At 37.1% G+C, this 243,793-nt stretch overlaps 1 long non-coding RNA gene across 1 annotated transcript; it reads right to left on the bottom strand.

Moving 5' to 3' along the window:
• Positions 1 to 13,076: 13,076 nt before the first annotated feature.
• Positions 13,077 to 126,775, bottom strand: LOC133051062 (uncharacterized). Its single transcript, XR_009691770.1, has 3 exons — positions 126,704 to 126,775; positions 50,956 to 51,006; positions 13,077 to 14,928 (listed from the first exon to the last, which is right to left on the bottom strand). It is a non-coding gene; the product is annotated as an uncharacterized LOC133051062 (long non-coding RNA).
• Positions 126,776 to 243,793: the final 117,018 nt, after the last annotated feature.

Genomic DNA, 243,793 nt, shown 5'->3' with positions numbered 1-243,793 from the left:
TTACCAAGCCCACTATCACAATTTACATTTTAGGATAACAAGATTAAAATTTAACAATAAAAAGATCCTACCAGACCCAGTCCCTTAATATACATTCTAAGATATCAGGATTAGTCAGAAGATTTTCAGAAAGGAGAAACTGTAATCCAGCAGGATACATTGTTGTTGTATAATCCCTAGTACAGAGTTCAAAATGAGTTGTGTAATTGACTAAGACTAAGGAATGTAGACAAAAAAAAGTTTGTCCTTTCCTCCTCCTTGAGAATTCCAGACCCCTCTCTCCTTGGGGACCCGCAGACTTCTTAACAACTTACCTAGAAATTGACTCTCTCAGCTGCCCATCACCATCTCACAGAGCTTATTCAAACTCATGTCCATTGAGTCGGTGAGGCCATTCAACCAACTCATCCTCTGTCATCTCCTTCTCCTCCTGCCTTCCATCTTTCCCAGCATTAGGGTCTTTTCAGTGAGTCAGTTCTTCACATCAGCTGGCCAAAGTATTGGAGTTTCAGCTTCAACATCAGTCTTTCCAATGAATATTCAGGACTGACTTCCTATAGGACTGACTGGTTGAATCTCCTTGCAGTTCAAGGGACTCTCAAGGGTCTTCTCCTAATACAGTTCAAAAGCATCAATTCTTTGGCACTCAGCTTTTTTTTTTTTTTTTTTATTCCAACTCTCACATCCATATATGACTACTGGAAAAACCAAAGCTTTGACTAGATGGGCCTTTGTTGGCAAAGTAATGTCTCTGCTTTTTAATATGCTGTCTAGGTTGGTCATAGGATTTCTTCCAAGGAGCAAGCGTCTTTTAATTTCATTGCTGCAGTCACCATCTGCAGTGATTTTAGAGCCCCCCAAAATAAAATCTCTCAATGTTTCCATTGTTTCCCCATCTATTTGCCATGAAGTGATGGGACAAGACCCCATGATCTTAATTTTCTGAATGTTGAGTTTTAAGCCAACTTTTTCTCTCTCCTCTTTCACCTTCATCAAGAGGTTCTTTAGTTCTATGAAACAGTGCAGTACTTTCACAGCATCATCTTTAGGATTTGAAGTAGCTTAACTGAAATTCCATCCCTCCACTAGCTTTGTTCTTAGTGATGCTTCCTAAAGCCCACTTGACTTCACATTCCAGGTCATCTGGCTCTGGGTGAGTGATCACACCATTGTGGTCATCTGTGTCATGAAGATCTCTTTTGTATAGTTCATCTGTGTATTCTTGCCACCTCTTCTTAATATCTTCTGCTTTTGTTAGGTTCATGCCATTTCTGTCCTTTGTTGTGTCCATCTTTGCATGAAATTTTCCCTGGGTATTTCTAATTTTCTTGAAGAGATGTCTGTCTTTCCCATTCTATTGTTTTCCTCTAGTTCTTTACACTGATCACTGAGGAAGGCTTTCTTATCTCTCCTTACTATTCTTTGGAACTCTGTGCTCAAATGGGTATCTTCCCTTTTTTCCTTTGCCTTTTGCTTCTCTTCTTTTCTCAGATATTTGTAAGGCCTCCTCAGACAACCATTTTGCCTTTTTGCCTTTCTTTTTCTTAGGGATGGTCTTGATCCCTGCCTCCTGTAAAGTGTCATGAACCTCTGTCCATAGTTCTTCAGGCACTCTGCCTATCAGATCTAATCCCTTGAGTCTATTTTTTACTTCCACTTTATAATTGTAAGGGGTTTGATTTAGGTCATACCTGAATGGTCTGGTGGTTTTCCCTACTTTCTTCAAATTAAGTCTGAATTTGGCAATAAGGAGCTCATGATCTGAGCCACAGTCAGCTCGCTGTCTTGTTTTTGCTGACTCTATAGAGCTTCTATATTTTTGGTTGCAAAGAATATAATCAACTAGATTTCAGTATTGACCATCTGGTGAAGTCCATGTGTAAATTCTTCTCTGGTGTTATTGGAAGAGGGTGTTTGCTATGACCAGTATGTTCTCTTGGCAAAACTCTATTAGCCTTTGCCCTGCTTCATTCCTTACTCCAAGGCCAAATTTGCCTGTGACTCCAGGTATTTTTATACTTCCTACTTTTGCATTCCAGTCCCCTGTAATGAAAAGGACATCTTTTTTGGGTGTTAATTCTTGAAGGTTTTATAGGTCTTCATAGAACTGTTCAACCTTAGCTTCTTCAGCGTTACTGGTTGGGGCGTAGGCTTAGATTACTGTGATGTCAAATGGTTTGCCTTGGAAACGAACAGAGATAATTCTGTCTCTTTTGAGATTGCACCCAAATACTACATTTCAGATCTTTTCAAAATCAACCATCTTTATGCCAGAGTCAGTTCAGTTCAGTCACTCAGTCATGTCTGACTCTTTGCGACCCCATGAACCGCAGCACGCCAGGCTTCCCTGTCCATCGCCAACTCCCAGAGTCCACCCAAACCCATGTCCATCGAGTTGGTGATGCCATCCAGCCATCTCATCCTCTGTCGCCCCCTTCTCCTCCTGCCCTCAATCTTTCCCAGTATCAGGGTCTTTTCAAATGTCAGCTCTTCAAATCAGGTGGCCAAATTATTGGAGTTTCAGCTTCAACATCAGTCCTTCCAATGAACACCCAGGACTGATATCCTTTAGGATGGACTGGTTGGATCTCCTTGGAGTCCAAGAGACTCTCAAGAGTCTTCTCCAACACTACAGTTCAAAAGCGTCAACTCTTCGGCACTCAGCTTTCTTTATACTCCAACTCTCACATCCATACATGACCACTGGAAAAACCATAGCCTTGACTAGACGGACCTTTGTTGGCAAAGTAATGTCTCTGCTTTTTAATATGCTGTCTAGGTTGGTCATAACTTTCCTTCCAAGGAGTAAGCGTCTTTTAATTTCATGGCTGCAATCACCATCTTCAGTGATTTTGGAGCCCCCAAAAATAAAGTCTGACACTTATTCCACTGTTTCTCCATCTATTTGCCATGAAGTGATGGGACTGGATACCATGATCTTAGTTTTCGGAATGTTGAGCTTTAAGCCAACTTTTTCACTCTCTTCTTTCACCTTCATCTAGGGCCTCTTTAGTTCTTCTTCACTTTCTGCCATAAAGGTGGTGTCATCCACATATCTGAGGTTATTGATACTTCTCCCGGCAATCTTGATTCCAGCTTGTGCTTCCTCCAGCCCAGCGTTTCTCATGATGTACTCTCCATATAAGTTAAATAAGCAGGGTGACCATAGACAGTCTTGACGTACTCCTTTTCCTATTTGGAACCAGTCTGTTGTTCCATGTCCAGTAATCATAGTCATTTTGAATACGGGATTTTTGTGGGTTTAGTGTTACAAACTTTACATCTTTTAATAGGACAAAAGAATATTTGTGGCAATTTTAAGACCAGGAATTACTTTAAAACAGCTCAAATCATTGGAGATGTAAGCTCTGATACAGCATTATTAAAACCTGCTTAGAAAAAGAACAAATTCTTAGATGCTTGTATGAAAAATGAAATTGTATTGATCCTACCAATTTTACAATTATAGGAATTACATAAATACTCCAATCAAAGCCAGTTCATCATAATACCAGTTTGTTAAATAAATTGCTTCCTCAAGTGAAAATTAAAAACAAACATCAGGTAAATCTTGCAAAGTCAGCATCATGACTGAATAAACCATTCATGTGCTATCATCCCCTAAAAATAAAAAACAAAACAAAACAAAAAAATTGATCCATGGACAAAAGTGTGTTTGTGGTGCTGTGGTATTCAGCAGCATACACCAAGGGACCCTGGAGGAGTCTGGCCCACCTGTGTATTGGGTATTAGGCATGAAGACTTTGATCCCACCTGTGGAAACTGGCTCCAGCCCCTCTCTACCATGGTCCCGGAGCCCTTGGAAAGCATTATCTTAGACAAACACCCAGGGTTTACAGAGCCTTTTTTAAAGGCTAGGTTTCAAGTTCCAGCACAACACTGAAGCCAAAAAGATTGAGTTTGGACATAATGGAGAGGCTATGAAGAGGAGTTTGACTTTTCCTGCATCATCCTTCCCTCAAAGCTGCACAGCTTAATGCCAAGAGACATATTTCTAGGTGAGCGAGAGGTTGTGAATGAGCCCCTGGCTTCCCCAGCTGTGCAGAGCACTGCCCAAGTGTCTCCTTTCTCTCTGACCCAATCCAGATTACCGAGTCATGAGGTGAATGACTGGATGCAGAAAGAAGCTGGGAGAGTGGAAGGTAGAATCTTGAAGTGCATTAAAAAGACTCAGATCCTACTAACTGTGTGGTGGACACAAGAAGCCAGACCACACATCACTGGGGATCCCCACCGTGGATGCCCCCAGTTGGCCCACAAGCACCCACAGCACTCTGCCTCACTCACACACCCTTCCATAGGCCAAAACCTTGTGTGCATTCTCAGTAGTGATGAGAGCAAGCTTTCACAGATGGTTAGTGAGCATGTGGAGAAAGCCAGCTAGAATTTGCAAGCCACAAAGTTGAGTTTTGCACCCAGGATCAGAAGGCTTCCCTGATTGAATTCCACCATTTAGAGAATACCAAGCCTTCTTAAGCTCTTCAAATAATGTGTAGAGGAAGTGACACCCTCAAACTCATTTGAGGAGGCCAGCATTACCCTGATCCCAAAGCCATTTAAGGACAGTACAAGAATCATAGGCCAATATTTCTGCTGAACACAGGTGTAAAAATTCTCAACAAAATTTTAGAAATCTAAATTCAAGAGCACATTGAAAAGATCATTCACAACCATCAAAGGGAAGTGAATTTATTCCAGGGATGCAAGGATGGTTCAACATACGTAAATCAATAAATGTAATAAGCCATATTTGTAGAATGAAAGATAGAAATCATATGACCTGCATTTCTCTAATAATGAGCAATGTTGAGCATCCTCTTATGTGTTTATTAACCATCTGTATGTCTTCTTTGGAAAAATGTTTGTTTAGGTCTTCTGCTCACTTTTTGATTGGGTTGTTTGTTTTTCTGGTATTGAGTTGCATGAGCTGCTTGAGTATTTTGGAGATTAATCCTTTGTCAGTTGTTTCACTTGCTATTATTTTCTCCCATTTGGAGAGTTTGTCTTTTCACCTTATTTATAGTTTTCTTTGCTGTGCAAAAAACTTAAGTTTAATTAGGCCCCATTTGTTTATTTTTTGCTTTTATTTCCATTACTCTGGGAGGTGGGTTATTTAGGACCTTACTGGGATTTATGTAATAGAGTGTTCTACTTTTGCTTTCCTCTAAGAATTTTATAGTTTCTGGTCTTACATTTAGGTCTTTAATTCATTTTAAATTTATCTTTGCGTATGGTGTTAGGAAGTGTTCTAATTTCATTCTTTTACATGTAGCTGCCCGGTTTTCCCAGCACCACTTATTGAAGAGACTATCTTTTCTGCATTGTATATTCTTTCTTCTTTGTAAAAGATAAGGTGCCCATAGGTGCATTGGTGGGATGCGGTGAGAGGTAAGTGGGAGGGCCTGGGGGAGGGGACATATGTATACCCATGGTTGATTCATGTTGATGTATGGCAGAAACCAAGACAATATTGTAAAGCAATTATCTCTCAATTCAAAATAAATAAATTAAAAACAAGCAAAGACTCATATGATCGTCTCAATAGGTGCTGAAAAAGGCATTTGATGAAATGGAGCAAACTTTCATGATAAAATGTCTCAATAAATTGGGTAAAAAAGAAACATTCTCAACATGATAAAGGTCATAAATGACAAGCCCATACTCAGGGGTGAAAGATTAAAAGTTTTCCCTATCCACACCTAAGTGATCAATTTTGCCATATATAGAAGAAAAATTAAGTCACTTTTATACTTGACTAGACTCATTTTTTTGGTTTTGATAAGGTTACTTGTTTGATTGGCAGGAGCAACTAATAACTGAATAATTTTGGCTAAGTTTAAATGTACATTGTTTTTGGAAAATAATTTTATATGACTTTTTGAAATGACAGTGAAAGAATACAATTTTAGGGCATTTTAGAGACAACTGGATAAATTCTGCATCTTAGCTTTGTATTTTAGTTTTTAGATATTTAATGGAAAAAGTAATTTTATTTTCTATTTTTTCTAAGACTATTAAAAGCTTATAAAACTGTCCTTAAAGTGTGCACTTAGTTATGCAAAAATTAAAAAAAATTATATATTTTTGTAACTAAAGATATTTGACAATCAGTTATTTTTTAATATGATTTATAAAAAAAATAATGATTTGGGCATGTTTTAAAAGCAGAGACTATATACACCAAGTTGTATTTTCATATCGGAGGAATAGTACCAAAGAAAGAAAAATATATCTTTTATTAAAATGCTTTCTTGATGGCCTCAACACATAGAGGTTACATGGAATAAAATCTAAAAAATACTACTTTTGTTATTTGGTGTGAATGGAAAGCAAATTATCAGTTTAACTGTGAAATTTAATAATTTACCAAACTAAGAGAATATGTTTATTTATGAAATTTGGGCAGTTATCTATATCAAAATATAGATAAATAGCTGCTTTATCAGTTGAGGCTTTGCTGTTTTCTATTCTTGTGATTTGATAAACTTTTCCAAATATTTCAAAAGAAATGGAAAATCCTCCAAACAAGACTAAGTTTAATTTTAACAAATATAATATATTTGAATCAAATAGATTTTAGTCTAAGGAAGTTCTCCTCTAAAAATACATATTAGGACCTAAAACTTGAATAATTATGGAATCAATTGAAGAGATTTCAGAATCAATATTTTTTAAAGTTCAAGAAATAAGTTCATGCAGTGACAATACTGAAAATATTAGAAAGTTGGTTAATATACTCTTGAATATTCTGAATTTTTTCAATACCTTGGAAAACATAATTACAGCACTTCAAAGGATTTATGTGTATATACTATGAAGATCACAGGATTCTGTGAACAAACTGTCAACTTTATTTTGTTAAAAAAAGTTCCAGAGTAATTCAGTATTTCCTTAGGCTTAGAGGATAAGGGGAGAGAACAGTCATTCAACCCAAAATAGTTTTCTTTTGCTTTACACAAATTGCTTAGTTTTTTTGTGTTTCATTTACTAGGAGTCTTGTTCCAAAGTTTATAGATTTTTTTGTTGATCATATCACCGTTTGCTTTATAAAAGGGCACATTAGAAAGACTCCAGAGGTAAGTCACAGAAGTGGGTTTTGTTTAGTCATCTAAATTTGAGTTTATACTAAAAATACAAGGAGGAGCAAAGGAGAGCAGAAAACAATTGCACAGCCACTAGTATTGATAAACTTCTTAACAGACTGATCAAGAAATAAAAAGAGAGAGAAAATACAAATTATCTAACAAGAAAGGAAAGAGGGAGTATTATTACTGACCCCACAGACATTGAAAAGGACAATAATACTGTAAACAAGGCATGCAAATCCAACTACTTAAATGAAACACACCAGTTCTATGAAGACATGAGCTAATAGATAATCTGAACAATTCATATGTATGACAAATTGAATTTTTATTTAAAAATTTTGCCCTCAAGAAGCTTTGAAAGTGAAAGTGAAAGTCGTTCAGCCATGTCCTTTGTGACCCCATGGACTATACAGTCCGTGGAATTCTCCAGGTCAGAATACTGGAGCCTTTCCCTTCTCCACGGGATCTTCCCAACTCAGGGATCGAACCCAGGTCTCCCACATTGTAGGCGGATTCTTTACCAGCTGAGCACAAGGGAAGCCCTAAAGCAGAAATTCAAATTAAGTTTTCCAATGTGACTGTCCAAACAAAGTGAAGTTGCTCAGTCATGTAGGACTCTTTGGGATCCCATTGACTGTAGCCTACCAGTCTCCTCCGTCCATGGCATTTTCCAGGCAAGAGTACTGGAGTGCGTTGCCATTACCATCTCCATCTCCAAGGGATTTTCCCGAAGCAGGGATCAAACCCTGGTCTCCTGCATTGCAGGGAGATGCTTTACCCTCTGAGCCACCAGGGATGCCCAAAAAACTTTAGACCTATATAATTTCATGGGCTTATCTAACAAACAGAGAAGAAATGGCAACCCATTCCAGTATTCTTGCCTAGAGAATCCTGCGGACAGAGGAGCCTGGTGGGCTGCTATCTATGGGGTTGCACAGAGTCGGACATGACTGAAGCGACTTAGCAACAGCATCTAACAAAGGTTTAAGGAATCATATGGATTCTACAAAATCCCTTCCAGATAAGAGAGAAAGATGGAATACTTCCCAAATCATTTTTGTTGTTGTTCAGTCCCTAAGTCATGTCTTACTCTTTGTGATTCCGTGGACTACAGCACACTAGGCCTCACCGTCCTTCACTATCTCCCAGAGTTTGCTCAAACTCATGTCCATTGAATTAGTGATGCCATTCAACCAACTCATCCTCTGTCCCCTCTTCTCCTCTTGCCCTCTGTCTTTCTCAGCATCAGGTCTTTTCCAATAAGTTGGCTCTTCGCATCAAATGACCAAAGTATTGGAGTTTCAGCTTCAACATCATGATTCCCAAAGAATATTCAGGGTTAATTTCCTTTAGGATTGACTGGTTTGATCTCCTTGCTGTCCAAGAGACTCTCAAGAATCTTTTCCAGCACCACAGTTCAAAAGCATTAATGCTTAAGTGTTCAGCTTTCTTTATGGACCAACTCTCATATCCATACATGACTACTGGAAAAACCATAGCTTTGACTACACAGACTTTTGTCAGCAAAATGATGTCTCTGCTTTATAATATACTGTCTAGGACAGCAAGGAGACCAAACCAGTCACTCCTAAAGGAAATCAACTCTAAATATTCATTACAACGTCTGACTTTGAAGCTGTAGCTCCAGTGTTTTGGCCAGCTGGAGGAAAGAGCCAACTCATTGGGAAAACGCCCTGTTGCTGGGAAAGACTGAGGGCAGGAGTGACATTAGCAACAGAAGATGAGATGGTTGAATGGCATTACTGATTCAATGAACATGAGTTTGAGCAAAGTCTGGGAGATAGTGAAGGACAGGGAAGCCTGGCATGCTACAGTTCATGGGGTCACAAAGAGTCGGATGTGACTGAGTCACTGAACAAGAACAAAAGCTTTGTCATAGTTTTTCTTCCAAGGAGCAAGTGCCTTTTAATTTAATGGCTGTGAATTTCACCATTCACAGTGATTTTGAAGCCTGAGAAAATAAAATCTGTCACTGTTTCCACTTTTTCTCTATTTTCCATGAAGTGATGGGACTAAGTGCCAGTTAGATTTTTCAGTGTTGAGTTTTAAGCCCACATTTGGGAACCTGCAATACCCTGAAACTCAAATAGGACAAAAGACATCATTGGAAAGAAAACTATAGACAGATGCTTCTGAAAAAGAGTGTTTTCTTCCCCCCAAGATTAGAGTAAAATTTAAGACTAACATACTGTGATTTAAATGTTTATATTTTATCTAAACTTAAATATCTTTATATTTCTGTTTAAACAAAGAACAGCAATTAATAATCTTTTAAACTTTTAAGAGTTGTTCTATCATTTTGTTTATTTTGGCACATGACAATAGAGTTTTCCACTCATAGAAGACTAGACAAGTAAAGTCGGACATTTTACTTATTAAAACTAAGTTTTTACATTGTTATCTAAAACATTAATTTCTGTGTTTTAAAGCTCTGAAAACTTTTAGTTATAGAGTGGAGTGCAAAGTTAAGAAACTCAGATTAGGCTTGTAGATAATGGATAATGAAAGCAATATTAGAATGGAAGAGAATAGAAAATTTTGGTACATGGAGTCCTTGTATGTTTCACTATAGTGTCCACTAATCAGATTGTCCATATTATTTGCTCCAGGTTTCTAAGATAAATGGTTGGGTTAAAAGGAGAGTTAATCAGTACAAATATCTAAGCTTGCCAGTGTCCCAGTCTCTTTATGTTACGATTACCACACCCTTGGGCTTCATCTTTAGTTGGCTTTTGACTTAATCTTTCAAATCTCTTGATATATTTTCCCCATTCTCTGTACCAAATCTCACTACACCCTCTAAACCCAAATATCAGTGAATCATGGATAACTAGAACTTAAAAATATTCAATGGAGAAAGTTATCTATACCATGTATAAACTCTAAAAATCCAAATGTATACATGTGATTACAATTTACTAGAGACATGCATGTGAAGATAGTATAAGGACTGCTTTGGAAGAATTCAAACACGTGCATATTTGAAATAGCAAAACTGTTTACATTCCAGAATCCTTACGATTCTTTTCTTAAAACCCTTTGCATGGTGTTGCAACTGTATTAAGGTTCTCAGGGGAAAACAACTTTGATTTAAAGTTGACATAGATTCTTTCTTCTTGTTTCTAAACCAGACTCTGGATTTATTGCCATAACTCACACACAGGATGACAGCATGATATTTTACTAAGACTCTGAAGGTTTTTGATAGAAATAAAACTTGTTTTACAATATTCAGAAGCAATGCCTAGGAGGTAAATTTTTTCACTATGAAAGTTTTAGCAGAAATCACACATAATCATAATCTTTCCATGTATATTGAAATTTATTCATGGTCTCTACTGTTAGAGACAGACTTCTATGGTGAATAATAATTAATGAATCCAGCCTCTTGAAATTCCTCTGAACAAAGGCCACTGTTCTTTCTTTAGAAAATTAAGGCAGTATTCAAAATTTATCTTTGAGTATAAAATATTTTGGCAAAAGCAAGGTGAAAAGACAGCCCTCAGAATGGGAGAAAATAATAGCAAAGAAAGCAACAGACAAAGGATTAATCTCAAAAATATGCAAGCAACTCCTGCAGCTCAATTCCAGAAAAGTAAATGACCCAATCAAAAAATGGGCCAAAGAACTAAACAGACATTTCTCCAAAGAAGACATACAGATGGCTAACAAACACATGAAAAGATGCTCAACATCACTCATTATTAGAGAAATGCAAATCAAAACCACGACGAGGTACCATTACACGCCAGTCACAATGGCTGCTATCCAAAAGTCTACAAGCAATAAATGCTGGAGAGGGTGTGGAGAAAAGGGAACCCTCTTACACTGTTGGTGGGAATGCAAACTAGTACAGCCACTATGGAGAAGAGTGTGGAGATTCCTTAAAAAACTGGAAATAGAACTGCCATATGACCCAGCAATCCCACTTCTGGGCATACACACCAAGGAAACCAGATCTGAAAGAGACACGTGTACCCCAATGTTCATCGCAGCACTGTTTATAATAGCCAGGACATGGAAGCAACCTAGATGCCCATCAGCAGATGAATGGATAAGGAAGCTGTGGTACATATACACCATGGAATATTACTCAGGCATTAAAATGAATTCATTTGAATCAGTTCTAATGAGATGGATGAAATGGAGCCCATTATACAGAGTGAAGTAAGCCAGAAAGATAAAGACCAATACAGTATACTAATGCATATATATGGAATTTTAAAAGATGGTAACGATAACCCTATATGCAAAACAGAAAAAGAGACACAGATGTACAGAACAGATTTTGGGACTCTGTGGGAGAAGGCGAGGGTGGGGTGTTCTGAGAGAACAGCATTGAAACAAGTTTACTATCAAGGGTGAAACAGACCACCAGCCCAGGCTGGATGCATGAGACAAGTGCTCAGGGCTGGTGCACTGGGAAGACCCAGAGGGATGGGATGGGATGGGGAGGGAGGCGGGAGTGGGGATCAGGATGGGGAACACATGTAAATCCATGGCTGATTCATGTCAATGTATGGCAAAAACACTACAATATTGTAAAGTAATTAGCTTTCAACTAATAAAAATAAATGAAAAATAAAATAAAATATTTTGGCAATAGTATTCTAATTAATTTTCATACTATCATCTACATATTTTATTAACATAAGGTGGGAGGACAGATGTTGGGACTCAACATTTTCTGCCATATGACCCATCAATTTACTTCCTAGCTTCCTAAATATTGTGGATAATTACTTCTTGCTGATATTAGTTTACCCTTATCCTTATCATTATTAGTTAATAACCATTTTAAAATGCATTTATATAATTTTATAATCATGAGAGAGCAGAAATAGTCATTCTTTGAGCTTTTTTCAGTATAAAATGGTTATAAAATTCAATAAACAAATGCACAAATTCTTAAGTAGACAATCAGTCATATGGTCAGTGGTTGTCAAGATATATTTCTAAAAAGTTAATGTAATACACATGATATAAAATTTACTATTTTAACCATCTCAAAATGTACAATTAAGTTGCATTTAGCATTTTACAGTGTGGTCCACCATCATCACCATTTAGTTCCATAGCATTTTCTTTATTCCAAAAGGAAACTCCATACCCATTTAATATTCATCCCCCATTTCCACCCTCCCTAGCTGCTGGCAACCATTATTCTGTTTTCTGACCCTATGTGTTTGCTGTTGGGAGTATTTTATATAAATTAAATTATATACTATATCTCCTTTTGTGTCTGGCTTGTTTCACTGAGCACAATGTTTTCAAGGTTTACTCTGTAGCAAGATCAGCACTCTATTCTTTTCCATGATTGAGTAATGTTCCATTGAATGGAAGTAACACATGTATTTATCTATTCTTCTGTTGAAGAATATTTTGGTTGTTTTGTGTCTGCCTATTGCAAAAAAGAATTGCTACTATGAACATTCATTTTGTTTGAACACTTGTTTTAATTGTTTTGAGTATTTACATAGCACTGGAATTTCTGAGTCCTAGGCTAATTCTACGCTTAACTTATTTAAGAGCCATCAAACCACGTTGTACAATGGCTGCACCATCTTACATTCTGACCAACAATGTATGAGCATTCCAGTTTCTCCTCATTTTTCCATTTTCCATTTCAAAATTCTAGCCATTCTAGTGATAAAATAGCATTGCATTGTGATTTTGATTGAAAAAGTATATTTTTAACGTTATGTTTATGCACTGAGAAAAATTGATACACCTTATCAACTTTGAATTTATTTTACCGTACAGAAATATAGACTAAGTAAATTAGAAATGAGGCTATGGAGGAAATTGTTTGTTCAAATTTTAAAAATATGCCAACTTAAAAAATTGTGGTGAAAAAAAAAAAAAAAAAAAACCACTGGGGGGGGTGGAAATTGTGGTGGTAATTTTAACTAAATTCAATCTGATGCATAAACTATACGTGCATTACTCTCTGGTGAGATTAGCTATTATTGCAATTATATTCTCTCATGCACTGCTAATGAGAAATAAAACTTAAGAGTATAAAAACATGTTAGATAAAATCTGAATTTCCCAACTTTGATATTAAGTACATTTTCTCTTTTTCATGCTGCTAATGAAATAATCAGATGAATTTTTAAAAAGTATATTCCCGTCTTTATCCTTTCTATTTTGGCAGTGAGTTTTCATATTTGCAAAACTTAACACATAGTTTATGCTCTTTGCCTGAGGGGTCTAAAACTTTTTTGCTTCGGTGAAGATACATCTTTTTTATACTCTTTTACATGTCAGAATGAAGTGCTGACACAAATACACTGATTTACAGAATTGAATTAAAATGCGTTAAGCAAATTTGTGCTTCAAATTGAGGTTTTCTTTACATCGAAAAAGTGAAATTAAAAAATGGGTGTGTTTCCCTTTAACTATATAGCTTAAGTGTCCCACTGTGATGCTAGTAGGTCCCAAGAAGCTTATCTCAAAATATCTCTATGGATACACTTAGAGATTCTGTGGGTCTTCATTGTCCATGTATTTACTGTCTTTTAGTAAAAGAAACAATTATTTTAGTAAACAGAACCTGTAAAATGAGCAGCTTGCACTGATGATTTTAACAGCTTCAGAAAGATACCTTATATAGTCCCAGGTCAAGTTTTGCTCTGCCTGACACATGTGCAAACAAGTGTATAATAGGTCAAATAGCCCTAGAGACACTTTTTATTTGACAACACATCTGGAGCCCATAAAGATAATTTTGTATTTATAAACTGCTTGAGAAAAAGATACCATTAAAAGATACTCTGAAACCTAGATATTCAATGTGAAATAGTTATAATCACAGTCCTTTCTAAAGTTTCCCCCCACCCATTTGTACATTTCCACACAAGACGGAAAACCTAAGAGAAATAAATTTCAACTTCAATTTTATAACTGAATACTTTAAAAAAAGAACATGAAAATGGACAAAGGGATGAATAATAGATTCTACAAAAGACAAGCCATTCATAGTAAATAGCAAACAACAAATAAGACTATAAACATAGAAAAGAACAAAAATGTGAGTACATAAACATGATAATATATAGACCCAAATACAGATTGTTTATTATACAATAGATTATATTTTAAATATATATTTTGATACTTATTGTATCTCATGTTCTGGAAAAGTATAGCTGAGGAATTATATGGCCCCTTTTCATCAATCAACTCGTAAATGATTTAGTGACTATTCTTTTTTGCTATCCTTTTCACATAATAGTACATGTACAATCACTTTTGAACTTAAGGATAGCATAAAATCAAAACCTTTTGGGATACAAGGATCTTAAGCAAGATATCTAAAGATTTCACAGTCTGTTAGAGAAAAATATTTATGTTGTGCTGTAGCTCCTCCCTTCAGTGACTCACAGGGTGAAGGATTCTGAGAAACTTTCTCGTTATGTGTGATGTCCTCACTTCCTCTGAGCTCTTCACTTGATGCCTGGGTGATGCATGGTGGTCACTGTGCTTTTGGCCTCTTCCAAGGCACACAGAGTTTGAACTCTTTTTATGATTTCATTATTTCATTAGGTGTCAACTTGAGATATGTGCATATCTAGAGAACAGTAACTAAATGCAGCTGCCTCTTGGGGAATTATGACATATTCTTCTTGTTAGGAGCCAAAGAAAATGGCTGCAAGGTAACTGGGTGGCTTCAGGGGGGACGCCATAACAAGGAGCTGTCCTCCAGCAGAAAGGAGAAAGAAATGTCCATGTTCTTGACAAGCTTCACTCTTCTTTGAGCCAGTTTACCATGTCACAGATGTCCACTTCCAAGAGACTGTGTAAGAATGAAAAATAATGATGAAGAAAACTGAGCCTCTTAAGTAGAATGACTTTACATCTTTCTATATTGTTTATACAGTTTGGTGAAGCTGAAACATGTACTTTCAAGATCAATACAAGCTACAAGGAATCAAAATATTCTGTCACTTTACCTTATCATTCCTGGAACTGAGTCTGTTCTTGTTCTGCTAATGTCTTTGGGAAAAGTAGCATCTTAAATGGATAGATTTTCCAAGCACCAAAACATAGTCTTCTAAGCACAAAGGCTTCTCATTATTTTAAAACATCTAGCTCTTGAAAATCTTTCTAAAAATAACTGTCCCCTGTTTTATAAAATAACAAATATAGAAATATTATTTATGAAAGCTAATTTATAAAATTACTCTTTCTTTTGTTTTATGGTGGTCTGTGTTGTCCTTCTAAGCCTCTTGGTCATCTTCTTCCCCTTTTCTACCCCTTCCCTCTTAACAACCCCTCTCTACCTTTTTTCTGTCTCATTTCCTTCTTCTCTTTTTCTTTTTACTCCTCCTTTTGCTCTTCGTTTCCCCCTTTCTTATTTCCTCTCGTCCCTCCAGCCATGACTTTTCACCCTCCTCCCCTATCCTTCCCTCCCCATCTTCCTTCCCACCGTGGAGTGATTTATTTGCTCTTTCTTTAAGTGTCTTCCCACTGATTATTCCCTGTTGACTTTAGCCTCCTCTTTATCCACCACTCCCTATTCATTCTGCCTCAGGTGAAGGCTTTAACCACTGGTGATGATTCCTCCAAGAATCACCTCAGTTGCTAATCTGGGATCTGGAAGTGGATACAGAGGGCAGAGAGAAGAAGACAACAGTAAGGGTAGTGTGGGGATGTGTGGAGAGTTGGCTCCAGGTAGCTGACTGAAGGCCAAAGACAAAGTGTCTAGTTCTTTCAAGCCCTGGCTTTGCGTTTTTCTTCTAGGAAGCTTGGTCGCAGCCTGGCCCCCATCTGCCATCTAAGCCCCAGTGCCCAGAAGCAGACCTGGCTCTTTGTCAGCCCACAACAAATGGCGGTTGAGTGAATTCTATCCTTTCAGGGAATGGCATCTTATCCCTAAAGAAAATGTCAACCGTGGGATCAGCTTCAGGAGAAGGTTGGTAATAGGTCCAGACTGCAGTCAGAGTTGAGTTAAATAGAGTGTCTCTGTTAGGATAGAGTCAGATGTAAGATATGCTTCAGGATTAACCATTTGCTGGCTCATTCATCCATCAGACATTCACTGACAGCTTCTATGTTCTGTGTCCTCTCTAGATGCTGGCACCTCAAAGATGAGTAAGCTTGCTCCTGTCCTCAAAGAGAGACATGTATTTAACCAAATGTAAAGATGGAAGTAATTATTTCTGCGTGATAGAATGATTTGTTGACTATTGTCATGTTAGAGATATTTCCTCATTTCTGTTATCAAGTTGCAAAACACAGTAGTTCTACCAGGATTTATTTTCTTCTCAAGAAACTGGAGTTTAACAATGCATGACATTTATTCATCATATTTATTCATCATATTTCAATTCTTATTAACTCTCTGTTGAGTAAAAAGAAATGACTTATCTCTGCCCTCATGGAGCTTACAATCTAGTGGGGAGAAACAGAGTAGTGATTTTGCACTTATTCACATATCAGAAACTCTAATATCTCAGTAATTAATATCATAGAAACTGAAGTCAACTTTGCTTCATTAATGAATAGAAGATGCATTTCTATCTGCTGATTGCATTATTTGTAGAAGCACTATGGTAGCTTCTTTAATTTTTTCTTTCTTCCCTCTTTCTCTTCTTTTCTGCCTTCCTTATTTACTTCATTTTTTTTTTTTAGGAATGAAAGATTAAGATTTTTTTTTTTAACCAATATATACAGGAAACTGGTAACTCAGTATCTTCATAATCTTCATACTAATAAAAATGGTTTCTGTTCATCGAGCACAGTTTATTTTAGGAACTGTTTTAGGCACTTTCTTTTCTACCTTTTTAAGTTCTCACAACCCTATGAGGTATCCACTACTATTACTGGTACGATTTCACCGATGAGAAGACAGAGACTGAGAAATATTAAGAAAACTATGCAAGGTCTACCAGCTTGTCAATGACAGAGACATTACTGAGTCCAATGTGCAGTAGATCTTTGCCATGCCAATATGCTGCACTTCGTATATCATTGTGTTAGGGTGGTAGCTCTTATGACTTTCTAAAGCAATTCTTTTTCATTTGTTATATTTTTTAATAGATAACTAATTGCATTTCTACATATTTATCATAATTCATTGGCTCTAAGTCTACACTGATAGCCTTATGCAACTATCATTATATGTGCCAATCAGAAAGAAAAAAAAATAAAAACAAGTAAACAGTGATTCATCATTGATTATAAGTCACATCTAACTATAGAAATGTTAAAACATGAACAGAGTCATATTATAATTCATCAAATATATATGATGTACATAAAAAGGAAGGGAACACAATCAAATTTGGGGGAGGAAGTAGAAGGGTGAAGGCTGATTTAAGTAGGATGACCTGGAATGACTGGAGGTATTTGCAAAAAAGAACAAAAAGTTCTTAGCCCAAATATGTTTGACTAGAGCAGTAAATAAAATCCCAATCACATAATGCAAGTTTTAAGATTATTTACTTTATTCATAACCAGTGGGACATATATTTTTAGTAAATTATACACAGCAAAATGTTGGTTCTCTTATGGGAAGCAGTGAAATTCCTGGATGATGACTTTGAACCTTGAAAACTCGGCTTTAGGCTTTGTTGGCTGGTCTCTTTCAAGCTTACCTGTCCGGTTGGATGCAGCACTTAACTCTTAGAGCAAGATTCTGGGAACAAGGATGTAGCCTTTTTGCCTCAACTGAATGCCTAGTGAGTGGTCATCTGGGCTTTCCCAGTGAAAGCCCCATTGGGCTTTCAGTGTTAAAGAATCTGCCTGCCAATGCAGGAAAGATGCGTTCGATCCTTGGCTGGGGAAGGTCCCCTGAGAAAGGAAATGGCAACCCCCTCCAGTATTCTTTCCTGGAAAATTCCATGGCCAGAGGAGCCTGAAGGGTTACAGTCCATGGGATTGTGAAAGAGTCAGACACAACTTAGCAACTAAAACAATAATGTGTTCATCTAAGTCTCATCATTTTGACCTCACCTAGTTTCCAAAGCCTTTCTTGCTTCATGCAACCTCTGAAATCTGTTAGCTCTCATCCTCCTAGTGGCTGTGAGAACGGTCTCCCGGGGTCTCAGCCTGTGAATCTGCAGCTTGAGAGCTGACCAAGAAGCAGAATAAGTTTTCACACAGGTTTTATGGTTTCTTCCCTGTGGATCCTTCCTCTCCAGTACAACCCTCAAATTCCAGCTGCGTTGAAAACCTCAAGTGATCTTAGTTTATTCCTAGAGAAGATCACTCTCTACCTGTACTTCTTGGACTCCTTTTCTCTGTCTTATGGCTTAGAAAACTACCTAAAGGGATTGATTGCCATCAGGAGTCAAGAATCTCAGGTTCATCATCTCTGTTTTAAAAGTAAAATATATATAAAAAGTTGAGAATAGGAGACAATATATGTGACCATGAACATTTAGATTTTAGGCATGAGGTTTCATTAATCATATGGTTGTTTTGTCATAGTTGAAAAATGTAATCATAGTTGAAAAAGGTCTGGATTTGCCTATTTTGAGCCTGGACCATTTTATCTGTGAAAAACTAAAGTAAAAAATATGGGCATTAAATTTTTTAATCCAAAAATTTCAGAAATGATATAGAATTCAAATGCTTAAACTCATAAACACTTCATCAGTTCTCAGGCTGAGACTACTTTCCCCACTATTTTTTCAAGATGATTGACACAGAACATTTAATATGATTTGATTTCAGTCTGTTTCTTTTTGGCATGCATGTGACTGATAGTCTGCACAAGAGTCTTGGTCGTCTGATATTTACAATGTTTTGGGGGATTTTAAAAAATATTAGAATCATACAGATGTTATATTAATGTACTATTCCATATGGGGAATAACTTAAAAACTAATGTTAACCTAATATACTGGAAGACTTCTGTTACTAGTATTCTAAGTGGAATAGAAATTAAAATGCTAAATGATGTCATACAGTTTATTTTGTTACTATTTATGCAATGTACATAAATAGATAAAACTTACCTTAAGCATTTCAATGCTATTTTAAGCACATAAGTATATGCTGATTTTTACTCTCAAATTTAAAAACTCAAGTTTTTATTTTGCTAAATATAGGTGCTATGAAATTCAGTTCAGTTCAGTTCAGTCCCTCAGTCGTGTCCGACTCTTTGTGACCCCATGAACCGCAGCACACCAGGCCTCCCTGTCCATCACCAACTCCCGGAGTTTACCCAAACCCGTGTCCATTGAGCCGGAGATGCCATCCAATCATCTCATCCTCTGTCGTCCCCTTCTCCTCCTGCCCTCAATCTTTCCCAGCATCGGGGTCTTTTCCAATGAGTCAGCTCTTCACATCAGGTGGCCATAGTATTGGAGTTTCAGCTTCAACATCAGTCCTTCCAATGAACACCTAGGACTGATCTCCTTTAGGATGGACTGGTTGGATCTTCTTGAAGTCCAAGGGACTCTCAAGAGTCTTCTTCAACACCACAGTTCAAAAGCATCAATTCTTCAGTGCTCAGCTTTCTTTATAGTCCAACTCTCACATCCATACATGACCACTAGGAAAACCATAGCCTTGATTAGACAGACCTTCGTTGGCAAAACAATGTCTCTGCTTTTTAATATGCTATCTAGGTTGGTCATAACTTTCATTCCAAGGAGTAAGCATCTTTTGATTTCATGGCTGCAATCATCATCTGCGGTGATTTTGGAACCCAGAAAAATAGTCAGCCACTGTTTCCACTGTTTCCCCATCTACTTGCCATGAAATGATGGGACCGGAGGCCATGATCTTAGTTTTCTGAATGTTGAGCTTTAAGCCAACTTTTTCACTCTCTTCTTTCACTTTCATCAAGAGGCTCTTTAGTTCTTCTTCACTTTTTGCCAGAAGGGTGGTGTCATCTACATGTCTGAGGTTATTGATATTTCTCCCAGCAATCTTAATTCCAGCTTGTGCTTCATCCAGCCCAGCGTTTCTCATGATGTACTCTGCATATAAGTTAAATAAGCAGGGCGACAATATACAGCCTTGACGCATTCCTTTCCCGATTTGGAACCAGTCTGTTGTTCCATGTCCAGTTCTAACTGTTGCTTCCTGACCAGCATACAGGTTTCTCAAGAGGCAGGTCAGGTGGCCTGGTAATCCCATCTCTTTCAAAATTTTCCACAGTTGATTGTGATCCACACAGTCAAAGGCTTTGGCATAGTCAATAAAGCAGAAGTAGATGTTTTTCTGGAACTCTTTTGCTTTTTTGATGATCCAGCCGATGTTGGCAATTTGATCTCTGGTTCCTCTGCATTTTCTTTTTTGGGGGGGCGGGGGGGAGGCAAGAATACTGGAGTGAGTTGCCATTCCCTTCTCCCGACCCAGGGATTGAACCCAGGTCTCCCACATTGTAGGCAGATGCTTACCACCTGAGCCACCAGGGAAGGCTACTCTGCCTTTTCTAAAACCAGCTTGAACATCTGGAAGTTCATGGTTCACATATTGCTGAGGCCTGGCTTGGAGAATTTTGAGCATTACTTTACTAGTGTGTAAGATGAGTGCAATTGTGTCGTACTTTGAGCATTTTTTGGCATTGCCTTTCTTTGGGATTGGAATGACAACTGACCTTTTCCAGTCCTGTAGCCACTGTGAGTTTTCCAAATTTGCTGACATATTGAGTGCAGCACTTTCTCAGCATTAGCTTTTAGGATTTGAAATAGCTCAATTGGAATTCCATAACTTCCACTAGCTTTGTTCATAGTGATGCTTCCTAAGGCCCACTTGACTTCACATTTCAGGATGTCTGGCTCTAGGTGAGTGATCACACCTTCGTGATTATCTGGGTTGTGAAGCTCTTTTTTGTATAGTTCTTCTGTGTATTCTTGCCACCTCTTCTTAATATCTTCTGCTTCTGTTAGGTTCCTACAATTTCTGTCCTTTATTGAGCCCATCTTTGCATGAAATATTCCCTTGGTATCTCTGATTTTCTTGACGAGATCTCTAGTCTTTCCTATTCTATTGTTTTCCTCTATTTCTTTGCATTGATTGCTGAGGAAGGCTTTCTTATCTCTCCTTGCTATTCTTTGGGACTCTGCATTCAAATGGGTATATTTTTCCTTTTCTCCTTTGCTTTTCACTTCTCTTCTTTTCACAGCTATTTGTAAGGCCTCCTTAGACAGCCATTTTGCTTTTTTGCATTTCTTTTTCTTGGGGATGGTCTTTATCCCTGTCTCCTACACAATATCACAAACCTCCATCCATAGTTCATCAGGCACTCTGTCTATCAGATCTAGTAAGCAAGCATTAAATGTACTTAAAAATATTAGTTTCTTAATATTAAATTTAATAATTTTCATGGGAGCAATTTTCATTGCTTTGAGCATACTTTTATGATCATGAACAAGCTGCTTTCTCTTTCTTATTTTCTTCGTTTCAAGAACAACAAGGATTTTAAAGTTTATGAAGTATGAGAAAACCTCAGTTCTTGTTAAAAATGTGTAGAATCTCTGTATAGTGGGAAATGAGAAACAGATCATTTTCAACATATTTTATTCCACACATTTTAATAAGATAGTTATCATTATTGTGTAGCTGACAATGGTGATGACACTTGGTTTGCTCAATTTTGAGTTTAAAAGAGTATACAGGTAAAATGCATTTGGGGCCCTTATTATGCGTACAGCTGTGTTATTGATTTTAAATCACTGAATTTTTAAGTAGGTTTAACTAACCCAGTAGCAAATAGTTATAACGTGCAAAATATTGATGCTAAGATTCAAAACAGAAACTATTACAGCATAGAGAACAGGACTAGATTTCAAAGGACTGGATATCTTCCAAGGCTCTTTTTAAAATGCTCAAGTCCCACTTACCTATGTCTCCCACTTCAAACAGACGCCCCGGGGGAGGGAGGAGGGGAAAGAGGCTCAGTGAATATCACGTGTAGCAACAAACTGCCCTTTTACAAAAGCAAAACTGAAGGAAAGAAAAGGTCAAAACTTTATTCTTCAGTTTGGAAGCAATGAGTAAAAGGGGAGACCAAGGATTTCTATCTCCTGTAAGATCTAAAATGCCATAAACGCTACAACTCACCTTGGTTAGAGCCACGTCAAGTAAATATTTTGAATTTTATGTCATTGTTGATACTGCTGCTGTGGAACGTTAATCTTTACCTATAGACTGGCTCATTCCAACAACCTGTTATTTGAACATAACGAATACTTTTGTGGGTATGTGGCAAGATTCTTGATTCCTGGAGCATCTCAGAACTCAGCCTGGTCCCTATGTATGGAGGGCACTTAGTAAACACTGTTATTCATATTCATTCTGTTTTATATAAGTTTTGCCATCATTTAATATGCATTATCTGTTTAACACAATGACAATCAGTCTATTATGTCAACTTTTTGCTGTCTAGCAAGTTATTCCCAAACATAGCTTAAAAATAACCTTGATTTACCCCAGGATTCTGTAGATCATCAATTTCAGTGGGACAAACCAGCTGTACTAACCTGGGCCAGGCCTGCCTGAGCTTGGCTAAGATTTTCATATCTGTGGAGAGTTCTCAGATTAGCAGGGGATGGCTATGGGCTTTGCAGGTGGCTCAGCAGTAAATAATCCTCCCGCAATGCAGGAGACATGGGTTTGGTCCCTGGATTGGGAAGATCTCCTGAAGAAGGAAATAGCAACCCATTCCATTATCCTTGCCTGGGATAGTCCATGGACGGAGAAGCTTGGTGGGCTGTAGTCCATGGGGTTGCAAAGAGTCAAACACGAGTTAGTGACTGAACAGCACCAACAAAAGGACTGGCTGGTCCTAATTGTTAGACATCACAAATTATACTTGGGAGAGCAATAATCCATGCTTATTTATTGCTACCAACTAAGATATATTTTTAAACTTATAAATCCAATAATTTCCAATTTTTTTTTTACCAATCCTACCTTTTAGTAGCTAGTCAACTGATTTTCAGGTCCTCAGCCCTTTTCGGGAACTTTGGTGATGCCAGCAGATGTTTAAGCTCTGTAATCCTCTGATTCAGGGACTTATATCTATAGCTCACAAGCCAAATCTAATCCACCACCTACTTGTGTAAATAGTTTTACTGGACACAAGCTACAGTGATAGAGTCGGGCAGTTGTGATAGAGAACATATGTTTTACAAATCCTAAATAATTATCTGGATCACAGTCTATTCAATTTCTCTCCTGAATAATGATGAATATTGGCACATATTTTTAAGGCTTTCAATATAATAATATAATATAATTATATTATAATTATATATAAATAATATATATTGTATCATATATATCATATTATATATTATATATAATATATTATAAATATATAAAATATAATATATATTATAAAATTATAATTGTATTATAATTATATAATTGTATAAAATTATTATATATAAATAATATATTGTTTATATATAATAATATAGTATATAATATACATTATTAATATAAATAATATACATAAGTATATAAAATATAATTATAATAATATGATATAATGATATAATATAAATAATAGCAATAATAATATAAATAATTGTTAATTACAGAGCACTTACTTTGTCCTGGATAGTATTTTAAGTTTACTTATTTCAACTAATTTAATCTTCATAAAAATCTTATGATGTACGGTTGTTATTACTACTTTATAAATGAATAAACTGAAACAGAAAAGCTACACATTTTTGATCACTGAATTTAGAATTAATTAAGTTTATGTTCCATCACTTAAAAGACATAATTTGTCTTCTACACTACTATACACTACTATTTCTGTTTCATGTAATGACAGTCACCTTTTTCAACAGTTTTAGCTATACTTTCTTTGAATTCCTAAAATATGCTGTGCTTTTAGCTTCTTTATGATCTTTATATGTGGAATTTGCTCTTTTTTAATGTTCTTTTACTACTATATCTGGATTCTCATTATTTATACCACAGCTCAAATGTCAGTTTCCCAAAGTAGTATTCCTTAACAACCCATCTAAAGAAAAAACCTTCACCCATCTCATTACCTCCCAAATGTCTATTTTCCATCACACTTATCAAAACTTGCAATTTCACATTTATTTGTTTATATACCTGTTTATTATCTATCTTTCTCAATACAATCTCATGAGGGCAAAAATAATTTGTACCTTCTTTGCCATTTCTAACAAAGTACTTGACACATAGTAGGTGTCCAGCAAATGTTCACTGAATAATGAAGCAATAAATTGCAACATGGTATTTCAAAAACTAGAGGTTACCTATAAGTCAAAGTATAGGATTTTTCAACAGTATTTAAACATCTCACATTCACCAAGCACCACCTTAAAGTGATACTTCTAAGTGTGTGTGAGTGTGTGTGTATGTGTGTAGCATATAATATATGCAACATAACATATATATAGTATATATGTGCAACACACATGCATAATATTTCACTGCTTTTTTTTTATTAATTAATTTATTTTAATTGGAGGCAAATTGCAATATTGCAGTGGTTTTTGCCATAAATACTCTTTTCTGAGCATGAATTGCCTCTCTAACCATTAATCATCTATCCACCCAAACTCATCCATTATTCCTTTTACTATTGTAATTGTCAAGCCAATGATTTTCTGATTTAAAATCTAATCACGACAACAAAATTTTAAAAACTAGAGTGTTTTAATAATTTCTTCTTACATTCAAAATCTGGTCCAAAATCTCTAGCATGTCATTCCTGTTGATCCTGACTTCAGGCTCCATCAGACACCAAATTCTTTATGCGCTCTGTTTTAAACTACATTATATTCATAGTACTTCTCAGCGTTGTTCTCATAATTAATTAATATAATTTTATTATTAATGTTAATGCAGTTAGCATATCTTGTCACAAGTGTCTGACGTAAGCAATTTTACTCATATGTGTAATAGCAGAAATTGTTAATTAGTAACATCTACTCTTAAATCTATGTTAAGATGTTATTCATATGTATACAATTAACTTAAAAAGGTACATTTTCCAGACTTCCTTGGTAGTCCAGTGGTTAAGAATCTGGGGGATGCAGGTTTGATCCCTGGTCGAGGAACTAAGATCCCACATACCATGGAGCAACTAAACCTGAGTGACCCAAGACCCAGCAGGGCCAAAGAAATTTTTTTACATTTTCCTTAATATACAGTAACAGTGAAAATTTTTAAATATGATTTATGTATCTTACTGCAGAATATACTTGGAAGATAGTCTTTAGTTAGCTCTGTTTGTTTTAATTTCTAATGTTATAAATTTAAAACATGGATAGCTGTGTTTCCAGGAAAAAAAAAAATCTGCTGTGAGGCATTTCAAGTATTTAGCTTGTTTAGTGTCTCAACACTAGCAATGCCCTTTTTGGAACAAGTGGGTGAAAATCTTGGAGGAGTTTCAACAGGTACCACACCATTTATTCCCATTCTTTTCATGTCATAAGCTCAAGGGATTAACTAGATCATTTGTGACTATTTTTAAACCTGCATATTTATGGTTAATTCTTCACGTGTAAGAATTAAAATCTCAAAGTAAAAGCAAAACTTCATGAGATGGAATCACAATTACAATGTTGATAAAATACATGCAAATACTTTTGGTGATTAAAAAAAAAGTGAGAATCCCCAGGCATACATCTGTCATTAGTCTCTCATAGGACTTGTCCTATTTTAGGCTTTGTTCTACTTACAATATACACAAAAATATGAAAGTGAAGTTGGACCTTCAATATTTCATTTCCTTCCTAATGTCAAGCCCTCCAATATTCCAGGATATTTATTAAAAATGATGAAGAAAGAAATTAGTAACTTATCTTAATGTTTCTAAATAGCTGACTATTAAGTTGTATAGACAATAATATAGATTTATTTTTAAAAATTTTATTTTATTGATATGTACTTGAGTTGCAATGTTAATTTCTGCTGTTCAGTGAAGTGATTTAGTTATACATGGATATATTATATTTCTTGTTCTTTTCAAGTATGGTTTATCACAGGATAGTGAATATATTTCCCTGTGCTATAGAGCAGGACCTTGTTTATCCATTCTCTATATCATTTATCCATTCTCTTATATAAACAGCAATATCTAGATGACTGATTACATTTTCTACTGATCATCAGATGCGATCTGTATGATGAGGATGACATCAGAACTTAAAAAATAAATGAATAAAAAGGAGATAGTTAATCTCATTGCATACATCTTAGGTGCTATGAATATATCAAAAATCACTATTTGACTTAATCTTTTGTAAGAAATCTCATTTTATCTTCAAGAGAAGCAGAAAAAGGTCTATATCAGAACTTCTTTACCTGTGAAGAATATAAACATCTGGCAAGTGAGGGCTTTTGTAATTGTAGCAATAATTATCTTTTTCACAAAAGGGTTTAATAAATGTGGAATGAAAAATAAACAAATTGGTGAGCATACATATTAATGACTAATAAGATTATAAAGGTTGGGGTAAAGAAAAATCAAATTGAAAATTGGACATAACAGTAATCGAGACCAAAACTAAAAGATGAAGTTTATAGTTATATCACAGTGATGTACTAAAAGTTATTTAAAAAATTGCTTTTTAATCTGATAGTTTAATCATGGAATCCAGGCCATTTTCGGCAAAGTTGTGGATGTCTTCCAAAATTTTGTGCTTTGAAATTTCTAATAAGTCACTCTCTGGCAGATATGTTTATACAGTGTCATCTAGTCGTAAGAATCCACCCAGTAATGTCCTGAACATTTATTTAACACCTACGAAGATTAGATGTTAGGTACCAAGAAAGATGAAGAGGGCATTTATCTTAAAGAATTCATCTAGAAGCTCAGACAGACATGTAATTGTAGGTTTTTCTCTCCTGTTTAACTTGGTTGATGCTTTTACATCATTCAAGTTTTCGCAGAGCTCTCACTCTTCAGAAAAGCAGTTTCCTTATGTATGTGTGCTGCTATACCAGTGGCTAAACACAGTAATTAATTAATCTTTTAACTCTTTGAAAACAGCATTTTGTTTTCTTTAGAATAAATATGATAAAATCAGAAAAATGCACTTTTCTCACACAGGGCTTTAGAGTGAATAGGATGTGTATATGTTTATATATACATTCATATAAGGGCTTCCGTGCTGGCTCAGATGCTAATGAATCTGCCTGCAATGCAGGAGACCCAGGGGCAATCCCTGGGTCAGGAAGATCCCCTGGAGAAGGGCATGGCTACCCTCTTCAGTACTCTTGCCCTTCTCCAAGGGATCTTTCCAACACAGGGATTGAATCCACATCTCTTACATCTCCTGCATTGGCATCTGGGTTTTTTACCACTAGTGTCACTATTTTCTTTTGATGTTTTAGAGTTTTTAAACTTTTAACCCTACAAGGATCCAAAATCTTTGATTTTCTGTACCCCTTAAATTTTGCTTGCAATCCAGACAACTTACTTCTGAGTTTGTCTCTGTCTTGTAGAATTTTTTAAAATGCAACCAACCGCTCCACAGCAAGCAACCTACACTAAGTTTCCCAACAGAATAAAGGCATAAACTCAGTCAGTACATTATCTTCATTCAGAATGACAACTGGTGACAGTTTTAAAATGTTTTATCACTGCATACCATCACCATTCTTCTAGAGTAATAGTTTTCTCTCTGCCCACTGGCTGCTTATGAGGCCAGGGACACATATTTGAGGTTTTCTGCTATGGTAACATCCAATTTGTGTATAATTGCAAAGCACAAAGCTTTACCTGCAACTATAAAACTTCAAACTCTCACAAACAGTGGTACAAAAATGCTATTTTCTCACACTCTCTATATACATATCCATTGAGGATTACACCTGGCAAGAATGATGAGAAATCTGTTATTAGGTTCCGGAATATTGTGCCGCGACAAAATGTTTTGTTAAATTGAGTTTTCACAGTAGGACTTAGGCTAAGAAATGGCCTTTATTGCAAGTCTCATAGTAGACGGGGAAAAATAAATTGGACTTAAAAGTTTCCGTTCAGAAATGGTATACATGACTTTTGCAAGTGGTTAATTGGCTAAAGCAAGTTGCTTGGGCGTCCCAGGTGGCCTAGTGGTAAAGAACCCACCTGCCAACCCACCTGCAGGAGACACAAGAGATGCGGGTTCGATCCCTGGATCAGGAAGATCCCCTGGAGAAAATGGCAACCTGCTCCAGTATTCTTGCCTGGAAAATTCCATGGACAGAGGAACCTGGTGTGCCAGCTATAGTCCACGAGGTGGCAAAACAATGGAGTGGTTGAGCACGAATGTGGGTTACTTGCAACTCGTGTGTTTGACAAGGCAGAAATATATACACTGGAAGACAGAGGAGGAAACGTTCGTGACAATAATAAAAATGATCTGCATTTCCTTGAAATTCACCCTTCCCCTCCATTGTCTCTTTTTTTTTTTCCTATGGAATTCTTCCTTGATCTTAAGTCAGTTTGCTGTATGTTCTAGGATACTTCTTTAAATTTATCTTCCACAGGACTAATGTAGTCGTCAACAACGTTTATTCTATTATTTTTCTATTTAGTTTAAATATTGCACTTGCAATTAATTCCAATGAACTTATTTCTGTTCTCTTAATTGCTTCAGTTTATAGGTGTCCAGTCTTGTTTTATTGATGCTGTATTTCCTTGATCCTATTATAGACATAGATTTATATTTAAAATTTCTTTTCTATTTCTTGAAATAACTTTTCAAAAATCAATTTCTTGATCTTATCTTGCTGTGCTGTGCTGTGTCACTCAGTCACGTCCAACTCTTTGCAACCACATGGACTATAGCCCACCGGCTCCTCTGCCCATGGGGATTCTCCAGGCAAGAGTACTGGAGTGGGTTGACATTCCTTCCTTCCTGAAGCTCTTCCCAACCCAGGGATCAAACCCAGGTCTCCCGCATTGAGGCAGATTCTTTACCATCTGAGCCACCAGGGAAGCCCAAGAATACTGGAGTGACTAGCCTATCCCTTCTGCAGGAGATCTTCCCAACCCAAGAATCAAACCAAGATCATCTGCATTGCAGGCCGATTCTTTACCAGTTGAGCTACCAGGGAAGTCCCATATCTTACTTGATCTTATCTTAAATATTAGGTGATATATGGTTATTCACTTATTAATGAAAGCCTATGTTAAGCCTGGTGTGCTGCAGTTCATGGGGTTGCAAAGAGTCAGACATGACTCAGCAGCTCAATAGCAACAACAATGCTGTCAGTACAGGTAGATGAGGTAAGCTTTCTCTGCAGTCTGTCTCTGGGTCTGACCTCTTTCTTGAATTTGAGGGTAACTGAAATCTAACTAAGATCATGGCATCCGGTCCCATCACTTCATGGCAAATAGATGGGGAAACAATGGAAACAATGAGAGATTTTATGTTTGGGGGCTACAAAATCACTGCAGATGGCGACTGCAGCCATGAAATTAAAAGATAATTCCTCCTTGGAAGAAATGCTATGACCAACCTAGATAGCATATTAAAAAGCAGAGACATTACTTTGCCAACAAAGGTCCATCTAGTCAAAGCTATGGTTTTTCCAGTAGTCATGTATGGATGTAAGAGTTGGACTGTAAGGAAAGCTGAGTGCCGAAGAAATGATGCTTTTGAATTGTGGTGTTGGAGAAGACTCTTGAGAGTCCCTTGGACTGCAAGGATATCCAACCAATTCATCCTAAAGGAAATCAGTCTTGAATATTCATTGGAAGAACTGATGTTGATGCTGAAACTCCAATACTTTGGCCACCTGATTCGAAGAACTGACTCTTTGGAAAAGACCCTGATGCTGGGAAAGATTGAGGGCAGGAGGAGAAGGGGATGACCAAGGATGAGATGGTTGGATGGCATCACCAACTTGATGAACAGGAATTTGAGCAAGTTCCAGGAGTTGGTGATGGACAGGGAAGCCTGGCATGCTGCAGTCCATGGGTCTCAAAGAGTTGGACACGACTGAGCAACTGAACTGACTGAAATCTGTGCAAAAGTGTGAGCAGACCAATGGGCAAGACTCACTTTCCGTATAGGAGAAGCTCCTGGGCTGCTCTTTCCAGCCGTTACAACGAGGAAAAGTTGGCTCGGGGAAGAGAACACTTGCATGGTTTTCTTTTTCTTCTTGGCGTCTTCAGATAAGACTTCAAAATTTTGTGGATTTCTCCAATTTTTAATTAGCAAAGCAATAAGAAAACATGAAGCATTAATTGTGGAGTCCTATCCCAAGGTCACAGGTGCAAGGCCTTGCACCAAGGCCACAGAAATGGAGCCGGGAACCAAGGTTACCTCTGGAACTGATTGAGCTCCATTGCAACCATTACCAAAAGCCCCCATGACCTTACCAGCCAGCTTCCTGACCCCAAATTAGGCAAAAATGCCCACCCCAGTAATTCTCACCCAGTAGTGCTCTAACCAATCACCTAATGTCTCTCTTACTGCAGAAATTTTCTTTATCATGAGGCTATAAAAATTGGCTACTAACCCATAAAGGCATTGGCTCTCTCTTGAGCTGACTTGCTATTCAAATAGTGTTCCTTTGATTCTCCCGTTCTGTCAGGAGGTCAGCCTGCTGAGTTAGCAGCACCCTCATTGTCTATGCTCTTTGCTCTTGGTAAACTCACTCCTTTCTGCATTACTCTGTGTCTGGAAATTCTTTTCCAACCCAAGTTCAGACTGCCATGACACTAATGAAGAAAAGAAGTGTTAGACATGAAGGTCTCTGTATTTTACCTTGGAAAACTCAACCCAATAATATTTGGATGAGAATACTAAAACTCCCTGGTTCCTTTACTTATAATGTACAATTAAATGACTAGGCAAAGGCCCTTACTCATTCTCCCAGAACAACATGATAATTTAGGGGGCTAGATGAAAAATCTGAGTCACTCTGTTATTGTTGGGATGGATAATACTACCAGAGTCTGAGCCTGGTAATTTAGATGTATAGTGGTAAATAAATGACTTCTTAACTCTTGTTGACCAAATCTTTTATATATTTATTCTTTTCTCTTTATGTTTGGTATTTAAATGTCAAATTACAGTATTTACAACATTGGGTTTGTGAGTAAACAGTGAAGGGCTGGTTGAAAGGGAAGAAAAGGAAAGTAAGAATGTTGAGGATGCAATTTCTTCCAGCAGCTAGGATAGCAAAAAATGAATGTTTAGACATAAAAATATCTTGATATCTGGCTATGGTCTTGTCTTAGATGGATTACTTCTGCGGCTCTGACTCAGACTCATGTGCTTCTCAAAATCCCTTTTCAAAGGAGATTATTCCATTTTTCTTGTTATGTACCAGATTCTTTTCTTTACCAATGGTCTGTTCCAGCTGTCACTGGCTCCACTCCATTACTGGATTATGTTTCTGTTTCTTCAAATCATTCTACTCTTCTATGATTTTATGACAGTGTTCTGTTTTCTTCAGTGCTGCATACCCATATGCCTGGAACATAGTAAGCTTTTAATTCATTTCACTGAATAAATTAAAAATGCACAAATCAGGCAGCTAGTTGTACACGTGATGATAAGTAGTTCCCTAAATGTGCATTTTCCAGAAGAGCAGAATCATAATTAAAATCATCTCAACATCAGTCACCAAACTCTTTGATGGTGAAGCCATTCTGTCATGCTTATTTAATTACACTGATGCTGGTCATACCGCTCTAGTAATTTGATGCCCAGATTTTGATAGATTCATGTCTTGCTGATGTATTGGGGGTTGGATTTTTATCTTTGTGGATATTTTATATTGAGCTTATTGTATTTTGCCATATATTTGAGGTGTTTGCTTCCATTGTTTATAATTATCACGTGACTACATCTTAATTGGCATTGTAATTTTAAGGTAATTAATATTTACTAAATCAATATTTGAGTTAAAACAACTAAGACACTTACTTTCCCAATTTATTTTTAAATGATTCAAGATTTTCTTGGTTATAAAAAATATAAAATTCTCTTGATTTTTTGATTTATCCAAGGAGGAAAAAGTAAATTAATGCAACCAGATGTTAGATACAGATGTATATTGCTATAGCTAGTAACATGCCACGCTTTTTAGTGAAAATTTCCAAGTATATTTTTTGCCTAAACCCTAAGTCATTGCAATACAAATTGATGACTCTGTTTAAAGAAATGATTATTACTCAATATATAATTAAATCTTTTCTTTATTCACCTTCTTCATCTGTTCATATTCTCAGTGGGTGCATAGACATATTCAGGAACGTATTGATTCATGCTTGTAAGCTTGGATGGGTAGAGTCAGAATAATATAAGATCAGTGGGCATTTAAGAAAGGACAAAACATGCTTGAATTGAATTTTATGAGCTAGGAACACAAAGATGCAGACTCCACAATAGTAAAGATTATTGTCTCTGAAGCCAGAATGCCTGGATTCAAATCCTGGCCCAATTACCTACTTAGTGTGAGACTGGGCAAGTCACTTAACCTCTCCATGTCCAAGTTAACTCATCTGTGAAACAGGGATAATAGTAACATCTAACAGGTAATTGTGAGGATTAAATGAGTTAATATGTGTTGCTCAGAAGAGTGATTAGTACATAGTAAAGAATGCTAAGAATTTTTTTTTATGACTCTACCCGAAGGAATGACTCTACAAATAGAGAAGGTGATAGGTAGGTAGGTAATGTCTCAAAGTTAAACTTAAGAATTATGTATCTTTTTCCATGGCTATTCCAAGAATATATATCGGTTGAACTCTGCTACACGGGTAATTCAAAATTCTTTGAATTTTTAGAGGAAATCACAGATTAAAAAATAATATAAATACGGCAGTCAAAAATTGTTGATTACTAATCTATTTGTCCTTTTCTAATTGAAACACTATTTCTTTCAGTTATCCAACCCTCAGTTAGGTAAATATCCATTATGCTTGAAAGGAAGTTGACCCCATCTTTATGAAGTGGACTTCATTTGTTTTAAAGGTGATTTTATCCTCCATTCTCTCTGCAAGTGTTTAGCAACTAAGGTTTAAGTTAATCATCCCATAGTACTTCCTTTAATTTTCTGCTGCTGCTGCTTAGACTCTTCAGTCATGTCCGATTTTGTGCAATCTTATGGACTGTAGTCGGCCAGGCTCCTCTGTCCATGGGATTCTCTAGGCAAGAGTACTAGAGTGGGTTGCCATGCCCTCCTCCAGGGGATCTTCCTGACCCAGGGATCAAATCCAGGTCTCTTGCATTGCAAGCGGATTCTTTACAGCTGAGCCACTAGAGAAGCGTAGTGTCTGATAAAACACCTAGGAAAGCTAAAATAGGTTTTTTTATGGAATACTTGCCTTATGCTAAAACAGAGTCAAAATAATCCTGAAAAAGATAGATAACCATTGATTAGCTCTAGTAATTTTCTGGTAGAGTCTTTAGGGTTTTCTATGTAGAGGATCATGTCATCTGCAAACAGTGAGAGTTTCACTTCTTCTTTTCCTATCTGGATTCCTTTTACTTCTTTTTCTGCTCTGATTGATGTGGCCAAAACTTCCAAAACTACGTTGAATAGCAGTGGTGAGAGTGGGCACCCTTGTCTTGCTCCTGATTTTAGGGGAAATGCTTTCAATTTTTCACCATTGAGGGTAATGCTTGCTGTGGGTTTGTCATATATAGCTTTTATTATGTTGAGGTATGTTCCTTCTATTCCTGCTTTCTGGAGAGTTTTTATCATAAATGGATGTTGAATTTTGTCAAAGGCTTTTTCTGCATCTATTGAGATAATCATACGATTTTTATCTTTCAATTTGTTAATGTGGTGTATTACATTGATTGATTTGCAGATATCAAAGAATCCTTGCATTCCTGGGATAAAGCCCACTTGGTCATGATGTATGATTTTTTTTTAATATGTTGTTGGATCCTGTTTGCTAGAATTTTGTTAAGGATTTTTCATCTATGTTCATCAGTGATATTGGCCTGTAGTTTTCTTTTTTTTTTTTGTGGCATCTTTGTCTGGTTTTGGAATTAGGGTGATGGTGGCCTCATAGAATGAGTTTGGAAGTTTACCTTCTTCTGCAATTTTCTGGAGTTTGAGTAAGATAGGTGTTAATGGCTAACAAACACATGAAAAGATGCTCAACATCACTCATTATCAGAGAAATGCAAATCAAAACCTCAATGAGGTACCATTACACGCCAGTCAGAATGGCTGCTATCCAAAAGTCTACAAACAATAAATGCTGGAGAGGGTGTGGAGAAAAGGGAACCCTCTTACACTGTTGGTGGGAATGCAAACTAGTACAGCCACTATGGAAAACAGTGTGGAGACTCCTTAAAAAACTGGAAATAGAACTGCCATACGACCCAGCAATCCCACTGCTGAGCATACACACCAAGGAAACCAGATCTGAAAGAGACACGTGCACCCCAATGTTCATCGCAGCACTGTTTATAATAGCCAGGACATGGAAGAAACCTAGATGCCCATCAGCAGATGAATGGGTAAGGAAGCTGTGGTACATATACACCATGGAATATTACTCAGCCATTAAAAAGAATTCATTTGAATCAGTTCTAATGAGATGGATGAAACTGGAGCCCATTATACAGAGTGAAGTAAGCCAGAAAGAAAAACATCAATGCAGTATACTAACGGATATATATGGAATTTAGAAAGATGATAACGATAACCCTATATGCAAGACAGAAAAAGTGATACAGATGTATAGAACAGACTTTTGGACTCTATGGGAGAAGGCGAGGGTGGGATGATATGAGAGAACAGCATCGAAACAGGTATATTATCAAGTGTGAAACAATCACCAGTCCAGGTTGGATGCCTGAGACAAGTGCTCGAGGCTGGTGCACTGGGATGACCCAGAGGGATGGGATGGGGAGGGAGGTTCAGGATGGGGAACACATGTAAACCCATGGCTGATTCATGTCAATGTATGGCAAAAACCACTACAGTATTGTAAAGTAATTACCTCCAACTAATAAAAATAATTCGGGGGCGGGGGGAAGATAGATAACAAGTATTGGCCTGAAAGTGGAGAAAAGATAACACTTGGGCCTTGTTGGTGGTCCTATAAATTGGTGTAGCCATATAAAACCCGTATGGAAGTTTTTGAAAAAAATTAAAATCAAGATTACCATATGATTTGGCAATTCTACTTCTGGGAATATATCCAAAGGAAACAAAAACAGTAACATAAAAAGCTGTACTTCCATGTTCAGAGCAGCATTGTTTATAATAGCTAAGACATGGGAACAACTGAAGTGTCCATCAATAGATGAATGGATAAGAAGTTGGGTATACACACACATATTTGCAGATACAAAACATTTAAAATATACATTATATTCACATATAAATACATGTATAATATATTTTATATATATATATATTATTCAGCCATAAAATAAGGAAATCTTGGCATTTGCAACAACATGAATGGAACTTGAAGGCATTATGCTAAATGAAATAAGTCAGAGAAAGACAAATACTGTATGATCTCATTTATATGTGTAATCTAAAAAAATAAAAACCAAAGCCAAAAAAACCCCTCACTAAACTCATTGAGAAAGAGAGCAGATTTGTGGTGAAAAAAGATATAGAATGGGGGTGGGGAATTAAAAGAAGAGACCAAAAAGTACAAAATTCAGTTGTAAGATAAATAAATGCTAGGTATGTAATAAACAGCATGATGACTATAGTTAACACTGCTGTGTTATATATAAGAAAATTGGTAAGAGAGTAGATCCTAAGAGTTCTCATCACAATTTTTTCCTTTTCTTTTTATCCTATCTGTATGACATGATGGATGTTAAGTAAACCTATTGTGGTGATAGTTTTATGATGTATGTAAGTCAAATAAGTATGTTGCACACCTTAAACTTACACTTGTTTAAGTATGTCAATTATTTCTCAATAAAACTGGAAAAAAAGAACTGATGAAAGAAAGTTTATTATGTTCTTCTATACTTTACTGTGTATAAATATAAAGTGTAGAATGACGACAACCCTCCTGCTACTGTCATGAAGATGAAGGGGACACATGAAGAGGAAAGAGCAGAGAGAATAAAGGACATCAGTCTAGAGCCCTTACAGAATGACAACAAATTATTGACTCAGCTATAGACTTTTCCAGTTATGTGTTGTAAGATAACACTTTCTGACTTCAAATTTGTTTTCTACTTTTGTTTATTGCAACTGACAGTACCCGTGTATATACACATTCATATGTACTCTGTGCATTTATGTTTCAGAAGAAAATCTGTGATAGTTCATTTGATGACAAATGAGAGAAAACCCAAGCAACAATAGGCTTATTATGATATAAAAATTAATCAGATCACATACTTGGAAGTTAAGTGGTGTGGTGTACAGGAGAACTGGCTTAATCAACCATCAATAAGGTGGATGAGAGGGTTCCATGCTTTATACTCACATGTCATGATATCAAGCATAAGAAGAATGCCTTTCTTTCAAATAAAGTGAAACTTTATTTAGGGGCATTCATTGAGCTTTCACCTGTGTTTTATTGATATTATAGTCTCACCTCCTGGATAGTGCTAATTTACTTATTAAACTTCAATCGGTTCTTGACAGGGGAATGGGAGGGCCATGACTAACTTTGACTATAAGCCCAAGTAAAACCCAATTGCATATACTGAGAAAAACACAGTATATACTAAACTACTTTCAATTCAAAAGTTAATAGTGGCTAATATTTAGTGAGTGTATAGTGTATTTCAGACACTACTGTAAGGATTTTGCATTTATGTTGTCATTTAGTCCTCACAGAAAACTGAAATTTAGGTATTATTATGTCTTCTTTTCAAAAAAGAGAAAAATAAGGGACCAGAAGGATGAAATCATTGGACCGGATCACACAGTTTGCAAATGTCATGACATATTCCCATCCACATACAAAGACCATGCTCTTTTTTGCTAGGCAATCTATATTTCTGATACTCATAGCAATGGAGAAGATAAGCTACAGAACATTATGAATGAGAGTTCATTCTTACACCTTGTCATTTACTGTAAATCAGTTTGGTTGAAATCAACAAATGCACAGTACTAGTATGATGTGAACAAGTTCATGGAAGGGAGAGGGTATCTGTGTCATTCGGAGAGTAAAGCTGTCAAGACTTGGCTATTACCTAAGGGGGAAGATATTCACTACAGATGTTACTCTGGAATTCCTCTTTGAAGGAGATATCCCCAGTTTGAGAACTTTGCTTTAATGTTCATGAGGTATTAGGGCTGTGGCTTTTTTTTAAATAAGTAAGAAATAGAATATCAGATATATACACAGTATGGAGAAGTACAGAATAATCACATAATGGCCTTAACAAACAAAATGTCTATGCGGTAGCTTTTGTTTGATTAAAAAAACTCATTAAAATTAAATTAATAGTGCTATTTAATGATGAAAACACATAACATAAGCATTGTGAGAAGAATATAGAATGGTGAAAGATAAAATTATTTCTATGATGACCAAAAATGCAGTCCAGCCATATATAAAACCTTGGGTGAAATCTCACTTTCTCCAAGGGAAATATACAATAAGTATGCTGATGAAACTATGCTCTCTTCTCAGTAAATATTGTGTGTCTGCATGTGTGTGTGTTTATGTGTTTTTTTCACTAAATACAAATTTGTGTGAAACCTCACCTTCTCCAAGAAAAACATACAATAAATATACTGTTGAAGCTACATTCTCTTTTCTGTAGATACCGTATGTCTGCATGAGTGTGTGTGTTTTTGTCTTTTTTTCACTAGGAGAAAGGATGTACCTCTTGATAACACTAAATTGGGCCCTACACATACTTTAGCAACTCATTTCCTATGTTTTTATTTTAAACTACAATTGTTTTAAATCAAGAATGGACTGGTATATATCAGCATACCCAGAATGCAAAATTGGAGCTTCTTCAGTTCTAGGGATATTCATTGGTTTCACACATGGAAACTGAGGCTGTGCAAACTGGGTGAAAAATTTAGTATACAGAGTTAATCGGTTTTTTAATGTAATAATAGAATTTTATATATAATCTCAAAATTGTCACTGATCTTGATAATTATTGAGCCTCCTATCTGAGAAAGGGCTTCCCTGATGGCTCAGTTGGTAAAGAATCTGCCTACACTGCGGGAGACCTGAGTTCGATCCCTGGGTTGGGAAGATCCCCTGGAGAAGGGAAAGGCTCCCCACTCCAGAATTCTGGCCTGGAGAATTCCATGGACTGTGTAGTCCACGGGGTCACAAAGAGTCAGACACACTGAGTGACTTTCAGCTCACTCTCTGAGAAAAGAGGGTTATTCAAGGAGAGTCTCTTTGCTTTGCTTTTCTGTTGGCTGGTCAGTGATATCTGTGGTAACAAAAACAATGCTCCACTAAGATCTCCCTTCAAGATAGAATGTGTTGTGAGGAATAGTTAGTTGTGAGTCTAGTCAAAGCTATGGTTTTTGCAAACTATAGTCAAAGCTATGGTTTATGGTTCTCATCAGGTGGCCAAGGCATTGGAGCTTCAGCTTCAGCATCAGTCCTTCCAGGACTGATTTCCTTTAGAATTGATTGATTCTATCTCCTTGCAGTCCAACCGACTCTCAAAAGTCGTCTCCAAGACCACAGTTCAAAGAGTTAGTTCTTCATTGCTCAGCTTTCTTTATGGTCTAACTCTTATATCCATACATGACTACTGGAAAAACCATAGCTTTGACTAGACAGACCTTTGTTGGCAAAGGAACATCTCTGCTTTTTAATATGCTGTCTAGGTTGCTCATAGCTTTTCTTCCAAGGAGGAAGCATCTTTTAATTTCATGGCTGCGATCACCATCTGCAGTGATTTTGGAACCCAAGAAAATAGTCTTTCACTGTTTCCCCATCTATTTGCCATGAAGTGATGGGACCAGTTGCCATGATCTTCATTTTTTGAATGTTGAGTTTTAAAGCAGTCTTTTCACTCTCTTCTTTCACTTTCATCAAGAGATTCTTTAGGTCCTCTTCACTTTCTGCCATATGTGTGGTGTCATCTGTATATCTGAGGTTATTGATATTTCTCCTGGAAATCTTGATCCCAGCTTGTGCTTCATCCAGCCCAGCATTTCTCATGATGTACTCTGCATATAAGTTAAATATACAGAGTGACAATATACAGCCTTGTGGTACTTCTTTCCTAATTTGGAATCAGTCTGTTGTTTCTTGTCCAGTTTTAATTATTGCTTCTTGACTTGCATACAGCTTTCCTAGGAGACAGGTAATGGGGCCTGGTTTTCCCATGTCTTTAAGAATTCCCACAGTTTGTTGTGATCCACACACTAAAAGACTTTAGTGAAATCAGTGAAGCAGAAATAGCTGTTGTTTTTGTGGGAAAGATGTTTTTCTAAACATAAAGAAAATGCATTACAAAAATATACTGTTACTAAGATATTGGAACTTCTGCACTTCAAAAATATGGTCATGATTTTGAATTGAAGTCGTGAGTACCATGATGACATTTTTTAATGCAGAACCACCATATTCTTTCCAATTGCATTGGAGAAATGGAAGATTAACCCTCAGAAGGACAAAGTGATCTTCCAGAAAAAAATAACAAAATCTACAGAAATTAAGACAAACATTCACAGTTTACACAATCTTACATCTTGCAACAAATACCAGGTATTAAAAGTACTTCATTAGTGATATTAAAAAACAGCCATGGGATTTCTCTGGAAGTCCAGCAGTTAAGACTCTGTGCTCAAAATGCAAGAGGTGAGAGTTTGATCCCTGGTCTGGGAACCAGGATCCCACATGTCCCCACATGCATTGCAATGCAGCCAAAAAAACACAAAAACAATCATAACCTCAAACCACAAACCATGGGCACACTTGCCAAGACTGTAAAGCCTAGACTGAGCTGAGGAACATGTTGAACATTGCTGCCTTTAAACTTCAGCAAAGTACACATTCTCCATAAGTATCACCTTCAAGGAAGGCAAATGTGAGTGTAGTTTGATTAGAGATTAGATCTAGTAAAGTATAGTCTTAGGTTTTAGATAGAATGTCCAGAAAGTAACTCAGTTAAAATAATTTCATAGGGAAACTAACAGAAAAATTAAGATGATAAGCAACTTCTTTTGTTTAGGATTTGGATACGTAGCTCCAGGATATGACAGAGTGTGAAGTGGAGTGAAAGAGGAAGAGCCAGATAATCACACAGATGGTCTGGGCCTGAACAGGAACTGCCATGAGGCCCATGAGTTTCTTAAACAAGACTTGAGGGGGATCGTGACCCTTATGCAAAGAATGTTATCAGATACAAAGAAAATGGAAGGGTGTGTGTTCTAGAAAATAAGTGCTCTCTGCGCTTTATTTCCCATTGCCTCTCTCTACATTGTATTTTCTGGAGACCATTGCTCATTCAAAGATGAATCTTAATGGGAAATAAACGAATACAATTTCTATGCATTAAAACTGCCAATCATGAAAGGAATAGGCACATAATCAAAACATAAACATCATACACCTCAAGAAAAATGATTACATAAAAATATAGGAAGACATTAGAAATTATCCTTCAAAATCTCAAAATAATGAAAGAAAACAGTATCTTTTTTTTTTTAAGTAGTAAAGAAGTGAAAGAAAAGTCTTAAGATAACAGAAGACCATAGATCAGTGCAAACAAAAAGTCTGAGAATAGAGCATGGGGAAGAAGTGGGAGTGAATTAAAATATTTAAGGTACTATTGAAACAAAAAAGATAAAGTAAAATGGTTGAAAAGAATGTCAGAAATATGTGGGTAGCTTTGAGCCAAAACACATAACAAAAGGAAAATGCTTACTAATTAAATAGAACTACAAAACATTAAAAATATAGTAACAAAAGACATCTGGGCCACACACAATTAGTCATTTTGTAGAGAACAGAATACATACAATATAAAAATCTATTCAAATATATAATAGGTGAAAATTTTGAAACAAAGACTGGAATCTGTAGATTTGTGGAGCATGCTATTTACCAGGGAAAACTGATAGAAAATAACAGACACCAGACATGTCTTGAGGTTTTAACATCCTTAATAGATGGTATCCAGACAGAAAGGAGTAGCCTCTTATGCCAGAAGACAGTGTATTCTAGCCAGTAAATGATATCTACAAATCTGAGAGAAATGAAATATAACCCTAGGTTTTTTCTTAGGTAAATCGTCATCATATTAACAGCAGCAGGTAGAAGATCACACTGTCCAAGAATTTTAGCAAATTTAGTGTCAAATAGACAAACAACATTATCCTATGCCAACTAGTTCAGCAAGCACAGTACTTTAGAAACTACCTTGAGGAGGTGGGAAGAGAAATTGTTGGGAGTAATTTTAATCCTTTTAACTATAAAACTGAATTCAGTCTTAGTAACTATTAGTTTAGAAAGAAAGTATTCAATACAAACATAAGCATATTAAGAACATAAATCAAAGGAGTAAGAAAAAGAGACATATAAATGTACATTATATCATCTTTCCTAACAGTAAATAAAAGCTGTACTAATTGAAACAATTTTTTTAAAAGCCAGAAAATGCCAATGATTCCATAAATCTATGAAAGAGTATATGGAGTCTTTGTTTTGCTGTTATTGTATATTATCTATGAATTTCAAAATTTTCAAAATAAGTTGTGACAAAATGTGAAAATCATTTAAATAAAACTCCAATCACTTCAAGTTTTCATTGTATTTCTAAATCTTAACTTTAGAAGAATATTTTAGGAAAAAAATGTTATTTTTGGTAAGGAAGGAATTGCCTGATTCTAAAAGTTTTATGAAAATTTGGAGTTATATGAAATTAAAATTAAATATAATTTTATTAAGACTAAAATACATCTCTAAAATTAAATCTGTATTTCTTTCTCTCTAGAGAGTTATCTGGAATAATGCTGATCAAATATTACAGATGTTTCTAGTAATTAGAATTTGGGTGATCTTTCTTTAAAAAACTACCTCATATTCCTGAAAAGCATGGTTTTTTAAAATTAAATAATATGCAAGTAAAGTTTTATACACACATGTGTACATATTGATAAACTGTCAGAAATACAATAGCAGTGATAGGATGCATATATTAGACTTTGAAAAGCATTTTTTATGATTTGGAAAGTACTTTTATTAAGTTTGTTACATGTTCAACTACTATAGGATATACCTTCTTTTCAACCAACAAAAACAAAAAAAGAATTAAAATTAAAAATGTCAAGATTTAATGTAACAGCAAAAATTTAGGAAAAATTATCACAAACATGACAGGAAATGGGTTTCCTTAGCATTTAAAATTTCATCATATTATAAGTCCTTCCCGCTGCAACTAGAGAGTAGCCCCTGCTTGTCGCAACTAGAGAAAAGCCCATGCGACAATGAATACCCAGCATAACCAGAAATAAATAAAGATTATTATTATTATTTTTTAAGCATTCAAAATGTAATTATGTTTATTTTTTTTAATTTAGATTTATTTATTTATTTATTTTTATTAGTTGGAGGCTAATTACTTCAAAACATTTCAGTGGGTTAAGATTATTTTTAAGAAATTTTTTAAGTAATCCAAATCAAAGGTGCTGTGTCATTATTTTTAGATTCAATTTCTTTAAGTACTATAGAGCTTATAAAATGTTTAACAATTATTTTCTTTTTCACTTTTTCTAACTTTTTATTCATGTCTTATATTCTTTTCCAGCTTCTCTTAATGCAGAGCATGGGCTCTCGGCCACGCAGGCTTCAGTAGTCGTGGTCTGGGGGATCCGGAGTTGTGGCTCCTAGGCTCAAGAGCGCAGGCTCAATAGTGGTGCACAAGCTTCATGGCTGTGTGCCATGAGGGCTCCTCCCTGATCAGGGATCAAACCCCTCTTTCCTGCATTGACAGGCCAATTCTCCACCACTGAGCCACCAGGGAAGACCCTATTTGGGCTATTTGTAAAGTGAGAATTAGCAAGTTTTAAGCGTAAGATTAGAAAGACAATCTTCATTACCTTCCCACTAGTCTTAACATTGGAACAGTGTTAAGGAAAAATTTTTTTCCAGCACAGTAGATTCTTTCAAAAAAATATTCTTTATTACAGTGGGTTTCAAAAATATGACTTCTAGGAACTTATCCTAAGGAAAAAAACAAAACAACAAAAAACAAACTGACAGACATTGACACCGTTGGAGGCATTGTATGAAATGATGGGAAAGAGACCGACTCTCGAGAAAAGCTGCCTGAGTTCACATCTTACGACTGCCTCTTCCTAGCTGTGTGAACTTCACTGTGCCTCAGTTGCTCATCTGTCAGATAAGGATAAGTATAGCCACAGGGTTGTTACGAAGGTTAAATGAGCCCAAGTGGAAATGTGGTAAGAAGATCTAGTGCTAGCAGTTATTATATGAAAATATCCCATATTCATATTTTTAACAGTGAAAATTATAACAAGCTTAATGTTTAAAAATACTGGAATGATTAAATACATCATAGTCCACATACATTGGTGATGGACAGGGAGGCCTGGCGTGCTGCAGTCCATGGGGTTGCAAAGAGTCGGACACGACTGAGTGACTTAACTGCTACTACAGCTACTACCACATATAGCATTCTGAAACGACTGTAAGGGCTTCATTAATAGAAAATATTAAGAAAATTTTAAAGATATAAACATTCAAATCTTTTATTAATTCTAGAATAAACAGGAGTTACATATGAGAGACATGATCGTAGTATACAACATGTCTAAGTATAATGTAGATAATCTAAGTATAATGTAATCTAATGTAGATACTAGATATTGAACTAATCAAAAGCGCAAATTAACTAAGGCATACACTGGACATATTGTGGGCTTGGTTCCAGACCACCACAATAAAACAAATATCGCTATAAAGCAAGTCACACTAATTTTTCTGGTTTCCAAGTGCATAAGCTATACTTAGAGTATTCTGTAGCCTAACTGTGCACTAGTATTGTCTAAAACAAATGCACATACCTTAGTTGAAAATGCTTTATTGCTGAAAAATGCTAACCATCATGTGAACCTTTAGCAAGTTTGTGCTGGTGGAGGGTCTTGCCTTGTGATGACTACTGACTAACCAGGATGGAGGTTGCTGAAGGTTGGGCTAGCTTTATCAACTTCTTAAAATAAGGCAACAATGAAATTTGCCACATTGATTGACTCTCCATTTCATGAATGATTTTTCAACATAATGCAATGATTTTGACAACACTGATCCACAGAACTTCTTTCAAAATTGGAGTAAGTCCTCTCAAAATTGGCCACTTCTTTATCAACAAAGTTTATGTAATATTCTAAATCCTTTATCATCTTCTCAACAACCTTCACGGCATCTTCATCAGGTGTAGATTCTATCTCAAGAAGCTACTTTCTTTATGCATCCCTAAGAAGCAACTCTCCCATTTCTTCACATTTTCAGATTGCAGCAATTCAATCTCATCTTTAAGCTCTGCTTAGAATTTTGCTTCTGCTGCTGTTTTCACCATGCCTGTGGTTACTTCATCCACCAAGGTCTTGAACTTTTCAAAGTCATCCATGAGGGTTGGAATCAACATCTTCCAAACTTCTACTAAAGCTGACATTTGGATCTCTTCATTAATGTTCTTCATGGAGTCTAAAATGGTGATCCTCTAAAGAAGGTTTTCAATTTACTTTGCCCAGATTCATTGGAGAAATCACTAACAACCATAATGGTAACCTTACAAAATTTCAAGAATTAGATTTGAAACTCAAAATCACTTATAATCCATGGGCTGCAGAGTGGATGTTGTGTTAGCTAGCATGAAAACAATATTAATATCATTATATATCTCCATCAGACCTCTTGGGTGACTAGCTGCATTGTCAGTGAGCAGTAATATTTTGAAAGGAGTCTTTCAAAACTGCAGACATGGTGAAAAAGCAGCAGAAGCATAACTATAATTGGAGCCTGAAAATGAGATTGAATTGCTTCAGTCTTACAATAACAAACAAAAAATCCCTCAGTCGTGTCTGACACTTTGTAACCCCATGGACTACACAGTCCGTGGGATTCTCCAGGCCAGAATACTGGAGTGGGTAGCCTTTCCCTTCTGCAGGGTATCTTCCCAACCCAGGGATCAAACTCAGATCTCCCACATTGCAGGCAGATTTTTTACAAGCTAAGCCACAAGGGAAGCCCAATTCCACAAGGGACTCTTACATAAATGTTAAAAAATGAAGAGTTGCTTCTTGTGGATAAGTAAAGTAGTTTCTTGAGATAGAATCTTCACCTGATAAGAATGCCGTGAAGACTGTTGAATCTTTCAAAATAAGAAAAAAATCTTTTCTGAATGGTCTCAACTTGAAATATTCAATGAACCATGTTGCCAATAGATGTGCTGTCATCCAGCCCTTATGTTTCATTTATAGAGAAGGCAGAATAGGTTTAGCATAAATCTTAACGGTCCTAAGAGTTTCAAATTAGTAAATAAGCATTGGCTTCAACTTCAAATCCCCCACTGCATTAGACCCTAACAAGAGAGTCAACCTGTCCTTTCAAGCTTTTTTGTTTTTAAATTAATTTCTTTTTTAATTGTAGGATAATTGCTTTACAGAATTTTGTTGTTTTCTGTCAACCCTCACCATGAATTAGCCATAGGTATACATATATCCCCTCTCTTTCGAACCTCCAAGCTTTGAAGCCAGGCATTAACTTCACCTCTCTTGCTGTGAAAATCTTAGATATTATTTTCCCCAATATAAGCTGGTTTCATCTACACTGAAAAGTTGTGTAGTGGAGCCACCTTCGTTAATTATCTTAGCTAGATCTTATGGATAACTTTCTGCAGCTTCAGCAACAGCATTTGCTGCTTTACTTTGTACTTTTATGGTATGAAGTTGGCTTCTTTCCTTAAACCTCATGAACAAACTTCTGTTATCTTCAAACATTTCTTCTGCAGCTTCCTCATTTCTCTCAGCCTTCAAAAAATTGAAGAAAGTCAAGCTCTTGTTCTGGATTAGGCTTTGGCTTAAGGGAATATTGTGGCTGGTTTGATCTATCTAGATCACTCAAACTTTCTCCTTATCAACCATAAGGGTGTTTCACTTTCTTATCACTTTGGTTCACTGGAGTGGCACTTTCCATTTTTTTCAAGAACTATTCCTTTGCATTCACAACTTGGCTAACTGTTTGCTTCAAGAAGACTAGGTTTCTGCCCATCTCAGCTTTGGACATGACTTCTTCACCAAGCTTCATCATTTATAGCTTTTGATTTAAATTTGAAAGACATGTCACTTTTCCTTTCATTTGAACACGTAGAAGCCACTATAGGGTTATTAACTGGCCTAATTTCAATATTGTTGTGTCTCGGGGAATAAGGAAGCTCAAGGAGGGAAAGAAATGAGGGAAAGGCCAATAGGTAGAGCAGTCAGGACACATACAACATTTATGGATTAAGCTTTCCATTTTATATGGATGTGGTTCATCGCGTCCCAAGACAGTCAACAATAACATCAAAGACTTCCTGGTCACAGATCAACACAACAAATATAATAATAATGGAAACATGTGAAATAATGCTAGAATTACCAAAATGTGACACAGCAAATGCTGTTGGAAAAACTGAGCTGATAGACTTTCTTGACCCAAGGTTGCTACAGAATTTCAATTTGTAAAAATAAGCAGTATCTTCAAAGTGCAGTGAAATCAGGTGAGCTTATATGTTGGAAAGAAGGATACTTAGATAAAATGTAATGAAGTGGGAGAAACTAAATCTACATATTCCACAGTGGTAAGCTTATAATGGGAAATCAAAAAGTAAAAAAGTAAGCTTGCTATTCACAGAATATAAAATGTATTCATCAGTATACAATAAGACTAATGCAGCATTAATAAGGCTCTTATTTACCACTCTCATGCCAGGACACCCAGTCCTAAGTACTTTTCTGAATTTATTTCTGCAAAAGAGGAACAAAGGTCAATTATCTAGACACTTCTGAATAGCTCAGGCTAACAGACCCTCAGATCAATAATGGGTCATATTTTATGGGCCCTAAAACAGAAATGAGCAGAGTATGCTTAAAAAACAGAAAGAAGGCTCATGTGGTTTGTGCACTATGAAATAAATTTTATAATACAAAGTTCAGAGGCTATTCGGGTGTGTGATGAGAATAAAACTTTCAAAAGATAGCTGAACGCTACTTTATGACATCTGTTATGTGAGTGAAAAATCAGTATGTATATTTCAGATTATCATTGCTGCTGCTGCTGCTAAGTCGCTTCAGTCTGTCTGACTCTGTGCGACCCCATAGACGCAGCCCACCAGGCTCCCCCGTACCTGGGATCCTCCAGGCAAGAACACTGGAGTGGGTTGCCATTTCCTTCTCCAGTGCATGAAAGTGAAAAGTGAAAGTGAAGTCTCTCAGTCATGTCCGACTTGCAGCAACCCCATGGACTGCAGCCTACCAGGCTCCTCTGTCCATGGGATTTTCCAGGCAAGAGTACTGGAGTGGGGTGCCATAGCCTTCTTCATCAGATTATTATTAGGTACAGACAAATTAAGCCTAACGAATACAGGAATTATGGATTGAAACTGTAGGGAGAACCATATATATATATATACATTTTTTTTTTCAGTATTCCTAAACTAAGCCAAAATATAGAAATTTATGCTCCTTCAGAAGTAGTGGCAAGAAAGAATCTTCCTATCCTTCCATGTCACTCTCGCATACCTACATTGATTGCTGAATCTGCAAGTGGGATTGTGGCATGCGGAGCTCCAACTTCTTTCTACCTCTGTGCTCCATGAAATAAGTGAACCTAGGTTACAGGTCATGCTAGACTGGGGGTCTTCCTGACTTGCTCCTGGTTCTTAGAGTCTCATTTAGTCTAGAGAAAACCTTCATGCCTCATGTAGCTGCCTAAGAAGTTACAACAAAAGATGTAGAATAACCCAGCTGACACCTACATAATATAAACTGCTGGATTAAGAATCTCTATTTAAAAAAAAAAAAAAAAAAAAACTCTATAGCAAAAATCCAAAACAGAACAGCGTAAAACAGAAACATTCAAAAGGTCTTCTTGGTATAGTTTTTGCCATGTATGCTTACTTCATAATCAAAGGGTTAATTTGAATTTCCAAAGAAAACAAAATTTTCTAAACCACTAAATTTTATTATGTACCTATGAAACAACTTGCATGACAAGAACTTCCTATAAATTTTGTACTATATAGCCCAGAGAGAGTATTCAATTTAACTCATTTTTTGTTTGATTGTTTTCTTGTATCGTCCTCAGCCATTCGTTGAAGTCTTATATACCGTCACAATTTGGTTACCGTAACCATGGAAATACATTGTAGGATGCACTGGGCCCACACATAGAGAGAAGCATGTGTACTGTAAGCAGCAGAAATCCTAGGAATCCTGACCTTGGGCCTGCAGGTCCCAGGTGACCTAAGGGCAAAGCTTGTTAAAGGCCAAGATGCTAACTGTAAAGTTAGCGGCATTGAAGATGGATTTGTCTTGTAAGGAAGAATTCCAGGAATTAGTAGGAAATGGGATTCTGTTAAGAGTCAGATATTCTAAAAATGTTTTTTCCATAATGCCTGAACATTACATAATATTGTGAAATCTGAGCTCTGCAAAATGTGACTAGAACAAAAGTTATATTAATTAGTTTGTATTCATGATATTTCTTACTCAAAGAGAATATTGCTGTTACCAGATTAATATTTCTCTTTTTTTCTCTCCCTGAAATTAAAAAGATTCTAGCTTATTAAAGATTGACTAAGTTGACTTTCATAATAAAAGATAGAGAAAAGGAAGTGGAGGAAAAGGAAAAAAAATATTTGTTGGGGATGGAGGAAGAGTGATGACTATACATGACAAATAGGAAGGGGGTTGAAAGGGGAATGTTATAAATATTGATGAGAATTATACACTTTGATTCTCTTCAGAATCCTCTGAAAAATATAAGCCAATGGTTTTCAACTGTCTTGCAAATAGTTACTGAACTGTATCTGCTTGACTTCTAAATGATTTAGACACACCTACCAATCTAAGTAACATTGCATCTGTAAATCAGTAGATAAATTTATTTATACCTATGAGTAGATAGCTAATCCTATTTCACTTTAGCAAAATAGTCATAAGCATTGCTGTAATATATACAGGATGAAAACTGAGAAACAGCTGAAAATGTGTTTTTCCTCAGCAATGACTTTTCTAACAACATTATTTCCACCAATCTCAAGCTGATTATTTAATTTGTCCAATACTTAGCCATGCATCTCTACAAATTTTTCTTATTTAAGAAATCTTGGAACAGTATGTTGTATTTTTATGTTTTACGTTCTCTTGATACTGAAACTGGATTTGCCTTTCAGGAATCATCTGACAACTTTGGACTATAGTAATTCTAAGCCATCTTATGCATTCTATAAACTGATAAACTACTAAAGAAAATTCTCATTTACAAAATTTTGAAGCCAGCTGTTTTCCATTTTCATGTTTCATGTACAAACTTGCTTACAAGTCACCAAAATAGAATTATGTGACTCATAAGGAAATACTTTCTCATATTCTGAAGACTGTTAGAAAATAATCATTGACCATGGCCAACTTATTTTCTTGGAGAAGGAAGACAAATTCATAAAGCAATATAGCTCATGTGGACTTTTGGTGGAGCACACTTTTCTAGAAACAAGACTTTAAAACATATATTACTCTAATACCACCTCAGAGCTAAGTTCTTTTCTGCAATCTGGGTTAATTCTCTGCTTATCTCTTGCTGCATCATTTGCACAATCATTTAGCTTCCTATTTAGCTTGACTGCTTAAGTGTGAATACAGTTACTATTTCTGTACTTTCAAGAAAGACCTTACCATTTAGTTGCAAGTTTAACTGACAGCCTCCGGCTCTTAGTGCCTGAAGGATGGGTCTCACTTTCAAGCCAAGGTCAGGTACTCCCATAGTAGCTCCCTGCCAATGACAGGCAGAATGAGGACAGCAGAGCCTGGCGATTTCTGCAGTGAGAGACTTATCAATGTGCCATCTGTGCTCCTGAGTTATCCTTTGGGTTGACTAAGACTGTCATAAATGCGTTATAATCTGGGTCTCTCTCTGCCCAGCCCTGCTTCCTACGATCCTGGGGGTTATCTCTCACTAAATCTCTTACACTACTAACTTCATTTCAGCATCTGACCAGAGATTATGAAAGACTCCACACATCCAACGTCAAAAATACATGTCTGAACCTTGTTTGTACAGTTGATGATGTGAAAGGAAAGAACTCTGGACTCACGGCCAGAGGTTATGGGTTTAATTCTTGTTGTCTACATTTTCTAACTTTCTGCCTGGTGAAATCATTTAACCTGTCTAGTAGTTAGTGTCTTCATCAGTAAAATAAGTAAATATCTCCTTGTCCAGATGATAGTTTGAGGCTAAAATGAAAGCATGTATGGTGATGGGATTTTGAGAAATGCTCTAATACTTGTGTTTATTCCCTGGTGGCTCAGATGGTGAAGAATCTGCCTGCAATGCAGGAGACCTGGGTTTGATCTCTGGGTTGGGAAGATCCTTTGGAGAAGGGAATAGCAACCTATTCTTGCCTGGAAAAATCCCATGGGCAGAGAAGCCTGGTGGGCTACAGTCCGTGGAACTGCAAAGAACTGGACATGACTGAGTGACTAACACTGGTAGTGTTGAGTGAAGCAAATGATCATCAACCTGTAACTTGTTTTCAGATCTCACTTTCATCCCATCCTGTCAGTATTTTTGTCCTTAAGGTACTAGAGAAATGGATCAGTTCATACCTCGACACTCGTCCTCCTTTAGAAAATATTTCTCCAGTCTTTTAAGGCATAGTGGATATATTTCCTGATCATCATTTGTGCAAAAATGTCCAAGCAGAGTGACAAAGTGCTGAGAAATCAAACATGAATAACATAGGATTTCTGCACTTACCTTTCTCCAAGTCTAGTGAGGAAATATGCAATGTCAACAGTCACAGACAAACTATAAGAAAGAGAGTAGGTACATAAGTTACCATGATAGCACAAGGAAGTATGCTTAGTCACTCAGTCATGTGTCTGACTCTGTGACCCCATGGACAGTAGCCCACCAGGCTCTTCTATCCATAGGGATTCTCCAGATAAGAATACTGGAGTGGGTTGCATGACCTTCTCCAGGGGATCTTCCCAACCTGGGGATCAAACCCAGGTCTCCCGCGTTGCAGGCGGATTCTTCACCATCTGAGCCACCAGGGAAGCCTGAGGGAAGCACAAGGAAGGACTGATAATCTTCCAGGGGTCAGGGTGATTATATTAAGGAGGTGATATTTACTCTTAATGTGAATTCATCACCCCAACAAAAGCAAACTGTGGAAAAAGGAGGTAGGTGAACTGGCATTTACAAAGGGGTGGAGTTACAATAGAGCAAGATTCTTTCAAGTAATTTAATTTCTTATATATATGATGTTGGTATATATGGTGTTTGTGTAGGACAGAAAGCCATGAGTATAGGGGAGAGATGGAAGTATAACAAAGCAATAAGGTGATCAGATCATGGGGCCTCTTATACAATACACTAAACTTTGAATTTGATGGAATGGAATTTTTAAGAGATAAGATTAGCTCTTTTACACTGAAGGAATTTTACTCTGACAGTGGCATAGAGATGGGATATATGTGGGGGATAAAGAGGTCAAAATATAATTATGAAATCATGATAGTGGTGACAATTCTACCCACCCTCCCTAAAAAAAGACAAATGTGAAGTGACATCAGTGACGTGTATTGGTCACTAATTGGATGTAGTAGAGGGAGTGATATAGGGCTAAAGAGGACAATTTCTGATTTCTAGGCTTAGATTAGATTGTGACAATGAAGAAGAGGGGAGATAGTTTTTATTTATGTTTTTATTTTTAAAAGGAGTATGGATTAGAGTTCAGTTCAGGATGCAATAAATCTGAATTGTCCTCAAGATATCCTGAGATGTGCATGTGTAGTGAGATTTATTTCTATTATTCTGGAGCTTTTCTGGGCTTCAGCCTAGGTTGGAGTCTTCAAGAGACTTGGGAATCAACAATATGGAAATACTGATTAAAATCATAGGAGTCTATCAATTTGTCTAGAGGCAAAGGACAGTGATAAAAAAGTGAATTCTCATGTCATCATAAAAAAAAAAGTTTAAAAAAGAAGAAATCTATTTGTAACACAAATTGAAAAATGGTTCACTTTTTTTTTCCACAACAAAACTGATTGAGTATATTTCTGCCTATTTGCCCAATGAAAACATTCAATTATATGAGTTGAAGAAAAGTCTTTATATAATAATACATTTCCTTAAATTCACTATTTTGAGTGAGTTCAAAATATATTTCTTGAACTACCATGAATTTTGACATAAAAATAAGTTTAAGTAATTCTATTTCCCCCGTTTAACGTTTCAAGGTAAACTTCAGAGATGACAGCCTGAACTACAGCTTAGGGATAACTCCTGGCTGCTGGCAACTGTGGCTCTTAATCTTCAGGTTTGGAACCTCGGTTTCTCCAGCTTTGTCCCTAAGGTTCGCTCCTGGGAGCCAATCAGGAACCCAAGGGAAGCAGAATTGCCTGTGTCACCAGCCCCAGCAAACAGATGGCCCCCCTTGCTCTTAGTTTTCAAATGAAAAAGAAAACAGGAAATGCAATATTCTTCTCTTTACAGAGCAAGCTTCTAACTGGAATAAAGTAAATTCTCTTGGAAATAAAACAATTAAGGCACAGCTATCTGTACCTATAAAACTTTCTTTGGGTCTTACAAGTTATTTGGCATCATATTAGATGAGCACATGGTACTTTAACTGCCTTTATTTTAAGCTTTGCTATGGCAAAATCAGACACTTACTTGTACTATGTCTTAACTGATTGAGAAGATCACAAACACATTTTCCTACCTTTCAGTAGCGAGCATTTATCATTAGCATGGATTTAAAGTCATAGTTTAGACTGATGCAAAGTGAAGGTTTTATTACAAAAATGTCTTTCAATATATGCCAGATGTCTATTTATTTCCATTTAACTAATAGAAAGATGCCCTGGGTTTCTCTGAACACAAGCTATCTATTTACTAGGTGCTTATAAAACACAAAACTATGCATTTTATCTCTTGTTTCTGATAGATTTCCATCATTATTTTCAAATATACTTATTATATTGCTTAATTTCTTTGTGCTTAACTTATAGGCAAGGCTAGAACCTATGTTCTGGGAAGCTTACAAGTTCTTCTACTACAGTCTTGAAGTCTTATACTGCCATGAATAGATTAGGTGGACATAAGATAAAATCATTCTGTATAGATACAGGGAAATGTAATTTGTATTTAATTATTCCTTTCTTTGACTTCTCAAGAACACCAAATGATGAGCAGATCTAAAGATCTATAAAGACAGTGATATTTAAAAAAGTATTCCATTAGTGTTGGCTATGTAACATTTCTGCAAATGTTTCCATGTGTTTTGCAAATGCTTTTTAATAAACATTCTGGAATATTTTGAAGACAAAATAAAGATGCTTTTGGGAGTGAGAGGGATGCTTTGGACATCATATTCCAAATTTTTATCTTCTCTTCAACTATGACCTACATCATTTATGGATAGTACTATAAAGAAGAAAAAAAAAGCTATGAGATCGTCAAAGTCTGCCTTTATGTAGGAGACCTCACCACACAGTGAACAAATAAACAGGTATATATACCAGGTATGGGCTTCCCAGGTGGCACAGCCCTATAGAGACTGCCCGTCAAGGCAGGAGATGCAGGTTCCATCCCTGGGTCGGGAAGATCCCCTGGAGAAGGAAATGTCAACCCACTCCAGTATTCTTGCCTGGAAAATCCCATGGATAGAGGAGCCTGGTGGGCTAAAGTTCATGGGGTTGCAAAGAGTCAGACATGAGCACATAGCACATAAACCAGGTAGCTTATTTTCACTATTTTTTTCCTGGTTTCAACTTACTCAAAATACACATCACCATAAAAAAGTAAAATTAATTATTTAAAAAGTTTGAGTGATTTATTTCTCAGTATGATTCTGTGATGTATGACTCATGAGAAAAGAACTTATTGCATAAAAATATTCAGGGGGTAGACATAATTGTGGGGGTTTTGTTTAAGTATCAAGTTAGTTGCAAAACTCCTTATAATCTAAAGCTGGATATTTAAAGAAAGCTCATCAAATACAAATAAAATATTATTTAAGGAGACTCTGTGGCAAAGGGCCTATAATTATACATTTTTAAGAGAACTTCAGCACATTTTATAGACTGTTAATCTTGATAAGATAGATTTTAAACTATAAAAGTCAAATCATGGCTGGCTATCAGAAAATGAGTTAAAATATAAATAAATGAAAAAATAAAGCAAAGTCAGTAAGGTATTTAAATGGTCACTTCCTACTTTTAAGTTTTTGAGCAGTTTAGGTAAACACGACTCTTTTACTCTATCTCATTCTCCGCAAAATAATTGATATCACTAAGTACTGAGAAGAACTAAAACATCAAAAGTCAGTGGGAGATCATATATTTCTGTGCTGGAAGAAATAGAGTCAACTAAAATGATGGCCAGACTGTATGGAATCAATTATACCTGGCAATAAAACTAAAGGGATAGCATTTCTTTTGTGCAATATTTTCCACATTGGTTCCAGCAATTTATGCATCATTAGTAACATCTGTGACAGAAAAAAAATCAGTTAAGCTAAAGCCAGTTAAAAATGAAGAACAAATCAGTTAAAGCAAGGAAGAAGGGGCCGAGAGACAGAGAGACAGAGACAGAGAGGAAAAGCTTTGGCTCATCTGGTTTTCTTTCTTCATCCCCAGTTTGCCCTAAGTTATTTCCAGGAGCATGAGTTCATAAAGGAAGTTGGGGAAGGCTGGCTATATGAAATGTGTCTACCATATATACACACTGGAATTTTCTAAATACAATCATGTTTTCACTCCCTTTAGCAAAGTGGGGAGGGTGGCAATTCTTTGGATTATCTGCTTGTTTAGGGCTAAACAAACACAGCCACTTTACTCCTTACTCCTGTTTGCTGTTTTGTATAAGAGCTACTCCTGCTGACGAACTACATGTTGATCAGCAGATGTAAATTACATGTTACAGCAACATTTCCATCTAGATCGCATGTTCAATGTTCATCTTACTTATATAGGTAAATAGTTTTTCATGGGAAGTAAATGTAATGACTAGTCCTTCAAGTAAACTTTTTTCCCCCGCTTTGGAGTCAAGTTCAATCCTAGTTTGTCACCCACACACTGGGCCTGGGTTTTCAGATAGCTGTTTTGTGGGCAAAATTTCAGTGGGAGTCCCACCTGACTGACAAGAGTATTGTGGCCCAAGCTAAATGCCTGAATGTTATCTTTAAAGCCATCATTTCAACTGAAACCTTTCACAGTACCAGCACTAATGCTTCAAGGAAGCATATCTCTCTCTAAGGATTTCACCGAAAGAAGAACACAAAGCATGTTCAATGACACTTATTTGTCACAATTTCAGTTCCTACTATGTAGGTTCCTACTATGCTAGGTACAGTGTTTAACACAGAGGCTAATGAAATAAAGCACAGACTTTTAATAAAGAACCCAAAATACAAAATAAATTTCAAACTGAAGCCAAAAAAGAAACACATGAGGTTGTGCTGGTCTCCATGTTTAGCAGCTGGTATGCAATCAGGTAAAAACCTGTTGCTAAAATTAATATCTTAATTTTGAGAAGAACTGGTCTCTGTTCTGGAATATTTCAAGCAGTTTGGAGTAAGCTAATGTAATTTATTTAAGGCTAGATTGAGTGTAGTGGTCAAAATCATTTCAAACGTTAACTTGGGATAAACCCACTATTTATGGATTTTACATCCTATGCCTTGGCTGTTTCCTGGCAATGGGAACCAGGAAGACTCTTCTCATTTGATGAGTTAATAATATGGAGCAGTGTCTACAGCAATCAGATTGAAATGACCAATTAGGGCTAGCACTTGCACTAGTCCCTTGGTATTATTAGAAGATACTCTTCTATCTTTTCACTGGAAATACGGTAATATTCACAAGACACGTAGACACCGACATGGCATTGCCTCGGTGACTTCTCGTCTCTGTGGCACTCTCATTGTATGTGCAGGTTATCTCCCAGACAGGTTGGACAGAAGTTGAGTAAAACTTTTAACTGTTGGAAGATGTAAATTTATATTATTTAATAAAGTTTGTCACGTTGTCTCTAATTTAGAATGATAGTTGCAGACTGGTATAAGGCTGGGAAAGAAAAAAGCAGTCATTTAAGAATTCTATTTTGCAGGGTTATTTTTTTAACTGCCTTGTAGAACCTTCTTGAATGATTTGATAAAAGCTGAAAAGCTAATGGATATATTAAATTTCTTAAATGTCATGATATGAATGTTAAGACAAGATGCAAGTAATAAGTTTAGAGGAAATATTATCTCGAAACTATCAGGACTGCTATGGCTGAACTTGAATAATCTGGAGCAAAACATATAGGAACAAGCCAAGAATATTAAAATTTAAGAGATTATTAACACTGGGCTAGTTGAAAGGTATCTTGAGGCTTTCCACTTACAGGAACAATCTCACCTCCCACTATATAAACAATATTTTTCTCTGATCCGCATTCTTCAGTTAAGTGCATTCCTCTGGCATTTTTAACTATGCAAGCATGATAACCTACTGGATAGAATGAAAACCACAGAAAAATGTAACTGGCCTAACTAAAAACCTTTGAAATTCATTCTCATTTTCTACTACATAGCCCTAAAATATTGATAGTTTTTTTTTTCTTCTATTAAAATTAAGCCAAAAAAAAAAAAAATTAAGCCATAGTTTTCACATTTCCCTACTTCAGACAGGCTTCAGATCCACTTTCAAAAAATGGAAAGGAAATTCTAGGTTCTCCAAGTCTAATATCTGAAGTGAGTAACATAATAACATAATAAATCTTATCTAAGATTTTATTTTCATTAGAATTGTCTCTTTTTTAATGTCTATATATTTGTCTGTTTTAAACACAAGTTTCCCTCAGTTTTATCCAAACAGTGATGCTTTGAAATATACATTCTGAATGTATATTTATTTTTTTTAATGTGCACTGTGATTTTAGAGTAAAAATTTCCAAGGCTTACTATATTTAAAACCTGAATGTAACTTTAAAAATTTTATTGTAGTATGTAGCTGTTATTCTGAGTTTCTTAATGAAAAGAACAACAAACTCTTATGAATGCTAACACCAGATTTTGGAATACTGGAAACCACAGATCACTTGCATAACTCACATAGAGGACAGACTTTCTGTTTCTTTATTCTAGAAAATAAAGGCTTTCTTTAGGCACAGGTATGATGGGAATTTTGCTCTAGGTTCCCCAAATGAATGTGCCCAGGTGACAGATCAGCAGAAGGAAAACACTTTAGTTAAGTAGTTGATGTGCATATGCTTGGTTAGGTGCCGCTCTTCGCGACCCCGTGGACTGTGGCCCCCCAGTCGCCTCTGTCCCTGGGAGTCTCCAGGCAAGAGTACTGTAGCGGCTTGTCATTTCCTTCTCCATGGAATTTTTCCCTCCTGGGGTTCAAACCTCAGTCTCCTGCATCTTCTGAATTGGCAGGCGAATTCTTTACTTCTGAGCCAGCTGGGACGCCCATATACTTGATACTGAGTGATAAACATTCCGGGCATCCCACATATACGAAGTCCCTGGCCATATCTAGTGACTGCACTGGTACCGACATGGCTTGGTCAAGCTAACTCACTCAATTTCTCACTGTGAGCTTAGGCACAGTTTGGTCTCCTCCTTTTTATTCTTCCCACCACTATTCACTAAACCGATAGCCTGTGTACTATGTGAATTACTGGAAATGTAAAAATGAAAAAGCATGTGTTTGCCATTAGCTCACCTGCAGGAGAGTATAGTTTGTAAACAAACAAGTAGAGTCCACATGGGAAGCTCGAATTCCACCCACAGCTACTCGGAGGCTGGACCCAACACATTGTCGTGTATTAACTCACTATCATCACCACCACTCTTGCAGTTTGGAAATACTTCAGCGTGTAATGCATTTTCTTTTTCTCTGTCTGGAACCACTTCTTTAAACTCTGAGACTTTTGTTTTATTTTCTAGGCTTGTTATCTCTCTACTTTTATCTACTTACCCAACTTCTTTTCCCCTTCTTTACGGTATCAGGCAATTTGGTTGGTACTGGCTCTCGACTTGCATACCTCAGTCAACAAAATTAAAAACTAGCCTGGCTGCTTTCTTCATTGAGAAACATCTCTTCAGCTTAAGAGCATTTCAGGCCATAACTCCAGCAACTTAGAAGTAAGCGCTCTCTCTTTCAGGAACAGGGGTTGAACTCTTTCTTTGTAAGAAAATGACATCTTCATGCTGGTAACACAAAACAGCGTAATGCTTGCCTTTATTGAAGTTTGTGTAAAATCAAATAGAAATAACACTTTCCATGGGGTTGCAAAGAGTTGGGACACGACTGAGCATGCACTCACACACACACAATGCTTAGTCATTCCTAAAGCAACCAAGAAAGACTGCACAGAGAAGGTAGCAGCTGAATTGAGGTTTAAATGATGAGCAATGGTTCCCTGAGCGGAAAGGCAGTGGGAATAGGCTCCAGACAGAGAGATCGATTCTTGCACTTCCTTTCTTCTCACAGATGCCAGAGAACTCTCTAGAGCCCTGCCCGGGCCCTTTGTTCCTTCCTTGGTGCCTCTTTTCACCACTATACTGTCTGGTTTCTCCTCTCAACCCTTAGCTAGGGGAATGTGTTATTTCCTACCAAAGAGGCAACTTGTAGGTTTTTTTTCTCCCGCATTCAAAATGAAAAACAAGGAACAAAACTCAACATTTCTTTGACTTATCAAAGTGTTATGGTGTCTGTGGCGGGGCTGGGTGCACATATATCCTGGGAGGAGCACAAGACAATAGTACAAATTGGAAAAACAGAGGAATATAAGGGGGCCTGGGACATTCTGAAGGATCAGGGAGAAACAAATGCTTAGAGGACTTTGGAGTTAAATGAAATAGTACTTGTCTTTCCCATGTGTCGGTGACTCATGAATAGAAAAGATTTCAACTACGTTGCGGGGAAAGTTGCCAAAAACCTGAGTAACAACCAAAAAAAAAATTAACAATTATAGTAAATCAATCTTTATGTAAGATACATTAATTTTTAATTTTTTCCTAGTTACTATGATGGGTATAATGCACACACAAATCAATAAATGTCATAGTAATATTTTTATAATTACTTTTAAATTTCAGAAGTAAGTTTCTAAATTTCTCATCAATACCTTTACTAATACCACTGAACATCAAATTAATGAATATATGGGTGTGTGTTCTCATCTTAATTTTACTCTCCAATATTTGAAAATCTGGACTTCTAGAAAGGAAACACCGGAGAAAATTGTTTTATTTCACCAAGCAGTTACTAAACAATCTCGTTAAACCGTAAGTTCTTCTAGGAATTTGCAAAATAGGTATTGATTTGAAAAAATTTAAGGAACATAATTGTAAAAAGAAAGAAAAAGAGAGAAACAGAAAGAAAGAGGAAGCAAGACAGAAAGGAAACACAATTTTGCAGGCAATATTTAAGTATCAGTCTTATATAATGTGCATAAAATGTCGACTCAATGAAATTTTTTTAACCCACCAGTTGGAATTAGTTTTTTTCTTCTTCCTTGCCTCTGCTGAACTTTATTTCTTATAATGTTTACCACTTCTGTCCTAATATCTTTGTTGTTTGTTATATACAAGTCTGCTTCACCAGCCAGATTTTTGAGGGCTAGGCTACACCATATTCATTTTTTTCTTTCTTATAATTCACAGCAAAGGTATGAAACATACTAAAGGTACAGCTAATAATTATTTACATGAACATGGGAGTAATCAAGATACATGTTAGAATTTAGATATAGAAATTGAAGGAGACAAGATAGGAAGAAAAGAATATGTTATAACTGAGGCTGTTTTAACAGTTATTGCAAGAATGTTTCAAACTAGATCTTTATTCTTTGGAGTTGATTTCTAAGCCAACAAATATTACATATATATGTATATGTGTATATGTATATGTATATATATGTATATATATATATATATATATATATATATCTCAAATGTTTCTATTTTGGTTTAGTAAGAAGAAAATCCCAGGGATAAATAACCATCAAAATCCCATATTATCTAGAATAACATTTTTAATGTCATCTAAATGGGGCAAGGAAATGTATTTTTGAATAAATAATTCAGTCCAGAGTTGTGAGTAAATAATTTTAGCAATAATTGAGTAAAAAAAATACAATCTATTGTGTGTGTACAATAATACCAGGTGCAAATAATGGCAAGTAAATTCAAGATCTAGACTCTCAAATCAAGCTATTTACATTTTAGGAAATTAACATATTTTTTCACTCAAATTTCCTTACTAAAAATCTGTCTAATTTCTGCTCCTTCTAACATTATGAGACAGAAGTCTTGTTCCGACACTCACATTGAGCTGATATTATATCTTTATGTAAAATTCTGTGAATATGATAAGTTAAAAATTATTTCTAACCATTTTAATGTACATTTTTCTAATTATTTCAGTTATTTTAGTTCAGTCACTCAGTCATGTCCAACTCTTTGCAACCCCATGGACTGCAGCTCACCAGGCCTCCCTGTCCATCACCAACTCACAGAGTTTACTCAAACTCATGTCCATTGAGTCCGTGATGCCATTCAACCATCTCATCCTCTGTTGTTCCCTTCTCTCCCCACCATCAATCTTTCCCAGCATCAGGGTCTTTTCCAATGAGTCAGTTCTTTGCATCAGGTGGCCAAACTATTGGAGTTTCATCTTCAGCATCAGTCCTTCCAGTGAATGTTCAGGACTGATTTCTTTTAGTATGAACTGGTTGGATCTCCTTGCAGCCCAAGGGACTCTCAAGAGTCTTCTCCAGCACCACATTTCAAAACCATCAATTCCTTAGTTCTCAGCTTTCTTTATAGTCCAACTCTCACATCCATACTTGACTACTGGATAAAGCATAGCTTTGACTAGACGATCTTTGTTGGCAATGTCTCTGCTTTTTAATGTGCTGTCTAGGTCGGTCATAGCTTTTCTTCCAAGGAGCAAGCATCTTTGAATTTCATGGTTGCAGTTACCATTGGCGGTGATTTGGAGCCCAAAAAATAAAGTCAGCTGTGGTTTCCATGGTTTCCCCATCTATTTGCCATGAAGTGATGGGACCAGATGCCATGATCTTAGTTTTCTGAATGTTGAGTTTCAAGCCAACTTTTCACTCTGCTCTTTCACTTTCATCAAGAGGTTCTTTAGTTCTTCTTCATTTTCTGCCGTAAGAGTGGTGTCATCTGCATATCTGAGATTGTTGATATTTCTCCTGGCAATCTTTTTTTTTCTCATTTATTTGTATTAGTTGGAGGCTAATTACTTTACAATATTGTAGTGGGTTTTGTCATACATTGACATGAATCAGCCATGGAGTTACATGTATTCCCCATCCCGATCCCCCCTCCCACCTCCCTCTCCACCCGATTCCTCTGGGCCTTCCCATTGCACCAGATGGTAATGATAATCTCCTGGCAATCTTGATTCCAGCTTGTGCTTCATCCAGCCCAGCGTTTCTCATGATGTACTCTGCATATAAGTTAAATAAGCAGGGTGACAATATACAGCCTTGATGTACTCCTTTCCCAATTTGGAACCTGTCTGTTGTTCCATGTCCAGTTCTAACTGTTGCTTCCTGACCTGCATATAGGTTTCTCAAGAGGCAGGTCAGGTGGTCTGGTATTCCCATCTCTTTCAGAATTTTCCACAGTTTATTGTGATCAACACAGTCAAAGGCTTTGGATAGTCAATAAAGCAGAAATAGATGTTTTTCTGGAACTCTCTTGCTGTTTTGATGATCCAGCAGATGTTGGCAATTTGATCTCTGGTTCCTCTGCCTTTTCTAAATCCAACTTGAACATCTGGAAATTCATGCTTCACGTACTGCTGAAGCCTGACTTGGAGAATTTTGAGCAGTACTTTACAAGTGTGTGAGATGAGTACAATTGTGTGGTAGTTTGAGCATTCTTTGGCATTGCCTTTCTTTGGGATTGGAATGAAAACATCCTTTCCAGTGCTGTGGCCACTGCTGAGTTTTCCAGATTCGCTGGCATATTGAGTGCAGCACTTTCCCAGCAGCATCTTTTAGTATTTGAATTAACTCAACTGGAATTCCATCACCTCTGCTAGCTTTGTTCATAGTGGTGCTTCCTAAGGCCCACTTTGCATTCCAGGATGTCTGGCTCTAAGTGAGTGATCATACCATCGTGATTATCTTGGTTGTGAAGATAATTTTTGTGTAGTTCTGTGTATTCTTGCCACCTCTTCTTAATATCTTCTGCTTCTGTTTTATTTATTAGTGGGGTTTAAATTTTAAAAAATGATTATTGCCATTACTATTTCTTCTCTTGTGACTTATTGGTTCATATTTTGGTTTCTTTCCATAAATTTTTCCTTAAAACAAGAATTTTTGATATTTTAAAATATATTTTAATTTTATTATAAACATGCAAATATTTACCCAGTTTTGTCACTTAGCTTTTAATTCATTTATATATTGTTGTATAGATATTTTTATTGTAACACAGGCTAACATATCTGCTTTGTTTCTTAGAGTTTATGCTTTGGATGTTATTTAATATAATCCGTAATTACATATTTCAAAATTATGATTATATCCCTCAGTTCTGCAGTCAATATTATATAGGTTTTTAAATAATTGCTTATGTCTTTAACTGAAATTCATTTTTATTTTGTGAATATTTTAAGGTAGAAATTTAACACTACATTTTTCTCTAGTTCAAAGTCAGCAAAATAACACAACTTAATTTCTTCTCCATATACTTCTTAAAAAAAGAAAAAAAAGAACAGTTATGGAGGACATATAGAATGGACCTATCTGAAAATGATTATGGACAAAGGGAAGAAACATAGATTCTTTGGTGGGTAAGAGTACAGGCGGGTAGAAGGAGATTAGGTCTGTTTCCTAAATTAGCTGGGACACCATAGTCTCATGCTATTTAATGAATACCTAGAAGCAAATCGATCCTTTCTTCTTGTTAAGGGAAATGGGTGCCTGTGACAACGGACTGTCCTGAAGTTGCAGCAAGAGGACAAACTTGAGTGTTCTGAATCTGTGCACAGCGGTGGTGGGCATTGCTGGTGGCAAGGAACAGGAAACAGGCCTCCTCTCCTGGGCTTCGTGGGGGACAGTGGTGTTTGCAGGCTACATGTAAGCCTCAAGCAGTTTAGTAGTGACCAAGCTGTTTCCTTACATGAATCAGAAGGAACAGACCTAGTTGAGCATATTAGATAAATTCATTCCATAAAACTTTCCAATATGTATTCAGCTAAGATCTCTGAGAGGAATGAGAATAGATTGAGGTCAAAGAATAAGTAAATAAGGTGTATTCCATAAATGAAGTTTTATCAATGGAAACATTGCTTGCATTCCCAATAACATTTGGAGTATCTTCTTAAGAGAATAAATTGTTTGTGTATCAAAATAGACCTTTTTCTACCAAATTGCAGACAACAAAAGATTTCTGATTCACTTGTGTAACTTGATTTTTAAGGAATTGCTAAAATTTAGTGTCATACCTTAATTTTTAGTATTAATATTGTGTGTTAAAAATTACCAAGGAAATTTAAACTTTATTTACTGCATGATAAAAACTATAGTTTAATATATTAATAAATTTTATTTTATAGAATTATAGACTCAAAGAGATCTTTTCTTACTGATATGTTATCTCATGGCCCTTAGTCTTAGCATCTGAGTTGACTCAAATTTGAAATCTCAAGTCTAAATTAATATGTTTTGTATTATTGTTTTATATTTTGTATTATTGTTAATATTGTTTTGTATTAGGTAGTCTTGAATCATCAAGTTGTCTTCATGCCAAGTAGCAATAGTTTTAGCTATAAAGGCAACACCATGAGTGACTGTTAACTTTATACCTTTGTTAATGTAAATATTGCTATATACTGAGAGTGAAAGATGAAATTGTGGCAGAACCTCATAAAAGAGCAACTTCTAGTGTGGCTGGATGTCTGCAAATATTGAGTGGGAAAGAAGAAGATTTTAAGTGCATCACCACCAATGTTCTTGATATACAAATTAACAAATTGAGTTAATTTGTTAATAAAGTGAGTTGCCTATAAAACACAGTTAATTTATCCAGAGCTGAGGTCAGTCCCCAGATCCCTGAATTCTAATACTCCAGGATTTTTTCCTGATATCTACTATCTGTTTAAATATAATATGCTCCAATTTTTTAATTTAGATACTGTTTTATTGATACTTTTTATTGTAGACAACATTTGATAGTTTAGGGTAAAGAATGAGTTCTAGAGATGGATGGTATAGAGCAAATCCTAACTATTGTTTCCTAGTATGACTTGGCATGACACTTGACAAATTTCTCGACCATTGTCAAAAATGGAATTATTATTTATTTACCATGAAATCCATTGTAGGACTCCAATGAAGTAATCTGTTTTAAGAATGGATATTAGTATGGATAAATATGTTGATCACTGATTTATTTCATCAGTCTCAAACTTTGTTAGTCAATATGACTGTTCTTTAGAACTTGTTTTGATTGTATTCAGTTTATCCCTTATAATATTCCCTGATAAATAATCTGACTCATTCTGGAAATCAACATATACATCAACTCAGATAAATGTTTTATCATGAATCCACAGGAAGTGTCCATTTTCCTTTGAAAATTACAATTTATATAGCATTATTTTACACGTTAGGTAGAAACATATTGAACGCACTTTTAGTCATTCATTGACTATTTACAAACTTCCTTTTCGGTAAAAGAGGCTATCACTTGCACATATTTAGACCTGAAATAAAATCATGGGCTGTATATGCATCAAACCCAGATTCTGAAGCATGGTATACATGTAGAATAAAGTGTCTATTTTTGGAATTTTTGATGTAGCATATATGTGATCTCATAGCTTAATTTTGTTAATTTTTCTAGACTTGTTTCTGAATAGTGTGATTTTCTTATAAATAAAACTACTTTGTCAACAGTGGGAACATCTAAATATATTGCTGAAATTTATAATCTATATATGGTTCAAAACATATTTGTCTCTTTAAAAAAATTGTCCTTGCCAGGTACTGCAGAGATAAAAGATGTTGGAGATTAAAGAATGGGAAAATGATTTTTCAAAATGCTTACAGATATCATAACTTATATATATTGTACAGTGATTAATGCTGAACTTATCTATCTAGGATGTTAAAAAAGACAGTATAGGGAAAGAGTTATTCTAAACTAGTAATGTGGATGGTTTTGATTCTATGTTTCTAAATTAATAAAGTTGACTTACCTGCAAATTCTTAGTTTTCTGCACACGAAACTCAAGATTTAAAGTTAGGGTAGAGAGGAGACGTGGTTAACAGCCTGGGTTCTACCATCAGACATATCTTCTACGTGTGCTTAGCTGCTCAATTGTATCCAACTCTTTGTGATACTACGCACTGTGGTCCACCAGGCTCCTCTGTCCACGGGATTCCCCAGGCAAGAATACTGAAGTGGGTTGCCATTTCCTCCTCCAGGAGATTTTCCTGACCCAGCAATTGAACCCACATCTCCTGTGGCTCCTGCATTGGCAGGCAGATTCTTTACCATTGAACCACCTGGGAAGCCCACAGCGACTCCTTATTCACTATTTATTTGATTAAACTGGGCAAATTACTTAACTTCTTTAATATTCAGTGTTCACATAATGAAAGTACAGATTGGATTTCTATCTGGATCAAATTAGAAGTGATAAGGCATGCAAAAGTCTTAGCATGGTGTCTGACACATAGTAATCACTCATTAAAAATCAATTATAATTTTATGAACATGAAATGTTGACACAGTGTCAATCATCAATGAAAGATATAATGTTTATTTTTGGATCTTAATTTTTGTTCTTGCGCATACTTCTCAAATCTCTAGAAAATAAGACTAGACAGTCTATAAAAACCTTTAAGTAGCTTCACACAACATAATGCATTCTTGACATACACTGCATTTTCATGACTGACATAAATTCATGGAGATCATCATAAGCAGCTGGATAGCACACGATAAAAAAATAGTGACCCTTTGAACTTACATTCTTAATATTCCTAGTTACAAATATTCTTTTGTTTCTAAGAATATAGTCAATGCAGTTACTGTTTTTTTAATGTCATTGTTAATTTTATAAAATATTTTCCAAATTCTCTTACAGTAAACCATAAAAGGAGCTCTGTCTATTTGTGTAAGCTTGAAGTCAAATAGGGCTTCTTGCCAGTGACACAAATAGAATGCTGTTATGTTCAACAACATGCAGTCCATTATTCAAGGAAGAACATAAATGGATTAGAAATTCTACTGGATGAAAATGTTAAAATATCATCATCCTCCCTAATAATGACAGTTCAAAACATGATTTTGAAACATGCAAAATTTAAGCTTGACAATGTTAAACTTGCTTAAGAATTAACTAAATAACGTACCATCTGAAGCAAGTAATTTTCTCACTTTCCAAATTATTTCTTCTATGGCTTCAACAGAGCAATATAAAACCAATGCCACAGAAGAATAACAACTCTAATAATTATTTTTAAGTTTATTTTTTCCCTGTTAATTTTATATGAGTTGAATTAAGACTGAAAATTCATTTTTACTCTTGTTCTTTGCAATATATGAGGACTTATGGAAACTTCTACATTATGACAAAATATTTTTCTTCTTAGCCAACAGTGCCGTCTTAGATTCAGAAACAATGGACTTTCAGGACTGAAGTAGGTGAAGTGCATTGGGACAAGGAAAGTGATGAAAAGAAGGCATGAATTAAACAAAAAAAATATATATTTTTAAATTTAATTTAAATATTTATCACATTCCTGAATTTTATTTTTATTACATTTCAAAGAAATGCTTATTTGTATAGGATATTCAATTTTTTTTGTATCTCATTTCTTTTAAAGAGTTTTGTGAATATATCTGAAAGACCTAGACATCGGGAATGGACATGGTTTCTGAAGTTTAAAGTAAAATTCAGCTATGAAAAATATTAATTCTACGCTTTATTGAGATAATAATGCTTATTCTACATTGTATCAAAGAAAATTGGATGATACATTTAGTCAAATTTTCTGCAAGGAATTTTTTTAAATTTTAAATTGAAAATATAATGCAGCCCCTCAAAAATACATACTTTTTAGGTTTATTAGGAAATGTTGTTGATATAATGGTAGATTTATTTAACAGTATAAAAATATCAATATAAAATTATGCCTAGAAAAGAGAAGCCTAAAGTAAGGATCAGATTCTTAACATTAAAAAGCTAGCAAAAAATGGAAAATTAAATTTAAAGTAAGTATAAAGAAAGAAATGATCAATAGAAATATGTTAAACAATAAGGAAAACAATAAAACTAAAAGGCAAAGTGTTTAGAATTTTGACAAAATTGATAATTCCCCACCTAAAATGACCAAGGGGAAAAAAAGAAGAAATGAAACATTCAATGTAAAAAATGAAAGAATTATTAAGTTGGTGAAAACACAATTGTGGTTTTGGACCCTGAATTTTAAATTACTTTAGCTAGGCTCAAACGCATCTTCATTAATCAAAATAGGAACTATTACAATCAACATATTTTTGCCAATAAGAAAAAAGTTTGTTTTTTCCTGTAGCATAAAACCCCATGCTCTGGGATTCAATAAACTCTTGGAAAGCATTTTCTGCCTCCTGCTAGTTGTAGAAGTGTTTTATCTCACAAAAGTTGTCTTGAAAAAAACGAAAAAAAAGTTACCTGAAAAAAGAGGCTTGAAGAAGTGGTAGTCACTTGGCAAGAGGTCCAGTGAATATGGAAGATGAAGCAAAACTCCGTAACCCAATTCATTAAACTTTTGAAGCCTTGCAAGAAATGTTAAAAGTACTTTAGAGGGAAAGAAAATAATTTAGGTCAGAAATTTGAATTTATATAAAATAAGGAAGACCCTCAAAAGTAAAGGTAAAATTGAACTTTTCTTATTTTTAATTAACCTAAAATGTAACAGTTCAATGGAAAAGGAAATGGCAACCTACTCCAGTGTTCTCGCCTGGAAAATCCCATGGACAGAGAAGCCGGACAGGCTACATACAGTCCATGGGGTTGCAGAGTCAGACCTGACTGAGCAAATAACAATAATAGTTCAAAATAATGATACCAGCGATGTATTTGATTATGACTGTGTATATATGTTTATATGTGTGTGTGTGTGCTAAGCTGCTTCAATCATATCCAACTCTTTGTGACTTTTGTGGATTGTAGCCTGCCTGTGGTGCCCCTCTGACCATGGGATTCTCCAGGCAAGAGTGGGAACCATGCCCTCTTCCAGGAGCTCTCCATCCAGAGATTGAGCCCCCATCTCTTACATCTGCTGCATTGGCAGGTGGGTTCTTTAACACCAGCACTACCTGGGAAGCTCCTATATATATATATATATATGTAAGCCCCATATATATATATGTATATGCATATATATGTATATACATATATATATGCTTATATATAAGGTAAATGAATTACAGTAATGACACAATTGACAGGAGAGAAGAATTAGGAATGTTTTGCTAGTATACATTGCACACACTACCTGTGAAGTGGTTATACATCACAGTTAATCCTTGAACAAAATAGGAGTTAGGGGAGCCAACCCCCATGCAGTCAAAAATCTGCATATAGCCTTACAGTTGACTCTCTGTGTCTATGGTTCCACATCTGAGAAATCAACCAGCTACAGATTATGCAGTACCATAGTAAACATGTTAAATGTGGACCTGTGTAGTTAAAACTTGTGTTGTTCAAAGGTATTTGTAAGTGAACTTGGATTAGCGGTAAGTGAATATTGCAATCTGTATGGCAATCACTAAAGAAATAAAAAAAAGAAGTATAACTGATATTCCAAGAAAGCAGAAAAATGGAATAATATAAAATGTTCCTTTTGGAATTCCCTGGTGGTCCAGTGATTAGGTCTTGGTACATTCACTGCCAGGGCCTGAGTTCAATCCCTGGTTAGGGAACTACAATCCTGCAAGCTGTGCATCACAGCCAAAAAATTAAAAAGTTTCAATTAAAACTCACAGAAAGGCAGAAAGAGTGGAAGACAAATATAGGAACAAAGAACAAGGGCAACAAATAGAAAATAGTAATATATATGGTAGCTATTACTCCAACTTTTCAAATAATCACTTTAAATGTCGGTTGTCTAAATGCCCTAATTGTAAGACAGAATATCAAAGACACAAGCAGATTAAAAGTAAATAGATGAAGAAAAAGTGTACCATGCTAACACTAATCAAAAGAAAGCGGAAGTAGCTCTATTTCAGACACAGCAGTCTTCGAAGCAGGGAAAGTTATCATGAATAAAGGTGGGCATTACATAATGATAAAGGGATCAATTCTCTAAGAAAACATAACAATCATTAACATAGACATGCCTAACAACAGAGCATGTCTCAAACTGTGAGATTAAAAACTGGTAGAATTGCAAAGAGAATTAAACAGATCTAGTAACAATTTTGGAGATTTTAAAACTCCTCTCTCAGAAATGGATAGCACAAAGAAACCAGTAAGGAGATAGTTAAACTCATCCACACCATCAGCCAACTGGATGTCATTAACATCTTTCATTATTTCATTCAACAACACTAGAATGCACTATCTTCTCAAGCTTATGTGGAACAGTCTCCAAGAGAGGCTGCATTCTTGGCCATAAAATACATTTAACAAATTTAAAGTAATCGAATAGAAATCATATGTGTTTAGCCTCAGACCACAATGGAATTAAACTAGAAATCAATAACAGAAAGATAACTGGAAAAACTTATAGCTAACTGAATACTCATTGTCTTATTAATATACACTTTCCACACAGGACAAAAGTGTATTCATTCACATCTCTTCCATTCAAATAATATTTTTTTCATAATCTGTTTCTGACCTGCATCATGTGGAAACAATACTTGGGAAAGGGCTGAGGGTTTCAGGAGAAAGATGTGAAAAGGCTAAGTGGACAATCTCCAAGAAATACTTCCCAAATTTAATTATAGCAATCATGTCTATCTGTTGTATATATTGGAATACTTTGTAAGAAATGTTTTTAAAAGAAAAATTTTAACTTTAAAAATATTGGAACTTTACTGGAATAAATAATCTCTTAAATAGCTCAAATTATGTGATTTGAGTTAAAGATAACAATCACTAAGTAGTTAGACAAATAACTTTTAAAAAGAAACATTTCTTGCAAAACTCTTATATGCTAATTTATATCTTACATTATCTAAAATATTTGGTTTGTACCTCTGTAATAATAAGTAAACCTCTCATTTCAAAATAGCCATTTCAGTAATATTCCTGATTTTGGGATGCATCTTGCCTACAACAAGTTGGGTAACTACTGATATATTTGTCTTTATTTGTACAATGTAAACTTGAAATGAATAAAATATATATTTGTCTGTCATCTCAACTATGTTATTACTTTGATGGCACTCCATGGAATGAAATTTGCTGTCAATTTGAGCAGCAAATTTGTAATTTAAATGCCTTCAAATGTTGTAACAGTGAGGAAAAGAATTACTGTATGCAAAATCAGTTTATCACTATAAGAAGGCAATTAAAATACTGCAGAATTTCTAGTAATAATTTACAGGTTTTCTTAGTTAGGTAAATTTATAATGGATAGTTCAACCATTCTAAAGACAAGAAAAGATCAAGTCTCTATATGCCAAAAGCTGGATTTCCCTAAGGTCTTGGATGGTAAAGAATCTGCCTGCATTATGGGACACCTGGGTTCGATCCCTGGTTCAGGAAGATTGCCTGAGGAAGGGAATGGCAACCCGCTCCAGTATTCTTGCCTGGAGAATTCCATGGAGAAAAGAGCCTGGCAGGTTACAGTCCATGGATTTGCAAAGACTGGGAAATGACTGAGCGACCAACACGCACGTCAAAAGTTACTAACTGACTTTTAAGAGAAGCCATTACTCTGCCAGAAATATGGAATTTATTTAGAGGGAAAAATAAAGTTAGTTTAAAAGAATATGAAATTCTAATAAAACATCGTTGTTCTTCAATATAACTCAAAATTACAAATTCAACTAAAATATTTAAAAAACCCTCAAAAACAGGAACAGAAATACAAAGCATGTCCATATTATTCAAAAGTAATTCAGAAAGTGGTTTAGCTTGTGAATATGAAGAAGACTCAGATACAGACTTTTACTGGAATCTGCAAAAGAGAGTGATACATAACTGTGACAGCCATACTTTAATTGCTCAATTCTGAGGCTATGACTGTGGCTTCCATGAAAAAGCTCCACTTTCTAGGGGCCACTGTCAACCAGTGATTGAGTGAGGCAGAGACTCGAAGCCAGAATTGTTCCTGAGAATTCTGTCCTCATCCTACAAGCCATTTCAATTTGAAGAGCCCTTATTGCTTTTGATTTATCAGAACTGCACTTCAGCTTCCTCCCAAATTTTGCTTCCTTGCTTTTCTCCTCCACCAAACTTGGACCTGCTCCATGGTCTGAAAAATCTCTCATCTTCTTCTGGCCCTCAACACATTTTCCCTCACTAATTTTTTCCTGATGAATCTCTTATAAGGTTCATCTCAACACAGGATCTCCTCAGAGAATCTGAACTAACACAGTAATTTAAAATTCAGTTGGCAAATGTTTCCTATTGTTTCTAAGGTAATAAAAAAGAGAAGTGAATTAGCATTTATTTCCAGAAAAAAAAATCTATTACTGTATTTATCATGTGTCTTATAATTTATAGCTTCTTAGAATTGAGAAATTACATTAAAGGGAGTCACAGTTTTCAACAAATGTCACCCCATCTTTTGACATTTTTGTGAAGCTATCACAAACCCTCTCACCCATTCTGTGTGAAGTAGAGTGTTCTGCCCGAGATTTCTGCAAATTCCCTTGGGCTTATACATGCGTGGTCATTGCTAGTTCTCAATTACTGCTTCCTTTGTATTCTTGATTTCATTCTATCTCCTCTTGCATAGTATAATTTTCTCTTTTCTTCTTCCCAAGTGAAATATAGAACTCAGCTACTTTTCTGTGACTTTTATTTTAAAAAAAAGCACAGATAAGGCATTTGTATATGCATAATCAAATTTACAGAGATTTTGGAAATCGGGGAAAGAGTATTAAAAAGTATAGCGCCTACTTGACTATTTAGATCCCAGGTGGCACGTTGGTAAAGAATCTGCCTGCCCATGCAGGAGGCGCAGGCTTGAACCCTAGGTCAGGAAGATCCCCTAGAGTAGGAAATGGCAACTCCCTCCAGTATTCTAGCCTGAAGAATTCCATGGACAGAGAGACCTGCGGAGCCATGATCCATGGGGCTGCAAAGAGTCAGACACAACTGAACAACTGAGCACACACACAGAATATTAGATATGTCTATTTTTAAAAGTCTTCTGATCAACCTGATACCAGAAATTTTTCACTAGTCTTCTTTCTCTTCACATTCCAACCTTCTGCTATAATACCCACATCTCTCTGTCTCTGCATCTCTTTCTCTGTCTTTCCCTTCTTCCTCTTCTCTACTTCTCTCTTCCCCTCAAATTTATATCTACTTCTTAAGGAGAAGACTTTTGCCACTTCTTTATTGACTTTGCTAATTCATGCTTTCAGGCTCCCCCGATGCCCCTTCTGGATTAGTCAGCAATTTATACAAAAATACTATGTAATAGCATCAAAATCTTGTTCAATTACAACACAGTACATTTTTCTCTTTTGTAAGTCTCATTTGGTTACAGTTTAGTTGATCCAGGCTAAGCTTACCTCAGTTTAGCTGTACCACAGATTGGTATCATTTCTTATCATTGTGGGAATAACAGCTGCCAAGGGTGGGTTTTTTCCTTTGTGGACTGTGGAAACTTAGAAGGCCAAGGTGAATAATGCATTCATAAAGTCTTGCCTTTTGTCACATTTGCTAATATTTCATTTGGCCAAAGCAATATATTAGGCCAAGCCAAGCCAAAACCAATAAAGATAAATATTCTCTACCTACTCTAATGGGAGGTACTGCAGTCACATGGACCAGTGTGCTTACATATAATTTCTTAACAGAAGAGTGATGAATAGAGAAAAATAATCCAATCTATCATAATACCCAACTCCCCAAAAGTATTTTCCTAAGTAAGATTGTTACTTAAGAGCAACTTTCTTATGTCAATTATTAAAATAATAATTTCAGCACTTTTTAACATAAGGTGTTCAAATAATTTGAAGTTCAAATAAAAGGTCTGGTTCTGACCTGTGGGATCTGGGGATCTGTGAGGAAGTAGTGACAGAGAACAAGTGAATAAAAGCCCCCCTATTAAGTATTAGGATATAAGTCAACATTCCAAAATATGTAAAGGAAAGTAATGCTATAATGGTTTAAACAAAAATCAATACTTTTTAAGTTCACTCCAAATAAAGTAATAAAACAATATGAAACTGATTTTATAAGAAATATGATTCTTTAAAAGATGACTAAAAGCCACATTAAAAATTACAAAATCATGTAGAATTGACATAGGAAGCAATTGGCGACCTGAAGGTGAAATATAGAATCACTGAAAGTAACAACAATACTAACAGGTAAGTTCAGAGATAAGACTAAGGAAATCTCCCAGGATGCAGTGTAAGAGATAAAGACATGAAATATACGACACTGATGCTGGTAAAGCTTGAGGACAGGAGGAAAGGGGGCAACAGAGGACGAGATGGTTAGATGACATCATCAACTCAATGGACATGAGTTTGAGCAAACTCTGGGACATAGTGAAAGACAGGGAAACCTGGTATGCTGCAGTCCATGGGGTTGCAAAGAATTGGAAACAGCTGAGTGACTGACCAACAACAATGGAAGAAATGGAGGGTAAGTTTATATGTGTCAACATGGGTTTAAAGACGTTCCAGAAAAAAATTGCAGAGGAAAAGGCAGAAAATAAATTTTTGAAAAGAAAATGGATGAGGGCAAAATATTTTTATAGAATTGAAGACATGTAACCTCAGACTGAAAGTATAAAGCAAAATATAAATAATAAAGAAATACTATCTGCTAAAAGCTTTGTAAACAAAACATCAGGGGAAATGAGAGAGGAAAGACAGGTCAACAACAAAAATCATATCAGCTAAAGAACCATTAACCTGGAATCTAACATTCAATTAACCTGCCATCCAGAAAATGTATGTCAAATAAAGACAGTTTCAGATATCCAAAGATGAAGAGAGCTTTATGACCCACAGCCCACATTACAAGAACTATTTTAGAAATATGCTGGGTAACAGCAAACAACTTCACATCACTTAACAATTTGCAAGTGACCAAGAATTTATAATTTTATTCAAATTCTCAATAAACAATAAAATTGAAGTGGCAGGAATCCGAGGTAACATGCTCAAATTCATCCCCATAGTACCAACACCCTTAACACAGGGTTTGTGAATTCAGTTCTTATGCTATCTCTAACATACTGGGAAAAAAAAATTACCTGTCACAGATTTGACCATCCAGGTAAAAGGACTGATCCTGGAATTGTAACTGGTTGGTAAGAGCATATTCTGAAAATTTAAGTTACTATGCATCATCTACTGTCAGAGAGAAATCAGCTAACATTTTCCTGACCTGTTTGTCTAGAAAACTCTAGAAAAACTTCTCATTTGATGAGGATTGTTTTCTGAGGACTTGACATGTCTGTGTGTGTGAGCGTGTGTCTGTGTGTAATGATTATGGTATTCACTTATCATTTGTCTTGTCTGCTTCCTTGGGTTCATTATTAACTGGACAACACCAATGATCACTGGAGAGTCTCTTGTTTGCCCTCCTGGTGCAGTAGAGTCATCATTCAGCTCACATCTTATTCTTGGTTACTGATAAAGAAGAGTTTACATTTCAGTTACAACAAACATAGAAACCAGAGAAATTCCTTCTTGGAATTGTAATACTGTAGATTTCTAAGTCTTTTAAGAAGATGAAATGGAGATTAATTCCCCTAGTTCTGCAAAAATTCATGAAACATTTCTCCCCTAGAGAGGAATTTCTTTCTGGACAACAGGAAACTCATATAATTGACCATATGTTTTAAAATAATCAATTACTCAGACCTCATGCTATGAATAGGGAATGTGGTTAGTTGATACCAGTCATTGTTATTATAAAATATGAATCTATTCCCTCAAATCACAAAAGAATTAATCACTGATTGTTTTAAGGTGTGGTATGAACTCATCAGTGAACATTTTTTACTTTGATTATGCCTCTGAGAGAAGTGTACTAAAAATCTGAACTGTTTGCAGAGCTGGTGCATGTTACTCAGAGTACACGTAGTATCTGAGAATTGTATCATTAGAAAAGGAAAATGATTTCCAGTGCCCTCATCAAAATGCAGCTGTGTGCTAAAACATACCTGCTAGATTTTAATAGGACTGGTATTTACAAAGCTATCTGTGGTTGTGTGCTCACGTCTATAAAGATTATAAAATTTATTGAAGTTGGTTAAGTTAACAAACTGCAAAATGAGAGATTCAATTGCTTCAATGTTGACATATTTCAGAGGTGATTTCCAATAAATGAAATATGTTATTTCTAAATGTCAATACATATTTGAGAAGCAGAATGAATATAATTGGAATTCTCCTACTGCAAACTATTATGGACTCTACAGGTCAAAACTATGGAAGCAGGTATATTTAGAGCCAGAGGACAAATACCAATAGAATCCAAGAGAGAGTGTGGGAAGTTAAGCCTGAGAAGTCTCTTTAAATTCTAGCATGAAGTAAGGAATCAGATAGCCAGGGAGATACTGGCAAAGTAAAGAATATTGAAATTGGCTCAGGATAATATTGGATGAAACAGTCTTGACCCTGGCAGAGCTTTTATGTGTTCTTTATAGCGTGACTCATGGGAAGGCTTAGAGATGAAATAAAACAATAAAAATCATAGTTAACACTTAACGGTCTTTACTGTGTACTGGGAGCGTATTTCCTTTAGTTCTCCACCAGATGATTAGGAGGTTAGTTTTAAACCCTTTTATACACTTGCCCTCTTTGCTTCACCATACATGAGTCTGAGTCTAGTATAATTTCTCATTGTACATCCATTCTCTTTTATTACTATGAAGATTGACTTTTCTTTTAATTAATGTTAGTATGGTATACTCTCCTCTGTCTACTTACTTTTAGTCTATATGCATATTTATATTTAAGGTGGGTCTCTTTTAAACAACATAGAGATGGGTCTTGTTTTTTCATGCATTTTGACAACCTCTTTTACATGGTACACTTAGACCATTGACATTCACAGAGATCATTTTGTTATAGCTGGAGCATTGTCTACTCTATTAATTACTATTTTCTATTTGTTGCCCTTGTTCTTTGTCCCTATTTTTGTCTTCCACTCTTGTTCTGCCTTTCTGTGGTTTTAATTACATTTTTCTCCTTTCTTGGCATATTCATTATACTTCCTTTTAAAAATTTTTTAGTAGTTGCCATACAGTTTGCAATATATTTATAGCTAATCCAAGTCCACTTTCAAATAACATGACACAACTTCATGGGTAATGTGAGTATGTTGTAATAATAAAAGAATTCTAATTCCTCCCTTTTATCAGTTGAGTCATTGTATATCATTTTACTTATATATAAACATGTACGTACACATAATAAATACATTGTTGGAATTATTGTCTTGAACAAACTTTTACCTGTTAGATGAATTAAGAATAAGAAATATATATATACATATTTATTTTCCCTTCACTTATTCCTTCCTTGATACCCTTACTTTCTATAGATATGTTTCTGACCTTTATTATTGACCTTTATTATTTCCCCCCTCTCTCTCAAGCACTCTTAAATTTTTGTGCAAGACATGTCTACTGGAAACAAATTCAGTCTTTGTCTAAGAAATTATTTCTCTTTCACTTTTGAAGGATAATTTTGTACTGTACAGAATTCTAGGTTGGTGATGAGGTCTTTTTTTCTCTAAACTTTAATTATTACACATCATTCTCTTCTTGCTTAGATATAATACAAGAGAAGTTGGATATAATTCTTCTTTTTTGTTCCTCTATAGATGAGTTGATTTTTTTCCTCAAGCTTCTTTTGATATTTTTTATTTATCTTTTCTTTTCAATAGTTTGAAAATAATATGTCTAGTTATAGCTTTTTTGGTATTTTTCCACTTGATATTCTCTAAACTTTCTAGATCTATGGTTTGGTGTCTGAACTTAATTGGGGGAAATTCTAGATCATCATTGTTTCAAATGTTTTTTTCTCTCATTTTCTCTCTTTCTTATTCTGGTTTTCCCATTATACATACATTACACTATGTCACACCATTGTCCCACAGTCCTTGGATATTGTTTTTGTTGTTTGTTTTCAGTCATTTTTTTCTCTTTGCTTTGTGGTGTGCAAGAATTTTATTGATATATCTTGTGGCTCATAGATGCTTTCCAGTCTGCTATTAAATCCATCAAAGGCACTTTTCATTTGTGTTCAAGTCTTTTGTATCTCTTGGATTTCTTTTGGTTCTTTCTTAAGATTCCCATCTCTCTGCTTACATCACCCATCTATTCCTGTCTGTGGTCTACTTAATCCTCTAGAACCCTTAATGTATTAAATTTGTTTTAAATTCCTGATCTGATAATCCCAATGTCATTGCCAAGTCTCAACATGATGCTTGCACTGTATCTTCAATGCTTGCCTTTTGGCATGCTATGTAATTTTTTCATAATAGCTGGACCTAATGTACTAGGTAAATGGAATGGCTGTAAACAGGAATTAGCACATGTAGTGGTGGTGAGCTGTAGGGAAGGGGGAAGTTCCAGAGTCCTGTAATTGGGTCTCAGTCTTTTAATAAGCCTATATCTTTTGCTTTTCTTTAGATGAGACAGAATGTCAAAAGTGTGCTAGAGTTGCATATTTCTCTTCCTCCAGGTCAATTAGGCTTTGACAATAGCCCAGCAGGTTAGGCTCTGGGTAACTCATTTCCCTTGATGGGAGGCCTTCTTAAAAAGATGGTGTATTTCAAAACTGTTCTTTTACCTCTCCCTTTGCCAGAAGTACAAAGAAATTTTTCTCATATTTACTGTGGGAAATTGGTTGAGCTCCTGGGGAAAAATCTCACAATGTTACAGGGGCTTCCTATGACTGCATCCTCTCAAGTTTTTAACTCTCAGAATTATCCATACTGAGCCTCCAGCTATTCATTATTATAGCTCAGATTTTTCTACCCCAGCACGTGGTTTCTGAATGTGGGCCTTTGCTCTGGAAAGCCATGACAGTGATTTGCCCTGTGTCCTCTGCTCTCTCAAGGATTCAATAAACATTGGCGATATTTCAGTCTATTCAGCTTTCTACTTGTTAGGAAGGACTGGAGACTTTCAAGCTGCTTACATGTTGAAACAGAAACTCTCAAGATAAACTTACAGTTTATGGTTTGCTATCTTGCTGTCTATCTCTACAGCGTAAAATAGCATTTTTCTTTATTCTTTCAAACAACACTCTTCTCTAAACAAAATTCAAATACATAAAACTTTACTGATTTTTTGTTAGTTTTAAATTTGGGGACATGATATCCTTTTTTATATTTATCTTTAAATGATAAAGTTTAATGATATCATTAAAAGTTTCAGGAATTTTATTGTAAATAACATGCTCTTTATATATATGATTTCTTTCTTCTGTTATTAGTCTTGAATATGCACCATGTGCCTGCTGAGTTTAGTATTAGTAGATCTAACAATTTAACATTTTTGCTACTTCCTAACTTATAGCATTTAAGCCCACATTTCTCAGAACAATGCACATCACTCATTCATGATCTGTCTCTGCAATTCATTTCCTTCTAGCTCTTGCTTTGCATTCTATATTTTAGCTAAATAACTACATAATAAAAATTAGCCACTTCATAATATTATGTCTTTATTCATACTGTCGTCCTACTTTCTTCATTTTTAGTAACGACTTTTTTTTTTTACTCTCAGAAGTTGTACTGATGTCTCTCTTTTATGAGCAGGGCTTCCCCAGTAGCTTGGTTGGTAAAGAAACTGCCTGCAGTGCAGGCGACCCTGGTTTGATTCCTGGGTTGGGAAGATCCCCTGGAGAATGGGTAGGCTACCCACTCTAGTATACTTGGGCTTCCCTGGTGGCTCAGTCAGTAAAGAATCTGCCTGCAATGCAGGAGATCTGGGTTTGATCCCTGGGTTGGGAATATCCCCTGGAGGAGGGCATGGCAACCCACTCCAGTATTCTTGCCTGGAGAAACCCTATGGACAGAGGAGCCTGGAGAGCCACAGTCCATGCGATTGCAAAGAGTTGGACACAACTGAGCAACTTTCACTTTTCACTTTTTTTTAACTCTCAGAAGTTGTATTCATTTCTCTTTTATGAGCAACCTAATGAAAGCATTTGCATGTACACACATAACACTCAGACAATATTTTAGCTAAATTATCAGTGTTTGAGCCAATATTCTCCCTAGTCATTCTAACTCTTTGAAGTGAGACACAAGCTCTCTTGCAATCCTCTGTTTCCAGTCTTATTCAACGTCCAGAACCCTCTGCACATGGACCTAAATTAGAGCTCACATTCCTTGTTTCTCTTTTACATCACACTGTCTCATGACATAATACAATAAACAATATGTATTGATGGAATACAGTTTTTAGTTCGGAATATTCTAATCTGTGTCAATTATGTGGTTTTTCACTCACAAGCGTCCAAAATCTTAATTCAAACTTTTTTAAACCATCATCTAAGCTTAAAATTTTAGAAGTGGGAGGGCTTCAGGAATTATATAATAAGAGTTCTAACTCCATTTCCCAGTGACTCTTTCATCTCTCTCTTCCTGGGTCACCTTTGATGATAAGATATTTCCTGTAATGGTGGCAAAATATATACCAAATGCTGGTTTCACCCATATTCACTACCCAAAAAAAAGAGACAGAAAACATGTCTCCTGTTCCCCAGGGAAGGGTGGCTTTATGTCAGTAAGACACACAGCAAAAGTTAGTGGCACTACATGATTAAATTCAGGAATCATTATTCCAGCACTAAACTATGACCATCTGTAGAAAATCATAGTATTTTTGTCTCTTTATAACTAAAGTAAAAATTAGATTTTGTTTTGCATTGTGCTATTCCTAGAATCCCTCATGTGTCAGAAAAAAAATCTAAACTTTACTGTTAAAGCATTTTTATATAAGTTTTTACTTTTATGCCTGGAATGTTCTAGAAATATTAGAAATTTCTTACTCAAGTAAATCTTGGGTGGGGGTTTCCCCTCAAACTTTCCAAGATAAAACAGACCAATAGACAAAACAACAAACAAACAAGCAAGCCTACTACTATACTCTTGGTATATAAAATATTAAAATTATAAATTAAAATATTTTTGAAATATATAAAAGCATACTATATATTCCAGTGAAATAGGTGTTACTTCAGTTACAATTCTTCTCAATATAAATATGATTAAAAATGATGGATAAAATTTCCAGTTGATGTAACATTTGATGAAATAGACTAAGTGAAATCTTAACAATAAGAATAAATATGGAACAAAAAGCTAATATAAATATGATTCAGAAAAAGTAATGATTTTATTGGAATCTGTGCTCAACAAAGTTTGTGCACATCAAAGAAAAATTTAATTTTTACATATGCCTCCTTTTTTAAAAAACATATTTTAGAACATATGTTATAACCACCCTATCTTCATGTTGAGTGTGTACTATAAATAAAATATTAAATCTTTTGGAGGTAAAATAATTCAATCTTTAGGCCAAAGAGAGAATAGATTTCTTCCAAACATTATAAGGAGGAATCATTTTTTCAGTATTCTAACACATAAAGCTATACACTGTTCATTGCTGTATTCATAACTTCTATAACTTATGAAATGTATGTGACTTCTTCTTACTCTTCCCAGAGTCCACATGCCTTCCCTGTGAAACCTGTTTACCCTTTATAACTTTTTCACTCTGCAATACTGTCTTTGTAAAATATTTCAGGGTGTTTGTACCAACTATTCCTTTGGTATTCATTGTACTCTCCTCTTCTCTCATTAGAAAGAATTCTCTTGTAAGAATCAGTCCAAATGTAACCCCCAATGAGAAAAATCTCTAAAACTCATTTAATAGTTAAAATTTCCTCTATAGTATCATGTAACTAAAGGTGTGTGTATGCCCAGCAACTTAATAGGACATGAACAATAGAAAACCTTTAATCAGTAATTACTAAACTGGTAAATTTAATAACTTTGTGAATTTACAAAGCAAGTTATATGGGAAAAATTAAGTGATATATTTTAATACCGTGTAGTTTTTGTTATGTTAAAAAATTCTTGGACTTCTCTGGTGGTCCAGTGGTTAAGATTTTGTGCTTCCAATTCAGGGGGCATGGATTTGATCTCTGGTTGGGGAAGTTCTGCATGCCAGATAGTGTAGCCAAAATAAAATTCTCTATGAAGATGATAACAGTTAATATGATGTTTATGGTTAGAAAGGAAATATTCATTGTTTACTGTTCTATTATGAAATACTCTCTTTCATCATAAGTTTCTACTCTTCTAAAAGCTTAATATTGATTTTTAAAAATCCCCTGATCTTGGACCCTGGTAAAAAGTGAAAGACATGTAAAATTAAAATATCTCTTATGAATAAAAATTTGTGACAGATTCTACAAATTGCCTATCTAGTCCATTTTCACAAATTTTGTTTGATGTGGAAAAGTGTCCAGTTAAATATATCAAATTATCTGTCCTCTCCTATGGCTGAGGATGGCTGTATTTCTGGCCCCAGAAGCAAAAGAATGGAGGACTTTGGGATAAGTTGCTTTCCTGCTATAGGTGCTATACTTTTTCTTGCTTCTTCTGCCTATTGGAACATGGATGAGTTAGAGCTGAAGGAGTTGCCTTGAGGTCCTAATGATCAAAGTTGCATTAAGGGATGGATGGTCAGAAGAGTCTGATGACAACCTTGAGTAGCTAAACCAGCCCTGACATACCCAATATCAAATTCCTTTTTTCTTTTTTCTTTTTGAAATCTAACAAACAATTTGTTCAGATATAATTTACATACCATATAATCCACCTATATAATGTGGACAATGCAATGGTTTTTAATATAGTAACAGGCATGTGTAATCATTACCATGATTATCTGCCAATTTTAGAATATTTTCATGACGTCAGAAGAAATCCTGTATCTTTAGCAATTACTCCCCATAACCCCTATCCCTAGGCACCCACTATTTTGTTGTTTAGTCACTAAGTCGTGCTTGATTATTTGCATCCACATGGATAGCAGCATGTCAGTCTTCCCTGCTGTTCACTATCTCCCAGAGTTTGCTCATACTCATGTCCATTGAGTCAGTGATACTATCTAAATATTTCAACCTCTGCTGCCCCCTTCTCTTGCCCTCAGTCTTTCCCAGCATAAGGGTTTTTTCCATTCAGTCAGCTCTTTGCATCAGGTGGTTGAAGTATTGGAGCTTCAGCTTCAGCATTAGTCCTTCCAATGAATATTCAGGGTTGATTTCCTTTATGATTGACTGATTTGATCTCCTTGCAGTCCAAAGGGCTCTCAAGAGTCTTATCCACAACACAATTTGAAAGCATCAGTTCTTTAGCACTCAACCTTCTATATGGTCCAACTCTCACATCCATACATGACTACTGGAAAAACCATAGCTTTAACTGTCCAGACCTTTGTCAACAAAATTATGTCTCTGTTTTTTAATATGCTGTCCAGGTTTGTCATAACTTTTCTTCCAAAGAGCAAGTATCTTTTAATTTCATGTCTGCAGTCACCATTTGCAGTGATTTTGGAGCCCAAGAAAATAAAATCTCCCACTGCTTCCACTTTTTCCCATTCTATTTGTCATGAGGTGGTGGGACCAGATACCAGGCTCTTAGTGTTTTGAATGTTGAGTTTTAAGCCAGCTTTTTCACTCTCCTCTTTCATCTTCATCAAGAGACTCTTCAGTTCCCCTTTACTTTCTGCCATTAGTCTGCATATCTGAGGTTGTTCATATTTCTCCCAGCAACCTTGATTCTAGCCTGTGATTCATCCAGCCTGGCATTTCACATGATTTACTCTGTGTATAAGTTAAATAAACTGGGTGACAATATACAGCCCTGTCTTACTCCTTAGGCGATTTTGAACTAGTCCCTTGTTCCATGTCCAGTTTTAACTGTTGCTTCTTGACCCGCGTACAGGTTTCTCAGGAGACAGATAAAATGATCTGGTGTTCCCATCTTTAAGAATTTTCCACAGTTTGTTGTGATCCACACAGACAAAGGTTTTAGCATCGTCAATAAAGCAGAAATAGATGTTTTTCTGGAATTCCCTTACCTTTTCTATGATCCAAGAAAATGTTGACAATTTGATCTCTGACTTTTCTGACTTTTCTAAATCCACCTTGTACATCTGGAAGTTCTTGGTTCATGTACTCCTAGCTTAGAGGATTTAGACCATAACCTTACCAGAATGTGAAATGACCACAACTGCACAGTAGTTTGAACATTCTTTGGCATTGCCTTTCTTTGGGATTGGAATGAAAACTGACTTTTTCCAGTCCTGTGACCACTGCTGAGTTTTTCAAATTTTCTGCTGACATACTGTGTGTGTGTGTGTGTGTGTGTGTGTGTGTGTGTGTGTTAGTCGCTAAGTCGTGTCTGACTCTTTGCGACCCCATGGACTGTAGCCCGTCAGGCTCCTCTGTCCATGGGATTCTCCAGGCAAGAATACTGGAGAGGGTTGCCATGCCCTTCTCCCAATGAGTTCAGCACTTTAACAACATCATCTTTTAGGATTTTAAATAGTTCAGTGGGAATTCCATCACCTCCACTAACTTTGTTTGTAGTAATGCTTCTGAAGCGTGACTTGACTTTCCACTCCAGGATGTCTGGCTCTAGGTGAGTTATCCAGGTAATCTAGGTGGTTATCCAGGCAATTAAGATCTTTTTTGCATCATTCTGTGTATTCTTGTTATCTCTTCTTAATCCTTTCTGCCTCTGTTGTATCTTTACCATTTCTGTCCTTTATTGTGCCCATCCGTGCATGAAATATTCCTTGATATCTCCAACTTTCTTGAAGAGATCTCTAGTCTTTCCCATTCTACTGTTTTCCTCTACTTCTTTGCATTATTCATTTAAGAAGGCTTTCATATCTCTTCTTGCTCTTCTCTGGAACTCTATGTTTAATTGGATATATCTTTCTCTTTCTCCCTTGCTTTTCACTTCTCTTCTTTCCTCAGCTTTTTTAAAGGCTTCCTCAGGCAATCATTTTCCTTCTTGCATTTCTTTTTCCTTGGGATGATTTTGGTCACTGCCTCTTGTACAATGTTATGAACCTCTATCCATAGCTCTTCAGGCACTATGTCTACCAGATCTAATTCCTTGAATCTATTCAGCACCACCATAATGATAGAGATTTGATTTAGGTCATACCTGAATGGCCTAGTATTTTTCCCTACTTTCTTCAATTCAAGCCTGAGCTTTGCAATAAAGAGCTGATCATCTAGAGCCACAGTCAAGCCCCAGATTTTGTTTGTGCTCACCATATTGAGCTTCTCCATCTTCGATCGCAAAGAATATAATAAATCTGATTTCAGTATTGACCATTTGGTGATGTCCACATGTAAAACTGTCTCTTGTGTTTTTGGAAAGGGGTGTTTGTTATGACCAGTGCATTCTCTTGGCAAAACTCTGTTGACCTTTGCTCTGTTTCATTTTGTACTTCAGGCCAAACTTGCCTGTTATTTCAGGTATGCTTGACTTCCTACTTTTGCGTTCCAATCCCCTATGATGAAAAGGACATCTGTTTTTGATGTTAGTTCTAGAAGGTCTCTGTAGGTCTTCATAGACCCATAGAATCAACTTCAGCTTCTTCAGCATCAGTGGTTGAGGCATAGACTTAGATTACTGTGATGTTGTATGGCTTGTCTTGGAAATGAACCAAGATCATTCTGTCATTTTGAGATGGCATCCAAGTACTCATTTTGGACTTTTTTGTTGACTGTGAGGGCTACTCCATTTCTTTCAAGTTATTCTTGCCCAGAAGTAATGGATTTAATGGTCGTCTGAACTAAAGTCACCCATCCACATCCATTTTAGTTCATTGATTCCTAGGACGTCGATGTTCATTCTTGCCATCTCCTGCTTGGCTATGTCCAATTTACCTTGATTCATGGAGCTAATATTCCAAGTTCCTATACAATATTGTTCTTTACAGCAGTGGTCTTTACTTTCACCACCAGACATATCCACAACTGAGCATCATTTCCAGTTTTGCCCAGCTGCTTCATTCTGAAAAGTTGTTGCTGAGCCACAAAAGATGCCGGGATTCTTGGCCTTCAAAGGAGAAGAATTCAATCCGGGGCCAGTGATGAGGCTTGATCACTGAGAGCTTTTGTGTAAAAAAAGTTTTATTAAAGTATAAAAGAGATAGAAAAAGCTTCTGACATAGACATCAGAAGGGGGCAGAAAGAGTGCCCCCCCACCCCCACCCCGCTAGTCTTTAGCCAGATGTTATATAACTACTAGCAGTCTGCTAATTAGAGAAAGGGAATGTCTCAAAATTCAGAGAATGGTACTAGGCCCCTCACCCACAACATGCATTTTGAGATAATATTGGCACAAGGTGAGTTGCCCCAGGCCATAAAATGATTGACATGCATCTTGAATAAAGGCAGGTTTCCAAGCAAATACAGTCTTAGTAACATAACTTAAGAGAACGTTTGCATGAGTAAAACATACTGGTTTATCAAATCAGTTCTGAGTCTTAGGCAAACCAACTTGAAGACAGAGTCTAGGGTAAATACATAGTTCATTAACATAGCTTAAGAAAAACGCATTGGTTAGCTCAAGGTTTGAGAAAAGTTAAGTTCAGGTGGAACCAAGTGTTGTCATGGCAACTCAGAATATTAAAAGAAACCTTTGTTTAAATTTGTATAGAGAAGGGCGAAAAAAATCTTAACACTTGTAGCTTGTTTCCTCCTGCCACTTAAGAGAGAGATAAAAAAATATCTGACACTTGTAGACTACTTCCTCTGTTTGGAGACCCCTGGCCTTCCTGCCTGTTACCCTTTCAGTTCTTTCTGGAGCCAGCCCTCTGCTCTTCCCCTGTAGCATATTGGACACCTGACCTGAAGGGCCCATCTTCAAGTGTCATATCTTTTTGCTTTTTCATACTGTTCATAGGGTTCTTTCTCAAGGCAAGAATGCTGGAGTGTTTTGCATTCTTTCTTCCAGTGGACCGCATTTTGTCAGAACGCTTCACTATGACCTGTCCATCTTTGGCGGCCATGCAAGGCATGGCTCATAGCTTCACTGAATTACACAAGCTCTTTCATTACAAGACTGTGATCCATAAGATTTTCCTATTAATGGATTTTCACATGAATGAAATTATATGGTATGTAGTTTTTTGTGGCTTTCTTCTTTCATGTAGCATCATGTATCATGATTGATCTATGTGTCAGTATGTACTTTCTTATGGTGAAATAATATTTATTGATATACTATGCTTTATCTTTCCACTTTCAGATAATGAGCATTTCCATTGTTTCTACCTTCTGGCTAGTATGAATAATGCTTCTAAAGCATTGGTGTACAAGTTATTTAATGTGTGTGAATATATGTCTTCATCTTTCTTGGGTATATACCTAGGAGTGGAATTGCTGAATCATATGGAAATTCTATGCTTAAATATTAAGAAATTCCCAGATTATCTGCTGGAATAAGCCAAACTGTTAGGGGAAGCACACTGATCAAAACCGCCCACCCTGGCCAGGCACCATAATAGCCATTTGCATGAGTTGTCTTACGACAGGAGGTCCTGGTAAGGAACACAGAACTAATAAGCCTCCACCAACCAGAAGAGTTCTGGAAAGATCAAAAGGAGACACCATATGTCTGACCACCTCCCAGAATCCTTCTCGCTGGCATCCATCTTGGCTGAACAAGGCATGCACTACCAGAAAGGACTCTGAGTCTGAATGATTGGCTAAAGACAATCCAGAAACTAATCCATCACCATGACTTTGAGCCAGAGCCACGTGGCAGAGCTGTTCTCCTGGGTTCCCTTACTCTACTGTCTCTACCCAGGGGCCCTTTCCCAATAAAATCTTGCTTTGTCAGCACATGTGTTTCCTCAGAATCCTCGGACAATTCATTTCTGAGTGTTAGACAAGAGCCCAGTTTCAGGCCCTGGCAGGTGTCCCCCTTCCTGCAACAAAACTCCCAAGAGGTAAGTTTCATAAATTTACAACATTTTGAGATAATGACTTACTCTATATTCCTTTCAATTTTTGTTTAGGAAATTTTATCAAATTTTTGCTCACTCTAACATATGTAAAATGATGTTACAGATTTGCAATATTAATCTACATGAATGAGATAAGTAAGTCAAATCATGTTACTTTGCTATACCATATGAAAAAAGGGATCCATTGTATAACTTAAATATTTGGAAAGAGAAAAGTCAGATGCTGTGATTTACAACTCTAAAAGATTTAATCCTTAGTTTTCTTAAAGAACAAACTTTTCTGCATGGATATATATTCATTAGAAACTTGGTTACTAAAAACTTTTTTTTCAGAAATGTTAATTAAATAAGAAAAAATACATACACTTTCATTTACATCTTTTGGCTGCTAAAAACACTGAAAAGGGGGTGAGAAGTAAGGAAATAAAAGCACAGTGTTCTGTAAGTAATCCTTGTTCAGTTGAGTCACATTTGGCTTAGATCCACTGGAGGGACTGTTTTAGAAATGTACTATATGTTGAAATTTTATGGCTAGTCTTTAAGGTATGGAATATGTTCCATATTATTTATTATCATAGTGTACCGAACTAATGAATTAAAAGCAGTTTACCAAACTAATGAATTAAAAGTAGTTAATGTTGGAACTAGGAAAAAAAGTCTTAGCCAAGTTGAAAGAAGTAGGGAACAGGGAGGAACAGAGATATCTATCATGTGTTTCTGTCACTTTTTGTGTGGGATACATGGCAGGATGGCTATAGGTCATAATTTATAAGAGATGCTAAAGTAGAAAATACTTAATCTTTATAAAATTTTACATTTAAAGGAAATCATATTTCACCGGTTATAATATGTTAATAATGTAAATATATTTTCTAACACTTTTATAGAGAGAAATATTTTTAAAGTTATTAATTCTTGAATGAAAGAAATTTTTACAAGATAAATATAAACTCCATCTATGACCAGGAGTCTGTTATGGGGCACTCTACCTTCAATCACAGCCCAGACTGAGATACATTAATGTAACTAGCCTCAGGACCTCCTGGTTCTGCTGCTTCCCTGTGGGCCAGTGGATAATGCCTTTCACTGCTGGGTAAATATATTTCTCATTTATTTTTGTTTATTGTAAATAAGAACTTTCCCTAAATGTGAAAAAAACAGATATTTCATTTATAGCAATAAATATTCACATGTGAGAGATAATGGTGAACTTTTTTTCTAGTTCAAAAAAATTGAATAAAATTTTAAAAAAATATATGAGATAAAATGTTTTTGAGATACACACACACACACACACACACACACACACACACAATCTATGTATTTACTTATTTTTGGTTGTGCTGGGTCGTCATTACTGCCACCCTTTTCTCTAGATGCAGCAAGCAGGGGTTACTCTCCAGTCAAGGTGCATAGGCTCTGATCGTGATGGCTTCTCTTGTTTTGGAGCACGGGCTCTCGGGCACTTGGGGCTTAGTAGTCGTGGTTTCCATGCTCTAGAGCGCAGGCTCAGTAGTTGTGGTGTCAGGGCTTAGTTGTTCTGTGGCATGTGGGGTCTTCTTGGACCAGGGATTGAACCCGTATCTCCTGCATTGGCAGGTGGATTCTTTACCACTGGGCCACCAGAGACACCTGAGATAATGATCACTTGACCAGGCAGATACTAAGCCAGAAATACTTGTGAGCTTATATATTTTTTCTAACTTATTATATCCAAATGACACCAACTGATTTTATTTCTTAATTGCATTTTGAGTATACCACCCAAACTAAGATACTCATCTCATATCTATGTTACTAAGATCCTTTTTGTTTTAATTTTATGTATAATATACATTTGATGAGGAAGAGAGATTAGTCTCCTCTATAAACATATGATTATATATTTGGTACAGGATACATGTAGTTTTAAATTTCATTTTGCAAATATATTATGGAATGAATGTGCCCTATTAGCAGATATTCGATATACTTCCACATATTTTGGTTATTATAAACAAACATATTTCAATGAACATGCACAGTCTTACACTTTTAGATGCTTGAAGAGGAAAATAAATTGATGAAAGTGATTTATATATTTTATTCTTTGATTAATATTGACAAAATTATCTTCAAAGATGTTATATCAATTTGTTCTCCTACCAGTAATGTATGAGGTTGCCTGTTTCCTTTCCTCATTGTTAACAGAAGTTGTAACATTTTTTAAAATTCTTACCAGTGTGAATGAAAAAAATTTACAACTTTAGCTTAATTTTCCATTTCATTTATTACAAGTGAGGTTATATGTCTTTTCACAAGTTTAAGACTGATTTATTTTTCCTTTTATATATACTTTCCATGTCACTTTACCCATTTTCAACCAGGCTTTGAGCTGTTAGGATCTTGCTTTTAGAAGATTTTATATATGAATAAAATTGACTTTTTGGTCATACATGCATATTTGACTTTTTGACTTTGTTTTTGGTGTTTTTCCCCAATCATTTTATAATTTTTTATAAAGTCACATTTATAGTTTTTGATCTCTTAGGATTCTATCACTCTCTTTATGTTTGTGTCTGTCTGCACCCAACACCGTAGGTAGCCAAAGATGATACTATATAAATATTTGTTGGAAAAAGTTGCTGAATTACAGTGTAAAGTTATGTTTTTAAACACAAAATTCAATCTATTTCTTTTTTAGTTTCTATTATATTCTAAAGTTTTTAATGAAAAAAACCATTTCTTCAAAGTTTTATTCCCCATTTTCCTACTACAGATTAAACCAAAATTAGAATGAAATCATGAAGCAATTTGTACAAACTAATCTTTTTAAATGCTGAAAATTAAATTTTACTTTTAATAATAATATTGTTTATACTTTGTAAAGACAAATTATTTGAATTATTTAAGTCTCAGGAGAAAAATGGTTGAAATTGCTTTAGTCTCTGACTAAAGAACTATTATAACTTATAATTTACTATGATAATTCATGAATTAAAATTATCCTATTAAATTCATTGAATTAAAGCTGTTTTGTTGTTAAATAATTATATCAAGTCATTAACATGTATTGAACACACTATTTAATATTATTTTCTTAAAGAATTTAAGATTTTGAAAAGGCATTTATGGGTTACATCAAAATAAAAATAAATTTTGATGCTAAAAAGAATCAATGATCTTGCCATCCATATATTGATTTAATGATACCAATAATGGATCCTTAGTATGAAATAGGTTCAATTATTTGCTCAATAATCTAGTATTTTCTGCTTCATTAATTCCTCTCCTTTTTTGTTTAGCAATTTCAAAGAACTCAAGATGAAGAAAACTAACATTGACTAAGTATTTTAAAAAATTTTAAAACTTAAAATGCATAAATTATTCTTAATAAATTGTCAATGTACCTTGTACTATATTTAATCCTAGAAGTCATATTTTCAGAATCAGTTGAGAAAGGCTTTAGTTTTAGTCTTAGGATACAGAAAACTTGAAAGAGCACTGCTCCCCATCCTTAAAAATGATAAGTTGGATAATTTGTTGTTCAGTTGCTAAGTTGTGTCTGACTCTTTGCAACCCCATGGATTGCAGCATGCCAGTATTCCCTGTCCTCCACTATCTCCTGGAGTTTGCTCAAATTTATCCCCATTGAGTCAGTGATGCTATCTAACCTTTTCATCGTCTGCCACGCTCTTCTCCTTTTGCCTTCAATCTTTCCAAGCATCAGGGTCTTTTCCAATGATCTAGCTCTTCACATCAGGTGGCCAAAGTATTGGAGCTTCAGCTTCATCATTTGTCCTACCAGTGAATATTCAGAGTTGGTTTCTATTAGGATTGACTGATTTGATCTCCTTGCTGTCTAAAAGACCCTCAAGAGTCTTCTCCAGCACCACAGCTTGAAAGCTTCAGCACTCAGCCTTCTGTATGGTCCAACTCTTACATCCATACATGACTACTAGAAAAATCATAGCTTTGACTATATGGACCTTTGTCAATAAAGTGATGTCTCTGCTCTTTAATATGCTGTGTAGGTTTGTCATAGCTTTTCCTCTAAGGAAAAAGCATCTTTTAATTTCATGGCTGCAGTCACCATCTGCAGTTTTGGGGGAGCCCAAGAAAGTAAAATTTGTCACTGTTTGCACTTTTTACCCATCTATTTGCCATGAAGTGATGGAACGAGATGCTGTGATCTTAGTTTTCTGAATTTGAGTTTTCAGCCAGCTTTATCATTCTCCTCTTCCACCCTCATCAAGAAGCTCTTACGTCCCTCTTCACCTTCTGTCGTTAGAGTGGTGCTGTGCTGTGCCTAGTCACTCAGTCCTGTCTGACTCTTTGCCACCCAGTGGACTTTAACCCGCCAGGCTCCTCTGTCCATGGGGTTTCTCCAGGCAAGAATACTGGAGTGGGTTGCCATGGCTTCCTCCAGGGGATCTTCCCGACTCAGGGATCAAACCCAGGTCTCCCACATTGCCGGCTGATTCTTCACTGGTGGAGCCACTAGAGAAGCTCAAGAATACTGGGGTGGGTAGCTTATCTGTTCTCCAGGGGGTCTTCCTGATCCAGGAATCGAACTGGGGTCTCCTGCATTGCAGGTGGATTCTTTACCAGCTGAGCTACTGGGGGAGCTCTAGAGTGTATCATCTGCATATCTAAGGTTGTTGATATTTCTCCTGGAAATCTTAATTCCCTCTTGTGATTCAACCATCCTTATATTTCGCATGATGTACTCTGCATATAAGTTAAATAAGCAAGGTGACAATATACAGCCTTGATGTACTCCCTTCCCAATTTTAAACCAGTCTGTTGTTCTTTATCTCACTTTAACTGCTTGAACCCAGTAAATTGCTGAGGCCACAGGCAGTCAAATAGTCCAAAGTCTAAGAGAATACAGGTCCCTCCAAACAGAGACAAGATAAGACCCCTGGCTCATCTGTAGAAAGCAAGCAAGGAAGTAAGATGGGGTGCCAAAAATGTTAGTCACTCATTCAATTCTGAATCTTTGCAACTTGATGGACTGTAGCTTGCCCAGCTCTGGTGTTCACGGGATTCTCCAGGCAAGAATACTGGAGTTTATTGCCATTCCCTTCTCCAGGGGATCCTGGGTTGGAAAACCAAGGGATTGAACGCATGCCTTCTGCATTGTAGGTGGATCCTTTACTGTCTGAGCCACTAGGAAAGCCAAAGGGTTGCGAAAATTATAAGAAAATTCAGCTAAGAGTTTTGACAGATTTATATTGAGTGTTGGCTACTATGAGACTATAGAATGCTTCAAGCTAAGTAGAAAACTCCTTCAAGAAATAAGAAGGTTGTACTTAACCTCAGGTTTTATCCACTGCCATTTCTAGGTGCTCCTGAGAAAGATGTGGGTAAGGTGGGGGAGATCAGAAATTGTCTTCTGCTTGGTGAGGAAAAGCAGCATCCACTGTGGCAAAGAATGAAACCTTAGTTGGATTATTATTTCTATCTCTGCTATTGAACACATGCCTTGTACCGTGTTAATTTTCAACATTCAGCTTTGGTATCAACCCACTACAGAATATCTACATTTCAAGGTGAAAACTTCTGTGCAGTACTCTCCTTAGAATTCTACTAATAAAAAGCTAGAGGAAAGAATGTTAAAAGCAATAAATCTATGTCAGCAAAATGTTCATGGAATTTAGCAAAAAATATAATTTTTTCTCTTTTAGGTTTACTCCACCACTGCATCATTTAGAAGTCAGTGTGTAGTTCTCACATCCAAGGTTATTGTAACCCACAAAAAAAAAAAAAAAAAAAAAGGAACATTCTAAGTGATGAAAATTTCTAATTTGTCAAACATTTAGTTGTTTTCTTTCTTAGGCAAGTTGTTCTGGCAAGTGTATCTATGTGACGCAGTATTTATATATTCTTCTGGACCATTGTGGAAAAGAAGTTTTCAACTAGAAAACAAAATATAAATTATGTCATAAGATATTATACTTTGCAAAAACATGGGACTTTCAAACATAGTCTATCAAAGTGATCATATGAGATTTCTCAAAAAAAAAACACAGTATCTGTAAAGCAGTGGGAAAAATTGCTATTGCTATCAGCCTTGTAAAAACAAGGATATGATAAAAAGTGCTGGTCTGCAAAGAAAATGCTTCAGGCTTCTTACGGAAAACAATTCCAATTTAAGCCAGAATTTGCAGAAATGATTGTCTGGTCTCACAACTCTACCAAGTATAGCTTTTACATTTCTGGGGGGTTGATTTTTGCATAGTTGAAATTAGTTAGTTGGTTAAATATTATGTGCTATTAAAATTCCCTTGTAAGAAAACAAGCTTTCTACAGTGACTTTCTTCATGATAATTGGCAAGTAAACTACAATGAAAGCATGGGAATTTTGTGAAATGTCTTCATTCCACCAAGATTAATGTTGTGTGTATCATGTAACTTACTGAGTCTGAAATTTCCAGATGCCACTTAAATTTTTAGGTGTCGCATCAAATTATGAAACTTCAGGGACACAAGTTTTCTTAATGAAATATGGAAGGATTTGCTATTTTAGAAGGATTTGTTTTGGCAGTCCTTTAAGCAATCAGACTCAACATCATCTCCTGCACACACTTTAATGTATTGTTTAATAGGCCTGAGATCACCAGGAGATGAATACAGAGCAATTTGGGAAATTAAAAAATAAATGAACGTATGTTCTTTTACACAATAAGGGAAAATAATCAGTACTTAAGCACTCTCACTAGGATGAGAACCTTTTTATTTTATCAAAATTAGAGGCAACAGATGCATTGGGAAGAAATTGACAGAAAAGAAAACAACAAATATAAAATCCAGTAGAAAAAAAAAATTAGCTAACTATACATTTCATCTCTGTTTACTACAGAAGTAAAACCTAATTTTAAAGAAATGGAAAAATATAGTGAATGCCAAGAGGATTTTTCCATGCATTATAGCTCTTTGGCATAGACTCTCTATATATTTATCCAGATGTTACGGGTGGAAATTATGGGGCTTAATTGTAATTGGAAGTGCATTTGAAGTACAGAATAGTAATAAAATGAAAATAGATAGCTAAATTTGAAAAAAAAATAATCTATTTTGTTCTTAAAAGAATTTAGGATTACATTGTGTTATCAATGTGTTATAAAAGGCATTGGAGCGAGATAAAGACACAAACACAACATTGCTTTTCTTCTAAAGTTCACACAAAATAAAATTATGCTACAGGGAAATTTCCTAAATACACGTTTGATGAAAAGCATTCAATGATCTCTAAAAGATACATTTTAATAATACATATTTTTAAAATTATCTTCTGACTGGGCTCTGGTGAAGATTTCTTCTATGTGTGAGGCTAGACCCCAGTGGGTAAGAGCATGTGCTCTGGATCACTCAGACCAAGGTTAGAACCCAGTTCCATCCTGTGTGAACTGTGTGACCTTGGACAAGTGACAAGCCTTTCAGATCTCAATTTTCTCATCTGCAAAGGATAACAGCACCCACCTCAAAGAATTCCTGTGAGGCTTAAAGTTTATTAATGCAAATGACTGTAATTATTACCAAGAAATTCTGTAGAGTTTAGACAGTTTAGCATGATTATATCGACCATTTATGAAGCCAAGTGGTTACCAGCATAATTACACTATTCTTGTCTGGTGAATGATATTATATCTGATGGTACCTGAGGCTTCCACTGACATGGCTGAGAGACCTATTGTCACACTGGAGCTGCTCCAAGCAACTCAATTTCTAGAGGGTGAAAGATTATATTCCCTCATTCTTCTTGACTTTCTAAATCTCTTACTTTCATTAGCTTCCTTAGTCTTCAGGAGTGCAGGGATTATGTGTGCATGCATACTAAGTTGCTTTAGTCGTGTCCGACTCTTTCCAGTCCTGTGGACTGTAGCTCACCAGTCTCCCCTGTCCATGAGATTCTCTAGGTAAGACTACCTGAGTGGATTGCCTTGCCCACCTCCAAGGGATCTTCTCCATCCAGAGCTTGAGCCTGTGTCTCTTACATCTCCTGAATTGGCAGGTGGTTTCTATACCACTAACGCCACCTGGGAAGCCCGGTAGTGAGTATGGGAAGAAGCTAATGAAGAGATGAAAAGGTTGAGAAACTAGGGGTTGGGTTCTTGTGAATTCTTGAAGATCATATTATGAAATTCTAATTTTATTCAAAATGTAATGATAAAGAGGAGAGTGAAAAAGTTGGTTTTATGCTCAACATTCAGAAAACAAAGATCATGGCATCCGGTCCCATCACTTCATGGCTAATAGATGGAGAAACAGTGGAAACAGTGGCAGACTTTATTTTTTTGGCCTCCAAAATCACTGTAGATGGTGATTGCAGTCATGAAAATTTAAAAAAAAAGCACTTACTCCTTGGAAGAAAAGTTGTGTCCAACCTAGACAGCATATTAAAAAGCAGAGACATTATTTTGCCACAAAGGTCCATCTAGTCAAGGCTATGGTTTTTCCAGTGGTCATGTATCGATGTGAGAGTTGGACTGTGAAGAAAGCTGAGTGCCGAAGAATTGATGCTTTTGAACTGTGGTGTTGGAGAAGACTCTTGAGAGTCCCTTGGACTGTAAGGAGATCCAACCAGTCCATCCTAAAGGAGATCAATCCTGGGTGTTCACTGGAAGGACTGACGCTGAAGATGAAACTCCAATACTTTGGCCACCTGATGTGAAGAACTGACTCATTGGAAAAGACCCTGATGCTGGGAAAGATTGAAGTCAGGAGGAGAAGGGGATGACAGAGGATGAGATGGTTGGACGGCATCACTGATTCAATGGACATGAGTTTGAGTAAACTCCGGGAGTTGGTGATGGACAGGAAGGCCTGGTGTGCTGCGATTCATGGGGTCACAAAGAGTTGGACACAACTGAGCTGAACTGAATGATAAGTATATGAAAAGATCACGTTGGTTGCTGAAAGGACAGGAGGAAACAGAACTCACACGTATTTAACACAAATAGTGCAATGTTAATTGTGCCTATTTGGGTGACAGATTAAAAGAAAATGGGGAATTTTGATCCTTCCTCAAATCTCATAGGAATTAAATAAAAAATAAATATTTTAGAAAGAAACAAAGTAGACATTGCCTAATATACTTTTTAAGATTTAAATTTTAGTCAGAACCTACCTTTGAGTAGTGATTCAATCGAATGAGTTAATAAAAATTTAAATTTACTCAAATGACTTCTGAGTAATTCATACTTTAGAACCTACATTTTATTTCTGTTACTTATTTTTTTTTTTCCTTGCTCTATTCAGTGGTATGGGGGTGAAAGGTCATTTAAATTATACTAGGATCACAGTAATCCTTGATATTGTCAACTACAAATTGGAACTTGCCAGGAGCCTTGCCAGTCACTGAACAACAACAACAAGGGCATTTGCCATGGGCCTCTGTGGAGGTTGAACCCTGTGCTGCCGCAGTTGCTGACCTTCAACCCCCTGAGGGGAGTTCAGGGTGGAGAATGAGGCACTCTGCTCCAGGCAACTAGTGGAACAGGTCTTTAGATAGTTGAATATTTTCAGGAACTGATTTCATGATCCTAACCTTTGCATCTCTTTCTATCTAGAAAGTTACTAAAACCCTTCAGGATGACATCAGCTCCTTGTGACTAGCAGAAAATCTTTTGTAAAGTAAGTGCTTGATTGCACTTAACTTCCCCTTCACCAAAATCTTATATATTGACCTTCCCCCACTTCTTCTTTGGAGCAATACCTTAGAGCTGTCTGAGGTGTTGTCTCCTGGGCTGCAGTCCTCATCTTGGCCCAGATCAAACATAACTCACAACTCTCATGTTATGCATCTTTCTAGTCAACAATATTCATTTAACAATCATATCACAGTTCTCATGGAAAAATCATGTCACCATTTCGATCTCTGTAGGAGATCAAATAATTTATCTGAAGCAAAATTCATGGTCTCATGCTCAGCATTAATTTAGCACATTATAAAAGTTTGCATTGATTAACAGCTGAGTTCCAGAACTTTACTATGTCAACTACAAATTGGCACTTGCCAAAGAGCATTGCCAACAACTGAACAGCAAGGGCATTTGCCACCTGCTTCTGTGGATATTATGGGCTTCCCTGGTGGCTCAGAGGGTAAAACATCTGCCTGTGATGCGGGAGACCCAGGTTTGATCCCTGGGTCAGAAAGATCCCCTGGAGAAGGAAATGGCAACCCACTCCAGTATTCTTGCCTGGAGAATCCCATGGACAGTGGAGCCTGGTGGGCTACAGTCCACAGGGTCACAAAGAGTCAGTCAGACACAACTGAGCGGCTACACTTATACTTTCTGTGGATATTGAGCCCTGTGTTGCAGTAGCTGTTGACTTTCAATACCCCCTGAGGGAATTCAGGGTGGAGTGAGGCGCTATGTGCTCCAGGGAATCCGATGGGACAGGTCTTTAGATAGTTGGATGCTTTCAGGAACAGACTTTATTATCTCAATCCTTGTATCTCCTCATATCTAGAAAATCACTAAATCCCTTCATGATGGCATCAGCTCCTCCTGACTAGCAGAAAACCTTTTGTAAAATGAGGGTTTAATGGTATTGAACTCCACCTTCAGTAGTCTCTCAGAGCTATCTGAGATGCTGCCTCCTGGACTACAGTCCTCATCTCGCCCCAAATAAAACCTAACTATCACATTGTGCATCTTTTTAGTCGACAATATTCTTTTAACAATGACATCATTCTGAAAGCTGTAGTTCTCCATAGGAGATCAAATAATTTATTTAAAGCAAAACTCATGGCCTCATGCCCACCATTAACTTATCCAAGCACATTATAAAAGTTTGCATTGATTAACAGTTGAGTTCCAGGACTTGACTAGAATTCCTAGAAATCAAGAACTGGAGGGGACTTTAGAGATAACTTATTCCTTTTTTCACCAAAGAAGCAGAAACTCAGAAAGGAAAAGTGACTCCCAGTTAAAATACAAAGAAACATATTGAAAATCAAGTGACTTTGTTTCCAGGCCCAGTTTTGTCATCTAATTTTAAAGAATGATTATTAGCTGAAAAAATAAAAGAATTAGTAATAAGAATAATGAGAAGAAAAATAAGAGCTTATTCCTTTAAATTTATCATAAAATAAATGAAGCTCATGGAACATAAGTCTAACTTTTGTTGAAAGGAATTTCAATGGCATGTTTAGCATTTCCAAATAACCTTATCTTCTAGTTCTTATGCATATGCCCAGTGGGTCCATCATGGATTTATTTATTTTACATAATATGATTCCCTAGTTTAATGAAGAAGAAAGTCTCTGGTGTCCAAGGAAGCAATTCCTTAGTGTTCAGCAACAATGAATTAATTAAATAGGACCAAAGCTCCCAATTCTACCCAATGCAAAATACAGAAAAAAAAAAAAAAGGCTCTCTTTGGCTGCTAATGTCTTATAATGACAGTAATTTAGGGACTAGCACAGGCAAAAATGTGTGAGGAAGCAACGAGAGAGAGAAAAATGCGGAATATAAGAGAAAAGAGCAGTGTTACCATACAGAAGCGATCATTACTTAGTCCATGCCCCATGATATACACAACTGAATCTCTAGCTATGTGTACCCAGCACAATGAAGTGATTTAAGGAAATAATGACACATAGTATTTATTCAGAGAATAGTTCCACTGGGAAAGGTTTAAATTTTTTTTTTTTAAAAAAAAAGGAAGAACTAAAGCTTTACAGAATAACACCTTGTCTAGCATTATTTATTGTTCAGGATTGCTGTATAGTTGAACTTTTAAGTTTCTCTGTCAGTGACATAATGTGGATTGTTGCATTTATCATCATTATATTTCTATTCATTTATGGAATTTTTGGTTTCTAAGAATTATTTTTTTTAAGGGATTATTTCTTTACAGATGTATTATTTAAATTCTTTGGAAAGTAGTATAACAGCACGTACTTTGTAAACCTGTATTAATTACTTGTAGATGTTATCTCCAATGAGTCAACAAAATGAAATTACATTTACTCCTGCCTTTTTATGCATGTGGGCTCAGTTGCAGCTGACTCTTTGTGGCCCCATGGACTGTAGCCTGCCCGGCTCCTCTATCCATGAGATTATCCAGGCAAGGATTTTGGAATGGGTTGCCATTTCTTCCTCCAGAGTATCTGACTCTTTGAAGCCCCATGGACTCTAGTCTGCCAGGCTCCTTTGTCCATGGAATTTTCCAGGCAAGGATACTGGAGTGGGTCGCCATTTCTTTCTCCAGGGGATCTTCCTAATCCAGGAATTGAAAGCTTGTCTCCTGCATCTCCTGCATTAGCAGGTGGATTCTTTACCGCTGAGCCACCTGGGAAGCTCCCTACCTACTTATACTAAACCCTGAATTCATTCATTTACATTCTAATTAAATTAAATATTGAATTAAAAAAATGAAAATTATAAAAATATGCCATTAAATATAAAGCACATTGTTAACATCTATTGAACTGTTAAAAATGACTAGATCTATGTCATTATTGTAACATTATATGTGAAAATACTTCTAAACATTATGCAGTGAGATTTACTGGCAGACTCCCCAACTCAATATATTTGTATTAAAAAGAGATTTTATGATTTTCAAGATTATACAGTGACTCAAGATTATGAAGTGACCTTCATCTTTTAGACACTTCAACTCTTCCTGTAAATTTCTGAAAAATTAATTGCTCTAAAGCATTTATTTCATGTACCACTCACCTGTTAAGAAACTCAAATGACTTTCCTATGGAATAAAGTACACATTTTTCATCCTAGCCTTTAAAGTTTCCCACGATCTGGCTGCAGTCTAGCTTCAACACTGGCTGTGTTCCAGCCAAACTGAACCATGAAATATTCTATAAACCACTCATGACCCATGAATATTTGATCCCATTCTTGCCATCTGGAAGGCCTCTCCTTCCATATGTATTTTTGTGTGCTGAAATAGTCAGCCTCAGGAATGAGCTAATTACCTTCCTTACCAAGATCCTGCATTCATGTCACAGATGTTGCTTTTATCAATCTATCATAGTTCTGTGAATATGTTTTATGTCTACATCTATTTTCTAAATGCCTATTTACCGACAGTTACTTTTGTTTTCTTTGCAACCCACACTCTGTTCAGCACTGCACCTTATCACAGCAGACTCATTAAATATTCAACTAAAATCATTGAACTAAAATGTGAATGCACCTTAGTTTCTCTTTCATGTTTTCCAAGGTGCCATGCTCAGAACTGAGTACTAAATGTTCTAAAGTTGACATGGTTTGTATTCTTATGTTATTAAACCAAAATTAAAATTGTTCCATTTTGCATTCATTCTCATTATGTTCTATGGAACTGTCAAATGCTAAAATCTGATCTCACTTAGAAGAAATAGATAATCCCTATATTTGGTGGTCCTGGAAAGGATAAAAACAAAACAAAAGCAAACCACACTACTATATCACTAGGAGTATGGAAATCTGATTTTTGGAGTGCCAACTTACCATGAACCAAATCACTGGGAGAATTTTTACCAAAAGGCAAATTTTCTCATTCAGTGGTTATACTCATTGCCTAAAACAGAGATTCTTAAACTTCTGGCATTTGCTTTTATTTCATGATATCCATCTTCCTAAATGAGCTGCTTTTTGAATACTACTGATTTCTGAAGAAATAATTAAAATGAATTAAGATCTACTTTGTTTTGAAATGCATTTAGGGAATGGTGAAGTTTGAGATTTCTACAACACTCTTGGACATAACTTTGAGCATCCTGTTATTGCACAAGAAGATTAAGAAACTCTGTCCTGTATCATCTGATGTCGTCAGTTTCCCAATAGACGCACATATTGCCCATTTTACAAACATCTGTCCAGAATGAAATATGCAATCAGATATAATAACATTTTCAGCATTTTTGAGTCAGGATTTAATGATATGATGAAAGGTGATGTCTGAAAAACTTTTGTTTGATTTGCATAATCCATTAAGTCTCCATACATGACATTTCTACATTTCCTACTAGCTGCTAAAACATTTGACATTTCTTACTTGCTAAGTCTAATTCAGGCAATGACTTTTCCATCCCTTGACAATTGTTTCTATCTAAATATCATTTTATTAGAACCAGAATTTATCCTGCATGATGTAGTGAACATTTGCCTAATGTAAAACATTTGTTGTCCATATTTTGACAACATTTGCATAATGAACACTATGAATATTTGCATAATGCTAAACATTTGTTGTCCATGTTTTTTGTTCACACCCTTCACATTCTTTTAGCCCTCTTCCCTCTTACTCATCAGTTGGCCTAGCTGAAAAGATTTAGTTCTTTTCATCTGCTTAAGTAAATCAATACCATATTTTTAACAGAACATTTCTATTCTTCATGTATTCTTTGTATTCTCATCAACTTTTAGAAGACTTTCTGATACAAATGTACCCAGAAAAATATTTAATGTATTTTCAAAAGAGAAATAAAGGAACAAGAATAATCTCTAAATCAGTAAGTCAAGGGCAAAAATGGCTTCTAGCAAGCATTCCATTATTAAATCACATGGTTAAGATCAACTTGTTCTCTACTATCTCACAGGATTTGGGAGAGAAAGACTTTGAACTATCAGTTGAAGAAGAGAGAAAAGAACACTGAACAGATAGCTTACAGATATGCTCAGTAGATTTTTACTAGTGTGCAATAAAGTCTTCAGGCTTCCCAGGTGGCTCAGATGGTAAAATGTCTGCCTGCGATGCAGGAGACCCGGGTTCGATCCCTGGGTCGGGAAAATCCCCTGGAGAAAGAAACAGCAACCCACTCCGGTACTCTTGCCTGCAAAATTCCATGGATGGAGGAGCCTGGTAGGCTCCAGTCCATGGGGTCGCAAAGAGCCGGACACGACTGAGTGACTTCACTTTCACTTTCAATAAAGTCTGCAGAAAATAACCTATAACTGTTCTTTGTATTTCACATGCTATTTTATATCAGTGTGCTAAAGTTTCCATGGGTATAATTGATTTTACATTAAATTTCAACTTCCTATTCTTGTTTGTGAATGGAACAACCACACATATTGACCATCGTTTATCTTTGACCATCTTGCATCTTTTTAAGTTGAGAGTGAACATTGCTGCTGCTGCTGCTGCTAAGTCTCTCCAGTCATGTCCGACTCTGTGCGACCCCATAGACGGCAGCCCATCAGGCTCCGCTGTCCCTGGGATTCTCCAGGCAAGAACACTGGAGTGGGTTGCCATTTCCTTCTCCAATGCATGAAAGTGAAAAGTAGAGTGAACATTAGGTATGTAGAATTTCATGGTGGCCTCCTATGACCTATGTATTTCTGGAGAATCAGACTTAGTGTGGTGAATGCCTCTAACTTTTTCCCCAGGTAAACGCTACCTTCTTTCAAAAGAAAAACACTGTACACTAAAGTTATGAACATTTTCTAATGTAATTTGTGAAATTTAAAATGTAAAAAAATTGTAGAAAATGTCCCTTATACATTATATGAAATACCCTCAACATAGAAATATTTAATGATTCTTATTGATACCTAAGTTATTTAAAACAACAAAATACAGATTTCATTATTTATAAACATTTTTCTCAATGAAAATATGTTCTAAGGCCCAAATACATATCTGACTCTTATTTTTTACTGTGAAACAAAGCTTACTCATTTGAGCATACAACCCTTCACAGTTCTGCAAGACTGCAGGCTTTTGAAAACATCTTACCATTAAAATCACTTCCTATAATTATACAACAAAGACAGAACTTTTTATTAAAAACACCCACTAAATCTGTACATAATGCTTTGAATTGGAGGTCAAAGAAAGTCTTATCCTATTCTCTGTTAATTTTTGTCTTATCAGTGAGCCAAGAGCATCTCATCTTTACAGTCAAAAGAACATACTGCTAAGAAAAGGAGACACTATTGGTTGCTTATTCAACCATCATTTATTACAAGTCTTCTTTGTACCTGGCACTAAATTAAGTGCTTGGAAAGTGAGGGAAAATAAACACACACATGTACTCACTTCCCACATAGTTTCTATCTTGTGAGACTCTCAGTTCAGTCAGGAATATAGACCAATGAACATATTATTATTATTATTGTACTGAGAGGGTTGTACATCATGCAAAGATTTTGGATGGTAAAGTGCAGAGTAATAGAATGATTATCCTAAAAGTAGGAAAAAATGGTTTATGGCCATAAGGAAGATGTATTGAAGCAGAAGGAAGAGGCATTACCTTCTCTTTATTCTCTTATCTTCTCTTCATTATTCTTCACCTTGAAAGGAAAAATAAAAAAGAAATGCAACAGGGAGAAAGGGGAGGAGGCAGCAAGGAGAGCTTTAGGGGTTGAAAGTAAGGTGTAGGAGATACAGGAGGAGAGAGCAGATAAAGGCGAAGAAAGAAGACGGGGTATAACTTTCTTGGTGCTCTTCACGTGTCCACAGCCAGATCAAGGGGAGGGCAAACAGGGCACCCAGACCATATATCTATTAGGGATTCGGACATGACTGGGCGACTGAACTGAACTGAAAAAATCACATGAACAGGTCAAAAAACATGGTGGCTGCTACCTAACTAAGGTGTTTTCCTTCCACTGCTGAAATATAAACTGAAATGGCCTCTCCCGAAGAAGACAGTATTTTAATGAGAAATTAAATAAATAATTTAATTTGAATTGATTAAAATTTAATTTTAATTAAGTTAATTTTTATTTTAAATTTTAAAATTAATCTTTTAATTAATTAAATTTAATTAATTAATTAATTAACTAGAACACTCTTTGTGTTCATTAACTCTGACGCTATTGTATAACGCTGATTGTATTTTTAAACGACAGCAGTTTGAAGGACAAACAATTACTAGTCTGGAGGTTGCAACAAATTATAATTTTGGCTGGGGAAGCCCCATATCTCTGTCAGTCATTGAACATGCATTGAGATATTTTGTCTTTTCTGTAGGAATGAAGAAGAAGGGAAAAGAGAGGTCAGAGAGGAGCAGCAGTTTGAAGCAAGAGAAACAGTGGTTTTAGTCCAACCACACATCAGTATAAATATATCTAATATGGCTTTTGAAAAATTGACACTCAAGAAACAAACAAGATCCAGTGGGAATCAGAGAGGAAACTCAGGACCTAAAAGAGAAGTTCAGTTCAATCTCTCAGTTGTGTCTGACTCTTTGTGACCCCATGGACTGCAGCACGCCAGGCATTCGTGTCCATCACCAACTCCCAGAGTTTACCCAAACTCATGTCCATCAAGTCGGTGATGCCATCCAACCATCTCATCCTCTGTCATCCCCTTCTCCTGCCCCCAATCTTTCCCAGCATCAGGGTCTTTTCCCATGAGTCAGTTCTTCACATCAGGTGGCCAAAATATTGGTTTCAGTTTCAGCATCAGTTCTTCCAATGAATATTCAGGACTGATTTCTTTTAGGATGGACTGGTTGGATCTCCTTGCAGTCCAAGGAACTCTCAAGAGTCTTCTCCAATACCACAATTCAAAAGCATCAGTTCTTCGGCACTCAGCTTTCTTTATAGTCCAACTCTCACATCCATATATGACTATTGGAAAAACCATAGCTTTGACTAGACAGAGCTTTGTTGGTAAAGTAATGTCTCTGCTTTTAATATGCTGTCTAGGTTGGTCATAGTTTTTCTTCCAAGGAGCAAGTGTCTTTTAATTTCATGGCTGCAGTCACCATATGCAGTGATTTCGGAGGCCAAAAAATAAAGTCAGCCACAGTTTCCATTGTTTCCCCATCTATTTGCTGTGAAATGATGGACTGGATGCCATGATCTTAGTTTTCTGAAGGTTGAGCTTTAAGCCAACTTTTCACTCTCCTCTTTCACTTTCATCAAGAGGCTCTTTAGTTCTTCTTCACTTTCTGCCATAAGGGTGGTGTCATTTACATATCTGAGGTTATTGATATTTCTCCTGGCAATCTTGATTCTAGTTTGTGTTTCATCCAGCCCAGCATTTCACATGATGTACTCTGCATAGAAGTTAAATAAGCATGTTGACAATATACAGCCTTGATGTACTCTTTTCCCAATTTGTAACCAGTCTGTTGTTCCATGTCCAGTCCTAACTGTTGCTTCTTGACCTGCATACAGATTTCTCAGGACGCAGGTAAGGTGATCTGGTATGCCCATCTCTTTAAGAATTTTCCACAGTTTGTTGTGATCCACACAGTCAAAGGCTTTGGCATAGTCAATAAAGCAGAAGTAGATGTTTTTCTGGAACTCTTTTGCTTTTTCTCTCAAAGAGAAGAGATTCTTATAAAAAGAGCAAAAGATAATTGAAATTATCTTATCAAAGGTGACAGGGAAGAATAAAAGTCCCAAAGTCATTGAAAAATAAAACAGAAAACAGTGAGTAACTCATGTAGGAGGTGCATTACACAGACACAATAATCTTAAAAGTATATCAGGCTTAAAATTATGGCATTTAGTTGTTTATCTATGAATTTTGGTATTAATAAAATTTAATCTAAATCATGTCTACCTTGTCATATAGATATTTATATTAGTTCCTTTAAATTATAAGAGAACTTGATATGGATGCACTACAGAATTGCCTAGAAACTTAACAAATATTAAGTGAGCCTACTTCCCAAATAAATTTCCTTTACACTAAACAGTGAACACTTTACAATGAAGTGTCTGATGTGATCTATAAATCTTGTTGTTTTCCCTACCCTTACTTATAAACAGTTCCACCCTTACAAACAGTTTCCTAGACTTGGGTGTTCCACAATATCCCCACAAGTGCCATAACCTTGCCCTACATTGTAGTATACAGAAAAGGAAAAATGAAAGAACAAGACAAAAAAAATTGAGAAAAAATGAAGGATGTGTTGGGATATGAAACATACAAAACTACACACGTTCTCACCTATGCCCACTGTAACTCATTTCTGAACATTCTCTAGTAACACAGCCAGTGCCCAGGCAATAATGATGCAGAAGTGTATACTTAATGTACGTTCATAATATGGGATTCTAATTCTTATAATAAAGTTCGACTCACTCCACCACACTTGATTTGTTACTTAAAGCATATTCTTGAGGAAAAAAGAATTTATTTAAACATTTTTTAAGACTTTCCTGGAGGTCTAGTAGTTAAGATGCCCCACGTCCCCTGCAGGGAGCACAGGTTCATTCCTGGTCGGGGAAGTAAGGTCCTGCATGCCGCACGGCATGGCCAGTACAATAATTTTTTTTTTTTTTTTCACTTCCCAACATTAGAATTTAGCATGCCTGTTTTAAACTTGACAACAGACAGTTTGAGGTGTCTTGTTACCATTAGATCCAAATTTTGATAGGATATGTTATTTCAAATGAGATATGGGTGAAAGGGTAGAAACTGGAGTAGGTGACAAGAACAGGGCTGGCTTGTCTGCCTGACACAATTATATTGGGAACAGAACAGAAGAAAAAGTAAAAGTAACTTTGAGAGGTACATATCCTTAATGATGGTCTCTGTCAAATTTAGACAGTTGTAAGTTTTCATATTTTCAGAGTTAGGTTATTTGTTCTTCTAGTCCATGAAAGTTAATTAGCACAAATTAAAATCCAGGCATGGTGAACAAAATATTCATGGAATTTACTGTCTTGTGGGAAACAAAGATATTGATCAAACTAACATGCATGTAAAAATATAACTTGAAAGACTGACAGTCTGGTGGGAAAGACATTAATCAATGTCTTTCTAGCATATATATAAATATTTCATTTTATTTATAGTGATAAATATTATTATTAGTTGCTCTGAAGATTGAGATATATAGGCTAGGAGGATTTAACACAAGAATACTAGTATTATTGGAGGACATTTTGGATTTCCAGAGTATGTTGGAATGATCCTCTGTAATGTAAAAGACAATTGCTGAGAAATCTAACACTAAAAAGATAACAGTTGAAAAGAGGTGTGGTCATAAATCAATCATCTAATCTCAAGAATCTGGAAAGAGACGAGCAAAATAAACCCAAACCAAGTAGAAAGAAAGACCAAATAAACACAGACAGACATCAGTGAAGTTGGAACACAAGCAAAAAAAAAAAAGGAGAAAAGTCAATGAAACAAAAAGCTTATTATTCAAAGATATTATTAAAATTGACAGTGCCTAGCAAGACTGACAAAGAAATGAGGAGAAAAAGACAGAAGTTGGCATATCAGACATGAAACATATCACTACAGATCTATAAACATCAATAAGGACATTGAATCTAGGAACAGCTCTTGACTGTAACAACTGTATTAATGTCGATCTTGTGGTTTTGCATTATGTTGTTATTGAGGCAAACTATACATGGGATATACATAAACATCAGGCAATATATGTTTGATTTTAACTTTTCAGAGCAAATTGATTGAGACTGTAGGTTGTGGACAGACCACAGGGAAACCTTGAAAGACAGGATAAAGAATCTGGAATATTTTCTCTAAGATGTAAAAAAAAAAAAAAAATGGTGGGTGGTTTTTAAATTGAAGAACAGATGATCAGTGCCTTACTTTAGGATGAAAAACACTGCATATTAGTGTGGAAAGACTTTTAATTCCAAACTATGGCAGTGAGAAATACAAAATAAATGTTCTTAAAAGAAAACATAACATTGATATATGGATTTTAAATGCAATTCGTCAGTGTTGGCAAATGTCTTCCACTGTTTTCCACCTCTGCCTCCCGTCTGTTGGTGACTCAGTCCATGACCTCGAAGAATATATGAGTTTTTATAATCCCAAAAATCAGTTTGGTTTTGCAAGGAAATACAGAGAATTTAGCTTCTTATATAAAAACTATAAATAGTAGTAGGACTCAAGAAACTATAGACTTTAAAGTTTACATATTTCTTAGTAACCTATAATATTGAACATTTTTATATCTCTTTATAAACTGAAACTATAGCTTTACAGCTAAGTTCTGAGATAACATCAGCATTATGAAAAGTTAACATTTCCAGGAAACTTTATTTATGTGTTTTCCCCATACGTTATCATTTCCAAATAAATTTTCTAGTCAAAATCACACTTTTTTTTACCTGAAGCAGAAAAGTAGACTATTTCAAAGGAACATTAAAAAAATCTTGGTGGATCGATATGAATTTAGAAGATTTATTTAATGATTTTTTTAAAGTTGAAATGCAATTTAGTAGGTGCCTTCTTAGGCATTAATAACTCATTAACTTGCCATTTAGGACTGATTTATCAAAATAACAGCAAGCACACTACTTGTCTACTCTGAATATAAGTAAACTAATTCTGTGGAACAATTTTGCTGCCCAGTCCCTTAAGTGTTGCTATGACTTGAGGTTCATTCTAGTTATCTCTCAGATACTGCTCTTAATCTTTAGTAAGTCACATTGATCTAGGAACGAGGTTCCATAGGTAAACCATCATTTTGACATCTGTCTTTGAATTTTGTAGGCTGACTACACCTTTGCCTGTAAAATGTCATTCATTGCAAACAATGTATAATTTCTATCTCAAATTTTTTTTTTTTTTTTTAAATTTTAATCCAATAACCAACACTCGCAGAGCACAGAACCATTTGCAGGAAATGGAGACTTATATGGTACATTCCTCCATGGAATCAATAAGTATCTTAGAATTTGGTTTTACTAACACCGAGGTTTACTAACACAGAGATGACAAATGCTGCTATTTCCAAGGAGTTTATCTGCCCATTACAATCAATCTACCTACAAAATTGAAGAGAGGGTTAAATCCAGGAAAAAAAACGCTACTCTATTAAATCATAGTTAGGTCAGTCAGAATTAGATAATATAAAAAATAGTAGAAAGCCTGAAATATTTTCTTCATGGGCAGCCATAAAATCTCAAAATAGATTGTTCAGTTCATCTTATAGGCATTATTCTTACCAGAAGATGAAAATAATTTGGAATTTATATGCCTTTTGTGATTTTAAATGGCAATCAAATTTAGTCCCTTTTTTTAAATAAATAACTTGAAAAGCATTACAGGGAAAAGAAAGAGCCAAAAAGAGCTTTTCCAGCCCTTAGCACTGAAAAGATTTTGGTTTTCCCTGCTTTGGTTTAATATCATAAAAGCAAACAAACCCAAATTAAAAAGTAATTATAAGGAATCAAAATGTTCTGATTTTGGGCATAAAAACAAGTTCAACAAATTTCAAAATAATGAAAATCAAGTTATCTCAAAAACATTTTGGTGGTGCAGCCTGCAATTGGTCACTCTGTGGATTAGACTAGTGGTCTTGTCAGGACATATTTTTCTAATAGGTCTGACTGTCTCTGAAGTCACAACATAGTACCTTTTTTTTTTTGGAAGAATGGGCATGCAGTGATTATGAGTGTGGTATTAATGGGGAAATTAAGAGAAAAAGAACAGTTTTATAACCTCCCCTTTAAGTCCCCTAGCCCTTTGGACTAGATGTTACTAGTCCAAAGGAGAACTAGCCAATGCATCAACTTGGTCACACATTAAGTTGACATCAACCCTTTTCACAGTTCTTAGAATGCTAGAAATCTATAAAAGGTGTTGATTCTAATAATAAATGTTTTTTCAAATATATTTATGAGTGTGGGTAATATAATTTGAAAGCCTTGGCCATTGGATATCAAAATTCACATCAATTTGTTTAGGATACATGTTTTAGAACACATTAAAAGTTTAGAACATGTTTTATTGTGAATAGAAAATGTCAAAAGCCTTCTTGAACTGAACTTGGTGAGCATATTTCTGATGCTTTTATCCTTAAGGATTTTATCCTTAAATTTCCTTCTCTGCCTGACAAATTAAACCCTATTCAAATTTTACTAATGAACCTGTTTCCCCACTAGATCAGAAAAAAAGTTTAGTTTATCTTATTTTAAAAAGAAGGTAACTCTCCATGGGGAAATAAGTGAGATTTTAATTCTCTGTAGTTTATGTTCACAGATTTTTAAAGCAAAATTCCTTTCAGCTGACAATGTGAGAATTAGGGATTGCTGTAACAAAACTTATCTGTGCAGGAATGCAATGCACACTGAGTGGAAACTATCATGTAGCTAATGACATACAGGACCTGGGTCAGAGGTCCGAATTCCAGTCTCTTTCTGCTACTTTTTGTTGCATGAGTTTACATAGTAACAGCTTCTCTAACCCAATTTCCTTCCTGTAAAAGATGAACAAATGCTAAAGTAAATGTAAGGTGATAATGATTTAAAAAGACATTTTATATTATGTCACTGTGAAATTTTGAACACCCTAAACTCTGGCAGGAATTAAGGAAAAATAGATCTTGATGGTGGGAACAACAGACAAAATTAAGAGCTAAAATAGCTGCATATTACATTCAACTGCTTTAAAAGAGAATAATCTTCAATTAGTCAATCATATAAACCATACCTAGCTTTTTCCCTTAAAACTTTTATTTTCAGATAATTGAAGACTCGCATGTAGTTGCAAACAGTTATACAGGTAGATCTTGTGTGGCCTTTATCTTATTTTCCCCAACAGTAACCTCTTTCAAAACTATAGCACAATTTCAAAAATTGACAAAGTATATCTATCAAGGGGCTTCCCAGGTGGTGCTGGTGGTAAAGAAGCCACCAGCCGGTGCGGGAGACATAAGAGACATGGGCTCAGTCCTTGGGTTGGGAAGACCCCCTGGAGGAGGGGAATGGCAACCTACCCCATCATTCTTGCCTGGAGAATCCCACAGACAGAAGAGCCTGGTGAGCTGCAGTCCATAGCATCGCAAAGACTCGGACATGACTGAAGCAGTTTGGCATGCAGGCCAGAGTCAAGATACAGAACGTTTCTACCACTGCAAGGATCCTTCACTGACTGCTACTTCTCTATGAGTGAACAATGTGATTGAATCGCTTAAAAAATCATGAAAACTCATGTTGCATCTGTGGTCATGTAGAAAACAGAGGTCCTTATCTATAGGACTGAGATGTTACCAGAAATTATTGAAGGAAACTTCTAAGTGGTTAAATGAGTCCCTGTCTTTATTAGTGCTTCCCCTTTCTAATTCATTGTACCCAGTCACAGAATGACATTTTGAAATTTTAATAGGAATCTCTCCAGCATTAAAGGAGTCCATCATTCTCTGCTGCTTTAGGCCCACATGTCCAAACTCACTAGCATGACATAAACATCTCCCTGGAATAAGACTTCTGTTAAACCTCCCAGCCAAATCTGTTCCTGTTTCCTCTACTCTCTGATCCTGGACACCACAACAAGCTATCCTCTAACACCAGGCTGGGCGGGCATGCTGACTCACTTCAGTTGTGACCGACTCTCTGTGATTCTATGGACTGTAGCCTGCCAGGCTTCTCTGCCCATGGGATTCTCCAAGCAAGAATAGTGGAATGGGTTGCCATTTCCTCCTCCGGTGGATCTTCCCGACACAGGGATCGAACCCATGTCTCTTGCGGCTCTTGTACTACAGTTGGATTCTTTACCGCTGAGCCACTAGGGAAGCCCATTACACCAGATTATCTCAGCTCTTTGTATCTATGCACTATTTACCCATAATACATCCTCTGCCAGGATTTCCTCTCATTCTCTTTCAATCCTCACTCTGACTCAGTATACTTGGAGTAATTCTATTTATCTTTCAAGGTGCAACTTAGTTATCATTTGCCTTAAAAACGATTTTCTGATAGTTGACCATCTCTATGGCTCTTGCTTATTTTTTTAAATGAGATTTTGTTCATGTGTTTATTTATTATTATTATTCGTGATAAGAGCAGTTAACATGATACTCACCCCCTAAAATGTTGAAGTGCACAGCACCACAGTGTCAATTATGGGCCCTCCGATCTACAGTAGATATCTAGAACTTATTAATCTAAGACAACTGAAGCTTTATACCCACTGAACAATGCCCTGTTTCTCCCACTTCCCAAACTCTAGGCAAATAGTATTATATTCTGTTTCTATGAGTTTCTTGCTAGCTACAAGTTTGTGAGCCCCTCGAAGGTATCATATATGTCTTATTTCATGGATCCCTAGGTCATGACCAAGTATACACATGATAAATACATGTGCTATGTGTGTGTTTATGTTTTATGATAAACATATTAATTCCATTTTGGTCAGAGGAAATTGTGCTGTAAATTTTCAACAATAAAAATGTTTAATGAAATGTTTGGATAAGTCACCTAGAAATTAAACTTTGGAAGATATTTCTTCATTAGATGAGAAATTAGATTAGATAATATCTAAATAAAAACGTGTGTGTGTGCTCAGTTTTATTCAGCTCTTTGCAACCCCATGGACTGTAGCTCGCCAGGCTCCTCTGTCCATAGAATTCTCCAGGTGAGATTACTGGAGTAGGTTGCCATGCCCTCCTCCAAGGGGACCTTTTGGACCCAGGGATCAAACTGTGTCTCCTTCACTGTCAGGCAGATTTTTTACCACTGTGCCAACTGGGAAGCCATCTAAATAACAATAATAATAGCATAATAATAGTAACAATTTTATTCGTATATCACCTCCCACAACAATTAACGGGACCAGGAAAATTGAGAGAGTATCATGAAAGTATAAAAGATTTCAGGGATCCAGAGATCTCAGGGAGGAGGGACAGCAGCTAAGATTCAGGTTAATATGAGATGCAAAATGTAGAGGCTGGTGCTGCTCCCTCTGTCCTCTTTAAAAACAACAAAAACCACCACAAAGCTTAAGCTTAAGCAGTTTGGCTTACAGAGTTCAAAAGCAAAGAGCTTTCCTTAGATCTTTAGTCCCTTTGGCACCGCTCCCAACTTCTCATTCTACCTCCACCCTCTTGTCTAATAGCTTTCTTAAAGTACAAACAAATCTTCTCAGTTTACACTAAAACATAAAGTTTGGAGAATTATGCTTTGGTCTTGGAGCAACCCCTTAATTTATTACATTGTTAACATCCAAAATATAAGGGTTTTTTTTTTTCTTTTTTCTTTCTTTCTTTTTTTTGAGAAAGTCAAATGATTGCTAGACTGCACTATGTCATTTCTTGGATACGTATATAATATATTTGGTTTCCTACCTTTAGTTTTAGCCTGGAGCATAAATAGAAGGAATTTGAGCTTGGGGCCAAGCTTTGGAACTAGAAGAAAAGAGTATGTTAAATCCTTGTTCATGGATCATTAGATATAATGAAAATGAATCTTCCAGATGCCATTATTGCCACTCCAACCAAAGCAAGGAATAATATGTCTTGAGAATTGCAAAGAAAGGCCATATAACCCAGCAAGGCTCAGCACAGATCTGATTATATAGCCCTCCTCTGGGAATTCCACTCTTCCCTTCCCCATCATGACTCTCTATGTCATTCTAATCTGTCCTTTAAATTACAGTTATTTACTTGTCCAGAGCAGGATTATGTTAGAACTTTGTTCTTAATATATTCCTCATCATTTAAAACTTTATTCATTTTCCCCCAAATTATGTTGACTTCAATTCAAAGTAAATTCTGACCCACTGTGAGATGAATGAGAAAAGGAAAATATGACTATTTGTTACTTCTCAATAATCTTATCATGGATTATATCTCATTTTCTGTCAAAGAACTTTTTCATTGATAAAGCATAACTCATCAAATATCAAAATGATTCTCTTAAAGCATGTGTAACAGATTACTCACAAAATTCTTTTTGTAATTTTTTTCTCACAGTAATACTGTGGTGTAGGAAGCATTATTTATAATTTTGCCTGTATGTGTGTTTGTATAAATTATAATTATAATAAAACACATTACATAAACAAAAGTATGTTCCTTACAGCATATAAATAAATAGAAATGTGTAATAATATGTATAAACATACCATGATAAGCTATATCTAAATTTTTGTCTCTATCCATCAAACTCGATACTTCTTAAAATTATGCTTCACATCATCAGATTAATCTTCTGGTAACTGTCATCTTTTCTATTCACTTACATGATATTTGAAAATTCACATGTATGTGTATTTATATATAATGTATTTATATAATATGGTTCAGCAGGTCTCTACCTGAATCTGCCTGCAATGCTGGAGACACAGGAGACTTGAGTTCAATCCCTGGGTTGGGAAGATCCCCTGGAGGAGGAAAATGGCAACCCACTCCAGTATTCTTGCCTGGAGAATTCCATGGACAGAGGAGCCTGGTGGTCTACAGTCCAAAGGGTCACAAACCTTTGGACAGGACTAAATGACTAAGCAGTATATATTTTATAATACATATTACAGAGAGAAACATGTTTAAAATACATATGAATCATGTCATGTTTTGGCAACCCAGATAAAATACAACACCTGATATAAAGGAATTCAATTTGGTTTTACTAATATTCCAAGCTCTGTATCACATAGCAATGCTCTGAATGATCATTCCAGAAGTCAACATCTCACATGATTTTCCAGTTGTCGTGACCCACAGGTCTAGCTAAAATCATCAAAGAATCATCTGTGGATGCATATAGAACTAAATAGAAAAGCTCTGATCCTTTAAGAGGATCTCAAACTAAAAGTAAAAGGTATCCCCTTTTTCATAATAATATAATGTATATCTCATTCAGAACTGTAATATTCTATCTAACCAAGTAACTACAATAAAAGAGAATAAAGAGCCTCAGTTTACCCTTGAGGTATCTTGGTGTATAAGTAGCAGCCTTAATGTGTACAGTACTGTGGAAAATAAAATGCATATTTCACGTTTGGAGACGTGATATGCTCCCATTTAGGTTCTGACCACGAAAGCTGACAGGAATATTAGACTTCATGAACTCAGACTCTTATTCTGGAGAGTTTCACTTTTATTGGAATTAAAATCATCAGGGAATAAAAATCAAAAGTAAAAATATTCCTCAACACTTTAGAGAAACTTTATATGCTTCAGAGGACCCATAATTCTGTCCCACAAATAATTTGGATTTTTTTTTTAATATGGCCAATTTTAGTGCAAAATAAAAGAGGTGAAAATCTATGTTATAATCTTTACAGGCTGTTCTCAAAAGTTTATGTTACTGGGACCTACGATCACTCACTGGGTTAAATGTAAATGCATGCTTATCTATTTATATTATTTGCATAAACTGATCAAATTATAGCACCCAAGGATACTTTTCTATTTTAAAATATTTTAAAATTTTTGAGGAATTCACTTATTAACATTTCTCTGAATTATTTTATTAATAAATTTATTCAAGTGACTATTAAATATTAGGCACTCCAAGCAGCCAAGGGAATCAACACATAGCCATCCTTAAGGAACTTAAAGCTTATTCAAATCAGCTTTATAAAATCATATCAAAATACTCATTTAAACTGATCTAGACAGGTAACATAGTTCTAATTAATTCTTTTTTCATAGCTCATAAAACTCTGTCTGTTCCTTTTTCTTAAAGGTCAAAGATTCAAATTTCTAATATATCCCTAGTCTTCAGTCTGTTTATCTATGAACAGTTAAAAGATATGGAAATGAATTTTAAATATGTGTAGCTCTTTAACCAGACCCTTGAAGACAGCACAGAGCTTTCCCTCTTAGATGACTAGTACATGGCTGAGGCTGAAGCTGACAGAAACCAGCCCTTTCTCTTCCCTTCAGCAACATAATCCTCTGTTCCAGGACACCTCAGATGGGTAACAGACCATCTTCTCTCTTTGGTTACGCGCTCGCCTCTCCCATCTTCTGGGTTCTCTCAGATGAAAAATGATTTGCTTTCTAAACCATTGGAAGCTCATTACTTTAGAAACATAATTCATAGTTATTTTGGAGTTCTAATTTTGTATTTTCAACATCGTGAAATAATTTGATAACATGTTTTTCTAGGTAATCCAAATGTCTCCAAATCCTCTTTCATCTAAGGTAACCATACTAAGTCCTGAGCCCTCTGCCATAATTCTGAAATACACCAGGACACATATCTTTTCTCTTGGTCACCCTTATCTCTCCTACTGAACTCCTGGCTTCCCTTTAATCACCGTGGCCCCATTCCTCACTATTGATGCCAGATGCTACCCTCCCTCCATACCACTCGGTACCCAGTGTGGACATAAATCATTAATTCCTCATTAGTACTGAGTTAGTGTATTAGACAGTACCAAAACTGTGACGTTGATGGAGGAGAATCACAGTTCAGGATATTAAATAACTGAAAACTGTAGTTTTCTTTTTTTGTGGCATCTTTGTCTGGTTTTGGAATTAGGGTGATGGTGGCCTCATAGAATGAGTTTGGAAGCTTACCTTCTTCTGCAATTTTCTGGAAGAGTTTGAGTAAGATAGGTGTTAGCTCTTCTCTAAATTTTTGGTAGAATTCAGCTGTGAAGCCATCTGGTCCTGGGCTTTTGTTTGCTGGAAGATTTTTGATGACAGTTTCGATTTCCTTGCTTGTGATGGGTCTGTTAAGATCTTCTATTTCTTCCTGGTTCAGTTTTGGAAAGTTATACTTTTCTAAGAATTTGTCCATTTCATCCAAGTTGTCCATTTTATTGGCATAGAGCTGCTGGTAGTAGTCTCTTATGATCCTTTGTATTTCAGTGTTGTCTGTTGTGATCTCTCCATTTTCATTTCTAATTTTGTTAATTTGGTTCTTCTCCCTTTGTTTCTTAATGAGTCTTGCTAATGGTTTGTCAATTTTGTTTATCTTTTCAAAAAACCAGCTTTTAGCTTTGTTGATTTTTGCTATGGTCTCTTTAGTTTCTTTTGCATTTATTTCTGCCCTGATTTTTAAGATTTCTTTCCTTCTGCTAACTCTGGGGTTCTTCATTTCTTCCTTCTCTAATTGCTTTAGGTGTAGAGTTAGGTTATTTAATTGGTTTTTTTCCTGTTTCTTGATGTAAGCCTGTAATGCTATGAACCTTCCCCTTAGCACTGCTTTTACAGTGTCCCATAGGTTTTGGGTTGTTGTGTTTTCATTTTCATTCATTTCTATACATATTTTGATTTCTTTTTTGATTTCTTCTATGATTTGTTGGTTATTCAGAAGCGTGTTATTTAGCCTCCATATGTTTGAAGTTTTAACAATTTTTTCCCTGTAATTGAGATCTAATCTTACTGCACTGTGGTCAGAAAAGATGACTGGAATGATTTCAATTTTTTTGAATTTTCCAAGACCAGATTTATGGCCCAGGATGTGATCTATTCTGGAGAAGGTTCCGTGTGCACTTGAGAAAAAGGTGAAGTTGATTGTTTTGGGGTGAAATGTCCTATAGATATCAATTAGGTCTAGCTGGTCCATTGTGTCATTTAAGGTTTGTGTTTCCTTGTTAATTTTCTGTTTAGTTGATCTATCCATAGTTGTGAGTGGGGTATTAAAGTCTCCCACTATTATTGTGTTACTATTAATTTCCTCTTTCATACTCGTTAGCGTTTGCCGTACATATTGCGGTGCTCCTATGTTGGGTGCATATATATTTATAATTGTTATATCTTCTTTTTTGATTGATCCTTTGATCATTATGTAGTGTCCTTCTTTGTCTCTTTTCACTTCCTTTATTTGAAAGTCTATTTTATCTGATATGAGTATTGCGACTCCTGCTTTCTTTTGGTCTCCGTTTGCATGAAATATTTTTTTCCAGCCCTTCACTTTTAGTCTGTATGTGTCTCTTGTTTTGAGGTGGGTCTCTTGTAGACAGCATATATAGGGGTCTTGTTTTTGTATCCATTCAGCCAATCTTTGTCTTTTGGTTGGGGCATTCAACCCATTTACATTTAGGGTAATTATTGATAGGTGTGGTCCCGTTGCCATTTACTTTGTTGTTTTGGGTTCACGTTTATACAACCTTTCTGCATTTCCTGTCTAGAGAAGATCCTTTAGCATTTGTTGAAGAGCTGGTTTGGTGGTGCTGAATTCTCTCAGCTTTTGCTTATCTGTAAAGCTTTTGAATTCTCCTTCATATCTGAATGAGATCCTTGCTGGATACAGTAATCTGGGTTGTAGGTTATTCTCTTTCATTACTTTCAGTACGTCCTGCCATTCCCTTCTGGGCTGGAGGGTTTCTCTTGATAGATCAGCTGTTATCCTTATGGGAATCCCTTTGTGTGTTATTTGTTGTTTTTCCCTTGCTGCTTTTAATATTTGTTCTTTGTGTTTGATCTTTGTTAATTTGATTAATATGTGTCTTGGGGTGTTTCGCCTTGGGTTTATCCTGTTTGGGACTCTCTGGGTTTCTTGGATTTGGGTGGCTATTTCATTCCCCATTTTAGGGAAGTTTTCAGCTATTATCTCCTCAAGTATTTTCTCATGGCCTTTCTTTTTGTCTTCTTCTTCTGGAACTCCTATGATTCGAATGTTGGGGCGTTTCACAGTGTCCCAGAGGTCCCTGAGGTTGTCCTCATTTCTTTTGATCCTTTTTTCTTTTTTCCTCTCTGCTTCATTTATTTCCACCATTTTATCTTCTACCTCACTTATCCTATCTTCTGCCTCCGTTATTCTACTCTTGGTTCCCTCCAAAGTGTTTTTGATCTCATTCATTGCATTATTCATTTGTAATTGACTCTTTTTTATTTCTTCTAGGTCTTTATTAAACAGTTCTTGAATCTTTTCAATCTTTGTTTCCAGGCTATTTATCTGTAACTCCATTTTGTTTTCAAGATTTTGGATCATTTTGATTATCATTATTCTAAATTCTTTTTCAGGTAGATTCCCTATCTCCTCCTCTTTTGTTTGACTTGGTGGGCATTTTTCATGTTCCTTTACCTGTTGGGTATTTCTTTGCCTTTTCATCTTGTTTAGATTGCTGTATCTGGAGTGGGCTTTCTGTATTCTGGAGGTCTGTGGTTCCTTTTTGTTGTGGAGGATTAACCCAGTGGGTGGGGTTAGATGATTGGCTTGTCGAGATTTCCTGGTTAGGGAAGCTTGCGTCAGTGTTCTGGTGCGTGGAACTTGATTTCTTCTCTTTGGAGAGCAATGGAGTGATGAACATAGATGCAAAAATCCTTAACAAAATTCTAGCAAACAGAATCCAACAACATATTAAAAAAATCATACACCATGACCAAGTGTGCTTTATCCCAGGAATGCAAGGATTCTTTAATATCTGCAAATCAATCAATGTAATACACCACATTAACAAATTGAAAGATAAAAACCATATGATTATCTCAATAGATGCAGAGAAAGCCTTTGACAAAATTCAACACTCATTTATGATTAAAACTCTCCAAAAAGCAGGAATAGAAGGAACATACCTCAACATAATAAAAGCTATATATGACAAAACCACAGCAAGCATCACCCTCAATGGTGAAAAATTGAAGGCATTTCCCCTGAAATCAGGAACAAGACAAGGGTGCCCACTCTCACCACTACTATTCAACATAGTGTTGGAAGTTCTGGCCACAGCAATCAGAGCAGAAAAAGAAGTAAAAGGAATCCAGATAGGAAAAGAAGAAGTAAAACTCTCACTGTTTGCAGATGACATGATCCTCTACATAGAAAACCCTAAAGACTCTACCAGAAAATTACTAGAGCTAATCAATGAATATAGTAAAGTTGCAGGATATAAAATTAACACACAGAAATCCCTTGCATTCCTATATACTAACAATGAAAAAACAGACAGAGAAATTAAGGAAACAATACCATTCACCATTGCAACAAAAAGAATAAAATACTTAGGAGTGTATCTACCTAAAGAAACAAAGGACCTATACATAGAAAACTATAAAACACTGATGAAAGAAATCAAAGAGGACACAAACAGATGGAGAAACATACCGTGTTCATGGATTGGAAGAATTAATATTGTCAAAATGGCTATTCTACCCAAAGCAGTCTATAGATTCAATGCAATCCCTATCAAGCTACCAACGGTATTTTTCACAGAACTAGACCAAAGAATTTCACAATTTGTATGGAAATACAAAAAACCTCCAATAGCCAAAGTAATCTTGAGAAAGAAGAATGGAGCTGGAGGAATCAACCTGCCTGACTTCAGACTCTACTACAAAGCCACAGTCATCAAGACAGTATGATACTGGCACAAAGACAGAAATATAGATCAATGGAACAGAATAGAAAGCCCAGAGATAAATCCACGAACCTATGGACACCTTATCTTTGACAAAGGAGGCAAAGATATACAATGGAAAAAAGACAACCTCTTTAACAAGTGGTGCTGGGAAAACTGGTCAACCACTTGTAAAAGAATGAAACTAGAACACTTTCTAACACCATACACAAAAATAAACTCAAAATGGATTAAAGATCTAAATGTAAGACCAGAAACTATAAAACTCCTAGAGGAGAACATAGGCAAAACACTCTCCAACATAAATCAAAGCAAGATCCTCTATGACCCACCTCCCAGAATATTGGAAATAAAAGCAAAACTAAACAAATGGGACCTAATGAAACTTAAAAGCTTTTGCACTACAAAGGAAACTATAAGTAAGGTGAAAAGACAGCCCTCAGATTGGGAGAAAATAATAGCAAATGAAGAAACAGACAAAGGATTAATCTCAAACATATACAAGCAACTCCTGCAGCTCAATTCCAGAAAAATAAATGACCCAATCAAAAAATGGGCCAAAGAACTAAACAGACATTTCTCCAAAGAAGACATACAGATGGCTAACAAACACATGAAAAGATGCTCAACATCACTCATTATTAGAGAAATGCAAATCAAAACCACAATGAGGTACCATTACACGCCAGTCAGGATGGCTGCTATCCAAAAGTCTACAAGCAATAAATGCTGGAGAGGGTGTGGAGAAAAGGGAACCCTCTTACACTGTTGGTGGGAATGCAAACTAGTACAGCCGCTATGGAGAACAGTGTGGAGTTTTCTTAAAAAACTGGAAATAGAACTGCCATATGACCCAGCAATCCCACTTCTGGGCATACACACTGAGGAAACCAGATCTGAAAGAGACACGTGCACCCCAATGTTCATGGCAGCACTGTTTATAATAGCCAGGACATGGAAGCAACCTAGATGCCCATCAGCAGATGAATGGATAAGGAAGCTGTGGTACATATACACCATGGAATATTACTCAGCCATTAAAAAGAATTCATTTGAACCAGTCCTAATGAGATGGATGAAACTGGAGCCCATTATACAGAGTGAAGTAAGCCAGAAAGATAAAGAACATTACAGCATACTGACACATGTATATGGAATTTAAAAAGGTGATAACGATAACCCTATATGCAGAACAGAAAAAGAGACACAGAAATACAGAACAGACTTTTGAACTTTGTGGGAGAATGTGAGGGTGGGATATTTCAAAAGAACAGCATGTATACTATCTATGGTGAAACAGATCACCAGCCCAGGTGGGATGCACGAGACAAGTGCTCCGGCCTGGTGCACTGGGAAGACCCAGAGGAATCGGGTGGAGAGGGAGGTGGGAGGGGGGATCAGGATTGGGAATACATGTAAATCCATGGCTGATTCATATCAATGTATGACAAAACCCACTGGAAAAAAAAATAATAATAATAATAATAAAAAAAGAAAAAATAAATAAATAAATAACTGAAAACTGGATATCAATGTCATGTTTCTCAAGTTTCTCAACCATTCTTAGAAAACAGGGCTTTATTATGCCCTCTCCTTAGGCACAGACTTGTTCTGAGGCCTTACAGTTCAGTTCAGTTCAGTCGCTCAGTTGTGTCAGACACTTTGCGACCCCATGAACTGTAGCACGCCAGGCCTCCCTGTCCATCATAAACTCCCGGAGTTCACCCAAACTCATGTCCATCAAGTCGGTGATGCCATCCAGCCATCTCATCCTCTGTTGTCCCCTTCTCCTCCTGTCCCCAATCCCTCCCAGCATCAGGGTCTTTTCCAATGAGTCAGCTCTTTGCATCAGGTGGCCAAAGAATTGGAGTTTCAGCTTCAACATCAGTCCTTCCAATGAACACCCAGGACTGATCTCCTTTAGAATGGACTGGTTGGATCTCCTTGCAGTCCAAGGGACTCTCAAGAGTCTTCTCCAACACCACAGTTCAAAAGCATCAATTCTTCTGCACTCAGTTTTCTTTATACTCCAACTCTCATGTCCATACATGGCTACTGGGAAAACCATAGCCTTGACTAGATGGACCTTTGTTTACAAAGTAATGTCTCTGCTTTTTAATATGCTGTCTAGGTTGGTCATAACTTTCCTTCCAAGGAGTAAGTGTCTTTTGATTTCATGGCTGCAATCACCCAGTGATTATGAAGCCCAGAAAAATAAAGTCAGCCACTGTTTCCCACTGTTTCCCCATCTATTTCCCATGAGGTGATGGGACCAGATGCCATGATCTTAGTTTTCTGAATGTTGAGCTTTAAGCCAACTTTTTCACTCTCCTCTCTCACTTTCATCAAGAGGCTCTTTAGTTCTTCACTTTCTGCCATAAGGGTGGTGTCATCTGCATATCTGAGGTTATTGATATTTCTCCTGGCAATCTTGATTCCAGCTTGTGCTTCTTCCAGCCCAGCATTTCTCATGATGTACTCTGCATATAAGTTAAATAAGCAGGGTGACAATATACAGCCTTAACATACTCCTTTTCCTGTTTGGAACCACTCTGTTTTTGCATGTCCAGTTCTAACTGTTGCTTCCTGACCTGCATATAGGTTTCTCAAGAGGCAGTTCAGGTGGTCTCGTATTCCCATCTCTTTCAGAATTTTCCACAGTTTATTGTGATCACACAGTCAAAGGCTTTGGCATAGTCAATAAAGCAGAAATAGATGTTTTTCTGGAACTCTCTTGCTTTTTTGAGGATGAGGCCTTTAGAACTTCAGAACAGAAAGATGTTCTCTGCTCATCATCTCACCTCCCCATTCCACTAACCAACAACACAGGATAAATCCAACACAGAATAAATCCACATATAACAAATCATATAAACAAAAATGAAACACTCTCTAAGGCAACACCTGTTACTTCATTACATAAAAAAATTTGTGTATTTTCTTAGTTCCTCCCTATATATGCTTTATTTCCTATACCTACAAAGCCTATTAAAGAGTTTCCTAAATGAGAGTAGTGTGCCCCAGAAATGAATTTGTCAGTATAGAATATGTACAGTATTCCACAGATGATGCTCTGAATTTTATTAAATAACATTTTTTTCCTCCTCCTTTCACGTGACATTGTATTTATTTGCTTGCATAGTCTCTGTCTAATCTACCTGGAAAAATGTAACTTCAAATAGCATTTCTGAGAAGTGGCAGTCCTTTTCTCTGGGAAAGAATAGCAGCAAGCAAATCATCTGAAATAAAAGTGAGTCACTTGGAAGAGGCAGACTGGCTGGGCTGGGAGAAGGTACTGTAACATAACACAAGGGGAATCCGAACGTCACATTGGAATGAGAGCTTGGAGCACTTGTGCTTTTGGAGCAGACTTACAGATATATAAATGTATTTACAGGCTCAATAATCCTCTGTCTTTGAGCCAGCAATTGAAGATGAGTTCTTAGCAATGATCTATCTGTTTTGATCTCCGTGTGCCAACTTCACCTTTCAGCGTTTTTAAGACAAAATTGTCTCCAGACCAAAAAGCAGTAAACACCTCTTGTTAGTGTACTCAGTCGTGTCCAACTCTTAGTGATCCATGGACCATAGCCCACCAGGCTCCTCTGTTCAAGGGATTCTCCAGGCAAGAATACTGGAGTGGGTTGCCATGCCCTTCTCCAGGAGACCTTCCTGATCCAGGGATCAAGCCCAGGTCTCCCGCATTGCAGGCAGATTCTTTATCATCTGAGCCACCTGGGAAGCCCGCATACTTCTGACTCCAGGGCAAAAGCTTGCAATTGTTAATGGCTACTCTTGGCTTTGGGCTTCCCCAGTGGCTGAGCAGTAAAGAATCCCCAGCAACCATGTCCTGGCTATTATAAACAGTGCTGCGATGAACATTGGGGTGCACGTGTCTCTTTCAGATCTGGTATCCTCGGTGTGTATGCCCAGGAGTGGGATTGCTGGGTCATATAGCAGTTCTATTTCCAGTTTTTTAAGAAATCTCCACACTGTTCTCCATAGCGGCTGTACTAGCTTGCATTCCCACCAACAGTGTAAGAGCATGAGACAAGTGCTCTGGCCTGGTGCACTGGGAAGACCCAGAGGGATCGGGTGGAGAGGGAGGTGGGAGGGGGGATCGGGATGGGGAATACATGTGAATCCATGGCTGATTCATGTCGATGTGTGACAAAACCCACTACAATATTGTAAAGTGATTGGCCTCCAACTAATAAAAATAAATGAAAAAAAAAAAAAAGAATCCCCAGCAATGCAGGAAACTCTGGAGATGTGAGTTTGATACCTGTGTCAGGAAGATCCTCTAGAGAAAGAAATGGCAACCCACTACAGAATTCATGCCTGGAAAATTCCATGGACAAGGAGCCTGGCAGGCTACAGTTCATATAGTTGCAAAGAGTTGGACACAACTAAAGCAACTGAACACTCACACACACACTCTAGACTTTAGGGGCTTCCCAGGTGGTACAGTGGTACCTGTCGCCAACGCAGGAAATTCAAGAGAAGTGGGTTCGATCCCTGGGTCAGGAAGATCCCCTGGAGAAGTAAATGGCAACCCATTCTAGTACTCTTGCCTGGAGAATTCCGTGGACAAAGGAGCCTGGAGGGCCATATTCCATAGAGTTGCAAAGAGTCGTACACGAATGAGTGACTAAACATGCACATAGGCATTGTAGGCTCTAGAATTCTCTCTTCCACCCCTCTGCTTCCCCCCAACCCTACCAGTTTTCCTTCTTGTCTCTTTTCATTTATCCCATGAAAGCCATCCCATCTCTTAGTCTCCTAATACATGCTCTTAAATTGAGGAAAGGGAAACATATGGGCAAAGGAGGACCAGGGAAAGGCTGCAATACTCACTGTTCTCTTCTCTTCTACTGAGATGGACATTTTTTACTGTACTTCACAACTTCTCCTTCTCTCTAATAGGTTTGCTGTTTTCATGACAACTTTGTAAGATTGCATTCCTAAGTTAGTTCATCACTGTTTTTTATTATATGCACTTGAAACTTTCCAGAACCCTTAACCAAGGAGGCTTCAGTAAATGGAATTAGCTATTGGGTTCTACAAAGAGTCAGAGAAAAAATAACGGTAGTCACTTCTTCAAGAATATTTACACAATACTTAACCATCAAAAGGACAGTAACTATTTCTAACATGATCAGTAAAACTGGACTTGTAGCAGGATTTTTGGTCCTTATTGTTGAAACACTGAGTTCTCAAAGGAGAACTCTATATTTAATTAAACTTATCGACACACAAAGTATGCATCACATAAATATTTAACTACATAACCACATAGTTCTCATAGTGAACCCATGTCCCCATTCTTTACATTGAACTAGCTTTGCATCTAGGCAGCATTCTCCACATTACAAAAGGCAAAATTAGAGCTCTCTTTTTAAAGAATGTAATTAATAAAGCTGTAAAACCAGAATGGAAAATCTAACATAGTTTGGAGATCATTGCAGAGAGATCTCAGTTTCCTGAACCTTTAGAATATAGGATTTATGCCTTTATTTTCTGAAAGATATGGCCTGAATTTTTTTTTTCCTGAGAAGCTACGTGGCATTACTTCATCCTCGGATTCACTTTTGCCCTTGGACTCTTTCTCACCCTTCTCCTCCTTTGGGAGCAAGGGAGAGAGAAAAAAAGAAATGTTTCAGCCAACTGGCTTTATTAAAGCTTTCTCATCTACAAGGCATGAGAATATGTTTATGAATCTGTTTCTCTTCTGACTGGCAATAAGATGTACAATTGTTCTTTAATTAGAACCTTCTGAGTCCTGTCATATTGTTTAACCTAGGTGTTTAACCTACTTAAATCCAAGGGCGAGTTGTGACATGGGTACCTGATAATTTAATTATCAGACAATGTAGGACAAACTAAACACTGCCACCAATAATTCACTGAGTTATTTTCTTTGCTGATTACTAGACCAGGGGAGGGGGGAATTACAGAGGGAGTGTACTGAAAATCACAGAAAACTGGATTATGAGATTGAGTGCTAGCTTTGATCCTGACAAAATTTATCAGTATGGGGCTGAGTAAACTCCTTAAGATTACTAGAACTTGATTTTTCTATCTTTAAATATGTATTTTATAAGATTTTCTCCGGGTCTCAGATTCTGTAATTCTAATCAATACATAAACAGAGATCGAAGGACAGAAAGAAATATACACATATGTTACCAAATGGTTGTGTGGATTTGAGAAACCATATTTAGTTAATACTTTCTCAGTGATGTTTTGCCTTTGTGACATTTTAATTAAAACATTTGCTAACACTGTCAAGAGATTTCCTCACTAAAATACAATCAAGAGATATCTGTGAAGACTATTTCGCTTTTCCAATTCTATCTCTTGTACAACTAACAGAAAATATCAACGTCACTGAGTAATAGAAAGAAATACATAATCATACCTCATTGAAAATCACATAATCGCCTCCTTTCCCTGATGTTTGGCTATGAACAAGATCCAAGAGCAATGTCTTTTACTTTTGTGTGTGTGTTAGTTCCTGTCCGTGTGTGAACATCAGGCAGTGATTCATACTCCTGACACCCCGCCAGCACAGCTGGGAGGCACAGAGTGCATTTCAGAACAAGAGGAACAAAGGAAGAAAGATAGGGGGAAAAGTTAGCTTGCTCCTGCAAACTTCTCTAAGAAGACAGCTTAAAGGAAATGCAGGTTATTGGGAGCTAGATAAAATTATGTTAATAACAGTTAATATCTTTCATACGCCTTGAAGTTACCTATTCCCTCTGGAAACCTCACTCTTTTCCATCAAAAAGAAGCAACCATCTATGAATATTACCAGGATTTCACTATGGTGACAAGTTGGAGATATAAACAATAACATAAAAATACCCCACAAAAATTTGGAACTCTTTTCAAAGAAAGCTAGAAATAGAATATTATATGTAAGTGGAAAGAAAGATATTGTGTAACCTTTGGGAAAAAAAACTGAGAAATATCTGCATTCCACCTTTCAGAGTGTGAGTAGTTTGATAGAGCAGAATGTCAAAATGACACATTTAACAGAACTGTCCACAGGTGAAGGCCTTCTTAGGTGGCACAGTGGTAAAGAATGCAAGAGATGAAGGAAAAGCGGGTTCAATCCCTGGGTCAGGAGGAGCCCCTGGAGGAAGACATGGCCACCCACTCCAATATTCACTTGCCTAGAAAATCCCACAGATAAAGGAGCCTGGTAGGCTGCAGTCCATGGGGTCACAAAGTCACAAAGACTTGGGCACAATTGAGCGTGCATGCATGCATGTTAGGGTTTTCTATATACCGTATCGTATCATCTGCAAACAGTGACAGTTTTGCTTCTTCCTTTCCAGTTTGGATTCCCTTTATTTCTCCCTCTTTTGTTTTATGATTGCTGTGACTTGGGCTTCCAATTCACTGGAATAAAAGTGGGGAGAGTAGCCATCTTTGTCATCTGTATCATCTCTGCTGTTGATTCCCTGGAGATTTTTTAAAAATTTTAGTTAATATATTCATTTTGATTCTTTCCAATATTTCTCAATCTTTGTTGAAGTTCTCACTGAGTCCCTCCACCCTTCTCTGGATTTCATGGACATCCTTATGATTGTTTTTTTAATTCTTTATCAGATAAATTATTCATCTGCATTTCATTAGGTTTTTTTTCCTTAGAGCTTTATCTTGTTCCTTAATTTGGAACATATTCTTCTGTCTCCTCATTTTGTTTGACTTATGCTTTTTGTTTTTATGAATTAGGCAAAAACAGCTACCTTTCCTGGTCTTAAAGGGATGGCCTTGTGTGGGAGCTCACCCTGTGTAGACTGCTTGTGCATAGCAGATATGGCAGGCCAGCTTGGGCTGGAGCGAGCCAGGACAGAGGCAGGCCCTTGGAAGTGTGCACCCAAGACCTCCTTGCTTGGATAGCTGGAGCTGAAGCTGGAGCAGTTGGGGATGGTCCTGAGGGGACTCAAATAATGACACTTATCAGTGCCCCCAACCCTAGCAGGGGCTCCAGAAGTTCCCTGCTTATTTGGCAGAAGCCCTGGGGTGAGTGAATATATCTGCTTCATGTATAGTATAGATGCGCCTGAAGCGGTTGGGTTCTTCCTGTATCTCAGGGCGGGCTGGCAGGACTGTGATTAAGTCCCTCAGCTATATCTCTGCTCACGTAGGGTGGGGTCCCCATGGATACAGTGTCTCTGTCTTTTCACTCACTGCTATGTGGTCCTTCTTTGAGCAATAGCTGTTCAGTTAGCCCTCAGGTGTTTATCAGGAGGAGTTGCTCAAGATATAGGTTAATATTCAGTATGTTCATGGGAGAAGGTGAGCTCAGGGTGTTCTGCACCACTATCTTGCCTTTCCCTTAGAGGGTTGTTTTTAATTATGTGGTCCTGTAACTTACTTAGAAATAGTTAGTTCACACATTTTGTAATGTTTGATTAAATGAAGCATATCTTTGGGTTTCTATTTTAAATGTTGAATAATTTAAATGTTTATTTGGTTTGGGAGGTTAAGAAAGAAAATGTGCTTGTTTTTTAAGATTTCTCAGAAAACTGTAAAAATCTTTACTTTTGGAAACAGGCCTAAAGATAGAAGCAATTCTTCAAGTTGAATAAACCTTTAGTAAAAGTTGTTCCCTTCGCATTTTCCACCACCCATTAGTCAGCTGTCATTATTCAAAAGTTGGCTCCTGTGGCATCTGCTCTGGAAGCCTTTTCTCATACCCTTCCATGGACTAGTAAGGCCCTACTGAGAATTTCAAGAGCGCCATAAAGCAGTGAACATTTGATTAAATGAGTGGGCTGTGGAGATGTTTTGCCAAAGTTTAATTCCAAGCTCTGCTACTTATCTTCTGTGTACTTTCAACAAGTTTCCTAAACAGTTTGTTCCTTAGTTTTATTTGTACCTACTATATGGGGTTGCTGTAAATGAACTAATGATTGCAAGGCATCTGGAGGAGTGCCTTTCCCAAAGTAAGCACTCAATAAAACATTAGCTATGGTTAACATGATTCCAGGCTAAGCAGAGATTATGGCAACACTGATTGTCCTTGTCTGTCTTCCTGAATATGTTTGTGGGCTGAAAGAATTCAAAGAGTTGGCCTGCAGTCCATTCTTCCCCATCTCGGAGAGTGGTAGAATACTTTGGGGGATAAAAGGAAGACAAGTTATTCAGTCTTACTGCCTTAATCTTTGACCTCTGAGTAAAAAATCTAATAATATTTACTAGGAGGAAGAAATCTTATCAGAATAAGAATATAAGAATATTCTTATCCAGATGCTCATAACTAAAGGATTATTGATAATAAATAAATCTAGATTCTATTAGGCATAGATCTCTAAGCTATATAAGACCTGTAAGCTATATAACTCAGAATACATACATATATATATATATATGTAAAAGATGTTTCATACTTACATAACTTACTGTTCCTTGCCATATGAAGAACCCCGCCACACCTCAGTTGGTGCCCTCAGCCATTATTCTGGACCAGACAGAACGTGTCCATATAGAAATGAAAAACATGGGGAAGCACAGGGAATATCTTGAGCCTCTCTCTCCCTGCCTTCTTGGTTTTTTTTTTTTTTTTTTTTTGATAACCTATACCTCTGAAATTATTAGTACGATGTCTCTTTCTTGCATGTCTTACTTGGCAATCTGTACCTGTATTTGCTCAACTATAAATTATTCTAACTTAGAGGCTTTGCTTTTGATTTCCAAGACTAGTAATGTATCTGATTCAGAACTCAGAGTAGATACTAAAATACTTCTAAGAAAATAAAGAAATAATTTTTTTCCCTGTTGTCTTGAGCAGTTCTCTTGCATCCAAGGGCACACTTTGTTTTTTGTTTTTTGTTTTTTTTCCTGGCTGTCTTTATGAGGAAGAAAATCTCTGAAACTCTGCCCAGTATCTGATGAAATGATCAGTGTTCTTATACCTGAGGCTATAGATCCATCAAAAGCTCTGAAAATCACACATTGTCATTCTACGAAACATAATCTCTCTTGTTTCTTAAATAATTTAAAGATGAGGTTGCTGGATTTGTTCACAGGCTATTACATTGTATTTAGAAACTTAACTTCTATCCCTGTCTCCGGTCAACTGAATAGTGTTAGATGGTCAGTCCTGTCTGACTCTTTGAGACCCCATGGACTACAGCCCACAGGCTCCCGTGTCCATGGGATTTCCCAGGCAAGAATACTGGAGTGGTTAGCCATTCACTTCTCCAGGGGATCTTCCTGACCCAGGAACCAAACCCGGATATTCTGCATTACAGGCAGATTCTTTACCATCTGAGCCACCATTTGTTCACAGATTATTACATTCTATACCTGTCTCCTGTCAATTGGATAATCTCAACACTGATGTTCATTCTGTATCCTAGCAGAAGGTTTAGGACCACCTGGACATATATGCCACATTCATTCAGAAGTTGTCACAACTTAATTATCCTGAAAATTTATCCTTCTTTGGAACAATAGTTAGATCAGACTTTACCAGACTAATTATGGGACTATAAGTGTAGTTTTATGTATGCATTTATCATATACATTTTTTTCTATTTTAAAATTCCCTTAATTATTGAAGCACAGTGGAGTATAGATAGATAAATAGGTGATTGATAGATAAGCAGGAGACGAGTTCAGTGACTACAAGGATTGTTATCTTGGTTTTATAAAACTTTAAAAACTAATCTGATTTAAATTGTTAAACTTATTTTAATTTCTATCTATTTAAATATTACTTAATTTAAGATGAACAGACTAGACAGACCTCAGCCAAGTAAGGAGCATTAAGATTTCAATGTGTAATTACAAGAAAACAATTATTAAAAGCTACTTGCCAGTGGCAAAGTTCTTTCCCTGGCTCTGCTAACGGCCCAGTCTTCTGAATGCTCTTTGTAAACAATTTTCTTGGTCTTTGTCACACACTGTCAAAACAGCTTGTGTGATGATAGAATCATTGAACTAAGATCACACCTACGTGTACCCTAGAAATCTTTCGTTAAGAACATCAGCTAACAACCATCCTTCCATTTTTGCTTTCTCGCCTCACTTACAGTTCAAGTCTTACTGGGAAAATAAACCTAAATTTCCAGAGCACCCATTGCACAGTCGCCATCCAGGAACTCGTGGGAAAATGAATGGGGATAGAAAGGAATCAATGTTCTTTCCTGGTTAATAATAGGTTTTAAGGTCTCCCCCCGCCCCCCACCAACCCCTTGCTTCATATACAGCTTTTGGCTGTTTTATCTGTAGGTTCTATGGGAACATTATGTGAATTCTAATACTAAATTCCTTTCTAACAGCTTATTTTGACTAAAAATTGCGAAGCTTGTATTAAATTCATCATTATGGGTTTTTGCATGTGAATGATGACACATAGACTCTACAAAAAAAAAGAATAATATATATTTGCATAGTTTTTCTTTCTAACTTATGTTAAGGAGAAATGAAAGAAGATACCAATAAATGAGAGAGGATACCTAAAAATAAGAAGCAAATATTCATGTGCTTCCCCAAAGTCCTCTATATTGGTCATTTACCTTGGTTTTTAGAGTATGGTAAAGAATCCACCTGCCAATGCAAGAGACACAAGAGACTTGGGTTTGATTCTTGGGTCAGGAATATCCCCTAGAAAAGGAAATGGACTCCCACTCCAGTATTTTTGCCTGGAAAATTCCATGAACAGAGGAGCTTGGCAGGGTAGTCCATGAGGTCAAAAAAAGAGTCAGACACAACTAAGCACAAGCATCTCATCTCATTTCAATGCTTAAGTTTTAATTGTATAAGATGACAAAGCCTAAAAATCTATCATAACATTTTAATCTACTTGTCATATTTAAGACAAAAATTTTTCATTTCCTTACCATACAATCTTTAGCTTTTTAAGAGAGTTGAAATGTAATTGATAGATAATATCATGTTAGTTTTGGGTGTACAAGATAGGATTCAACATTTAACTATATTATAAAATAATCATGCAGTACCATCACTTCATGGCAAATAGATGGAGAAACAATGGAAACAGTGAGAGAGACTTTATTTTGGTGGGCTCCAAAATCACTGCAGATGGTGATTGCAGCTATGAAATTAAAAGATGCTTTCTCCCTGGAAGAAAAGCTATGAAAAACCTAAACAGCATATTAAAAAGCAGAGACATTCCTTTGCCAACAAAGGTCTGTATAGTCAATGTTATGGTTTTTCCAGTAGTCATATATGGTTGTGAGAGCTGAATCATAAAGAAGGCTGAGCACCGAAGAACTGATGCTTTTGAACTGTGGTGTCGGAGAAGACTCTTGAGAGTCCCTTGGACAGCAAGATTAAACCAGTCAGTCCTAAAGGAAATCAGTCCTGGATATTCATTGGAAGACCTGATGTTGAAGATGAAGCTCCAATGCTTTGGCCACTCGATGTGAAAAGATACTGATGCTGAGAAAGATTGAAGGCAGCAAGAAAAGGAGCCAACAGAGGACGAGATGGTTGGATGGCTCACTGCCTCAGTGGACATGAGTTTGAGCAAATTCCTGGAGATGGTGAAGGACAGGGAAGTCTGGCATGCTGCAGTCCATGGGGTGTCAAAGAGTCAGACACGACTGAGCAACTGAACAACAACATCACTATAAGCCTACTAACCATTTTCCCCATAAAAGATGGAATAATATTATTGGCCAGGTTCTTTATGCTCTATATTACATCCCATGATGTATTTATTTTATACTGGAAGTTTGTAATTCTTAATCCTCTTCACCTTTTTGCCCAACCTGCACTCCTCTCCTTTAGCAACCTCCCATCTTTTCTCTATATCCAAGTCTGTTTTCAATTCATTTTGTTTTGTTTCTTAGATTCCAGATTTAAGTGAAATCATATGGTATTTGCTTTTATTTATAGGACTTAGTTCACGTTGCATAATACCCTCTACATCAATCCATGTCCCAATTGGTAAGATTTCATTCTCTCTCTCTCTTTCTTTTCTTTTTTGGTTGAGTATTATTTCATTGTATGTATTTACCATATCTTCCTTATTCATTCATTTGTTGATGGACACTTTGGTTGCTTCCTTAGTTTGGCGTTTGTAAGTAATGCTACTATGAATATTGGAGGCATGTATCTTTTTAAATTAATGATTTTGCTTTCTTGAGAAAAAAATACCCAGAAGTGGAATTGCTAGACCGTGTGGCAGTTCTATTTTTAATTCGGTAAGGAACCTCCATACTATTTTCCAAACTGGTTGTACAAATTTTGAGTCCTACCAACAATGCACAAGGGTTCCCTTTCCTTCACATCCTCACCAATGTTTCGTACTTCTTGCCTTTTTGATAATAGCCATTCTGACAAGTGTAAAGTAATATCTCACTGTGGTTTTGATTTGCATTTCTCTGATGGCTATAGATGTTGGGCATCTTTTCATGTGTCAATTTGCCATACATATGTCTTCGTTGGAAAGATGTCTATACAAGTTTCTCTTTCCATTTTTTAACTATTATTATTATTTTTGGATGTTGCTTTGTATGAGTTTTTCCCACATTTTGAATATTAACCCCTTAATGAATGTATAACTTGGGGATATCTTCTCCCATTCAGTAGGTAACCTTACCATTTTATTGATGGTTTCTTCTGCTGTGTAAATTTTAGTTTAATGCAGTCCCATTGGTCTACTTTTGCTTTGTTTGCCTTGTCTGACGAGATGGATCCAAAAAAAGTATTGCTAAGACTGCTGTAAAAAACTCACTGCCTATGTTTTCTTCTAAAATATTATGGTTTCAGGTCTTACATTTCAACCTTTAATCCATTTCAGCTTTGTTTCTTATTATGATGTGGGAAACCAGTTCAGTTTGGTTATTTCATGTGCCAGTTTTCCTCATTGTATAGTCTTGCTTCCTTTGTGTTTGAGTTCCCTTATGTCCAACACTTTGTTTTTCCTTTGCTGCTTTTAAAATTCTCTTTATCTTTAACTCTTGCCATTTTAAATGTGACATGTCTTAGTTTGTGTGTCTTTGGGGATCTTGTTTGAGACTCTCTGTGCTTCCTGGACCTGGATATCTGTTTTCTTCTCTAGGTTAGGGAAGTTTCTAGCAACGATTTTGTAAAATACATTTTCCTTGCCCCTTTCTCTCTCTTCTCCTTCTGAGATCCCTGTAATATGAATGCTGGCTTTCCTGGTGTTACTTCAAAGGCCTCTTAAACTATCCTTTATTTTTGAAAAAAATTTTTCACTGTGCCAATGGGTGATTAACACTATTCTACCCTCCCGGTCCCTTGGACAGCAAGGAGATCAAACCAGCCAATCTTAAAGGAAATCAACCCTGAATACGCACTGCAAGGACTGATGCTGAAGCTGAAGGTCCAGTATTTTGATCCCCTGATATGAAGAGCTGACTCATTGGAAAAGACCTTGATTTGGGGAAAGATTGAAGGCAGAAGGAGAAGGGGGTAACAGATGATGAGATGGCTTTATGGCATCACCGATGCAATGGACTTCCTGGGTAAACTTCAGGAAATGGTGAGGGACAGGACTCTGGCATGCCACAGTCCATGGGGTCACGAACAGTCAGACATGTCAGAGTGACTGGACAACAACAATCCTCCGGGTAGCTCACCCTTTCTTCTGTATTACCTAATCTGTTAATTCCTTATGGTATGTTTATCTCAGTTATTGTATTACTCAGCTCTCATTGGTCCTTTTTTATTTTTTTTCTCTTTGTTGAAATTCTCACTATGTTCCTCTTTTCTCAAGTTCAGTAAGCACCTTTATGATTATTATCTTGATCTATTTATTGGCTAGATTGCTTTTCTCATTTTCTTCAGTTCTTTTTCTGAGGTTTTATCTTGTCTTTCATTTGGAAGATGTTCCTTTGTCTCTCTGTTTATTTCTATGTATTATGTACGTTTGTTATATCTCCCAATCTTGAAGAAGTGGTCTTTTGTAGCTGTCCCCTGGGTCAAGCGCGAGGCTCCCTGCCGGCCACCAGGGCTAGGTCTCCTAGTGGTGCCCCCTGTGTCAGCAGCATTCCCTCTTCGGCTGTGGTAGAGCCAGCTACCATGGGTGGGATAGTAGGCTTGACTGGCCCTGTCCTAGCTGGCTGGCCTTGCCTCCTGAATTTGTTGCAGATACTCTGGTGGGTGGGGCAGGACCCCAGCATGGCTCGTTGCATGTCTGGCATGTGCAGCTGCTACAGGCTCCCTGGCGGATGGAATAAGCCCCCGCTAGTAGACTGGTTCCAAATAGGAAAAGGAGTACGTCAAGGCTGTATATTGTCACCCTGCTTATTTAACTTATATGCAGAGTACATCATGAGAAACGCTGGGCTGGAAGAAGCACAAGCTAGAATCAAGATTGCCAGGAGAAATATCAACAACCTCAGATATGCAGATGACACCACCCTTATGGCAGAAAGTGAGAAGGAACTAAAAAGCCTCTTAATGAAAGTGAGAGAGGAGAGTGAAAAAGTTGGCTTAAAGCTCAACATTCAGAAAACTAAGATCATGGCATCTGGTCCCATCACCTCATGGGAAATAGATGGGGAAACAGTGGAAACAGTGGCTGACTTTATTATTCTGGGCTCCAAAATCACTGCAGGTGGTGATTGCAGCCATGAAATCAAAAGACACTTACTCCTTGGAAGGAAAGTTATGACCAACCTAGACAGCATATTAAAAAGCAGAGACATTACTTTGTCAAAAAAGGTCCATCTAGTCAAGGCTATGGTTTTCCAGTGGTCATGTGTGGATGTGAGAGTTGGACTACAAAGAAAGCTGAGTGCAGAAGAATTGAAGCTTTTGAACTGTGGTGTTGGAGAAAACTCTTGAGAGTCCCTTGGACTGCAAGGAGATCCAACCAGGCCATCCAGAAGGAGATCAGTCCTGGGTGTTCATTGGAAGGACTGATGCTGAAGCTGAAATTCCAATACTTTGGCCACCTCATGCGAAGAGTTGACTCATTGGAAAAGACCCTGATGCTGGGAGGGATTGGGGGCAGGAGGAGAAGGGGACAACAGAGGATGAGATGGCTGGATGGCATCACCAACTCGATGGACATGAGTTTGGGTAAACTCTGGGAGTTGATGATGGACAGGGAGGCCTGGTGTGCTGCGATTCATGGGGTTGCAAAGAGTCGGACACGACTGAGCGACTGAACTAACTAATAGGCTAGAAGAAAATTTCCATGAGAGTTCTTATAAGCATCAGTGTTGGCACTGGACAACTGCTACTGTTATTTGCTTAGTTGTATTAACTCTTTTGCAATCCCATAGATGGTAGTCCACCAGGCTCCTCAGTTCATAGGATTTCTCAGGCAAAGATACTGAAGTGGGTTGCCATTTCCTCCTCTGGGGGGTATTCCCAACCCAGGGATTGAACCTGCATCTGAGGTGTGTCCTGCATTGGCCAGCAGTTTCTTTATCACTCACCACCTGGGAAGCACAAAAAGAGCTGCCACCAATGTTTCAATCCCTAGAACTAAACAAAGTCACAGACAGACATAGAAAGCAAACTTGTGGTTACCAAAGGGGAAAGGGAAGGGAGGGATAAAGCTTGGGACTGGCAAATATAAACTACTATATATAAAATACATAAACAACAAGAACCGATTATATAGAACAGGGAACTAGTGATACATTCAATATCTCCTAATCAACTATAATGGAAAAGAAAATGAAATAAATAAATATATATATTATATATTTATATAATACACACACACACATATATAATAACTGATTCAATTTGCTGTAGCCAGAAACTAATGCATCATTTTAAATTAACCATTCTTAAATTTTAAAATAAGAGATCAGATAGAGTAATTACTGGGGGCTGATAATAATAGCTCTTAATTAAAGAGTTTTACTTTTTAATTTATCCACTCAACAAAAGTTTATCTAATACAGAGTAGGCAATTCATTATATGGCAGAGGAATGCTAGGGGATTTCGTTTTTACTAGGTCTATTAGAAAGACATTTTAGCTCTGTTTCACATGAAATGTTGTCCCACAACTACTACCCCAAAGGATAACATCACATTCACATCTCATTATAGAAATTTACGAGATTGGAAATGACTTCTTCATAGATGAAACCATGTATGTACATCTATTTATTTTCATCATATGAATATAAAATCCACAGCATTTCTGCTAAAGAAAAAGGTAAGCCCAAGCATTAACCTGTCCATATAGTTACTGTTGGTGCGTGCTAAGTTGCTTCAGTTATGTCCGACTCTTTGCGACCCTATGGACTATAGCCTGCCAGGGTCTTCTATCCACGGGAGTCTCCAGGTAAGAATACTGGCATGGGCTTCCATGTCCTCCTCCAGGGGTTCTTCTCCCACCCAGGGATCAAACCCACGTCTACTACGACTCCTGCATTGTAGGTAGTTTCCTTACCACTGAGCCACCGGGGAAGCCCCGTATGATTACTATATAAGGATAATTAAGCCAGTGTGTTCTTTTACAACACATGCTTCTGTAAGTTGAATGAGTACACGTGCAACTGGTAAATGCAGGGTGATGTCAGTGCAATATGAAGTCATGTAGATCCCTATAAAATTTTTCCTAGCACATGAATCTGTAAGCTATCATGGATTGCTAGAACAGTTAAGGTACCAGACCACATAGGGATATAGTGCCATCCAAAAAGCTCACTCATTCTAAAATGGAGCAGGATCCTTTGGTTCTTGCTCCCCACCCCATGTCCTCAGCCTGCCTTTTATCTGTGGAAAAACTTTAGCCAAGGAAGAAGTTTAATCAGAGAAGTGAGAAAATGCTGAAACAAAAGAAAACAGTCAAGAGAGACCAAATAATAATAATGTAGTCAGTAAGCAAAGTCAAATACTTTTAGTTCCTTCTCAAGGGCTATAGATAACATTCTGAACATATCCTGTGAGCTGTCTCATAAGTACTGAAACTCCACCAAGTGGGAAAAATTAACTATGTGATGATCAGACTATAGCCATGACAAAGCTGCCACAATTCCAATAATTAGCCTCATAGAAATAGGAAAAAGCCAACCCTGGACTTGACTATCTAAAACAATCAAGATGATGCTGGTCAGACTACCAACAACAGATTTCAAGATAACTGTCAGAGCTGACCATGCTGCCTCTGTATGTAGCACCCTTCCTCTGTCTGGGGGAGCTGGCCTTTGGACAGACATCTGCCCTGTGCCTCAGCAGCCCCTTTCCCTGGTTGCAGACATCTAGAATAGACCAAAGTTTCCTATCCACCAACCTGGCCTCTTTATTGGCTTTTGAGCAACAAGCAACTAACCCTGCTTTCAGTAACAATTCCTCATTCTTTCTCTTGGATCAGGTTGAGCATATGTTCAGGTTTTGAAGAAGATAATTGGTATGTAACCTCTGAAAAGTTGATAATTTCCTTCAACCATTTAAATCTAGAGCACATACCACTTTTAACTACATTCAGAAATATTGGCTCTTCTCCCACAAATTTTATTTCAATGATGCATCTTGCTTTAATTTTAATTACTCTTCTGCATGTGCTGGATCTATATTTGTCACTGACAATAAATTATTAATAAACAGTGAGTCAGGGTATAACAGCTTCTTGGTTAGTTGTTTCATCCATGTGTTTGCAATGTGCTAGGTCACACGATTTGCAGGATGTTTGTATAGCCACTGGGGAGCCATGAACAATGGAACTGTTGGAAATATCTGGCTTCATTTTGTACTACAGAAAATGAAATATTCTAAGGACAACTGTGTGATATAAGCAACAGCTGGAACAACTATGTCCTAGAAATGGGAGACTTGGATTCCTTTGTTATCAACCAACTAAAATAAATATAATGCTCTTTCCCAAGTTGAATATTTAAAGTTCATTTTCATAAGATTTAGAGTAAATTTTACAGTACAGTTGACACAGTATATTTCTACTTATTTTATTATGTGTGCATACATACCCTACTTACTGCAAAATACATAATAAAGGCTAATTTTAAAAAACCACAAAGGAACACTGACTTCCAGGTCGTGTGCCTTAAATACAATTTTCTACTAAAACCAAGATTCTTTTGGGAAAATGTTGATTACAGATCTGGGGCAGGAAACATTGGCTAATGTTTCAGGTCAAGTTGAGCCTGAGAGATCTTTGTATTGAATGCAAGAAAGCTGTTAAATATTAGTGGAATCTTGGCAGAATGAAATGGGTGCCAACTTGAAGGGACTACTACGGTTCAAATGTGGGATAATTAAACATCAGAAAGAATAGTGATTGAAGTAACTGAAGCATGTCACTTACATAAAACTTCATAGGTTCTATTAATGTTCAAAAACTTTCATATTTTTAGAGTTTGCTATGGTGAAAATTCAAAGCTTTGAATATTGATAAATATAATAAAAGACTCTAGTGTTTATTCTACCCTTTTTTTGTGGACATATTTCAGGCTAACCAAATAGTTAATGGAAGGAATATGTTTTTTGTTTTTATTTTAATAGAAGAATCACAGTTAATGAAAAGATAAGAAATTATAAAAATAAAATGTTCTCATTTTCAGGCACCAAGGGAAACAATGGATATATATATCAATAATCAATGGCTGCTAAATCATTAAGAGACACGTTGATGGGAAAATCTAAAAAAGAGCTAGGATGACTTTACATGAAAGTGCAAATGGTAGTCTCTCAGTCGTTTCTGACTCTTTGTGATCCTATGGACTGTAGCCTGCCTGGCTCCTCTGTCCATGGAATTCTCCAGGCAAGAATACTGGAGTGGGTAGCCATTCTCTTCTCCAGGGGAGCTTCCCAACTCAGGAATCAAACCTGGGTCTCCTGCATATCAGGCAGATTCTTTACTGTCTGAGCCAACAGGGAAGCCCCAACTTTACCTGAAGCCACTGATAAATTTTAGCATCACTGAAAGTGAATATCCACTCTTGTAGTACTTCCCAGTGTGAAACAATAAGAAATAAATAGCTCTCTGGGACTTCCAGAATGATAAGTCCAGTGGATAAGACTCCATGTCTCCAATGCAGGCAGCCTGGGTTCAACTCCTAATCAGGGAACTAGATGCCATATGCTACAAGTTAAGAACCAGCACAGCCAAATAAATAAATGAAATTTATTAAAAAAAATAATAAACTGCATTCCAGACGAAATGTTCTTGCTAAAATGCAATCAAGCCTCTAAGCACTTTACAGGAAACACAAGGAAGAGGGGATCATTTTAAATGACTCCGTGAAGATTCAGTAATTCAAATTAAGAATCAGAGAGGTTCTTGAAAAACAATATCCCAGTTTCCACTTGTAAAGGGCACAAAAAATGAGGGGAAGCTAGTATAAATATTTAAATTTAAATACAAAATTTTAAATAAATAAAATTTTAATTTTTAGTATGTATATATCACATTATAATTATATACATATATAATAGGTGTTGAATCGAGTCAATCAACAACTGTGGTGTTGGCGAAGACTCTTAAAGAGTTCCATGGACTGCAAAGAGATACAACCATTGCACCCTAAAGGAAATCAGTCCTGAATATTCATTGGAAAGACTGATGTTGAAGATGAAACTCCAACACTTTGACCACCTGATGAGAAGAACTGACTCATTAGAAAAGACCCTGATGCTGGGAAAGATTGAAGGCAGAAGGAGAAGGAGATGACACAGGATGAGATGGCTGGATGGCATCACTGACTCAATGGACATGAGTTTGAGTAAGCTCTGGGAGATGGTGATGGACAGGGAAGCCTGGTGTGTTGCAGTCCATGGGGTCACACAACTGAGTGACTGAGCTGAACTGAACTGAAGATATATATTAATATATATTAATGAATGGAAATTAGATACCCTGTTTGGATCCTGACTAGAACAAACTAACTACTGAAAAGCAAAACAAAGCACTTTTTTATACAACTGGGGAAAACGTGATACATTTTAGATAAATTAAGAAATTACTTAATTGTTTATTTTTTTGGATGTGATAATGATATTGTGGTTGTGCTTTTGTGTATCTGTGTGTGTGTGTCACTCAGTCGTGGCCGATTCTTTGTGACCCTGTGGACTATAGTCACCAGGCTTCTCTCCATGGAATTCTCCAGGCAAGAATATTGGAGAGGGTTGCCATTTCCTATTCCATATGTTTTGTAAGCATTCTTATCTATCAGAGACTTAAGTATTGCAGATGAAATATTTTGATATCTGGGATCTGCTTTTTAATAGTTCAGGAAAACATCTCAGTGATAAATAAGAAATTCAGGATATTGATAATTATTGGAGTGATGGGTTAAGGATTTAAATATGTAACTGCACTTTCTAAATGTTTGAAAAACTTTTGCAATATACAATTAATAGTATAAAAGAAAATAAATAAGGTATCATTGGAGAAATATAGAATGCCTAGAAGTAAATAGCAGTATATTTGAAAATTTTAATGAATGCTAAATGTAGTCATTAAGGTACGTGTAATGGATACTTCTTTTAATGTTAGAAACACCATGAGAATTCTGCTAAAAGAAAACATTGAGGTCATTAAGTTCAGTTCAGTTCAGTCGCTCAGTCCAGTATTCTTGCCTGGAAAATTCCATGGACGGAGGAGCCTGGTAGGCTACAGTCCATGGGGTCTCAAAGAGTGGGACATGATTGAGTAACTTCACTTTCACTTTTCACTTTCATGCATTTGAGAAGGAAATGGCAACCTACTCCAGTATTCTTTTTTTTTTTTTAGAAAGAAAATCACTTTATTCTAATTAAATCACAAATAATAACATCAGAAAAGCATGCATAAGAGGCCACAGCCACCTCTCTGCCCAATCCCAAGCTCAAGTATTCTTGCCTGGAGGATCCCAGGGACGGAGGAGCCTGGTGGGCTGCCGTCTATGGGGTCGCACAGAGTCGGGTACAACTGAAGCAACTTAGCCTTGGCCTCAGCCTCAGTAGCTCAGTCATGTCTGACTCTTTGTGACTCCATGAATCACAGCCCGCAAGTCCTCCCTGTCCATCACCAACTCCCGGAGTCCACCCAAACTCATGTCCATCGAGTTGGTGATGTCATCCACATCTCATCCTCTGTCGTCCCCTTCTCCTCCTGCCCTCAATCTTTCCCAGCATCAGGGTCTTTTCAATGAGTAAGCTCTTCGCATCAGGTGGCCAAAGTATTGGAGTTTCAGCTTCAACATCAGTCCTTCCAATGAACACCCAGGACTGATCTCCTTTAAGATGGACTGGTCCGATCTCCTTGCAGTCCAAGGGACTCTCAAGAGTCTTCTCCAACACCACAGTTCAAAAGCATCAGTTCTTCTGTGCTCAGCTTTCTTTATAGTCCAACTCTCAGATTCATACATGACCACTGGAAAAACCACAGCCTTGACTAGATGGACCTTTGTTGGCAAAGTAATGTCTCTGCTTCTTAATATGCAGTCTAGGTTGGTCATAACTTTCCTTCCAAGGAGTAAGTGTCTTTTAATTTCATGGCTGTGGTCACCATCTTCAGTGATTTTGAAGCCCAGAAAAATAAAGTAAGCCACTGTTTCCACCGTTTCCCCATCTATTTGCCATGAAGTGATGGGGCCAGATGCCATGATCTTAGTTTTCTGAATGTTGAACTTTACCTAAGAGAATGTACAATATCAATATATAAAATAATGATAGATTTAATAATCACTTAAGAATTTAAGGGCATGATTCACTGATGAGCCTTGTAGTCATATTCTGGCTTTGGTTAGTTTCCAATCAAGCTGAATATTCACAACTTTCCTCTAGGAATCCATCACAGTGGGTGGTGAGACTATGGGAAAAGTCACAGACTATGTAATTTCCCCCACCTTGAGCCATAGAGTGAGAGAAAGAAAGGCCAGTTAAATCTTTTCATTTTCAGTGTGTGAAAAAAGGATCTGAATCTCTGGGAGAGATTATTAGTGGGGTTTAATCTCATGACTGAGATTACCATCCTTATGAAAGAGGCCTGTGTATGAACAGTGCGAGAAGCTGGCAGTTGGAATCCCGGAAGATGTGCTTCCCAGGGAGTTCAGTGGTAAAGAATCTACCTGCCAATGCAAGAGACATGGGTTCAATCCCCAGGTTGGGAAGATCCCCTGGAGTAGGAAATGGCAACCCACTCCAATATTCTTGCCCAGAAAATTGTATGGACATAGAAGAGCTTGGCAGGCTACAGTCCATGGGGTTGCAAAAAGAGTTGGAGCAGGAACATCACCCCATAAAAACTGTGCTGGCAACATGATCTGGGACTTCTAGCCACCAAAACTGTGAGAGACACATTTTGTTTTTTTTAAGCCTAGTCTAGTCGAAGCCTGATGCTAGGAAAGATTGAAGGTGGGAGGAGAGGGGGACGACAGAGAATGAGATGATCGGATGGCATCACCACCCCAATGGACATAAGTGAGTAAACTCTGGGACTTGGTGATGGATAGGGAGGCCTGGCATGCTGCAGTCCATGGGGTCGCAAAGAGTTGGATATGACTGAGCAACTGAACTGAACTGAGTCCATGATATTTTGTTATAGTAGCCCTAAGAGTCCAAGAGACTGGCCATTATTAATGAACTCATGATGTAATATTCTCTATCAAAGAAATGTATTTACTCAGTTCATTGGAAAGGTTTAAAAGCAATGACCAACTCAGAAGCAGTGGTTATCACAAATACCTAGGTTTTTATCACTGTTGTGGACAAACCCTAAGGGGACCCTAAATAAGTCACATCCTTGTATAGCCTCAATACCTTGATTGCAAGCATTTGTGCTTCTAACCAGTAGGATGGACAAAGATGAGGGAATGCCATTCTCATGATTACACTACATCATATAAATTCCATGCTATCTGAATTTAGTAAGAGAGATGCCCTGTGGCCTTGAAGAAGAAAGCTTCTGTGGGGTGACAATTCATAGAGAAGACCATGCAGCAGGGAACTGTAGGTGATCTCCAGCCAAGAGCAAGTAAGAAGGTGGGCCCTTTGTCACACGGACACAAGAGAATGAGTTCTGCAGACAACCTAAATGAGTTTTAAAGCAAATTCTTCCTTAGACAGGCCTCTAAATAAGAGGATCTGTGTGTGTGCTCACTTGCTTCAGTCGTGTCCATCTGTTGGCGATTCCATGGACTGTAGCCTCCAGGCTCCTCTATCTGTGGGATTCTCCAAGTGAGAATACTGGAGTGGGTTGCCCTGCCTTCCTCCAGGGTATCTTCCTGACCCAGGGATCGAACCCGTGTCTCCTGCATTGCTGGCAGATTCTTCACCACTGAGGCACCATGGAAGCCCAAATAAGAGTACAACTCAGCTAAATCCTGGAGTTCCAACTTGTGATACCACAAGCAGAAGACTCAGTTAAGTCATACCAATTCCTGACCTACAAAACTGTAAGGTTTAATTCTTACATTCATATATTTGCATATGTACATATATTATGTGTGTGTGTGTGTGTGTGTGTGTGTGTGTGTCTTTTAAGTCACTGTGAAAGTGAAAGTGAAGTAGCTCAGTCGTGTCCAACTCTTTGCGACCCCATGGGCTGTAGCCTACCATCCTCCTATATCCATGGGATTTTCCAGGCAAGAGTACTGGAGTGGTTTGCCTTTTAAATCACTAGTTTGTAGTAATTTGTTACATACAAATGGAAAACTAGTATAGACCTTCAGAACTTTTTCTCACTAAGAGGCATCAGGGATCCATGAGGGAATGACTATGTTTAATGTTTGGGTCAGAAAATATACTAGGTAAGGCTAGAGCTTGTCATCATACCAAGAAGAAAAGCATCCTCAAAGACTATGGTGGTTTTGTTAAAAAGTACACGTGGACCAACCTGAAGGAGCTCTTACTGCCTGGTTATGAAGAAATTTGATATAAAGGATAATAATGACAGTTACTTACTGAAATTTGTTACATTCTAGGGGTTCAAAACTCCCTGACAAAAGATTCTTAGTACTTTTGGAAGTTAGTGTGGAGTCATCTCATTTTCCTAAAAATGATTACAGAGACAGAAAAAGGCATCTATATTATCTTTACTAAATGAATCATTGTTAACTGCTGCTAAAAAAAACAACCCCAAAAAAACAACTAAGTGAAAAGCTGGTGACATCTTTACCATAGCATAAGACTGACACCTAAACTCACTTATCAATCTTAATTAACATCACTTGAGAGACAATCAGACATGATGTCCTTCCTTACTCGTTGCAATATAAAACTCAGAATCACCACCTGTGAAATGCTTTTGCCAAGTTTGTAACATGGATCCCCTCAAGCCCAGATCTGTCATGCTGTTAAACTTTTATTTTGTGATAGCAGACATTCAAAAAAGTTGCACAAACAGGACAAAGAAATTGCATATCCCTTTTTTCCAACTCCTCAAATCTGAAGATTTATGGCATTTATTTTATTTTCCACTTGCTCCTTGTCTTCTTCCTTCTCACTCTGACTGTATATGTGTGCATAAATATATATATATTGACATATTAAAATATATGTATTTTTCTGAACATTTTGAGAAATATTATAGATATGACAGTACATCTAAACTCTTCAGTATGTATTTTTTAAAAACTAGGACAATCTCTTACTTAACCACAGTTAAATGATGAAAGCAAAGAGATAATTATAATATAAAGTATGACTTTTTTTATATAGACCTTATCAAATTTTGTCACTTATCACAATGTCTTTTATAGCAAAATAAAATTTCTCATTATGCATTGCTTTTCATTTTTGTGCCTCTTTAATGGACGGAGGAGCCTGATAGGCTACAGTCCATGGGGTCTCAAAGAGTCGGACACAACTGAGCGACTTCACTCACTCACTCACTCAACATCTTTCAGTCTATCACAGTTCCTCAGTCTTTGTCTTTCACGATACTAGCATTTTCGAAAAGTACAGCTAACTTGTATTTTATTTTCCTTTGTGTTCTATCTGTGGATTTGGGTACCTTCAATTATATGGGAAATACATGAAATAAAAGAACATTTTTTTTTTTAATTCCACAGAATATGAGAAATTCCACAAAACAAAAGACCTGGTTTCTTCAACAAATAAATGACAATAGAAAAGAAAGGGTAATTATTATGAATTTTAAAAACTTAGGAAATATTTCCTAATGCTATATGTAGAATTGGTTTGGACTTTAATTTTAACTAGCCAATTTTAAAGTACATATGTGCAACAGTAAGAGAAATTTGAAACTGGATATTAGATGACAAAGAATGCATTAATTTTTAGGTATGATAACGCTGTCCTTATATTTTTTAAAAATAGTTCTTATCCCTTGGAGATACATGTGCCTTATTTATGGTTAATATGCAGACATGTCTGATGTTTGTTTTAAAAAAATCTAGTCAAGGTTGAAAGCGGTAGGCATAAATTGTTGCTGCTGTCCAATCTGTCAGTCGTGTCTGACTCTTTGCGACCCCACGGCATGTAGCAGCCAGGACTCCTTGTTGCCAGGCATAGATAAACGCTGTTAAATGTTGCTTAATTGCTTAGAGTGACAGGTACTTGGGAGTCTGTTATACCATTCTTTTATTTTTGTATATATTTGGAAGTTTCCATAGTTAAAAGTTAAAAACAAAGGGCTGAATGCCTTACCATGAGCCTACTAAGGGATCAAAGTCCTTGAGCTTGCGACATGCGGGTTATCTGATGCCTGCATGCTAAGTTCTTCAGCTATTTCCAACTCTTTGTGATCCTGTGGACTGTAGCTCACCAGGCTCCTCTATCCTGAAACGTGCTAAGGCTGATGCTAAGACTGAAACATACATATAATTCTCCCAGGAAGTCATAGTGATAAACAGTAAGATTTAGTTCTTGGGTCATCAGTGGTAAGGATCTGATGGTAGCACCCAAAATCTAATATATTCAGAGTGTGTTTATGTGAAAATTAAATGAATTTTTATGTGTAATTGTGTTGCATGGTGTGCTCTTAATAGCTCATTCATGCCGCTGAGATATGGCTGCCACATTAATAATAATTATGGTTAACTTTAAGGACACCCAAATGTTCTGTTTCTCTCATTTCCTCTTGTTGTTCATACTCAATTCTTTTGGTTCTGCCCTCTTCTTATTGGTGACCTGGTTGAAAGGAATGTCTGGACTTGGTTTTGTCCCTGAATCACCTTTAATTACGTTATTTGTCCTTTGAGTGAAAGTCTTTCTTGTTCCTTTATTTAGCCAGACTTTCAAAGTACATTAATCTAGGCCAGGTACAAACACTGGGTTCCCGTCTATCCATAAAAGGGGATCTAACAATGAAAACAAAGTACTATGAAAACAATCTAGTAGATTTGTTTTCTCCATTTTAACTTTCAAGTATATGAAAGTTAGAATAATAGAAGAATTATTAAAACTTTGGTACCAAAGGAAGAAAACTATAGCAGACACAAGGATGGATTATACAATATCAGAAGGTAGAAGTTATTATTTATAGTATATTCAACTGGATCAATGTTTAATGTGATTTTAAAAAGCTAATGCTCCCTGCCTGTCTTCTTATTTTTTTTTTCTTAGATTGAAACATAATCAATCAGCCCATCAACAGCTATTTTAAACAACTAATTTAGATCTCTTGCTGTTTAGATTTAGGATTGTGGACTTGAAAACAGAGAAAGAACCAGAATTTGGATGCGAGAAAGGGCTACAACTGAGGATGAAGTAAGACAAGACAAGTGGCAGAGTGTTGACAATGAAACCCACACCTGTAACTGCTCACCCTCCTTGCTGTTTACCTTCTCCTGGTCACAGACAATGGGCAGCACACAGAGGCCGCTGTTTGACCGCATACTTAATGGGCAGCTTAACAGTGTTCTTATTGAAATGAATAAAGTACGTCAAAGCTTATTATTATTTTATAAGCTCGGTGACATCACTAAATGAAATGAAACTAGACTAAGTAATCAAAAGACTTTGCCTCTACCCAGTTTAATTGAAATACTGCTGTATTCTTTGCTTTCCACATTACTGAAATCCACACAAGTTAAAAAGGATAATAGTGGAGTCTTTTCATCATGGGCCTGATTTCCCTCACAGATTGCTAAGGAATTCCTTGGCAGCCCCTTAAAGGAAGGTTGTAGAGAACCTTCCACAAGAGAGAAGCAGTGGTAACCCAAAGTAAAAGTGACTTTTTTAGTTTCATCATGCCCTAACAGAGACTATCATGAAGACCTACTGACTTAGAGGATGTTTAGTACAATAACATTACTTTTTTACTTTTGAGGGTCTATGACTATAGAAAATGGGGCTGTCTGTTGCTTTTTCTAATAAATGAAATGTCCTGCAATTGTTCAAATGCTTTTCTTCTCACTGAGCATAGATTGAGGCTACAGGGGACAACTGAAGTACAGTACTATTTATTTATTTGGCTTTACAGCAGGAAATTGTATTGATAAGACTTTAAACTGATGACTAATAATGAAATGAGTGATGTGCATTTTTTTCTATTTTAAGTTAATTTATTTTTTATTGAAGGACAATTGCTTTTCATAATTTTGCTGTTTTCTGTCAAACCTCAGCATGAATCAGCCATAGGTACACATACATCCCCTCCCTTCTGAACCTCCCTCCCATCTCCCTCCCATCCCACCCTCTAGGTTGATACAGAGCCCCTGTTTGAATTTCCTGAGCCAGACAGCAAATTCCCGTGGGCTCTCTATTTTACATATGGTAATGTAAGTTTCCATGTTACTCTTTCCACACATCTCACCCTCTCCTCCCCTCTCCCCATGTCCATAAGTCTGTTCTCTATGTCTGAGGCTTTCTTCCTAGGAGAGCACTGAATTTTCACTAGTGCTATGATGGCTTTTTCTAATATTGCACTGCATATCTCTATGAATAAAGTATGCTGCAAAAATGTTTGCATGTTGGTTTCACCGGGTGGGGTGGGTAAGGAATATAGCCGTTAGTAGATAATTTTAAACCCACACTGATCTGTCATAGGCAGGAAAATATTCTGATGACTAACTGTGGTTATCTTGACTAAGCATCTCCTTATTTATTAACTTTCTAACTAGTCTCTTTAACAATATTAAATTAACTTTGAGATCCTCTTACCATGACAAGTAAGTGGTTAACGTGTTTTTCCAAAACTCTGTGGGAAGTTGTAATTGTCTGTGAAGGATTTTCCTAAATGTTGAAATGCCCTCCCTGGTTCCCAATGACTAAGTTCCAAGTTGGCTTCAACTTTTATAGCAAGACTTTGGAAAACCATTATTCCCAGAGAAACATCTTGTGCTTAACTAACATTTCTACAAAACTAAAGGTAGAACAAAGATAACTGAAATCCAATGCTCTCAACATTTAGACCATATGTGGTTCAGGCTGGGGGTGACATGTATTTCTCACTCTTAGCAGTAAAATTTAAAGTAAGTGAACAAACCAGGCACCTTCAGCTCTTCTAAGTCAGGGAATCAGGCTAGGAATGTGTCAGTGAGACAAGGCTTAGTTCTGGCCAAAGTCTGGAAAGAGTTGAGAGTCAATATAACAGTGTGAGCGTCTGGGGCTGGGTCCAACTCTGACTTAAAACAGGAAATGTGTGCTCTGAAGCCATTCGGTCAGACCTAGTTGGGTCTGAGACGTGCAGAAATCACAAAAGGTACTTGAGGCTTTATAGCTCCAACTGTTAAATTTAACATTAAGCCTCTCTTTCCTGCTTTCTGACCTAATAGGAATTCTCGCCCTTAGTTGTGTTTAAATGCTACCAAGTGTATTTTGGCTTTTGGTAAGTAGAAAAGCAGAAGTCTACCACGTGTGCCCTGTCTCTGAATTTGAGACTGCAATGATATCATGACTAAAGGGAACACCATTAATCACATGGGGCAGGCTAGAAAAATCCGGCAAGGAGACTATTTTTGTGTAATAAAATCCAGACTAAAATTAAAATGGTGAGAGGAAAATGCTGAAAGAAAAAAAAAGTCTTCAGGTATACTTTAGCACTTGGAAATATTTAAACTGAGATATTTAAAATGTATTCACATATGTGTATATTGTACACATGGAAAATATATACACATATGCAATGTACATGTATCTAATATATACATAAAATATTATTGCTTTATACTTACTACAACTTTGTACATAATATTTACATATTTTTAAAAATTTAAGTAAATTTTAAGTTTAGAGAAGTGTGTTTTGCTTTAATTTTAAAAGATGCTTATTCTTATTTTTAATAATCCATTTGTAATTAGAGATATTACATTTAAAATAGTCAACCCTTAGGACTTCCCTGGTGGTCCAATGATTGACTCTGTGCTGCTTATTCAAGGGGCAAGGGTTCAATCCCTGGTCAGGGAACTAAGATCCCACGTGCTGTGCAGCATGGCCAAAAGATTTAAAAAAATAAGTCAGCTTCCCACTTTATTAAGTTTAAGGATGAAACAGAAACTATGTATACAGAAGCAGTAGCAGGTATAAAAGTTGAAAATAAAGTGGCTTTGATGGTAAATTCCAGACAGCTTTCTCCCAAAGAAGTGAGTAAAAAGTGAAAGTATTAGTTGCTTGGTCATGTCCTACTCTTTGTGACCCCATTGACTGTAGCCTGCCAGGCTCCTCCTTCATGGAATGCTCCAGTTAAGAATACTGGAGTGGGTAGCCATTCCCTTCTCCAGGGGATCTTCCTAACCCAGAGACTGAACCCGAGTCTCCTGCATGCAGGCAGATTCTTTACCATCTGAGTCACCAGGGAAGCCCCCAAAGTCTAATGCAAATCATTATGATTTGTTTTCTCTGTAATTTAAAAGAATGACTTAATAAGGACATAAAGTAGAAAACTTTATTCATGTACATGAGCCAATATTATACAGAAAAAGAAACATTACATTCTGTGAATGAGACAAAAATCCCGAAACATGATTTTATTGAGCTGAAAACTTAAGATCACAGAGCTAACTAGTTCTTCCAATAAAAATGAGCAAAACACTAAAATTTGAAATATTTGTTTTCTTTTACAGACAGCTTTGTTTATAGAAAGATAACATCTTAAGCTTTCTTCAGTGTTCAGGCCCCAAAATAGTTGAAGCATCATTACTTCCATGAACATTTATAATTTCTAGCAGAGATCATTAGTATTCTATGGTTTTTAGTTAGTTTGGACAAAGTTGATCATCTCTAAAATTCATTAGTCAAATCCAGAACAAAATTTAAAAAACAAGTCAACCATGCCATATTCCAGTTAATTCTATCATGTAAGCTCATTAAAGGAAGTGAAAGCCATGATTTCACATTTCACTGAGATGAAGCTTAGTTTCATTGCAAGGTGGCCATAAAACATGATACATCTTAATACATTTTAAATGCATTCATCCACATTTCCAATTATTTAGCAAGGCATTCTATTGGGGGTTTGTGAGCAGTTTGGCTAAAATAAGCAAAACCACGTTCCATAAAATCACAGATGTAGTGTCTTGAGTGACTTGAAGAAATTTGAAAGTTATTCTGACAAATGAGATAACTTATTACCATTTTACCCTCATTCATCTCCTTAAAGATAAGATGTGACATGGGGGTGGGAATGGGAAGCAATATGGTGGAAGGGAGAAGGGAAGTGGGATGAAAAGAATCAAAATGTGCAAAACTAGAAGAATTCAGAGATGGAAGACAATCAGTGTTTTGTTTGTTGATTTAGATCTGTCCAGTGTGATAAGTCTTTATTTCAATATTTCTTTTAATAGTTTGTTTCTTATTTTATATCTGTGGAAGCTCATTCAGGAGTTCTTATATTATTTACCATAAAAGTAGTCATTCAATACACACACCAAAATGGAGAACTGGTACTCAAACAGATACATGTATCCACATGTTCATCATAGCATTATTCACAGTAACCTAAAGGTGAAAACAGCCACTGTATAATGGATAAACAAATGGACAAATGATGGTGTTAATTGCTAACTCGTTTCAGTCGTGTCCGACTCTGGGTGACCCCATAGACGGTAGCTCACCAGGCTTCCCCATCCCTGGGATTCTCCAGGCAAAAACACTAGAGTGGGTTGCCATTTCCTTCTCCAACGCAGGAAAGTGAAAAGTACCAACACTACACTACTTTAAATACAACTAACGAGACAGCAACTCAAATCTAATTGTAAAATACATATACACACAATAGAACATTACCCATCCATAAAAAAGAAGTGCTGGTAATGCACTTATCATATACCATGGATATATCCAAAAAAGTGGATGTATCAAAAAGTACAAAGTAACGTATGATTTTATTTATGTAAAATATCCAAAAAAGAAGCAAATTCTTGGGGACAAAAGGCAGTGGTTGTCAGGGGTAGAAAATGGGGATATGGAAGCAACTTCTTAATGGGTATAGACTTTTCTTTTGGGGTGATGAAAATATTTTAGAAGTGGATAGAGGTAGTGATAGTACAACATCATTAGTGTCCTAAATATTACTGGATTGTTCACTTTAAAATGGCTAATTTTATATTATGTGAAATTTTACCTGTTAAAATGTTCTTTAACTATTTTTCAAAGTAAAACTTCTAGTTAGTAAGATGCAAAGAATATTAGCTATTGTAAAGGAAAAGAAATATTGCCTGTCATAGAAAATACATAATTATTAAAATTTTTAAAAAATTTGTAGAGCACTTAATATACATGCCTATGAGCATACCAAAACATCTTCAAGAAAACTATGTATTCTCAATAGGACCTGGGGATCTAAAGCCATCAATATATACTTTATGTTTTCAATGATGTAATTTAACAGCCTTCTAATACAAGTGACTCTACAGTATTGTAATTTTTTTATATTAATACCTTTAATTTTGTAAAATATTTAATCCCTCTAGTATTGAATTCCTGTGACTATAAATGGAAGGGGTTGACTTGACAGTGACTGTGACCAGCCTACAATAGAAATATTCATGTATACACTCTGTTCCAAATCTTGTGAATCAGAAACAAGGGATCAGTGTCTTGGCAGGCATGTTTTAAAAAGTTTAAAAAAGTCAACCACGTGATATTCCAATTATTTCTGTCATATAAGTTCATTAAAGGAAGTGGAATCTCTACTCACATTTTGATTTTTAACTATGAGATCCAATGGTCTCTAATGTCCTTTATTTTTCATATTTCGTATTGAAAATAACATATTTATGACCAAATTTGAGTCAACACTATTGGCAGACTTTCACACATTCAAAATATAATCAGAAATATCTTCTCAATAATACTATATTTTGTTTTACATGATTAACTATAGAAATTGCCTACCAATTTTAATTTTGCATGTGTAGATAAACCTTATATTTTAAGTATTGGATTTTACTTTTATTTTAGGATATATATATATATATATATATATATATATATATATATATATATATGACATTTACTAAGTATATAAAGAATCTACTGCTTGCAATTATTGCAAAATTTCTATTTTCCCATAGACTATTCACTGAAGAATGCAATAATTACTCATAAAACTACACAAAGAAGTTGTATTTCTGTGGGTAGCCACAAAAATAGGCAATCAGACAGTCACTTATTGCAACAGTTTTTGACGAAGAGCATTCTGAAGACTATAGAAGCCAACCACAAGACTTAGAAATTACCCCAAACACTAATATTGAACCAGAATGGAAAGATAATAGATAACATATGAAACTTAACGACCAAAAACAAGCCATAGACTTCTAATTTTGAATCACTCCAAGGACCTTCCCAAAATGAATGAGATGGCTGGATAGCATCACCAACTCGATGGGCATGGGTTTGGGTAGATTCTGGGAGTTGGTGATGGACAGGGAGGCCTGGTGTGCTGCGATTCATGGGGTCGCAAAGAGTCGGACACAACTGAGAAACTGAACTGAATTGACTGAATCATCAAGGAAGGAGAATGACAACATACACAACTCAAACATAAACATGTTTGGTATTTCTGATTTGAAGTATTTTCTCATATTCTTAAAAGCCTGTTTAAGTGTTATGGAGTATAGTGGAATATAGTGTATCATTTCCTTCTGTTCCATGATTATTTTGGGGGGAGTGGAGGATTGCCCTGTCTTGAGACATGCTTCCTATATCAGTTCTGAGCTTTTTTATATGATTTCCTTAAAGGGTAATGTCAGGGGGAAGGAAGTTGCATGCTGTTTCTTATTTGTTAGTACTGGAGAACTAACTTTTCCCTCTTTCTCTATATGGCCACATTACTACAGGATATCACCACTTCTTATATATGAATCTTCCCTAGAAGCAATCCTTTTCCAAAACTATGATTTATGGTTCCACTTACTTTAAGTCCCTTCCCCAAGCAATGAAGTCCCAAACTGTTTTCAGAACATTGGCACTTAGCATTGGTATTGGAGTTTCTTTATTCTGAGAAAAATTGTGTGTGTCCTTCATCTAAGTTCTCTGTATCCTTTGGCTCTTTTTCATTAACTGTCTGTTGGATTTCCCAGGCAAGAATATTGGAGTGTGTAGCCGTTTCCTTCTCCAGGGGATGTTCCCAACCAGGGGATCGAATCCTCACCTTCTGCATTGGCAGGTGGAGTCTACCACTGAACCACAGGGAAGCCTGTTCTTAAGCTTTCCCTTCCTCTGTTTTTGCACTGGAGTTCTGCTGGAATTTGGTTTATATCAACAGTTATAGATAATCTGACGTTTGTGAAATTCTGTAGGTCCTGACAGTGTGGAAAGCATAAGCTGAGTTCATTGTGATAGAGGACATGTTGAGGCAGGGAGGGGGTTCAAATTAAGTAAAAAAAAAAAAAAAAAGAAGAAGAAGAAGGATTGAATCTCTGGGCCCATTACCAAAGTCACCGTGGTTGGGTAGAACCCAGATCCCTGTGTCCACTCTGCAACTACCAATCTTCAAGAACCCCCCTCTTGCCCTCAGTTAAAAGCAACGCCTGAATATCATTGTGCTAATATCATGGCAGCAACATGCTAAACTTCCTTCTAAGAAAGGTTATAAAATCTATTCCTTCCTTTGGCCTAATATACATTCAAAATATATTAAGTGGAAAAGTTGAAACGTATAATTTTTTGAAATGTATAATTTCACAGCTGTTCAATGATATCAAAGATCCCAACAATTTTCACTTTGGAAAGACAAATGTTAGAAATTTATTTCAGTTGTGTTTCCTGTTTGTTGTCTAAAATATTTAATATTGACTTTAAGCTTCATTCATCTGCCACGAAACAACTTGGTAATTATTAGGGATTTCCAACATTGCTAGTTAGCTGTGTTATTAAAGAAGTACGACTTAAACATGATGATGAACAAAAAGATTTTCATCACTGGTGTTATAGAAACAATGATTATATGAAATATTTGATATGTTGGAATTCAGTTTCTAGGCTCTGTCTGACTCTTTGTGACCCCATGAACTGCAGCACACCAGGCTTCTCTTTCCTTCATTATCTCCTGGAGTTTGTTCAGACTCATGTCCATTGAGTTGGTGATGCCATCTAGCAATTTAATATCACGTCAAATATTATACTGAAAAGGACTTTCAAAATCTAAAGCTAAAATAACGTAGGCACTATGTGAAAGTGAAAGTCACTCACTTGTGTCCAACTCTTTGCGACCTCATGGACTATGCAGTCCATGGAATTCTCCAGGCCAGAATAATGGAGTGGGTAGCCTTTCCCACTCCATTTCCAGGGATCTTTCAATCTTTCCAACCCAGGGATCGAACCCAAGTATCCCTCCTTGCAGGAGGATTCTTTACCAGCTGAGCCACAGGGAAGCCCATTTATGATTTAATTATTTAATTATTAATCAACCAGAACCAAGATAGGTATATATGTGTTCCTTACTCTGAGGGCAACGTTCTTCTCTTACAACATGCTAATATATTTTATAATATATGTATTTTATTTGCTGAAGACCAGCAAGACAGAAAGTCAAGTCATTGCTATCCAAATTATTATCATATGTGGGTATTTTTGATGGATGTCTATTTTTAAAAGTTGAAAAAGGAGTTAGGGAAAGAATAAGAGGATTCCACATTTATTTAGTTTTAAGAACCATGTATGAATTCAGTAAGGAAGTTAATGTGACAGAGTAAAAACATGTTGGGTTTCCCTGGTGGTTCAGTGGTAAAGTATCCACCTGCCAATGTCGCAGATGTAGGAGATGTGGGTTTGATCCCCGGATCAGGAAGATCCCCTGGAGGAGAAAATGGCAACCCACTCCAGTATTCTTGCCAGAGAATATCCCATGGACAGAGAAAACTGGTGGGCTACAGGTCATGGAGTCACAAAGAGTCAAATGTGACTGAGCATAGTAGTGTTAGTCTCTCAGTCGTGTCTGACTCTTTGCAACCCATGGACTGTAGCCCACCAGGCTCCTCTGTACATGGAAGTCTCCGGGCAAGAATACTGGAGTGGGTTGCCATTCACTTCTCCAGGTGACTGAGCATGCATACATTGCCTTTGAAGTTTTCCTCTGATATTTATTGTTTGTGTGACCTTACTGTTAACAGATAACTTAATCCTATTAAATCTCAGTATCTCATTTGCAAATTGGATGACTTTGACTGTAAAGATTAAATGAGGTTAACTCATAGTCATACACACATGTCTTCATGCTCAGTCACTCAGTCATGACCTGACTCTTTGAGACCCCATGAACTGTAGTCCACCACACTCTTTTGTCCATGGAAATAAGCAAGCACATTGGAATGGGTTGCCATTTCCTACACCAACGGATCTTTCTGACCCAGGTATTGAGTCTGCATTTCCTGCATTGGCAGGTGGAATTTTTACCACTGAGTCACCTGGAAAGACCCAGTCATATATACTGTTGTTGTTCAGTTGCTAAGTTGCGTCCAGCTCTTTGCAATCTTGTGAACTATAGCTTCCCTGTCCTTCACTGTCTCCCAGAGTTTCCTCAAAATCATGTCCATTGAATTGGTGATGCCATCCAGCCATCTCATCCTCTGTTGCCCCCTTTTCCTCCTGCCCTCAATCTTTCCCACCATCAGGGTCTTTTCCAATGAATGGGCTCTTTGCATCAGGTGGCCAAAGTATTGGAGCTTCAGCTTCAGCATCAGTCCTCCAGTGATTATCCAGGACTGATTTCCTTTAGGATTGACTGGTTTGATCTCCTTGCTGGTCAAGGGACTCTCAAGAGTCTCCTCCACCACCATAGTTTGAACGTGTCAGTTCTTCGGTGCTCAGGATTCTTTATGGTCCAACTGTCACATCCATACATGACTACTGGAAAAACCATAGCTTTGACTAGACAGATCTTTCTCAGCAAAATGATGTCTCTGCTTTTTAATACACTGTCTAGGTTTGTCATAGCTTTTCTTCCAAGGAATAAGTGTCTTTTAATTTCATGGCTGCAGTCACCATCTGCAGTGATTTTGGAGCCCAAGAAAACATAGAAGGCACTTAATACCTGCTCTTTCCTGATCCTCCCATTCTGCCCTACCCCAAACACCAACTCTTGTATAATAAAACCATAGAATATACAACATATAATTCTATGTTATATTTGTATTTATTTTATTATCTATCATTTGCATATTACTTTATTAAATGCATGAGAATTATATAACTTTTGATATTTGATCCTTTCATGAACTGATTATGAAATCTAGTGAAAGGCAGATATGTAAAACATTTCATCATACAAATGATTTTTAAGTATTAAAACTAAAGGATATGAAAGGCTTTAAATTCAATATAAGATTTATGCTTACAAAAATATATGAAGCAGATTATTTTTAAAAACAAGGACAAGCAAAGAGTATTATGCTAATTTTTAAATGGCCAATAAACAGAGTATTCTTCCTAACAGATGACACAGACAGGGTTTCCTGGAAAATAGGAATGTGTCATGGTTTTTAACCTCTTAAGTATTTTGTACTGCTTTGGAGTGAGATTGGTGCAGAGTTCTTTAGATTATTAGGCAATAGTTCTCTTTTCTTCCCCACCTTCAGCATAAATTGAGAACAGCCTTTAGGTACCAGCATCTTGATTTTTCACCCGTCATCACAACCAGCCATTCCTTGGACTAAATGAAACACTACAGTCTCATGGTGGTGTTCTCTGAAATCCCATCAGCAACTCTTAACTCCTTTGGAATTAATAAAAACTGACATTTGATTCTGGCTATTAGGAAAAAAAAAAAAGATAATGTTCTATTTTTTTGTGTTCTCCTGCTTAGGAAGCTCCTTAATTACAGAGACTTTTGTCTTTTTGTTTACTGATGTATGTAGACCATGTATGTAGATCAGAGCCACTCAGATGCACAATAAATGTTACTTTTAAACAAATATTGAATGAGTTCAAGGGATAATGGTTCCCGTGATATGATCAAGGAGGTTGTTGTGAGTAAACTGAAACATAAAAATTATCCTGACAGATGGGTGAGTTGGATGACTAGTGAGATAGGAGGATGATCTGGGTGGAGTGACTGGCTTAGATATTTGTGAGTACTTTTTATTATTCAGAAACTGACATCTGATATATTATATAAACTAGCAGGGAGGACAGCCTTCAACTCTGACAAATGCTGCCAAGAGGCCAATTAAGGAAGGAGAATAGCCAACTGGCTTTAGCAATAGAATTCCTTGTAACTTTAAGATTACTTTCAGTAGAGTGTTGGAGATGGAGGCCAGATTGTAGAACAGTTATGAAAGGGGGACAAAATGGAGACAATGGGTCTTCCAAAACAACTGGAAATGAAGAAATCATGTATATGTCAGTAGATAAATTCAAGGATTTTTTGAAAATATTGTCTTTATAATAAAGAAGTTCAAGGGGCTTCCCTGGTGGCTCAGTGACAAAGAATCTGCCTGAGGATTCAGGAGACACAGGTTCAATACCTGGTCTGGGAAGATTCCACACTCTGCAGAGCAACTAGCCCATGCTCCACAACTATTGAGCCATTGCTCTGGAGCCTGGGAACTGCAACTATTGAGTCCCCGTGCCACAAATGCTGAAACCCACTGCACCTAGAGCCTGTGCTCCGCCTCACGAGAAGACACCGCAATGAGAAACATGCACATTGCAACCAGAGAGCAGCCCTGCTTGTCCCAGCTGAAGAATGAAGACCCATGGAAACCAAAAATTAATAAGTAAGGAAAAATTAAAGTTAAAAATTTTAATTACGAAATAAAGAAGGTTGAGCATGTTTAAACAGTGAAAAGAGGCAGAGAAGTTGAAAATATCAAGTGAATCAAGAGTACTTGCTACTATAAGATTCCTCAAAATTAAGGAAGGTATCTAATTCAGATCAAAAAGCAAGGCATAAACTTGGACAGGAGTCCAATACGATGGTAAGCAAATAGTTACATATTTTTTAAAATTTTATTATAGAATTGTTCAAATATTCAGAAAGGCTATAAGAATTATATATAGACACACATATTCTCAACTTTGATTTGTGATTAGCATTTGGTAATATTAATTATGTATCTATTCATATTTCCACCCTATTCTTGCAGATATCTACCTTATTTTTGACATGTTTCAAAGCTGTAAATGTCAGTACATGTCACTGCTAAATTTTTCAACATGTGAGCCATTAACTATGGTTCAATATTTAAAAAACCTTTTGTGATAAAATATACAAATGTAAAAAGCACAAATATGGATTGCTCCATTGACTGAATAAGTTTGGAAAATGTATTTACTAAGTGAGCTAGACATTTATCAAGTCACAAAATATATGCATCACCTCCACAACATTCTTTTATGTTGTTACCCAGTGATTCCTTGCCTTCATTCCCACTCTTCTGGCTCATTTTAACTACAGATTAGTTTTGCCTATTCTGAAGCCTGATATAAATGGAATATATAATAGGTATGTACTCTTTTGCATACTTTCTGTTTTGAATTTCACCCATGTTGTTGCAAATATTTGCAGTTTGTTCTGATTTATTACTATATAGTTATTCATTTGTATTTACTGTAACACAGCTTTCTTATTTTCCTCTTGATGGATACCTGAGCTTCAGACAGATTTTTGCTGATTAATAAAACTGATATGAAAATTCTTAAGCAAGTCTCTTTAAGAACATTTCTTTCTTTTCAGGGGTAAACACCTAGGAATGAAATTTCTGAACTTATAGAAGATGCATGTTTAATCTTTGAATAACTGAGCACCTTTTTTCAAATATGGAAAGAGCATTAAATAACTTTTACAATAATTATAATAAGTATGGGTTATTTTATATCTAACTTCAGTCATTCCAATTAATATATATCTCAATGCTATTTTATTTTACATTTTCCTGATGACTTGCAAAGCATCATTTCAAATATTCTGTCTATTTTTACTGGATTGTTACTCTTTTTATGGTGTGTTTGTGTATATGTGACAAGAACACTCAACACAGTTCAGTTCATTTCAGTTCATTCCAGTCATTCTGTTGTGTCTGACTCTTTGTGACCCCATGAACTGCAGCACACCAGGTCACCCTGTTCATCACCGACATCTGGAGTTTACTCATATTCACGTCCATTGAGTCATCCAACCATCTCATCCTCTGTCATCCCCTTTTCCTCCTGCCTTCAATCTCTCCCAGCATCAGGGTCTTTTCAAATGAGTCACTTCTTCTCTTCAGGTGGCCAAAGTATTGGAGCTTCAGCTTTAGCACCAGTCCTTCCAATGAATATTCAGGACTGATTTCCTTTAGGATGGACTGGTTGGATCTTTTTGCAGTCCAAAGGACTCTCAAGAGTCATCTCCAAACCCACAGTTCAAAAGCATCAATGTTTGGCACTCAGCTTTCATTATAGCCCAACTCTCATATCCATATATGACTACTGAAAAAATGACAGCTTTGACTAGATGGACTTTTGTTGGCTAAGGTATCTCTGTGCTTTTTAAAGTGCTCTTTAGGTTTGTCATGGCTTTTCTTCCAAGGAGCAAGCGTCTTTTAATTTCATGGCTGCAGTCACCATCTGCAGTGGTTTTGGAGCCCAAAAAAATAAAGTTTCTGTTTCCATTGTTTCCCCATCTATTTGCCATGAAGTCATAGAACCAGATGCCATGATCTTAGTTTTCTGAATGTTGAGTTTTAAGCCAACTTTTTCACTCTCCTATTTCACTTTCATCAAGAGACTATTTAGTTCTTCTTTGCTTTCTGCCATAAGGGTGGTGTTATATGCGTATCTGAGATTATGAATATTTCTCCCGTCAATCTTGATTCCAGCTTGTGCTTCATCCAGTCCAGCAATACTCATGATGTACTCTGCACATAAGTTAAAGAAGCAGGGTGACAATAAACAATCTTGATGTACTCTTTTCCTATTTGGAACCAGTTTGTTATTCCATGACCAGTTCTAATTGTTGCTTCTTGACCTGCATACAGAGTTCTCAGGAGGCAAGTCAGGTGGTCTGGTACTCGCAAATCTTTAAGGACTTCCCACAGTTTATTGTGATCCACACAGTTAAAGGCTTTGGCATAGTCAATAAAGCAGAAATAGATGTTTTTCTGCAACTCTCTTGCTTTTTCTATGATCCAGTGGATATTGGCTATTTGATCTCTGGTTCTTCTGCCTTTTCTAAATCTAGCTTGAACATCTGGAAGTTCATGGTTCACTTACTGTTGAAGCCTGGCTTGGAGAATTTTGAGCAGTACTTTGCTAGCATGTGAGATGGTGCAATTGTGCAGTAGTTTGAACATTCTTTGGCATTGCCTTTCTTTTGAATTGTAATGAAAACTGACCTTTTCCAGGCTTGTGGCCACTACTGAGTTTTCCAAATTACTGACATATTGAGTGCAGCACTTTCACAGCATCATCTTTTAGGATTTGAAATAGCTCAACTTGAATTCTATCACCTCCACTAGCTTTGTTCATAGTGATGCTTCTAAGGCCCACCTGACTTCACATTCCAGGATGTCTGGCTCTCGGTGAGTGATCACACCATCAAGATTTTCTGGGTAATGAAGATCTTCTTTGTATAGTTCTTCTGTATGTTCTTGCCAACTCTTCTAAATATCTTCTGCTTCTGTTAGGTCCATATCATTTCTGTCCTTTATTGTGTTCATCTTTTTTTTTTTTTTTCCATTTATTTTTATTAGTTGGAGGCTAATTACATTACAATACTGTACTGATTTTTGCTGTATATTGACATGAATCAGCCATGGATTTACATTTATTCCCCATCCCGATCCCCTCTCCCAACTCCCTCTCCACCCGATCCCTCTGGGTCTTCCCAGTGCACCAGGCCTGAGCACTTGTCTCATGCATCCAGCCTGGGCTGGTGGTCTGTTTCACCCTTGATAATATACATGTTTCGATGCTGTTCTCTCGAAACATCCCACCCTTGCCTTCTCCCAAGAGTCCAAAAGTCTGTTCTGTACATTTGTGTCTCTTTTTCTGTTTTGCATATAGGGTTATTGTTATCATCTTTCTAAATTCCATATATATGTGTTAGCATAATGTATTGGTCTTTATCTTTCTGGCTTACTTCACTATGTATAACGGGCTCCAGTTTCATCCATCTCATTAGAACTGATTCAAATGAATTCGTTTTAATGGCTGAGTAATATTCCATGGAGGATATGTACCACAGCTTCCTTATTCATTAGTCTGCTGATGGACATCTAGGTTGCTTCCATGTCCTGGCTATGATAAACAGTGCTGCAATGAACAATGAGGTACATGTGTCTCTTTCAGATCTGGTTTCCTCGCTGTGTATGCCCAGAAGTGGGATTGCTGGGGCATATGGCAGTTCTATTTCCAGATTTTTAAGAAATCTCCACACTGTTCTCCATAGCCGCTGTAATAGTTTGCATTCCCACCAACAGTGTAAGAGGGTTCCCTTTTCTACACACCCTTTCCAGCATTTATTGCTTGTAGATATTTGGATAGCAGCCATCCTGACTGGCAGTAATGGTACCTCGTTGTGGTTTTGATTTGCATTTCTCTGATGATGAGTGATGTTGAGCATCTTTTCATGTGTTTGTTAGCCATCTGTATGTCTTCTTTGGAGAAATGTCTGTTTAGTTCTTTGGCCCATTTTTTGATTGGGTCATTTATTTTTCTGGAATTGAGCTGCAGGAGTTGCTTGTATATTTTCGAGATTAATCCGTTGTCTGTTGCTTCGTTTGCTATTATTTTCTCCCATTCCAAAGGCTGTCTTTTCACCTTACTTATAGTTTCCTTTATTGTGGAAAAGCTTTTCAGTTTTATTAGGTCCCATTTGTTTATTTTTGCTTTTATTTCTGATATTCTGGGAGGTGGGTCATAGAGGATCCTGCTGTGATTTATGTCAGAGAGTGTTTTGCCTATGTTCTCCTCTAGGAGTTTTATAGTTTCTGGTCTTACATTTAGATCTTTGATCCATTTTGAGTTTATTTTTGTATATGGTGTTAGAAAGTGTTCTAGTTTCATTCTTTTCTTTTACAAGTGGTTGACCAGTTTTCCCAGCACCACTTGTTAAAGACGTTCTCTTTTTTCCATTGTATATTCTTGCCTCCTTTGTTGAAGATAAGGTGTCCATAGGCTCGTGGATTTATCTCTAGGCTTTTTATTCTGTTCCATTGATCTATATTTCTGTCTTTGTGCCAGTACCATACTGTCTGGATGACTGTGGCTTTGTAGTAGAGCCTGAAGTCAGGCAGGTTGATTCCTCCAGTTCCATTCTTCTTTCTCAAGATTGCTTTGGCTATTCGAGGTTTTTTCTATTTCCATACAAATTGTGAAATTCTTTGGTCTAGTTCTGTGAAAAATACCATTGGTAGCTTGATAGGGATTGCATTGAATCTATAGATTGCTTTGGGTAGTATAGTCATTTTGACAATATTGATTCTTCCCATCCATGAACATGGTATATTTCTCCATCTGTTCGTGTCCTCTTTGATTTCTTTCATCAGTGTTTTATAGTTTTCTTTTTTTTTTTTTTTTTATTAGTTGGAGGCTAATTAATTCACAACATTTCAGTGGGTTTTGTCATACATTGATATGAATCAGCCATAGATTTACACGTATTCCCCATCCCAATCCCCCCTCCCACCTCCCTCTCCACCCAATTCCTCTGGGTCTTCCCAGTGCACCAGGCCCGAGCACTTGTCTCATGCATCCAACCTGGGCTGGTGATCTGTTTCACCATAGATAGTATACATGCTGTTCTTTTGAAATATCCCACCCTCACATTCTCCCACATAGTTCAAAAGTCTGTTCTGTATTTCTGTGTCTCTTTTCCTGTTTTGCATATAGGGTTATCATTACCATCTTTCTAAATTCCATATATATGTGTTAGTATGCTGTAATGTTCTTTATCTTTCTGGCTTACTTCATTCTGTATAAGGGGCTCCAGTTTCATCCATCTTATTAGGACTGATTCAAATGAATTCTTTGTAACGGCTGTGTAATCTTCCATGGTGTATATGTACCACAGCTTCCTTATCCATTCATCTGCTGATGGGCATCTAGGTTGCTTCCATGTCCTGGCTATTATAAACAGTGCTGCGATGAACATTGGGGTGCACGTGTCTCTTTCAGATCTGGTTTCCTCAGTGTGTATGCCCAGAAGTGGGATTGCTGGGTCATATGGCAGTTCTATTTACAGTTTTTTAAGGAATATCCACACTATTTTCCATAGCGGCTGTACTAGTTTGCATTCCCACCAACAGTGTAAGAGGGTTCCTTTTCTCCACACCCTCTCCAGCATTTATTGCTTGTAGACTTTTGGATAGCAGCCATCCTGACTGGCGTGTAATGGTACCTCATTGTGGTTTTGATTTGCATTTCTCTGATAATGAGTGATGTTGAGCATCTTTTCATGTGTTTGTTAGCCATCTGTATGTCTTCTTTGGAGAAATGTCTGTTTAGTTCTTTGGCCCAATTTTTGATTGGGTCATTTATTTTTCTGGAATTGAGCTGCAGGAGTTGCTTGTATATTTTTGAGATTAATCCTTTGTCTGTTTCCTCATTTGCTATTATTTTCTCCCAATCTGAGGGCTGTCTTTTCGCCTTACTTATAGTTTCCTTTGTTGTGCAAAAGCTTTTAAGTTTCATTAGGTCCCATTTGTTTAGTTTTGCTTTTATTTCCAATATTCTGGGAGGTGGGTCAAAGAGGATCTTGCTGTGATTTATGTCGGAGGGTGTTTTGCCTATGTTCTCCTCTAGGAGTTTTATAGTTTCTGGTCTTACATTTAGATCTTTAATCCATTTTGAGTTTATTTTTGTGTATGGTGTTAGAAAGTGTTCTAGTTTCATTCTTTTCTTTTACAAGTGGTTGACCAGTTTTCCCAGCACCACTTGTTAAAGACGTTCTCTTTTTTCCATTGTATATTCTTGCCTCCTTTGTCAAAGATAAGGTGTCCATAGGTTCATGGATTTATCTCTGGGCTTTCTATTCTGTTCCATTGATCTATATTTCTGTCTTTGTGCCAGTACCATACTGTCTGGATGACTGTGGCTTTGTAGTAGAGCCTGAAGTCAGGCAGGTTGATTCCTCCAGTTCCATTCTTCTTTCTCAAGATTACTTTGGCTATTCGAGGTTTTTGTATTTCCATACAAATTGTGAAATTCTTTGGTCTAGTTCTGTGAAAAATACCGTTGGTAGCTTGATAGGGATTGCATTGAATCTATAGATTGCTTTGGGTAGAATAGCCATTTTGACAATACTGATTCTTCCCATCCATGAACATGGTATATTTCTCCATCTGTTTGTGTCCTCTTTGATTTCTTTCATCAGTGCTTTATAGTTTTCTATGTATAGGTCTTTTGTTTCTTTAGGTAGATATACTCCTAAGTATTTTATTCTTTTTGTTGCAATGGTGAATGGTATTGTTTCCTTAATTTCTCTTTCTGTTTCCTCATTGTTAGTGTATAGGAATACAAGGGATTTCTGTGTGTTAATTTTATATCCTGCAACTTTACTATATTTGTTGATTAGTTCTAGTAATTTTCTGGTAGAGTCTTTAGGGTTTTCTATGTAGAGGATCATGTCATCTGCAAACAGCGAGAGTTTCACTTCTTCTTTTCCTATCTGGATTCCCTTTACTTCTTTTTCTGCTCTGATTGCTGTGGTCAAAACTTCCAAAACTATGTTGAATAGTAGTGGTGAGAGTGGGCACCCTTGTTTTGTTCCTGACTTTATGGGAAATGCTTTCATTTTTTCACCATTGAGGGTAATGTTTGCTGTGGGTTTGTCATATATAGCTTTTATTATGTTGAGGTATGTTCCTTCTATTTCTGCTTTCTGGAGAGCTTTTATCATAAATGGATATTGAATTTTGTCACGGGCTTTTTCTTTGTCTATTGAGATAATCATATGGTTTTTATCTTTCAATTTGTTAATGTGGTGTACATTGATTGATGCATAGATATTAAAGAATCCTTGCATTTCTGGGATAAAGCCCACTTGGTCATGATGTATGATTTTTTTAATATGTTGTTGGATTCTGTTTGCTACAATTTTGTTAAGGATTTTTTCATCTATGTTCATCAGTGATATTGGCCTGCAGTTTTCTTTTCTTTCTTTTCTTTTTTTTTTTTTTTTGGCATCTTTGTCTGGTTTTGGTATTAGGGTGATGGTGGCCTCATAGAATGAGTTTGGAAGTTTACTTTCTTCTGCAATTTTCTGGAAGAGTTTGAGTAAGATAGGTGTTAGCTCTTCTCTAAATTTTTGGTAGAATTCAGCTGTGAAGCCATCTGGTCTTAGGCTTTTGTTTGCTGGAAGATTTCTGATTACAGTTTTGATTTCTGTGCTTGTGATGGGTCTGTTAAGATCTTCTATTTCTTTCTGGTTCAGTTTTGGAAAGTTATACTTTTCTAAGAATTTGTCCATTTTTTCCAAGTGGTCCATTTTATTGGACCACTTTATTTTATTTATAGAGCTGCTGGTAGTAGTCTCTTATGATCCTTTGTATTTCATTGTTGTCTGTTGTGATCTCTCCATTTCCATTTCTAATTTTGTTGGTTTGGTTCTTCTCCCTTTGTTTCTTAATGAGTCTTGCTAACAGTTTGTCAATTTTGTTTATTTTTTCAAAAAACCAGCTTTTAACTTATTATTCTCATCTTTGCATGAAATGTTCCCGTGGTATCTCTAATTTTCTTGACGAGATCTCTAGTCTTTATCATTCTACTGTTTTCCTTTTTCTTAGCATTGATCAGTGAGGAAGGCTTTCTTATCTCTTCTTGCTATCCTTTGGAACTCTACGTTCAAATAGATATATTTTTCTTTTCTCCTTTGCCTTTTGCTTCTCTTCTTTTCTCAGCTATTTGTAAGGCCTCCTCAAGCAACCATTTTCCCTTTTGCATTTCTTGTTCTTGGCGGTGGTCTTGATCACTGCCTCTTGTACAATGTCATGAACCTTTGTCCATAGTTCTTCAAGCACTCTGTCTATCAAATCTAATCCCTTGAATCTACTTGTCATTTCTACTGTATAATCGTGAAGGGTTTGATTTAGGTCATACGTGAATGGTCTAGTGGTTTTCCCTACTTGCTTCAGTTTAAGTCTGAATTTTGACTATACCCAGCAAGGATCTCATTCAGATATGAAGGAGAATTCAAAAGCTTCACAGACAAGCAAAAGCTGAGAGAATTCAGCACCACAAAACCACCTCTTCAACAAATGCTAAAGGATCTTCTCTGGACAGGAAACACAGAAAGGTTATATAAACGTGAACCCAAAACAACAAAGTAAATGGCAACAAGGCCATACCTATCAATAATTACCTTAAATGTAAATGGGTTCAATGCCCCAACCAAAAGAGAAAGTCTGGCTGAATGGATACAAAAGCAAGACCCCTATATATGCTGTCTACAAGAGACCCACCTCAAAACAAGGGACACATACAGACTGAAAGTGAAGGGCTGGAAAAAAATATTTCACACAAATGGAGACCAAAAGAAAGCAGGAGTCACAATACTCATATCAGATAAAATAGACTTTAAAATAAAGGCTGTGAAAAGAGACAACGAAGGACAGTACACAATCATCAAAGGATCAATCCAAGAAGAAGATATAACAATTATAAAAATATATGCATCCAACATAGAAGCACTGCAATATGCAAGGCAAATGCTAACGAGTATGAAAGGGGAAATTAACAATAACATAACAATAGTGGGAGACTTTAATACCCCACTCACACCTGTGGATAGATCAACTAAACAGAAAATTAACAAGGAAACACAAACTTTAAATGACGCAATGGACCAGCTATACCTAATTGATATCTATAGGATATTTCACCCCAAAACAATCAATTTCACCTTTTTCTCAAGTACACACGGATCCTTCTCCAGAATAGATCACATCCTGGGCCATAAATCTAGCATTGGTAAATTAAAAAAAAAGAAAAGAAAAGAAAAGAAATCATTCCAGTGGTCTTTCCTGAACACAATTCAGTAAGATTAGATCTCAATTTCAGGAAAAAAAAAAAATTAAAAATTCAAACATATGGAGGCTAAATTACACGCTTATGGGGAGGGAGGAGCTAAGATGGTGGAGGAATAGGATGGGGAGACACTTTCTCCCCTACAAATTCATCAAAAGAACATTTGAACACTGAGCAAACTTCACAAAACAACTTCTGATCATTAGCAGAGGACATCAGGTGCCCAGAAAAGCAGCTCATTGTCTTCAAAAGGAGGTAGGACAAAATATAAAAGATAAAAAGAGAGACAAAAGAGCTAGGGACGGAGACCCGTCCCGGGGAAGGGAGTTGTAATAGAGGAAGTTTCCAAACATTAGGAAACCCTCTCACTGGTGGGTCTGGGGGACGTTCTCGAATCTCAGAGGGCAACCTAACTGGGAGGAAAAATAAATAAAACCCACAGATTACATGCCTAAAAGCAGCTCCCAGCAGTAAAGTACCCCAGACACTCGCATCCACAACCAGCAAGTGGGGGCTGAACAGAGAGGAGCAGGCCCTTACCTAAAGCACTGCCAGCCCATTCACAGAACAAAGGACTGAGCAATACCAGAGAAGAGCTAGCTGGCTGCAGACCGGCCCATCCCCCCGAGGCAGGAGGCAGGGGGGAGGGGAAAGGGGCAAACTCGGCCCCAGAGACGGCACCCCCTACCAAACTGCAGACAGGCTCCCAGTTTCTAACCAAAGACTTCCTGAGATTCTGGATGGTTGACATGCTCTAGGAGGGTCGTGGCTAGAGATGAGCTCCCCAGAACAGACACAAGGCGCACCAAACAGACGCGCGTGGAAACTGAGGCAGGGACCACGGCGGGGATAAGGTGCACCACACCCAGAGAGAGTGTGCTCATCAAGCTCCTGGCTGCCTGAGCTGCTCCCGTGGGTAAGACACAAAACGCAGGCCCAACAGAGTCTGCGCTTTTGTGGAGGACCCGAAAACTGGAACCGCATGCCACGCAGGGCCCGCCCCCTATAAAGCAGCTGGGAGCCTGAGCAGTGTAGATGGGGAAAGCACACACCCATGAGCGGGGGCAAACCCAGTGTGGCCTGAACACTGCTAGTGCTCCCTACACAGGCCAGTGATATTTGTCTGCAGTGCCCCTCCCTCCCCGCAGCACGAATGAACAAGCGAACCTGAACAAGAGACCACCTCTGCCCCACTGTGTCAGGGTGGAAATTAGACACTGAAGAGACCAGCAAACAGAAGCCAAATAAACAAAGGGAACTGCTTCAGAAGTGACCGGTGCAACAGATTAAAATCCCTGTAGTTAACACCAACTACACCGGAAGGGGCCTATAGATATAGAGAAGTGTAAGCTGGAACAAGGAACTATCTGAAACTGAACCGAACCCACACTGCCCGCAACAGCTCCAGGGAAATTCCTAGATATATTTTTACTATTTTTTTTAATTAAAAATATTTTTTTCTTTTTTTTAAATGTTTTATCTTTTAATATCTTTTAAAATTCCCTATTACTCCTTAATTTCACTTTCTTTTATTTTCTTTTAAAGTCCTCTAGTACTCCTCTATTACTCCTTAATTTTCATTTTCATATATTTTTACTATTTTTTTAATTAAAACATTTTTTAATTTTTCTTTTAAAGTCCTCTATTACTCCTCTATTACTCCTTAATTTTCATTTTCATTTCACTATAACTTTGCACAAAAAAAAGACCCTATTTTTAAAGCAAACTTCATATATATTTCTTAAATTTTTTGTGTTTTTGTTTTTAATATTGTATTTTTAAGAGTCTAACCTCTACTGTAGATTTTTAATCTTTGTTTTTCATATTTGATATCAATTATGGACATTTAAGAATCCAATATTCAGTATTCACTTTTACTCAGGAGTGTGATGATTACTCTCTCCCCCTCTTGATTCTCGTTTTTTTCCCCCAGAGCATCTCTATTTCATCCCTCCCCCTTCTCTTCTCAGTCCAATTCTGTGATTCTCTGTGGGTGTCCTGGGCTACGAAGAACACTTAGGGAGCAGAGTACTGCATAGATCTGTGTCTCTCCCCTTGAGTCCCCCTTTTTTCTCCTCCTGCTCATCTCTATCTCCCTCCTCCCTCTCCTCTTCTTCATGTAACTCTATGAACCTCTTTGGGTGTCCCTCACTGGGGAGAATCTTTTCACCATTAACCTAGAAGTTTTATTATCAGTGCTGTATAGTTGGAGAAGTCTTGAGGCTACTGGAAGAATAAGACTGAAATCCAAAGGCAGGAGACTTAAGACCAAAAACTGAGAACATCAGAAAACTCCTGACTACAGGGAACATTAAGTAATAAGAGATCATCCAAAAGCCTCTATACCTACACTGAAACCAACCGCAACCCAAGAGCCAATAAGTTCCAGAGCAAGACATACCATGCAAATTCTCCAGCAACGCAGGAACATAGCCCTGAGCACCAATATACAGGCTGCCCAAAGTCACACCAAACACATAGACTCACCTCAAAACTCACTACTGTACATTCCATTTCACTCCAGAGAGAAGAAATCCAGTTCCATGCACCAGAACACCAACGCAAGCTTTCCTAACCAGGAAACCTTGACAAGCCAATGGTCCAACCCCACCCACTGGGAGAAACCTCCACAATAAAAAGGAACCACAGAGTACAAGAATACAGAAAGGCCACTCCAAACACAGCAATTTAAACAAGATGAAAAGGCAGAGAAAAACCCAACAGGTAAAGGAACATGAAAAATGCCCACCAAGCCAAACAAAAGAGGAGGAGATAGGGAATCTATCTGAAAAAGACTTTAGAATAATGATAATAAAAATGATCCAAAATCTGGAAAACAAAATGGAGTTACAGATAAATAGCCTGGAGACAAGGATTGAGAAGATGCAAGAAATGTTTAACAAGGACCTAGAAGAAATAATAAAGAGTCCATTAAAAATGAATAATGCAATAAATGAGATCAAAAACACTCTGGAGGGAACCAACAGTAGAATAATGGAGACAGAAGATACGATAAGTGAGGTAGAAGATAAAATGGTGGAAATAAATGAAGCAGTGAGGAAAAAAGAAAAAAGAATCAAAAGAAATGAGGACAACCTCAGGGACATCTGGGACAATGTGAAACACCCCAGCATTCGAATCATAGGAGTCCCAGAAGAAGAGAAAAAGAAAGGTCATGAGGAAATACTCGAGGAGATAATAGCTGAAAACTTCCCTAAAATGGGGAAGGAAATAGTTACACAAGTCCAAGAAACCCAGAGAGTCCCAAACAGGATAAACCCCAGGCAAAACACCCCAAGACACATATTAATCAAATTAACACAGATCAAACACAGAGAACAAATATCAAAAGCAGCAAGGGAGAAACAACAAATAACACACAAAGGGATTCCCATAAGAACAGCTGATCGATCAATAGAAACTCTTCAGGCCATAAGGGAATGGCAAGACATACTTAAAGTAATGAAAGAGAATAACCTACAACCCAGATTACTGTACCCAGCAAGGATCTCATTCAGATATGAAGGAGAATTCAAAAGCTTTACAGACAAGCAAAAGCTGAGAGAATTCAGCACCACAAAACCACCTCTTCAACAAATGCTAAAGGATCTTCTCTAGACAGGAAACACAGAAAGTTTGTATAAACGTGAACCCAAAACAACAAAGTAAATGGCAACAAGGCCATACCTATCAATGATTACCTTAAATGTAAATGGGTTCAATGCCCCAACCAAAAGAGAAAGACTGACTGAATGGATACAAAAACAAGTCTCCTATATATGCTGTCTACAAGAGACCCACCTCAAAACAAGGGACACATACAGACTGAAAGTGAAGGGCTGGAAAAAAATATTTCACACAAATGGAGACCAAAAGCAAGCAGGAGTTGCAATACTTATATCAGATAAAATAGATTTTAAAATAAAGGCTGTGAAAAGAGACAAAGAAGGACACTACATAGTGATCAAAGGATCAATCCAACAAGAAGATATAACAATTATAAAAATATATGCATCCAACATAGAAGCACCGCAATATGCAAGGCAAATGCTAACGAGTATGAAAGGGGAAATTAACAATAACATAACAATAGTGGGAGACTTTAATACCCCACTCACACCTGTGGATAGATCAACTAAACAGAAAATTAACAAGGAAACATAAACTTTAAATGACACAATGCTTGATAGGGATTGCATTGAATCTATAGATTGCTTTGGGTAGTATAGTCATTTTGACAATACTGATTCTTCCAATCCATGAACATGGTATATTTCTCCATCTGTTTGTGTCCTCTTTGATTTCTTTCATAAGTGTTTTATAGTTTTCTATGTATAGGTCTTTTGTTTCTTTACGTAGATATACTCCTAAGTATTTTATTCTTTTTGTTGCAATGGTGACTGGTATTGTTTCCTTAATTTCTCTTTCTGTTTTCTCATTGTTAGTGTACAGGAATGCAAGGGATTTCTGTGTGTTGATTTTATATCCTGCAACTTTACTATATTCATTGATTAGTTCTAGTAATTTTCTGGTAGAGTCTTTAGGGTTTTCTATGTAGAGGATCATGTCATCTGCAAACAGCGAGAGTTTCACCTCTTCTTTTCCTATCTGGATTCCTTTTACTTCTTTTTCTGCTCTGATTGCTGTAGCCAAAACTTCCAAAACTATGTTGAATAGTAGTGAGAGTCAGCACCCTTGTCTGTTTAAAAGTCTACAAGCAATAAATGCTGGAGAGGGTGTGGAGAAAAGGGAACACTCTTACACTGTTGGTGGGAATGCAAACTAGTACAGCCGCTATGGAGAACAGTGTGGAGATTCCTTAAAAAACTGGAACTAGAACTGCCATATGACCCAGCAATCCCACTTCTGGGCATACACACTGAGGAAACCAGATCTGAAAGAGACACATGAACCCCAATGTTCATCACAGCACTGTTTATAATAGCCAGGACATGGAAGCAACCTAGATGCCCATCAGCAAACAAATGGATGAGGAAGCTGTGGCACATATACACCATGGAATATTACTCAGCCATTAAAAAGAATACATTTCAATAAGTTCTAATGAGATGGATGAAACTGGAGCCCGTTATACAGAGAGAAGTAAGCCAGAAAGATAAAGACCAATACAGTATGCTAATCCATATATATGGAATTTAGAAAGATGGTAACGATAACCCTATATGCAAAACAGAAAAAGAGATACAGATGTATAGAACAGACTTTTGGACTCTGTGGGAGAAGGTAAGGGTGGGATGTTTCGAGAGAACAGCATCAAAACATGTATATTATCAAGGGTGAAACAGATCACCAGCCCAGGCTGGATGCATGAGACAAGTGCTCAGGCCTGGTGCACTGGGAAGACCCAGAGGGATCGGGTGGAGAGGGAGTTGGGAGAGGGGATCGGGATGGGGAATACATGTAAATCCATGGCTGATTCATGTCAATGTATGACAAAAATCACTACAATATTGTAAAGTAATTAGCCTTCAACTAATAAAAATAAATGGGAAAAAAAATGAAATTAAAAAAAAATGACACAATACACCAGCTAGACCTAACTGATATCTATAGGACGTTTCACACCAAAGCAATCAATTTCACCTTTTTCACAAGCGCACATGGAACCTTCTCCAGAATAGATCACATCCTGGGCTATAAATCTAGCCTTGGTAAATTCAAAAAAATTGAAATCATTCCAGTCATGTTTTCTGACCACAATGCAGTAAGATTAGATCTCAATTACGGGGGAAAAAAACTATTAAAAACTCAAACATATAAAGGCTAAATAACACACTTCTGAATAACCAGCAAATCACTGAAGAAATCAAAAAAGAAATCAAAATATGCATAGAAACAAATGAAATGAAAACACAACAACCCAAAACCTATGGGACACTGTAAAAGCAGTGCTAAGGGGAAGGTTCATAGCATTACAGGCTTACCTCAAGAAACAAGAAGAAAGTCAAATAAATAACCTAACTCTACACCTAAAGCAACTAGAGAAGGAAAAAATGAAGAACCCCAGGGTTAGTAGAAGGAAAGAAATCTTGAAAGTTAGGGCAGATATAAATCAAAAGAAACAAAAGAGACCACAGCAAAAATCAACAAAGCTAAAAGCTGGTTTTTTGAAAAGATAAACAAAATTGACAAACTGTTAGCAAGACTCATTAAGAAACAAAGGGAGAAGAACCAAACCAACAAAATTAGAAATGGAAATGGAGAGATCACAACAGACAACAATGAAATACAAAGGATCATAAGAGACTACTACCAGCAGCCCTATAAATAAAATAAAGTGGTCCAATAAAATGGACCACTTGGAAAAAATGGACAAATTCTTAGAAAAGTATAACTTTCCAAAACTGAACCAGAAAGAAATAGAAGATCTTAACAGACCCATCACAAGCACAGAAATCGAAACTGTAGTCAGAAATCTTCCAGCAAACAAAAGCCTAGGACCAGATGGCTTCACAGCTGAATTCTACCAAAAATTTAGAGAAGAGCTAACACCTATCTTACTCAAACTCTTCCAGAAAATTGCAGAAGAAAGTAAACTTCCAAACTCATTCTATGAGGCCACCATCACCCTAATACCAAAACCAGACAAAGATGCCAAAAAAAAAAAAAAAAACAAAAAGAAAGAAAAGAAAACTACAGGCCAATATCACTGATGAACATAGATGCAAAAATCTTTAACAAAATTGTAGCAAACAGAATCCAACAACATATTAAAAAAATCATACATCATGACCAAGTGGGCTTTATCCCAGAGATGCAAGGATTCTTTAATATCTATGCATCAATCAATGTACACCACATTAACAAATTGAAAGATAAAAACCATATGATTATCTCAATAGACAAAGAAAAAGCCCGTGACAAAATTCAACATCCATTTATGATAAAAACTCTCCAGAAAGCATAAATAGAAGGAACATACCTCAACATAATAAAAGCTATATATGACAAACCCACAGCAAACATTACCCTCAATGGTGAAAAAATGAAAGCATTTCCCATAAAGTCAGGAACAAAACAAGGGTGCCCACTCTCACCACTACTATTCAACATAGTTTTGGAAGTGTTGACCACAGCAATCAGAGCAGAAAAAGAAGTAAAAGGAATCCAGATAGGAAAAGAAGAGGTGAAACTCTCGCTGTTTGCGGATGACATGATCCTCTACATAGAAAACCCTAAAGACTCTACCAGAAAATTACTAGAACTAATCAACAAATATAGTAAAGTTGCAGGATATAAAATCAACACACAGAAATCCCTTGCATTCCTGTACACTAACAATGAGAAAACAGAAAGAGAAATTAAGGAAACAATACCAGTCACCATTGCAACAAAAAGAATAAAATACTTAGGAGTATATCTACCTAAAGAAACAAAAGACCTATACATAGAAAACTATAAAGCACTGATGAAAGAAATCAAAGAGGACACAAACAGATGGAGAAATATACCATGTTCATGGATGGGAAGAATCAATATTGTCAAAATGGCTATTCTACCCAAAGCAATCTATAGATTCAATGCAATCCCTATCAAGCTACCAATGGTATTTTTCACAGAACTAGACCAAAGAATTTCACAATTTGTATGGAAATACAAAAAACCTCGAATAGCCAAAGCAATCTTGAGAAAGAAGAATGGAACTGGAGGAATCAACCTGCCTGACTTCAGGCTCTACTACAAAGCCACAGTCATCCAGACAGTATGGTACTGGCACAAAGACAGAAATATAGATCAATGGAACAGAATAAAAAGCCTAGAGATAAATCCACGAGCCTATGGACACCTTATCTTCAACAAAGGAGGCAAGAATATACAATGGAAAAAAGAGAACGTCTTTAACAAGTGGTGCTGGGAAAACTGGTCAACCACTTGTAAAAGAAAAGAATGAAACTAGAACACTTTCTAACACCATATACAAAAATAAACTCAAAATGGATCAAAGATCTAAATGTAAGACCAGAAACTATAAAACTCCTAGAGGAGAACATAGGCAAAACACTCTCTGACATAAATCACAGCAGGATCCTCTATGACCCACCTCCCAGAATATCAGAAATAAAAGCAAAAATAAACAAATGGGACCTAATAAAACTGAAAAGCTTTTCCACAACAAAGGAAACTATAAGCAAGGTGAAAAGACAGCCCTCAGAATGGGAGAAAATAATAGCAAACGAAGCAACAGACAACGGATTAATCTCGAAAATATACAAGCAACTCCTGCAGCTCAATTCCAGAAAAATAAATGACCCAATCAAAAAATGGGCCAAAGAACTAAACAGACATTTCTCCAAAGAAGACATACAGATGGCTAACAAACACATGAAAAGATGCTCAACATCACTCATCATCAGAGAAATGCAAATCAAAACCACAATGAGGTACCATTACACACCAGTCAGGATGGCTGCCATCCAAAGTGTACAAGCAAATGTCTACCCTATAGAGAGGGTGTGTAGAAAAGGGAACCCTCTTACACTGTTGGTGGGAATGCAAACTATTACAGGCGCTATGGAGAACAGTGTGGAAACTCCTTTAAAAACTGGAACTAGAACTGCCATATGACCCAGCAATCCCACTCCTGGGCATACATACGCAGGAAACCAGATCTGAAAGAGACTCATGTACCCCATTGTTCATTGCAGCACTGTTTATAATAGCCAGGACATGGAAGCAACCTAGATGCCCATTAGCAGACCAATGGATAAGGAAGCTGTGGCACATATACACTATGGAATATTACTCAGCCATTAAAAGAATTCATTTGAATCAGTTCTAATGAGATGGATGAAACTGGAGCCCATTATACAGAGTGAAGTAAGCCAGAAAGATAAAGACCAATACAGTATACTAATGCATATGTATGGAATTTAGAAAGATGGTAACGATAACCCTATATGCAAAACAGAAAAAGAGACACAGATGTACAGAACAGACTTTTGGGCTTTATGGGAGAAGGCGAGGGTGGGATGATCTAAGAGAATATCATCGAAACATGTATATTATCAAGTGTGAAACAGATCGCCAGTCCAGGTTGGATGCATGAGACAAGCACTCAGGGCTGATGCACTGGGGTGACCCAGAGGGATGGGATGGGGAGGGTGGTGGGAGGGGGGTTCAGGATGGGAAACACTTGTAAATCCATGGCTGATTCATGTCAATGTATGGCAAAAACCACTACAGTATTGTTAAGTAATTAGCCTCCAACTAATAAAAATTAATGAAAAAAAAAAGTCTGAATTTTGCAAAAGAAGTTCATGATCTGAGCCACAGTCAGCTCCCAGTCCTGTTTCTGCTGACTATATAGAGCTTTTCTATATTTGGATGCAAAGAATATAATCAGTCTGTTTTCAGTATTGACCATCTGGTGATGTCAATGTGTAGAGTCTTCTCTTGTGTTTTTGGAAGAGGGTGTTTGCTATGATCAGTGTGTTCTCTTGGCAAAACACTATTAGCCTTTGCCCTGCTTCATTCTCTACTCCAAGGTCAAATTTGCCTGTTACTCCAGGTATTTCTAGACTTCCTACTTTTGCATTCCAGTCCCCTGTAATGAAAAGCACATCTTTTTTGAGTGTTAGTTCTTGAAGGTCTTGTAGGTCTTCATAGAACCATTCAAATCAGCTTCCTCAGCATTACTGGTTGGGGCATAGACTTGGATTACTGTGATATTGAATGGTTTGCCTTGGAAATGAACAGAGATCATTCTGTCATTTTTGAGGTCACATCCAAGTACTGCATTTCAGACTCTTTTGTTGAGCATGATGGGTACTCCGTTTTTTCTAAGGGAATCTTGCCCACAATAGTAGATATAATGGTCATCTGAGTTAAATTCACCCATTCCAGTCCATTTTAGTTCACTGATTCCTAAAATGTTGCTGTTCACTTTTTCCATCTTCTGTTTGACCACTTCCAATTTGTCTTGATTCATGGACCTAATATTCCAGGTTCCTATGCAATATTGCTCTTTACAGCATTGGACCTTGCTTCTATCACCAGTCACATTGAAAACTGGGTGTTGTTTTGTCTCCATCTCTTCATTCTTTCTGGAGTTATTTCTCCACTGATCTCCAGTAGCATAATGGGCACCTACCAACCTGGGGAGTTCATCTTTCAGTGTACTATTTTTTTTTGCCTTTTCATACTGTTCATGGGGTTCTCAATGCAAGAATAGTGAAATGGCTTGCCATTCCCTTCTCCAGTGGACCACATTTTGTCAGAACTCTCCACCATGACCCGTCCATCTTGGGTGGCCCTACACTGCATGGCTGATAGTTTCATTGAGTTAGACAAGGCTGTGGTCCATGTGATCAGCTTGGTTACTTTTCTGTGACTGTGGTTTTCAGTCTGTCTGCCCTCTGATGGAGAAAGATAAGAGACTTGTGGAAGGTTCCTGATGGCACAGACTGCCTAAGGGGGAAACTGGGTCTTGTTCTGATGGGCGGGGCTATGCTCAGTAAATCTTCAATCCAATATTCTGTTGATGGTTGGAGCTGTGTTCCTTCCCTGTTATTTGACCTGAGACCAAACTATGGTAGAGGTAATGAAGATAACGCAAACCTCCTTCAAAAGGTCCCATGCATGCACTGCAGCTGTCAGCGCCCTCAACCCTGCAGCAGGCCACTGCTGACTTGCACCTCTGCCAAGACCCCTGGACACTCACAGGCAAGTCTAGGTCAGTCTCTTGTGGGGTCACTACTCCTTTCTCCTGGGTCCTGGCATGCATAAGGTTCTGTTTGTGCCATTCAAGAGTCTGTTTCCCCAGGCCTCTGTAAGTTCTGGTGGCTCTACAGTGGGGTTAAAGGCAACATCCTCGAGGAGGGCTTATACCATATTCAGAGCCCCTGCCCCTGTGGCAGTCCACTGCTGATCTGTACCTCCACAGGAGACACTCAGACACAGTTTTGTCTCAGTCTCTGTGGGGGTCTCTGGGTCCTGGTGTCCACGAGGTATGTTTGAGCCCTCTGAGTGTCTCTGCTGGGTATGCAGTTTGATTCTAAATGTGATTTTGCCCCTCCTACTGACTTGCTGGGTTTCTCTGCCCTTGGACATGGGTTATCTCCTCACAGTTGCTACAGCTCCATGTAGCCACTGCTCCAGCGCTTGTTCTTAACACAAGAACATGTCATACCAAACAGTCTATTTACTGTAGGCCCAGTTCTGTACAAGAGATATTTAGGACATATTTATCTTACATAACTGAAACTTTGTACACTTTGACTAATAACTCCCAACTTCCCCCTTCTCTCAGCCCCTGGTAACTACCATTCTACTCTCCTTCTATGAGGTCGACTGCTTCACATTATTCATTTAAGTGGTATCACATGGTATTTGCCCCTTGTCTGGCTTATTTCAGTTAGCATAATGTCCTCCAGGTACATCCATATTGCTACAAATAGCAGGATTTTTTTCTGAATGATATCCTACTGTATGTATATACCACCTTTTCTTTATCCACTTGTTCACTGAGGGACATTTATAATATTTTCATGTTTTGACTATTAAAAAAAATGCTTCAATGAATATGGGAGGCCACTATCTCTTTGAAATACTGATTTCAATTCCTTTGGATATATACCCAGAAGTGGGGTTTTTGGATTGTTCAATTTTTAAATTTTTGAGAAATCTCCATACTGTTTTCGAAAGTGGCTGTATCAATTTATATTTCCAAATTTTTCTGTACAATTTGTTTTTCTTATAACATCCTTTTCCAAAGGCATAGTGTATAATAATTCATTATAGTGTTTGTAATAAAGAAGTAGATACATAATCTTTCACCCATTATGATTAAGAATTGTGATTATATGTGTGATCAAATGTATGAGTGAACATAACTTTGCAAACAATTTTGTATAACAGAATTTATCCAAAAAATAAAAGCTTATCATGTTCTTATATCTAGATGCATAAATTTATTTTTTCTCCCCATTTATGAGATATGATATCATAAGGACACAATTCAGCTTAAGTATGCAGAACATGATGCAGTACGTGGTATGACTATTGTAGTTATGAATTTTCAATTGATATATAAATCTTGTATTCTCCTTCTCTAAGAGTGCTTGGGAGTGTTCACAATATAAATAATTAACAATAATGAAACTGGTTGCAATTGGTGCTTTATATCTGAGGATCAACTGGCATAATGAATTTTATTGTTAAAGTTACAAAGAAAATAAAAGTGGGACATCAAATTTCTGACTGCTTGAATGAAATCCTTCAGGTCTAGTATCTACACCAGTAAGACAATTACAGCAAAATTTTTATGCCTAAAGACATTTCCGCTTTCTCCAGCTGCCTGAGTTGAGTCATTACCTCTGAGAGAATCCGTTCGGTGGCGAGGGAGAGATTGGTTATGTTCACTATGTGCTTGGCGTGAGAGCCAAGGTATATTTTCCTTCTCAATGCGGCAGTTATGGAATCAATTCCTTCTGTATTTGTACCATAGAATGCTATTTCCAGCATGTCTAGTGTTAGTAGACCAAATCTGCCTCTTGGTTTCTGTTTGCCTTCCTGAGAAATCAATAAAGTTAGGTAGTGATGGAAATCCCATCTGTACAAATCTTTCAACAAGTCTCAAAATAACACTAAAAGATGTAAAGAGTAACCTAATTTCATCTCTGGATGTAATAAAGTAACAAGTATTTGGGGCAACAAGTGAGGATCTAGGTCATCTAAACTTAGGAAAACCGTGATTAGATTGTGGCCAAACATCAAGTAGTAATATCTGGAAAATTGTTTCACAAGACTGTGGTTGACGGGATTCAAGTATGGGAAAATCTGTGAATAATTCAGATTTTAGATTCTCTTAGGACTGAAAAAACACTCTCCTCTAGAAAATACAACTCCAAACTCTCTAACTAATTTAGAAGACAAGACAAAGATATTATTTTAATAAAATGTCTACTGTTTGTTTCTGGAGTTATCATCAACTATGATGTAATAAAATCATTACATCAAGATGGTTTCAATAAGATTACACATTAGAATATATTATTATCAAACACTTCCTTGAAGTATCTATGTATCTTCCTTAGAATATATTATTATCAAGCACTTCCCTGAAGCATATTTAAATAGATATATCATTCATAGAATAGGAATGAGGAGTATATATATTACATAATTATCAGAAATCCCCAGATTTTTACCTCCCACAATTATTGGCTATTATTATGCTAAAATCATCTCTTTACTGAGAGGGTTATGCTTGAAAGCCTCACCATTAGAGTTACTTTTTTGAGTGAAGATGTAGCCTTAGAGTGGTAAGTATTAAACTATAGAATTTCGGGAATGAAAAGCTATAAGGCTTACATTTATTTCCTGTTAGTTTTTCATTTATTTCCTATTGGTCTGACATGTATGGCTTAATATATCAGGTTGTTTCATACATCCTTGAAAAAAATCAGTTATGTATAATACTTTGAGCAATATTTAATATATTTGACCTAATATAACCAATTTAGAAAGCTGCATTTCACAATTGCAAAATAAGCATTATCTTCAAATGCATATAAAACATTTACCAAAATGACTATTATTTTTCCCATAAAGCAAGTCTCAACAAATTTTGAAAGCCTAATATCCTACAGAGTATGTCCTCTAAATATTGTTAGATTAATATACATAGCAAACTAATATTAGAAACTAATTGATCCAGAAATATTTGGAAAGTAAACAGTACAATTCTTAATAATCAATTCACCCCATACAAGGAAACTTAAAAAATACTTGGAACAGAGTACTTATGAAAATATGATATAACTTATATCATTACTCAAAGGGGAAAGTTTTGGAAAAAGTTTTGTTAGGTGCATATGAAACAGTGTAACTCAGGTTGGGATTTAAACCCACATACCAGGATTCAAATCCAGGCAAAACCCTGATTGGGACTTGAACACACTCGGCAGGGACTTAACGTGGCTAAAACCCAGTCTTCCAACTGAGATCACACACCTGGTTTTAGGACTTAATGAAGTTCAGGTTCCTGATGTCACCTCAGCAGAAAGAATTCAGTCAAAGACAAAGTGATAGGTAAGAAGTGGATTTATTTGGAGAGAAGCACATTCCACAGACAGAGCATGGGCCATCTCTGAAGGCAAGACCAGCCCTGAAATAGAACATGTTCAGTTTTTATGGGCTGGGTTATTTCATAGGCTAATGAGGGGGAGGATTCCAACTATTTTGGGGAAGGGGAGGGAATTTCCAGGAATTGGGTCACTGCCCAATTCTTGGTCTTTGATGGTTCACCTCAGAATAGTCGGGGCATTTTGGGGTATGTCATTTAGCTTGCTCATGTGTTTCAATGACTATATACTCAGGCTCCAGATCTAGTGGAAGTTGATTTGTCCACCATCTGGGACCTATTTGGTTCTAAACCATTTATATTTGTCATTCTAATCAGTCATATCAGGCTATGTCATTTTTTAAAATTTGTGCCCTGTCCAATTCCTTCCTGTTTCAATATTAGAAACTTCATCTCCCAAACCATTAAAAGATAAAATTCATAGCCACAGTGAAAGAAAATGTTTTTAATATACAAAATAAGCAAAGAAAACAACATATAAAGAATCCCCAAACACACATTGAACTTCTAGTTTCTGACATGTAAAAAGTTTGTAAATTATCACTCCCATCCTTAGAAGAAAAAGCTGGACAATCTGACAATCAACAACTTTACTTTGACCCATCAGAGAACTGAGGTTTCAGGGAAAACCACCACCACAATCTGGCTGCTGCTGCGTCGCTTCAGTTGTGTCTGACTCTGTGTGATCACAGTCTGGAAGGATAGGCAAATCCAGAAAGTCAAGGTCAAGATCCAATCACCTGGAATAGAAGCCGCAGGAGCCATACATTGGTAAGAGTTCCTAAATGATAAATATGAATTGCTAGAGGCTGAATATAGGAGCCAGAAATGCTTGGAGGCCTCCACTCTTTTGGAGGCTTTACTTTCAGGGAGCCCATCAGGTTCTCACTGTGAATATCTAAAAAAAAAAAAAAAACCAACGCTCTCAGTCTGGAAAGAAGAAAGAAAGAGTAATCAATTTTGAAATACTCTCTTAAAGTCTTCTCCATAACAAAAAGTCTATCTAAAAAGAAAAATACTTTGCGTATGTGCTCAGTTGAGACCAACTCTTTGTGACCCTATGGACTGTAGCCTGCCAGGCTCTTCTGTCCATGGGATTCTCCAGGCAAGAATACTGGAGTGGGTTGCCATGCTGTCCTCCAGGGGATCTTCCGGACCCAGAGATTGAACCTGGGTCTCCTGCATTGCATGCAGATTCTTTACTGCTGAGTCACTGGGAAAGGTCAAAAAGTGCTTTAATAAGCCTTATTATTATCCTATCTGGGGATAGTTCCTCCAGATCAGTCTCCCCCTAGCCCTTCTCCCCCTAGCCCTTCTGCTTCTCCAAAGGTGTGTGCGTAGGAGGCAGGGTGGGTTGGCAACAAAATGTAGTCACAGGTGTTAGCTCTTAGAGGAAATGGATTGAGAATGCCTCAGGCAGAGGAGGGAGTTAGGGAATGGGAAAAAAATATATATATATATCACTGGCAATAGAATATATGAATGTCACAGCCCTGAGACACAGATCCATGAAAAGGATTAAGATTTAATTGGAAGTCAAAGAATGTTCCACTCACTCACACCTCACCATTTATAGACTACTCCTTCATATTTATAGAATACTCCATCCAACAATAGCAAGACACATTCTTCTCCAGCTCGTATGGAACATTCACTCATATAGACCATAAAACACACCTTCACACATTTAAAGGACTAGAAATGATACAAATTATGCTCTCTGACCACAGTGGAATTAAACTAGAAAGAAATAACCAAAAAAATAGCTGAGAAAATCCTACTAAATATTTGGAAATTAAACAACATACTTCTAAATAACCCAAGGGCCTAAGGAGTTTCAAGAGAAATTTAAAAATCCTCATGAGAGATAAAAAGCAAAGGCAAGTTGAATTTAACAAGCTGAGGAGAAAACCTTAAACAGACAGTTCACAAGAAAGGATTTTCCAATAGCTGGTAAATATGTGAAAAATTCCTCAACAAACTCACCAGAGAAATGCAAAGTAAAATGATAAGATTTTTAAAATGACAGTTTTAGGTGATAAGAAGGACAGAAGTCAACTGGAATGCTGATGAGAGAATAAACTGGTATGATAACTTAAGAAAATTATTTGACAGTATTTGAATATGTTCTTACACTGTGATCCAAGACATTCTCTTCAAGGAATATACCAAGCAGTAATATATCAAAAATTTTTTAAGTACAGGAATTTTCATAGATTGATTCATAATACCCAAACCAGAATATAATCTAAGTACCCCTCAGGAGTAGAAAACATAACTGAATTGTGGCACAATAACACAAGGGACACGATTAGCAGAGAAAATAACCAAACATACTACATGCAACAACAGGAATGAGTCTCAAACCAAAAGCCTTAATGAAAGACTGAACCCAAAACAATGCAAATATGATTCCTTTCATATAAAGTTCAAAAAGAGGCAAAAATAATAATAATGAGAAGGCAGAATAGTGGTTACCTTTGAGAGGGACAGTGACTCAGACGGTAAAAATCTGCTTGCAATGCAGGAGACCTGGGCTCTATCCCTAGACTGAGAAGATCCACTGGAGAAGGGAATGGCAACCCACCCCTGAATTCTTGCCTGAAGAATCCCATGGACAGAGGAACCTCATGGGCTGTAGTTCATGGGGTCAGAAAGAGGTGGACACGACCGAGCGACTCACACACACACACACACACACACACACACACGGGAGAGAAGGATAGAGTGATAAGTCGGGTGATACTGATGCCTAAAGAGTGTTTCTAAGATTCTGGTGATGTTTTATTTTTTGACTTTGGTGGGAACATGAACAATTCTTTTTGTGACAATTCAGCAACCAATGCACTTAATTTTATATGTTTTCCATAGCATGCTTCATCTTGAAAAAAAGGTTTTATTTTAAAAATTGAAGATAAAATACCAAATTTCATGATGTGGAATATAGTCCTTATTCTTCCAAGACTTAAGGCTCCATATCATCTAAGGCATTAACATAGTCTTGAGAAATTTAAAGAAATGTTTTAGTCAACTCCAACTTTTTAGCAGGAAAAAATAAAGTTTTCATTTTGAAAGTTTGGCTTACACTTCAAGAAAATACATGATTTCCTGTCTGATAGAGGAAAGAGTCTTGTTTAAATAATAAATGACCTCTCTGTGTCCTCTGCAGTTTTAGAAAAATATCCTTCTGTAAAGTTCTTTTTAAATTTTGGTTTCTTTTTGGGGTTATTGATGTTCCATCCAATGTCAGAGAAATGGCTGAAATTCCTGTCATTGACTTCTGTAAGCTCAGGTCAGGGTCCTCAGAGTTGCTGGCTTAACCGCCTGTGTTTCTTCTTATAAGTGTATCTAATCTACCTTAATGCATTAATAAAGTTTGACTAGTCTTTAACCTTAAGATGACTTTTTTTTTTTTTTTGGTCCATACAAAAAATAAGAAAGTATAAAATTTTAAATCAGATTACAATTTGATAAATGTACCTGGTCCTTGATGATTAGATATTAAAGTGTAAGTAATTTATTTAATTAAGGATTTTCTCCAGGTAGCTACACAATAAACTGCATTCTTGTATTAACATATAGTAAGTAGAATTCTAATTCAAATATTGAATTCTCACAAAAATATTTTTCATTATTTTGGGGACAAAGTGACCCCAGATTTGTTTTAGTATTGATGTTTTGCCCTACTAATTGACTAATAACAACCAAACTCACTTTATAATAATTATGTACACTGAATGCATTAATTCATCAAAATATTTTATTCTCTAGAAAAAAAAATTGGTTAATAGAAAATAATCTGAAAAGCACCAGTTGTATATCTTGGGTTTTGAAACTGAAATGAGAAATGGAAGCCATGTTTTGTGGTATATGGGAAGTGTTCCATACTAATATAGCTTGTGGGCATCAGACTATATATGACTATTGTCCAAAAAAATGAATTATTGCAATCTCTTGGGCTGCACACTATACATTGTAAAATGTTAATTGTATCAGTCTTTACCAGGCTTCTATCTTTCACCCAGTCTCAAGCATCAGATGATTTACATACTGGTGAGGCAAGCACTACCTCATTATATAATGGTCCACACTAGCTTTTGCTTTTATTTTTTTCTTTTTCCATTCCTCAAATATTTATCTTCCCCTCTTCTTTCAAATTAAAAATAAGCCTGGATGACTCCTGTAAGATGAAGAAAGAGGCAGTATTGAGTAATGGAAAAATGAATAAACTTGGAATTTGGAATCTTGGCTTGCAGTCCTGGCATTACACTTCAACATTTCTTTGGGCACCTCAGTCTTTCTGAGTCTCAGTTTCCTCATTCGTAAAGTGTAGATAATGACACTTATTCCACTTACCTCACTAGTTTTTGTGAACAACTGAGGTAAATGTGAAAGCTCTGTGAACCCCTATTACACAAATGGAAGGTGTTATTACTACTACTTTTATAATTTATTAGAACTAGACTTCTGACATGGCGTCCCTCTGCCAGACTCACGTCACATCACTCACACCGAATTTATTTTTTGATGGACCTGGAAACTTCAAAAATCTATCCTGTAGGGAATATTTATTTAAAACTTTTGAAACTAAGTTTATTTGGGTGAAAGTGGTTTGCAAAGACTACCCAATCATCTGCTTTAAATAGTTTTAGGATTTAAAAAAAAAAAAAAAACAACAACCAGGGGGAGGTGTCTCTTATGAAATCTGAAGCACTGGCAACCTCTGCGTATCAGCCTAGAGCAGAGGGGCTCTCCCTTGTAAATGTGCTACCAGAGGGCACCCAAGGCCATTTGCTGAAAGATATTGGCTCTAGTTCAGTTACTTCTGAGTAACTTCCAGATCTTTTTCCCTGTGACCTTACAATTTGGCTCCCCTTGCAAGTCAGCACCCATCTCCAGGCTCTCCCTTTTCCAGACTCTAGTGGTGCTCCCCACCCTTCTTTGCTGGCCTCTAAATGCCAAAGCTTTGAGGTTTCCAAAAAGCAGACTCAGCCTGGTCCTTCATCCGGTGGCGGTGTTTGAGTGTCTCAAGCTATTTCCATTTATTAGACTTGGATTCACAGAGTAAAAAAGGCTTATGGAAAGGCTCCTAGAGTTTTGACATGGGCTGACTCGACTCATGTACCCTAGGTCACAATGACCTTTTGGAGTCCTCAGAACTTTGTTAGCATACCCTCAGATCCCTCGGACCAGTTCTCAGCAGCATTATCAGAGAAGTAGCTGTCCGGAGCTCCCAGCAGACTGGCGCAGCCCGCAGCCACAGTATGGAAGGACAGCCCACGCGGCTCAGTGGTAAAGAACCCACCTCCCAATGCAGGAGACTCAGATTCGATCCCTGGGTCAGGAAGATCCCCTGGAGAAGGAGATGACAACCCACTCCACTGTTCTTGCCTGGGAAATCCCAGAGGAGGAGGAGAACAGAACAGAGGAGCCTGGTGGGCTGCAATTCATAGGGCTGCAAAAGAATCGGAAATGACTGAGCAATTCAGTTCAGTTCAGTCACTCAGTTGTATCCGACTCTTTGCAACCCCATGGACTGCAACATGCCAGGCTTCCCTGTCCATCACCAATTCCCGAGCTTGCTCAAACTCATGTCCATGGAGTCGGTGATGCCATCCAACTATCTCATCCTCTGTCATCCCCTTCTCCTCCTGCCTTCAATCTTGCCCAGCATCAAGGTTTTTTCCAATGAGTCAATACTTCACATCAGGTGGCCAAAGTATTGGAATTTCATCTTCAGCATCAGTCCTTCCAATGAATATTCAGGACTGCTTTCCTTTAGGACTGACTGGTTTGACCTCCTTGCAGTCCAAGGGACTTTCAAGAGTCTTCTCCAGCACCACAGTTCAAAAGCATCAGTTTCTTTAGTGTATTCAGTGAAGGAGAGGTAGAGTTTTTCTGGAATTACCTTGCTTTCTCCATTATCCAACTGATGCTGGCAATTTATTCTCCGGTTCCTCTGCCTTTTCTAAATCCAGCTTGTACATCTGGAAGTCCTTGCTTCATGTACTGCTAAAGTCTCGCTTGAAGGATTTTGAGCATTACCTTGCTAGCATGTGAAATGAGCATATTTGTAAGGTAGTTTAAACATTCCTTGGCATTTCCTTTTTTGGGGATTCAGATAAAAACTGAACTTTTCGTGTCCTGTGGCCATGGCTGGCTTTTCCAAATTCACTGATATATTGAGTGCAGCACTTTAACAGCATCATATTTTAGGATTTTTTTTTTTAATTTTTTTGTTTTTGTTTTTTATTTATTTATTTTTTTTATTAGTTGGAGGCCAATCACTTCACAACATTTCAGTGGGTTTTGTCATACATTGATATGAATCAGCCATGGATTTACACGTATTCCCCATCCCGATCCCCGCTCCCACCTCCCTCTCCACCCGATTCCCCCGGGTCCTCCCAGTGCACCAGGCTGGAGCACTTGTCTCATGCATCCCACCTGGGCTGGTGATCTGTTTCACCATAGATAGTATACATGCTGTTCTTTTGAAATATCCCACCCTCACATTCTCCCACAGAGTTCAAAAGTCTGTTCTGTATTTCTGTGTCTCTTTTTCTGTTTTGCATATAGGGTTATCGTTACCATCTTTCTAAATTCCATATATATGTGTTAGTATGCTGTAATGTTCTTTATCTTTCTGGCTTACTTCACTCTGTATAAGGTGCTCCAGTTTCATCCATCTCATTAGGACTGGTTCAAATGAATTCTTTTTAATGGCTGAGTAATATTCCATGGTGTATATGTACCACAGAAGAGAAATTAAGGAAACAATACTATTTTAGGATTTTTTAAATAAGAAATCCATAATGTGTAAATGAGAAAAAGAGCCAGTGTTTTCCATTTCACACTTTAAATCCCCTTGACAAGCTTTTTGCAGTTGTTTAGTCACTCAGTCAGGTATGGATGTGAGAGTTGGACTATAAAGAAAGTTGAGTGCCAAAGAATTGATGCTTTTGAACTGTGGTGTTGGAGAAGACTCTTGAGAGTCCCTTGGACTGTGAGGAGATCCAACCAGTCCATCCTAAAGGAAATCAGTGCTACTGTGCTACTACAAGTGGTAAGGATTTCAAATATTGTTTTCCTTTCTAAATAATATCTTTCCTTTCAAATTTTCTATTTAGCTGCAATACTCTGAGAAAATGACCTCCCCTTCTTCCAAAGTCAGTGCTTGAGCCAAGCACTTGCATTTTCCACTCTGGTCCACTACTTGTCTGGCTTCATCCATTTTTTCAGAACTGAAGTGAAATAAATGTCCCCTTTTTAGAGAAACTTCCCATAAATTCCAGGAATAGTTCAGGTCTTTCTGTAATATACACATGTAGGTGCCAGTATGTTAGGATCATGTCAAATTTTACTGTTCTTAGTAAATCAGTTCACTTCAGTCGCTCAGTCATGTCAACTCTTTACGATCCCAAGAACCGCAGCACACCAGGCCTCCCTGTCCATCACCAATTCCTGGAGTTTACTCAAACCCATGTCTATCAAGTCGGTGATGCCATCCAACCATCTCATCCTCTGTCGTCCCCTTCTCCTTCTGCCCTCAATCTTTCCCAGCATCAGGGAAAGATTTGACTTTTCAAATGAGTCAGCTGTTCGCATCAGGTGGCCAAAGTATTGGAGTTTCAGCTTCAACATCAGTGCTTCCAATGAACACCCAGGACTGATCTCCTTTAGAATGGGCTGGTTGGATCTCCTTGCAGTCCAAGGGACTCTCAAGAGTCTTCTCCAACACCACAGTTCAAAAGCATCAATTCTTCGGCACTCAGCTTTCTTATCTTAGTAAATACCCAGTTGTATAATTGTCTGTGAGAACTCAATGGCTCCATTTCTGGACCTTAAGCTCCATGAGGGCAGGTGGAACACTGGTCTTGAACACTGCTAAATTTTCCTTTGTCTACCAGAGCACCTGACACTCAAAGAGTAGCTCAAAGAAGAATGAACAAACCAACATCTCCCTGCACACAATTCCTGGTGAACCTAAAACATGTATCCTGATGACACCTGGAATAAAATCAGGAATATTTATGACCACAGGTAGAAGCAAAGGAGGCAGGAAGCTCTGCTGTTGAGTCTTGCCTCAGTTCCAACACATTTCAGGATGTATTAATTCTCCCAATCTTTTCAAGCTAATTGCCAAATCTGCAGCTGTGTAGAGAGGACCTGTGTTTTGTACATATGACACCCTCTGATGGACCAACTGTCAGATTTAACAAATACTTTTAGTGCGTAGACCTAAGAGGTGGGTATATTCTCAGTGCTCAGTCCCTGCAGCCACTATTGTGTGTGTGCTTAGTCACTCAGTCGTGTCCAACTCTTTGAGACCCCACGGAATGCAGCCCACCAGACTCCTCTGTCCATGGGGATTCTCCAGGCAAGAATACTGGAGTGGGTTGCCATGCCCTCCTCCAGGGAATCTTCCCAACCCAGGGATTGAATCCACATTGCAGGTGGATTCTTTATCATTTGAGCCACCAGGGAAGGCCAAGAATACTGAAGTGGGTAGCCTATCCATTCTCTAAGGGATCTTCTGGCCTAGGAATCAAACTGAGGTTTCCTGCATTGCAGGTGCAAAAGTAGTAGAGTTTTTGGACCCTGGATTTTAAAATTATTATAACAGGTACAAACACATCTTTTTTTTTTTTTTTTTACAAACACATCTTTATTAATCAAAATAGGAAACATTACAATCAAAACATTTTTGCCAATGAGAAATAAGTTTGTTTATTCCTATAGCAAAAAAAAAAAAAAAAGTCCATGCCTAGGGATTTGATAAACTGTTGGAAAGCATTTTTAAATCCTACTGGTCATGGAAGCATTTTCCATGCAAAAAGTTGTCAAGATACTTGAAAAAGTGGTAGTTGGTTGGCGAGAGGTCAAGTGAATATGGCAGATGAAACAAAGCTCTATAGTCCAATTCATTCCATTTCTGAAGCGTTGGCTGTGTGATGTGCAGTCAAGCATTTTCGCAGAGAAGAGTCAGGCCCCTTCTGTTGACCAATCCTGGCTGCAGGTGTTGCAGTTTGCAGTGCATCTCATCAATTTGCTGAGCATACTTCTCAGATATGAAGATTTCACTGGGATTCAGAAAGCTGTAGCGAATCCGACTGGCAGCAGACCACCAAACAGTGACCATGATCCTATTTTTTAGTGCAAGTTTGGCTCTGGGAAGTGCTTTGGAGCTTCTTCTCAGTCCAACTACTGAACTGATTATCACCAGTTGTCACGTAAAATCCACTTTTCATCAACATCACAATGCAATCAAAGAAGAGTTTGTTTTTGTTTCATAGGATAAGAGAAGTTATTTCAAAACGATGATTTTTTTTTTTTTAATTTGTGATTAGCTCATGAGGGATCCACTTATTGAGCTTTTTCACCTTTCCAATTTGCATCAAGTGCCAAACAACAGTAGAATGATTGATGTTGAGTTCTTAGGCAACTTCTTGGGTAGTTGTAAGAGGATCAGCTTCAGTGATGCTCTAAGCTGTCAATTTCTGTTGGCTGGCCACTGCACTTCTCATCTTCAAGGTTCTTGTCTCTTTTGCAAAACTTCTTGAACCACCACTGGACTGTGTTCATTAGCAGTTTCTGGTCAAATGTGTTGTTGATGTTGCTAGTTGTCTCCACTGCTTTAAGACCCATTTTGAACTTAAATAAGAAAATTGCTCAAATTTGCTTTTTGTCTAACACCATTTCCATGGTGTAAAATACATTTAAAATAAACAGTAAGTAACAATCAGCAAAAAACATAAAGCAAGAAATGTGCATTAAAATGATGTATAATATAACCACATTTTAAAAGAATGTATTCCTATATCAAATGGAAAAATTCAACAGTGCAAAATTGTAATTACTGCTCCCACTGCTTCTAGAAACTGACAATAAATGGCGGTAAATGATGGGTGCATGCACGTGTGCCAAATCACTTCTGTCATAACTGACTCTTTGCGACCCCATGGACAGTAGCCCACCAGGCTCCTCTATCCATGGAATTCTCCAAGCAAGTGGGTTGCCATTTTCCTCCTCCAGGGGATCTTCCCAAACCAGGGATTGAACCAGTGTCTCCTACAGCTCCTGCATTGCAGGCAGATTCTTTACTGCTGAGCCACTGGTGAAACCCAAAATGGATAGGACATTTCTTTAATTCTCCTTTTCACCATTTCAGTTAAAGAGATTACCAAGAATCATACATTTTTAGGTCTTATTGCACATATTAATAACTTTTCATTCCTTCTGATTACTCAATTATACTGAGGCAGTCATCAACTGAGTCTAGCTATTTGCCAAACATTGAGAAATGATCATGAAAAAAGCCAGAGACAAGGATGGCAAAGACAGCAAATCCTTCGAGCCATTTTATTAGACTCTAAAGAGCCATTTTATGACAATATTCCTTTGCTTTAGTGGAAACAGACTAAGACCAAATTTTCTCTTGATTTCTCAGTTAAAAGCAGCTACTGCATTGTATACCCACAAAGTTGAATTCTTATATGCCCTCTTCGAAAAAGACATGATACAAAAGACTTGAAGACCCAAATGACTGTGATGCAGTCTTTCAATCCTAGGCAAACTTGAAACTTTGACCTTTAACTTTGTTTCTAAACAAATTAAACCACCCAAGACCAGTTTGTTTATTGTTATTTGTTTTGAACATATGTTTTGGAAGATATGCTTTGAGCACAATATGTACATTTATCAATTATTAAACAGCAATAATTGTAGTTGTCATTATCTTTATACTTAATTTGATTTGAAAATGTGAGACTTGGTTGTGGGTTTGAAATGTTTGGTAATCTTTTGTTTCCCTTCACCACAGTGCTTGTGCTATCAAAACCAGCACGTGGCAGAACTGTAAGGACTCCTGCCAAACATATGGTATCCACAACCAGTCAGCATAATCTTTGGCATTCTAATTGCAAAGAAGTGCCAAATGAAAATGCTTAATAGCACACATATGGCCAGTTGAGGATTTCCTAATAGGTTGACTTCTCTGAAGCCTGTAAATATCTTTGTCATGTAGAACAGACAAATTTTAATGCTGCAAGAAAAACCATGATTAAATATGGTCTTTTAACAGTTTTATGTATTTTTTGAGATGTGAAAGTAAAATGTAATTTTCACATCTTTATTAAACCTTTAAAGTGCCTTTTCAAAACTGTATGCACTGTAGAAGTGCCTGCTAATTACCCTATCCATTTTAGCCCAAGGCTAATAGAATTACAATTTTCCTTGACCTAAATATATAATCACTCCGTGACAACAACTGCCACAGAAGCATAAATCTACTGTCTAGCTAATGCTGCATTTATATTAAACACTAGTCATGGAATCAAGACTTTTCAGTACCTGGGACTATGTTCTGTGCTTGGTACTGGTTCATACAGTACTTGTGGAATCCTTGGATTGAGCCTAACATATTAACCATCTGATAGGCAAAATTACTCTAAATTTAGTCTTTCCTACACAAAAGAATCTTCTTTCTGTAAAAGACTATTTCTTAGAATAGTTTTAGGTTCACAGCAAAGTTGAGAGGAAGATACAGAGATTTCCCATAAATCTTCTGCCCCATTATCAACATTGCCCACTAGACTGCAACATTTGTCTCAAATTGACAAACCTACATTAATACATCATAAACTTCCAAAGCCTGTAGTTTACCCTAAGGTTCACTCTTCGTGTTGTCATGATTACAGCATCAAACAAAGTATTTTCACTGCCCTGATATTCCTTCCTGCTCCCTCTTCATACCTCCCCTCACCCACACCACTGGCAACCACTGAACTTTTTACTGTCTCCATAGCTTTGCCTTCTCCAGAATATCCTATACGTGGAGTCATACAGTATGTGGCTTTTCCAGATTGGCTTCTGTCACTTAGTAATGTGTATTTGCTTTCTCCTTGTCTTTTCTTGGCTTCATAGCTCATTTCTTTTTAGCTCTAAATAATATTCCATTGTTTAGATGAGCCACCATTTATGAATCTATCCACCTATTAAAGGACATTTCTTTTTTATTATTTATTTTTGGCTGTGCTGGGTCTTCACTGTTGCACAGGCTTTTCTCTAGTCATGGTGAGCAGACTACCCTTCCCTGCAGTGCCCAGGCTTGTCGTTGCAGCGCCTTCTTTGGCTGCAGAGCCCGGCTCCCAGGTGCGTGGGCATCAGTAGTTGCAGTTCCCAAGCTCTAGAGCACTGGCTCAGAAGTTGTGGTGTGTGACCTTCCCTAGCGTGTGGGATCCTCCCAGACCAGAGACTGAACCTGTGTTTTCTGCATTGCAAGGCAGATTCTTTACCACTGAGACACCAGGGAAGCCCTAAAGGACATTTTCATTGCACCAGTTTTGGCGATTTTCAATAAAGCTGATAAAACAGTCATGTATAGGTTTTTATGTGGGCATACCCAATTCTTTGGGTAAATACCAAAGAGAATGAGTACTGAATCACATGGTAAAAGTGTCTATTGTTGTTGTTGTTTAATCACTAAGTTGTGCCCAACTCTTGTGACTCCTAGGAGTGTAGCCCACCAGGCTTCTCTGTCCATGGGATTGCCCAGGCAAGAATATTGGAGTAGGTTGTCATTTCCTTCTCCAAGGGACCTTCCTGACCCTCAGATCAGACCCGAGTCTCCTGCATTGGCATACAAGTCTTTTACCACTGAGCCACAGGGAAGCCTAAAATCATGTTTGCACATGTGTACTCAGTCACTTCAGTCATGTCAGACTCCATCAGCCTATGCACTGGAGCCCGCCAGCTCCTCTCTCTGTGGCATTCCCCAGGCAGGAATAATGGAGTGGATTGCCAAGCCCTGCTCCAGGGAATCTTCCCAACCCAGGGATCAAACTTGTATCTCACCCACTGCAGGTGGATTCTTTACCCACTGAGTCACCTGAAAACATGTTTAGTTCTGTATAAATTTCCAGACTGTCTTTCAAAGTGGCCGAGCCATTATGCATTCCCATCAACAATGAATATGAATTCCTTGTTCTCCACATTCATGACACAGCATTTAGTGTTCCAAATTTTGGCCATTCTAGTAGGAATATAATGATGTGTTGTTTTAATTTGCATTTCCCTAAGGATGTATGATCAGATCATCTATTTGTATGACAAATAGATTCAAGGGACTAGATCTAATAGACAGAGTGCCTGAAGAACTATGTACGAAGGTTCATGACATTGTACAAGAGGAAGTGACCAAGACCACCCCCAAGAAAGAAATGCAAAAAGGCAAAATGGTTGTCCGAGGAGGACTTACAAATAGCTAAGAAAAGAAGATACGTGAAAAGCAAAGCAGAAAAGGAAAGATATATCCATCTGAATGCAGAGTTCCAAAGAACAGCAAGGAGTGATAAGAAAGTCTCCCTCAGTGATCAATGCAAAGAAATAGAGAAAAACAATAGAATGGGGAAGACTAGAGATCTCTTCAAGAAAATTAGTGATACCAAGGGAACATTTCATGCAAAGATGGGGTCAATGAGGGACAGAAATGGCATGGACCTAACAGAAGCAGAAGATATTAAGAAGAGGTGGCAAGAATACAAAAAACAACTATACAAACAAAAAAAGCCCTTCATGACCCAGATAACCACAATGATGTGATAACTCACCTAGAGCTAGATATCTTGGAATGCAAAGTCAAGTGGGCCTTAGGAAGCATCACTATGAACAAAGCTAGTGGAGATGATGGAATTCCAGTTGAGCTATTTCAAATCCTAAAAGATGATGCTGTGAAAGTGCTGCACTCAATGTGCCAGAAAATTTGGAAAACACATCAGTAGCCCCCAGGACTGGAAAATGTGAGTTTTCATTCCAATCCCAAAGAAAGGCAACCCCAAAGAATGTTCAAACTACCACACAATTGTACTCATCTCACACTCTAGTAAAGTAATGCTCAAAATTCTCCAGCCCAGGCTTCAACAGTATGTGAACTGTGAACTTCCAGATGTTCAAGCTGGATTTAGAAAAGGCAGAGGAATCAGAGATCAAATTGCCAACATCCATTTGATCATAGAAAAAGCAGAGTTCCAGAAAAACATCTATTTCTGCTTTATTGACTATGTCAAAGTCTTTGACTGTGTGGATCACAACAAACTGTGGAAAATTCTGAAAGAGATGGGAGTACCAGACCACCTGACCTGCCTCTTGAGAAATCTGTTTGCAGGTCAGGAAGCAATAGTTAGAACTGGACATGGAACAACAGACTGGTTTCAAATCGGGAAAGGAGTACATCAAGGCTGTATATTGTCACCCTGCTTATTTAACTTCTTTGCAGAGTATATCATGCGAAATGCCAGGCTAAATGAAGCATAAGCTGGAATCAAGATTGCTGAGAGAAATGTCAATAACCTCAGATATGCAGATGACACTACGTTTATGGCAGAAAGCAAAGAAGAACTAAACAGCCTCTTGATGAAAGTGAAATAGGAGAGTGGAAAAGTTGGCTTAAAACTCAACATTCAGAAAACTAAGATCATGGCATCCAATCCCATCACTTCATGACAAATAAATAGAAGGGGAAACAATGGAAACAGTGAGACACTATTTTCTTGGACTCCAAAATCACTGCAGATGGTGACTGCAGCCATAAAATTAAAAGACGCTTGCTCCTTGGAAGAAAAGCTATGACCAACCTAGACAGCATATTAAAAAGAACAGACACTACTTTGTCACCAAAGCTCTACCTAGTCAAAGCTATGGTTTTTCTAGTGATCATGTATGGATGTGAGAGTTGGACTATAAAGAAAGCTGAGCACAGAAGAATTGATGCTTTTGAACTGTGATGTTGGAGAAGACTCTTGAGAGTCCCTTGGACTGCAAGGAGATTCAACCAGCCCATTCTAAAGGAGATCAGTCCTGGGTGTTCATTGGAAGGACTGACGCTGAAGCTGAAACTCCAATACTTTGGCTACCTGATGTGAAGTACTGACTCATCGGAAAAGACCCCAATGCTGGGAAAGATTGAAGGCACGAGGAGAAGGGGATGACAGAGGATGAGATGGTTGGATGGCATCACTGACTCAATGGACATGAGTTTGAGCAAGCTTCAGAAGTTTTGATGGACAGGGAAGACTGTCATGCTGCAGTTCATTGGGTTGCAAAGAGTTAGACACAGCTTTGTGACTGAACTGAACTATTGATGTATGATACAGAGAATATTTTCATACATCTATTTTCCATTTGCATAACTATTTTTATGAAGTGTCCAATAAGGCCTTTGGATCATTTTTCAATTGCATTGTTTTCTTATTGATGAGTTTTATGAGTTCTTTTTATATTTTGGATAACAATTTTTTTTATCATGTATCTTTTGCAATTATTTTCTCCAGTCTGTAGCTTGTCTTCTCACATTCTTGACATTGTTTTTCACAAAGCAGGAGTTTTAATTTTAATGAAGTCCAACTTATCAGTTATTTCTTCCATGGATCCTGCCTTTGGTGTTGTATCTACATAGTCCTCACCATCCATAGGTCATCTAGGTTTTCTCCTATATTATCTTTTATAATTTTTTTTTAATACTTTTGTGACTTATGTGTAAATCTGTGATAGATTTTGAGTTAATTTTCTGTAAAGGATGTAGCAGGTTTCCAGGTGATGCTAGTGGTAAAGAACCCACCTAGCAATGCAAAAGACTTGAAAGATGTGGTTTCAGTCCCTTGGTTAGGAAGATCCCCTGGAGGAGGGCATGGTAACCCACTCTAGTATTCTTGCCTATTGAACCCTATGTTCAGGAGAGCTTGATGGGCTACTCCACTGGGTCCCAAAAGTTTGAACATGACTGTAGTGGCTTAGCATGCACATAAAGGATATAACATCTGTGTCTAAATTCATTTTTTCAAAAAATGATGTCCAGCGTTCCAGAGCCATCTGTTGAGAAGACTGTCTTTGCTCTACTGTATTAGCTTTTCTCCTTTGTCAACTCTCATGGCACAAGTCCATCATGTGGAAGAAAAGAAGGTGCTACCTCTCTCCAACGCAAACCTACTCTACCCCTTTTCTCTGAAAAATGATGGTAAATCTGGACTGTGAAATGTCCTTGAATTATGGTTTCCCCCTACAAAATGATTTTAAGGGAGAAATTTTCATCTACTTCTCTGACTTTAATTTGAGGGATAAAAGTATTCATTTTAATCTAGAAGATTATACCTTATTTTCAAATTTTGTTTACTGTATGTTTTCTTGATTCCTTTGTTAATCTCGCTCTATGTCTCTTTATACCACTTACATACTCCTCAAAATGTAAACAACTTTCCTTGATGAGAATTTGCTATTCATGTATTTTACTATGTACATGAATCTTTTAAATTTATATACCAAGTCAATTTCGTAGTATACAAGATATATTTTATTTCTATGCCAAATAAAGCCTTAACCATTCATGCTAACTAAAGGATCAGGGATGCCTTCCCTGAAGAAAGAAATGAGACATTCCAGGCTGAGAGACCAATGTGAATCCATGCGTGTGTCTGGAATGTGCAAGGAATGTTCAGGAAATAGTGAATAATCCTATATGACTAAAACAGGCTTAAATATACTGCATGAAAATCAGATCTAGTTTATAAAATGCTTAGGCAGAGTGAGGTTTTTAAAATGTTTGATTTATTTGTCACTATTTAATAACTGGGAGATTTCATATTACACTTCAGATTCCTGATTTGTCTTGAAACACTGAAATAGGACCTCTGAGCTTGCTTTTCAGCATGGCAAGATACATTTATTAGGCCAGGATTAATTCAATAAGTGTAAATTTTCAATAACTTAACACAATTAACATTTATTTCTTCCCAAAATAATGGTTCAACAAAGGTGTTCCTGGTCTTGTGTCTTTTCTGAATAGCTCTCCACTGAGTGATATATCAAGGGCACAAATTTATTTTATTTTATAGTTTCACCCTAGTCTGGGTCTTTGGAGTTATTTCTATTCAGCAGAGGAAAGAAGAAAGACAAGAGAGAATTGTGCAGGTGGATTTTACAGTTCAGGCCTAGATGTGGTGTTTGTCACTCTTACTCATGTTTCATGAGCCAGAAGTCAGCCTCACCTAATGGCAATGAAGCCTGGGAAATATATTTTAACTGTGCACAAAAAGGAAAATTAAATGACTTATGAATAATTAGTTAACTTTTAACACATGACAGCTGGTTGAAGGTAAGTAGTCCCTATCCCCTTTATTAGGGTACGTGTCCACTCGTTACATCCTCACCCACCCTGCTCAACTTATCTGTGTGGCCCTTCTGACTGCTGTAGGCATTTGACTCTATAACTCATAGGATAGAAAATGAAAAGTGTATATTTCGAACTAGTGAAAAGGTTTTCTCTGGAAAGGGAAAGAACTAAGCATAGTATGGTGGTGGTGGTTTAGTCGCCAAGTCATGTCTGACTCTTGCGACCCCATGGACTGGTGCCTGCCAGGTTCCTCTGTCCATGAGATTCTCCAGGCAAGAATACTGCAGTGGGTTGCCATTTCTTTCTCTAGCATAGTATACCTTGCATTAAACAGTAATTTTGTTCTGCTGTTTCTTTCTTTAAGTGAGAGTACAATTCTCTCTTTAGGCCAATGGGTCATGTGAAGATGTGCATGCGTGTATGCTCAGCTATTCAGTCGTGTCCAACTCTTTGCAACCCCATGGATGGTAGCCCACCAGGCTCTTTTGCCCATGGAATTCTCCAGGCACAAATACTAGAGTGGGTTGCCGTTTCCTACTCCAGGGGATCTTCCGGACCCAGGGACTGAACTTGTGTCTTCTGCGTTTCCTGCATTGGCAGGTGGGTTCTTTACCACTGAGCCACCTGGGAAGCCCATATGAAGATGTACTGAGAAAGAATTACATGAGCTTTTCATCAATCACTAAATAATTTATATTTTCCAGCATCACTTCTGCTGTACTTCTAAATAAAATGAAATATTTGTGACATTTTTATGGTGCCAATATTTTTCTCAGAGTCAGAGCACTCTGATTTATGGACCATGATTTTGGATAACAGAGAACTATTTAATACATAGATTAGTTGTTTGATATTTTCTCTTTAAACTTGTCAATTTCTTAATTTCTCAGACAAAGTTTGTAAACATCAGGATCAAGCTAGCATTTTTTGAAAAATCTTGCTTTTTTAGGCATAATATTTTTAAAACTATTTCTCTCAGACCTGGGAAAACATTAAAAATTTCTATTTCAATCTTCCTTTTTGTGCTTGCTAAAGAGAATACCAGTTGGCCCTCTGTATCCATGGGTTCATTGATTCAACCAACCACAGATCAGAATAGTAGAAAAAAAAACCAAAAAACAAAAAATCCAGAATGTTCAAAAAAGCAAAACTTGAATTTTCCTGTGCACCAACTATTTCATGCAGCATTTACATTGTATTTATAGCCATTTATGCAGCATTTAGCCATTCAGTCATGTCTGATTCTTTACAACCCCACGGACTTTAGCCTGCCAGGCTGCCTTGTCCATGGAATTCTCCAGCTAAGAATACTAGAGTGGGTTGCCATTCCCTTCTCCAGGGTATCTTCCCCACCCAGGGATCAAACCTGGGTCTCCTGCATTTCACACCAATTCTTTACCATTTGAGCCACCAGGGAGAAAATTAACCCTGAACATTCATCAGAAAAACTAATAGTGAAGCTCCAATATTTTGGCCACCTGATGTGAAGAGCTGACTCATTGGAAAAGACCCTGATGCTGGGAAAGATTGAAGGCAGGAGGAGAAGGGGATGACGGAGGATGAGATGGTTGGATGGCATCACTGATTCAATGGACATGAGTTTGAGCAAACCAGGAGACAGTGAAGGATGGGGAAACCTGGCGTGCTATAGTCCATGGGGTCACAAAGAGTCAGACATGACTGAACGACTGAACAACAATATAGCATTTATAATGTACTAGGTATTATGAGTAACCTAGAGATGATTTAAGTGTATGGGAGCTGTAGATTAGATGCAAATACTATACCATTTTATATGAGGGACTCAAGCATATGCAGATTTTGGTACCATCAGGGGTTCCTAGAACCAATTCCCCATGAATACCTAGGGACGACTCTATATGGTAAATGTTCAAAAGGAATTATGGTTATACTAAGGAACTTGAACACCACCCAATCTAACCTCACTTCAAAATGAAGTCACTGAGGTTACAGAAGGTAAACAGCTTTGTCAAAGTTCTCAGAGACATTTAAGCTTTGGAAACTCCTTGGCTGTTTTACAGCATAGTCCTTTCATTTATCGCCAAACCATCATTAAATTCACTACATCTTTGAGTTGATGGTTAGGGGGCACCCTGATTATGTCAGCAAAAAAAGAAAATGCTTGAGATGGGTGTCACAAATAGACACAGATTAAGAAGTACAGCATGGACCTGAATAAAAGTGAATATTATATATATTTCCAAAACACACTAGAGGTAGATAATTCCCAAAGAGACTTTTTAAGACGTTAGAGCCTTAAAATACCATAAAACAAATAATATCACCTCCTACTATTGCCCCTTCACTCACCAGTGGTGAATTATTGTTATCTAGCCACTGTTGTCCTTGCTGTTCAGAGGTTACCCATATCATGAATATGCGCTTCCCTCGTAGCTCAGTTGGTAAAGAATCTGCCTGCAGTGCAGGAGACCCCAGTTTGATTCCTGGGTTGGGAAGATCCTCTGGAGAAGGGATAGGCTCCCCACTCCAGTATTCTTGACCTTCCCTTGTGGCTCAGCTGGTAAAGAATCTGCCTGCAATGTGGGAAACCTGGGTTCAGTCCCTGAGTTGGAAAGATCTCATGCAGAAGGGAATGGCTCCCCACTTCAGTATTCTGGCCTGGAGAATTTCATGGACTACACAGTCCATGAGGTTGCAAAGAGTCAGACATGACTGAGCGACTTTCATTTTCACTTTCATATCATGAATATACTGGAAGCCATTAAATTGTACACTTTAAATATGTTACTTGTATGGCATATGAAGTAAAACTCAACAAAGCTATTAATGTATACAATAAAGTAAATTATATTTTTCTCCATATAGGAGCACATCCCTTCTTGCCGGGCTTCTAGGATGAACGCTGAACCAGTGCGCTTTAGGTTGAGCATCTCTGTTTTACATTCTTCAGACAATGTTTTGTGTCACTGAGGATTTCTCTTGGCTCTCCAGTCCTGCTTCTGGTCTTGGGAAAGTTGTTCTCACTCTTCCACCCTGCCCTTGGCCTCAGAGGTCAACTGAGGACCCCATATTCTGAAAAGGCAGAAGTTGTCTTATAGGGGTTTCACTCAGCGCTCCTGTTCCAACTCAGGACTTCTGAGCTAAGCTCAGAGGGCCAGAAGGAGTCAAGGGTTCTCTGAGCTTCCCATCCCTCCTCCAATGTTCCTTAGCTCCAAGACTGTCATCTTTATGAGTTCCCCTCAGCTTTCTTTCTCCACCCATATTTTTAGCACTCAATAAAGATCAGAGGACAGGATTGGCAGTAATGCTGATTTGTTTCATGTCTCAGACTCTGGTGGAATTTAACCTGTCATGCCAACTCACATTAGAAATTTTGGGGTGGGCTCATTTTCCCTTTTGCCCATTCATGGGGGATTCCTTTTCTTCCCCCATGTCAGTTATGAGAGGTCTCTTCACTCTTTTCTCTTATGAAAGGCTTATCACTTTCTGGATTTTAGTTTATTAAGGTTATTTTGTGCTCTCTATTTCGTGATGTGCTTTTTAAAAATTTTATCATTATCTACTTTTCCAATGTCTCAATTGAAAGAGCAAGGATAACAGTCTTGCGGGCTTCCCTGGTGGCTCAGATGGTAAAGAATCCACCTACAATGTTGGAGACCTGGATTCGATCACTGGGATGGAAAGATCCCCTGGAGGAGGGCATGGCAGCCCACTCCAGTATTCTTGCCTGGAGAATTCCATGGACAGAGGAGCCTGGCCGGCTACAGACCATGGGGTCACAAAGAATCAGACATTACTCTGTGACAAAGCACACACAACAGTCTTACAGCTTCCAATATCTAAACTGGAAGTAAGAATCCTACTGAAAGCTAAGGAGAGAAAAGCAAGTTACAGAAAGGTTTTTAAGTACATATGGAGCATTTTTCAATCTTTAGGTTCTATAAATATAACTTAAGAAACAAGCATGCAACAAAGTTCCCAGGCCTCAGATTTTCTCTTTTCAGGTATCTCTCTCTCCCCAATAGATTCTCATAACTCGGGCATAACCCTACCTTGATACACTAGGAACACAGACAGACAAAGAGGCCCTCGGAACCAAGGGTCAGCTCATCCAGTCTTCTGTAGTCTTGCTGCATCTGTTTAGAGCTAACATGGTCGAATTACCTCTGCCAGAAAATACTCAATAAAGTAAGGCTTGAGTCACTTCTGTTGTTTACTCTGGTCAAAATTGATCAGGCTCACTAATGCAGTAAGAAATAGGTCATGGAGGTATATTGTTTTTCTTGAGCAAGAATTTCCTTAAATGCTAAAAGAATGAAGTCTTAGGTTCCACACAACTCTTTCTATACCACTCACATAAAATGCACAAGGATAACCCGGAATCCTCTCATGTGAAAGAATCCTCACATCTCATGTTTAAAACCAACCCATAAACATCAAGTGTTTCCTCTATGAACAACAGAAGATAGAAGAAGCTGTGGTACCCACCTGTATCTTTGATAAGGTATATATCCCAAGAATACATTGCTCAGCTTAATTTTTTGATCATTGGTAAATTAAAGTGAAAACCATCATGAACAGCATCTTAAGGAATCCATTTTTATTACAACTGAGTAGCTGACAATAATGAATGAAGTAAAGTGAAAGTCACTCAGTCATGTCCAACTCTTTGCTACCCCATGGAGTGTAGCCTGCCAGTCTCCTCTGTCCATGAGATTCTCCAGGCAAAAATACTGGAGTGGGTTGCCATGCCCTTCTCCAGGGGATCTTCCCAACCCAGAGACTGAACCCAGGTCTCCGTCATTGCAGGCAGATTATTTACCATCTGAACCATCAGGGAAGCCTGATGTAATACTCAAGTGAAACTGAAAGTGGCTCATTTGTGTCTGACTCTTTGCGACCCCATGGACTATACAATCCATGTAATTCTTTAGGCCAGAATACTGGAGTGGGTAGCCTTTCCCTCCTCCAGGGGATCTTCCCAACCCAGGGATCGAACACAGATCTTCTGCATTGCAGGCGGATTTTTTACCAGCTGAGCCACAAGGGAAGCCCAATACTCAAGTAGTACATTGTATGTTCCAGGTGTTATTCTAGTTCTTTATATTTAGTCCTTATCAAAACAAAACAAAAGTCTATGAGTTATGTACAACTTTTATCTCTGTTTTACTGATGAGCAAATTGAGGCAAAAAGTGGTCAAAGAATTTGCTCAAGCCACAGATAATGGTTTAAATATATAGTATAGATACAATAAACTCTTCCCTATGAGTTTCTTCTCATTGGGAAGAAACTTGAATTATGTTACTTCAATTGCAATTTAGAGCAACTAGTTGTCTTAATTATCAGGCATTATTTCTTGTTATGATGCTGGTAAAGATCAGGAGTGACTCTTCTGACAATGTACTGAATAGAGTCATTTTTTCAACTGCTGACTTATGAAACATTCTCCTGCTTGTGTTCTTCCCCTTACATCGTTTATCTTTATTCTGAAATGAAAGGAAAGATGTTCATGGAACAGAGACAAAGTCACATACGAAAAAAGCCAAATTGTGTACATCTTTAAATTTATCATTCTCAAGGAGAAAATACACTTGTATTACACTATTTTGCTTTCATTCTTTTACAGTTGTGCCTTTCAAACAATAAAAAAACAATGCTGTAAGCCAAACACATCTTTTCCAACTTTGTATTATACCCGTAAATTACATGTGAAGGACCACTTTAATGATATCTAATGCTCACCCTACACTACTATGCTGAGAAACACTCCAAAAATCAGAACTTATCCTAAAGATACATTCTAACTACCAGGAAGTTCCCAACCTAATCACTTTGTTTAAAAAAAAAAAGAAAGAAAAAAAGAATTCCTTTTGCTTGAGACCAGACATGGGTGTGGTGAGTGTGAGATTAAGAAAAATCCTTTGGAGAGAAAAGAATTGAGAAACAACTTTAGATGATAGCTAACGAAGGGCAAACAGATTTATATTCCATATGAAATATGTTTGAAATAAAAAGGCTATGATAAGATAATCTAAAAAATATGATCATATGTGTACATTCCTTTTCACACAGAGTATTTGCCAATAATTTTAACACCAATCAGCCCTACTTGGAAAATAATACATGTGATTCCATACTGCAAAACAATCTATTCTAAGGTAAACACTGGGTCAAACATATAATCAATAGTAAAAATCAAAAACACAAACACAAGCAATAGTAAAATAACACTCACCCTTTCAAGTTGCAGTGAATTGTATCTTTACCAAAAATATTTGGCAACCTATTCCCACAGTTAAATGACCTAATGAACCACTAGTGTGACTGAATATAAGACATCAGTCTAAGAAACTGTAGAAAGTTAATCTTTCCAAAATTTCAACTACAGTCTTATAAAACTGTACTAAGTTTTATCAAATCCAATTCTTAAGTTACCATAATACCTTAAATTTACATTTCTTGCATGTATTCATTGTATATGTGAGTAATAAAAACTTCTAAAGTAATCATATATAAATACATTTTTATGCTATAGAAGTCAAACTTTGTCCATCAAAAGTAAGGTATTTAACCAACAATTAGAGTAGGAGGGTAAAAAGAGGACTCAATTATCTATAAGGTACCATAATAGTTTTTAAAAAGTACATAAAGCTAACAACTGAAAATCCTTTATCAAGTGAATACTATGTCTGGTTTCTAAATTTCTATTTCCATTCTTCCTTCTGTAATCAATTTTATACATGGCTATAGAATAGCTTTTTAGGGTAGTAGATACAGACTGACCTATCATGCATCTTATCAGAATCACTCAAACTTAGGTATTTTCTTACTAACGCCTTTCTTATCCTATATTTTGCTGCCTTCTTTTTTCTGTTCAATTTTAGCATTTTTTATATTATATTTCAGTGGTATAGAAATGCTTGTATACAGCCTCCATTCAATCTGCTTCACAGATCAGTTTGTACTTGTCAACCCCCCCCTTAAAAGTGGAGGCTAATGGAAGATGCTCATATCCATTTGCATTCATGCTTAGTAAAATCATAAAGCTAAAATATAGTTTTCATTACTTTATTTATAAAAGTAAATCCATGATAAATGATTCTACTTAAAATCATCCAATCATGAATTTGGCAAATCTTTCTTGAAACACTGAGTTATATAAAGAAACACCATATAGCAACAGCAAAATCAGTGGCTTAATCATTCATTAGACTAGCATAAATTTTTGAAACATAACTACATGCGGAGGATGCTGCAAGACAGTATTTTCACTGCCTCTTCATTGAATGAGTCTTGCTTTCCTCATGGGTTTTCATACCATTTATAAAATTATAACTATATATATAATATTAGTCTACTTCTGGGATTTAAAAATTATATTCTCCTTGCATCTGGCCTCAAGATGAGCATCACTGCATGCAGGCATTTTCTTTTCAGGGTACAAAGAATAGAACTCATCTTGAAAAAAGAACTGGCCCTAAATGCAGGCAGCTGTTTTCTAGAATTCTATGATCCTAGAAATAGTTGAGTAGCTAGAAGGCATTTAAGCATGGGTAAATTGATGGACTTCCACCTGGAAACCTTTCAATACAATGTATGGATATTTTTAAAAAAATATTAATGTCCCACCCCGCCACCAGACCCACGTGTGCACTCAAGGGTCATCCACCCCTTGCCCCTGGAGTCCCGGCACAGGTGGGAGAGCAGCGTCGGCCACCCAGGCTCAGTGCTGTGTGCACCCGTCTCACGCGGCTGTGATGGCCACTTCTAGCAGTGACCTGGTTCCCGGAGACAACAGACACACACCCCGCCCCCCCACACCCCACCCCACCCCGGTTTCCAGGCCCAAGCCTTCCTCCTGCTTGGTCCTGAAGACCCTGACACCCAGAGCAGGGCCTGCAGATACCTGGTCTCCCTCCCAGAAACATGGGGCATATTTTTCTGATTAAAGAAAATAAAAAGTGCTGTGCCATTAAAATATATATATATATATATATATATATATATATATTAATGTTCTTTTCTCTTCTGTATTTTTGTGTACCTGATCTTATCTCTTGAAATATTTAAGATTTTTAGAGCAAGAATGTAAAAACAGTGTTAATATATTGCTTCTTACATTCAAAATGGAATTTTACAGCAAAGTATTGTTGACAGAAAGAATTTTCTAAATTTCTTCTCCATCTATGTCCCCCCACACCTCATATTTCCCCCTGAACTATCAAAAGTAAATCTTGGTTGATTTAATCACAGAGTTGTTTATAGGGAATTTTCCCACAGGAAGAGATACAGACAGAATCCATTTCCAACCTGCCCTGATTGTGAGAAGTGAATGGGAACAGGAAAAAAGGAGTATAGGAAAATGGCACATTTTGTCTCTCCCACTCTCTGGTTGACCCCAGGACAGATGAGTGTTTGAACACACACACACACACACATGCACACACACACAGAAAAATAAAGGAAATTAAGGACAGAATGCTTTTGTTATGATGTCCCGTACAAAGGACTCTGGAGTAAAATTGCTTCCTGGACAGCCTCTGCAAGGTGAAAATAAACTTGATAGTGACTTGTGTGTTTGGACAGAAAAGTCCCTGATATTCATCTTTCTGACTTGAATGGATGGAAGCAAGAAGCAGATGCAAATGGACCTAGAGATTATTGTGCTAAGTAAACCAGACAGAGAAAGACAAATATTGAATAATATTGCTTATATGTGGACTCTAAAAAAATAATGATACAAATGAACTTAGACACAAAACAGAAATAGAGCCACATAGAAAACAAACTTATGGTTCCCAAAGAGGAAAAGGGCAGGGACAGAAGGGATAAATTAGGAGTTTGGGATTAGTATTATACACTATTATATGTAAAATTGGTAACCAACAAGGACCCACTGCATAGCACAGAAAACTATACTCAATATTTTGCTATTTTGTAACAACTTATAGGAGCAGTCTCTCAGAGCTATCTGGGATCTGGCAAGATGGCAGAGTGGAATGATGTGTGCTCATCTTCTCCTGCGAGAATTCCAAAATTACAACTTGCTGCTAAACCACCATTGACAGGAGAATGTTAGATCCCAGCAAAAAAAGATAACCCATGCCTAAGGGCAAAGGAGAAGTCCCAGCAAGACAGTAGGAGAGAGGAAATCGCATTTGGAATCAAACTCCATACCGGCCAGAGACACTCAGAAGGCTGAAATGAAAACTTGTGCGCACCAGGACCCAGCGATCCCACAGAGACTGAGCCTGACCTGCCTCTGAGTATTTAACTATTTCCTGCAGAGGCATGGGTCAACAGCGACCTGCTGCAGGGCAGAGGCTCTGAGTGTAGCAGACCTGAGTCACTCAATGTGTGGCATAAGCCCTCTTGGAGGGGGTTGCCATTAACCCCACTATAGAGCCTACTTCTATCCTTCTTCTACAACTTCTACTGCTTTATTGACTGTGCCAAAGCCTTTGACTGCATGGATCACAACAAACTGTGGAATATTCTTCAAGAGATGGGAATACCAGACCACCTGACCTGCCTCTTGAAAAATCTGTATGCAGGTCAAGAAGCACCAGTTAGAACCAGACATGGAACAACAGACTGGCTCCAAATCAGGAAAGGAGTACATCAAGGCTGTATATTGTCACCCTGCTTATTTAACTTATATGCAGAGTACATCATGAGAAATGCTGGGCTGGAGGAAGCACAAGCTGGAATCAAGATTGCTGGGAGAAATATCAATAATGCAGATATGCAGATAATACCACCCTTATGGCAGAAAGTGAAGAACTAAAGAGCCTCTTAATGAAAGTGAAAGAGGAGAGTGAAAAAGTTGACTTAAAGCTCAACATTCAGAAAACTAAGATCATGGCATCTGGTCCATTCACTTCATGGCAAATAGATGGGGAAACAGTGGCTGACTTTATTTTGGGGGGCTCCAAAATCACTACAGATGGTAATTGCAGCCATGAAATTAAAAGACATTTACTCCTTGGAAGGAAAGTTATGACCAACCTAGACAGCATATTAAAAAGCAGAGACATTACTTTGTTAACAAAGGTCCATCTAGTCAAGGCTATGGTTCTTCCAGTAGTCATGTATGGATGTGAGAGCTGGACTATAAAGAAAGCTGAGTGCCGAAGAATTGATGCTTTTGAACTGTGGTCTTAGAGAAGACTCTTGAGAATCCCTTGGACAGCAAGGAGATACAACCAGTGCATCCTAAAGATCAGTCCTGGGTGTTCATTGGAAGGGCTGATGCTGAAGCTGAAACTCCAAGACTTTGGCCAGCTGATGTGAAGAGCTGACTCATTTGAAAAAACCCCTGATGCTGGGAAAGCTTGAGGGCAGGAGGAGAAGGGGAGGACAGAGGATGGGATGGTTGGATGGCATTACTGACTCAATGGACATGGGTTTGGGTGGACTCCGGGAGTTGGTGACGGATAGGGAGGCCTGGCGTGCTGTGGTTCATAGGATCACAAAGAGTCGGACACGACTGAGCGACCGAACTGAACTGATACACCTGAAGCTAATACAACTTTGTAAATCAACTATATGTCAATAAAAATTTTTTTTTAATTTTTTAAAAAAGAAGCAGATGAGCACCTGGAAAGGCAGATTTCTGAGGAGGCCGCTCTCAAGGAGGAGGCAGGGGTCAAGTGTGGGCTCACTTGGTCAGTGCGTGTCACAGTCAGGCACAACAAGTTCTTCAGTAAAGCTGAATCAGTCAGTGGGGCCTTTGTGTCTCGGGTCAAGACAGGAGCGATCAAGACACAGTTAACACAGATGTTGCCTTGGCAGATGAATATTAGGTAGCTAGAGGTATTTAGAAGCCAGAAGACCCAGAGGACAAGGTGTAGATCTCAGGACCCTACCTTATCAATGCCAGAAGAGTTCATGGTCTCCTGCCACTAAACCAAATTTTGTCCTGAAGAAGAACAGGATTGGGGATGGAGGTATGAAGAAAATCTGTTTAAAATAACTAAAGGGACTGCATTTGCCAATTAGACTAGAAATTAGACGGTCATATGGTTCTTTTGTTTCTTATTTAGCAAGGTGCAGACACATGAGGAAGACCATATTTTGATAGGCCAAATAAAGGTGCTAAAACTGTCCAATTATATCCTAGTGCTATTGTTTGTTAAATATGCCCTCAGTTATATTAATTTGGGGATATGGATTATGTATTTTTAAATTTTGATCTATTACTACATTATATTTATTAGTTATTATCACTTACATGAAAATTAATAAAAATAATAACAAATGCTACATTATGTGCTAAATATTGTCCAAATTTATTTACATGAGATAGATTATTTATTCTTCACAAAAAATCTGGTGAGGATATTGTTATTATTTTCATTTTTTCAGATGAAATCAATCAGGGAATGGTTAAATCATTTACCAAAGGTGTAGCATCAGGCTTCCAACCAAGGCATCCTGACTACAAAGCTTGTTTTTTAAATCACTGGCTTTAAGACTTTGGTTTTATTACACTGTTCACTAGGTCTGAAACTGTGTCAAGTAGGTTGATTGGCACCAAGTAGGAAAAATGTCTGGATGAAGAAAAGAATTTTTTATTGAATTGATCAAGTCTATGTTTGAACATGGAAAATGCATTTTGGGTGGTTTCCATATGGCCTTAAAAAAATATTGCACTTGTTTAAACTATACAAGTTAACTGCTGTGCTGATGTCTTGGTTTATAGTGCTTATATTGACCTGTTTTATTTCCATGTTTTGACTGAGAAGATTCATTCAAATCATGAAATGGAAATGTTTCAACATAGTGATTAACCTCAGGTTAATCATAATTTTATTATTCCCCTTATTGTGGTTTTCTTTCCCCCTTTCTCCAGTCCTTCCACTCATTGATTTTCATCTTCTCTTTTCCCTACATGTTTATCTTGTTTTTTCCACTCAGATTCACTAATCAGTTTCCTTTGGGAAAGGTTATTTTTCTTTTCAGGGCTTCCCTGGTGGCTCAGATGGTAACAAATCTGCCTGTAGTGGAGGAGACTCAGTTTCCATTAATCTTTTGCCCTCTTCTATCAATATGATCAGCTCAACTATGATAGAAAGCATATTAAAATAAGAGGTAGGGTTCTAAGTTATTTGATGTTTGGATAAGTCTTTAATTTTCTAAGACTCTGTTTCCCCATCTGTAAAATATAGGGATTAAACCAGAATGTTTCTAAAATTTAGTTTACTTTAAGAATTCTTAATTAGACTTGTTGAGTTTGCTATTTACACTTTATGTAGAACAAGATTACTTTAGGATATATCTGTTGAATGTTGAATCAATTTAATAAAATCATGTATCCAGTCATCTAAATGTTTTATCTCCTTGACTCCAAACACCTACAAGAATTGGATTTTGGACATATTTGAACCGACACTTTAAGCGCCATTGCACAGGCCTGGCCGATCAACATATTAGTTTGTATCTAGTTCCCAGTAACCATTTTTTTGTTAATAAGAGTCTTCTATTTAATATCTGTGCTTGAATTGCAACTATTTTGTAATTTCTCAAGAGCTGGTTGAAGTTTTAATACAGCAAAAGTTTGGTGAGCCTAGTTTATAGAAAGATTTATCTCACTAACTGATCCTATGAATGCCCTTGTTGAACTTGAGGACGAGACAAACAGCCTGATTCCTATAAAAGTTTTGATTTTTGATTTTGGGATCCTTGGCAGAATAAACTCCAATGCTACCAATAACTACAGTTGATATTTAACAATTCATAGACCTGTACTCCTCATCCAAGCATATTTATCCTTATTCTTTAGTGACACAGCTTGTTCATCCCACTTGATCATTCCTTATTGATGATAAAACACATTAGGTCACCATCTTCCCTATGAAAAGAACTGAAGTACTTGAAGATGTTTCCCCTTAGGAAAGCATCTTCCAGATGCATCAGTTAAAGAATCTGTTTCATTTTTCAACTTAAAACTTATTTGCTGTTATCAAAGTATGGAATATGTTGGCTGGATGCACAAGATAAAATGAATAATTATGATTATGTCACCTTAGGGTCACCATACTTTAAGGTTATTGGAAGAAGTCTAGATGCAAATAATTAAAGACTGGAGACTGTTTGGAAATGAGAAGATAATTTAGTTACCATAATAAAAAAATTGCTGTTTATTGATTACTTCTATTACAGATGTTAAAAAAAAAAACCAAACACTATAATGTTTTCATCTCAAAAACTAGGACACAACATTTCAAAATGGCTAAAGTAACTGTCCAGCCATACAAGTCACTGTCTGTACCAAAATTTCAACTCTGCTCTATCTCCAAATTCCATGCATTTTGCTATACACAATATTGTCACTATAACAGAAAAGTCCAAGGACCTTTATTTCATATCAGCCCCATGGATTTATTTGAATCATTTTGCAAAGTTTTAAAAGACTATTTTAACACTAGGGTGTTTGACATAAGATCCAAATTTCTGACTTCTCCAGAAAAAAGTCAGAAGATCTAGAAATGCCAACCCCAAAATTAGGGGATTAAATAATGTCATTTTCCCTTTAAAACAGACATATATTATCCAGTTCATCCCAGTCCCTACTATCCTTTATTACCACTCTATCAATGCATATGAGTATCTATTGTATGAAAATACCAAATACTATGCCATTAGATTACTGGAATAGCACCCAGTCCAATCAGCTTACTTAAATTACATGCATAGCTTCATTTGGGCTTCCCTCATAGCTCAGCTGGTAAAGAATCTGCCTGCAGTGCAAGAGACCCTGGTCTCCTTATCCCCTGGAGAAGGGATAAGCTACCCACTTCAGTATTCTTGGGCTTCCCTGGTGGCTCAGATGGTAAAGAATCTGCCTGCAATGTGGGAGACCTAGGTTGGATCCCTGGGTTGGGAAGGTCCCCTGGAGGAGGGCATGGCAACCCACTCCTGTGTTCTTGCCTGGAGAACCCCCGTGGACAGAGGAGCCTGGCGGGCTACAGTCCTTGGGGTCACAAAGAGTTGGATACGATTGTGTGACTAAGCACAGCACAGAACATAGCGTCATTTAAATTCACGTGAAAACAACTAACATGAAAATAGGAGAGGAAGCCAGAGTTGAAAAAATAGACATATTTAAATGAAGTTTTCACTTAACTACCACCAAGTAGTTAATAAACATGATGAGAATCTCCTTTCACTCTGAATACATATTTGCCTATAGTTTTAATGTGATGGAAGTATAACTGCCAAAGTTTAGGTACACACAAATGGTAAGAAAAAATGTATCAAAGAAATTTCATGATTTGCACACACAAAAAATGTGCCACATAGGCAATGTTGGTTGCCATAACATCCAGATGGAATCCGTGATGCTAGCTAATGTTTGAAAATTTTCCACTCAGAACAATGTGATGACAAAGCAAACATGCTCTTCCTCCCCTATAAGACTATGACACATATACATCTGTCACGCAGCTGTGTAAAATAGATTTTCTAAAAATAAGAAGTGCTATTTTCAAATTAAAAATATCTTAATAACTTTAATTTTTTGGATAAATGGTTTGAGCCAGATAAATTCATATCAAATGCTAAGTTTCATCCTTTCAGTCCATTATGGTTTTGCCATGAATCCAAAGGGTTGCTGTTGTTGCTCTTCAGTCGCCCAGTTGTGTCTGACTCCTTGCAGAAGAGTTAAATGGCATTATAAATTAAGAAATGTTTTTTGTAGTCTGTCCCTAAGTAACTGTTGTACTAAAAAGATAACTTAGTCTCATAAACACTTGGCAGAAGTTCAGGTTGTAGGAGGTAGCAGCACCGTACAACTTTGAACTTGCAGTTCCAACAGGTAAAGCTGTTGGCTGGGAGATCCCCAAAAAGCAATAGAACTAAACGAATGGTATTTAACATTCTGTTTGTTTGCTTAGCGCATTTTATTTTGTGCTGGATCAGTCATGGTAGATACCATGCTGAAGAAAACCAGAGGAGGTCCTTACTCTCATGCAGCTTGCATTCTAGTAGAAGAGAAAAATGCTAATCCCAGAATCAAGTGTAAAAATGTCCTCTGTCAAATGTGATGAAGGAGACTTGATCTGGAGAGGGGGGTGGACTTAAGGCAATGAGGTTTTGCCCTGAAATCTGAAAGACAATAAATGGTAACTAAGTTAATCAATCCTCTATTAAATGTTGAAATTTTTTACTGTGGGTGATGAGTGGTTTCTTTTTTAATGAACCCTTCAAACCTAAAACAAAAGTAAAACTTTCAGTAAAACATTTGCCTCAGGAGCAACTGACTTAGCAAATACCTTGATTTTGGACTTCTAACTCTAGAATTGTGAGAAAATACAGTGCCACATAGTCTGGCGGTTCATCATGGAAGCCCTAGCAAACTAAGTCGACTGTCAGCTCTGGGAATGATGGAAATGTGAATGTGAACACGTTTTGCTAGGTTGTTTAACAGAATAAATGGTGATAAAAATAATCCCCGTTTCCTTGGGCTGTTATAATTATTAGGTTAGTGAATCCATGTTAAGTTTTACAGACTAGTAACTTACATACAGAAAGCATGATGCCCATGCATTTATCTCTGTTATCTTTCTGAACCATAGGTTAAGGTCATCTTTTGAGGGTGAGGGTGAAAGAGGAGGGTTGGAGGTTTTGTGACAGGACAGAGGGTTGGGTGTCACCACTGAGAGTGGGAAAGCAGTCCAGAGGTGTAGTACGGTTGTTGGTGATGTTGGGAGCCCTTTTAAGGTTGAGATGGTAAATTTGTAATGGACCCAGGTTACTCTATTCAGCATTTTTTAGCAATTCAGGAACAGCAGCAGAGAAAGTAGAAATTTGAATGCAACCACTCTGGGTTTTGCCTGACAGACTGGTAAGGCAAAAATACAATTGAGCAAAGGGGCTGAAGCTTATTGCAGAAAACTGTATGAACTGTGTTCACATAAGGTTGGATAAAGACGAAGATAGATGTTGGATACAGACAAAGAAGAGGGACCTCTTTTACAATGACCACAGATAATAACAACGAGGGAACATTTTTCTTGTCAAGATGATTACATTTTGGCTCTGATTGTGGAATAACAGACCATATCACCTGCCTCCTGAGAAATCTGTATGCAGGTCAAGAAGCACCAGTTAGAACCAGACATGGAACAACAGACTGGCTCCAAATTGAGAAAGGAGTATGTCAAGGCTGTATATTGTCACCCTGCTTATTTAACTTATATGCAGAGTACATCACGAGAAATGCTGGGCTGGAGGAAGCACAAGCTGGAATCAAGATTGCTGAGAGAAATATCAACAACCTCAGAGATGCAGATGACAGATGACACCACCCTTATGTCAGAAAGCAAAGAAGAACTAAAGAACCTCTTGATAAAAGTGAAAGAGGAGAGTGAAAAAGTTGGCTTAAAACTCAGCATTCAGAAAACTAAGATCATGGCATCTGGTCCCATTACTTCATGGCAAATAGACGGGGAAACAATGGAAACAGTGAGAGACTTTATTTTCTTCGGCTCCAAAATCGCAGCAGATGGTGACTGCAGCCATGAAATTAAAAGATGTTTGCTCCTTGGAAGAAATGCTATGATGAACCTAGACAGCATATTAATAATCAGAATCATAACTTTGCCAACAAAGGTCCATCTAGTGAAAGCTATGGTTTTCCCAGTAGTCATGTATGGATGTGAGAGTTGGACTATAAAGAAAGCTGAGCACCAAAGAACTGATGTTTTTGAACTGTGGTGTTGGAGAAGACTCTTGAGAGTCCCTTGGACTGCAGGAAGATCCAACCAGTCCATCCTAAAGGAAATAAGTCCTGAATATTCATTGGAAGGACTGATGTTGAAGCTGAAAATCCAAAACCTTGGCCATCTGATGTGAAGAACTGACTTATTGAAAAAGACCCTGATGCTGGTAAAGACTGAAGGTGGGAAGAGAAGGGGACGACAGAGGATGAGATGGTTGGATGGCATTACCTACTCAACGGACATGAGTTTTAGTAGGCTCCAGGTGTTGGTGATGGACAGGGAAGCCTGGCGTGCTGTAGTCCATGGGGTTGCAAAAAGTCGGACAGGACTGAACAACTGAACTTAACTGAACTGTGTCAGTTAAAATAGAATTTAACGTTATTCAAACAAACAATAATGATGTGAGATGATGTTTCCAAAATGGCGTCATAGAAGCTCTGTCTTAAGATCAACAGTTAGATGGCTACTGATGAACAAAAGCAGCTCTGGGAGAACTCTGGGGTCCCTTCAAGAAACTTCAGCAACACACTGGGAAAAATTCAAACCAAAAACCAAACAAACAAAAACAAAAATCTGAGAGTAACTACACAAGAAGAGAAGGAAGACAGTTTCATTTTGCTTTAAACCATTCCATCCACCAAGCTGGCATTGCTCAGTACCAAGAGGGAACTCTTGACTAGAAAGTGTTCCCCTTGGGAAGAAAGGAAGAACAAAGTGGGCAACCAGTTTCCTCAGTTTTTGAGAGCACCACAGAAAGGTCTTGCTTTGATTTCACTCGACTCAGACCAACAAAACTGAGGTGTATAGACAGTTAGGAGCAAGGAAGAAAAGCAGGGGTGACCAATGGCAGCCATGATGCTGGGGAGATCATGGTTCATAGCCTATTCTCTCCTTGTTCCTTTCCCCTACCCTCTCTGATTGGAGCCTGGAAACTGTATTAGCAGCCAACCAGACCTCTGCTGCTGTGTGGCTGTAAGATGCCGGCTTAGACCTCCACGACTGACCCACACAGCCGTGTGCACGCTTGGCCTGGTCCCTCCAGCTGAGCACTGGTCTCCAGTGCCCTGTAAATGCCCAGGCGAAGGCAACAGGCACGGGAGAGCATGCAAACATACAGAGCAGCTATTGGTGGGCCTGGATCAGGCCCTATCTTCTCCCACTGGCCTGCACTAACCTGCAGTTGGCCCATCTAGCTATGCACCTGAACATGCTCAACTGTGGAGAGTCCCAGCAAGCAAAGCAATGCACGCCACCAGCAAGACCCCAAGAAGCTGTCAGTGAGTCCATGATTGTTCTCAACTCTTGCTAATCAGAGGCCTGCTCTCCTGCTTCTGAAGCCTGAACAAGACTTCCTCCATTTTAATTTCCCTAACAACATACAAGCAATATCATATAACATTTGTCTTTCTCTGTCAGAATTGGCCTCACTCAGTATGACAATCTTTAGATGCATCAGTTGACTGCTTGAAAGCCCATTAGGTGATATCCTCAGGATAAGATCATTTCCTTGAGATATTATAAGAAAAAAGAAAGAAAGAATGAAAGAGAGAGAGAGAGAGAGAGAGAGAGAGAGAGAGGAAGGAAGGAAGGAAGAAAAGAGGGCTTTAATCTGGCATTACTACCCATAGGAAGAGGAACTTGCCTCATGGAAAAGAGTGGAGCAATTGAGAAGATTTTCAGAAAGAGAAAGAGTAGAAGAGCATTCAATTAATCTGTTTAGACTTTCAGTAAAAGTTTAAGTTTAAAAATGAGCCTCAATGTTACTGTTTAAAGGAAGAGGTCATAGTTTGATTTGAAATGCCAAGATCCTCTTGGTGAGAGAGTCAAGCTAATGTGACCTTAATCCTCTAACTTCTGAGACACTTGAGATATTCCCTGTGTGATCTCAAATCAGGGATCAAATCCCTGATATGTGATCAAATCCCAGGGATTTAGCAAGAAAAGTAACTGCTGCTCTTCTCCTAGAAGAGGGAAATTGTGTGTATATAGCCTGGAGTTACTCTAGATATGAGGTTAAAAATCTGGAACTGTTTATTTGGAACACCAAATTTTAATGTGCTGCAGTTTTAAATTTCAGAACATAAGAAAGAAATTTCTCAGTGCCATTACCTATCGATGGATTTTTCATAATATATTGAGTATAAAAATTCATAATTACTATTATTATTCAGAGATCTTATGTAGAAATAATTGAAATGTATACTCATATCACAAAAATTCATGCATTAATCACCAGAGATTTCTCTTGAAACCTAGGAAAACAGTGTTGTATCCAACAAAATATTGAAAGATCGGTGAGAATTTGCTCTCATGCCAGGACGAGGCAACATTTCAGCAGCTCTTTTGGATCAGAAGATGAGGAACTACGTTCCAGGTGGAAAAGGCTTGCTAGTGTTAAGTATTTAAAGTGGATTCTAACATTATTTGACACATTCAACTAACAGATGAGATGGAATGGAACACCTGCACAATTCAGAAAATGGAGCCTTTGTTGGCTTCAGTGTTTAGTGATAAATTCAGTAGGAACATGGCGGTTCATTAGCGTGGATTCTGGCTGAAAACCAAGACAGCAAGTCTTATTTTGATTCTTATACTAACCATGAGCAAAAGCTCAACCTCTTTGAGTCTTAGTTTTCCCACCTACAAATAGTGCTTGGTTTTAATTGATATCTAGGACTCTTTTCAGCTCTAAAATCTGTGATCGTGTCTTTTCTAGGTTAGCGACAACATCATTCCTTCAGTAGAGTTCAGTTCAGTTGCTCAGTCAGGTCCGACTCTTTGTAACCCCAGTGAACTGCGGGTTTCCCCTCTCCACCAAGTTTTCCTGTTCATCACCAACTCTGTGTGCTTAATAACTCTGATGCTTTCACAGCAGAGACTTCCCAGGTGGCACAGTGGTAAAGAATCCACCTGCCAATGCAGGAGACACAAGAGACACCGGTTCGATCCCTGTGTTGGAAAGATCCCCTGGCGTAGGAAATGGCAACCCACTCCAGTCTTGCCTGGAGAATCTCATGGACAGAGTCTGGCTGGCTACGGTCCAAAGGGTTGCAAAGAATCAGACATGACTGAGCACGGCACAACACAATATTCACAAGCAGAAGATTCATCTGTTACTTGCTGGAGACAAAATTCAAGAAGGGCTTAATTTCATCATTTTAAAGAGGCCCAAGGAAGCATATTTCCTCCATGTGGTTTTGGTTATAGAAAAATGTATAAAGTACATCTCTGACTCAACTTGTGGGTGGTCAAGTAGGGGGAAAGTAAACAAAAACTGGATCTGTAATATGTTAGGTCACTGCAATTTTGTGTTTGCAAAAACTTCCTGAGAAAACATAAACAAATAAACTCTCAAATCAAGTGAAAACAGAAAACTTTTTGATATGTGCAGCTAAAATCTTACAGAGCATACTACTTCTTAAAACAGAGAAAGCTAAAGATGTCAACTTTAATCATTTTTTATTCTCTTCCACTCCCACATAGACACAAGCAAACACACAAAGAAACCCTCCTTAAAATAAATTATCTTTGAAGCATTAATAATCTGCAGCTTCACTTCAAGTAAACCAAAACTGCATTTTATATTCTCTTTGCCAAATATATATATACATATATATGTATATAATAAAAAATTTTAAATATATGAAGTTTTACTATAGCACTATATGATAGAGGTGCTGCCCTGGTGGCCCAGCCTTAAAGAATCTGCCTGCTAATGTAGGAAGTGCTGGTTTGACTCCTGGGTCAGGAAGATCCCCTGGAGAAGGAAAATGGCAGCTCACTCTAGTATTCTTGCCTGGGAAATTCCATGGACAAAGGAGCCTGGTGGGCTATAGTCCATGGAGTTGCAAAATAGTTCAAAAACAACATATAATATAGAAGCCAAAATAGAATCTATATGCTTTCTTCACAAGAAGTCACAGCATTATGGAGTTGAAGCTTGTCTGAAGAAAATATCAACTGAAAATTTTGGAAATATATTGTAAGAGTTTCCTATTAGCTAAATAAACTCTGTGTTCTGATCATTGACTCAGTTAATAGAGATCATTTACTGTACAACAATAAAAGAAACAGATGAGAATTCATATTTGCATAGATTACATTATTTAAAATTGTGCAAAATTTATTTGTTGAGTCTCTGAATATAAATACTCGTTAAAAATCAATTTAATGCTATTTGGCTGACAAATACAGAAAAATCAATCTGCAAAGTAATCTCTAAAATAAGTGGCCTCATTCACATGATCTGTGCCTTTCCCATGGGTGGTTTTGTGGTATTTTTCTGCAGCTATTTCAATTAATTCAAGGAACTTTTGAGTGGAAATTGTTGGCGCAACTTGGGATCACATATCAAATCTCACACTTGGAAGTATTGGAAGTATCCCTTTTATTGTAAGAATAATTTCTGTATCTTTCATAAGTACCTCCTTTTATTATCAGATGCTGCCTCTGAAAAAAAAAATGTAGCATATTGAAATCTTAAAAGAGGAAGATATACAAACATTTTAAACAGTATGAGTCAACTTTTTTTGGTTCTTTGCTTTTTGCACTTGTGTGTGTATATATGTGAGTTGCTCAGTTGTGTCCAACTCTTTGCAACCCCATGGACTACAGGTAGCACGGCCCATGGGATTCTCCAGGCAAAAATATTGGAGTGAGTAACCATTTCCTTCTCCAGGGGATTTTCCTGACCCAGGGATCGAGCCCTGGTTTCCTGCATTGCAGGTAGATTCTTTACTGTCTTAGCCACCAGAGAAGACCTGCACGTGTAGTACAGACTTACTAATCTTCATGCATTGATGAGGGCTAAAACTAAAGCAAGAACTGATAGAACAATGCTCAAAACAGAGCTCTTAAGCCATACATACCTCCCTTCTGTGCTGAGAAAATGTAATTCAAAATTTTCTTTTTTATTTCACAATTTAAAATGTACTAACTTGAATTCCTTAAAAACATAAATACAAGTAAGCAGAAGATACCACCAACTTTCAATCTTTTACTGGTTAATACTGCTTTATTCAGTTACCATGCAGAAGGAGAATTATTTCTACTTAGTTTCAAAGACATTTTTTTTTTTAGCTTTTAAACGACATTTCCTTGAAAATTAAGCGATTTTGACCAAGATTTTTTAAATTGTTAGATAGTCAATTCATTTCCTTGTCAAAGAGCAGGAAGTAGGGTCTAAGGAGATTTCCAACACCAGACTTCATAGTAAAATGGTCTCTAATACCTAGTTAACAAATACTTTAAAAATGTCTTCTGTGATTTGCTTTGTTATTTTCATTAGTGCTGTATCAGTGCTGGTGGTCATTGTTTCATTTCACTCTTTGAAATTGACCATCTAAATAGTTCTGGACTCTAAGAAGCTCTGAAAATGAAAAAAATATATTTTTAGCATTTGTGTGGGGAAATTAACAAGATGGTGTCAGTCAGGCTCTCACACCCTCTCACCCCACGTTGTATCAACAACGACCTTGCACGGTTATGCAGCAGCTGGGATCGCTTACAGCACTGTGCATGCGTGTCAACAGGTGCTCACCCGGTCCTGGGTTACTTTGCGTGGTTTGCCTGTGTAAGCTTCACCTGGAAAAGCCCAGGTTGTTTGTAGTAATGCTGTATTATGTTATGTCTGCTGCTACAACTGCTGTGTCATCCAGGAGAGAGGTTGTGTTATGGCTGTCATGCCTGCCAGGAGAGAATGAATAACTGTGTCTGCACTTCCTAGGGTTCCTTGAAGTCTTCTTCCAGCCTCTTAGCTTGCCTACCTTGGGTTCAGCGAAGAGTATGAACCGCAAGATAATTGGTGTCACAAACAGGATCAGCAATACAATTTGGTTGTTTGCCATTCTTTTTATTTCAGGTAAGATGATTAAACATGGAATGAATGGATTCACTTTCCCTGAATAACTCAGAACCATGTGTGGTCGATCTGTGTATAACTATGCATCATGCAGTTTTATAAATTGAAGGACAGTCAAGCCCCAAAGTCTATAATGAGAAGCTTAATTTTTCCTAAAATGCCTGCTATTATATGGAAATTCTCTATATTGGCCAAAAAGAAAGTTTCCTAAGACCATGGAATATATGTGTATGTTTCATTTTCTTTGCATTAAATTTCTGCCTACATTTGAAGTAAACAGAACAAGCTCTAGGATTTCTCAGCTATTGTAGAACACTCACTCATTTCACTCACAATTATTTATTGAGTGCTTAACACCTGCTAGAAAACTATATTAGCAAAAGAGTCATAAGAAAACCTAACTTTATCTCTCTTCCCAGTAAACTATAAGTCAACACGTGCTACTCAAAGCCATGGAATTAGCTGAGATCATATAGGGAGAGATTCAAGATTGAGAATAGGAGTCAGGAATGACAAAATGCAGGTAACACTAACTTGTTTTTTCTTCTGATTCTATTGAGATGTAACTGATATACAGCACTGCTGCTGCTGCTAAGTCGCTTCAGTTGTGTCCGACTCTGTGCGACCCCATAGACTGCAGCCCCCCAGGCTCTGCCGTCCGAGGGATTCTCCAGGCAAGAATACTGGAGTGGGTTGCATTTCCTTCTCCAGTGCGTGAAAGTGAGAAGTGAAAGTGAAGTTGCTCAGTCGTGTCCGACTCTTCGCGACCCCATGGACTGCAGCCTACCAGGCTCCTCCGTCCATGGGATTTTCCAGGCAAGAGTACTGGAGTGGTTTTGATTTCTCAGACTAATGGATAAGGAAGCTGTGGTACATATACACCATGGAATATTACTCAGCCATTAAAAAGAATATATTTGAATCAGTTCTAATGAGATGGATGAAACTGGAACCCATTATACAGAGTGAAGTAAGCCAGAAAGATAAAGACCATTACAGTATACTAACACATATATATGGAATTTAGAAAGACGGTAACGATAACCCTATATGCAAAACAGAAAAAGAGACACAGATGTACAGAACAGACTTTTGGACTCTGTGGGAGAAGGCGAGGGTGGGATGTTTCGAGAGAACAGCATCGAAACATGTATATTATCAAGGATGAAACAGATCACCAGCCCAGGTTGGGTGCATGAGACAAGTGCTCGGGCCTGGTGCACTGGGAAGACCCAGAGGAATCGGGTAGAGAGGGAGGTGGGAGGGGGGAATGGGATGGGGAATACACGTAAATCCATGGCTGATTCATGTCAATGTATGACAAAACCCACTACAATATTGTAAAGTAATTAGCCTCCAACTAATAAAAATAACTGAAAAAAAAAAAAAAAAAAAAAAGAGCACTGGAGTGGGCTGCCATTGCCTTCTCCGGATATACAGCACTACCTAAGTTTAAGGCGTATAGCATAATGACTTGACTCGAATACGTTATGAAATGATTACCACCATAGGTTTGTTGAAGCTCTATCAGGTCATATGAACACAAAATTTTTTTAAAAAAAGAAAAAATATCTTTTTCTTGTGTTGCGAACTCTTAGGATTTACTCTCTTGAGCACTTTCATATATAATATAGAGCAGTGTTAATTACATTGATCATGTACATTACATCCCTAGTTCTTATCTATCTTATAACTGGAAGTTTGTGTCCTTTGACTGTGCTGCATGCTGTTTCTCAGTCCTGTCCAACTCTCATGAAATTCTCCAGGCAGGAATGCTGGAGTGGGTTGCCATTTCCTCCTCCAGGGGCTCTTTCTGACCCAGGAATCGAACCTGAGTCTCATGCGTATCCTGCTTTGGCAGGTGGAGTCTTAACCACGTTGTACATTACATCCCTAGTACTTGTCTATCTTATAACTGGAAGTTTGTGCCCTTTGACCACCTTCATCCAATTACCCTTCTCCTTGCATGCTCTGTTAACCACAAATCTGATCTCTTTTTCTATTTATTTGTTGAACTCTAGTTGACCTACAGCACTGTGTGAGTTCCTGGTGTACAACATAATTGTTTGATATGTCTGCACATTACAAAATAATCACTATGATAAGTCTAGTTACCATCTGTCACCATATGAAGATATTGTAATATTCTTGACTATATTCCCCATGCTGCACATTTCTTCCCCATGACTCATTTTGTAAATGGAAGTTTGTATCTCTTAATTTTCCTCACCTACCTTACTCTTTCTCTCAGTCTTTCCCCTTCAGTGATTACCTGTTTGTTCCCAGTGTCTGTGACTGAATCTGTTTTATTATGTTTGTTCTTGTTCTTTTGCTTTCTTTTTAGATTCCATGGTACTTGTTACATCATACTATATTTGTCATTCTAACTTGTTTTAGCATAATATCCTCTAGGTACATCCATGTTGTTTCAAATGGCAAGGTTTAGGTCTTTTTTATGACTGAGTAATATTCTGTTGTATGTACATATATCACATCTTCTTTATCTATTCACCTATCAGTGGGCACTTAGATTGCTTCTATATCTTGGCTATTATGAATAATGCTTCAGTGAACATAGGGGTATCTGTATCTTTTCAAATTAATGTTTTTATTGTCTTTGGAAAAATATCCACAAATGGAATTTTTTGATTATATGGTAGTAATATTTTTAGCTTTTTGAGGAACCTCCATACTGTTTTGCATAGTGGCTTCATCAATTTTTTTGTGGTCTTTTTGATGATACACATTCTGACAGGTGGGAGGTGATATCTCATCATAATTTTGACTTGCAATTCCCAGGTGACAGTAACATTCAAAGGACCAGTAGAATATTATCCCCAGAAAGGTTGAGGAGTGGTCATGGGTGAAAAAGAGGAAGGAGTGGCATCAGAAAAGAGGGACAAAAGAGTGCTGTGAAGGATATTGGCTAGATTTCACCAAGATGTCTCTTTTTTTTTTCTCCTCTGCATAACAAGAGTAAGTATTTTAAAAATAATCCCCAATTTACTTTATTTCACTGGAAACTAGTTTTTCTCCCCATACTCCCGCTGATATTTCAGTTTCAGTGAAGTAGATAGAGAAGATGTCAATTCATGGAATCAGAGAAAACCATGGTGTGTAACCAACTACTTCCCATCTTAGGAACTGTGATAAAACAGAGGAGAGAGCGAAGAGATAGCTGGTGGGTGGGCTATATGGGTCCAAGCCTCCCCTCTCTGGGGACACAAATGTGTTGGATAAACTGAGGAGAATGCCAAAGGAATGAGGCTTTTGGAGAAGTAACTGATCTACAACATGATTTCATGCCAACAAAAGTCCTTGGCTAGTAAAACTATAAGGGAGGCATGGTGTAATCAAGCTGGGGAAAATCCTCATTTTATAAGGATCATAGATAACCAGTTTAGAGCCAGCAGATCTGTCATGGGGCCTGGCATGCTGTGGCAAAGTGAGAGACCAGAGAGCCAGAGAACACTGGAGGATGAGGCAAAGACTCAGAGAGCCATTCAGCATCAGCAGGAGTCCGAGGGAGGACAAGTCAGCACAGAAGGAGACGCCGGGGCTGAGCAGACCAAGAAAAAACAGGCCTCAGCTTAGTCACCAATCCCAACAGAAAGACCCTGGGCAAGTCAGATCACCCATATTTAAAGGGAAAATCCCAGTATGCACCTAATTAGTAACATAAAGTGAGGGGATTCTTTTTCTCTTGTCATCAAAAAGTGATGTGTCTCTCTGATGTATCTCAGGGGAGGAATCTGAAAGGATTGGGCTCTTACTCAAAATGATCAAGTTAAGTCTAAAGAGACTCTCCAAACTATATATTCTAAATATTTAACTAAATTGATCTATATTTAATTCCCCCAAACCCCTGCCTTGCAACTGCTTAGCAGATGAGAGTGATAGCAAATCAGTTTTAGAAAGTAAGGGAATTGTATAGTTTTTCTGCATAGACAGTATGAAGTGAGTAATTTTTCAATCAAATAATTGTGCATCATTTGTTTTGGTTTCTCATCCTACAATAGGTTTTTTTTTTTTTTTTTGCAAAGTTGATCCTTTATTTAAAGAAGAGGTAAGTAGAGTGAATAGATGAGGTCAGAACTCTCCATTGTCCCAGAAACTGTCTGTCCTCAAGCACATATATATTTTTTGGATTACTAGACGTCTGAAAATCTTTGATTAATGACTGATGCCTTTTGTCAGAAGACTCTTAGCAAAAGAGATGCAACTGATAGCTATTAGCAATTGAGTATATATTGATTATTTGCTATGTGGCAATTACTTCTAGATAAAACTTGGAAAACATAGCATGCAGGAAAGGAGGAAGGAGACTTGATATATGGGTATTCCTAGGAAAAATGAATACAGATAGAGTATTGGATTAAGCATGTCCAGTTAAAACATCAGGACCTTGGGCTATTCAGACAGGGAGAAACTCCAAAGCATGAGAGAAGATATTTAAATTAAAGGAAAGAGATATTGAGGGGTAGTACTATTAATGTTTATTTTTATTTAAAGTGCACAAAGATTTTTAATCATATATAATATTCCATTTGATCTTTACACCCACCTCAGGACATTGTATTATTTCTATTTCATCAGTAAAGAGACCAAGTTTCCAAGTGGTGATTTCACCCATCCAAGGTCACATCACGTCGTGACAGAATCAGACCTGGAATCCCCGTCTCCTGCCTCCATTTCTCTTCAGATAGCAATCACAGCAAGAACTTTGCAAATGTCACATTTTTGCACATGTCAAGCTACATAGTTTTGAAAAGTCCAGAATATGAATAAAGTCTAAAAAAACCAATGGTCTACCAGCTTCTAGGACTATAAGCACTTTAGCTCATGCAATCCAATCTAAACTCTTCAGCTCTGTTTTTCATTAATATTTAGATTTGCTAACATGTGCCTAAAATCTAGGATTAGTGTTTTTGCAATGTTTTTAGTAAAAAATGATTTAACTTTGTCTAATGCCAGAAAAAAGATGACATGACATATGAGAGTTGCCTGCATTCCAGACTTGTCAGAAGAAGGACAATTGAAATATAATTAAGACTATAAAGCTGAGCGCCGAAGAATTGATGCTTTTGAACTGTGGTGTTGGAAAAGACTCTTGAGAGTCCCTTGGACTGCAAGATCTAACCAGTCCATCCTAAAGGAGATCAGTCCTGGATGTTCATTGGAAGGACTGATGCTGAAGATGAGAGTCCAATACTTTGGCCACCTGATGCGAAGAAATGACTTATTGGAAAAGACCCTGATGCTGGGAACGGTTGAAGGTGGGAGGAGAAGGGGACGACAGAGGATGAGATGATTGGATGGCATCACCGACTCAATGGACATGAGTCGGTTTGGACATGAGTCCATTTGAGTAAATTCCAGGAGTTGGTGATGAACAAGGAGGCTTGGCGTGCTGCCGTCCATGGGGTCGCAAAGAGTCGGACAAGACTGAGCGACTGAACTGAACTGAACTGAAAGTGAATTGATAGCAGCTCTTGGGAAATGTTGAATTGCATTTGAATCTGTAAAGATACGTGATACGTTGTTGTACACTAGTGGTGCTCAGTCACTTATTCATGTCTGACTTTTTGCCAACCCTGTTGACTGTAACCCACCAAGATCCTCTGTCTGTGGAATTTTCCTGGCAAGAATTATTCAGTAAAGATGCTTGAAAATGACAAAATACATTTTTACAATTGTAAAATGAAATACTTTTACCTTCATGGTTAAAGAAAAAGAGGATTTTTACAACTGTTAAATGGACATTTAATAATAGATGTGTTTTGAGAAAATCCCAGGTAATTTATTAAGCATGGATAAGATTCGTTCAAAAGAAGCAAACACAGAATTAAGAAAAAAGGTTAAAAATGAAAGCTATTCTCACCTGACTGATTAGTATATTCATCACCATTTTTGAATCTATCTTGAGAAGACAGATGTTGAGTTCACATCTTTCATTTACCTAAGTGTTTTTATAGTATATTTTTTCATCTTCAAAATTTTAATTTTTCTGTATGTTCTGTTCTAGATGTATCTCTTCTAAATAGTTTATAATTAGATTGTTGTTCATTTGTCAATCTTTGTCTTTTCACTAGTACACTTTTGGTACACTTATACTAAAATACAATATTGTTGCTGTAAAAGGTTGAAAATCAGCTAATTATCACAATTTTGATGGAAATAGGTCTCCCTTTGCTACACTTAAATTTTCTCTTTGTCTTTGATTTCATTTATTTATTCATTCATTTATTCATTTGGGGTTGATTAAGCTCCTTGAAATTGTAAAGGATATCTATGGCATGTTTTATTATATCCTCACAATGCCTCCTTTCCTATTTAAGAATACTTTTGTTTACAATGAGTAGAATAAATATCCTCATCTCACTAATAGGCTTGTCCATATACTAAACTTTGATCAAGAAAATGCAGAAGGAAGTCAGAGTGTGTCAGTACCTAGCCAAAGCTCTATGAAATATGAAGTGTTTCTGTTTACTGCTGTTGTGCTATTGACAACTACCATCAGAAAAGAATGTCCAAATTAGTTGCTGGTCCCAAAATGAGAGTCATAGAGAGCAGTGTTGAATTTGATCCTCAAACAATTTGAAGAACTGTGAAAAAAAGTATATGTGTTTTACTGTAGGCTATTGACATGCAAAAGTTATCTGTTACATACTATTATTGATGCCAGTTTCTGAGTGGTGCAATATCTATTATTGATTTTGGAAAATTCTAAGCCATTATCTCTTTTTCTTTTCTCTCTCTCTCTCTCTCTGTCTTCCAACTTTGCATATACTAAACCTTTCCACACCTTATTCTTTTAGTCACAAATGAATATTTCCATCTCTTGATAACTCTGTACTTCACATAATTTCTTCTAATCTATATTCCAGATCATAAATGTCTTTTACAAATGTGTTGAATCTGATTTTAAAAATATCTAAGGAGGTTTTCCTATAATTTCAATTATTTTCCAAGTGTGATATGCCATTTTAATAGAGTTCTATTTTCAATCTTGTCTTTTACTATTTTTTACTCAATTATAGTTAGGATAATGATTTCTTAGTCTGTGTCTAATAACTTCATAATCTGAAGTCCTTATAGTCAGTTTCCTTTTTCTTATTTCTTCTTCTAGTTCACAGTCATTTTGTTTATGGCTGATGATCTTTTATCACTGCTACATTTTTAAAAATTTGAACCTATGGAAAAGATTCCTTTTTTCAGACAAGATTGATGTTCTCTTCTGGCAGATGGCTAGGAGCACTACCTGTCCATGTCCACTTTAAGCAATGTAAAAGTTTCCAATTTCTTGGGTCACCTGTGTGTCTGCATCCTCAGTCAGATCCAACCCTTTATGACTCCATGGACTGTAGCCCACCAGGCTCCTCTGTCCATGGAATTTTCCAGGCAAGAACACTGGAGGGGATAGATTGTAACTCTATGCAAAGATTAGTTCTCTTCCTAACTAAAGATTAGTTCTCTTTACCAAGAGCTTGTAGCCCTTAGTCCAAACTGACCTGACGATCTCCCAATAGACTCTCCACCTTACATATGCTCTCAGTTTTGAAATCTGTCCTCTTCATTATAGTCAGTTTTAAATTTATACGTCAACAAATGCCAATAGGCAAAATTAGCTTCTATACTTGCTTTCCTACTTGATTTATAGCATTCCGTTTATTTTGTCATTGGTAATTGTTTACAATTTTGTAATTTTCTTAAGTGTTTTAAAGAGGAATTTTAAAAAAAATAAAGAGGAATTTTTTTTTAATCTTTTATCTAAGTTTTAAATTCCTGTTAGCAGGATAAGTGCTCTGAATAAACTAGTCCATCATTATCAGAGACAGGAAGTGTCTCACAGTCTTTCTAGGCCTTTTCTTTATACAACTTTTTCTGTTTAATTTCTTTTCTTCAATCTGCTCTTTCCACTATCTTACATGTTTGCACTGGAATCAATCCTGACTCAAATTACATTTGCAAAATCTAAAACAGCAGAAAGTCAGTGTTGCTGTTAGTTTGACTCCATCTTTTGCTTTTATGGAGAACAAATCCTCAAACAAACCCTAGCCTTGGGCCCTGATTTCCTAGTCTTTTTTTTTTTTTTTTTTTTTTAAAGCTCTTCTGTGCAAAAGACCTTATCTAGAAAGTCTGGAAAATTTTCTAGCATGGAACACACTCCTTTTTCATTGCTGAAATCCTTTCTGTGCTCTTCAGACCTCATGGCCAATGTTATGTTTGTTTAGAAAACACCATCTTGATTCAGATGTCTGACCTTTATCTCTTCATGTTATTTTTGATGTAAATCATTGTTACAGTGTTTCATTGGCTTCATGGAAACCTCAGTGCCACTTTCTGAACCTCCTCAATGTCAATTATTAATAGCTACCTCCTTTTAACCTACTTTTTGAATGCCAAGTTTTCCTAGCCGACTCATTTTACCCCATCTCCTACAGCCATAAACACAGTCTACCTGCAGAAGTCACCCCTCTCATGGACTAAATGTGGTCTCATATTCTGGTCCCTCTTTGATGATGCTATCTATCAGCTTCACAAACTATTTCATAAACTTCCATGTCACAAGACATGAACTTCACCATTTGTCAGTGAAGGGTAAAGAAAAAAAGATAAAAATTAATTAGTTGCTTTAATTATTTGAATGCATATTTTCTCAAAGGTGTGATATTTAAGGATAAATATACCAATTTAGTCAGTGGTATTTTAAAAAACAAAAATTCCTACTGACAAGAATACCCTTACTCTCAGCTTTTGAAAGTTGATTGCATTGTCAGATTCTCTCTTGATGAGATGTGTTAAATGTACTTCTCTCAATATCTTGGCTTACTTTTGGAACCTTATTCATGGAGGAAATGTATCAGATGTAAAATCTGAATTACAGCTGTGTTGTTTCAAAATGAATAACGTCTACTGGGTGAGACACTGAGTCAAGAGTTTCGTTTGCAGCATAAGGAAAATATTTGTGAGTGTTGCTGGAAAAGCTGACAGCCTACCATATGCAGCCTCCCTTGTAGATAGAGAAGCATGGCAATGTGAGCAAATTGCTATTTTGGCTAGAAAACTTTTGTATCCACATCAGTTGTATCCAGAAGAATCTGTGTTTGATTACCAGTAACCCTCATCTGCTTTTCCTTGCTTTATATAATAAAGTTATAAACTTTTAAAACATTAAAATAAACTTCTGGTCTTAAATTCGGTGGGAAAAGATTTCCTGGAAAAAGGCAGGGAGAGGATTCTTATTGCTCAACACAGGATGTTATCTAAAAGAGATAATAGGCTTAAAATTGAGTTCACTAGTCATTACCTCCACAAGCATAAGTGATTGCTTTGTTGACCTAGATAAAATGTAAATTATGTGAAGTCATAGATTCTGACTATTGATTTATTATTCAGATAACAGATCTAAATTTCTTTGTTGAAAATATGAGTTCTTCATTTAGAGAAGTTCTCTACATTGATCAGTTTCACTGAACAGTTAATATGTAAGGTTAGAGAAACTAGCAATGATCTTTCAGGAAGAATGGATTTAAAAATACTAGTCTATGTGTATTTTTAACTCATTTTTTAAAAAATTTGAGCTAAATTAAATCTACTGACAAAATGTTGATGGGTTTTGAGTAGAAAGCTCAATTTATTATGTCTAGGGGTATTCATTGGCTTTCATTTCTGAACTAAATTTATGCCAATATGCAAGCATATATGAAAATATAACTTGGTTATTTATCCACCTTGATGCAATTGAAAGAAAAATGTGGTAGCAGTCAGAGGAATGCATTTCTAGCACCACAACTAACTAGCTATGCAACTCCAAGGAAAGAGCAAAATCTCTTTTTTTCATGTTAAAATTCTTCAAAAGCACTAAAAATATAATAGCTTAGTCACTAAATCATGTCTGACTCTTTTGCGACCCCATGGATTGTAGCCCACCAGGTTCTTCTGTCTGTGGGATTTCCCAGGCAAGAATATTGGAGTGGGTAGCCAGTTCCTTCTGGGGATCTTCCTGACCCAGGGATTGAACCAGAGTCTCCTGCATTGGCAGGTGGATTCTTTACCACTGAGCCACCAGTTAAGCCCAGCTCAGTGAACAGGTCATTGAAAAGGCAGACCAAACTTTCCCATATCCCAAAGCTAATTATAAAATATACATTAAGCCGCAGACTTACATGGCATGATCTTGTCTAAAGTAGTTCATCTCCTTCCAGAGACAACATTGATAGACAATCAGAAGTCTAGGATAGATGACCTGAAAAGTCATTTTCTGTCTTTTTTTCTTCAGCAATTCAAGGCTACACTGGATGAGCAATAAGACAACTTCACCATTAGAAAAGCTAGGAGAGACGTGCAGTGCATGCAGAGTTAATTGAAGGAAAATGAGCTAATGAACTCTAGGGAGACAACCATATTGCAGTATAAAACATTTTCTTGGCTTATAAACTAAGAATTGATTTAATAATGCAATAAATGAAGTAATATGAAAACAGAGAGCCAATATCAGTCAAAACCTGTTAGCAAGTTGAACTTGACCTCATTTTTTTAAAAAGCCACTTGTATGGGCAAATAAGCACCATCATTAACAAAGTAAATACAATACAAAGATGTTTAAATGTAACAGGTAAATTTCAGGAATAAATTGAAATCATTATTAAACATGATTGGGCTTTTAGGCAACTTGAAAAAAGTAAAAAATCATACTTAGTCTGTTTATACAAAAAGCCTTCCCAGGCAATTTGACCATTATAATCAGCTAGATCCATGATCATATTGTCATTTATTGATGAAGCCTAATGATCATGTTCAAAATCAGTTCTGCCATTTAGAAGTGATCTGAAGAAGTATTTAAGTAAAAGCATTTGGCATAACATAAGAGACCTGAAAGAAGAAAAAGGGAAAAACATAGAGAAGGGAAAAGTAATATTTTCTCTGATGATTCAACTAAGACAGGTTAAATCCTCATGGGATTACCAACAAAAAGTCTTGCTGGGAAAGCTGCTTTTTGAATTTGTCAGACATATGTGATTTGTATTAAAACAATGATGAAATTAGGTAGTACTGCCAGTAAACTTGCCCACTGCTCCTCCCAACCCCCTACTCCTCTTAGGAAAAATGAAATAATCTTCTAAAGTTGAAAAATAACTTTTAATTGTACTGTACCAGTATGGCAAATTGATGAGGAACTTAGAAATACATGTAAATACATTCTTCCCCTTTTCCTTCTCCTAGGGAAATAAGAAGAGTTTTATGATAAAGTATGTCAACAGATTATTTGCTTTCCAACATTATAAATTCAAAGACTAAATTTAATTAGAGTTCCTTGCCAATATATATCATTTTTGTTAGCCATTATTATCACAAAACATTCTTGAATAATTTTAAGTCATTAACCTTACTGCTTAAACAAGAATATGGTACAAAAATAATTTCTGAGATATTTGAGAATTTATGAAATTAATTATTAAATGTGGACTAATGCTGACATGGCTGACTTTCTTCTACTTTGGTTTACTTCAGAATTACTAAGTAGTTGAATAAAGCAATATCTCATGTAATTATAAGAGAATAGGGCTTCCCTGATAGCTCAGTTGGTAAAGAATCCACCTGCAATGCAGGAGATCCTGGTTAGATTTCTGGGTCTGGAAGATCCACTGGAGAAGGGATAGGCTACCCACTCCAGTATTCTTGGACTTCCCTTGTGGCTCTATTAGTTAAGAATCCACCTGAGAGAGACCTGGGTTCAATTCCTGGGTTGGGGAAATCTTCTAGAGAAGGCAAAGGCTACCCTCTCCTGTATTCTGGGCTAGAGAATTCCATGGACTCTTTAGTCCATGGGGTTACAAATTGTCGGACATGACTAAGCAACTTTCACTTTCACTATTGATACTACTAACTGAGACAGACTTGAAATCATTATTTCATACATTCATACATGAAACTGGCAAACTGGCAAATAATGTTTTGAGTATAAAGATAATTATTTTCAAGAATAAAATGTATTTTTTACAAGGCAACAAGTCATTTTGACTATAAATATTTAAAAAAGGAAATAAAACTGCTATACTAGTAGATATCATCCATACTTCTACCAAATCATATGTATTCTCTAGAGTTTGTTGCCACAAGAAAAATATTAGAGAACCAGTGGATAATACTAAAAGATTATTGTATATAGCATATTGTACATGATGGCTTGTTCCCTTTCATTAAGAAAGCCTAGCTAAAAATATTTTTATCTCCTTCATAAGCTTTAAGTTATTTTTTTCAAAAAGGAAAAAATAAAGAAGAGGGATGGAAGGAAAGAAACTCAAATTTGTGTTATTTTTCAAAAGAAGTTATCATTCGCCTACACACTCAATGTGTTTCCACCTTTAAATGATCTTATTTCTGAAAAGTATGTACATAATACAAAAGTTCAATATAAAACAAATTTTCCTAATCCAGGGACTTCAAAATGTTATTGAGCTAATGAATTAAGTAAATCATTGTCATGTCTCATAACTGCAGGCTAGCCCCCAAGTAACAATAGGGCAACCCATTTCAATTCAGTTCAGTCACTCAGTCGTGTCCGACTCTTTGCGACCCCATGAACAGCAGCACGCCAGGCCTCCCTGTCCATCACCAACTCCTAGAGTTTACCCAAACTCAAGTCCATTGAGTCAGAGATGCCATCCAACCATCTCATTCTCTGTCGTTCCCTTCTCCTCCCACTTTCATTCTTTACAAGTATCAGGGTCTTTTCCAATGAGTCAGCTCTTCACAACAGGTGGCCAAAGTATTGGAGTTTCAGCTTCAACATCAGTCCTTCCAAGAACACCCAGGACTGATCTCCTTTAGGATGGACTGGTTGGATCTCCTTGCAGTCCAAGGAACTCTCAAGAGTCTTCTCCAACACCACAGTTCAAAAGCATCAATTCTTTGGTGTTCAGCTTCCTTTACAGTCCAACTCTCACATCCATACATGACTACTGGGCAACCCATTAAGTGATGTATTTTCCTTCTCATGGATGGAGAATCAAATGAATAATGTTACTGATCCAAAAAATAATCATTTTGTAGTTTTTTTGTATGTGGGTATCTACTGAATATGTCATTCTGCCTGATACCACATCTTGATGTGCTCTTGTTCTTTTTTTCTGATACTGAGCATCTGCTTCATTATACATTATTAAAGTTAAGACATGCAGTAAATTATAGAGTGAGTACCAAGTTCATATTCCTTCTGCCTTCACTAAGCCAGTGGCCAATTTGATAGTTTTGTTCAAGATTTTGAATCGAGGGTCTTAGAGAAAACAACCAGTGAGTCCCATTAATAGTGAAACATTAGAAGAAAGGTCCTTGAAATACTCAAACACCGCTGTTCTTGTCCCCAGACCCCTCATGATCCCTAGATGGAATTGCTACCGTCATCAGATTTCCCCAACTTTCTTCCTGGTTATTCAAATTGCTCAAATTCTATAAAATGCCTAGGTACATTTCTAATAAAATTCATTTTATGTTTAAACTGGATAAAGTTTCTGTTACTTGTACATTTGAAGGAAATGATAGCATGCAGTTTGTGTGCAAGTGAAATCACTAATCCATATAGACTATGTTGTTTAATCACTAAGTCATGTCCAACTCTTCTGTAACCCTATGGACTACAGCCTGCCAGGGTCCCCTGTCCATGGGATATCCCAGTTAAGAATACTAAAGTGGATTGCCATTTCCTCCTCAGGAAATCTTCCCAACCCAGGGATCGAACCTGCATCTCCTGCATTGCACTGGATTCCACACCACTGAGCCACCATTTAGTAATACAATATAGTACATGTATTACTAAAAACTTCTTCTCTTGACTTGAAAAAGAAGACTTATGTAAACATAAAGAAAATGGGAAAGTATATTTTTTTTAAACTGAGAAGAGCCTTTCAAAAATACTTGATATGTTTTCCCTTATAGTCTTTTCCTTTATAGTCTTGACTTGGCTATGTATTTAGAACCAAGATCATTTTCATCCATTGCATACGTTTTGCTGAAAGAGTAAAAACCACTACATTTTCTGAAAGGCTTTTTGAATTGTATTCTATATAAAAGTATACTTCTTTCTCACTAATGCTTATTGAATCATGAAGTTAAATATTTACATTTTATTTTGACTAATACTTGATATAGACATATGTTTTCAAGTCTTGTGATATGATGAGATCTTACAAAGCTCTAGAAAATGAAATGACACAGAAATATACAGAAGAGAAAAGAAGATAGATTGCATTACAGAGCCATCCTCTGCAGGCACTTTACTTCCCACAGTCTCTAACAGTCAGGCAGGGTAAATGGTTTTAAAATAGGATCATGCTTAAATAAATACATTCTCAGCCACCCAAACTGTCGTCTGAGTTCTGAAGGTTCAGAAACATTGGTGAATGTTTTGCATTTCTGGTTTCTGACCTGGATTGAACTGGACACATTGAAATAATGTGAGAAAGGCTGTTTTTTGGCTTGGACTAGAGAGAAATCTGCCAGCATTCCCGTGAGCCTGCCTTTCTTCTGTCCAGCTTTGACTGTTTGAAAAGTCAAGTTATGTTAGACCCAGCCCTTAACATGAACTAGAGCTAGACTATGAAACTTTTTAAAGCATGATGGAAATGCCCAATCCAAATTTGTGAGGGCAGAGCTTTTAGGAGGGCTGATACTGCCAATAGTCAAAAACATTTGGTAAGTGAGAGAAATGGATCATCAAAACATGCCTCAGTGGATATGTTGTCCCCAAGCAGGAGAGGTGACCCGAGGGTAACCTCTCACCTAATATGTGGCCAAAACTACTGCAGATGGAATATCCTAGCCATGGTTTTTGAGATATTTTACTAATAGTCTATCACCCACATCTAGTGAGAAGAAAGCATGCCAATGGTCAAATATCCATTTAAGCTTTAGCAGCATGCCAACCCATATTTTACTAATAGGATATTTGAGATTTCTGTAATTTATAACTAACTTTAAACTTTGTTCATTGTCAAATTGATCTCCTCCTACCAAACTTTATTTTTCACTTTTAGAATTGTGGATTTTCCCAAAAAAAGAAACAAAGATTATGACTAATGTGGGCTGTGTGTTACTGTGAAAACATTCTGATAGGTTTTTTTTTCTTCTACTTTATTCTTTATTTCTTATTCTCTATTCCTTATCCTACTCATTCAAACATAACTTTGTTCTTTTAGAATCATGAAGTAGAGTTGAAAATCTCTGTCCTTCAAAGGTCAAAACATCCTCAAATATCCTTCTGAGGACAGGAGTGGCATGTTAATCACCTGTCACAGAAGCTTTAGACTTTGCCTAGGTGTATGTCCACAGGACAGTTATGATTGGAGCCCATTTTTGCCTTTTCAGTCACCAGTGAAGAAGGGGAACAGCTGGTTCCTCTCTTTTGTATACTCATCTTTTATATACTTAGAGACCAGGCACATCTCTCAGTGATTAACCAAGACTAAACAATAAGGATCCTTTCGACGTTACTCATCACTTTTATTCCCAGCTCATTAATAATCAAGTGGATGACCGACCCCTGAAACTTTCCTAATTTTTTCCCCTCTTAAGTTGTAGGATTAGAAGCAACAGTAGTCTTGAAAGGACAAATGTTTAAAGAATTTATTCAGGGTTCTTAAAGATTTTTGCACATTATCTTACTTCTACAGCAAGTATGACACATGGTTGACATATGTGCTCAAACTGAGTTTGTTATTTCAACCATCTCTGCTAATGTTTTGTGAGCATGCTAATGGTATATATTCTCTTCCCATGTCTGCTATTTTCACCCCAATCAAGAAGCTCCAATCAAGAAGCTAAAGATTTACATTTGAGTTTGTCTAATACCAACCCAATGTCTACAACGTTCTGATATCTACATGCCTGTCCATATATGAGGGGCATTAAAACAGTATCACCACCCACGGCAAAAATTGCAAAAGCATCTGAATTCACCTTAATCGTTAAATAAAAGAATGAAAATTTTAAAAAAGAAAAGCACATTTCAGAATCAAATAGGCAAGAATGAATTGCCCTGTGACTATTGATCCAAATCAAATTGGAATTAGACTTCCCAGTGGGCTCTGCTATAAAATTATCTCAAACAAACACAAAGAACTAGAACCAGTACTCTTCATAGTTGATGCTCCAAATTGACATTTGTTATTAAGGACAAGTTCAAAGGCATAGCAGTCCATCTTACAATAAATACATAGCCATATTTATTATTATTGTTTCATATAACCTCTTCTTAGAGCTAAAACAAGTTGTCTAAATATACCCATTAATGAGAAAATAGGTGCCTTGATTTTTTTAGTCCAAAGTGTCTAGTATTTCAAAACTCTCATCAAATACTATTCTCTAAACATTTAGGTTTGTTAGGATACTATTGGATACAAATAACAGTGGCTTAAACTATAAAAGTATTTATTGTTTTTATTGTATTTATTGAATTCCTGGTAACTCAGATGGTAAAGAATGTACCTGCAGTGCAGGTTTGATCCCTGGGTTGAGAGAAGGGAATAACAACCCACTCCAGTATTCTTGCCTGGAGAATTCCATGGACAGAGGAGCCTAGTGGGTTACAGCCCATGGGGTTGAAAAGAGTCTGATACAACTGAATGACTAACACTAACAAAAACTCTCTCAATGTTGGTCCAGCAGCTTAGGGATTTTATCAAAAATCCTGGCTTTTTCTCCCCTTCTGTTTTGCCATATTTTCATACTGTCTTCTCGTTTGTCTTCTGATGGATAGGTGTCTGCCATAGCTCAAGACATCACAATATCCATCTGCAGAGTAGGAAGAAGAGGAAAGAAGAGGCTAATTGGACATTTGTCTCAAATTTGTTTCTTTTACTCGGAAACTAATATTTTTTCCTGAATCACTTCCTTCTAGGAGAATTTTTCTTTAATCACTCAGTCATTTCCATCTGGAGGAAGTCTGAAAATCTGTGCTTCTATCAAATTAGAATAAAATTATGAAGATTAAACAAATCACGATTCATTTCCGAGATATGACAGGTTTCCTTATTTTCTGGAGGTCAAGATCTTTCAAGCCACCACTCAAATAAATTGGACTTCAGTTAGCAAAAAAGTAAAGTTTGAGAGTGGTTGTTGGTAGACAGCCAAAAATGCCTACCAGAGTACTCATCCTTTCTGAGCTTTTAATGTACTTAAACAAGCACCACTTATAACCAAACATGTCTTGGCAAAGATATATTTCAGGAAATAACATCAGACAGTTTTATCTAAAAGGATGATCTACAAAAAGGCTGGAATATGGAAATTAAAGGGATCACTGTGTTTTCAGGCCCCACATCAGTGTTTCGCCTGAGGTGAAGGTTACTAGGGTCTCTGGAGGGCTGGGCGGATGTTGAGAAAGCCCCTGACATTCCTAATGTCCCATTCCCTACAGTGATCATGTTTTCCCCATAGTCAGGTCTGGCCTCCCTTCCAGCTGTAACCCTCTCTTCTCAACAAGTTTCATACATGAGCAAGACTCATCCCAAGCCAGTCTGGGGGAGACTCAACCAGCTGGTGGAGGTATTAAGTACATAGCATACTGTCTTCAGAATTCTAGCATGACACGGATCTCCCTAAGCCTCCCTTACCTCATCTGTAAAATGGAGATAATAATAGCTGCTTCACTGGGCTGTTCTGAGAATTATATAAGATAGTCACATATGATAAAGCCAAATCAACATTGCAGCACACTATAAAAAGGTTAGATTTGTGTATGAAATTAATGATAAAAGACCACTGCTTAGATATCCCTAGTGAAATATTTGCAGTTCAACACTAAAGAAAATCAAAGAGTTCTCTAAAAAGACAAAATAATGTGACCTACACACATAGAATGGAGAAGGAAATGGCCACCCAATCCAAGACTCTTATCTGGAAAATCCCACGGACAGAGGAGCCTGGCAGACTATAGTCCATAGTGTCACAAAGAGTCAACATGCACAACATGCACACAAATAGAAAAATAAAAATCATCTCATCTCTACCATAGTAAATGTAGAAGACACCAGCATGACATGTGCTGAGTTTTCAACTGAAAAGTTTAGGACCCAGGATGTTTTTACTCATGCAATACAAATAATAGAAAGAACTCAAATACTCAAGTAACCAGAGTGCAGCCCACATAGTCTTCACGGGGGGGGGGGGCGGAATTATTCAAAACATACTCTATCCAAAGAAAGCAGCCAGTGTCATCCTTTTAAAATGTAGCTCAGATCATGTCATTGTTCAGTTCAAAACTCCCCGTCCCTGTCCATTCACCTTAGGGTGTGATGGCATTGGTGGAAAAGAAACTGGCAAGAAATTTTGGCCCTAGTTACTTTTCTTATCACATGACTGACTATCCTCAGCATTGATCACTCAGCTCTTGTTGCAGTAACTTTCTTGCTGGCTGTCAAATAAGCAGGCAAATCCCTACCTCTGGGCCTTCACAGAGCCCGTCCTCTGCCGGGAATGCAAGACTCATTCTCTCATTTTCTTGCACAAATATCCCTTCTCCCTGTGGCCTCCTCTAACTAAATATTTATTTGATTATCCTTCTCCTTATTCCATTTACCCTGTTCTCACCAACTATAGCATGTTCTAGAATGTGATTCTCTGTGTCCCCTACATCTATTAACTGTTCACCTTTTTTCTCTTTTTACTGAGGTCTGAGCCTTTTGCTCAACTTTTTCTAAAATTAACTCTATGTTGTTTAAATTTTTCTGCATTTAAAAAAATTTTAAAGACTTTTTCTTGGTCTATGATTACTCCTATTCCTTAATAATGTCTTTTTGCTTTATGGATGATATAATCTCTCAAATATCTCTAAGAATATGTATTAGAAATTTTTAATTCTCTACTATTTCTTGTACTACTTCTATACCTGGGATCTGTTGTTTGTTTGTCCATCTTCATCTTCCTTTTCCAAGGTTTTTAAGTATTCTCCAAAGGTCTAAATAACCTTTCATTAACAATTCATATTTATGAATAAAATTTGATTCAACTCAGTATAAATAAATTGCTATCCCTTTCAGTAGTATATATCAAACTATAGATAGATAGATGTAGGAAGTACTAATTATTGTAAGCTGATAGTTCCCATTGAAACTAAACTTTCCTTTATGCTACATACCTGAGTGTAGGAAGGCTAGTTCAAAAACTCCACAAATGCCAAGTAAGGTGTATGCTACTTTGGAAGTAGACAACTTTGTCAATATACTTCTGACAGGCACTGTCTCTTCCTATGTGTGTGCATGTTCAGTCATGCCTGACTCTTTGCAACTCCCAGGACTGTAGCCCGCCAGGCTCCTTAGTCATGGGATTCTCCAGGCAAGAATAATGGAGTCGGTTGCCATTTCCTACTCTGGGGATCTTCCCAACCCGGGGAATCAAACCCACATCTCTTGCATCTCCTGCATTGGCAAGCTGATTCTTTACCACTAGTGGCACCTGGGAAGCCTTGTCCCTTCCTATAATATTGTAGAAAACGGTGTCCTTTCAGGTTCTTTGTCCTCATTATACAAGCACCACCTGGGAAGCCCAGACTGTGATCAACCCTTCGCCAAATCTATTTCTCTATATAGAAGGTAAATCTGGGATTTTCATCTGTGAACAAATGTTCTAGAATGCTGTTCCCAAAATGCATAGGAGGATGAGGAGCCAAATTAGACCATATACATTTGACTCTTTCCGGTCCTGCTTTTTCACTGTCCCCCAGTTCCAAACTGAATTTCTCTGCAGCTCACCTGGGAAGAGCTCCACAGTCTCTTCCCCCTGCAGCTGTTCTAATCTGTGAGGTTTTTCACCCATCCACTTTATCTATTGTATAATCCCTCCCACTTTCAGAATTCGAAAAGCTTGTTAAATCTCTGGTTTCCTGGAGGAATCCTTTCTGGTTCACAGTATTAAAAAGAACTCATTATGTTGACATTTTTACCACCATTTAGTGAGATCTATGTATGGAAGAGAGGTTCATGTGTGTGCCCAGTTTACCCCCATAGACTGAAAAGCAGGGTGAAAGGGTTAGCTATACAGTGGCAAGACACAAATTTCAGATGAATAAATTAGAATAGTAGGAGTAGGAATGTGAAGCAAGATTTTGCTAAGAGAAACCTCCATGCCATTCCTTATTATCCAGTTTTTAACCACCAATAAAAGGAACTTTACTATGTCTTTATATCTTTACTTCTCATGAAATGTAATAAAATGACCAGCTAGAGTGGACACCTAATGTTTTAGTCTGTATCTAGGAATTTCAGAGAGGGTACCTGTGGGAGTCAGCCAGAAGTCTGGACTCTGGTCTTAAGTCTTACAGCCAAGATGGTAATAAACTTCACTAAAGAAAAGAATGGCTCAGGCTACAAACAATTTTTTTGAATATGACATTAATTTTATAGAAAACCATCTATAAAATGTCATGGGTGAAATATCTTTTAAACTTATTTTAATATGTGCTCACTCTTACATCTTTGTTGATTTTTTTAAATTCGGCCCTTTGATTTATTCTTTATCCTTTTCATCTCTACCTCCTCTGTAAAATTCTGTAAGAAAATAATTCAAGATGATAGACAAAGCAACATCTTAACTTCATTACAGTTTTCCATCCCGTTCTTAACAATTATCATGACTAGAGAATGACAGATGCATTTGGCCCAGGAGCCTAATACTAAAACTGAGTTTTTGAGAACAATAAGTAATGATATCAAAGCCAGCAGGACAAAGAAGGGAGGCACAAATTCCCTACATTCTCTAATTTAAAACAAAGGAAGGAAAATCCTTGTTTTTATTTTAAATTGATGACTCAAATTTGGGCAAGAGACAGTGGGATATAATAGGATTGTCCAGTTTAATGCAAATGTTAATTTACCATTGTTTTCATATTTGCCTTAATGGCTGCTGAGATGTACAGATGTCTGTGATGGCTGTCACCTATCATCTGAAGTTTCTTTAGATGGTGGAAAATCTCCCTTGGGAAGTTTTAGATAATTAGCATAGCCAACCATCATCTGTTTTGTATGATTTTGGAGACAGAATTTTTAGGTCCCTTCCAGCTCTGAGCCTGTGTCTGGGTCTAAACAAAATGAAGCATTTGCAAACAATTTTCCCAAATGCGCCCAGCAGCGCTTCTTGGTGCTGCCTTGTCTCAACTCTTAGGGTGAATTTGGAAGCAACCACTCACCATCCTTTTCCTCAATACCACTCACCCCGAAACACACTTCTGACTGTTCAAGTATGCTCCCGGCCCACCGTGTCACATCCACTTCCTCTCTGCCCCACTACTGCGTTCACTATACACAAGTACACACACCTGCTGCTCTCTGTAGCCCATCAGCTGATCCCTCATTTCCCCTCCAGGGCAAGCTGCCCAGCTGCAGAGAGCATCATTAAATCATAGTTTGCATGTTCTTCTTCCTGCTGCAATGTGAAGTAAATCACGGATCCAAAAGGTGTTTTTTCTGG

Source organism: Dama dama, chromosome 33 (genome assembly GCF_033118175.1).
Source record: "Dama dama isolate Ldn47 chromosome 33, ASM3311817v1, whole genome shotgun sequence".
In the NCBI taxonomy this organism is placed as follows: Eukaryota; Metazoa; Chordata; class Mammalia; order Artiodactyla; family Cervidae; genus Dama; species Dama dama.
This window is presented reverse-complemented; position numbering and strand designations above follow the sequence as displayed.